The sequence below is a fragment of the Rana temporaria genome, chromosome 11, assembly GCF_905171775.1.
Source record: "Rana temporaria chromosome 11, aRanTem1.1, whole genome shotgun sequence".
Taxonomy (NCBI): Eukaryota; Metazoa; Chordata; class Amphibia; order Anura; family Ranidae; genus Rana; species Rana temporaria.
This window is the reverse complement of record NC_053499.1, coordinates 112,274,601-112,562,958: the sequence shown is the minus strand read 5'-3', so window position 1 is coordinate 112,562,958 and position 288,358 is coordinate 112,274,601. Positions and strand designations below refer to the sequence as shown.

General features: G+C 44.6%; 1 protein-coding gene across 1 annotated transcript; it reads left to right on the top strand.

The window, feature by feature from the left end:
* The first annotated feature begins 54,025 nt into the window (after positions 1-54,025).
* EDC4 (enhancer of mRNA decapping 4) lies at positions 54,026-277,384 on the top strand. The gene is made up of 28 exons (XM_040328833.1): positions 54,026-54,202; positions 67,563-67,731; positions 73,889-74,000; positions 78,579-78,678; positions 88,041-88,227; positions 91,607-91,757; positions 103,228-103,332; positions 107,337-107,446; positions 111,315-111,398; positions 113,386-113,481; positions 116,680-116,779; positions 116,892-117,069; positions 131,547-131,619; positions 131,706-131,785; positions 155,292-155,470; positions 161,282-161,367; positions 167,347-167,506; positions 169,664-170,118; positions 186,657-186,809; positions 195,402-195,438; positions 206,478-206,658; positions 210,113-210,268; positions 218,298-218,413; positions 232,455-232,620; positions 242,072-242,258; positions 251,414-251,633; positions 266,912-267,075; positions 275,132-277,384. The coding sequence occupies exons 1-28, from the start codon at positions 54,127-54,129 to the stop codon at positions 275,322-275,324; spliced, it is 4,074 nt and encodes a 1,357-aa protein (XP_040184767.1). The 5' UTR covers positions 54,026-54,126; the 3' UTR covers positions 275,325-277,384.
* The last annotated feature ends 10,974 nt before the right edge of the window (positions 277,385-288,358 follow it).

The following is a 288,358-nucleotide window of genomic DNA, read 5'->3' as shown; positions in this document are numbered from 1 at the left end:
TCCACCCTGTAGTGTTTAACGAAGGTGGTGTAGCTGGACCATGTTGCTGCTTTGCAAATCTGTTCCGGCGTTGCTCCCGCTCTTTCTGCTTGAGAGGTTGCCAGCGCTCGAGTGGAGTGTGCTTTAATTCCTGTAGGGATATCCCTACCAGCCAAAGTGTATGCTTGCTCAATGCTTAGTCTTAGCCACCTGGCAATAGTGCGCCTGGATGCTTTGCATCCCTTCCTGGTTCCAGAAAATAAAACAAATAGTGAGTCTGACCGTCTAAACGGTTTAGTCACCTCTAAATAATGTAGGATACTTCTCCTAACATCCAACGTACTGAAACGTCGTTCCCTTTCCCCCGAAGGGTTGGAACAAAAAGAGGGTAAAACTATATCTTGACTCCTGTGAAACTTTGAAGTCACTTTAGGAAGAAAGGCTGGATCGGTCTTGAAAACGACCCGATCCGGGAAAATAACACAAAAAGGGGGTCTGATCGATAGAGCTTCTAGCTCGCTGACCCTCCTAGCAGTGGTCACTGCAACCAAAAAAGCTGTTTTTAAGGTTAAATCCCTTAGAGAACAATTATCTAAGGGCTCAAAGGGAGTACCCGTTAGGGTACGCAATACCAGAGACAGGTCCCAACTGGGGAAGGGTGGCCCTCGAGCTGGTCTCTGTCTGGATAGTGCTTTAAAGAACCTGACTATCCAGGGACTGGTGGCCAGAGGTTTTTCTAAATACACCGTAAGTGCCGAAACCTGCCCTTTAAGGGTGCTAACCGAAAGACCCTTATCTGCCCCACACTGAAGAAATTCTAAGACAGCCGTGGGGCTTTGTACAGAACAGGGGCAATTTACACACCATTCGTTGAAACGAAGCCAAACCTTCTTGTAAATTTTGCGGGTCTCCTTTTTTCTACTATTAAGGAGGGTGGCAATTAAACCTTCGGAAAATCCCTTGGATCTTAGTATGGCTTCCTCAGTAGCCACGCTGCTAGTCTCCACCTGTGGACTTGTGGACATAGGACTGGGCCCTGTGATAGAAGATCCTCCCGCTGAGGTAGAAATAAGGGTGGTTCTGCCGCTAACTGTTTGAGGACTGAGAACCATGCCCTCTTGGGCCAGTAAGGAGCTACCAGGACTAGAGAGGTGTGCTCTGATTGGAATTTTCTCAGTACTGCTGGAAGAAGTACCGGAGGTGGGAATGCATAGCATCTTCCGAACTTCCAGCTTTGGGACAGGGCATCCACTCCCCTTGCTCCTTCTCCTTTGTTCAGGGAGAAGAAACAGGGGATCTTCGCATTTTCTCTTGAGGCGAAGAGGTCCACCTCCAGAGTTCCCCATCTCTTGTTCAGGAGATGAAAGACCTCCTGGTTGAGGGTCCACTCGCCCTCCCTCAGCTGCCTCCGACTGAGGAAGTCTGCTGTTACGTTTCTTTCTCCCCTCAGAAAGACCGCCGAAAGGGAGAGGGTGTGGATCTCGGCCCAGCCCAGAATCTCTGCTGTCAGGACCGACAAACTTTCGCTTCTCGTGCCGCCCTGCTTGTTTAAATAGGCTACGGCCGATGAATTGTCCGATCTCACCTGAATGTGGTGCCCCTGGAGTTCCTCCTGAAAGAACCTGAGGGCTAGGCCCACTGCCCTCAGCTCCTTCCAATTGGAAGATCTTTTTAGATCTTGGAGACCCCAGGTACCCTGCGCTGGAAGGGATCCCAGGTGCGCTCCCCAGCCCTTGCCGCTTGCGTCTGTGGTTACCACCCGAGACACCGGGATAATCCACAGACGTCCTTGGGTTATGTTGGTGGCCTTTCTCCACCACCAGAGGGATCTTTTTACCTGAAGGGGTACTAGAATCAAGGAGTCTAGGGCTTCTAGGCTGTGATCCCAGACCCTTAGTAGGAAGGCCTGCAGTGGGCGAAAGTGAATCCCTGCCCACTGTACGGCTGGGAGGGCAGATGTCAGCAGACCTAGCGTTGACATCAGGGACCTTAGTGACACCTGTTGATTGTTTTGGAGGGAAGCTACTGCTCTGTCCAATTTCCTGACTTTCTCTACCGGGAGGAACACTCTTGAGAGAGTAGAGTCCAGCAGGTACCCTAGGTAAGTGATCTGTTGGGATGGAATTAAACTGGACTTGTCTAGGTTCAGTAACCACCCTAGGTCTGTTAGAACCTTCTTGGTCACTTCCAGGTCCCTGGATAGCTGCTCTGGCGAGGCTGCGAAAAGTAGCAGGTCGTCCAGATAGGCTATGATGGATATTCCCTGAAGTCGCAGAAACGCTAAGGGTTCTGCCAGGATTTTGGTAAAAATCCGGGGCGAGGAGGATAGCCCGAATGGCAGAGCCTGGAACTGGAGGTGTACAATCGTTCCCTCTAGGTCCACGGCCAATCGCAGATAACTCTGAGAATTCTCCGCGATCGGGACGTGTAAGTATGCGTCTCTGAGGTCCAGAGATACCATGAAACAATTTAGGGGAAGGAGGGCTCTGACTGTATAAATTGATTCCATACGGAATTTCCTGTATGAAATGGATCTGTTCAGAGGTTTTAGGTTTAGGATTAACCTGTATTTTCCCGAGGGCTTCTTTACCACAAAGATGTGTGAATAAAATCCCCTTCCTTCCTCTGCCCTTGGAACTCTGAGGATGACACTCTGATCCTCTAGTTCCCTTAGAGCTCCCAACAAGGCTTCGGATTTCTCCTTGTCCCTGGGTAGATGGGTGACTAGGTATCTCTGGGGGGGAGGTGATGAAAATTCCAGTCGGTATCCCCCTCTTATGACCGCCAGGACAAACTGGTTTGGGGAGATTGATTCCCATTGTGGGAGAAAGGTCCCCAGTCTTCCTCCCACCCTGACTAACAAGTCATGGGTTTTTAGGGGGCTGGACAGGAGGGTGAAAAATCGCTCCACCTCTGCCTCTGCCCCTGGGGGTCCAAACCTTCTTTTGGCCTGCTGGTTTGGCCCCTTTTTGCTTATGCGGACGAAACCCCCTTCCTGCCTGTACTGTGACTCTCTTTTTAGGAGGAAAGGCTTTCTTTTTGTCCGCCGTGCGGTCTAGTACTGCTTCAAGGCCTGGGCCAAAAAGCAGGTCCCCTGTGAAGGGAATACCACATAACTTGGATTTAGAGGCGCTGTCGCCAGTCCAAGTCTTGAGCCAGAGGGCCCTTCTGGCTGAGTTAGCCAGAACCGCCGATCTGGCCGACATGCGGACTGACTCCGCTGAGGCATCCGCTATATAAGCGACTCCTTGCAGGATAGTAGGGAAGGAGGCTAAAATAGTTTCCTTATCCGTACCAGCTTCAATGTGCTCCTGAATTTTAGAGAGCCAATGCTCCAGATTGCGAGCCATTACTGTGACGGCAAGTTCTGGTTTAAGATTCCCCATAGTAGAATCCCAACATTTCTTTAATAGGGAATCCATTCTTTTGTCCATAGCATCGGACAAAACCCCCATGTCCTCGAACGCTAAATCCGTGTTCCTGGACACTTGGGAGAAGGCGGCGTCTAATTTGGGGCTTTTGTTCCAAACAGATAAAGGATCCTCTGAGAAAGGGAATCTCCTCTTTAGGGATCTAGAAAAAAAGGGTTTCCTTTCAGGATCCTGCCACTCCTTCTTAATGGTCTCAACCAGTATATCATGTACTGGGAAGACCTTTCTCTCTTGCTCCTCCAGACCCCTGTACATTCGATCATGGAGGGTAAGAGGTTTCTTGTCGGTTTGGATACCAAGGGTTGTGTAAACTGCCCCTAAGAGGTCCTCTACCTCATCCAGTGACAATTTGTACCTAGAGGGCTTCCTGGACTCCCCGTCCTGGTCCTCTCCCTCTGACCCCTCTTGAGAATCAGAGGTGGCACTATCTGGAGGAACCTGTTCCTCTTGGGAAGGGCCTGCGGAAACATCTGCCATATCTGCTGCAATGGGTATGACAGGAGCAGGACCCTGAGCCTGTGGCTGGGTTGTAACCTGGGTAGGGACAGCCAAAGGCTGTAACCTCTCAAACAGAGATTTGAATGAGGAGAACGTGGATGACAGTTCTTTAACAGAGGCTGCAAGTCCTGACTCCTGTTCTAATTCATTTTCCCTGACCAGGGATTGAATGCAATCCCTACATAGGACCTTAGTCCATGTTTCTGGGAGGACATCCCTACAGGAGGCACACTTCCTTTTTGAGCTATGCCTTCCACTTCCCGTTTTTTCAATGGCTTTCTGAAACACAGAAAGGGCAGAAAACAACAGTTATAAAAAATTTAAAAAATTTAAAAAAATTTGGTTACAACCCTGGGAGTGCACCTAGCCCCCTATAAACCCTGGGACTAAGGACTCCCCCTCCCCTGGCCACCCAGGGGGCTTGCCTCCCCATGCATTGAACCCTACATGGAGAGGCAAACCTAAGCTAGAGAGCGCCCCTCCCCAGGGTACCCTTACCTTAGGCTCGCTGGAGGTAGCGTCAGTTGTCAGGGCTGGCTCTGGAGATGCTGCCGACATGACTGCAGGTGGCTGCTTGCTGAGAGTTTTCTCCTCGCCTGTGCGAGATCCGACTCCCTCCAGCGTCCGCCCGGACCTCCTATCAGCACCGCGACCCGGAACCGGAAGTCGCGGTTCAAAGGGGAGACATCCGCTCTACGCCGGAAATGACGTCACCCGCCGTCCAGCCCGCTCGGTTCAAAAAAATTCTTTGCGGCCTGTAGTACAGGGCGAGCCTGGATGTCCCCCCCGCTGCGCCCCGCTGGACGAGATAGGGGTCCCCCGCAACCAGGAGCCGCGCTCGGCGTGGAAGGGGTGGCTAATGGTGGGCCTGCACCGCACCAGGATTCACCTGGAAGCCTCTGCTTCCTTAAGGTAAAATAGATGGCCTCAGTCCTCTGCCTGAATTGGCCTAGGTTCCCATGCACAGTGTCTCCCCACCGGAGGAAACACTAATACTGAGGTCTGGCAGGGGGAGTGAGAAATTTATGGGCTGGCGCAGTGTTTCCTAGAGGAAGAGGAGGAGTATCTCTCAATTGTGGGCTGTCCTGAAAGACGGGAGGGGAAAAGAAATGTTGCCTATAGTTCTACTTTAACAACTTCAGCCCCGAGGAAGAGGAAGCAATTCAAATGTAAATATACCAAATTTTTATTGGGTGTTTATGAAAGTAGAATTATGGACCTATACATATTTTTTCCTTTTCCAACTATATATATATATATATATATATATACTCGGATTAAACCAAGAGTCCTTTGGTAAAATCAATTGGCCAGAAGTGAAGATCTAGTGATCGTCTCGCCCATTCGCTGACACACTTTTGACCAAGAGATTACAAGCCTGCCCACCACGGCAAGGTAGACTCTTCTAGGGCAGGATCTACACTGACTACACTAAGCTACCCTACTGGATGCTAGTCATCCTTTTTCTAATGTTGGGTGTAGGTTTGTAGTACGGCCTCATCTTATAATCTGTGTGTGCGATCTACTCTCTCCTAATTTGGTTGTGTGTGTGTACATCTATCTAAAGCATGGAGCGCTCAGTTTATTTACATCTGGACATCCTGGCCCAGATTCAGAAAGAGATACGATACGGTATTTCTGAGTTCCGCCGGTCGTATCTTTGCGACTGATTCAGAGAATCAGTTACGCATAGATATCCCTAAGATCCGACAGGTGTAAGTGTCTTACATCGTCGGATCTTAGGCTGCAATTCCAGGCTGGCCGCTAGGTGTCGCTTCCGTATTTTTACGCGAGGAATATGCAAATGAGGATTTACGCCGATTCAGAAACGAACGACCGCCCGGCGCTTTTTTTTTACGTCGTTTGCGTTCTGCTTTTTTCGGCGTATAGTTACCCCTGCTATATGAGGGATAGCTAATGTTAAGTATGGCCGTCGTTCCCTCGCCGAGTTTTGAATTTTTTATATCGTTTGCGTAAGTCGTTCGCGAATACGGCTGGACGTAATTTACGTTCACGTCGAAACCAATAACGTCCTTGCGACGTCATTTAGAGCAATGCACACTTGGATATTTTACGAACGGCACATGCACCGTTCAAATAAAACGTAAAAAAACGCGGGGTCAACACATATTTAAATAAAACACGCCCCTACATCCCCATTTGAATTACGCGGCCTTACGCCGCAACACATACATTACGCCGTCGTAACTAAGGGCGCAAGTTCATTCTGAATACAGAACTTGTGCCCAAATATGATATGATTTGTCTTGCGGCCCAGTCTACCTCATAAGACTGGCGCTACACTGGGGCACTCACCTGAGAGCTAGACGCTACAATCAGGATCATTGGTCCCCTTCTCAGTGGTGTCTGGGGAACGCACCTGAGAGCTAGACGCTACAATCAGGATCATTGGTCCCCTTCTCAGTGGTGTCTGGGGAACTCACCTGAGAGCTAGACGCTACAATCAGGATCATTGGTCCCCCTCTCAGTGGTGTCTGGGGAACTCACCTGAGAGCTAGACGCTACAATCAGGATCATTGGTCCCCCTTCTCAGTGGTGTCTGGGGAACTCACCTGAGAGCTAGACGCTACAATCAGGATCATTGGTCCCCTTCTCAGTGGTGTCTGGGGAACTCACCTGAGAGCTAGACGCTACAATCAGGATCATTGGCCCCCTTCTCAGTGGTGTCTGGGGAACTCATCTGAGAGCTAGACGCTACAATCAGGATCATTGGTCCCCCTTCTCAGTGGTGTCTGGGGAACTCACCTGAGAGCTAGACGCTACAATCAGGATCATTGGTCCCCTTCTCAGTGGTGTCTGGGGAACTCACCTGAGAGCTAGACGCTACAATCAGGATCATTGGTCCCCTTCTCAGTGGTGTCTGGGGAACTCACCTGAGAGCTAGACGCTACAATCAGGATCATTGGTCCCCTTCTCAGTGGTGTCTGGGGCACTCACCTGAGAGCTAGACGCTACAATCAGGATCATTGGTCCCCTTCTCAGTGGTGTCTGGGAAACTCACCTGAGAGCTAGACGCTACAATCAGGATCATTGGTCCCCTTCTCAGTGGTGTCTGGGGAACTCACCTGAGAGCTAGACGCTACAATCAGGATCATTGGTCCCCTTCTCAGTGGTGTCTAGGGAACTCACCTGAGAGCTAGACGCTACAATCAGGATCATTGGTCCCCTTCTCAGTGGTGTCTGGGGAACTCACCTGAGAGCTAGACGCTACAATCAGGATCATTGGTCCCCCTTCTCAGTGGTGTCTGGGGCACTCACCTGAGAGCTAGACGCTACAATCAGGATCATTGGTCCCCTTCTCAGTGGTGTCTGGGGAACTCACCTGAGAGCTAGACGCTACAATCAGGATCATTGGTCCCCTTCTCAGTGGTGTCTGGGGAACTCACCTGAGAGCTAGACGCTACAATCAGGATCATTGGTCCCCTTCTCAGTGGTGTCTGGGGAACGCACCTGAGAGCTAGACGCTACAATCAGGATCATTGGTCCCCTTCTCAGTGGTGTCTGGGGAACTCACCTGAGAGCTAGACGCTACAATCAGGATCATTGGTCCCCTTCTCAGTGGTGTCTGGGGAACTCACCTGAGAGCTAGACGCTACAATCAGGATCATTGGTCCCCTTCTCAGTGGTGTCTGGGGAACTCACCTGAGAGCTAGACGCTACAATCAGGATCATTGGTCCCCTTCTCAGTGGTGTCTGGGGAACTCACCTGAGAGCTAGACGCTACAATCAGGATCATTGGTCCCCTTCTCAGTGGTGTCTGGGGAACTCACCTGAGAGCTAGACGCTACAATCAGGATCATTCGTCCCCTTCTCAGTGGTGTCTGGGGAACGCACCTGAGAGCTAGACGCTACAATCAGGATCATTGGTCCCCTTCTCAGTGGTGTCTGGGGAACGCACCTGAGAGCTAGACGCTACATCAGGATCATTCGTCCCCTTTTTGGTGCAGGATCTGTAGGAAGACTCTGCCCTCCTCTAAGATTTATATATTTATATATTTTACTATTATTAATTTTTATAAATAAATGTTTTTTTTTTTTTTTTTTGCAAAGCATAAACAAGAAAATATCTGATATATTCATACCATTTTTTTATTTTTTATGGGGGATTTTGTTTTTTAAAACTACAATAAAACTTATACAAGCATAAACCATTACCATTCCTACTACAAGCATGCTGTATTACCAGAAAATCTCTGTTATACCTATACATTTATACATATATTTATACACCCCCCCGTTCACTCATCTGCCCCGTCACCCCCCCCCATTTACTCATCTGCCCCGCATCACCCCCCCCCTCCACATTCTTTAATCCGCGGTATTAAAAGAAAATCTCTCTTATACCTATACATTCATACATTTATACATATATTTATACTATATATTTTTTTTTTTGTTTTCTTTTTTTTTCTTAACTACTATAAAACTACTATAATAATTATACAAGTATACTATAGGAATCATTACCATTTCATTACCCTGAAAGTCTTTAAAACTCTTCAAGGTCAATGATATATACATTACCATTTTGATCGACCTGAATGTCGAACCTGTACCTGAGCCTCTCCTCCATGTTGGTGAAAATGAGTGATGGCGGGGAGAGATGAGTGAATGGGGGGGGGGGGCAGATGAGTGAATGAGGGGGGCAGATGAGTGAAAGGGGGGTAATATGGGGGGGAGTTGAGTGATGGGGGGGAGATGAATGAATCACTCATCTGTCCCGTCCCCCCCTCGATCATCTACCCCCCCTCATCCTCCCCCAGTTCACTCATCTGCCCCCCCGTTCACTCATCTGCCCCCCATTCACTCATCTGTCCCCTCCAATCACCCCCCATTCACTCATCTACCCCCCTTTGACTCATCTGTCCCCCCTATCACTCATCTGTCCCCCCATCACCCCCCATTCACTCATCTGCCCCCCATCACCCCCCCCCCCCCCCATTCACTTATCCGCGGTATTAAAAGAAAATCTCTCTTATCTATACATTTATACATATATTTATACTATATTTTTTGGGGTTTTTTTTTTTTCTTAACTACTATAAAACTACTATTATAATTATACAAGTATACTATAGCAATCATTACCATTTCATTACCCTGAAAGTCTTTAAAACCTTTCAAGGTTAATGACCGGCATATTATCATTTTGTTCGTCCTGAATGTTGAACCTGTACCTGAGCCTCTCCTCGATGTTGGTGAACCACATATTACCACTTCCATCAACCTCAATATCATACCTGTACGCCATCAGCTCTTCAAAGTCAATGAACCACATAATACCATTTCCATCATTGTAAAACTCAAACCTGTAAAATAACCTCCCAATAATGTACCACACATCACCATGTTCATCAGCCTCAGTTTCAAACCTTTCGTCAATCAAGTCGGCGATGTTGAACTGGATTCTGCGGTCCGGTTGGGGGATGGGAGCTCGGCACATTGGACAGGTTGCACTCTCCTCCATCCACCGTTGAATACAGGTCATGTGGTATTCATGAGCGCAGGTGAGGATGGCTGTTTCTTCTCCAACCTCATAACCTACAAGACATATAGCACATGTTACCTGCTCCTCGCCATGCGGCTCCATGGCCGGCGGCGGTGCTGGGAGTTGTTCAATGGGCCTGACGCGATCTCTGGGCGAACGGCTCCTGGGTGGGGTCTCCTCTCGCCTCCGCCGACGTCGGCATCTGGATCTCCTCCGGTGGGCGGTTGGTGAGTCGCCGTCCCGACGTGATGGACGAGGCATTCTGAAGACCTGAAAAGGCAAAAAAAAAACAAATTTTAATAAGAATATTATAATAAGAGTTAGTAATAGTGATAAATATCAATAAAAATGATACAAGTCGCGGTTAATCGCCGTAAGTCGCTGAAAATCGCAGTGAAATACAGGAGATAGCTTTCTGAATGTCACTCCGGCAACTTACTAAGGAGAAGTGAGCTGAGAGGTCCTCAGACTGAAGTGATCAACAACCTGTGACCAATCACAGCGCCTCACACTGAAGTAAACCCCTCACACCAACAGTCATATAACACAAACCTTTATCAATTTTATATCATGTTATTGATTTTACTTATAATTAAACATTTTTGGGTGATTTTAATGGTTATTATTGAATTTGGCCACAAGATGGCGATCTTTTCTTCTCTGGCTGTAATACCGATCCCCGCCATAGATGTCTCCTATCCCGAATGCTGTGTTTCTATGGTTTCATCATCAGCCATCGGCCATATTTATTACTGGATATCTCTTTGAATGGTGAGGAGAGACTGTTACTGAGGGGGAGAGGAACGGTCCTGGGGGGCAGAAATGGCGGCTGGGGGGAGCAGAGCTGTGAAGGTGAGGAGGAGAGTCGGGGGGAGCAGGGGAGACCCCTAATCATCCCCCCAGCCCTTTAAGTGCCCAGCAGTGGGTCACACGCGCCGCCGGCGGCTCGCGCGCGACTGGGTCTGAATCTCCGTGACCACGGGACCCGATCGCCGCCAGTATCCCGCGATCGGGTCACAGGAGCTGAAGAACGGGGAGAGGTGAGCGTAAACAAACCTTCCCCGTTCTTCTCTACAAGACATATAGCACATGTTACCTGCTCCTCGCCACGCGGCTCCATGGCCGGCGGCGGTGCTGGGAGTTGTTCAATGGGCCTGACGCGATCTCTGGGCGAACGGCTCCTGGGTGGGGTCTCCTCTCGCCTCCGCCGACGTCGGGATCTGGATCTCCTCCGGTGGGCGGTTGGTGAGTCGCCGTCCCGACGTGATGGACGAGGCATTCTGAAAACCTGAAAAGGCAAAAAAAATCAAATTTTAATAAGAATATTATAATAAGAGTTAGTAATAGTGATAAATATCAATAAAAATGATACAAGTCGCGGTTATTCGCCGTAAGTCGCTGAAAATCGCAGTGAAATACAGGAGATAGCTCTCTGAATGTCACTCCGGCAACTTACTAAGGAGAAGTGAGCTGAGAGGTCCTCAGACTGAAGTGATCAACAACCTGTGACCAATCACAGCGCCTCACACTGAAGTAAACCCCTCACACCAACAGTCATATAACACAAACCTTTATCAATTTTATATCATCTTATTGATTTTACTTATAATTAAACAGTATTGGGTGATTTTAATGGTTATTATTGAATTTGGCCACAAGATGGCGATCTTTTCTTCTCTGGCTGTAATGCCGATCCCCGCCATAGATGTCTCTTATCCCGAGTGCTGTGTTTCTATGGTTTCATCATCAGCCATCGGCCATATTTATTACTGGATATCTCTATGAATGGTGAGGAGAGACTGTTACTGAGGGGGAGAGGAACGGTCCTGGGGGGCAGAAATGGCGGCTGGGGGGAGCAGAGCTGTGAAGGTGAGGAGGAAAGTCAGGGGGAGCAGGGGAGACCCCTAATCATCCCCCCAGCCCTTTAAGTGCCCAGCAGTGGGTCACACGCGCCGCCGGCGGCTCGCGCGCGACTGGGTCTGAATCTCGGTGACCACGGGACCCGATCGCCGCCGGTGTCCCGCGATCGGGTCACAGGAGCTGAAGAACGGGGAGAGGTGAGCGTAAACAAACCTTCCCCGTTCTTCACTGTGGCTTGTCACTGATCGTCTGTTCCCTGTTATAGGGAATGACGATCAGTGACGTCACACATCCAGCCACGCCCCCCTACAGTAAGAAACACACAATAGGACACACTTAACCCCTTGAGCACCCCCTAGTGGCTAACCCCTTCACTGCCAGTGTAATTTTCACAGTAATCAGTGCATTTTTATAGCACTTTTCGATGTGAAAATGACAATGGTCCCAAAAATGTGTCAAAAGTGTCCGATGTGTCCGCCATAATGTCGCAGTCACAAAAAAAAAATCGCTGATCGCCGCCATTAATAGTAAAAAAAATGATTAATAAAAATGCCATAAAACTATCCCCTATTTTGTAACATTATAACTTTTGCGCAAACCAATCAATAAACGCTTATTGTGATTTGTGTATGTATATATATATATATATATATATATATATATATATATATATATATATATATATATATATTTTGGGGATATTTATTATAGTAAAAATATTGATTTTTTTTCAAAATTGTCACTCTATTTTTTTTTATATCGCAAAAAATAAAAACCGCAGAGGTGATCAAATACCACCAAAAGAAAGCTCTATTTGCAATTGTCAGTTAAAGCGACGCAGTGCCGAATCGCAAAAAGGGGCCAGGTCCTTTACCTGCATAATGGTCCGGGTCTTAAGTGGTTAAAAGGGTTTACTGCAGGGCACATATTAATGCAAAAGGGGAAGCTGCCCCGGGCCCAGTTATTTTTGTGGGGTCCAAAGCAGCTGCCCCTTGAGCCCAGGGGTTGCTCATGGCTACAGGGGCCCATGCTGCCTCCCTATTATATCAGTGTAGCTGAGCGCTCTCCCCTCACACTGCTGCACAGACCACTACAGGTCGCGGGTTTGCTGTGCTATCACAGGGACAAGGCGCAGCTGCAGGTTGTCTGTGCGCTCGCAACCTGCTGCCCCCCCCTTCCTGTCTGCAGCCAGCTGTCTAATCGCTGCTCGCTCGCTCTTCCCCCTCCCTCCAGCCAATGCTGTATCCTGGCCTAGGCCAACAAGGCCCAGGCCTAGGGCAGCACTTTGCAGGGGGCAGCACGGAAAGAGTCCCCGCTGGCTTGCGCTACGCTGTTAGTGTAACACAAGCTGCTTCTAATTCTGACTGTCCTCTCATCCTGGACCACAAACCTTCCTCACTGTGCTATATGTTTTCTGCTGCACCATTGGCATGTTATATCTTCTCAGTCCTCTCCATAAAATGATCAGAAATTTGTGCTGAATGTGGAACTATAGGAAACACTTTTTTTTTCATTCTAGATAGAGTAAGGGAGGGTTAGAGCCCCTGTCTGTTTATTTTTTACCATCCATGTCCCATTGCAGAGATTTCCCTTCACTTCCTTCCCCATAGCCAAACAGGAAGTGATAGGAAATCTATGCAAATTAAGGGAATCCAATGCCCCACCCCCAGGCCCAAGAACTAGTGTCCCCACTCTTAAACAGAAAAGGGCGTGGCCTTGACAGGAAGGGGTGGGTCATATTTAAATTAGGGGGTGCACGAGTTTAGTCAGGCCTAGGGCAGCACGAAACCTAAATACACCACTGCCTCCAGCTAAGCAGAACAAGCTGCCAATCAGAAGAGACTTGAGGGGCATGAATGGGACATGTAGTCTCAAGGAATAGCCTGTTCACAGAAGTCCATGGGGCCTGGACTCGGAGGAGGGAGCAACATCCACCAGGACGGCGCAGTGTTATGGGAAGAGTTGGTGAGTGGTACAGTTACAACCCCCCCTCCCCCCGTGAGAGACTGAGACTGAAAAACCACCAAGCGAGTACTATGTGGGGGAGACTGGAAGAGTGGGAGGACGTGTTGCTGAGCCACTGCCAGGATATAGACCTTGCTGCAGTGCCTACTGGAGATGCCACAGGCAACCGAGCAGTGAGCTGTAATGATGTGCTGTTATCTCGAGCAACCATTGAGTGGTAATGATCCACAGTAACCTATAGCAACCAATCACTGACCGGTAATGTGCAGGGACTTTTAGCAACTAAGCAGCCGTAATGATGTGCCGTTACATCTAGCAACCAGTTATTGAGTGGTAATGATGTGCTGTATCCTCTAGCAACCAATCTCAATGGCTGCCTGATCTGCTGTAGTAATCTGATTTTGAGTCTAGCTGCTCTCCTAGCAGGTGGGGAGCGAATTTGCATGACACGTGGCTACAGTAGGGTTGCCACCTGTTCAGGATTAGAGGTAGACCGATATGGGTTTTTCTCTGGCCGATGCCGATATTTAGAAATCTGGGCGGCCGATGGCCGATATATGATGCCGATTTTTGCGGCCGATATTTTAGGCCGATTTTTATTTTTTATTGGTGGCACTGGCTCGTGGCACTGGATGGCACTAATTGGCACTGGAAGGAAGATGGCACAAGCAGAAGGCACTTATTGGCACTGGCAGGTTGCACTGGATGGCACTGAAAGATGGTACTAGCAGGTGGCACTGATTGGCAGATGGCACTGGTTGATGGCACTGGTTGATGGCACTGGGTGGCAATAGTTAGCACTGGTTGGCATTGGCAGGTGGCACTTATGGCTTTAGTTGGCACTGGTAGGTGGCACTGGATCGCACTGGCAGGTGGCACTGCATGGAAGGTGGCACTTACTGGCACTGGATGGTGCCACTGGTATTGGCACTGGCAGGTGGCACTGGATGGAAGGTGGCACTAATTGGCACTGGATGGTGGCACTGGTATTGGCACTGGCAGGTGTCATTGGCGGATGGCACTGATGGAAGGTGGCACTAATTGGCACTGGATGGTGGCACTGGTATTGGCACTGGCAGGTGGCATTGGCACTGATGGAAGGTGGCACTAATTGGCACTGGATGGTGGCACTGGTATTGGCACTGGCAGGTGGCATTGGCGTATGGCACTGGATGGTGGCGCTGGTATTGTTACTGGCAGATGGCAAGTGGCACTGGTGCAAAAAAATGGTGTCACCCCCCCTCAGTACAGACCCCCTCTCCCTCCAGTATAGACACCCCCCCCCTGCCCCCCATAGTACAGACACCAGAGCGGTGTGTGTCCCACGAGCGCGGGCGTTAACAGAGGAGGGACGCCGCGCTGGGTGTACCAAGATGGCCGCGGCTCCGGAGCTAGGCCGAAGCCGCGGTCTTTCCTGATGCTGTGACTGCGGCGGAAATCCGCGAATCCGCGGATTGCCGCCGCGGTCACAGCATCAGGAAAGGCTGCGGCTCCGGCCTAGCTCCGGAGCCGTGGCATCGCTAGCGGGAATTGTAAAATATCGTCCCGATTTGGATAAAAATCGCTCATTGCCGATTTCTCCAAAACGGACAAATATCGGCCGATATATCGGTCGACCTCTATTCAGGATTCACCCGGACAGATTTGTTTGGAACGGGTTTGGAATCATGCGTCCGGGTTTCACACTGTCTGAGACCCGGACACATTATTCAGACTGGACTAAGTCTCCCCCCTTCTCTCTCCTGCCTCTAAGTAAGTAGGCCAAGGTAAGTCAGGGTTCTTAGAGCACTCATTACATCAGAGCTCCCCATTTGCACCAGAGGCCACAGTGCTCCCCCTTGCCGTACACCAGAGCATTCCTTATGTTAGAGTCCCCAGAGTTCTCCCTTACATCAGAGTCCCCAGAGTTCTCCCTTACATCAGAGTCCCCAGAGTTCTCCCTTACAGTGAAAGGGTAACTCTGGGGATTCAGATTTAAAGGGGTAACTCTGGGGACTCTGAAAAAAAAATTGACGTCCATTTTTCCCCACAAATAGAGCTTTCTTTTGGTGGTATTTGATCACCTCTGCGATTTTTATTTTTTGCATTATAAGCAAAAATAGAGCGACAATTTTGAAAAAAAATGCAATATGTTTTACTTTTTGCGATAATAAATGTCCCCAAAAAGATATATAAAAACTTTATTTTTCCCTCAATTTAGGCCGATACGTTTTCTTCTACATATTTTTGGTAAAAAAATATCGCAATAAGCGTTTATTGATCGGTTTGCGCAAAAGTTATAGCGTCTACAAAATAGGGGATAGTTTTATTCCATTTTTTTATTAATAATTTTATTTATTTTTTTTACTAGTAATGGCTGCGATTTTTATCGTGACTGCGACATTATGGCGGACACATCGGACACTTTTGACACATTTTTGGGACAATTGTTATTTTTACAGCGAACAGTGCTATAAAAATGCACTGGTTACTGTGAAAATGACACTGGCAGTGAAGGGGTTAACCACTAGGTGGCGCTGTAGGGGTTTAGTGTTCCCTAAGGCGTGATTCTTACTGTAGGGGGCGTGGCTTGCTGTGACACGTCACTATTCGCGTTCCCGATGACAGGGAACGCGATCAGTGACCGTGTCAGCTAGGCAGAACGGGGAGATGTTGGGGCAGATCCACGAACAAATTACGCCGGCGTATCTATTGATACGCCGCGTAATTTTAAAGTTCCCGCGTCGTATCTTTGTTTTGTATCCACAAAACAAGATACGACGGCATCTGGGATCGTTTCGACAGGCGTACGTCTTAGTACGCCGTCGGATCTTAGCTGCATTTTTTCGGCGGCCGCTAGGTGTCGTTTCCGTAGATTTCCGCGTTGAGTATGCAAATTAGCTAGTTACGGCGATCCACAAACGTACGTCCGGCGCATTTTTTTACTTCGTTTGCGTTCGGCTTTTTCCGGCGTATAGTTACCCCTGCTATATGGTGGCGTACTCAATGTTAAGTATGGCCATCGTTCCCGCCTCGCATTTTGAATTTTTTAAGTCGTTTGCGTAAGTCGTTCGCGAATAGGGATTTGCGTAGAATGACGTCACCGTCGTAAGCATTGGCTTGTTCCGGTTTAATTTCGAGCATGCGCACTAGGATACCCCCACAGACGGCGCATGCGCCGTTCAAAAAAAACTTTGTTTACGTCGGGTCACGACGTGTTTGCATAAAACATGCCCCCATCACATCGAATTGAATTGCGCGCCCTTACGCCACCAAAGATACACTACGCCGCCGTAACTTACGGCGCAAATTCTTTGAGGATTCGGAAAAAAAACATAAGTTACGGTGACGTAGTGTATCTTAGATACGCTACGCCCGACGCAAATATGCGCCGAGGTACGTGAATCTGCCCCGAAGTGTTTACACTAACATCTCCCCGTTCTATGTCTCCGTGAGACGATCGCGGGTATGCCCACGGGCGCGCTCACAACAACTGCTTCTTAAAGGGGCCGTATAGGTACATCCTTTTGCCTGCCCGTGACATGCTGCAGACGTATATCTGCGTGCAGCGGACGGCAAGCGGTTAAAGGTCAGTTCACACCAGACGCAGTTCCATTCATTTCCGTGTGTTTTTTTTCTGCACAAAATGCATGCGCAGTGTTTTCCATGTATTCCAATGGCTGTGGTTGGCTCTAGTTCACACCATGCAGTCAGTTTCTGCACCGGAATCTGATTGCATGGTGTGAACTAGAGCCAACAAGAGCCATTGCAATACATAAAACACTGTGCATGCATTTTGTGCAAAAAAAATGCGCACAAAACTGTACGGAACTGCGTCTGGTGTGGACTGGCCCTAATGCCCTGTACAGGGCAGCCATCAGGAATTATGGGGCCCCTTACACAGCTTCGGGCCCCATAGAGCAGAGAACAGGGGGGGGGGGGGGGGGTTCTGTCGCCTGAAATTGAGAAGGGGGGGGCTGCTGCGAATAAGGAAGCGGGGGGGGGGGCCCTTTACACAAAAAAAAAGAAATAAAGAAAAAAATATTGTAAGGTTGGGGGTTATTAGCTCTCGTGGTATGGGCGTTTTTTTCAGCGATTCACTCCAGCCAGGAACTATGGTTAAGGGCATGGTAGCCCATTTTTATTAAAAAGGCAAAAATAAGTCCAAACAAACGTTTTCCCACGCAGGGGTTCTTCTCCATCAAATATACAACAGAAAATGCTAGTCCACCTCTGGCTCTCTGTAGCAGTACCTCTGCTCTTTATCCTGGTTGCCCAGACCAGCGGACTCCTCAACATAGACCGCTTCCCTTCAGCGTCTACAGCTCTGCCTCTTGCAGTCACCGTTCTGGCTGTCTCCTACAGCCTCTCTGATTCCTGGAGACCTCCTGTCTCTTCCAGGAGCTGTCTCCAACTGGGAGCCATGAGGTCTTCCCACACACTCATTATAAAGGGCTGTGCTCACCTGAGCACACACACCCTGCTGGTAATGAACATAGCCTGGAGAAAGCTGCAAAAGCAGTCTTCTCCAGTCCACAGCTATGCTCTGTAGTTTTGCACATCTCAAGTGTGCATACCCTGGGTCCATTTTACCGTCACAGTAGCTCCTACTGTTACAATATATATAAAAAAAAGGGGGGTAGCCATCCGTGGCCCTGGGCCCTTTAATATATATATATATATATATACATATAAAAAATATATATATTTTTATAAAAAAGGGGGGGTTGCCATCCGGCGCCCTGGGGACCTCTGGGCCCTTTAATAATAAATATATATATACATATAAAATAAATAAAAAAATATATAGAAAAAAATTTTTTTTTAATAAAAAAAAGGGGGGTTGCCATCCGGGGGCCCTGGGGACCTCCGGACCTCTAAAAAAAAAATAATAATAATAATAATTGGCCATTTAATAAAAAATAAAATAAAAATATATAAAAAAAAAAAAGGGGGGGGTTGCCATCCAGGCCCCTGGGGACCTCCGGGCCCCTTACAGGTGTACTGCCTGTACCCCCCTGATGGCGGCCCTGGCCCTGTACACACGATCGGTCAATCCGATGAAACCGGTCTGATGGATTTTTCCATCAGTTACCCGATGAAGCTGACTGGTGGTCGGTCTTGCCTACACACCATCGGTCAAAAAATGCGGTGAAGTAAAACGCAACGACGTGCTGAAAAAAATCAAGTTCAATGCTTCCGAGCATGCGTCGACTTGATTCTGAGCATGCGTGGATTTTTTAACCGATGGACGTGCCTACAAACAATCGTTTTTTTTTTGTTAGGTGTCCATCGGTAATTTTAACCGCTTAAGGACCGCCTCTTGCAGATATACTTTGGCAGAATGGCACGGCTGGGCACAAGCACATACCTGTACGTCCTCTTTAAGTGCCCAGCCGTGGGTCGCGGGCGCGTGTCCGCGACCCGGTCCGAAGCTCGTGACCGCGGACCCGATTGGCGCTGGAGTCCCGCAATCGGTCCCCGGAGCTGAAGAACGGGGAGAGCCGTGTGTAAACACACCTTCCCCATTCTTCACTGTGGCGCTGTCATTGATCGTGTGTTCCCTAATATAGGGAAACGCGATCAATGATGTCACACGTCCAGCCCCGCCCCCCTACAGTTAGAAACACAGATGAGGTCACACTTAACCCCTTCAGCGCCCCCTAGTGATTAACTCCCAAACTGCAATTGTAATTTTCACAGTAATCAGTGCATTTTTAATGCATTTTTTGCTGTGAAAATGACAATGGTCCCAAATATTTGTCAAAATTGGCCGAAGTGTCCGCCATAATGTCGCAGTCATGAAAAAAATCGCTGATCGCCGCCATTAGTAGTAAAAAAAAAAAAATTATAAAAATGCAATAAAACTATCCCCTATCCCCTATTTTGTAAACGCTATAAATTTTGTGGAAAACCAATCGATAAACGCTTATTGCAATTTTTTTACCAAAAATAAGTAGAAGAATACGTATCGGCCTAAACTGAGGAAAAAAACGTTTTTTATATATTTTTGGGGGATATTTATTATAGCAAAAAGTAAAAAATATTGCATTTTTTTCAAAATTGTCGCTCTATTTTTGTTTATAGCGCAAAAAATAAAAACCGCAGAGGTGATCAAATACCACCAAAAGAAAGCTCTATTTGTGGGGGGAAAAAGGACGCCAATTTTGTTTGGGAGCCACGTCGCACGACCGCGCAATTGTCAGTTAAAGTGACGCAGTGCCGAATCGCAAAAAGGGGCAAGGTCCTTAACCTGCATAATGGTCCGGGTCTTAAGTGGTTAAGGAACTGGACGCTGTAGTGACCGCCAGCTAAATACTGGAACCTTTACAATATGTAGATATTGGCCAGAAAACACCAAGGATCGTCCATTTCATCGAAAAAAAATTTCATCCAAGAAAACTCACATCACAAAACAATGTAGTGCAACGTTTCGGGGCCATGTAGGACCCCTTTGTCAGGCATGTCTTATCACGTGTCTTATCACGTGTCTTATCACGTGTCCTATCACGTGTCTTATCACGTGTCTTATCATGTGTCTTATCACGTGTCTTATCACGTGTCTTATCATGTGTCTTATCACGTGTCTTATCACGTGTCTTATCACGTGTCTTATCACGTGTCCTATCACGTGTCTTATCACGTGTCTTATCACATGTCTTATCACATGCCTGACAAAGGGGTCCTGCGTGGCTCCGAAAAGTTGCACTACATTGTTTTGCAATGTAAGCTTTCTTGAATAAAAAAACCTTTGGATGAAATTGACGATCCTTGGTGTGCTGGCCAATATCCACATATCATACCTCACCCAAGCCCCACCCCCTCCCCCCACCCCCAACGGGCTCCTAAAAACAAAAAAAATGTGAAAATATAAATAAATAAAATGATAACAAATAAAATAACTAAAATAAAAAAATACTGACACCAGTGTCGGTACTACCAGGGTCCCAAAGGTCGCAATTGCGACCAAGCTCTGGCGTTCTGCCACCGTGGGTGCGCCCCGGATGGTGGTTAGGGGGGCCCTTTATGGTTTCTTGCACCCGGGGCCTTGAAGGTTCTAGTTACACCTCTGCCCCCTACTCCTAGATAACAACATAACCACTATACCCACACCCCCCAATATTTTGAGATGGGAATGAGGGACACCTACTAGCAAACGTATGTAGGCATAGGACACGCCCCCTGCCACACCCCCTTAAAGCAGAATTAACAACAACAACAAAAATTAAATTCACAAGGGCTTTTTTTTTACCACTACTATTCCTTTATATTGGCTTTAAAAATTTACACATGCAGCAATTTAGAAATTGGATGAAAGGTTTAGCCCTGGGGAACACTTTTTGAAAGATAAAAGTGCATTTTATATACAACTCTATAGATCAGAGCAAACTGAGGAGGAAAGAGGGACATTGTTCCAAATCGGGATCCCTGTGCCCCCATTGGGTAGTGTGTGCCCCCTGGCAGGGATCCCTGTGCCCCCATTGGGTAGTGTGTGCCCCCTGGCAGGTATCCCTGTGCCCCCATTGGGTAGTGTGTCCCCCCCCTAGCAGGGATCCCTGTGCCCCCATTGGGTAGTGTGTGCCCCCTGGCAGGGATCCCTGTGCCCCCATTAGGTAGTGTGTCCCCCCTAGCAGGGATCCCTGTGCCCCCATTGGGTAGTGTGTGCCCCCTAGCAGGGATCCCTGTGCCCCCATTGGGTAGTGTGTCCCCCCTAGCAGGGATGCCTGTGCCCCCATTCGGTAGTGTGTGCCCCCTAGCAGGGATCCCTGTGCTCCCATTGGGTAGTGTGTGCCCCCTAGTAGGGATCCCTGTGCCCTCATTGGGTAGTGTGTGCCCCTAGCAGGGATTCCTGTGCCCCCATTGGGTAGTGTGTGCCCCCTAGTAGGGATCCCTGTGCCCTCATTGGGTAGTGTGTGCCCCTATCAGGGATCCCTGTGCCCCCATTGGGTAGTGTGTGTGATCACTGTGGGGTAAACACATATTGTAGATATCACATCAAAGCAATCGGTGGTGAGTGAGAGGCGGCAGGGGGCGGAGTCTATGTCAGCAGGAAAACTGCTTTTGGTCCAACCAGAAAGGATCACAGTGACTGCACATGCTCTATGCGGCCCCCTGTATCCTAGCAACGATAAACACTGGCCGGCCAGGCCGCCCACTCAGTGGAAATCTGTGACATAAGGACGCCGTCCGGTCCAATCCGGATCCAAACACAGGATGGGAGACCCAATATAGATACCAGCCCAGGAGACGCTCATGGGGCCCCTACTGGTCCCGGGGCCCTCAGGTATGGTCAGTCCGCCCCTGGTTACATTCCATGTATTCATTTCATGTATAATAAAGTACATTTTGTATTTTTAGGTTATACTTTGTCATATATTGTGGGGCCTTGTTATTATGTCAGATTCTCAGATTCTCCTTCCTGCCGTCCCTTTTCTATAGGGATTGGGGGGCAAATATTCAAACTGGGAGGAGGAGGGGGGCCCCTGTCATGTAGGGTGGCCCCTGTGAAGTAGGTTGTTGGGGGCCCATGTCAGGTCAGGTGTTTGGGGCCCCTGTCAGACAGGGCCGCCATCAGGAATTATGGGGCCCCTTACACAGCTTCAGGCATAGGCCCCCTGGAGCAAGCAGAGAACCGGGGGGGGGGGGGTGCTGCTGCCGCCTCAAATTAAGAAGCGGGGGGGCTGCCGCGAATTGAGAAGCAGGGGGGTGCCACTAATTGGGGGGGAATTGCCCTGGGGAAATTAAGAAGCGGGGGGGGGCTGCCGTGATTTGAGAAGCAGGGGGGTGCCACTAATTGGGGGGGGGGGGGTTGCTCATGGGACCTCTAGGGGTAGAAAAAAAACACATATAAAAAAATATATATATATTTTTTTTTTATAAAACATTTTTTTTTTAAAAGGGGGGTTGCCATCCGGGGCCCTGGGGACCTATGGGCCCTTTAATAATAAAAAAAAGAATATATATATATATATATATATATATATATATATATATATATTAAAAAAATGGTTACCATCTGGGGCCCTGGGGACCTCTGGGCCCTTAAATAAAAAGAAAAAAGAAAATAAAAGAAATAAAAAAATAAAAAAAATATTATATAAAAAAAAAAAGGGGGGGGGGTTGCCATCCGGGGCCCTGGGGACCTCTGCTCCCTTTAATAAAAAAAAAATATATATATATATATATATATATATATATAAAACAATATATATTGTGAAAAGTGATTTCTCTTCCCTCAGACCAGAAAGAGGAGAGAAAACACTGACAGGTCACATTACACAACAAGCCGTCCCAGCTCTCTATCTCCCCCCCCCCCCCCATCAATTCCCCTCAGCCCCCCTCACACACACACTGACATCACCGCTAATGAGACTTACTGTGTCACCGATGGATTTAGGATGAAAAATCTGTCGAAGTAGTCTCCGATTAGTCCTCTGTGGGGCGCTGTACCGGTCCTGCGAGCAGAGGTATCGCGATTTCACTTCAGTCCATAGGAGTCTATGGAGCAAAATGGCGCCGCTCCGCCGCCGCGTACAGGTATGAGTCATCCGAGCCCCGCCCCTTCCGCGAGTCCTTTCCCCCGCGCGTCCGTGCAGTGAGGCTCCAATGCACAGTACAGAGGTGACAGATAGCTGGAGAGAGGACTCAGCTCCCTCCAGCCTGAAGGTGGCAATAGAGAGCACCGCTGTGCAGTGAATTAAGTCAGCCGTTCTGCCTCAGTCTCTCTCACATGACCGGAGGGAGGAAGAAAATGTTTCATACACAGTGTGTCTGTAAGTACAAGGGGGGGGGGGAGACAACTTACCTCACACCTTCCCTCTCTACTCCTCACACAACCCCCTCTCTTACTTATACCCCCCAGACACCCCCCTCTCTTACTCATACCCCCCAGACACCCCCCTCTCTTCCTCACCCCATCTCTTACTTATACCCCCAGACACCCCCTCTCTTCTTTTGACAGCCCAGACACCCCCCTCTCCCTTGCGCTGATTTTTGCAGGGCACAGTGGCGACAATTGGTGGGCACAGTGGCGACAATTGATGGGCACAGTGGCTGCGTTTGATGGCATGGCACAGTGGTGACAATTGATGGCATAGTGGTGACAATTGATGGCACAGTGGCTGCGTTTGATGGCATGGCACAGTGGTGACAATTGATGGGCACAGTGGCAATAAATGATTTCACAGTGGCTGCGTTTGATGGTATGGCACAGTGACTGCGTTTGCCATGGCACAGTGGTGACAATTGATGGGCACAGTGGCGACAATTCATGGCACAGTGGTAACAATTGATGGCACAGTGGATGCATTTGATGGCATGGCACAGTGTCTGCGTTTGATAGCATGGCACAGTGGCTGCGTTTGATGGCATGGCACAGTGGCTGCGTTTGATGGCATGGCAGAGTGGCAACAATTGATGGGCACAGTGGTGACAATTGATGGCACAGTGGCTGCGTTTGATAGCATGGCACAGTGGTGACAATTGATGGGCACAGTGGCGATAAATGATTTCACAGTGGCTGCATTTGATGGCATGGCACAGTGGCTGCGTTTGATGGCATGGCACAGTGGCTGCGTTTGCCATGGCACAGTGGTGACAATTGATGGCACAGTGGCGACTATTGATGGCACAGTGGCTGCGTTTGATGGCACAGTGGTTTCGTTTGATGGCATGGCACAGTGGCTGCGTTTGATAGCATGGCACAGTGGTAACAATTGATGGCACAGTGGCTGCATTTGATGGCATGGCACAGTGGCTGCGTTTGATAGCATGGCACAGTGGCTGCGTTTAAAGACACGGTGGCTGCGTTTAAAGACACAGTGGCTGCGTTTGATGGCACAGTGGCTGCGTTTGATGGCATGGCAGAGTGGCAACAATTGATGGGCACAGTGGCGACAATTGATGGACACAGTGGTGACAATTGATGGGCACAGTGGCGATAAATGATTTCACAGTGGCTGCATTTGATGGCATGGCACAGTGGCTGCGTTTGATGGCATGGCACAGTGGCTGCGTTTGCCATGGCACAGTGGTGACAATTGATGGCACAGTGGCTGCGTTTGATGGCACAGTGGTTTCGTTTGATGGCATGGCACAGTGGCTGCGTTTGATGGCATGGCACAGTGGAGACAATTGATGGGCACAGTGGCGTCAATTGATGGCACAGTGGCTGCGTTTAATGGCATGGCACAGTGGTGACAATTGATGGGCACAGTGGCTGCGTTTGATGGCACAGTGGAGACAATTGATGGCACAGTGGCTGCGTTTGATGGCATGGCACAGTGGCTGCGTTTGATGGCATGGCACAGTGGCTGCGTTTGATGGCATGGCACAGTGGCGATAAATGATGGGCACAGTGGCTGCATTTGATGGCACAGTGGCTGCATTTGATGGCATGGCACAGGACATGTGTGGTCACCTTGGCATTCTGTAAGCACAATATTCATGTATCATACAACATGCTTGGTGGATCATGTCACAGCACAACTCCTTGAGGCAAAGTTAGTGTCACAACGAAGGGCTCTTTCACGCGGGCGGACCGTATGTCACGCGGGCGGACCGTATGTCCGCTTTCTCACCCATCCGTTTACGGATGAAAAAGGGACATACATTGGTCCCTATGAGATTGCGGGTGCTGACACCCGATCTCACCCGGGTCCGCAACCCTCAGATTCTGCAGACAGAGGAAAATCCTATTTCTCCTTCCGTCTGGGGATCGGGATCGGGTGAGCATGGACTGACGGTCCGTGTTCATCCGACCCCCCCCCATAGGGGAGAGCGGAGATCTGACAGGGCGGTCCCTGAACCGTGTGCGGGGAGCGCCCTGTCATCCGCCTGCTCAGCGGGGGATCAGCGGAGGTTCACGTGGCGAATCATCACGGATCAGTCCCGTGTGAGAGAGGCCCATCTCTAGTAGATGCTCTGCTGTACAGCCTCTGCATAGTGATTAGTGACTGCTCATCGCTTTCCTCCTGCAGCACTTCTACGGGGATCACTTTCAAATGTTCATGAAAAAGAAGTGGTCTGTGGGCTCCTCGTGATGAGCGTCATCCTGGGGGAGGGGTTAAACACCTGCGATTTTTCCAGGTCGGGGAGATTTGTACATTTTTGCACAATGCCTTTAATTGCCACATTAAACTTTTCTCTTGTTAACCACTTCAACCCCGGACCATTTTGCTGGTCAATGACCGGGCCACTTTTTGCGATTCGGCACTGCGTCGCTTTAACTGACAATTGCGCGGTCGTGCGACGTGGCTCCCAAACAAAATTGATGTCCTTTTTTTTCCCACAAATAGAACTTTTTTTTGGTGGTATTTGATCAGCGGTTTTTATTTTTTGCGCTATAAACAAAAATAGAGCGACAATTTTGAATTTTTTTTTTATTTTTTTTACTTTTTGCTATCATAAATATCTCCCAAAAATATATAAAAAAGCTATTTTTTTCCTCAGGTTAGGCCAAAACGTGTATTTCTACATATTTTTCGTTAAAAAAAAAATGCAATAAGCGTTTATTGATTGGTTTGCGCAAAAGTTCTAGCGTCTACAAAATAGGGGGTCGTTTTATGGCATTTTTATTAATATTTTTTTTTTTTTACTAGTAATGGCGGCGATCTGCAATTTTTATCGGTACTGCGACCTTATGGCGGACACATCGGACGCTTTTGACACCATTTTTGGGACCATTGGCATTTTTATAGCGATCAGTGCTATAAAAATTCATTGATTACTGTAAAAATGTCACCGGCAGTGAAGGGGTTAACACTAGGGGGCGGTCAAGGGGTTAATTATGTTCCCTAAAGTGTGTTCTAACTGAAGGGGGGATGGGACTGACTAGGGGAAATGACAGATCGCTGTTCATACATTGTATAACAGACGGTCAGTCATTTCTCCCCTGATAGAATCGGGCGCTGTGTGTTTACACACACGGCTCCCAGTTCACACTCTGTCACGAGCGATCGCGGGGTGCCCGGCGGTGATCGCATCCGCCATGCCCTCGCATCAGCACCAGGGGCGCGCGCCCCTAGTGGCCGCACAGCAACACTGCGTTATATTACGTGATCTTGCGCAGCCGAGCCAACCTGCCACAGTTTTGGCGGTCGGCAAGCGGTTAACCTCTTCACATGCCGCCCATAGTCATATGACATCAACAGATGGGATCTCCCATCGTGGGTGGACATCATATGACATCCTGGGCTTCCTGGCCAGCTAGGGGGTGCACGCGCCCGTGGCATCGCTCGGTGGCCGAGATGTCTGCCGGGCACCTGCGATTGGCCGCAATCACGGCAGGACCGTGGATCTGTGTCTGTGTAAACACATAGATCCATATCCAGTCAGAGGTGAGGAGACCGATGTTGTGTTCCCAGTACAGAGGAACACAGATCGGTCTCCCACCCTTGTGAGTCCCCTCCCCCCTACAGTTAGAATCACTCACTAGGGAACATTTAACCCCTTCAGCGCCCCCTAGTGTTAACCCCTTCCCTGCCAGTCACATTTACACAGTAATCAGTGCAGTTTTATATCACTAATCGCTGTATAAATGTGAATGGTCCCAAAAATGTGTCAAAAGTGTCCAATATGTCCGCCGCAATGTCACGGTCACAATAAAATCGCAGATCGCCGGCGTAAAAAAAAATGCAATAAATCTATCCCCTATTTTGTAGACGCTATACCCTTTGGACAAACCAATTAATATACGCCTATTGCGATTTTTTTTTTTTTAACAAAAACATGTAGAATAATACGTATCGGCCTAAACTGTGGAAACATTTTTTTTTCATATATATATTTTTTTTTTATTATAGCAAAAAATTAAAAATATTAATTTTTTTTCTAAATTGTCGCTCTATTTTTGTTTATAGCGCAAAAAATAAAAACCGCAGAGGTGATCAAATACCACCAAAAGAAAGCTCTATTTGTGGGAAAAAAGGACACAAATTTTGTTTGGGAGCCACGTCGCACGACCGCGCAATTGTCAGTTAAAATGATCCATCCATCCTGGTGTCTCTGCCTGTCACCCACACAGGGAGATATTTCTGCTCCCCCGACAGTCTGGGTTACATTGCCACCTCAGCCTAGGACCTTCTGATTGTGGTCATCCTTTTTTATGCAAGTGTTTCTTACAATATGGGTACTGTAGGCAGGGCTGGTGCAAGGATTTTTGACACCCTAGGCGAAACCTAATTTTGGTTTCTTCAGCCGTGGTCCACAGGCTTGCACCTGTGTCTCTGGACCTGACCCGAAGACAAATGGTGGAAGGGACTAGCTCACTTCCTCACGCCAGCCGTGGTCCACTCTGCACGCCCCCCCCCCCCTGCAACTCTGTCTCCCCTCAACCCCCCCCCCCCACACACACACACACACATCAGTTCCTCTCTGTACCACCCTGCACATCTGTTTCCCCCCCCCCCCCCCCCACACACACACACACACATATTTGTTCCCCCTCTGTACATCTGCTTCCCACACACATCTGCTACCCCTCTGTACCCCCCTACACACCTGCCCCCCCAACACACACATATCTGTTCCCCTGCACACCTGTCCCCCTTACACACACACACACATATCTGTCGCCCCTGCACACCTGCCCCCCCCACACACATGTCTGTCCCCCCCACACGTCTGCCCCCCCACACACATATCTGACACCCCCTGCACATCTGCCCCCCCACACACATATCTGTCCATCTGTCCCCCACACACATATATCAGTACCCCCCCTGCACATCTGTCCCCCCCCACACACACACACATCTGTCCATCTGTCCCCCACACACACATATCAGTACCCCCCTGCATGTCTGTCCCCCCACACACACATATCAGTACCCCCCTGCACGTCTGTCTGTCCCCCCCACACACATATCAGTACCCCCCTGCACGTCTGCCCCCCCACACATACCAGTACTCCCTCGCACATCTGCCTGCCCCCCCCCCCCTCACATATCAGTACCCCATGCACAGCTGCCCCACACACATATATCAGTACCCCCTTGCACGTCTGTCCCCCCCACAAACACATATCATTACCCCCTTGCACGTCTGTCCCCCCCACAAACACATATCAGTACCCCCTGCACTCCCCCCCCCCCACACACATATCTGTCCCCCCCTCTCTCTCCCTCCCACCATTGCAGCCCCTCTCTCTCACCATTGCAGCCCCCTCTCTCTCACCGTTGCAGCCCCTCTCTCTCTCACTGTTGCAGCCCATCTCTCTCTCCCTCCCTCTTCCTTACTATTGCAACCCCTCTCTCACCATTGCAGCCCCTCTCTCTCTTTCTCCCACCATTGCAGCCCCCTCTCTCTCTCTCTCTCTCTCTCTCTCTCACCATTGCAGCCCCCCTCTCTCTCTCTCTCTCTCTCACCATTGCAGCCCCCCCCTCTCTCTCTCTCTCTCTCACCATTGCAGCCCCATCCCCCCTCTCTCTCTCCCACCATTGCAGCCCCCTCTCTCTCTCACCATTGCAGCCCCATCCCCCCCTCTCTCTCTCCCACCATTGCAGCCCCCCTCTCTCTCTCACCATTGCAGCCCCTCTCTCTCTATTGTCGCCCCTCTCTCTCTTTCTCTCTCTCTCTGTCTCTCTCTCTCTCACTATTGCAGCCCCTCTCTCTCTCCAACCATTGCAGCCTCTCTCTCTATTGCATCCCTCCTCTCTCTCCCCCACCACTGCAGGCCCTCTCTCTCTCTATTGCAGCCCCTCTCTCTATTGCAGCCCCTCTCTCTCTATATATTGCAGCCCCTCTCTCTCTCTCTATTGCAGCTCCTCTCTCTCTCTCTATTGCAGCTCCTCTCTCTCTCTATTGCAGCTCCTCTCTCTCTCTCTATTGCAGCTCCTCTCTCTCTCTCTCTATTGCAGCTCCTCTCTCTCTCTCTATTGCAGCTCATCTCTCTCACTATTGCAGCCTCATCTCTCTCTCACTATTGCAGCCCCTTTCGCTCTGTCTCACCACTGCAGCCCCTCTTTCTCACCACTGCAGCCCTTCTATCGCTCATCATTGCAGCCCCTTTCTCTCTCTCTCCCGCCATTGCAGCCCCTTTCTCTCTCTCTCTCTCTCTCTCTCTCTCTCTCTCCCGCCATTGCAGCCCCTTTCTCTCTCTCTCACTATTGCAGCCCCTGTCTTTCTCTCTCTCTCTCTCCCGCCATTGCAGCCTCTTTCTCTCTCTCTCTCTCTCTCTCTCTCCCGCCATTGCAGCCTCTCTCTCTCTCACTATTGCAGCCCCTTTCTCCCTCCAACCATTGTAGCCCCCCCCTTCTCGTTCTCACCATTATAGCCCCTCTCTCTCACCATTGCAGCCCCTCTTTCTCACCATTTCAGCTCCTCTCTTATGGATTTCTTTCTTTAAAAAAAAATCTAACTTATGTATTATAATAAAATAATATACTGTAAATAATAATAAAATGTGAATGTATTTATTATAATAATAAATGATTTTTTTTTTCAGGTAAAAAAATTTGCATTTATATATTTTTTGCCTGTTCTCTCTGCATTGATCTCTTGTATCATGTCTGCAGTCTCTGACCATCTCTTGTTTCATGTCTGCAGTCTCTGACCATCTCTTGTATCGTGTCTGCAGTCTCTGACCATCTCTTGTATCGTGTCTGCAGTCTCTGACCATCTCTTGTATCGTGTCTGCAGTCTCTGACCATCTCTTGTATCGTGTCTGCAGTCTCTGACCATCTCTTGTATCGTGTCTGCAGTCTCTGACCATCTCTTGTATCGTGTCTGCAGTCTCTGACCAACTCTTGTATCGTGTCTGCAGTCTCTGACCATCTCTTGTATCGTGTCTGCAGTCTCTGACCATCTCTTGTATCGTGTCTGCAGTCTCTGACCATCTCTTGTATCATGTCCGCAGTCTCTGACCATCTCTTGTATCGTGTCTGCAGTCTCTGACCATCTCTTGTATCGTGTCTGCAGTCTCTGACCATCTCTTGTATCGTGTCTGCAGTCTCTGACCATCTCTTGTATCGTGTCTGCAGTCTCTGACCATCTCTTGTATCGTGTCTGCAGTCTCTGACCATCTCTTGTATCGTGTCTGCAGTCTCTGACCATCTCTTGTATCGTGTTTGCAGTCTCTGACCATCTCTTGTTTCATGTCTGCAGTCTCTGACCATCTCTTGTATCATGTCTGCAGTCTCTGACCATCTCTTGTATCGTGTCTGCAGTCTCTGACCATCTCTTGTATCGTGTCTGCAGTCTCTAACCATCTCTTGTATCGTGTCTGCAGTCTCTGACCATCTCTTGTATCATGTCTGCAGTCTCTGACCATCCCTTGTATCATGTCCGCAGTCTCTGACCATCCCTTGTATCATGTGAAGTCTGCAGTCTCTGACCATCTCTTGTATCGTGTCTGCAGTCTCTGACCATCTCTTGTATCGTGTCTGCAGTCTCTGACCATCCCTTGTATCATGTGAAGTCTGCAGTCTCTGACCATCCATGGTATCATGTCCGCAGTCTCTGACCATCCCTTGTATCATGTGAAGTCTGCAGTCTCTGACCATCTCTTGTATCATGTCCGCAGTCTCTGACCATCTCTTGTATCATGTGAAGTCTGCAGTCTATGAGGGAGTTTGGAGAGGAGTCAAGAGTGGGAGTGTCGCTGGGATGGGGATCATGGGAGAAGTCAGAGAAACCAGAGCCACCAAGCTGGAGCCGATTGACTGATCCCTGCAAGGTGCACCTAAAAGGAGGTCAGTGACAGCACCGCAAGGCCAGCCTGAGGGGGGGGGGGGGTCACTGATGTAAGGGAGAGTGAATACAATAATGTAAAGGGACACTGATATAAAGGTTTCCCCCTTATATCAGTAACCCACCCCTTACCTTAGGCTGCTTTCACATTGAGGCGTTGGGGGCAAAGCGCTGCAATTTTTAGCGGTGCTTTACCGACTTTTTTGCAGTGCTTTTCAGCCGCCAGTGGGCACTTTTAACCCCCGCTAGTGGCCAAAAAAGGTTAAAATCGCCCCCAAAAAGCGCTGCTGCTGATTTCAATGCCCCCCCCCCCCCCCACGTTCCTAGATTTCCCCCTTGATGATTGACCACTTTTAACTGGCATTTGCATATATATAAAGCCCTATGTGATTTTTATATCTGTCTTCTGTATATATAATACACTCTTCAAATGTGCATAGTTTTCCCTTTCATGAATAAGAAAAAAATGACGTTATGCTATGTGGCTGGTATGACATTTTTTCCAGGGCTGGTTTTTATTCCCAGTCCGGCCCTGCATCTCACTATTCCTACTCTGACACCCATCAGGTAATTCCTTTATTTTACTTCAATTTCATTTATTCTAATTTTAATTTATCACTTATTCTCAAACACTTTTATTACACTTAGATGCCCCACACATACTATGATGCCTTCATTTTTGCACCACAATTAAACATTATTCATCCTCCCAGTATTATGTAACTACAATAGAACATCACATTTAGCTCACTTTACACTATCATGCTCATCACTTTGAGCTTATGCAACTGCACACCTTTTATCTTCCCTACATTTTCTTTCCCAGGTATTCCCAAGGCTATTTCCCAGCATCACCTACAGTGCCAGTGGGGGTGTTACCATCACGTTGGAGGTTCCATGTCGGGGTCCGGTTCCCTCTGGGCTTTTCGTCCCCTCAGCTCCCGGGTGGGATGCAGGGTCATTTCCGCCGTTTTAGCGTCACCAGCACCTTGTTGCTTTAGGGCCAGATTCACGTAGCTCAGCGGATCTATAGATCCGCTCGATCTACGTGAATTAAGATCCGCTCCCGCAAGTTTAGGACGCAAGTGGCTAATTCACAAACCACTTACCTCCAAACTTGCGACGGCGGATCCTAAATCCCCCAGCGGAATTCAAATTCCGCGGCTAGGGGAGTGTCATATTTAAATCAGGCGCGTTCCCGCGCCGATTTAAATGCGCATGCGTCGTCCGTGGAATTTCCCGGCGTGCATTTTTCCCACTGACGTCACTAGGACTTGCGACGCACTTGTTCGTGAATCGGCGTACGCAAACGACGTAGGAAAATTCAAATTCGACGCGGGAACGCCGGCTATACTTAACATTGGCTGCGCCTGATAAAAGAAGGGGTACGTATACGACGGAAAACCGCTACGGAAACGACGTAAGAACACTGCGACGGGTCCGCGTACGTTCGTGAATTTGCGTATCTCGCTGATTTACATATTATTTATCGTAAATCAGCGGGAACGCCCCCGGCGCCATTTTTAAATTTAAAAAAAGATCCGACAGTGTAACACAGTGTAACACTGTCAGATATAGCCCTATCTATGCGTATCTGATTCTATGAATCAGGCGCATAGATAGGACCAGTTTACGTCAGAGATACGATGGTGTATCTGTAGATACACCGTCGTATCTCTTTGTGAATCTGGCCCTTAATGTGTAAGTAGGAGGCAGGATTATCTCCTTCCTCCATCTTTTTATTGCTTTTTTTCCTTTATAATTTTTTCCTTTTTTTCATTTTTACCCCAATTGGTGAGTTTTAAAAGTAGTTGATTTGCCCTTATACGTACAAAATATTTCTTTCAGATTATATGCATCGCTCCTGATGAGGTGATATAGTCGCCGAAACGCGTCGAGCCAACGCTATTCCTAGATGCTATATGTTATCATATATGATAAGATCTAGCTAAAATGTTTTATATTTGATATTGATATATTTTGATATATTTGATATATTTTATATTATGTCTTTATATGGAGCCTGCTGGCCAAGATATTTTGTATAACTTGTGTTCATTTATTAAAATTGTTTTTTCAAACTGATCCATTGCTCCACTTATGTGCCTCGTTCAAAGACCCGAACCCGTTCCCAATTTTAAACTGATTTAGGGATGGAGACACTTGTCTAGGGCAGTGATGGCGAACCTTGGCACCCCAGATGTTTTGGAACTACATTTCCCATGATGCTCATGCACTCTGCAGTGTAGTTGAGCATCATGGGAAATATAGTTCCAAAACATCTGGGGTGCCAAGGTTCGCCTTTACTGGTCTAGGGTGTCTCATTCAAAGTCCCACATTCCTTTGTCCACAATATAGACATTTGTATAGCTCAGTTTTTTTTTCCCCTCATCGTTGCCTTCGCCGCCATTCATTCCCCCGTAGCGCCGGCGTTCTGTTTATTTGGCGATCAGATAACTGCGTTTAATGATTACTCGGCTGCATGCTGCGCACATGAGGCTCTCAGGCTTTTCTGCTCCGAGCTGTAAAAATAAAAACACATTATGGGACAAAGTTAATTATTGTGAGTGGAGCTGATATTCTGTGTTATACATTAACCGGTTAACGCCCGCCCACTGTATATATACGTCCTCTTTTTAAAGATGGATATCTCGGTAACGGCAGCAGCTGCTGCCACAACCGAGGTATCCATCTCTTCAGTGGGCGGGCGTGTAAACGATAACGGCGGTCTCCGTGGCGGATTCTCCCGCGCCCTCCGCTGCTTACCGTAGCCGTCGGTAGCGGCGGAGGAGATCGGGTGCTGCTGCCTAGTGTGTGAGGACTCGAGTGAGGGCAAGATGGCCCCCACCCGTCCTCATAGCTTTGCTGGGCGGAAGTGACGTCAAAACGTCAGTCCCGCCCAGCGTCTTAAAGAGACAATTTTTTTGTTGTCATTTTTTTAAATAACAAAATTTCCATTTTTTTTTTTTTGCATTGAAGTCTAAATATGAGATCTGAAGTCTTTTTGACCCCAGATCTCATATTTAAGAGGACCTGTCATGCTTTTTTCTATTACAAGGGATGTTTACATTCCTTGTAATAGGAATAAAAGTGATAATTTTTTTTTTATTATTATTTCAGTGTAAAAAATTATAAAATCAATAAAAATAAATAAGAAAACAAAAAAACATTTTTTTTAAAGCGCCCCGTCCCGACGAGCTCGCGCGCAGAAGCGAACGCGTACGCGAGTAGCGCCCGCATATGAAAACGGTGTTCAAACCACACAAGTGAGGTATCGCCGCGATCGTTAGAGCAAGAGCAATAATTCTAGCCCTAGACCTACTCTGTAGCTCAAAAAAATGCAACCTATAGAATTTTTTAAACATCGCCTATCGAGATTTTTAAGGGTAAAAGTTTGACGCCATGCCACGAGCGGCGCAATTTTAAAGCGTGACATGTTGGGTATCATTTTACTCGGCGTAACATTATCTTTCACAATATATAAAAAAATTGGGCCAAATTTTTTTGTTGTCTTATTTTTTAATTAAAAAAAGTGATTTTTTTCCCAAAAAAGTGCGCTTGTAAGACCACTGCGTAAATACGGCGTGACAAAAAGTATTGCGATGACCGTCATTTTATTCTCTAGGGTGTTAGAAAAATAATATATATAATGTTTGGGGGTTTTAAGCAATTTTCTAGCAAAAAAAACTGTTTTAGTCTTGTAAGCACCGAACCTGAAAAACAGGCTTGGGGCTAAAGTGGTTAAAGGATCTCACCTTTGTTATGACGGCAATTTTAAAGAGAACCGGTCATTCTCAGACAGAAATCAGTGATCAGTATTGCGCAGGCTGACAGATTTCGATTCTCTTTTTCAGGTTGGCATTTTAGGTTGGCTATAAAAGCCGAGATCTCACCCTCAGTTAGGCACCTGGCACAGTGTTCAGGAAAGGTTCAGACCAAGAAGGTGAGAATTAAGTGTTAACCCATTGGGGTTGATTTACTAAAGAAAAATAGACTGTGCATTCTGCAAGAGCAGTTGCTCCAGAGATTAGTAAATGAGGTGACGCTTTGATGAGTTCCATCATCCAATCAGGTGCAAGCAAAAATGGATTTGATTTAAATCAACTTGATTTAAGTCATCATTTTTAAAGAGCAACTGCCCTCTCTGTGCTGCAGCGGCTCCTCCTCTGACCCGCTGTTGGCTCCTCCTCTGACCCGCTGTTGGCTCCTCCTCTGACCCGCTGTTGGCTCCTCCTCTGACCCGCTGTTGGCTCCTCCTCTGACCCACTGTTGGCTCCTCCTCTGACCCGCTGTTGGCTCCTCCTCTGACCCGCTGTTGGCTCACCGACAGACCCATTCACTTTAATGGGGACGGCTGGTGATGTGGCAGTGACACATCAAGGTGAGGGACGTGGCGGCAGCAGGTGAGTGGATGCCCGCTAACAGGTGCTATTATGATGGATCTAAAATGACAGGTGCTCTTTAAATGTAAGGACTTATTCTTGCTGGTAGTTAGGATCCTTAATATTTACAAACAAAATTTAGAATAATAAGCTGCCAGGTTAGTTAAACTGTGATATCAGAACCGATTCAATCATACAGTTTGTAGTGTACATCGATTTGCAAAACAATGGGATAAAGGAATATTCCTGAACTTTGTTTCATCTCATGGTTACTGTGAATGCATCAATGCAGTGCATGTTATCTCAGCTTGCAGAGCTTGGATTCATTGAATGAGTTTACCATAAATGTAAATATTGCAGAATATAAAGCTACATAACTAAGCTCCATTTCATGCTAAATAAACTAAATTATTAATTTATCTTAAATAGAAAACTATCTTTAGATAGATTTTTACTCCAAAAGCATTTTATTAAAATAGATTTGAAAAAAAATGATTCAAATCCAAAAAATCTAATTTAAAAAAAAAAATCCTTTTTTTTTAACACCATTGATTTATATCCACCCTGGTCTGTGGCCACTTTGGCTCATCGGTTTGGGAGTGAGGGCTCAGAGGTCACTTGAGGTCTGACAATCGCTGTCCCATCATCTGTTGGACATCACACACTGTCTACCAGTGGCGGCTGGGGCTCAAATTCTTTGGGAAAACGCAAACGAAAAAGAACAAAAATAAACAATTGCAGCCTCACTGGGCCCATCAATTATCACCACTGTGCCATCAAACGCAGCCACTGTGCCATGCCATCAAACGCAGCCACTGTGCCATGCCATCAAACGCAGCCACTGTGCCATGCCATCAAACGCAACCACTGTGCCATGCCATCAAAACGCAACCACTGTGCCATCAAAACGCAACCACTGTGCCATGCCATCAAATGCAGTCACTGTGCCATGCCATCAAACGCAGCCACTGTGCCATGCCATCAAACGCAACCACTGTGCCATGCCATCAAAACGCAACCACTGTGCCATCAAAACGCAACCACTGTGCCATGCCATCAAATGCAGTCATTGTGCCATGCCATCAAACACAGCCACTATGCCATCACCTGTCACCACTATGCTATGCCATCAATTGTCATCACTGTGCCATGCCATCAATTGTTACCACTGTGCCATCAATTGTCACCACTGTGCCCATCAATTGTCACTGTCCAGACATCCATCCACCTCGGAGCTTTATATTATAACCTGCTGGGACTTGTAGTTCTCCATCGCCTTCTGGGGCTCAGTTGCATGCAATCCACCATCTTTGTCCAGTTTTTCTCTCACTGCTGGGACTTGTAGTTCTACATCTTCTCCTGGTGCTCAGGTGCATCCAATCCACCATCTATGGGACTACAAGTCCCAGCAGTGAGAGAAAAACTGGACAAAGATGGTGGATTGCATGCAACTGAGCCCCAGAAGACAATGGAGAACTACAAGTCCCAGCAGGTTATACATACAATAAGGCTCTGAGGTGAATGGGTGTGGATTGCATGCACCTGAGCCCCAGGAGAAGATGGGGAACTACAAGTCCCAGCAGGTTATACAATAAGGCTCCGAGGTGGATGGGTGTCCGGACATCCATCCACCTCGGAGCCTTATATTATAACCTGCTGGGACTTGTAGTTCTCCATCTTCTTCTGGGCTCACAGTGCATGCAATCCACACCCATCCACCTCAGAGCCTTATTGTATGTATAACCTGCTGGGACTTGTAGTTCTCCAATCTCCATCTTCTCCATGAGCCCCAGGAGAAAATGGAGAACAACAAGTCACAGCAGTCTAAATACAATAACAGGCTCCAAGGTGGATGGGTGGGGATCAGGCAGTGCACCGCTGTCCGCTGATGACCTAATGGGGCGATCAATCAAATCCATTTTGAATTGAATTCTGTGGCTTGGCTGGCTTACCTTAGCAGCGCCAGCTCCGCTCCGCTCGGGCAGTGTGAACTTCAGAGAACGTGCCGCGTGACGTCACTTCCGATTTTCGTCTGTAAGACGAATGGCCGGAAGTCACAGTAGTAATGCTCCCGACGCCCATAGAGAGGCACGGGAAGCATATCAGCGCTTTTCAATGTGCCCATAGACAAGATAAAAGCCCGCAAATGAAGCGTCATGTCTAGATTGCAGTGACGCGGCGCTTCATAGGGCAATGGTGGCCGGCGCTCAATCCCAATCCATTAAAGAATGTTTTTTTTTTTTAAGTTTCTTTCTTAAAGGGGCCACAAAAAAAAAAAAAAAAATATATATATATATATATATATATATATATATATATATATATATTTTTTTTGCCTACAGGAGGGGGGCGGCACCCGGGCGCCCCCTATGGGCGGGCCGCCACTGGTCCAAGGTGTACCTAATAAAGTGGCCGGGGAGTGAGTGTGTGTGTGTGTGTATATATATATATATATATATATTGCTCCACAAAATGAAAGGAACACTTTTGAATCAAATGGGATATTGATCTGATCAGTTAAGTAGCAGAGGGGGAGGGGTATATACAGAGGGGGAGGGGTGTATACAGAGGGGGAGGGGTGTATACAGAGGGGGTTGTTAATCAGTTTCAGCTGCTTTGCTGTTAATTGAAATTAACAACAGGTGCACTAGATGGGCAACAATGAGACGACCTCCAAAACAGGAATGTTTTTTCAGGTGGAGGTGTCAGACATTTTCTTTCCCTACTCATCTTTTCTGACTGTTTCTCACTAGTTTTACATTTGGCTAGGGTCAGTGTCACTACTGGTAGCATGAGGCGATATTTGGACCCTATAAAGGTTGCACAGGCAGTCCAACTCCTCCAGGATGGCACATCAATGCGTGTCATTGCCAGAAGGTCTCAAGAGCATGGAGGAGATTCCAGGAGACAGGCAGTTACTCTTGGAGAGCTGGACAGAGCCGTAGAAGGTCCTTAACCCATCTGCAGGACTGATATCTGCTCCTTTGTGAAAGGAGGAACAGGATGAGCACTACCAGAGCCCTACAAAATGACCTCCAGCAGGCCACTGGTGTGAATGTCTCTGGCCAAACAATCAGAAACAGACTTCATGGGGGTGGCCTGAGTGCCCGAAGTCCTCTGGTGTGCTCTGTGCTCACTGCCAGACACTGTGGAGCTCGATTGGCATTTTCCATTGAACACCAGAATTGGCAGGTCTGCCACTGGTGCCCCATGCTTTTCACACATGAGAGCAGGTTCACCCTGAGCATATGTAACAGACATGAAAGGGTCTGGAGAAGCCGCAGAGAACTTTATGCTGCCTGTAACATCGTTCAGCATGACCGGTTTGGTGGTGGGTCAGTGATGGTCTGGGGAGACGCACAGACCTCTACAGGCTACACAATGGCACCCTGACTACTATTAGGTATCGGGATGAAATCGTTGGACCCATTGTCAGACCCTACGCTGGTGCCCGGCCTCATGTGACAAGAGCATGCAGCCAGTTCCTGGAGGATGAAGAAATTGATACCATTGAATTGCCCCTACGCTCGCCTGACCTAAATCCAAAAGAACACCTCTGGCACATTATGTTTCGCTCCATCCTGTGCTGCCATGTTGCACCTCAGTCTGTTCAGTAGCTCAGTGATGCTCTGGTCCAGGTCTGGGAGGTAATACCCCAGGTCACCATCTGTCGTCTCATTAGGAGCATGCCCTGATGTTGTCAGGCATGCATACAAGCACTTGGGGGCCATAAAAACTACTGAGGACTTTGTATGACTTTGTAACCCTGATTTTTGGGGTGTCTTTGAATTCAGCCCTCTGTAGGTGGATAATTTTCATTTCCTTTAAATGATGTGCCATCCTTTCATTCCTAACACATTACCCAGTCTGTATCAGTATAGATATCCAACATGAGATTTTTGCCCGTTGAGATCTGATATGTTTTCAAAGTGTTCCTTTAATTTTTTTGAACAGTGTATATTTTGGTCCCTGGTTCAGTTCCAACTTCCAGACAAAATGCAATTCTCTGAAGATAATCAATCCTTTGTGTTCATGATCTACTCTTACTCTGCTTTTCAAAAAATATGGATGTGGGTGGGGTTATACCTGGCTGACCGATGGATTTTTTGCTTGCCAATGGGCAATTCCTCATAAAGTCAGCAGAATAGCCCAATAGTCTCAGATTCTACCCCGACTGATCTCGCGTCCCTTGAAGAACTTCAAGAGAAGGATTTTATGGTGAGTACAGAGCCCTGGTCATGAAAGGGTTAAATAAAAGGAGGAAGCAAATTAAATGAAAATATACAGTACTAATAAGTGCGTTTATGAAAGTATGATTATGGACCTATAAACATTTGTTCCTGTTACAGCTTTTTCATGTACTTTGGTTCAAACACGAGTCCTTTGGTGAAATCAATTGGCCAAAAGTGAAGATCTAGTGATCCTCTCTCCCATTCGCTGACACACTTTTGACCAAGAGATTCCAAGCCTGCCCACCACGGCAAGGTAGACTCTTCTAGGGCAGGACCTACACTAAGCTCCCCTACTGGATGCTAGTCATCGTTTTTCTAACGTTGGATGTATGTTTGTAGTAGGCCTCATCCTATAATCTGTGTGCGCGATCTACTCTCTCCTAATTTGCTTGTCTGTCTACCTCTGGGGCACACAATGTTTACCATGGATAGGGGAATCAGATGTTTTCTTTAAAAAACGGACTCTCTCTGTACTGGCTTAATAAACTACATAAATTCAAATTATATAATAAGTAAATACGTTATTTTTTAATATGTAATTAATACACAATAAAAAACATATTGTTGGGTACATTATACAAATGCATAATAGCAATCCATGTGTATCACCAGCATAATGGTCCCCTAGGAGGGAGGATCACATTGGGATGATTGTTCACGGATATCATATCTCAACATGTTTTGCGGCCTGAATGCCACTTCATCAGGAGAATATCTGCAAATTTGATTGATAAACAATAAATCATAAGCAGGAATCATCACTAGGAAAGCCGTCACCACCAACATGAATTGAAGAGGCTTCCCGGATCAAGTGGACCCAATCGACACATGTCTAATAGATCTAAACAAGCAGTGGTGACTAAACACCCAGTAAGGCAGGGCTCAAGTCCTGCGGGAACGCGTGGGAACGGAGTGCAGCCGAGCCGCCCGAGCCAATCCTTCACTAAGCGGCGATGCCCAGCTCGAGTCACTGTCAGGGGCAGGCGAACCTTAGTAATCCTTTATGTTACTGGCCGCTTCCTGTATATGGATTCATCGGGTAGTGTGCGGGTATTCCGTCACTTCCTCAATGCCGCAATGTCTCCTGGGAGCTTTTGTCATTGTTCCCAGGAGACATTGTGGAGGTCTGCCGCGAGTTATCGCCGGATTTAGAAAGAACTTGCTTAAAGTTCTTTCTAAATCCCGCGATAAAAAATAAAAAAACATGCGGTTTAGAAATTATGCATATGAGCGTATCATTTTTTTTTTTGTGGGGGAGTAGATCTTGGGTGGAAGTTCCCACACTTTTTTCCCCAGGACTTGACCCCTGCAGTAAGGGGTATATTTACAACCCGTCTCCACAGAACTCTCCATACTTCAATTGAAAGGAACACTCGATTTCCACTGTATCTCAAACATCCATAATGGAGCGACTATAAATGGCCATCAGCTTTGCACACGAATAATATACTCACCTGGCACTGACCTTCCCTCCATAATAACAGAAGGAAAACACAGTTGCAGCCTTCCACTCCACCCGCTCTGCCATGCTGTGATGGGTGCTGGAAGAGAGGTAATGGAAGAGTGGGTGGAGTGGAAGGCTGTGCCAGTGTTTTCCTTTTGTTTGGGAGCCACGTCGCACGACCGCGCAATTGTCAGTTAAAGCGACGCAGTGTGGAATCGCAAAAAGAGGCAAGGTCCTTAACCTGCATAATGGTCCGGGTCTTAAGTTGTTAAAAATGGCCCTGGTAGAGTCATCTGCTCGATACATTGGTAGTGCTACACTCTTTTTTTACACAGGCGAGTATATTATTTGTGTGCAAAGCTGATGGTCGTTCACAGTCGCCCCATAATGGATGTTTGAGGTACAGTGGAAGTCAAGTGTTGACGGGAGAGAAGGGAACTTCTGCTCGGGGGCCTCTGCACACCGAGCCGAAGTGGGAGCTGGGTATCTATCAAAACTAGGTACCGCTCCCCCTCAACACATAGAGATGGACTGGCACTGGAAGCTGAGCTCCCTTTGTGAAGCTCAGTTTACATTGTCGAAGAAGGCAGCTAGCAGGCAGGTAGGGGCATTTTCATGTCTCTTCTGCAATAAAAGCCTGCCTGCTCGCTGTTTGTTACAGAACTTCAGTTCTGCTTTAGAATGGTTGTAAACTATTTTATTAAAGCGGAGGTCCACACAAAAAAGGAACCTCCGCTGTCCGGATTCCTCCACCCCTCCGGTGTCACATTTGGCACCTTTCAGGCGGGAGGGGGAGCAGATACCACTTCCGGGCATAGATCCCTGCATTATCTGCGGGAATCTACCCCACATCTGGAGACCCCTTATATGAAGGGTTGAAACTACGTCACAGCGTGGGGGCGTGGCTCTGTCGTAGCCCCGCCTCTCTCCAAGCACCGTTTGTGGGCGCGGCTTGTCCCTCCTATGCTGTGCTGCTGTGTAAGCCAAGTTGTGCAGTGAATGGGCTGTGGGAGGAAGATAGGGCCATATTCTTAAACAAGTTACGCCGGTGTATCTACTGATACACCGGCGTAAATCGAATTTCCCGCCGGCGTATCATTATTTTGTATTCACAAAACAAGATACGCCGGATTTAGGCTAGGATTCGACTAGTGTAAGTCACTTACACTGTCGGATCCTAAATGTAATTCGCCGCTAGGTGGCGTTTACGTTCAGGTCTCATTTGTTTATGCAAATGAGCCTGATACGCTGATTCCCAAACAAAATCGCGTCGCATAACCGTCGCTAACGTCGTTTGCGTAAGCGTAAGGTTACCCCTGCTATATGAGGGGTAACCTTACGCCAGTCCCACGTATGCCATGTTAAGTATGGAGTCGGGTCTGCGTCGTCTTTTCCCGTCGGTTACGTCGTTTTACTAAGTCGTTCTTGAATACGACTTTACGTCAATGACGCACACGTCGGCGTCATTGACGTTTTCCGCCGAGAACTGGAGCATGCGCACTGTGCTATTTTTAGCCCGGCGCATGCGCAGTTCGCTCGAAACGGGGGCGCGCTTAATTTAAATACAAGCCGCCCCCTTGGAGTTACGCGGGGATACGCCGGGCCAATTACACTACGCCGCCCCAAACTACGGAGCAAGTGTTTGGGGAATAAAGGCACTTGCTCCTGTAGGTTGGGGCGGCGGAGTGTAAATGGCTTACGCGACGCCCGCCCGAAATCTACGGGAATATGGCCCATAATGTTTTACCCACAGACTCCATAACATCACAAACGTATGTCCCTTATCTAAAATGATGGCTTCAATTGTGGCATGTATCATTGCTTGAGTCATTTGATATGTATCTGCTAAAATTCATAAATTGGGAGTTTTCCATGCTTGTGCTATTATTTGTTTGGCTGCCATGGTAACCTGCAGGAGTCATTTAAATTTCTGAGAGGTCACATTAGAAGGTTTCATGTTAAAAGGGTTGTAAAGGTTCGTGTTTTTTCACCTTATTTCATCCTATGCATTAACCAGTTGCCGACCGGCCGCCACAGTTTTACGGCTGCAGGTTGGCTCGGCTGCGCGAAATCACGTAATATTACGTGATTTTTGCATTGCGGCTCGCCCCTGGTGCCGATGCGAGTGCCCGGCGGGCGCGATCACCGCCGGGCACCCGCGATCGCTCGTTACAGAGCGAGAAAACGGGAGCTGTGTGTTTCTGGTTCTTTCAGGGGGAGAAATGACAAATCATCTGTTCATACAATGTATGAACAGCGATCTGTCATTTCTCCTAGTCAGTCCCACCTCCCCTTCAGTTAGAACACACTTTAGGGAACATAATTAACCCCTTGATCGCCCCCTAGTGTTAACCCCTTCCCTGCCAGTGACATTTTTACAGTAATCAATGCATTTTTATAGCACTATAAAAATGCCAATGGTCTCAAAGATGTGTCAAAAGTGTCCGATGTGTCCGCCATAAGGTCACAGTACCGATAAAAATCGCAGATCGCCGCCATTACTAGTAAAAAAAAATATATATTAATAAAAATGCTATAAAACTATCCCCTATTTTGTAGACGTTATAACTTTTGCGCAAACCAATCAATAAACGCTTATTGTGATTTTTTTACCAAAAATATGTAGAAGAATCACGTATCGGCCTAAACTGAGGAAAAAATATGTTTTTTTATATATTTGTGGGGATATTTATGATAGCAAAAAGTAAAAAATATAATTTTTTTTCAAAATTGTCGCTCTATTTTTGTTTATAGCGCAAAAAATAAAAACCGCAGAGGTGATCAAATACCACCAAAAAAAAGCTCCATTTGTGGGAAAAAAAGGACGCCAATTTTGTTTGGGAGCCACATCGCATGACCGCGCAATTGTCAGTTAAAGCGACGCAGTGCCGAATCACAAAAAGTGGCCCGGTCATTGACCAGCAAAATGGTCGGGGGCTGGAGCGGTTAAGGTGAAAAAACACCTGCCAGTCACCGGCACCCCCCGTTTTACATACCTGAGCCCCTTCATCTCCTTGGCGCATCCCCTCCATCCTTCTCTCCCACGGAGTCCTGGTTTGATTGGATAGATTAATAGCAGCACAGCCATTGGCTCCCGCTGCTGTCAATCAAATCCAATGACGCGGGGGGCAGGGCCGAGTCATACACTCGGTGTCTATGGACCCCGAATGAATGACTCAGCAGCGCGCCCGCAAGGTAACCCCCTCGGGAGAGCGCTTCTCCTAGGGGGTTATCTAATGCGGAGAGGAGCCGCAAGAGCCGCCGTGGGACCCTGGAAGAGGATGTTCAGAGCCACTCTGTGCAAAACAAGCTGCACAGTGGAGGTAAGTATGACATGTTTGTTATTTTTATTTTTTTATTTTTAAAACAAAGCTTTAGTATCACTTATAGGAGAGCCACGGCAGGATCGGAGGAATGATTATCATCCAAAAGGGGTGGAAATGATGTTAAATATATTTGTTATGTATAAATAAATGTATATGTTAAATATAATTAATTTAGCTACGGGGCAGTCCCACCAAATATGTAGGTGTGTGTGCCAGAGATAATACGGCCTCTAAAGCAGTGGGTAGACGCTTGCCTTTTTCTGGCCCTTGATGAATTATTCCTTCTACTGATACCAACAATGAGGCACCTTTCCTTTCACTGACACCAACAGTGGAGCATTATTTCTCCCACTGACACCAACTATAGGGCATTATTCCTCCCACTTATTGTACACCAACGATGGTGCATTATTCCTGCCACTAATATCAACGATGTGGCATTATTTCCGTCCACTGGTATACACAATGGGGCACTAATCCCACTAATACCAATGATGGGGCACTATTTTTTCTACAACTGACCATGGTCGCTATTTAATTTTTTTTTACTCCCACTGTTCACCAAGCCTGAGGTATTGTGTACTCCTTCTCACGCTGGGGTATTTTCTACTTCAACTTGCTATAATTTTGCCCCCTAAAGTCCTAAAGACAGTAAACTGGCCCTTTGTTTAGATCATTTGGCGACCCCTGGCCTAGGCAATCCAAGTGGACGTGGAAGCAGGTACCTGCTCCCCAAAAAGAAAAAGTTTAAAAGAGTTCTGCCCCTTCCCCACAAAGTGGAGCTTCCCATTTTGGATGACGTTCCACTTTAAAGAAATAAAAGCAAGAGGTTGTGTCTTTGCAGTACAGTGGAACCTCGTATTGCGAGTAACACGGTTAACGAGCATTTCGCAATACGAGCACAGTATTTAAAAAAATTCTAACTCAGTTTGCAAGAGTTGTCTCGCAAAACGAGCAGGATTTAGGCAAAGCGGTGTGCAGTACCGCTTTTGGCCTGAGGTGGGGGGGGCGCCGATCGCCGGCCAATCTGCGCTGTGCGGGAATGCTCGGAAAGACACGGACATACTCCGTTCCTGAGCCTTTCCGAAGTTTGCCAAGCAGTCTTCGTGCCGTTTTCGAGGCTCTCCGACGCCCCCCCCCCACCTCTGGCCGCATGCAATAGTGCATGCCATTGAATTTTTTTTTTTAATCTAAGATTTTTTGGGGGCCAAAATCGCCCAGCTCTAACACCCACCGAGGTGTCCTGGGCAGGAGGCACAGAAGGAGCAAGAGAGGACAGTGGGAGAACACTGCCGGGGAAGTCTCCAGGGGTTCCACAGAGGCAGCCAGGAGGGCTGGTGAGTGAGCACACCGTCGGGAGTACTGGGAGACAAGCCTGAGAGGACTGAGATGCAGCAGTCTGGGATGAGTGCAGAGCCAGTCTGGAAGATGGTGGTGTCATGGGCAGTGGAGTGAGGCAGCTTTAGCCAGGAGGGCTGGCAGTGCCTGAAGATGTGCTGTTGGGAGCAGTAGCCACAGGGACAGATAGCACTGGGACTTTTCTCTACATATTGCTACACCATAGGGGCCTGCGGTCCTTGCCTGTAAAGGGCACCTGCTTTAGGCCTGGCTGAGCCAGTGTCAGGCCTACCAAACCAGCGCTAGCTAGTCTGGAGAGTGAAAGACTGGAAGCGATGTGACGGAGGAGAGAGGAGTGATGATCTGACAGACAGCGATGTGCAGGGGGAAAAGAGGTGTGTATATACTGTGCTTTATAAAGATGTCCCAACTTTGACTTTAATTACCTAAGCATCTCATAAGTCCCCCATCCCTATCCAAGTTCATTTCCACTCAATAAAAATACAAAAACCAAGTGCAAGGACTCTTTCATGTCTTTCATCAAAATTCTTTTGATCGATCAAAATTCTTGATGTCACCAGACAGCCTGGACAGTAAGACTTACCCTGCTGGATGCAAGCAAACTGCACCCATTAAATTGAGGTACATTTGCATCTGTGGAGCAGGAGGATGCATCAGGCTCCATTAGGGGAAGGGGGCAAAAATAATCATCGTTTTCCTGTCCTAAGCAGTTTTGTGCAGACAATTCTTTGTGTATCGGCAACATCTATTCCATGCGATAGACTGTTCAGTTCCTCAGGGTATATTGTCAATAAAATGCGATCGTGTCTGCTTCCAGAAAATGTAAACAATCTGGTATGTCTGTGTGACTGGCTAAAGTGATGCCTACTATAAAGTGACTGACAGCCAATATACTACAGTAGATACGTTTTATAATTAAAGTTAAACTAACTTTCTACGTTTTTCTTAAAGTTTAATAAGAAAAAATTACTTATGTCAGTGCAACAGTTTGAATTTAAAACGTATTTGTGTGAACTGTGAAGTTAAAGCGGTTCTCCACCCTAAAGTGGAGTCCCGCTGATCGGAACCCTCCACCCCTCCGGTGTCACATTTGACACCTTTCAGGGGGGAGGGGGGTGCAGATACCTGTCTAAAGACAGGTATTTGCACCCACTTCCGGCCCGGCATTCACGGGCAAAAGACGGGCATTCCGTCACATCCCGTCCCCCCCCCTCGTTGTGTGCTGGGAACACTCGGCTCCCAGCACACAGCGGGAGCCAATCGGCGGGCGCGGCGCGACTCGCGCATGCGCCGTAGGGAACCGGGCAGTGAAGCCGCAGCGCTTCACTTCCTGGTTCCCTCAGCGTGGATGGCGGGGGGAGCAGCAGAGAGACGAGCGATCGCTCGTCCTCTGCTGCGATCGGCGCTGGACTCCAGGACAGGTAAGTGTCCTAATATTAAAAGTCAGCAGCTGCAGTATTTGTAGCTGCTGGCTTTTAATATTTTTTTCCCATGGCACATCCGCTTTAAGTCATGGATTGTGGAAACTAACTAGTGTCGGGTGATTGTATATAGTGTATACCACATTTACCACTGACTAATGCAGAGTTGCAATGCAAGGAGATCAGATAAAAGTAGTTGGATCTGTATGTGCATTATAATTAATCGAAATTAGTCGAATAATCAATTTAAAAAAAAATTGATTAATCGAACACGAAAATTTTAATCAGTAACTGCCCTAATATATATATATGTATATATGAAACAAATTACGTGTACTGTCACTTTACATTGCAAATATGTGCATATGAAATCTCCTTGTGCAAGTTACTATTAGGCCTCATTCACACTTGGCGGACTCCATTCCTACGGAGTCCGCCTGCTCCTGTCAGCTCAGCGGGAGATCAGTCCGCAGATCTCTGCTGAGCCGACGGATGACAAGCTCCTCTCTGCTCACTGAGCGGGGAGGGGCTTGTCGGGCACCGCTGTGTCCTATGGAGCGATCTGATGAAAACAGACAGCATGTCCGTTTTCATCAGATCTTACCCGATCCGATCCGCATGGACGGATGGGGACGTGGCCCCCATACGTCTGTTTTTAGCAGATCAGGTCGGATGTCAGCGGACATGTCTCCGTTGACTACTAACGCTCCATAGGAATGCATGGAGCGGCCGTTCAGGTTCGTGACAGACGGACCCGAACGGCCCGTAGTGTGAATGAGGCCTAAGGTGCACAGTAATAAATTGTGCTACAAACATAAATAAAATCATTATTGTAAATAGAGATCAGTTGGAAAGTAATATAAAAAAATAAAGAACATTTTCCCGACTTTCATGTGCATATAAATAGTCTACAATATATTATATGAAGTTATGATAAAGTGCTCAACGTGCTTAGTGTGCAAAAATGATGTGTTTTTTTTTCTTGGGCGGTGGTTGTGGGTGTCTACGGGTTGGGGGGTTTATCAGATTCTGGAAGCCCCCTTTAACAAGGGGGGCCCCAGATCCATCATCAATCACGATGCCCGCCCGCCACTGACCTAGCATGCACCGGTCGGTGATGTCACAAGGGGGCGGTGCCACCAGGTGAAGTTGACCGAATGATAAAAACAGTCAAAACCGAAAAGGGGGCATGGTCTGCCCTGAGTGCCACCCCCCCTCCTATTTCGGGTAGCACATTTACCTCGTGGCTCTCCGAATTCATAGGGGTGTATGGTGCATATAGCAATAGTAATGGAATGTCCGCGACAGGTGTCTTTTGCTGTGCTCTTTATTACCCAGCCTGGTAAAACAGTAAAACATGTGGTGAAGAAGGTAGAGTTGAAAGGAGAAAAGAATAGCAGATTCAGGCGTTGCAATAGGGAAAACAATCCTGCTCCCACGTGTAACACTTCTTGCGCCACTCCTGCCTGAGTGGGAATAGCGTACATGGACAGGCCTCACTCTTGACCTGGCAGCCAGAGTATCGCTCGAACTTTTGAGGAAAAGTCTCTGCCACAGACCCTCCTAGAATGAACTGGAACCTTTAAAGGGTCACTAAAGGAAAAAAAAATGTTGCCTAAAATTAATGTCTGCAAGGTAGACAGACAGAATAGTGTAATGATTCTGTTAAAAAACGAGTAAATACCTATTAAATTCCTTCATCTATATCACCTCCGGCATTTTAGTTTCTGTTCTCTCATTCACTTCCTGGTTTGCATCGTTCGGTCATGTAAGAACTACATTTCCCAGTATGAATTGCGGCACGCCCAGTAATTCACACCTCCTTGAGGTCTCTAACACGTAGAGAGCGTCCTGCCACACAGATGTAGTTCCCAGGAGGGGGTGAGCAAGTTACTGACCACCGCAGTAAAGCCTCCCATCATGGTGGTCAGTAAAATAAGACAAGCAGGAAGTGAACAGAACAGAGAAGAAATAGAGCAACTACTGAGCAAAAACGAACAATGAGGAAGTGAAAAGAGGAATGTCTGCAGGTAAAGGATGCTTATTATGAAAAAAATGTTTTTCCTTTACAACCCCTTTAAGGAAAAGTCTCTGCCACCGACCCTCCTGATTGTGGTTACAGAGATGGACTCAAGGAGAAACCTCTGCCACAGGCCTTCCTGATTGTGGTTTCAGAGATGAACCTCCTTGATAGAATTACGCCTGGATCTCCTTCAAGTTGCTTTCAGGTACCGACTGACAGGTGACCAGCCTCTCAGATACCTTGATCCCCGGTGGTTTGTCGAGACCCTATTGGATTGCCAGCCTCTCATTGGCTCTCCTCAGATGGACTCCCCACCGAACAGCTACCTCGCTTGGGATCTTCTGGATTGGGAACCCAGTCGATCACTGGGCTCTCTGCCACAGCTCAAATGTTCCGGACCAACATTGTCCCGAAACCAGGAACACTGCGTGGCACGCATGCCCCGGCCTGGTAGGCCATAACGCCGGGGCGCCATCACCCTAAAGGTGGGTGGCGCACTCGAAGAAGACGACCCAGACCAATGGCGTCTGTCCCATAAATACCCTCCCGCAGCATGCACAGCAAGGGCCAACCCTCCTGATTGGCTGCTGGGGATGAGCACCCAAACCTTGACTCTACTGCTGCCATCTACTGTCCTTGGATGGGAAGAACACCCCAGCAACAACAGAGTGAGCCCACTGCACAGCCAAGCTGAGACAGAGACCCAAATGTAAACACATTAACTAGATCAGAGTTCAATTAACACTCTGATCTCCCTCTAAATTTAGATGGCACCGGTACTTTGAAGTAACCAGGCGCTACACGTGATTACAGGAGGCGGGACATTGTTACTGCAGCCCGGGCAATTCAAACCCAGCTCCGTGATGCTAATGCGGGCACTGGTAAAGCTGAATATGATGGGTACTGGCAGGCTGCATATGACAGGCACTAGTGGGCGCTGCTGGGGCTGCATATGATGGGCACTGGTGAGGCTGCTGGGCACTGGTAGGCTGCATGTGCCAGGCACTGAAGAGGCTGCATTGATCTCCTGTATCATGTATGCAGTCTCTGACCATCTCCTGTACTATGTCTGCAGTTTCTGATCATCTCTTGTACTATGTCTGCAGTCTTTCTCTCACCAGCTCCTGTACTATGTTAGCTAGAGGTGCACCAAATGAAATGTTGCCAATACTATTAGCAGTGTGTTTTAAGTTTAGGCAAGAGATTGCAGACACGATACAGGAGATGGTTAGAGACTGAGGACATGATACAAGAGATGGTTAGAGACTCCAGACTGCATTTGTCTTGCAGTAAAGGTGCCAATATTGGCCAATAATATAATTACAAATATATAAAATATATATTTTTTTTAAAAACTGTCATTTTCGGTATCGGTTTTTGGCCTAGTGCATCCTTTCATTTTCGGTTACGCCAAACAAAATTTCCATTCAGTGCACCCCTAATTATATCACTGCTTCTGTTAAAACAATCTTTTTAAAAAAAATGTTTGCATTGATACATGTCCCCCAGGGCAGTATCCAGGTTCCCATACCCTTTTTATGGCCAATAACTTGCATATTAGCCTTCAAAATGGGCACTTTTTATTTTTTATGCAATGCTGCAGACCCTGATGTACAGTATCTCACAAAAGTGAGTACACCCCTCACATTTTTGTAAATATTTTATTATATCTTTTCATGTGACAACACTGAAGAAATTACACTTTGCCACAATGTAAAGTAGTCAGTGTACAGCTTGTATAACAGTGTAAATTTGCTGTCCCCTCAAAATTACTCAACGCACAGCCATTAATGTCTAAACCGCTGGAAACAAAAGTGAGTGTTCAACATGAGCCCAATGTCCCTCCTCTGTGTCATGCAACTCATTAGTGTTACAAGGTCTCAGGCGTCAATGGGAGCAGGCATGTTAAATTTGGTGTTATCGCTCTCACTCTCTCATACTGGTCACTGGAAGTTTAACATGGCACCTCATGGCGAAGAACTCTCTGAGGAGCTGAAAAAAAGAATTGTTGCTCTACATAAAGATGTCATAGGCTATAAGAAGATTACCAAGACCCTGAAACTGACCTGCAGCACGATGGCCAAGACCATACAGCGGTTTAACAGGACAGGTTCCACTCAGAACATGCCTTGCCATGGTCAACCAAAGACGTTGAGTGCACGTGCTCAGCTTCATATCCAGAGGTTGTCTTTGGAGAAATAGACGTATGTGTGCTGCCAGCATTGCTGCAGAGGTTGAAGGGTCAGCCTGTCAGTGCTCAGACCGTATGCCGCACACTGCATCAAATTGGTCTGCATGGCTGTCGTCCCAGAAGAAAGCCTCTTCTAAAGATGATGCACAAGAAAGCCTGCAAACAGTTTTCTGAAGACAAGCAGACTAAGGACATGGATTACTGGAACCATGTCCTGTGACGATAATTTGAAGTACTTTCAAACATCTTTCATCAAGTCATCAAACATACTGAGAATTTCTGTACGAAGGTTATTATGAATAATTGTTTAAATGTTAATTTAGTGTTGTTGCCCTGGTGTTGTGCCTACCAAGTCCATTTTTTCGTTTAAGACATGGTTGCATGTTTTTTTCACAAATCCCTAAATGTTAATTTAAACATCTACTAGTAGGTGGCAGGCTTAAACACACACACAGACGCACACTATCAATCCAAAGGACCTATGTCACATAAATTCACACAAGGATAGGACCATACAATTTTTTTGTCCAATATCACATACAGTACACACATACTAGGGCCATATTATTCATTCGAAAAGCAAGCAAAGGTGAGGATTCTTGCAAGGCGCAGAGTCCATGGAACCATCTTCTCTTCTCCAGGGCTCCTGTAGGTGGAGATATATTGCGCTCCAGATAATTCCCAATTTGCTGTTCCGTTAAACACTCTGGTTCTAAAAAAACACATAGGCCAGGATTCACATACATTGGCGCATATTTATGCCGGCGTAGCGTATATTTTTTAGGCTATGCCGGCATAGCACAGAGCGGCAAGCACAGTATTCACAAAGCACTCGCTGTCAAATCTACGCTGGGTTCCTTTAGTGTAAGCCAGCGTAGGTGGAAGTGGGCGTGAGCCATGCTAATGAGGCGTGACCCCATGCTAATGATGGGCCGAGTGACAGACAAGTACTTAAAATGAACGGCACATGCGCCGTCCCATGGACGCAACCCAGTGCGCATGCTCAGAATCACATCGAAACTACTCCATAAGATACGTCGAATCACTGCCTATGACGTGAACGTAACCTATGCCCAGCCCTATTCACGTACTACTACGTAAAAGACGTAAAATACAACGGCTCTTCCCTAGTCCATACCTTTGCATGAGTTGCGCCTCATAGATGGGGAATAACTATACGCCGGACGTAAGCCTTACGCAAACCGCGTATATTATGCGTCGGGCGCAACTACGTTTGTGAATCGACGTATCTCCCTCATTTGCATATTTGCAATGAGGCGGTCAGCGTAAATAGGCGCCCACGATACGCCGGCGTAGGAAAGTTAAAGCGGTGGTTCACCCTCCATAAAAACTTTTTAGCATAACATGAGGCATAGTAGCGCGAGCTACAGTATGCCTGTCTTTATTTTTTTAGTCCCGTACTGTGCAATCGTAGACACAAGATTCCGACTCCCCGCGGGGAATGGGCGTTCCTATGGAGAGGGAAGGTGATTGAAGGCCGGCTCTGGCACGTCACGCTCCCCGAAGACAGCCGGAACAGGTCTCGGCTCTTCACGGCGCTATACGGCGCCTGCGCACAGACTATGCGCAGGCGCCGTGAAGCGCCAAGTCCTATTTCGGGTATTTCCGGAGAAGCGTGACGTGCCAGAGCCGGCCGTCAATCACCTTCCCTCTCCATAGGAACGCCCATTCCCCGAGGGGGGTCGGAATCTTGTGTCTACGATTGCACTGTGAGTACGGGACTAAAAAAATAAAGACAGGCATACTGTAGCTCGCGCTACTATGCCTCATGTTATGCTAGAGGAAAACAATTTTTTTTTTTTTTTTATTAATAGGGTGAACCCCCGCTTTAAGTCGGTCGGATGAAGCCTATTTTCAGGCGTATCTAGTTCTGTGGGCACGGCGCACAGATGCGACGGCGCATAGTTAAGCCTCTTTCACACTGGGCGGATCAGTAATGATCCGCCCGTGCACCTCCGCTTGCTCAGCGAGGATCGCTCCATTGATCCCCACTGAGCCGGCGGATGACAGGGCGGTCCCCGCACACTGTGCAGGGACCGTCCTGTCTTTTCACCGCTCCCCCCTATGGGGGGATCGGATGAACACGGACCGTAGGTTTTTCCTCCATCACACTTTGGCGGATCGGAGCGGGTCGGATGTCAGCGGGCATGTCACCGCTGACATCCGCGGCTCCATAGAGGAGCACGGATCGCCCGTTCAGGTCCGCCAAAAAAACTGACAGACGGACCTGTACGGACGCTCAGTGTGAAAGAGCCCTTACACTTACGCAGCATATATCGAGATACGTCGGCGTAAGTGCTTTGTGAATACGGGCCATAGAAAAGATTTATAATGAAACAGTTAACCTGCACTCCTACAACAAGTAAGTAAACAGTAACATAAGTGAAAAAAACGTATAATAGCTAAATAATAAAGAAGCCGTACTTGTTTATTTTACGCTTAGTACAAATCATCAGGAATAGGTGAAAGGTTCAATTTTACAGAAATATGTGGAAAACAGCATATTATTATGTCATAGTATGTTATTATTATTAGCATATTATTATGTCATATGCTGTTTTCCACATATTTCAATAAAATTGAACTAGCCAGAACTAATAAGTTCATGTACATCCGTGACCTATCAATAACAACAGTTCTGAAAGTCATAGTTACTTTTTTTTTTTTAAGTAAATGCGTGACGGGAACGTTCAGCCTTCCGTCTTGTTTCCAGGGGCAGGAAATAAGGGATGCTCACTACAGAGCGGAAGTAAAGCGAGTTTAGCTTTTCTGATTTTACGTTGTGAGGGTTTGCCGAGGCGGGAGAGTTTGGCGAAGTATGGCTACCTCTTCTAGTATTGATGTGGACGCCACTCAACACCTAAGAGACATTTTAAAGCTGGATCGCCCGGGGGGTAAGAGGTTTTCATTATTGTGCGGCGGAAGGAGCTTGTAAAGAAGGTGTTGCGGGGAGTGGTGGACCGCTGTGTATATAAACTACGGAAGGGAAAGTGGAATGCCTGCTAGAATGGAGGAGAATTTGTTCTGTATGGCAAGATCCTTGAGTAAATTGATATGGCTGGGGAGCATGTTGTATGAGAAATACTGATTATTGTTTATAATTTTTTTTTTTTTAGCTTTACTGCCCAAATTGCATTTACCAGTTTCATTTTCTATTCCACTATCTAAATGTTTATTTTTTAAAGGGGAGTTCCAGCCAATATTTATGTTTATTAAAAGTCAGCAGCTACAAAAAGTGTAGCTGCTGGCTTTTAAAGTGGTTGTAAACCCCCGGATATAACATTATTTTAAAAATTAGCACATATCACAGGCAGCTGATCGCTGCCTGTGAAAGTGTACTCACCGCCGTCATTAGTTCTAAAATCTTATTTTTCGTTTTGATGACGTCACCGCGCTTGCGCATTGTAGCCCCGCAAATCCGGCATCTGAATGTGTGGCCGATTTTCATTTCCATTCTTTCCGGCCCTGAATGTGAGCGAGCTGCGTGGGCGAGCTTCCCCTCTGTCCGCAGAGGAGAAGTCTCGCGATGCTATAGTCCTCCTGTTCCTGATACTCCCCCTCCCGTGTGACTGAATATTGCCGTGTATCACGGTTGCTGCGGTAACAGCAATCGACATCGAGGCTTGGTAACGGCTCTACGGCGCATGCGCGAGATTTAGACCAGGGAATCAGGAAGGGCGGAAGTGTCGTCAGATAAGGATTCACTCAGCAGCACTAACAATGGCGATTTCTATGTCCGGAAGGAGAGAAAAAAACAACGGTTGTTAAAAGGTATTTGCGGGCCTCGTTTTTCACATTCTTATATGCAATATGCATTGCCATGCCCTTGTGTGACATGCTATTTAAAAAATAGAAAAAATCGTCCAGGGTTTACAACCGCTTTAATAAACAGACACTTACCTGCTCTGGCGTTCCAGCGACGCGCCGGCCGGGGCTCTGCTCCTCTAGCCCCCCGCCCCCCCCCCCCCCCGGCCGGCGTCTTCATTGTCAATGTGGGCACCCGGCCGTGACAGCTTTCGGCTTCACGGCCGGGCACCCACTGTGCATGCGCGCGCGGCGCTGCACTGTTTGATTGGACAGGCGATCGCCCAGGACCTATCACGTGTCCTAGGCAATCGCCTACAGGGAGGGGCTGCCAAAAGGCGATTAAGCTTAATTGCCTTTGCAGCCCCTCGGCGGAAGGAGGAAGTGGGACAGGAAGTCCCCTTCTCCTGAAGCCCCCACTCCCCCCCCCAAAAAAATTACATGCCGAATGTGGCATGTAAGGGGGTGAGGAGTGGGATAAGCGGAAGTTCCATTTTTGGGTGGAACTCCGCTTTAACTCAAAATCCATGTTCTACTTCCCTGCTCTGTGCAAGGATATTGCATAGTGCGGCGGCATAAACGGGTTGTTAAACGCTTGTGGGGAAAAAACCTCTTTTAGTGCACCAGCCCCCGTTTTTTTTTTTTACTTACCCGACCCCGTTCGGTCCTGCACAGGGATGATCACACCCTCTCCAGCCGATGGTGTTCCGATTGGATAGCTAGCAGTGCAGGCATTTGTTCCCACTGCTATCAATCAAATCCAAAGACATGGGAGCCGGGGGTGGAGCCAAGTCCTGCTGTCTGCGTCAATAAACACAGCAGCAGAACACAGGAGAGCGCCTGCACCGGTGCCCCGAGGGAGAGCGATTCTCCAACGGGGCACTCGAGAAGAGGAGGAGCTAGGAGCGCTGCTGAGGGACCCCGGAATTGGAGGATTGAGGCCACTCTGTGCAAAACCAACTGCACAACGAAAGTAAGTGTAAAGCCTTGTACACCCGACCGGTTTTCGTGGCAAGGAAACTGCCTGGAGAGCATTTGGCTGGGAATCTCGGCCGTGTGTATGCTCCCTAGCGGTTTTCCTGACAGGAAAACTGCCCGGGAAAAATTGAGAACCTGCTCTCTCTCTTCCCGTTAGGATTCCCGGCAGAGTGTTTCCTGCTGAAAAAAACGGACGTCTGTATGCTTACCTTTCCGAGGTAAACCCGCGCATGCTCGGTAAGACTTTGACGCATGCGCGGTAGCATACAAGGTTAGTGTGGGGGGTAGCAAGATGGTGGCAACGGCATCAAATGTGACGTAGTCGATGTCAGAGTTCTTGCCATTCAAAAGAACGGCAGTTCTTTTGAGTGTCTGTATGCACGGCTTTGCAAGGCAAGCTTGCCAGGAATCCCGTCCGGAAACCCAAAGTTTTTTTCCTGACGGGATCCCGGCCGTGTGTACAGGGCTTAACATGTTTGTTATTTAAAAAAAATAAAATGTAACGTCTTTACATATCCTTTTAGCCTAGTACACATGGGCCAAATGTTGGGCTGCATCGGCCAGTTCAGTAGAAAACGGCTGACATTTAGCCTGTGTGCACTGGAGTCAATTGGACAGAAGCCGACTTCTGTTAAAGGGTCATGACTGAAAAAAGGCCTGCCGCCCAGTTAACGATTATCGCACTCAGCGATTTCTGGGGGGGGGGGTGTCCCCTTGTCAGAACACAATAAAACAGCAGGATGGGATTGCTGTACTAATGTCAAATGGTCAGTACAGCGGCTCCTCCTGTATTTTTTTTTTTTTTCATTCGGCCCTGCTCAGTTGAATGAAAAAAAAATATATACTAGGGTGTATGGGGCTTTACCTTACATCGCTGCGTCGCTGGAACCATGGAGCAGGTAAGTGTCTTTTTATTAAAAGCCAGCAGCTACACTTTTTGTAGCTGCTGACTTTTAATAAACTTAAAAACAGGCTGGAACACCCCTTTAACCTTTTTCCATCCAACCTGTGTGCAGGAACACTCCCAAGCTAGGCTGTGGGATGGCCACTCCCCCCCACTCCTTCTTTACAGTGTGATCGGCGAAGGTGTCGGGTTAGTTTTCATGGTGGTAATTTTTTTTTTAACCTTATTGCAGTGACTGCGTTAAGGTAAAACATGTTTTTACATGTGGCGCCGCTTCGCTTAGGAGGTTAATGATGGGATGTGGGGTTCCTGCACCTCTGGACCCCTTTACATTACACAGCCCCCCACAGTTTGTTACACAGACGCCCCTTAACAGTTCTGGACCCCCTGCATGTTACAGACCTCCCTACATTACAGCCCCCCTCTACAATACAGCCTATACAGACCCCCTCCCTACAGTAGGAATGGATAGGAGCATCTGTCTCCTGTCCATTCATCTCCAGTGCAGCTGAGGCTTCAGAGGAAGGGACTGGGAAATATCTATCCTCAGTCCCTTTCCATGTCTCAAAAGGGAGATGTCGGGGTGTCTATTAAGACCCCTGATATCGCACCAAAGCCCCCCAACAGGGCTAAACAAAGTTAAAAGTGGAACAAGAGAGATTGGTGATTGTGACTCGGGCAAATGCTCAGTATTAGCACAGATACTAGTATCGGCGCAACCCTACCTGTAATGGGAGTCATGTAGTTCTGGTGAGTAGGCTGTGTGACAGGTGTTGGAGGAAGACCCATAGTCACTTTACCGCTGGATAAGGCAACTTTTGCACCATTGGAAATCCATTGATGAAAGTTTATGAGCACTATACTTGTATAGTATTGATTTTTGGACACTATATATACTATTTTTATTTATTTTATACCCACTGGAGACATTGCGGGGTAAAAATTAAAGATGAAGCACTCGCAATGCCACATCTGTAAGTTGAAGAGAGAACATAGAGGGCTACTTCTTGCAGTAACCGTGGGTCTGACTTTTTAGGCATTGGAACAATGGAGAAGTAAATATCAAAAATATTTATTGAAAAAGTAAATGGTATATTAAGTGTTCAATAATTAAAAATCGTATAAAAATGATAGTTTGTACAGTGAGCCCCTTGTGCGTCTACGCGTTTCGCCGTTAGGCTTCTTTAGGACACGATCAAGGTTCAAAAGAGAATGAGTCTCACTGTCTGGAATGCGATACATTCAAATTATAAATCCAACAAAAAAACATACACATATCTTACGTTTTATTAAAAGGATATGCTGAACTTTCTAATGGACAACTAAGCGACAACAGGACATAAAAAAATAGAAACATAGAAGTAGGTGTGGTAACTTAGGATGGATTGAGCCTCATGTACAAAATCCGGTAAACAGGAAAAATTGCCACAATATGAAAGATTTCCAAAAGATTGTAGAAAAAGTAGGCAGCACATATGTGATATTTCGCCTTTTTGAAAAAAAATCGACATCGGCCGATTATGTAAAAAAGGCCGGTTGTCAGGCATCTGAGACAGGGGCGTGCTGGGTGGAATGACCCCCCCACCCGTCCAGCGTCTGCTGCCTGCAGCTATCACGACCGCTTTTCAGTGGAGGAAGTCTGCTATATTTTGGCCTCATTTGTTGTTGCTTATCCTTCTTTACTTTTTTCTGACTCTACACCTTAATTGCGTCTGTATAAGACCTCAAGATCGGGGAGATTGGTTCCCACGTTTTTTTACCTGTTACCAGTCTGGCTGCTGTCTTCTGGACGACTTGTAGACGTGAAATTTGGTATTTGGGAAGTCCTAAGTAGAGGGAGTTTGCGTAGTCAAGTCGAGAATTGATGATTGTTCCAACCACTACTGCTGTATCCTCTTCTGGGATGACGGGGATAAGTCTAAGTAGCAGGTGGAGAAGATGGTGAGAACCGCTGACTACTGCTCCTATTTGTGTGTCCATCGTCATGTCAAAGATTAGAACCAGCTATGTGCTGCCTTTCTTTTTGGAGTCTGTTGAAAGTTTTTTTTACACTTTGGTAATCTGTATACCACTGGATATCTATTGGATTCATGAATAGGTACTTCCGTCTAATATCCAAATCTTTATATACTATCTAACAGTATATATACTGTACTTACATTATGCTTTATTCATTAGAATCACCTGTGTGCTGCCTACTTTTTCTACAATCATTTGGAGATCTTTTATATTGTGGTAATTTTTCCATTTACCCGATTTTTATATATGAGGCTCAATCCATCCTAAGGTACCATACCTACTTCTATGTTTTCATTTTTATGTCCCATTGTCTCTTAGTTGTCCCTTAACCACTTAACATGAAAGACGTCCACAGCGGGGCTCTCAACTGCCGGATGGATGTCCCTGGACGTCTTGCTGTTTACGCACCCCCCCCCCCTTGCGCCGCCGTGTTACGTGGTGCCGATGCGCATGCCTGGCGGCCGCGATGTCTGCCAGGTACCTGTGATCGGCAGTTACAGAGGCAGGACGTGGAGCTCTGTGAGTAAACACAGAGGTCCACGTCCTGTCAGGGAGAGAGGAGACCGATGATGTGTCCCTTGTACATAGGGACACAGATCGGTCACCTCCCCCAGTCAGTCCCCTCCCCCCACAGTAAGAATCACTCCCAGGGTACACATTTAACCCCTTGATCGACCTCTAGTGTTAACCCCTTCACTGCCAGTCACATTTATACAGTAATCAGTGCATATTTATAGCACTGTTCGCTGTATAAATGTGAATGGTTCCAAAATAGTGTCAAAAGTGTCCGATATGTCCTTTGCAATGTCACAGGCCTGACAAAAATTGCAGATCTCTGCCATTACTAGAAAAAAAAATAATAATAAAAATGTCATAAATCTATCCCCTATTTTATAGGTGCTATACCGTGTGCAAACCAATTAATGTACGCTTATTGCGATGTTTTTTTACCAAAAATATGTAGAAGAATGCGTATCGGCCTAAACTGAGAAAAAATATTTTTTTTGAAAAAAAAATTGGGATATTACTATAGCAAAAAGTAAAAAAAAAATCTTTTTTGTTTATAGTGCAAATATCCTCCATATCCAGATCACCTCTGCGAATACTAGTATCGGTATCGGGACAACCCTAGTTTGCGCAAAAGTTATAGCGTGTTTTTTATTTTTATTTATTTTTTTATTTATTAAATTTTTTCGGTACTGCGACATTATGGACACTTTTGACACATTTTTGGGACCATTGGCATTTTTTTAGCGATCAGTGCTATAAAAATGCATTGATTACTATAAACATGCCACTGGCAGGGAAGGGGTTAACACTAGGGGGCGGGGAAGGGGTTAAGTATGTTCCTTGGGTGTGTTCTAACTGTAGGAGGGGGGGTGGCCTCACTAGGGGAAATGAGTGATCGCTGTTCATACACTGTATTAAAAAGACGGTCAGGCATTTCTCCCCTGACAGGACCGGGAGCTGTGTGTTTACACACACACAGCTCCCGGTCCTCGCTCTGTAACGAGCATTCTCGGGTGCCTGGCGGCGATCGTGCCCGCCGAGCACGGGAGTTGGGGACGAGCGGGGGGCCCGTGCACGCCCCTATTGGCTGTTGGGCGAGGTGACGTATAGCTACGTGCTCTCACCCAGCAGAGCCGACCTGCCGCCATAAAGCTGCGGCGGCTGGTCGGCAAGCAGTTAGGCTAGTGCCATTGTTGGTTCACAATTACCTTTTCCTTCGATTTCCCTTCTAAATGTTTTTTTCTTTGTCTGAATTTCTCACTTCCTGTTCCTTCTCAGTAAGCTGTTCTGGCTGACAAACCCCCCCATGGATGATGGGGTAAGCTTACTGAGGAGAAACAGGAAGTGAGAAATTCAGACAAAGAAAAAATAATAATTAGAAAGGAAATTGAAGGAAAAGGTAAGTGAACCAACAATGTACTAGCTTAAAGGAACCTATTTAGAAAATAAAAAACAAACCTTTACAATCCCTTTAAGACAGTTCAACATATGCTTTTTAATTATTAAAATGTAAGATATGTGTTTGTTTTTTTTGTTTTTTAATTTATAATTCGAATGTATCTCATTCCAGACAGTGATACTCTTTCTTGTCATCTCTTTTGAACCTTGATCGTGTCCCGAAGAAGCTTAACGGCCAAAACGAGTAGACGCGCAAGGGGCTCACTGTACAAACCATAATTTTTATGATTTTTAATTATTGAACACTGTTATACTATGTATTTTTTTTCAATAAATATTATTTTTGATATTTACTTTGCCATTGTTTCCATGCCTAAAAAGTCCGACCCTCGGTTACTGTAAGAAGTAGCCCCTCTACATCAGGGGGTAGTCGAGCATTTGTTTGCACCTATGCACTTTAGAGTGAATATTTTGTATAAGATTTCACATGTTAAAGGGTTTGTAAAGAAATTATATATTTTTTTTAAATAACAAACATGTCATACTTACCTCCACTGTGCAGCTCGTTTTGCACAGAGTGGCCCCGAACCACGTCTTCTCGGGTCCCTCGGCGGCTCTCTGGTCCTCCCCGCAAGAACTCTACGCATTCATGCGAGCTCCCTCGTGTTGTGTGGAGTCCTTGCGGGTGCGCTCCCATGATGCAGCGAGCGGCCATAGCCGCTCGCTGTATCACTCGTCCCCGCCCCTCGGCACGCTGCGTAATTGGATGTGATTGACAGCAGCGCCAGCCAATGGCTGCGCTGCTTTAATCCATCAACTCTAGCCAATCAACGGCCAGGCTGAGCAGCGAATAGGATGTCGGGGCCAAGCGCGGGACTTTCGAGGAGTCGGGTAAGTATAATGGGCCTGGGGGCGCTATAGTCGGAAGTTTTTTCACCTTAATGCATTAAGGTGAATTTTTTTTTTTTTTTTTTTTTACCTTTTACAACCCCTTTGACCTATGGTCATCCACTGAAGACATCTAGTTGTTGTTCACAATATTGCCCTTTTTTGCGTTTAAAAGTTGGTGTGTGTGTGTGTGTGTGTGTGTGTGTGTGTGTGTGTGTGTATATATAGGGCGCGCGTTTTATCACAAATTTTCACGCAGATAAAACAATCATGGCAAACAACGTGTTTTGTGTCAGTTTTTACTTGTTATACCAGCAATGCTCGTACACATATAGATAGTTTTTTTGGCCCAGTTACTTACTCTGGCTCCATCCTTCACTTTTATATAGTCCCCAAGCTCCTAGTGTCCAATACAGGATTAGCTGCAAAACTCATCCTAGTACTGCTCTTTCACTTTACATGCTCCTCAGGGGTGAACACTACAAAGCATGGTACCCTCTGACTACTCTGTGTACCTCCAGTCTCCAACCTGTGGGCTCTTTGCCAAATATTATCCAGCTGGCTGGGTCACAGTATGCTTTGGGGTGTTTAGATTATTACAAATCAAAAATTTTCCAGGCAATTGCGCTTTTTAAAGTTTTAAACTTCATATACGCATATAATTAAGTGTACACCTGTGCCAAAGGCCATGCTTGCCTGCATTAGATGCACATGTGTTTTGTGTATCTGCTTTCTGGCAGTCCCATCCATTTATATTGTCTGCTGCATGTAGACAGCCCTGCTCCCAGTTTGACATTCATGTGGGTGCATATCCCTGAACTCGTGTCTGTTTGGGGACATGCACCAGCATGCATCTGCACCCACATGGAGGTCAAAGTGGTAGCTGCAGCTGTGTCCCATTACACATGAATGATTCATACTTAGATGGTCTAAGGTTATTGGTGGTGAAAGCGCTATAATAAAATAATGTACATTACTTCCGTCACCCTTGGAGGTGGTAAGAATCAGTTCAATCTGTCATGAGTGTCGTAACTCTTAATGAACCTTTCCCCCCTCGCCTTCCAGGACAGCTGCTTGAGAGATGATTGGCTCCGCCCTCTACAGGAAACACAAATCGGATGCAATTTAAAAGGCCCCTCCCTTTCCTCTCACCCTCAGTTGTTTTGTGTTTCCAGACCCTCCAGGAGCACCGACAAGTTTTTTTTGTTTTTCTTGGGTTTGGTAACTGTGGTTGGTGGACCCCCCTTCTTTGGCGTCATCCAGGACTAGTTGTGGCCAAGTCCTGGGTGCTTTTTTTAGTCATACTCCCAAAGGAGTTCTGTCCAGAAGGTTTCCCTGTTTGGAATTTCTTACCTACCTGGTTGGAAAATGGTGGCAACTTCATTCCCTTTTTTCCCCCCAGCTTTGCTGTGGGAACCTGTCCTTCCTCCTGCTTCACCGAGGTGTACGTAGATGGCGTCGGACGACTTCCGGTGATGCGGCAAGATTGCGCCAGAACCGGAAGTCGTGTGACACGCTTCTGGGTGCCGTTTTTTTATTAGAAGCACGGAGTGATACACAAGGAGATGCTGCCTATGGCAGTCTGCTGAACGCCAGACAGGCAAAGCGGGCCAATTGCAGCCTATTTTTTCCGCTCGCTCGATGGAGCTTAAGGACAGGTGTGAGGATGGAGCATCCGCTCGGATTGAACCAGTGGCAGCCTCCGGGTCCCATACTGCCCCCAAAGTAACCCTTGTCTCTGGTTCTACAGCAAGGGACCTTTTTATGTATGAACCTTTTTCTTATGGTTCTTGTTACTGCGTTATTCTAGGCCAAACCGGTGAAGAAATGTGGAAACTGTAGGGCCAGGCTCTCTGATAGTTACATGAAGATAAGCGTTTCTTATAACTATCAGAGCCACCAAAGGTTCCTCAGATTTGCAATTCTCATGGACAATGGGCAGAGTCATTGGCAGTTCAAATCCCTTCCTTTCGGTCTCTCCGCAGCACCCAGAATTTTTACACAAATCATGGCCAAGGTCATGGCTTTTTTTCGGATACAAAGTGTATCAATCATCCCATATCTGGACAATTTTCTGATCTTTGCTTGAGACCGAGTCCCTTATCTGGGATCTGCAGTTGGTCTTGCGGATCTTTCAGAAACTAGGGTGGAAAGTCAACCAACAGAAGTCTTGTCTGGTTCCCTCCCAGAGGATACTTTTTCTGGGTTATCTAAGACTGTTGCTCAAAAGATATTTCTTCCAGAGGAGAACATTTTGAAACTTCTTCTCTCTGTGCAGGCCTTCAAGTTACTCCCTCAGACCTCTCTTCGACGTGTCATGCAGTTATTCGGTTTAATTACTGCTGCCATCCCAGGGGTACCATGGGCCCAATTACACTCCAGACCCCTTCAGGCGTTTCTCTTACGCCATTGGGATCTCAGGAAGGATTCTCTAGATCAGCTGGTGTAGCTGCTAAGAGAGAATTTTCTCAATCTCTCCTGGTGGGAGCAACGGGAACACCTGCAGGGAGGAAAGAACTGGGCGCAACATGCTCCAGTGAAAGTTACTACAGACACCAGTCTGTGGGGCTGGGGTGCGCACTCTAAGGGCTGGCAGGCCCAGGGAGCCTGGTTGCCAGAGGAGGCAGGCCGTTCCTCAAACTTCAGGGAACTGCTAGCTGTTGGGTAAGCTCTCTTGGCCCTGCAAGAGAGGGTCTGTTCAAGAGACCTATTGGTTTTCTCTAGGGGTGCAACCGATCGAAAAACTCAGTCGCGGATCGGATCATTTTTCGGATCAGCAAAACCCCCCTCATTGCAGATACCCCCCCAGTAGTACAGAGACCCCTCATTAGTTTGACTCCCAGTCCCCCTTACAGAACTCGGACAGTGGTGTGTGTGTGAGTGTCCATCGAGTGTGGGCTCCTCCTCCTCTGTGGGTGTAAACAGAGGAGGGCCGCCGCCGGGTGTACCAAGATGGCTGTGGCTCCGGAGCTAGGCTGAAGCCGCGGCCTTTCCTAATGCTATGGCCGCGGCGGCAATCCGCGGATCACATAGTGTGCCGATCCGAAGGGGGTGACCCATACGGATCAACCGTGATCCGTTGCACCACTAGTTTTCTCAGACAAGGCCACTACAGTGGCGTACCTGAACAAGCAAGGGGGGCACTCGTTTAGAGTCTCTTCTGACGCTGACACAGCAGATTCTGTCCTGGGCAGAAATCAATGTCTCCTCAATCGGAGCAGTACACATCAGGGGTTCAGAGAATGCACTGAGCAGAGTAAGCTTCAGTTCCAGCTGTTGAGAGCTACATCAAAGCACGTTACGGGAGATTGTGCCAAGATGGGGTCTTCCTGCAGTGGATCTTTTTTCCTCCAGTCTCAACAGAAAACTGCCGGCTTTCTTCTCTCTGGAGGGCGAGACGTAGTCCTTGGGGACGGATGCTCTCTTCTTCCCGTGGAATTTCACTCTGGCCTACGCCTCCTCCCCCCCCCCCTTTTCTCCTCTTACCTCTGATAGTTCGAAAAATTATTCAGGATCGGCCAGAAGTTGTTCTGATTGCCCCCTGGTGGCCCAGGAGAAGTTGGTTGTCCTCTCTGAAGACCCTCTCTGTGAATCTTCCCTGGCCCCTACCAGATCGATCTACTCCATCAGGGACCAGTGTTGCATCCAAGCCCTCAGACCTTCCGTTTTACATCCTGGAGGCTGAGCGGCGCATCTTACAGTTGAAAGGGTGTTCAGAGAAAGTTGTTCATACTATCCTGGACAGCGGCAAGTTGGTCACAAGAAGAATCTGTGGGAAAGTTTGGAAAACTTTTATTTCCTGGCAAAGGAAATCCCGTTATTATTTTTCCACTCCCTGTGTATTGGATTTTTTACAGAGGAGTGGAGAAGGGACTATCTGTCAGCACCCTTAGGGTTCAGGTTGTGGCTGTGCTGCTCTCAATCTGTCCGCTCTAGCCAATCGGCGGCCAGGCTGAGCAGCGAAGAGGATCGCGGGGCTTTCGAGGGCTCAGGTAAGTATAACGGGGGCTTGGGGGGGAGGCAGCATCAGATGTTTTTTACCTTAATGCATAGATTGCATTAAAGTGACTTTTTTTTTTTTACTTTACAACTCCTTTTAAAGCGGGGGTTCACCCTTAGAGGGCACTTTTCCCCCTTAGATTCCTGCTCGTTATTACTAGGGGAATCGGCTATTTATTTTAAAATATGTGCAGTACTTACCCGTTTACGAGACGCATCCTCTCCGTCGCTTCCGGGTATGGGCTTCGGGAATGGGCGTTCCTTCTTGATTGACAGGTTTCCGAGAGGCTTCCGACGGTCGCATCCATCGCGTCACGATTTTCCGAAAGAAGCCGAACGTCGGTGCGCAGGCGCAGTATAGAGCCGCACCGACGTTCGGCTTCTTTCGGCTACGAGTGACGCGACGGATGCGACCGTCGGAAGCCTCTCGGAAGGCTGTCACTCAAGAAGGAACGCCCGCTCCCGAAGACCCATACCCGGAAGCGACGGAAGAAGATGCAGCTCGAAAACGGGTAAGTACTGCTTATATTTTAATATAAATAGCCGATTCCCCTAGACCGAACGAGCAGGAAGCTAAGGGGAGATTTTTTTTTTAAATGGGTGAACTCCCGCTTTAAATGCTCTAACAAGGGCTCCTTTTGAGCCTTTGCATGAAGCTTCCCTGAAATTGATTTCCTTGAAGACTATCTTCCTTTTAGCTATTGCGTCAGGGAGAAGGATTTCTGATCTACAGTCCTTTCTGTTAAGACCCCTTCCTGAGGATTTTAGAGGACAGGGTTGTGATTAAGCCTGATCCTTTCTATTTGCCCAAAGTTTCTTCTAACTTTCATAGGTCCCAGGAAGTAGTCCTTCCTAGTTTCTGTTCCTCTCCCAAGAATGCGGAGGAGGAAAGATTTTTTTTTTTTAGACATAGAGAGATGTCTGCTGCCTTACTTGGAGAAATCCAGTAGGTTTAGGAGTTCTTCCCAGCTGTTAGTATTGTTCAGTGGCCCCAAAAAGGGATCCAAAGCCAACCAAAAGCTCTATCGCTAGATGGATTAGGGAAGCTATTTGTGAAGCTTGCAAAGTGTCAGGTCGTAGTCCTCTTTTTAGAATTAGGGCTCATTCAACAAGATTCATGGCTACGCCATGGGCAGAAAGAGCAGGGGCATCATGGGAAGACCTTTTTAAAGCTGCCGTCTGGTCCTCCTCTCATGCATTTGTCAAACATTATCGAGTTTAGATGCTTTCCAGCCAGGACCTCATCTTTGAAAGTGCTTCAGGCTGTTGTCCCTCCCTAAGGTATAGTATCTTGCTTATCCTCTCAAGTAGCTGTCCTGGAAGGTGAGGGGGGGGGGGGAAACCCCTGTTGGTCGTAACGGTATTTCCAGGACTGCGTCTATATTCCCACCCTATTCTACTTTCACCTGGTGGTGGTGTTATGTTTTTTGTGTTTTTTTTTTTTCTCTGCCGAGTGCACTTTGGTGGAGGTTTGCTTGATCTTCTAAACAACTGAGGGTCAGAGGAAAGGGAGGGGCCTTTTAAATTGTGTCTGGCTCTGCCCTCTACAGGAAACACAAATCAATCATCTCTCAAGTAGGTGTCCTGGAAGGTTCCCGGAAATACCGTTACTGGTAAAACTAACTGGGGTTTTCACCAGGCTTTCGTGAATTAGGTGCCGCAATGGGGCCAATACCACAAGATAATTGTTGCAAATGCTTTATTGAATTTCCCCGCTTGTTTTAATATCATTTTGATGTTTTGTGTCTTTTTAGATCCTTTTGCTGACAACCAAAAAAAAACATGCTCTTTTAATGGAAATATGAATGGTTTTCTTGCAAGTGATCAGGCTGGACCTGTAACTGCAGAAACTGCTGACACCGCATTGCAGGACCCAGGTCTCCGAACTTCTGGCATGGTGCCCTTCTCCAACAAACAAGTAATGTAAGTAAATAGTGGTTGGTTAGGTTTCCTGATATAACCTAACACAGTTTAATTTGACTGTTTTCTTTTATTTATTATATATATATATATATATATATATATATATATATATATATATATATATATATATATATATATATATATATATATATATATATATATATATATATTTTATTTTTTGGGCGGTGCATAGAGCTGGGAGGGCATTCAATCAGTTACATGAGACCCCAAACAAGTATTCATGGGTGCAAAACTAAGCAGCAAAAAAAAACCCCCCAAAAAAAACCTCTTAAAGTATATAGGGAGACAAGGCATCCCAATGGCCATCTGAGCCCAGAGATGGGACACTAAGACAGGGATAATGTAAGTGAGGATATTCACAGTATATGAATAGTACAGCCCATATCTGAGCTAAGCATACAAAGAGGGGGGCAGTCGTGGGTAGGGGGGGGGGGAGAGGGGGGGGAGAGGGTAGACTATCTGTTATATGTAGTACGAGATGGGCAGAAAATTAAGGACAGTAACGGGGAGACAAGACAGTTAGTACCTCCTGCCTCTGGAGAAAAGCTAGTTCAGGAGGTCAGACAGGTTGTGCGACCTCTCAGAGGTAGGCATCAGTGTACACAAAATGTTACAATGGTCTCCAGGTCTCTTGAAAGATCTTCTCCCAGTTGTGCAGGGTTGCGGTGAGATCTTCCATATCTCTCAGCGCATTCACTTTAGAAAACCATAGGAATTTTGACAGCGGATTCTCTGATCTCCAGCAGAGGGGGGGATACATGCCTTGGCCACGTTTTTAATAACTGGACTGTGAGAGATGCTTTGTATGTCTTGATCAGTCGCTCAGAAAGATGAAGCAAGCCATAGGGTCCCCTCTAGAGAAAGATTGGTGAGGTGCTTGACTGTGCAAGAAAGGCCCAAGTTAGGCACAGTCCCAGTGGGATGGCAACCACTCATCCCTGGACAAGTCCATTCCGGTTCCGACCACAGTCAAACACTCCAATGGTGGCTCAATCCACTTCGATACATTGAAGGACACAAATGGGCTTATTCTGTAAACGTATTTTTTAGATACCGAGCATTCGCACAAATGCTCCCGATCCAATTCCTGGAAGTCGGCGGACGGCGAGGTGGCAGAGCCAGTGGGGTAGCGTAGACGGCGCTAGGTTTAGGGCATACATTTAGGGGGAAGCCAGGCAGTGTGTCACGGATCTGTCCCCCTAATGTTCCTATGTCCCTGTGAATGGTCATGTACCAGGAGGGGCGGGGCTATCCGTGATCACGGCGGGGAGAGGCTAGCCTATCCACGATCACGGCCGGGCTGGTCCCGCCTCCTTCTAGCCTCTGGACGATATGCTGTCTTGCCATTTTCCAGGCTCCCCCCTCTCCTCCGGATACCCTCTTCCCCTACTCCAGGCTGATGGAACACACAAGCTGCAGGTGAGACTGTCATCCAGAGAGAGAGGTTAGAGGAGTTTAGACATTATTGGTCAGTATGCAGTGGTCAGTAGTGCCATCCATCCGTCGGTGCCCCCCTGTCGGTGCCATCCATCCGTTGGTGCCCCCCTGTCGGTGCCATCCATTCGTCGGTGCCCCCCTGTCATGCCCATTTTTACAATTGTCACATGACATTAAAAAAAAAAATATCGGTATTCGGTATCGGCGAGTACTTGTGCTGTCCTGGCCCTTTAGGGTCTCAAAAAATAAGTTGGTACATCAGGATCATTTTTCAAATGTATGTACTATGGATTGTAGGCTCTTTAACTTTCACACAGACTAAATTTTACCGTATATGCTCGGATATAAGCCAACCCGAATATACCCTGAGGCACCTTATTTTACCACAACAAAACACTGGGAAAACGTATTGACTCAAGTATAAGCCTAGGGTGGGAAATGCAGCAGCTACTGATAAACGGTGCCCATCTGCAGTCTCGTGTACCTTTTTGATTACGGTCTCCTGCTGTGTCATGCAATTTTAACTGATCGGCGGCCGTCCACTGTAACAAAGCCCCAACGCCTCCTCAGGGTTAAACATCTAGGGCGACAAAAGGGTTTACACCATGCCTAGCCTGTGTTTTTGGGTGCATTTGCTCCCTGGCAGGAACTCGAGATCAATTCACCCTACCCCCCTCCCCTCCCGTTCAGAACTGAGATCGGATGGTACCAGCAGACATCCATTGCCCTGCACCCGCAGATATTCTGCTGTGATTAGCAGCAGAAGCAGCCTGACTGGCGCTGCATGTGCGCCACCTGCAGGTAGAAGTGCAGAACCGTGTGTTATACTGTGGGGTGGGGGGGTTATCTCAAATGGGGATCACCTTCCCGGTAAAAGAGGTAGTCCAGACAGCAGGTCTTTCTTAAAATCTGTCTTGTAGCAAGTTTTAGTTAGAAGGTTGCATGAAAGTCAAACAAAACAGAAAATCCTTGCCATCCAGGCATTGCCTAAATGTTTCAGGTTCCTAACTCACAGTTGAAGGGCTACACCCAGTCGCCAACAAAACAAAGATAATGCAAACCTTTTTTCTTTTTGTCCCAAGCAAGCGTCACATCAGTAGCTCTCTCAGGTTTTTGGCTTCCTGAGTCCTAGGCCAAGAGGAAGCTCTTGCTCCAGTCCTGCTTTATTTATAAAGCACCACTAGTCCTTCTGGGGGGTCACAAGTGGACCACAAAATCTGGTCCAGAGCCAACCCTGCCAAGGTGTCTGATAAAACCTGGACCCGATTCCACCTTGGTACCTTGCAAATTAATGCATCCGAGCTGAAACATAAAGTCCATCAATCTCCTCACCTTTCATACTGTCACAATACATGATTCTGCATCGTAGAGCCACCATGAAGCAGTAAAATGGCAAGTGGTTAATCTGTCTGGTATCCCCTTTAAAGGGGTTGTAAAGGTACAATTTTTTTTTTCCTAAATAGCTTCCCTTACCTTAGTGCAGTTCTCCTTCACTTACCTCATCCTTCGATTTTGCTTTTAAATGTCCTTATTTATTCTGAGAAATCCTCACTTCCTGTTCTTCTGTCTGTAACTCCACACAGTAATGCAAGGCTTTCTCCCTGGTGTGGAGTGTCATGCTCGCCCCCTCCCTTGGGCTACAGGAGAGTCAGGACGCCCACTAACACACAGCTCCTTTCTCTATCTGCAACGTAGAGAGCGTCCTGACTCTCCTGTAGCCCAAGGGAGGGGGCAAGCACGACACTCCACACCAGGGAGAAAGCCTTGCATTACTGTGTGGAGTTACAGATAGAAGAACAGGAAGTGAGGATTTCTCAGAAGAAATAAGGACATTTAAAAGAAAAATCGAAGGATGAGGTAAGTGAAGGAGGACTGCACTAAGGTAAAAAAAGCTATTTAGGATTTTTTTTTTTTTTTTTACCTTTGCAACCCCTTTAAGTACTCTTGCCCACTTCCTGCCCGCCATATTGCAAAATGACGGGCGCAAAGTGGTTGTATTATCCTGATTGGACGTCATATGACATCCAGCAGGATAAGTAAGCCGCTAGCGCACAACCAACGCGATCAATAGTGTGGTGTGGCGGTCTGACACACCACATCTCTGATCTAGGTAAAGAGCCTAGGATATAGGCTCTTTACCATGTGTGATCAGCTATGTCCAATCACAGTTTAAACAGGAAGAGCCATTAATCCACTCGCACTGACAGGCATAAGTAGAGGAGAGCTGATCGGCTGCTCTTCTGCCTGGGGTTCTGCACTCCTAATCAGTGCAGACCCATTGAGCATGCCCACTTCAGACCACCAGGTAAGCCCACCAAGGGTGCCAGTCAGTGCCCATTAGGATGCAACACTGTGCCTATCAATGATGCCTGCCAGTACCTCCTGATCAGTGCCACCCATCAGTGACCACCAGTGCCACTCATGATTGCTTATCAGTGCTGCATATCGGTGCCACCTCCATTAGTTCACGTCAGTCAGGCCTCATCGGTGAAGGATAAAACTGTTATTTACAACGCTTTTTTAATGAAAATTAAGAAACCTTTTTTTTTTTTTTTCGGTCCTTTTTTTTTTTTTTTTTTTTTTTTTTGTGTAGTGCAATAAATAAACCCTAGTGGTGATCAAATGGCACCAAAAGAAATCTCTATTTGTGGGGTACAACGGCGCATGACGGCACAATTGTCATTCAAAATGCAACAACGCTGAAAATTAACTGGGCAGGAAGTGGGTGAAAGTGCCCTGGATTAAAGTGGTCAATCACTTGCTGACCAGCCACAGGATATATTCTGTGGCAGGTCGGCTCTATTGCACGAGCGACTTGCCTGTACGTAGTTTTGTGTAATAGATAGTGTGAGTGCGTGCTGCCCGATGCATAATTTAACCAGTTTCCAACCACCCTATAGCAAAGGTACTGCTACAGGGTGGCTGTTCTGTGCAGAATCGCATATATGTGTGCATTTACACACACCGCTGCTGCTCGGCCCGCCCCCTCTGTCTTCTGATTGGTGACCTGGTGCCAAAAGCCAATCAGGAGTGATTCCCCAAAGCTTTCGTGGACATGGAAAAACAAATTGGCTGAAAAATGCATACAGCTTTGAATGTGCAGGGGTCATGTGCTTTAAGATGAAAGACTACAAAGTCCTGATGTGCCATCGGTTTCAGCTTGGTCCTCTCATTGTACCAGTTTTCTTCTCGCTACACTGGTATGCATATACTATGCACTTTGCTTGTGTTTTGATGTTGGATCTTTTGAAAGTGTAAAGCTGCAGTGTCAGAAACATTCAGAAGGGTTTTATAAAGAGTGCATCCCTGTGTTTTTTCAAGTGCAGAAATACACTGACAAAAGTTTGTAAATTTTTTTAGGATCCTTCAAGGTTGGGTGCCTTCCACACCATCCGTCACACAACCATAATGGTTTTTAACATCTGTACTACAGTGACTTGGCAGCAATTTTCAACCATGTAACTGGAATGTTTAAAACCTGTCCCATGCCTATTGGCACCATGGGATTGGTGGTTTTACAAAATTTTACACCTCCATCATGTAGATCAAATCTATTTATTTGAAGCTTAACCTGGCCAACAGCCATATAAAAGATGTCTGTAAAATGTCTACTGTAAAACCTTGAATTGCGAGCATAATTTGTTCTGGAAGCATGCTTGTAATCCAGAGCACTTGTATATCAAAGCAAATTATTCCATAACAAATAATGGAAACTCAAATGATTCGTTCCACAACCATTTATTCATAAGGCTGCATTCACACCTAAGCGACAGCCGCGTTCGCGTGTAGCGGTAGATTTGCCGCGATTAAATGTTTCATTTTTTTTCCCCTAAAGTATTCCCATTGCTGTCTATGGGAAAACGCGCCTGTCGCGTGAAAAAAAGGGTCCGGGACTTTTTTTCAGGCGACAGGCGTTGCGCGTCTATGAGATGTGAACCATCTCCATAGACGGCAATGGGAATTCTCCCCTCTAGCGACAGAAGCGTCCCGCGTCGGGCGTTTTGTCGCTTAGGTGTGAATGGGGTTTAAGTCCTTCAGTTTATAGTCCATATAAAAAGATTATAGCAATGTGATAGGTTGTGTAACCATAAAATGTCCATCCACAAATGGAAGCCTCCACAAGGGGATTAGAAGCAAAATCAAGTAGGAGCTACAGATTATAAAATAGAAGATATGTGCCTCTAAGTGTAGCAATATGGTTACATTTAATGAAGTTACAACATTTAGCAACTCATGATTAAGAGGCACATGCAGGGATCTGGGGTAAAGCGATCCACATAGACAGTCCTCTCTTCTGGCTCTCTCCGCTATCCGTCTGCAATCGTGACTGGAAAGACTACCCTGCAATTGAGCGATCTGAAAGTGAGGCTTGGACCGCTTGTGGAAGGGACGACCTCAATGGCGGTGAGGATGGGGGCTATGTGGACAGCTTTGCCCTGGATGCCTGCATCCAGGGCACTTGGATGTGCTTGTTTTATTAATCAACCATGTGAGTATCCAAATGTTGTACCTTTTATTAAATGTAACCATATATTGCTACACTCAACTCTCTTTTATACTCGGTTGTGACATGACAGTACTTGTATCAAGACATCCCCTGTATATCAAGTCAAAATTAAAAAAAAAATAGCTTGTCTTGCAAAATGCTCTCAAACCAAGGTTTTACTTGTAATCTATTTTTTTTGTTCTTATTTTTAAGCTTCTTATCTGGAGATGATTCTTCTACATCCATTGAGATTACAGAAAGAGATGTTGAAATAGTGGCTAGCAATGACTCCAATATTTGCAGTAAAGCAAGGGGAAGTAATAAGGTAAGTTGTTGGTTGCAGTGTTTGAATGTTAAATATCCCACTTTTCAAGAAGAGTTATTACCTTTAAAAAAAAAATATGATTTTTAAAGTCATGTTGAATGAAAGGTGTCGGGTACTCTAGCAGCTACATAAAGCATAGCTGCTGACTTTTAAAGGGGAGTTCCAGGCTTTTTTACTGTTCATTAAAAGTCAGCAGCTACAAAAAATGTAGCTGCTGGCTTTTAATAAACAGACACTCACCTGCTCCATGGTCCAGCGACGCGCCGGCCAAAGCTCCGCTCCTCCCGCCGCACCCGCCGGTAATTGAGGCCGTGGCTTTGCGGCCTTCTGCAGGCCTAAGTTTCCTTCTGTGATCTGGCTCCATCTTGTGGTGGCCGTTGGCATTACAAGTAAAACAGCAGTTCTAATGTGTTTTTCACCGTTTTCACTGCCATCTCCTTCCCTCTAATTAGAACCCCCAAACATATATATATATATATATATATATATATATATATATATATATATATATATATATATATATATATATATATATATATATATATATATATATATATATATATATATATATATATATATATATATATATATATATATATATATATATATATATATATATATATATATATATATATATACACACCCTAGAGAATAAAATGGCAGTGATTGCAATACTTTTTGTCACACCGTATTTGCGCAGCGGTCTTACAAGCGCACTTTTTTGGGGGAAAAATACACTTTTTTAAATAAAAAAAAATAAGACAACAGTAAAGTTAGCCCAATTTTTTTTTATATTGTGAAAGATAATGTTACACCGAGTAAATTGATACACAACAAGTCATGCTTCAAAATTGCGTCCGCTTGTGGAATGGCAACAAACTTTTACCCTTTAAAATCTCCATAGGCGACATTTACATTTTTTTACAGGTTGCATGTTTTAAGTTACCAATTTACCAATCGCGGCGATACCTCACGTGTGGTTTGAATACCGTTTACATATGGGGGCGCTACTCACATATGCATTCGCTTCTGCGCGCGAGCTTGGCGGATCGGGGCGCGTTTTCTGGCTCTTAACTTTATTAGCTGGCTTTTAGATTCCAAGCAAATTTGTCAAACCATGGCTTACGGCTTCACGGCTGGGTGCGCACTGCGCATGCACAAGTCGTGCTGCGCTCTATTGGCCAGCCAATCTTCTAAAGATGGTTTTCTATTTAAGATGTATTAATAATTTTGTTTATTCAGCATGAAATGCAGCTTGGTTATGTAGCATGAGGCTGTATGTTCTGTAATATTTACACTTTTGGTAAACTCGTTCAATGAATGCAAGCTGAGAACATGCACTGCATTGATTCATTCACACAATTTCACAGTAACCATGAGATAAAACAAAGTTCAGGAATATTCCTTTATCCCATTGTTTTGCAAATCTATGTACACTACAACCTGTATGATTGAATCGGTTCTGATATCGCTGTTTTACTTACCTGACAGCTTAATATTCTAAAAAGCAAACCCTAATTTTGTTTGCAAATATTAAAGATTCTAACTACCGGCAAGAATGAGTCCTTACATGCAGTTTAAACAATAGGGTTCAACTGTTTCATTTTTGCTTCAGTTGGGTATTAATCACCTCCTTTGCCTTTTGGCATCAGGCCTCGGTTTCTCGATTTCATAAGGCTGCTGCCTAGTGTTCTGTTTTGTACTCCGAGTCTCAGGTAATTGTGCTGTAAAGGTCTGAGGGGAAACAGGGAAAGTGACCTGGGGTGTGCCGGGGTTACGTGGTCGGTATGCCTAAAAGGGGGCAAAAATAAGACCATAGGATGAGCTCGCAAAGGGATTGAAATGAAAGTAGCCGTATGTAACCTTGAGCAGCCAACGCAAGAAAACCTGTGACAACCCAGCATGTGAAACCGGGATATGTCCAGAAATGAATGCTGAACCCACCAACCCAACTCCTCAACAACGTTAATGCGGACCCTCTCCGAAAAGTAGCCGAAACTGCACCTATACTGTAAACACGGCCAGTGTGAGCATGAGTGCAACCCCAGTCTAGGCAGCAGGGAACGGCAATGCGTCATGTACTGTGCTAGCGAAGAAGGGAGCACTAGGGAAATGAAAGTGGCCTATTCCCTGGGTACATCTGCAGTAGCAAACCAAGAGACACTCTAAGACTGACCGAGCACCAGCTTGTAGGATCGCTTGAGCCGAGGGTGGCAAAAAAAGACAATGAACGCAAGTAGATATTAAATGTCTGTGACCAAAGAACTCAGGATACCGAGATGGAAAAGCCTGGAAGGTATCCCAGGCTGAGTCACGAGCTTCCTAGGCTAAATTGAACATGGCTAGTTGACCAAGCTTCATCTGTACCAGGAAACCGGTATGGCGTGGCACAAGTGTATGAGTCTGGGACCTGCTGGAAAAAAGGCGGCAACTAAAACAGGACAGAGCATCCGCTGCTGTATTCTCTACCCCGCTGATAACCCATGGTGACTCTGAAAAAGGAACTGAAAGAGCAGCCAAACCAGTCAACACGCAACAAAGCGTTAAGACGGGGCCTACCAAATCCCTAGCCGTCAGGACGAAGAACACAAAGAAAAATTACACCAGTTTCCGTAGAACGGCAGAACCCCGTTTGGAAACTTCAACGAGGAAGAAATCGACCCGAGAGTGGATGACTACCTGACAGCCTACTACCTGGGAGAGCATCCAGCCAAGTGCCAGTGCGTAGGTATCCAATGGCTCCTTCCAATTAACCCTATGCCACTGCCAGAGAGACGGCAAATTTGGGAGGTATCGAGCAGGGCGAGTTACCAAGTACAGAAACCCCTAACCGGAGAAGGACAGATGGCGGGAAGTCTTCGATATCTGCTGCCTGTAACATGACGTCTGCAAAGAAGGACACCGTTAGAAAACAAGAAATAACCAACGAGCTCCAACTTACCTTGGAAAAGGAAAATCTCTACCTTCCCTTACCGCTACTTATGCAGCTGACCGTGACTGAAGACGCAGTGACATCGTGCAGGATAGTATATGTAGTACAAGACTGAAAACGTGTCAGTCTCAAGAAACTAGCGAGGCCGAGCACCCGAAGGCTAATCAGGCCAGCTAAAATACGTAACACTCAAGCCTATGAACCTGAAGAAGTGTCAGGCAAGTGATATATGAGTAGTTTGATTACATGACGTATGAAAAACGTAATGAAAGCCGTGGAAACGGATGAGGGGACTTGCCGCTGCACAAGTCAATTAGAAACGAACATCTCAATCCGTCGGTACCATCAACGTGACAGGTAACTAGTAGTGGAGTGTAGCCATAAAATCTAAGGTGAAGATATGAACCTGACATGTATGCAAGGACAATGAAAATCAAGTGTATGTAAGTGCAGGACTAACCGAGACCATCTCGATGAAAAAGTGAAAGGAACACTGCCGTGGTGGGACGTGGTAAACCTACAACGTGAAGAATGAACCGAACATACTGACGATACAAAATATGAGCAGGACTGAGAATGTGACAAACCCATGAATTTGCAAAGGCCGAGCAACCTGAGGCGTAGTAGGCAAATTAAAATGTAAACTCAGGCCTGATGAACCTGAAGACGTGTCAGGCCATTGTATGAGAAACAAAATGTTAAGATGCATGAAAAATGGATGAGGAGACATGCCACCTTACAAGCCAAATAGAAACGCCCATCTCAATCCGTAAGCACCCATAAACGTGATGATTAACCCCCCCCCCCCCCAGCGGTGAAACGCCATGAACCTAACGCAAACCTACCAATACTACCAACTAGGAAAACGTTATTGTATGAGAAAAACGTAAACACATGAGAAAACATGGCATGAAAAACATGATCGCATGAACACACGAATGCCATGAGAAACGTAATGGTATGAGAACATGAATCGCGTGAGAAACGTAACACATGAGAACATAGCTAGCCTGAGAACAGTAATCGCCTGAGAACATACCTTGCGAGAGAAACGTAATTACATGAGAACATACCTAGCCTGAGAAACGCAACGCATGGGGAAACCTAAAACATGAGAAAAATGAATAGCCTACCGTATCTGACTGAACCATACACTAACTGAAAACTGATCACATACACACTCAAACCAGAATCCTGAAAAACAAAGTAAATGTGCGAGAGGCAGTCTTGGCAAGATGGTGAAACTTACTAAGATAAGAGTACCTGAGACAGGGGAGATTTGAACGTAGAAGCCGCTTGTACGACCAACTTCGCTGCCTGGCCCCCCCCCCCCCCCCCCCCAGCGGCCAGTGGTAACCAGATTCAAAGTCAGAAAAGTTACTGTATGTGGCTGAGTATTCTATGTCAGCAAAGTGTGATGCTTTTAACGGAGTTGAGTGTTTACAAAAATGTAAAGGGGTTACCATGCAAAATTTGTCTGTTTTTGTTTAGATTTTTTTCTTCTTTTGGCCAGGCATATTTTTCTTACTTTTCCTAAAAAACATTCCCTAATTTCTCCCTTTCTGTACTTTTTGCTTTACAGTGAAGTTTATATCATAAGCCTTAACTGATATATATATTTTGTTTTTACCTGTGTTTCTTTTCAGGTTAAAATACAGCCTGTAGCAAAATATGATTGGGAACAGAAGTACTACTATGGCAGTCTTATAGCAGTATCTAATGCTTACCTTGCATATGCCACTAGAGGTACGACACATGTACTTTTAAATGGAAGCAGTTTTTTTTATTGATGTTGATAAATGTAATTATGATTAACTTGATGTAAGCATTCTTGTAAGCCGATATTTAAACTAGGGGTGCAACGGATCAGAAAACTCACGGATCGGATAATTTTTCGGTTCAGCAAAAAATTCATAAACGTACACATTGGATTTCCCCATCAGAAGCCCCCATACATCAGAATCCCCCATCAGAGCCACCATACATTGCATGCTATTGCTCAGTGCTCACCTAGCCGCCGTCGGGTGGACTAAGATGGCCGCCGCTCCCGAGCTAGGCAGAGGCCGCGGCCTTTCCTATGGCCGAGGCAGCGCAGCGCTCCGCGGATCTCCTTGTGTGCCTATCCGAACAGTTTGACCCGTTCCGATCATGGATCGGTGACGATCCGTTGCACCACTAATTTAAACAAAATTAAAGTTTGTTTATAGTTTGCAAAGTGAATTTGTATACAGGACAGCTAGAGCTATGCTTTACTGTTTTAGGGGCATCTATAAATGGCCTGACCATTATGTTTGCATCAAATTTCAAGCATTGCTTCCATTTTTTTGGCCATAGTTTACTTTCGAGGGGAGTGATGTTTAGAATTTTCCGTTTCTGAAACTTAAGCCAGTAACAAATTTGTAATAGATTTGTTACTGGCTTAATATTTTGTTTATGCTGTACAATGAGGGATCAATGGTACCACATAGTGTATATACTGATGATACTGTTTGGTTTATTAGCGAAGCAGATCCCAGCTCTCCGGTGATGCGATAAGTCAGGGCTTGACAAATCCCTGGTGCCAAGTCGCCATTGTGACTAGAAATGTCGTCCTGGCACCTGGGCATTTGTCAGCCCCAGTGGTGTAGCATGGTGGCTGGCAGGCAGTTCTCGCTATACCTTGTGTGTGCATAGGGGCGGTGGGTTAAAGGAGAAGGGCGACTATGAAGAGCAGGTTAGGGGAGCAGCAGGGCTGTAGAGAAGTTGAATGGGCATGTCAGGGGAGAGTGGAGCTGACATGGGCAGAGCCCCTAGCAGGAAATGTCTCATTTGCAGCTCTCTGTGTGGACTCTGAGTCAGCTCTTGGCAGCCCAGGAGCCAACTACCCTACCCCCTGGACAGCCCGGAACTGGTACGTCCAGCTATCAGTGCAGCCTCATCCGTGTCCATCAATGCTGCCTACGTATTTGGCAAAAAATAAAATACCATGAGTAGTTGACAGTGTTAAAAATTGGCCTGGGCAGGAAGGGGGTGAAAGTAACCAGTAGGCAAGTGGTTAAAAAAAGCTGGCTTCTAGATTCAAAGAAAATTTGTCAAGCCCTCCCTGTATTTCTCATGACTGACTGTAGTTATCTGAGCTGTTGACAGGATGAACCCTAAAATTGCTGATAACCTTTTTTAAATCTGGTATTAGTTTTTCTTAATGTCTTAACATTTTTAAATGCAGAAACAAATTGTCACATGCTGAAATTCAGATAATGTGGAATTTGAGGCAAGATCTAATAAATCTTTCAGGTTCTTAAAGTGGTTGTAAACCGCAGTCATGGAATTTTGAGCAAAGCACATCTGCAGTGTTTACTTATCTCTCTCCAAAGCTCTGAGTGTCATTTCTCTCTGGTGCTTTGTTCCACTGTTATCAGCATGAGTCACTTCTGAGAAGTTTTCAGGACACATGAGATTATTTTGTGTCGGAAGGGAGGCTAAAGAGCTCAGAATGGCGCTTGTGGCTTTATGTACACTGGGTTTAAAGTGGAAGTAAAGCTGATTTTAAACAAATTGCTGACAAGCTGGGAATTAATGACAAGAGACCCTATTGGTCTCTTCTGCCATAAATGCATTCTTCTTAATGTCATGTTCACTGAGCCGCACATGCGCAGCTCGGCCAACATTTACGAACCCTGATCCGCGTTGGGGGCGATGCGACTCCTGTGCGCATGCGTGGGAGTGACTTAATTACAGCCTGGCCTATGCTGGGAGAAGCATCGGAGGGGGGAGGGCACGTTTCCCGCCGCCTGTAAAAGCAAGAAATCGGCTAAACAGCTGCTATGGCTTCTACATTGCAGGAAATCGCTAGCTGAAGAAAAACATTTTTGAATGATGCCCATAGCTGCAAGCAACATTCAAATATCTGAGTCGCTGAGGGAGGGCTACTGGGTCCTGAGTCAGGACGTCCACAAGATGATCACTCGAAGGTGGGGGTCCCATATGTGGGATTTTTTTTTCTTCCCCACAATTCTTTGCAAAATTACCCCCCTCCCACCACAAAATTGTCATGTTAATGGGTTATTTATTTTTTACCCAATTTGTATGGTACTGACGGGTATTGATGAGGATCCACTGATGGCACTGTAGGTCACTGATAAGCACCTACTGATTCGCACTGTAGGGAAGCAGTGTAATGGCATTGATGAGCACTGTGTAGGGGCACTGATGGAACTTGAAATAGTGGTCAAAGCTATCAGGTGCTGTGATTGGCCCTTTACCCTGATTCGTGATGCGCTGTGTTCCGAGGACCCAACCATCGCAGACACTTCCGGGTGCGTGCCCAAGAACCGTGAGCATGGGAGGCCGTCATAGGATGGCCTCCTAGAACTAGCTGACTGCCCTGTAGCTGTCATTCGGCTATAACGCAGTCGGCAAGTGGTTAAACAAAATAATACAGGCAAACATGGCGGTGGTCCACTGATGTTTTGGGGTTGTTTTGCTGCTTCAAAATCTTAAGACTACTAAAGAATTTGGGGGTGCAATGTATGGCCCAAATTTGGGTCTCAATCAGGACAATGACCCAAAGCACACGTCAAAAAGCACCCAGAAATGGTTTAACACAAAGCACTGGAGAGTACTGAACTGGCCAGCAATGAAGCCAGATCTTAGGCTCCATTCACACCTAGGCGTTTTCACGCCCGCCGCTATTGCAGCCTGCAATACGCTGGAGGGGTGATTTAACATTGTCGGCTATGGAGATGGTTCACATCTCCACGCCGAAACGCCTGAAGCTCAAAACAAGTCCCTGACCCTTTTTTTCAGGCGTCTTCGGCGTTCGGCCATATTACACAATGTGTAAACGCTGCGTTTTGTCGCGGCAAATCGCGGTAAAAACCGCTGCAATTTGTTGCGGCAAATCGCGGTAAAAAACGCCGCAAATCGCCTACGCCTAAGTGTGAATGCAGCCCAAATCTCAGAGCACCTGTGGAGAGATCTCAAAACAGTTGGTAAAAGGAACCCTTCCAATCTGAGAGACCTGGAGCAGTTGGTGAAAGAGTGGTCCAAAATTCCAGTAGAAAGGTGTTAAAAACTCATTGATGGTAACAGGAAGCAATGGATTTCAGTTATTTTTTTCCAAGGGGCGTGCTATCAAATATTAAATTTAAGGGGCCAATTTTGTCCAGTCAATTTTTTGTTTTGCATTGGAAGTGTCAGATTTGGCTTTTTGTTTTTTCACTTTGTGTCATACCAATATATACAAAAGAAATAAACGGGAAAATGCCTAAACATTTGGAATTGCAACAAGTGGTGCATTAGCTGACAGAAATGCAAGGGTGCTGATATTTCTGGCAATGACTGTATGTACACATTTGAAAAATTGGCAATATACGGTACCATTTTTAACCACTTCCATACCTAGCCTATTCTGGAACTTCTCTCCTTCATGTAAAAATCATAATGTCTCTTTTCGTCCATGGACGGACACGGCTCCTTAAATCTTGACAAGTGGGTTATGTTCCGTCTATTAGGAGAGGACTAGGCAGTCATGTTGGGTATTTAAATACATGTAACTTTAACAGAGTTGAACAGCCCCGCTCCGCCATAACCCCTCACCCTTCAGCCAGCAGCTGTTTTTTTTTCCTGCCTAGTAGAGGAGTAGGACCTGGCTCCCTTTGGGCCCAGAGTCCTGGGGAACTTGTATTTTTTTTTTATAATTTTTTTTTTGTGATTCTTCTATTAACTGCTGGCTGGGTGACAGGCTGGATATTATAGATCTTTGTAGTCCCCCAGTACGACCATCAAACATGAGCAGACCTTAGCTACGCGCTGGGTCGGCCACGACATGCCCCATGGCTCCAGGGGTGACCGGTGAGCATATGCTCCGGGGTCCACATATGACTGGGCTGCTGCTGTCTCACTCGCAGTGGACCGGGCCAACAGCTACTCCGTACTACTCGGTTGTAGGGACGCGTCAGCAAGTCGGGTAAGTACTGTTCCTCCTGCCTCGGCAGAATGGAACAGCTGGGCATTCCCGGGATTAAGTGGTTCTCCTGTACTCCCTTTCCCTGCTCTGTCGCCCTTTCCCCACCTGCCCTAGGGGCCACTCCTGGGAAGTCTCTGCCGTGGGCTTCTCATCCACATCACGGTGCTCAGGCGCCATTTATGCAGCGCCGACACCATTTTTAGTGTGCCTGCTTTTCTCTATTGAAATTTCCATTGGCGCCCATTTTGCCGTGGCCGCGCTGTGACGCAGGTCGGCATTGCGGGCTCACATTTTCTTGTGGCCTGCACCCTTTTCTCTGAGGCATCTGGAGGCCATTTTGGAGTGGGTTTTGGCCTCTAGCACTGGCTTCTTGGACGGCGCACAGCACAATCGCCTCAGTTTTCCTCACAGGATGTGTACAGACAGAAGGCGGGCAGCGGCGCTGAGCAGCCTCCCTCTGGGAGGAGGAGTCCCCTGGGTAACTCCTCCCCCCCCCCGGTTGGTGCAGCAAGGACAGTGGAGTGTTTCACTTATTCCCTGAGGGCTGTCAGTGGGTGATTATGGAGTCAGTATCTGGCCTTTCTTCCCCAAACTTGCCAGAGGCGGCAACCGGTGCCCCTGCACCTGCGGTTCCCATGGATACACTGTCGGCAGTCCTGATGTCCTTTGTTGCCAGGGTGGAAGCGGCGTGTGGGCGTAAGGGGGGTAATAAGCACCCTCTCCCCCGCCATCTTCTGGGGAATGCTCTGACTCTTATTCGGGCCTGGCTGCGGCTCAGGACACCGGGTCTGGTATGTCAGAGGATGCGGACCAGGACCTCCCTGGTGAGGAGGACCCCTCGTCCAGGTCAGCGCAAGACAGGGCACTTGTGAGTGCACTTATTGATGCTGTGAGGGACTCTCTCTCAAGCTGGAGGTTACAGCTGAGACTTCCACAGAGCGGTCTGTCTCTTTTGGGTCACACAAATCGAACCGCTCTGAACGTTTTTCCTTTTGTTACTTTCTTTGATAAGTTCATAGATGGTGGTTTTGCGCCGCGTTCTTTGGTTGAAATGCTGGTCTGCTGACCAAGCTTCTAAATAAGCCCTGGCGGATTTATCCTTCAAGGGTGGGAGGCTTTTTGGTTCCTCGCTGGACGACATTATCAAGGATGACATTGGGGCCAAGAGCACTTTTTCCACCAAGGGGAAGGAGCCCGCCGTAAGCCGGGTCCTTCTTTTCCCAAGCAGAAGCGGTATTTTCGTCAGTCAGGGCCCACAGGTAAGCCCTCCCAGACCGACGAGATCTGCTGTGGGACAAAAACATCCCTGGGTGCGTAAGCCGGCGTCCAAACCCGCCACTGCATGAAGTCTTGCTCCCACCCGACTCATGGGTGGGGGGGCGGCTTTGCAGGTTCACAGCTCGGTGGACCTCCCTGCTCTCCGACCAATGGGTCTGCGAGGTGGTCTCTTCAGGGTACACAATAGTTTCTTTCCTACCCCCCCGAACAGATTCTTTCCCTCAAGTCTTCTGGCTAGTCCGGCTGCCCTGTTAGGGGCAGTGCAGGACTTGCTAAGTTGCGGGGTAATTTTTCCCGTTCCGCAAGACGAGAGGTTTCTGGGATTTTATTCGAATCTGTTTGTGGTCCCGAAGGCGGACGGGGTCCGTCGGTTTCTGGACCTCGATGCCCTAAATGCCTTTGTGAGGGTGAGCAAGTTCCGCATGGAATCCATTCGTTCGGTGGTAGCTGCGTTCCATCTGGGGGATTTTCTGGCGTCCTTGAACATCAAGGACGCATACTTGCACGTCCATATCTGCGCAAGTCACCAGAGTTTTCTGCACTTCGCAGCCACCTGGTCAGTCTCTTTGAATTGGTGGCTGAGATCCCTGGCTTTTTGGTCCGGGAAGTCATTTCTTCCCTTCCAGTGGACGGTGATTACGACGGATGCCAGCCTCATGGGCTGGGGGGGCATCTGGGGGGGCATCTGGGGGGCTCAGTCGGTCCAGGGTTGCTGGACTATAGAAGAATCCCGTCTGCCGATCTATTTCCTGGAACTTCAGGCGATCGGGCTGTGCCACTCCTCGTGGTCGAGGAGGTTGCAAGGTTGCACAATCAGGATCCAGTCGGACAATACCACGGCGGTGGCGTATGTCAACCATCAGGGGGGAACACGGAGCTCCGTCGCTCACATCCTAAGGTTGGCGGAAAGATGCGTGCTGGCTCTGTCGGCTGTCTACATTCTGGGTGCAGAAAACGGTCAGGCAGACTACCTGAGTCGCCAGATGCTGGACCAGGGAGAATGGTCATTGCATCCGGAGGTGTTTCAACTCCTTTGCAGGAGGTGGGGCACACTGGATGTGGATCCCCTGGCCTTTCTTCTCAACCGCAAGGTGTCGAGGTTCGTGGCCAGGTCCAGAGATCCTTGGGCAGACGCGTCGGACGCGTTGGTAGCCCCGTGGGGTCAGTATCGGCTAATTTATGCCTTTCCCCCGTTGAAGTTGCTTCCTCTGCTGCTCCGCGAAGTGGAGGCGGAGGGGATCCCGATGATTCTCATCGTTTCAGATTGGCCTCAGCCTCGGTGGTACGCCGATCTCGTGCGCCTGGTGGCAGATGTGCCCTGGCGGCTGCCATAGCGGGAGGACCTTCTGTCGCATAGTCCCATATTGTATCCTGCTTTACAGTCGTTGGCTTTAACGGCATGGCTATTGAAAGCCAGGTACTAAGGGACCATGGTCTTTCCGACTCGGTCATCTCAACAATGTTGAGGGCACAGAAGTTTTCTTCCAGGAAGATCCACCATCGCACCTGGAAGGACTACATCTCTGTGCGAAGAGATGGGGTGGTGTCCACGGACGTTTTCGGTGTCCAGTATCCTGCTGTTTTTACAGCGTGGAGTGGATCAAAAACTTGCCTTAAGCACCATCAATGGACAGATTTCAGCCTTGGCTGTCTTCTTTCAGCAGCCCTTGGCGGCCCATTCTCTGGTGGATACCTTTTGTGCAGGGGGTTCGTCATATTCTCCCCCCCTCCTTAAACCACCTCTTCCCCCTTGGGATTTGAATCTGGTGCTCTCGGTTCTTCTGAAACCTCCCTTTGAAGACATCGGAGAGATTCCTCTCTTGACACTATCTCAAAGTGGCCTTTTTGGTGGCCATTACTTCTGTCAGACGGGTTTCTGAGTTGGCGGCCTTGTCCTGCAGGTCACCATACTTTGTCCTCCATAAGGATAAGTCGGTGTTGCGCCCGCAACCTTCATTTCTTCCCAAGGTGGATTCGTCATTTCACCTTAACGAGGACACTGTACTTCCATCCTTGTGTCCTCGGCCAGCGCACCCTAAGGAGGTTGCGCTGCATGCGTTGGTTGTGGTACGCGCTTTGCGAGTGTACTTGTTGGCTACGTTTTCAGTTTTGGAGGTCTGACTCGCTTTTTCTGTCTGTATCTGGTCCACAGAAGGGCCTGGCAGTCTCATTGGCCACCATTTCTCGGTGGATCAGGCAGACCGTCATACAGACCTATGCTCTTAGGGGGCGGGTGCTCCCTTTCCGGTCACGGCTCATTTTAACCAGGGCAATTGGTGCTTCCTGGGCTTTCCGACATCAAGTGTCTGTCTCGCAGGTGTGCAAAGCGGCGACTTGGTCGTCTGTTCGCAGTTTTTCCAGATTTAACAAGGTTGATGTGAGTGAATCTTTGGATGCTTGCTTCGGCCGCAAGGTTTTACAGGCGGGTGTTTAAAGTTGCACGTCCTCGGTTGAGGAGCTCTGCTTGTTTGGGGTGAAGTTGTTGTTTTTTTTTTTTTTTTTACTAATGCTGTTCCCACCCCCTCGTTTTTTTGACACTGCTTGGGGACGTCCCACTTTCCAAGACTTGAAGGCTGTGTGTGTGTCCATGGACGATAAGAGAAAATAGGATTTTTTGTGCTCACCGTAAAATCCTTTTCTCTGTTGTCCATGGACGGACACAGCCCCCACCCCTCCTTTTTAGGTTTGTACCGCTTGTTACAAACTGAGGCTGCATGCTGCAGGGAGGGGGGTTATGTCTGGAGGGACTCCCCCCCCCCCCCCCCCCCCCTGGTTGGGGCTGTTAAACTCGGATATTTAAACACGTGTTACTTTAACAAACATGTTTCTGCCTAGTCATCTCCTGTGAATAGGAACATAACCCACTTGTTAAGACTTGAGAAGGCTGTGTCTGTCCATGGACGACAGAGAAAAGGATTTTACGGTGAGTACAAAAAAATCCTATTATTGCCCTCTTTAGCATGAAAGACAGCGTGCAGTCTTTTGTAATTGTCTGCGGCCCTGATTTCTTGCAGGTGGTGTAACTGTCTATCTAGACAAAATGCCTCCAGGTCATGCAAAGTCTTTGATCGTCTTGCATGAGCAGCCTGTTTTTAGATCAGACAGACCGACTTTAAGGTCGGAGACTGTAATGGCCACTACCTTTTTTCTGTTTTTTATAACGTTCCATTACCTTGTTATGCAGGTCTCTTTAACGTTCTTTTCTGCCCCTCCCATGGCTCCGTATATAGCCTGCTAAGTGTGTTAATGTGAGAGCTAACAAACTGACTATACACAGACACTAAGTGGGAAAGTAAAGTAAACTGTGCAGTTCGTTTTGCACGGAGGTCCTCCTCTTCTGTGGTTCCTTAGCGGCGCTGGTGGCTCCTCCCCCGCATCGAGTGTCCACGTTGGAGTAGCGCTCTCCTTGGTGTGCACACCCGTGCGGCAGCGCTCCTGAGTCCCACATCTGTGTCCATTCATACCGAATGCTGGACTCGGCCCCGCGTGATTTGATTGTTGGCAGTGGGAGCCAATGGCTGCGCTGCTATCAATCTATCAAATCAGGACACAATACACCAGCTAGAGCTGGTGTGCTCGTTCCCAGCCGCAAGTTTACAGCTTTCAGGTAAGTAAAAGCTGGGGGGCTGCAGCACTACAGATGGTTTTTCACCTTGATGCATAGAAGGCATTATGGTGAAAAGCCATGAGGGTTTACAACCCCTTTTAGCCTTTTTATTTCCATTTTATCTTGTGTGTCTGCCAAGGCCAAACATTCCAAGGTTTATCTAAAGCTAGTTATATTAGACTTTACCATCTACTTCTACTTGAATTGTTACTATAGTACATGTCTGACAGTTAAGACTTAAATGTGTTTTTTTTTTTTCTCCTTTTCTTTTAAAAGGTTCAAATGGATCAGCTATGATACGTGTCCTAAGTGTAACGACAGCTGACAGAATACTGCTAAAAGGTATCACAGGAAGTGTAACAGACTTGGCATTTGCTCACCTGAACTCCAACCAGCTGGCATGTCTGGATGAAGCAGGAAATCTTTTTGTGTGGCGACTTAAAATGGAAGGTGGAAAGATACAGTATCCTTTATTTTTTTTCTCCATGCATATTTACAGTGGATCATTAATGCTGAGAAGCGCTAGCCCCCATCCACACTGAGTCCAACTTTGAAATCATGTGACTTGGCTGACATCTGTTTGCCTTCATACACTGATGTCGAATGCAAGTCGCACTTGAAATTGCAGAAAATTATGCAGGAACCTTTTTTCTTAAATGTGTGCTGCACCTCAGTCAGTCGCACCGATTTAGACAGTTTCATTGTCGACAATAGGGTGCAACTTGTCATGCAATTTGTACCTGTCAAATCGCATGACAAGTCACACTGATATGAATGGGGGCTTATGGTAGAGAACAGAATGGCATATTGCTAGTAATAAGGGTGCGGGGGTACCGCATTCTAATGGTAATCTTAGAAAAAGGCAAGCAATCACTATTGGGACATTCTCGGTAGCCCTTGCACGTAAAACTCCAATATGTATAAAAACCTGACATTTTTTTTTACAGCGTTATTTAAAAAGTGATTTTACAAAATGACATAAAACGTGATGCAACCCTACATGACTGAGGTAGTCCCTATACACAATCCAATAGTAATCCTCTTGGCCTGGGACTCGGGAAGCCCTACCTGAGAGCTACTGATGTGAAGTTTGCTTTGTGAGAGAAACTTTTGCTTTATTTTTTTTTTTTTGTTTTTGTGGGTGACTGGTAGAAGCCCTTTCCCTGTGAGCTATGAACCAGAAATGTTTAGTTAGAGCCGTTTCACACTGGGGCGTCCTGGGATCTGACTTTAAGACGCCCCAAGTCGTGCGGTCGAGAAAATAAATGAAAGTGAATGGGAGCCGTCTTAATGTACACTACTGAAGTCGCTCCGACTTCAGAAAAGAACCTGTACTACTTCAATCTGACTTCTAGGCGACCTGTACCCATTGATTTCAATGGAAGTCGCCTCCAAGTCGGATCCCCGTTCACAGTGAGGCAACATTACAGTAAGTTGCCCCAGTGTGAACCTGTACTAAGGCAAGCTCCTCCCTCCCACCGGGTATTTCCACGCCAAATTTTAAATAAAAAAACGGCATGATTCCCCTCCAGGAGCATACCAGGCCCTTAGGTCTGGTATGGTTTGGTATTCTTCCGACTTCCCGACCCCCCCCCCGAAGTCGGAAGAAGACTGGGTTACCGCTGCCCCATACTCATTGACATGGGTGGGGGCAGGGATCTGGGGGCCGTTTATTAAAGAGTCCGATAAGCCTCCCGCCTGCAGATCCCAACAACCAACGGCCAGGGTTGTCGAAGAGGCCATTGTCCCTATCAACATGGGGACAAGGTGCTTTGGGCGGGGGGGGGGGGGGGGACACAAGTCGCGTTGTGATTCATACTCGAGTCGTGTTCAAGTTGCCTCCCAAAGTCGTACTGAAAGTCGTGTTGCTCCAGTGTGAACCGGCTCTTAGTGCCTATATGGCCAGGATTTATTTAAAAAAAATTTTTTATGCAACTTTTTAAAATGAAACTTTAAAATACAATTTTAACCACTTAAGGACCGCCTCCTGCAGATAGACGTTGGCAGAATGGCACGGCTGGACACAAGCATGTACAGGAACGTCCTCTTTAAGTGCCCAGCTGTGCATCCCGGGCCCGGTCCGAAGCTCCGTACCCGCGGACCCAATCGCCGCTGGAGTACCGCGATCGGTCCCCAGAGCTGAAGAACGGGGAGAGCTGTGTGTAAACACAGCTTCCCCATTCTTCTCTGTGGCGCTGTCATTGATCGTGTGTTCCCTGTTATAGGGAAACGCGATCAATGATGTCACACATCCCGCCCCGCCCCCCTACAGTTAGAAACAGATGAGTTCACACTTAACCACTAGGCGGCTTAAAGGGGTTAACTCCCAAACTGCAATTGTCATTTTCACAGTAAACAATGCATTTTTAATGCGTTTTTTGCTGTGAAAATGACAATGGTCTCAAAAATGTGTCAAAATTGTCCGATGTGTCTGCCATAATGTCGCAGTCACGAAAAATAAACGCTGATCACCACCAAAATAAGGTAGAAGAATACGTATCGGCCTAAACTAAGGGAATTTATATATATATATATATATATATATATATATATATATATATATTTGGGGGATATTTATTATAGCAAAAAGTAAAAAATATTGCATTTTTTTTTTCAAAATTGTTGCTCTATTTTTGTTTATAGCGTAAAAAATAAAAAACGCAGAGGTGATCAAATACCACCAAAAAGCTCCTATTTGTGGGGGAAAAAAGGACGCCAATTTTGTTTGGGAGCCACTTCGCACGACTGTGCAATTGTCAGTTGAAGCGACGCAGTGCCGAATCGAAAAAATTGTCCGGGTCCTTTACCTGCCTAAAGGTCCGGGTCTTAAGTGGTTAAGAAAACCTGCCAACTGGTCTACCTTTTTTCCAGGCAAGGTGTTCACCATTTTGAGATAACCCCCCCACATATGGTGGATTTGGGTGGGCCACTGACCAAGTGGAATGATGCAGGATGTAATCGGAGCCCTGCTGCAGCCCAGTAGGAAAGAAACTCCCAGTTTGCGGAGGCCACTGCAAGGCAGCAGGAGACAAATTGCCAGTTTGCTGAGGCCTTGCTGGAATTAGAGGAAAAGTCTGCAGGTGGAACAGAAAACTGGTGTGTGCCAGCTATTGCATGCAGAAGATGACACTGCTGGATAGAGGTGCTGTCGTAAACTGAAACTCGCACACACTTCCATTGCATAGTTGGTGGCGAATGGGCCACTGCTTGGTCTTTAACACAAAAGGTTGTTAACTACAGTGACAGGCAGAACTGCAGATGTTGACAAACATCTGTGGGGGGTGGTTATTTAAGCACATTTTCAGCTAGGAAAATAGTTACTTGTCTTGCAGTTAAGCATGTAAAAATTGTGGGGGAACTGGCCAAAGCATTGAGTTCCTAGTAGAAGTTTGAATTTCTCCGATGTTGATTTACTAAAGGCAGTTACTTTTTAGGTGTAGTTGCCCTTGTTTTTTCAAGAGCTTGGTGAATGTGTGATTGCTGTCATGATTTCCTTCACCTAATCGCATGCAAGAAAAAATTGTTGCTTTTTGAAAATTTCCCTTGCACCTAATTGGGTCATTTTTAGGAAGTGGAACTTTGACTCATTCTCTAAGCTTTGGGCAAAGTGCACAGTTTGTAATTCGACCCCACTGTGATCTGTTTTTTTTTTGCACTCTTGGAGCACTCTAGACAAAAACAGAAAATAATAAACCAAGAATGCATGCATCCAGATCGTGAAGAAGAATTTGCACTTTATTCTGTGGAAATGCAGTAAAAGTTTGTATTAAAAATGTTCTAGTACTCTGACTATATTTTGAGAATATATACATTGCCTGCATTATTCTTAACTGTATACTTAGAGATGAAATTGTTGTTCACATACAAGGATCAGAACAGACACAGTTAAATACTAACCGAAGAATTATTTGGTGTCCCTACATTCCTGAAGAAAATGAAGAGCTTCCAGCAGAAGATGCTAGTCAGACTATTGCCTTATTGCATGAAGATAGGGTAAGACTAACACTTATTTTTGCAGATGGATAACCTCTTGGTAAACAATTAAAGAGGAATTTATTAGCAAAATACAAACAATGTATATCCTGTTTTCTGTTGCTAGTCTTAAAACTGATATCCAGCTTTTAATAAAGTTTTAATAGTTTATTGGGACCCAGCTGGTCAAACACAAACTATTACCTTCATTAACAGAAGCAGCATGTGGGACTGTTGTATAAACCTCGGCTACATCCAATATACAGCGCAATGTCCTGGCAGCAGAATGGGTCCTGCCCAGTTTACGAAGATCAGCATTATATGCGAAAAGTTGCAGTCTGTCCATTAACTCGCCATCTTATAATCTTTTGACGGACACACTGCCATCACAAGCAAGTTAATCGCTATCTACTACCAATACATCAGTGAGAGGAGCAGAACACTGTGACACGCTCAAATGCCAGAAAAAGGGCTACACTATTACATGTAATGCTGCTTTTCTTGAGCTGGGGAGGATGTTTGGTTCTCCATGTCGTCTGCCTTGGGGGGGGGGGGGGGGAAGGGGACTGGAGGAGTAGTGAGCTTGACTGGAGGAGTCGATTGCCTGAAAGCTTTTAATGACTACTCTTAAAGTGATTGTAAAGGATCGTTTAAAAAAAACGAAAACAAACATGTCGTACTCTCCTCCACTGTGCAGCTTATTTTGTCCGAACCTCAACTTCTGGGGTCCCTCTGCTCTCGTGGCTCCTTTTCACTTCAGATAACCTAGGAGAAGCACTCTCCCGGGGGGACACACAAATACCGGACTCTGGCCCCAGCACCCACATCATTGTTTTTGATTGACGGCAGTGGGAGCCAATGGCTGCACCGCTATCAATCTATCCAATTGGGACACGAGACACCAGCTACAGATGGTGTGCTCGTTCCCGGACAGAAGATGACAGCGTCCAGGTAAGTAAAACGGGGGGTGGGGCTGCAGCACTAAAAAAAAATGTTTTCACCTTAATGCATTAAAACCATGAGGGTTTACAACCCCTTTAATGTGAGGGTCATAAATCTTGGGTAAGTGCGTTTGGCACACATTGTGTGGTGTGAAGCTTAATATTGATGGTTTGGAAATTCTATCACTGGCACCAGCAAAGGGAACGTTTTCAGGATTGTCTCACCTCAAACCGCAAACAGATCCAAAGCGCTCCACCATAGAATGGGATAGCAGTTATACTGTATGTAATAGTAACATGCATCCTATTGACCTAGTCCTGTGCTGCATGCAATTCACTGGAGGAATGGAGATGTCCAAAATGGAAAGGGAAATGCAATATGCTGCGCACTGGTAAAGTCGAGGTATCCACAAGCAACAAGTCGATAGATTTGGAAGATGACGAATAATCAAAACTTGTTTCCCTATAAACCACAAAGTAACATTTATTGTGTTGCCATAGATAAAGCGCACCGTCCAGATAAAAACGTGAGAAACTTGTAATCTCTTAGATTGTATGCTCTACGCAGCAGGACCATCTGATACCCTCTGTATTAAGGTGTTGAAGTGTATTGTATTTGTACTATCTACCCTCAAGTTGTAAAGCGATGCGTAAACTGACACTATATAAATTCTGTATTATAATAACGTGTGAACCACAGTCCTGTTTTAAAAGGTAAAAGCCCAAGTCTCATCAACCTCAAACACTAAATGGAGGGCCCAGCACTTGTGATGGAAACAGGCTCAAGGTTCTCATACCAGCCGGAAGGCTCACTGGGATCAGCTGTTTGTATCTCGCAGGAAAGGCTGGAGCCCACCAAGACTATGGCTGCTCACAGGATGGAAACATTAGTGTGGCAAGGCAAGGGAGATGGCATGGCCACGGCCACTCTGGCGTCACTAGGGGCGCGTGCGAGCCGCCGGAGGCGCGCGCGCTCGCTCCCGTGCGTGTGCCCAGCGGGCTCGATCGCCGCCGGGCACCCGCGATTGCTCGTTACAGAGCGGGGAACGGGAGCTGTGTGTGTGTGTAAACACACAGCTCTCGGTCCTGTCAGCGGGGGAAATGCTGATCTTCTGTTCATACAATGTATGAACAGAGGATCAGTGTTTCCCCTAGTGAGGCCACCCCCCCCCCACACCCAGGGACATACTTAACCCCTTCCCCGCCCCCTAGGTAAAGTTGATCCAGGGTAAATCCGATTGCCTCTCGGGGGATCAGGAAGGAATTTTTTCCCCTGCTGTAGCAAATTGGATCATGCTCTGCTGGGGTTTTTTGCCTTCCTCTGGATCAACTGTGGGTATGGAGTTGGGTGTATAGGATTTTACTGTGTTTTTTTATTTTGTTTTTTTATTTTTTGTGGTTGAACTGGATGGACTTGTGTCTTTTTTCAACCTGACTAACTATGTAACTATGTAACCCCTTCACTGCCAGTGGCATTTTTATAGTAATCCAATGCATTTTTATAGCACTGATCGCTATAAAAATGCCAATGGTCCCAAAAATGTGTCAAAAGTGTCCGAAGTGTCCGCCATAGTGTCGCAGTACCAAAAAAAATCGCTGATCGCTGCCATTACTAGTAAAAAAAATATATTAATAAAAATGCCATAAAAATACCCCCTATTTTGTAAACGCTATAACTTTTGCGCAAACCAATCAATAAACTTATTGCGATTTATTTATTTTTTTACGAAAAATATGTAGACGAATATGTATTGGCCTAAGCTGAGGAAAAAAAAAGTTTTTTTTATATATTTTTGGGGGATATTTTATTAAAGCAAAAAGTAAAAAATATTCATTTTTTTCAAAATTGTCGCTCCATTTTTGTTTATAGCGCAAAACATTAAAACCGCAGAGGTGATCAAATACCACCAAATGAAAGCTCTATTTGTGGGAAAAAAAGGACGCCAATTTTGTTTGGGAGCCACGTCGCACGACCGCGCAATTGTCAGTTAAAGCGACGCAGTCCCGAATCGCAAAAAGTGCTCTGGTCTTTGGGCAGCAATATGGTCCGGGGGTTAAGTGGTTAAAGCTCCCGGTATCTCCCTAGCCCTGCTGCATTGTTGTCTCCATCCTGTGAGTGACCATATTCTTGGTTGGCTCCAACCTTATCACACACTGCACCGATGTGTGCCTTTCCTGCGGGACACCAACAGCCGGGCCCAGCAAGCCTTGCCAAGTGTAAGCAATAAGTAAGCACCAGTAGTTGGGGTGTGAAACACGTCAGCGATCCGTTTTAATCCTTTGATGTATGGACTGTCATTAATAAAGATTTTTTTTTTTTTTTTGGAGTGTGGCCATCCTGATTACTTTTTTTTTTCATATGCCATTTGCATACTGAGCTGGCACCCGTACCTGACGGGAGGAGATACTGTGGCTCAAACACCTGGAGCGGGTTTTCTTGTCAACCTTGAGCCTGTTTCCATCACAAGTGCTGGGCCCGCCATTAAGTGTTTGAGGTTGAATAAGACTTGGGCTTTTACCTTTTTAAAATTAGACGTTCACACAACTCCCTTTTTTTTTTTTATCTGGACTGTGTTCTTTTATCTATGGCCACACAATTAAAAGTTACTTTGTGGTTTATATGGAAGCAAGTTTCATTTTGTTAATTCATCATCTTCCAATTTATCTACTTATTTGTTTTGGATACCGAGGGGCAGATCCACATAGATCTGCACCCGCGCAGCGTATCAGAGATACGCTACGCCGCCGTACCTTACCTGGCGTTCTTTCAAATCCTCAAAGATTTTGCGCCGTAAGTTGCAGCGTAGTGTATTTCTGGCAGCGGAATTCAAATCGGCGATTAGGGGGCGTGTTTCATTTAAATGAAGCGCGTCCCCGCGCCGAATGAACTGCGCATGCTCCGTTTCGAAATTTCCCGCCGTGTATTGCGCGAAATGACGTCACAACGTCATTTTTTAAACTTAGACGTGACTTACGTCCATCCCGATTCACGGGCGACTTGCACAAAAAAAAGAAATTCAAATTTCGACGCGGGAACGACGGCCATACTAAACCTGGCAAATCTAACTATACGCCGCAAAATACCAGCTTTAACTATACGCCGGAAAAAGCCGACTAGAGACGTAAGTGAATGCGACGGCCACGCGTACGTTCGGAAAACGACGCGAACTCCACCCAGCTGACGCCGACGTATTGCATCTACGATCCGAAGGCGTACAAAGCCGTATGCCTGTCAGAACAAACCCAGATGCCGTCGTATCTTGGTTTGAGGGTTCAAGCTAAAGATACGACGCGGGAAATTTGAGAGTACGCCGGCGTATCAGTAGATACGCCGGCGTACTCTCACTGTGGATCTGGCCCCTTGACTTTACCAGTGCGCATCGCATTGCCTTTTGACCACTAATGCTTGCCATCAAGCTTTTTTTTTTTAGGACTTGGCACTCTGATTTGTATCACTTTTATATGGGTGTATTCACAAATATTTTGTCACATGATTGTGTATATATGTTTTGCTTTGCACTTTAGATGTTTATTTTTGTACAAATATATAATTTTTGGTGTATAGAGAGAGAGGGACCGGAGGATAGAATGGTAGCGGCTGCTAGTACCGCAAACCCAAAATAACTATCGCCCAGAAAGAATGTATATGGACTTTCTCGGTACTGATGACGCAGGTAGATACAGTAAAAAATTAATTTATTATACATAAAAAGGTATACAATTTAAAAACCGAACATGACAATCAACCTCACACTAGTTATAGCAGTATAATATTAACGGAAATCCGTATAGTATCTGTTGTGAGGTAAAATCAAGGGAGACCTCTACCGGTTTCGCCGAGAGACCGCTTCTTCAGGAGGTAATCTGTATAAAGAAGAACATCATATCATGACTAGCAAAAAACATAAATTTAGAAAAAAGGGGTGGAGATAAGGGCCGTCTAATGTGAGCCACCCTCACTGCGCGTAGCTGGAGAATAAATGTGAACACTAGTGATATTTATAAAATAAATGAATAAATTAATAAATATGCAAGAGCTGCTGCTTTAAAAATTATAGAATCCAAAATAGTTAATATGCAAATACAGTGATACCTATTATAAATAAGGTGCCAAATGTGATATTAAACAGCGCTCAAAAAAATAAGTGAAAATGTAAATCAACAAATATAATATTGGTACAGTGACATAGTGAAAAATAAATAAATAATCCACCCTCTAAGTGAGTCAATATATGTGTCCAAAAATCCGTGCAAAAATCGCATCAAAAAATACCAGGTTGGCAAATAAAGTCCATGAACTGTCTAAGTGAACAAAAAAATATATATAAATAGTTCATAAATGGAGAACAAAGGAAAAGAAAAAATCCTTCCCGATCTTCAATAAGTGCTTTCACCACACCACAGTGACTGCGTGCTTCCACCACCCATCAGAAATGCAAACTCACCGCAACAAATGGCCTGACACTTTCGTGTTTAGGCACACAGGCTTGTTAACTAACCCCCTCAGTTTAGTTGATAGAACTCCTTCTTTTCATATAGAGTGGAGCATTCAGTTAAACAGATGGAGATCCGAAGCAAAAAGAAAACTCCAAGATAACAGCCATATGCAAATAAGAAAAAGAGAGCACAATAGTGTGATACTGTAACACAACTTTTAATAACACACTACAAATCTCCCAAAGAATGCACTCACAAAGGTAACTCTTGTTACAAGCAGTGTATAAATTCCACGTTCAAGCTTAGAAAGTTAAGGTGTGCGGTTGTGACTTCAGTAATCACTCCCCTTGGGGAGTGATTACTGAAGTCACAACCGCACACCTTAACTTTCTAAGCTTGAACGTGGAATGGTCTAATCTGCCACCAGCTCAATTACCTAAGCAGCAGCTCCAGTACACCTGCACAAGGGCTGTGAGTAACACTTGGGCTATTCGTTGGTCCGCTGTGACCACTAGTTCACCTGGAGGATATCTTTATTTTTTGTTTTACACCGTGTCAGTTTTTGGATTTATACACTGCTTGTAACAAGAGTTACCTTTGTGAGTGCATTCTTTGGGAGATTTGTAGTGTGTTATTAAAAGTTGTGTTACAGTATCACACTATTGTGCTCTCTTTTTCTTATTTGCATATGGCTGTTATCTTGGAGTTTTCTTTTTGCTTCGGATCTCCATCTGTTTAACTGAATGCTCCACTCTATATGAAAAGGAGTTCTATCAACTAAACTGAGGGGGTCAGTTAACAAGCCTGTGTGCCTAAACACGAAAGTGTCAGGCCATTTGTTGCGGTGAGTTTGCATTTCTGATGGGTGGTGGAAGCACGCAGTCACTGTGGTGTGGTGAAAGCACTTATTGAAGATCGGGAAGGATTTTTTCTTTTCCTTTGTTCTCCATTTATGAACTATTTATATATATTTTTTTGTTCACTTAGACAGTTCATGGACTTTATTTGCCAACCTGGTATTTTTTGATGCGATTTTTGCACGGATTTTTGGACACTTATATATTGACTCACTTAGAGGGTGGATTATTTATTTATTTTTCACTATGTCACTGTACCAATATTATATTTGTTGATTTACATTTTCACTTATTTTTTTGAGCGCTGTTTAATATCACATTTGGCACCTTATTTATAATAGGTATCACTGTATTTGCATATTAACTATTTTGAAAAAACATAAATTACAAAACAATTAACAGCAAGAGGTCAAGTATGCAAATTAATATAGGTTAGTTAATATTTGGTGTATGTAATTGGATTATATCACTGTTCTGTTGTGGTCACATAGTGTTAATGAGTGTCTGTCTGTATTTCATCTTATTGTAACACATTTTGCACATTTAATGAATTTTTTTGCACATTTGAAATGTTTTTATGTAGTGGTACTCATGGAATCTTCCATTGGAGTTATAAGTAATTAAAGCGATCACCTTGTGAGACCACGTATTCAGTTAATGAAAGGCAAAACATTTTTGTTTACATATATACTCAGGTTGGGGGAGGGGGGGGACTGGGCTTGCCAATGAATGGCTGTGTGGTCGGGGCATGTCAGGAAAAGTCTGATCATGGAGGAGAGCACACTGTAATACCAGCATAGCTAGAGAACTGACCATGGTGTGTTCCCCTGCTTAGTGTGGTCAGTTTTTATTAGGAAAGCAGAGGGACCGACAGGAACACCAGGGAGTTCTCACAAAGGAAGCAATACAAATAACAGGATATTTTTTTTTCTTCATTTTTTGTACACTTAGATTTCTGTTAGTGATGATCACTTTAATAGCAATGTTTTCAACTGTCATGAATGGGTAACATTCATAACAGCTGTGCTTGGTATTGTTATGCTGTGATTGTCCCACAGTTATCACATGGTACAGAGTGCTGTGATTTGGCCTAGGTACCATATGATAGCTGAGGGCCAATTACAGCTTCACAATACTATTCACAGGTGTTCTGAATGAAACCCATTCATAACAGTTGTGTTTACATTGTGATTGTATAGCAATCATGTCATACCCCAATGTTCCGGAAGCTGCAATCCACAGGAGCCGTGCTGGTCAACCGGTGGCATTCATTTACGTGATCCAGCCTGCCCATGCTGCCCGCCCGCAGTAAATTCACTGTGGTGGGGCCGGAACTGGTTAATTTTTTTTTTTTTTTTTTGTATCTATACTCCATTGTTTTGCCTTTCGTTTCTTTTTTTTAAACTGGGTTGTTTTACAAGGTGAGGGTTTACAACCACTCTAATCCAGTCTTCGAAGTCCTGATATAAAGATCCCACTCCCAGTGTGCTAAGGTCTGTGATTTTTCAAACCTGTGTCTTGTAATGTGCAGTTAACATAAAAGGAATTTTAACTTGCATGTAAATTCCATATCTTGATGTTCAGTATAGGACCCAGCACCCTCTCTCTTTCAATTCATTGTTATTCTGCATTGCTTGATACAAACCTGTAAAGAGACATTTAGGGGGTTATGTCCATCAAAGCTTTGCTACTGTCCAATCGCATGATGGTAGCAGCCAATAACACAGGGCCTATGAATATCAAGCCTGTGCCCTGTACTTTATTCCATGATATGGAATTTCAAAGTGTTATACGATTTGTACATAGCCTTTTTGTAGGCATTGTTTGAATGAAGATATCATTGTATTTTCAATGAATGCCTTTCACAATTTTTATGGGATGTACTTTTTCATACAACTTAATGCTAGTTAATGCTGGGGCTGCAAATAATTTTTTTCATAATAGATTAGTTGGCCAATAGTTTTGCTTAATAGGATAAAAACCTCAAAAGTGTGCTGTATAATTTTAGTTATGTAAAGTTTAAAAAAAAATAATTATGCAACGGTAAATATAAATAACCAGCTTATATGGTTGGGGAACAAAATATCTAATCTACTCTGAGAATAACAGAAGAGATGCACAAGTGTATACAATATTAGAGGTTGAGTATGTTGGATTATCAGACCTCAAACTTTTTATTTAAATAAAGGACAATTTTAAAAGACCTAAAACATGGTTTTGCAGATTTTCTGACAGGATTGTAATATAATGTGCATGACTGACTCCCTTCTCCCTCTTTTGAATTTTTGGACAATGTATGTTTTCGTTAAATGTACCGTATTTATTGGCGTACAACAGGCACCCCAAGTTTAGGAGGGAAGTTTAAGGAAAAAAATAATTTTAAATGCCCATCAATGCAGCCTTATCAGTGTGCATCTGCAGCCTTTCCCATCAAAAAAGGGAAAAAAGTGTGTGTTATATGCCGATTTAAAATACGGTAATTAATTTTAAAATTGAATGTTAAAAGTAAAATGTGACACATATATGGCCAGCAGAAGACCTTTAGTAGCAGCGGCAGCAAGATAGTTTTTTTTTTTTTTTTTAATCACCTGTCATGATGAGGTTAAAATAAACAAATTGGCAATTTATGGTACAAAAACAGATGCTATTATAAGGGGTTAATTTATACTGTTAAACAGTGAAAGTAATAATATATATGTAGTCTATCCTTTTCTGTCGCATATAAAAGCAAGGTTTTCGAATCTGTGCAACCTCAGTAAAATCTTTGGAGCTGAATCCTGACCCTACGTTTATTGGGGTAACCTTTAGCCCAGGTTCACACTGAGCTGCGGGAATAAAGCCGTGCAAGTTCAGCTGAACTCGCACAATTTCACTCCTGCATGTCAGTCATGATTTTGGCTGAGATTTCAGAGAAATCTGTGCAGGTTTCTCCAGATGTCAATGTAAATCACAACCTGAAATTGTAAAAAGCAGTACAGAAACTACTTTTTGAAATTTGTGCAAATGCGGCGTTGCACCGATTTTAGGACGGTGCCATTGACGACAATTGCCACCAATTTGACATGTCAAATCGCATGTCAAAACAATCCAGTGTGAACCAGGGCTTAAAGGCATTGTTCACCTTTATCAATAAACTGCATGCAGGTCAGGGGTGGTTTGTAGATGGGAAAAAAAACTGCAGCTCCGACCAAAGTTAAATGATACCCTTGTCTCCCGCGTTGCAGTAGCTCTGAGCTCAGCGTTTGAGAGCTTGCTCCTGTCATGGTGGAGGTGAACAGTAACAGCTGGGTGTGTCCTAGCAACAAGGTAGGACAGGGAGAGCCAATCTCTGGGAGTTTTTCAGTCCGGCTTCATGGAGTATATAAATGGCTTGCACTTCTAGCAAGGGCAATATTCAGCTTTGGTCAAAGCTACATGGTTTGTTTTTGTCTACAGATGCCCTTTACCTTGAAATGGCATTTTTTGGCTAGGTGAACTGTGCCTTTTAGTGTTTGCTTTGGGCACTGGATCCTGCAAAGATGCTTACATTGAAACTTTGTGCAGTGCAGCTATACAGGGCCATGGTCCAAGGAACCCAGACCCCAAAGACCCTTGGGAGGTAGGCTCATAGTGGATGGGTGAAGCCTGCACTCTATAAAAGGTACAGGTAAGACGAGGCTGACACTATTTATTGTTCCTGTAAAGACAGGGGCTTTGTTTATAATGTATTCACTTTGCATTGAAAACATTTTAGTCTTGGTGCTAAAACCACTGAGGCTATATTCAATAAGCCTATCAATGTTCTTCAGTGCCACCTCTGTGTCGCCTCTCAGTGCCCACCAGTGCCACCTTATCGGTGCCCATCAGTGCAGCCTCATCAGCATACATCAATGGAGAAAAATTACATTTGCAAAATTTTAACAAAAAATAAAAACCGCAGAGGTGATCAAATACTACCAAAAGAAAACTCTATTTGTGGGGAAAAAATTTATAAAAATGTCATTTTGGGTACAGTGTTTGATCGCGCAATTGTTCAAAGAGTGAGAGCGCTGAAAGCTTTTCAGTTTTAATGTACTCCATTTTTTTGTGTATATATCATGATATGAATTATTTTTTAACATGTATTTTGGGTAGAACTGTATGTGTAGAAGTTCTTTTTAATATCATTATGTTTAAACAGTAGCTTGGGTTTAGGATCATGAGGGTACAAATATTTTTTAAGCCTGCTGTTTGTTGCAGACATGAGCATTGTGCTTGCCAATGAACGCTTAAGTAGGATTTTTTTTTTAATGTAAACCTTTTTTTCTCCAGTAATTCATAGGAAAAATACCAGGGGTAGTTGATCCAAGAAATATTGATTCGCTCATGTGGGATCAGGAAGGACCCAACCCCCCCCCCCTCCATACTGTAGCGAATTTGATTAATATAGTATGTATAGAATGGTATAGGATTGTGTGTATATGGAGGTTTTCTTATTGTGGGTGTCTGTTTAAATTCATTTTTTAAATTTATTTTTAATTAGGTAAACTAGATGGACTCTCCTCCAATCTGCCAAGTTTCTGATGGGAATGTACCCATTTGTTACTTTTGTTGAGCTAGCATGTAAAACTGATCAAGCATGTACAAGGGTAAGGATAGTAAAGCACACGTGCAGTCACATATAAAAAGTGCTGAATTTAGAAATCACGCTGGAGTGCCATTAACTCTTGCTGGCACCCCCACTCATTGAAAAAGGTGGTGCGATTTCTGTTCGGCCACATTTGAAATAAAAGGTGCAGGGACCATTTCCGTGCTGGAAACAGGTTCAGCAGCCTGTTCAACTGAATAGGCTGTTGTGCCCATGCAAAGGCGGCACGCTGAACTGCTTGGATGTGAGCCTAGAATGAAGACATTAGAGGAAACGTTCTTTTTTTTTTTTTTTTTTTTTTTCTTTGCCAGTGTCTAAACATCCTAAGGGCAGCACAGATTGAAGATTTTCACAGCACTTCAACAAAATTCTGAAGACAATTATTTTATGGTTTGCAAAAATAAAAAAAATCTGATGTTTGTGTCACATAGTAAAAATTGTCTGCTTTTGTTACTAATCCTGTGCTATTAATTTACACTACTAGTTTAGTTTTCAAGTGTTGGAAGGATCACTCCATAGCTTGTTTATTTGGGAAGGTTGTATCAGGTTTGCTATTTGCACATGACACTGTTCTGTTATTGACAGATATGCTATAATAAATTAAACTCTCCCCCTCTTTCCTTCTCTCCCTATATTTTTTTTTTCTTCAGGCAGAGGTGTGGGACCTGGACATTGTACAAGCAAATCATTCCTCATGGCCTACAGACATCGGTGATATCAAGGAGGGTTTTATAGTTGTAAAAGGACATTCTGGGGTAGGTTTAAATTCATGTACTGATAAAATGCCTAAACAACCTTTTTGAAATTAAAAATTGAGTATATGCGCATATAAAGTGCACTTGCCTCTTTCCATAACACTTAATGTGGATCCTAGGTACTTTTGCCTTCCTCTTGCTATCTGCATGAGCCATTGACAGATTTGTGGAACTTGGTGTTTGAGTAGCCAAGCTTTTTTAAAAAAAAATATTTTTGAATCGATTTTAGAAATGGTTCAAACACTTAAAGTGGATGTAAACCCGAAATTTTTTTTTTTAATTAAGGCTTGTACAGTATAGGATTTCATGTCATCTGTGCCCAGTCTTACCACAAAGAGTTAATCCAGCCCTCAGCAATCCTCATTTTTTTCAGTAAGATAAAAACTGACACACAGAAATAGGAGTCGGTTCTTCCCCCTTGCTGTGAGTGACAGGTGATTTACATATATCATTGACGAGCTTGAGAGACAATGGGCCAGATTCAGATAGGAGATACGACAGCGCATCTCCTGATAGGCCATCGTATCTCTAAGGCCGGCCGGTCGTATCTATGCGACTGATTCAGAGAATCAGTTACGCATTGAAATCCCTAAGATCCGACAGGTATAACTGTGTTACGCCATCGGATCTTAGGCTGCAATTCCAGGCCTGCCACTAGGTGGCGCTTCCGTATCTTTTACGCGTCGAATGTGCAAATGAGGAGTTACGCCGATTCAGAAACGAACGACCGCCCGGCGATTTTTTTTTTTTACGACGTTTGCGTTCGGCTTTTTCCGGCGGAAAGTTACCCCTGCCTTATGAGGGGTATGTGCGGCGTATCCTATGTTAAGTATGGCCGTCGTTCCCTCGCAGAGTTTTGAAATTTTTACGTTGTTTGCGTAAGTCGGTCGTGAATACGGCCGGACGTTATTTACGTTAAAGCGGTGGTTCCCCTAAAAATAAACTTTTGACATTGCATTTGCTACATTAATTACAATTAGAATCGGCTGGTTTTATTGAAAAAATACCTCCGTACGTAGCGTTTGCTATATTCGTTCCCACCGCCACTTCCGGGTACGATGCTGGCGGTGGGCGTTCCTAATTGATGGACAGGCATCCGACCGACGCATCCATCGCGTCACGAGATGCCGAAGGAGGCCGAACGTCGGTGCGGCTCTATACGGCGCATGCGCACCGACGTTTGGCTTCTTTCGGCATCTCGTGACGCGATGGATGCGTCAGGTCGCCTGTCCATCAATTAGGAACGCCCACCGCCAGCATCGTATCCGGAAGTGGCGGTGGGAACGAATATAGCAAACGCTACGTACGGAGGTATTTTTTCAATAAAACCAGCCGATTCTAATTGTAATTAATGTAGCAAATGCAATGTCAAAAGTTTATTTTTAGGGGAACCACCGCTTTAACGTCGAAACCAATGACGTCCTTGCGACGTCATTTGGAGCAATGCACGCTGGGAAATTTTGCGGACTGCGCATGCGCAGTTCGTTCGGCGCGGGGACGCGCCTGATTTAAATATTACACTCCCCCTACCCGCCGAATTTGAATTCGGCCGCGGGATTTACGCTACGCCGCCGCAACTTTACAGGCAAGTGCTTTCTGAATAAAGCACTTGCCTCAAAAACTTGCGTCGGCGTAACGTAAATCAGATAGGTTACGCGGATCTAAAGATCCGCCTCCAGTATGTGTATTTCAGATCCCGCCTCCTTTCTTCTCCAGTTCTCACAGGATTGGCTGTTCCACACTTCAGCATGATTGGGCATGCTGAAGTCCTGTGGTGACTTTTATGGGTTTTGACTGGATGTTACTGATCATAGCAGAAGTTTAGTGTAAGTAATACACAGGAGAAAATGCACGTTGATGAGGGGAGTGTAGAGGTGGGCATGGCGTCTGACAACACAACTCCACCCACTGAGCTCCGGGCAACAGACCCACCCACAGAATCTGCAGTTTTTCACATCTCGTAACAGACAGAGGGTAGACATTTGACAGCTAAGGATACATGCAGGAGGCATCTATATCCTTGTAGATAACCACTAAGGCAGTAGTTTGGAAAGGATGAGAGTGGGTTTTTCATCCACTTTAAAAATTCTATATTGCTCTCTGTGTCCCCTTAAAGGCCATGTCACAAACTACGGTGAACGAGAGTGAACCACAACTGTGGTTAGCGAAAGATTTCCATGCACCTCTGTTATGTGAAATTTCAGTATTGGACCCCAGGCGTCACTCCAATCAGAGAACAGGAGTTTGGGGGTTCACTACATCATCTCTCTCACATATATGAATGCGTTGAGCTACTAAGGGTAGAGGTATTACAACATGCCTCCAACCTCCAGCGTTGAAAGATTACGATAAACGTGAATGAGCATAACTGCATTAAAGATTCCAATACACTTCTCTATGCAGGTGATTATCAGTACCGGACCCCAAGTGTCACTCCATTTAGAGAACAGGAGTTTGGGGGTTATCTACATCATATCACTTTACATAAAGGATATACACCCTATACACCCAACTGTGGGAATGGAGTTGGGTGTATAGGATTTTACTGTGTTTTTTATTTTTGTTTTTTTATTTTTTGTGGTTGAACTGGATGGACTTGTGTCTTTTTTCAACCTGACTAACTATGTAACTATGTAACTATGCATTGGGCTACTAAGGGAGCAGGTATAAAATACCTTCAACCGTTGGCATAAAAAAGTTAGAGCATGTTCAGTATTTTAGGGCGGAAGCCCGTATACATTTAACACATGTCAAGCACGTAGCATATGAGAATAGTGTATGCAAATAACATTTGCGTGGGAGAGTCAAGCATAGCTCAGTTGGTTTGAGAGTGTCTGTCCCTTTTAAGATATTGCAGAGCTGTCAGCTGGAGGCATACTAAGCAAACTCAAGCAGCAAGATACTATTAATACCAGATCCAAATACAGTACTTTGTAAAGGGTATATAAGAATTGAGTAAATCTAGAGCAGGAATAGTACTTATCCGTTTGCAGGGATGAGTGTTTTCCAGTTGGCTAGTAACAGCCTTGAGATTCTGTAGTGTAGGGTCTCCTGGAGAAAGATATCCTACTGTGTCCCCATCAAGTGTTATAGGAAAGTCAGCGAGCATACAAGTAGTGGATCCATTAGGGATTGCATGTCCAGGTTGAGGGGATAATGCCTGTAATTTGTCTGTAGCGTGGTCCGGCTTACGGCCGACAATAATAGAACACTGTTGAATGTGGACTGGTACCATTTATAGGCAGCATACAGGTGCATGTGGAAAGAGGGTGATACGGCGCACTTCCGCGTTCCGCGCTGGAACGCGGGCGGATGACGTCAATGCGCGGTCGCCGTATGCATCCCGCAATACGGCGACAGGCGCCGTTTACAGCCCATTACCTATACAGACCTATACAGGAGCACATAAGTACCCCATAGGGGCAGCATGGGGGACTGTGAACAGATGGGAGGTGATGTTTGGTCCAACCGACATCTATTCTCTTCATACATACCGTGGCATTGTTTTATTTTTCTCACAGTGGACCAGGGCACAGGGACTTTTCCTCTTGTTTCTCCTTCAGGACTCCCCTCAATGTCTGACTCAAGAGCTGCATTGTCCTAGATGCCTTATTCTTTTCTGAGCAAACAATTATTCTCCTCCCATGTGTCCCCTTAAGAAGAAAATGGTGACTTTTTTTTCTTTTTATTTGTCCAGGCATCTGGTTAGCAACCCTAAAAGTGTTGAGATATAGGGGGTTATTTACGAAAGGCAATTCCACTTTGCACTACAAGTTTTGCAGGCAATGCTTACAATGTGGTTGGCATTATTGGGCTTTAGGGTTTTCTTAAGGGTCTTTTTTTTTTTTGACTATGGGTTACCTCTTAGTTATGACTTTGTAATGTTCCGTTCATTATGATTGAAGACGTGTCCTGGACTGTACTCAAAAGGAATTTACAGATATGTAAAAAATCCAATTATTGTAATCAGACATATGTTTTTTTTTTGTTTTGTTTTTTTTCAGCGCTTAAGTGAAGGTGCTCTCTCCCCTGATGGGACAGTCTTGGCCACAGCTAGCCATGATGGCTTTGTGAAGTTTTGGCAGATCTATATTGAGGGACTAGATCAACCAAGGTATTTTTTCTGGAATGAACGGAACAATCAGTAATTTAAATTTGATATGGAACACAGTGGATGTACACAAAGAATTGCAATACCTTGCCAAAACATTTAAGGGAGAGACAAACCCAGTATGCCACAAAACTGTAGTTGCGCCCTAACAATGAAATTTAACTATTCTGTCGAAGGAGGGGTGAACTGCGTGAGGCTGTGCACCATGGATAATAGTTGCAACACACACAATCCTCGGGAGCCCAACCAGTGTAGAGTCCATCTGGCAGGAAGAGTCAAGTGAAGTCCAGGTATCCCGGGGGCAACAAAGTGGGGAAAAATGAAAATACAGGGTGTTTTCCGTTTTAGCTGCTGCTAAGGAAACCGAAGGCTTTTTCCATGCTCGGGCTATTGTTATTTTAGCTCCCAATAGCATGTGGAAAAGCAGAGAATATATTTGGGGGTGTTATCCACCTTGCTGTTTAGTAGAGCAATTTGAGGTGTTTGGGTATGGCACAGCCTGTGACCTTGCGTCACATATGAAAGAATGTGTTCCAGAAACCTCGGATTCAAAGACAGGACTACCATGTGTGAAAAAAATATGCTTTTATGGTCAAAGCCTCAAAAGGGGAAGAATTACAGTTTTAGCTAGACATGTAGGCACCAGCACAAAATTTTAGCATTGGTCTCAATTTGGGATTCATTGCTAACATTTAAGATGGTTGAAAGCAATGGTGCCAGGCAGGTGTCTAGCTCCCATTTCTCCTCCAGGTCCTGTTCCCAGCTCCGAGCATAAGCGGGCTTATCTGTGGCTTTTCTGGTCCAAGATCTCAGAGCACCAACGCTCATATGCGTATATTCTGGGGGGGGGGATTGAGATGAGCGTAAAATTTTTTAAATGTTGTCAACTACAAAAATTGAGTTTTGAAAAACTGCTGCGCAAATACCCTTTGAAATCAAAAATTGCGAAACCCACCAGTTTATTCTTTAGGGCCTCTGGTTTAAATAATAAATAGAAATGGAATGTTTGACGGTTCTAGGATATTTTCGAGCAAATTTATTTTTTATTTTTTCATGTAAACAAAAAATGCCAGAAAAGGCCTGGTCTTAAAGCGGGGGTTCACCCTATATAAAAAAAAAAAAAAAAAAAAAATTCCCTCTAGCATTAAATCCGGCATAGTAGCGGGAGCTACACTATGCCGGTCTTAATTTTTTTTTTCCCCGTACTCACCGTTATATCCTACATAGAAGATTCCGGGGAATGGGCGTTCCTATGGACAGGGAAGGTGATTGACGGCCGGCCGTGGCACGTCACGCTTCTCCGGAAATAGCCGAAATAGGCTTGGCTCTTCACGGCGCCTGCGCATAGCCTGTGCGCAGGCGCCGTGAAGAGCCGAGACCTACTCCGGCTGTCTTCGGGGAGCGTGACGTGCCAGAGCCGGCCGTCAATCACCCTCCCTCTTGCTAGGAATGCCCATTCCCCGCGGCAGACAGAATCGTCAATGCACGATATAACCGTGAGTACCGGGATAAAAAAATTAAGACCGGCATAGTGTAGCTCGCGCTACTATGCCGGATTTTATGCTGCGTTGTTCTTAAGGAGGGTGAACTACCGCTTTAAGTGTTTGAATCACTGGGTGTACGCCCATACAAGGGCCGTGTTGGCATTGGAATGCAATAGTCCAATGCAGGCAGTCCCATTTAGTTAGGACACAGCAGCTGCAGTTTAAATTCTATGTTGGTGCGTGTGAGTGACCCCAAACACACAGGATTATTTACTAAAATTTTAGAGTGCATAATCTGGTGCAACTCTGCATAGAAAACCAATCCGTGTCCATGTTTTATTGCCAAAGCTTAACTGAACAAGCTGAGGTTAAAAGTTAATTGGCTGCCTTTAACTAAAATCTAGTGGAACCAAATGCCTTCAGAAGTCGCCTAATTAGTAAATAGAATCCACCTTTGTAATTTAATCACAGTATAAATACAGCTGTTCTGTGAAGCCCTAAGGGTTTTTTTTACAGAACCTTGGTGAACAAACTGCATCATGAAGGCCAGGGAACACACCAGACAGGTCAGTGATAGAGTTGTGGAAAAGTTTAAAGCAGGGTTAGGTTAAAAAACATCTCACGGAGTACTGTTCTCAATCCATCATCTGAAAATGGAAAGTGTGACACAGCAAACATGTGGAAGAAGGTGCCCTGGTCAGATGAGAACAACATTTTATTTTTGTGGCCTAAAAGCAAAATGCTAAGTGTGGCGGAAAACTAACACTGCACTTCACCCTAAAGACACCAGCCCCACTGTAAAAACATGGTGGCAGCATCATGTTGTGGTGATGTTTTTCTTCAGCAGGGACTGGGAAGATGGACGGAGCCAAATGCAGGGCAATCTTAGAAGAAAACCTGTTGGTCTGCAAAAGACTTGAGACTGGGGCAGAGGTTCACCTTCCAACAGGACAACGACCCTAAACATACAGCCAGAGTTGCAATGGAATGGTTTAGATCAAAGCATATTCATGTTATAATGTTCCAGTCAAAGGTCAGGCCTAAATCCAATTGAGAATTTGTGGCAAGACTTTAAACATGCTGTTCACACTATCCATCCAATCTGACAGAGCTTGAGCTATTTTGCAAAGAAAAAAACAAGGAGAGGGCCACCTCTGAGTATATATATCATAAAAAAAATAAGAAAACAATATCCACTCACATGGAAGGAAGTAAAGTTGAGTTCAGGTACATCTCTGGGCTGACAAGGTTGGGACTACAGGTCACAGTGAGTCCGCTTCTAGCTTGGAGGTTGCAGCACATAATATCCCAGGAATGATAGAGTGGAACTGCAGGTCACAGCAAGTCCACTTAAAGCACATCAGAGCCCAGAGAGGGTATGGTGGAATCAAAGATGGTCCACTAAGCATGGTGTAGATTCCAGGGAGGATGAGGGCAGTGTACCGCCAGAGCCTGTGACAGGCCGCGCTGCAGCTTCGCGGTTCCCGTTCGGTGTCCACAATGATGGGGAAACAATCGTGCAGCCAAAAAACAGAACGAGGCTTGGAAGGTAAACAGTGTGGCGCCTGCTGAGACAAAAAATGCAGAATAAATCACACCTTTTTAATAAAATGGTACAACTGGTAAACATAGCCAGGGTTCAGTAGCCGGTACAAGCAGGCAGAGAGGGGAGGGAGGGAGGGATGGGAAGAAGAATACAGGAAACGGCAGGCTGCCGCTGACAGAATCGATCAAATGGACCATGGTGCCAGGGCTCAGCAGCCATGATTATTATGGTCAATTTGCAGGGGGGAGGGTATAGCCAGGCAGGATTAGCCAGTTTTTTTTAGGATATGCAGGGGTCAAAATGACACAGCACAAGCACTGTGCTGTACATAATGCTTTAAGAGAACAGGATCTGTATCTATTTTTTATTTTTTGGGGGTTAACAAACGCTTTTAAGTGTTTATCTTTTTAGGACACGATTGTTTCAGGGATTCACTCTGACACAGCTGTCAAATAATGAAGTGTCTGGGCAGCCACTTTTTTTCAATTGACATGAATGGGACTGTTTGCAGGTAGATGCATGCAAGAATCAAATTTCCACTGCGCTTCTTAGTGGCAAATCCAGCGATTACCTGCGGTGATCTCTGCTGGATGCAATTTGTGTGCGCCCAGCAGTGATCACCGCAGGTAATTGCTGACTGTGCAGAGAGCCATACATTGCTGTGGATGTTGGTGACTTGTCATTATAGTGAATAGGGGGGCCGTGGCCTCTCACCTAGCTGCTGAGAGCCGAATCGGGAACTGGCATTGGAATTTCCACTTGCACAAGGTGAAGTTGTTGGTGATATGTATTGTACTTTAGTCATCTGACTCAAAATTAATTTTTGTTGTGTTTATTTTAGATGTCTCCATGAGTGGAAACCTCACAGTGGAAGACCTGTGTCTTGCTTGCTATTCTGTGACAACCACAAGAAACAAGACCCAGAGTAAGATACATGTACATACGCAGTTTATACCTGCAGCAGCTTTCAGACCACTTGGTCTACCCACATTGCTGTTGCTGGGGCCAGGCAAATCTTCAGCACCTACTGGTGGGGTCAACACGTTCCCACCAATTACCATGCATTCCTATCTCCCACACATTCTTCTCTGCCACTGAGGCAACCTATCATGATGATGAGCTAACAGGAATGTTGAAGGGTTGCTGGAAACCATTGACACTATTTGGGAAGTGTTGGCACAGCATTCAGATAAAGCTGGGACTGAAAGATGCTACAGTATCAAATGATCTTTTTTATTATACTAATATGCAATATTTTTATTTATGTTAATTGATAGTCACTTTAAAACGCATAACATATCATGTGTAAAGAGTTGTTTGACAGCTAAAGAATAAGTTCACCACTTCTTTGTTTTTTTTTGTTTTTTTTAAAAGCCTAGAAACACATTGCATCACCTGCAGACATTCAGTGTGATCTATCTGGCTGTACATCCTATGTCCAAGCAGTTTCACACTGACAGTCAGACTTCATGACTTACCACAGCTCTAAAAATCGCTGTGGTAGTTTATTGAAAACGACAAGCTGACAGCCTCAAAGGATTTTGGGCTTTTCTGTGCATCTAACCTGTGAAAAAGGAGGTCTAACGCATGTGGTATCCATATACTTGTAGAAAGTGTTTTGGGATGTAATTATATGTGTGCCTATGCTTTGTGTAAGAAATAACTTGTTAAAATGACAACTTTGTGAAATAAATGCAAATTTTATTTAATTTCTTGAGTTTCCAAAGAAATTGTGACAAATTATAAACTCCCCTATGCCTCTTACAAAATACCTCTCCAAGAAGGTGTCTTCTGGGGCTGGGTATTTGTACTGTTCTGGCTAGCGTTGCACGATTACCAGCATCTGTGCCCATACTAACAATTCGCACAAGTACGCATTCAAATGCTTACATACCTGAAACCAATACCTTTTTGGGTGTGATTTGAGCCTATACAAAATCAATGGGCTCAAATAGCACTGCAAAGAATTGCATGTGTTTTCAGTACAAATGCAATGTGATTGCTGGCCGAATTATATGCGGTGAACCCAGGCTTGTTGTAGGGACTTGACGAAGGGGAAAGAGCGCACCAGGTCCAAGTGCAGCAGTCCTTTTAAAGGGGTTATAAAGGTTCGTTTTTTTTTCTCTAAATAGGTTCCTTTAAGCTAGTGCATTGTTGGTTCACTTGCACCATGAAATGGAACTTGGTTATGTAGCATGAGGCTGTATATTCTGCAATATGAAAATGTTTGGTAATCTCATTCAATCTATGCACTGGCAATGTTATTGTTTTACTTTAAAAAAATGAATTTGAGTAGTTCTTCAACTATGTGTGATTTAACCTAAAATCGGTTCTTATATCGCTGTTTTACTAACCTGACAGCTGCTTATTCTAAATGGGAAACCTTCATTTTGTTTGAAAATATTAGATTCTAACTACCAGCAAGAATGAGTCCTTGCATTTAAAGAGCGCCTGTCATTTCAGATCCATTTCAGATTTGGGTTGCCCCAAATAAATTGTCCTTGTGCGTGTGTAAAATGTTTGGAAAACATCCGAAAGCGCATTTCTAAAATCTGTTTAGTTTCTGTAAAATAGTTAAAGCCAAAACTTTTGAATAATATCATATTTCGGACATTTGTAGACTTAGGGGTCTACTTGTGAATGTTGCACCCAAGACTTTTCTAAATGGATTTGATTAGAAAACAAATGAATTTTGTGTAAACACATTTTGTGCCGATGTAGGCATATTTTATTTCTGGTATAAGCCGTGTGATTGCTTTGACATTGTTTAAAAAAAAAATTATGAAGGAAGCTTTTTAACCTGCTGTTTGGGCTTTGCATGCTATTGGATCATCCTGCTGACATGAAGTTAAGCCATGGTATTATTATTTTTTTTTTGACAACGCATTTCTTTCATCCTTTTGCACTTTCAGTGTTCCATTTTGGAGATTCTTAATCACTGGAGCGGATCAGAACAGGGAGCTTAAGATGTGGTGCACGGTTTCATGGTCTTGTCTGCAGACTGTATGGTGAGACACATTTGTTACTAAACAATGGGCATACAGGAAAATTCTTTGGTATTGATGAATAAACTTGAATGCCAAAGAAGCTATTTTTAAAGAAAACCCCCTTTTAGTAGTTGAAGCATCTGTAAAGGCTATTTTTCCTGGTATGCTACCTGTGTGTTTGATGCACACAGCGCTACTCAGCCCTGCCCCCCTCCCCCACTGTCTGCTCCCAGGATTTGATTGATGGCAGCATGAGGCAGTGGCTGCCATTGTTGCCTCTGTCCTGTGAGGAGAGCGGCGGGGACCAGTGCCCTTGTAGGCGGTCACAGAGCTAGAGATGGGGCTCGGGGGAAGTATAAGGTGGGGTGGGGTGCAATATTATACTGGAGATTTTTTAACTTAATGTATAGAATGCTTTAAGGAAAACTTTTTCTGCCTTTAGAACTACTTTTACTGCCTTATTGTGGAACCGTTCAAACATATGTATGTGTTCTGTTTACCTGCTAAAGGATTTGCAATTGTGTTCAGCCGAACTTGTCATTCACACAACTCTGCCACAATATGGTGCCAGACTACTTGCTCTCGTCTGCTCACTGGATTATAAGGCTGCAATTACATCTGAGCATTTCAAAGTTGCCCTTTTTCACTGTGTTTGTGCCACAATATTCCTGTGTTTTTGTGCAGATCACCAATATAAAAAACAGAAAAATGTCTGTAATCTGCCCCAAAGAAGCGCATGTTCTTGTTTGAGCTTAAAGGGTCACTAAAGGAAATTTTTTTTTTTTTTTTGCTGAAATGACTGTTTACAGGGTATAGAGACATTATAGTTAACTGATTCCTTCTAAAAATGATTAAAAATAGATAAAAACCAATCATATAATGCACCTACAGTTTAGTTTCGTTTTTGCTGTTTCCTGGTTCTCTGATGTACAGAGCCAGAGAGCCAATAGAGGGCAGTGAAGGTTTTGCAAAACGAAACTGGATTGGTGCTGACACACAGTAATCACACCTCCTTGATTAGTCACCACAGTGAGAAATCTCCCAGCACTGTGGTGATCAGGAAACGGACAACCAGGAAGTGTCCAGAACAGAGAGGAATTGCAGCAACATCAAAGCAAAAACGAACAATGAGGACATGAAACCAGGACTGCAGTAAGGTAAAGGAAGCTATTTAGCTAAAAAAAAATGTTTCCTTTAGTGACCCTTTAAGGTGTTTTTTGATTTTGCTTGTTGGGCGTTTTTCAGTGTTTTACGAGCAAAAAACGCTCAGGTGTGAATGCAGCCTAAAGTTTTGTCACCTCTGGCCAAGAAAAAATAGGTGTCCAAAGAAATAGAAAAAGCTGAACCAAAATGACAGACCCTCATTTAGGCTGAAAGGTACCTGTTTTTTATATGATCTCTGTTGCACATACTCACCAGCCACTTTATTAGGTAATCACATGGCAGCAACATTGAGCATTTAGGCATCTAGACGTGGTAAAAATGACTTGCTGAAGTTCAAGCCAAGCATCAGAATGGGGAAGAAAGGGCATTTAGGTGACTATGAACGCGGCATTGTTGACAGATGGGCTAGTTTGAGTATTTTGAAAACTGCTGATCTACTGATATTTTCACTCAGAGAATTGTCTGAAAAAGAGAAAATATCCAGTGAGCAGATATTGTGTGAACGAAAATGCCTTGATGCCACTTGTCACAGCCAAGGTATGCGGAAAACCATCTCTGAACGCACAACACATCGAACCATGAAGGAGATAGGCTACAACAGCAGAAGACCACAGGAAGCTGAAGCTACAATTCATTTGGGGTCTAATAGATCTCTGTCTCCCATAAAGAATACCTGCATAAGCACAGTGTTCCCTACACACATTCCTAAAACTGGCTGTGGATGTACAGTGCCTTGAAAACATTTTCAAACTTGAAAATTTCTACATTTGTCATGTTACAACCAAAAAAGTAAATGTATTTTATTGGGTTTTCATGTGATAGACCATCACAAAGTGGCACATAATTGTGAAGTGGAAGGAAAATGATAAATGGTTTTCCAAATTTTTTCAAAATAAGTATGTGCGAAGTGTGGCGTGCATTTGTATTCAGCCCACCTGAGTCAATACTTTGTAGAACCACCTTTCACTGCAATTACTAGCTAGTAATTCTTACTAATTCTTACTAATTACTAGCACGAGTGACATTTTTGTCCATTCATCATAATAGCTTAACCGGTTCCCGACCGGTTGGGCAAAGTGAAGTGTATATATACGGCACTTTGAATTTCCCCCCCCCGTGCAGGCATGTGCGCGCCCCTGTCGCGAGCTCTGTGACAGTGCCCACAAGACTTGCAGACCTGATGTCTGCCGGTGTCCCGAGAATGGGTCACAGCTTCAGAACGGGGAGAGGCAAGTAAAAACACGCTCCCCGTTCTGCCTAGTGACACTATCACTGACTGTCTCTGTTCCCTATCAGTGACGTGTCATTCGTAGCCACGCACACTAACAGTAAGAATCGCTCCCTAGGACACACTTAACCCCTTCAGCGCCACCTAGTGGTTAACCCCTTTACTGCCAGTGTCATTTTCACAGTAATCGGTGCATTTTTATAGCACTGATCGCTGTAAAAATTACAGTGGTCCCCAAAGATAAAAACCACAGAGGTGACCAAAAAAAAGCTCTATTTGTGGGTAAAAAAGGACGTAAATTTTGTTTGGGAGCCACATCGCGCGACCGCGCAATTGTCAGTTAACCACTTAAGGACTGCCTAACGCCGACAGAATGGCACGGCTGGGCACAGGCACGTACGTCGCCTTTAAGAGCCCAGCCGTGGGGTCGCGCGTGCTTGCGACCCGGTGTGAAGCTTCGTGGCCACGGAACCGATCACCGCCGGTGTCCTGTGACCGGGTCAAATTGTATAAAGTCAAACCTGATTGTTTTAGAAGGTAAATACAAGTCTTTATGGTGCTTGTTTAAGTGGTCTGGGGAGTGTAGTTGGACTTTCTACATGTTTGAAGAGGCACAAATGTAAAAATGACAATACATCCTTACTTTGAGGTTTGTGTTAATAGCGTTTGTTCACAGATGTTCTTTTGAATTATAAATTGAAGTGGCATTTGATTGGTTTATATTTTGTGCTGTTGAATGTATGTGTATAGAGAACAGTGAAAACAACATTTTAGAATGCTTGCATTGTAGTTTCTGTTTATTTGAATACATGTTTGTTTCTTTCTAGTTTTTCTCCAGACCCATATAGCTCGAGTGTTTTGCCTGGGTTAAAAGTGTCACTGGATTTGTCTGCAGAATTCTTGATTCTCACCGATGTTCAGAGAAAAGTATGTATTCATAAGTTTTTTTTTTTTTGTTGTTGTTTTTTTTTTTATTAACAAATCATGACAGAACATTTGCCTGGAATAGATGATTGTTTCCATTCATTTTTGTGTACAGGTTTTATATGTGATGGAGTTGCAGCAGAACCAGGATGATGGAAGGGCTGCTTTCACTTCAATTTCTGAATTTTTGTTGACTCATCCAGTTTTGAGTTTTGGTATCCAGGATGTATGTCGCCATATAAGACATTCAGAAGTTATCCCATCAGAGGCAGAAACTGATAACACTGGTGCAGGTGGGTAAAATGGAAAGGACTTGACTATTTTTCTTTAGTAATCCTTGCAAATGCAGCATTTTCGCTCCTAAGAGGTGGTCCAATTTATCTGGCACACTTATGCCATCAATGAAATCCAGCATATTTAAAGTTATAGCTATCAGCTTTGTTACTGGCAATTCACAAGCCTGTAGCTTGTCAGTCAGCACCTGACCACACCTTGTCCTGCCCACTGCTTTTTGAATTAAATTCTCCCATCTGGGGATTCTAGGTACTGTGGTCTACTAAGAACTCATCATAGGTGTAGTGTTCGTGGAATAGCATTACTGTATACCTAGACATGTATTTTAACCACTTAAGACCTGGACCAAAATGCAGGTAAAAGACCAGGCCCCTTTCTTTCTCGTACATCACGGGACACAGAGCGGCATATTCATTACTATGTGGGTTATATGGAGTACCTTCAGGTGATGGACACTGGCAATCTCAAACAGGAAGTGCCCTTCCCTATATAACCCCCTCCCATAGGAGGAGTACCTCAGTTTTTTCGCCAGTGTCTTAGGTGTTGGTCACGGAATAGCTTGCCTCCATATCCTTAGGATTTTGGCAGGCTAACCGGATCTGTCCAGAGTGCCTCAGTGCCGAAGTGGACAGTACCCGGGCCCCAAAATCCATGGGGTTTTGCCTATAATGCCCTCTCTGGAGGGCTGGACCCCGGGCCCAGGACTTGGTGCTTTTTTCCAAAGCCAAAAGTATCCTGCTTGCCGGGGTGCTATATAGGTCCAGGACAGCGGTTCCTTCTAGGACCCCAGTGCCTGATGGTCTACTACACTACCCACGGAGATGGGAGAAGATTGGACTATGTTTGCTTGCAAACGTCCTGCGGCATGGAGCAGGTAAGTGGGGAGCCTGCGGAACTTGGTTCGACAGCGGGCTCCCCAGGGGTGATCAAAAGGGGGGGTAGCCTAAGTATGCTCTGCATAGGCACCTTGGTCACTATGTCTGTGTGTAGACAGGATGGTCGGATTTCCCCCCCCCCCCCATCTCTGGTTCCCCTGTCCAAGTAAGTCTTTGCTGGCCACCTGCTGCCCTGCTGGTCAGATAGGGTCATCTTTGAATCTCTTCTGGGCAAAGAACTGAGTCCTTAAGAGTCTGTTAGTTGCCTACCTGTCCGGGGGTTCAAATTTGCCGCCCTGCAGCCGACGGCTCGATCCTCTCTCCCTGCCTCTGTAGCGCCTGGCGCGCGTCTCCATGTGTCTCTCTCCTTCCTGACAGGCGCGCGCGCGGGCACGCCAAAATAGACTGTTTCGCGCCGTTCGGGAGGAGGGGGCGGAGGGAGCGCAGGAAGAGGCGTGCCTTCGCGTCTGTTAAAGAACAGACAGGCTGCATTCATGGCTCAGTCTGAGCTGATGCTGGAGGAGAGGGGACGCAGAGCGGCACTCCGGTGACCCCCGGTGGCAGGAAAGGGGTAGTACATCCTAGGCTTGGCCTATTTTCTTTCTACAGCCAAAAATTCCCCTTTGCAGCAGGTTAGAGGCCGCAAAGGATATCTGGTGGGGCCGTATGTTTTAAAAAAAAAAAAAAAAAAAAGAATATATATATATACATTTTATTTAAAGGAACATAATATCATAGTAAAAAAACAAAAAAAAGAGATTTTTTTTTTCCTTTGTTTTTTGAATAAACATACTCGGCCTCACCAGGGGTTTTTGGACACTAGTAATCCTGCTGTTCCCTAAACCTCTTAACTACTCCTAGCTGCAAACAGTCAGTTGTTGCATGCAGGGGTACCTCGGTATTGTATTATGGCTCCCAAAGGCTCGGGATCAAAAGGGGCAAAAAATGCCAAGAAACAAAAGGGCTCCCCCTCGGATTCTGAGGACATGAGTCAGGCTATGCCGGTACTCTCCCCACCTAATAGCCAAGTTGTGGCCGCCTTGGTTGAGCCAATAGGGGGGTCTGGTGCGGCGGCTGGCCCAGATCCACCCAACCCTGTGTTTGTCACAGAGGAAATGCTAGCTGCCTCTTTGAGTGGGCTAGAGGAAAGATTGGCGGCTATGTTCGCTAAGTCTTTACCAGGCAAGAAACGGACTAGATCCCCTTCGCCTAAATTTGTATCCTCAGATGCTGAAATTCTCTCACCGGAGGAATTAGAGTTTCAGGAGGACATACTGGACGAGAATCCAGAGGGTTCAGAAATTGAGGAATCTACTGTTGAAGAACCATTCTCAGCCTCCCAAGCGGAGAGTCTGTGGGTCCAGTCTTTGACAGATATGGTTCACTCAGCATTTAAGTTGCCTTTACCGGAGCGCCGGGGTCCGGTAGTTTCCTCTTTGGGCTCCTTAAGGGCGCCCTTGAACAACGCAGTTTTTCCGGTCCATCCTCTTTTGGAGGAATTAATTTTCCAGGATTGGGTACGACCAGACAGAATTTTTCTGCCGCCTAAAAAATTTTCTGTTATCTACCCGTTGGAAGAGAAGTTTGCCAAAAGATGGGCGCTCCCAGCTGTGGATGCTGCCATCTCATGTGTGAATAAATCACTAACTTGCCCGGTAGAAAACATTCAAATGTTTAAGGACCCGGTTGATAAACGTTTGGAGACTCTTTTAAAAGCTTCCTTTGCTACGGCAGGGGCAGTGGTACAGCCAGCAGTTGCTGCTATCGGAATCTGTCAAGCTTTAAAGGACCAGACTAAACAGATGCTTAAGGACATCCCTGCCCAGCAGGCAGAGGAGCTATCTGATATACCCAGAGCTCTATGCTTTGCGGTGGATGCTATAAAGGACTCTATTCAGCAAGCGTCTCGTTTATCACTATTTTTAGTGCATATGAGAAGACTCTTATGGTTAAAAAACTGGGCGGCCGAGCCCCCATGCAAAAAGCTTCTGGCAGGTTTTCCCTTCCATGGAGGGCGACTCTTCGGAGAAGATCTGGATAAATACATTCAGACTATTTCGAGTGGTAAGAGTACGCTTTTACCAGTCAAAAAGAAGTTTCGGGGGCCTACATGTAAAAGGCAGCTTTCCCCGGCTTCGGGGCCCTCAAATTCCAGGCAGTACCGACGGCCTCCTGTACGATCAAACTTTAACAGCAAATCGCAGGGACAGGCCTCTGGCGGCAAGAAACCTTGGTATCGCAAACCAGCTAAGCCAGCCCCTAAGTCTGCCTTATGAAGAGGCGCCCCCACCCATGAGGGTGGGGGGAAGGCTTCACCTCTTTTCAGAGGTTTGGGAAGCCAACATCCCCGACGAATGGGTCCGGTCTACTGTGGCCGCAGGTTACAGACTAGAGTTTCTAAAAATCCCTCCTCCTCATTACCAGGAGTCAAGAGTACCAGGCGACCCTGTGAAAAAAGCCGCATTGATAGCGGCATTGAATCATCTGCTATGCCAAAAGGTGATAGTAGAAGTACCAGTCCGGGAACAGGGATTGGGGTTCTACTCCAACCTGTTTATCATCCCAAAGCCCAACGGCGATGTCAGGCCAATTTTGGACTTAAAGGGAGTGAATGCGTACCTAAAGGTCCGCTCATTCCGGATGGAAACTATTCGGTCAGCTGTCGCCGTGCTCCAGAAGGACGACTTTATGGCGTCCATAGACATAAAGGATGCTTACCTTCATGTGCCAATTTTTCAGCCACATCAAGTATTTCTACGCTTCTCGGTGGCTCAACGTCATTTCCAATTTATGGCGCTCCCTTTCGGGTTGGCTACGGCCCCCCGGGTATTCACGAAGGTCCTAGCCCCAATCCTAGCCAATCTAAGGACCCAAGGAGTCACGGTCTTGGCTTATCTGGACGACCTCTTGGTTGTAGACCACTCGTCTCCTGGCCTGGAACGAGCGGTGGCCCTCACAGTTCAGTACCTCGAAAGGTTCGGCTGGGTCCTAAATCGAGACAAGTCAGCATTCCTGCCCACAAGGCAGCTGGAATATCTCGGCATGAGATTGGATACAGAACAACAAAAGGTGTTCCTACCCCTATTAAAGGTCAAGGCCATCAAAGAGCTAATACAAATAGTTCTAAGAAAGAAAAGGCCAACTGTTCGCCTATGTATGCGACTACTAGGCAAGATGGTGGCCACATTCGAGGCGGTTCCGTACGCTCAGAGCCACACTCGCATCCTGCAGGCAGCCATCCTGTCAGCATGGAGCAAGAGGCCTCAGGCCTTAGAAATTCCTTTGCCACTCTCACCAAGAGTGCGGCAAAGTCTATCTTGGTGGTTAAACCCTCAGAATCTCCTGAAGGGAAAGACTTTCAGTCCTGAGACCTGGAAAATAGTAACCACAGACGCCAGCCTGTTTGGCTGGGGAGCAATGTTGGAGGGGTGCACTCGCCAGGGCACTTGGGCAGCAGCAGAGAAGCAGTTGCCCATCAATATCTTGGAGCTCAGAGCTGCTCGACTAGCCCTCAAGGCTTGGACGTCCAAATTGCAGGGGTTCCCGGTGAGAATACAATCTGACAATGCCACGGCGGTGGCATACATAAATCACCAAGGGGGAACCAAGAGTCAAGCCGCTCAGAGAGAAGTGAGCTTGATTTATCTTGTGGGCAGAAGCCCATGTGCCCTGCATATCGGCTATATTCATTCCCGGAGTGGACAACCTACAGGCGGACTTCTTAAGTCGCCAGACTCTGTTGCCGGGGGAGTGGTCTCTGCATCCACAAGTCTTTCAGACACTCTGCCAGAAATGGGGAGTGCCGGACGTGGATATCATGGCATCGAGACTGAACAAGAAGCTAGACAGGTTCATGTCCCGCACAAGGGATCCCAGGGCCTGCGGAACCGATGCGTTAGTTTGCCCTTGGCATCAGTTCAAACTTCTTTATGCATTTCCCCCGCTCCAGTTACTACCCTGCCTGCTGCGCAGGATCAGGGTGGAGCACATACCAGTCATCCTGGTAGCTCCAGCATGGCCCAGAAGGGCATGGTACTCACTAATCCTAAAGATGGTAGTGGGAGACCCTTGGACTCTTCCTCTACGGCCAGACCTGCTATCGCAAGGTCCGATCCTCCACCCTGCCTTACGGCATCTAAATTTGACGGCCTGGAGGCTGAATCCCTGATTCTCAGGGGTAGAGGTCTGTCTCAGAAAGTAATCTCTACCCTAATCAGAGCCAGGAAACCGGTCTCTAGGGTGATTTATTACAGGGTCTGGAAGGCCTATGTAGGCTGGTGTGAGTCCAAGCGATGGCTTTCTCGCAAGTTTACCATCGATAGAGTATTAAGTTTTCTCCAGCTAGGAGTGGATAAAGGACTGGCATTAAGCACAATCAAAGGACAGATTTCAGCTTTGTCAGTGTGGTTTCAGCGGCCGCTGGCCACCCACTCGCTAGTTAAGACCTTCCTTCAAGGGGTCTTGCGTATTAATCCTCCAGTTAAATCCCCGCTTTGCCCGTGGGATTTAAATCTTGTTCTGTCAAGTTTACAGAAACAACCGTTTGAGCCGTTGGCTGAAATTCCTTTGGTTTTACTGACAAGGAAGTTAGTATTTTTGGTCGCCATAGTTTCCGCAAGAAGAGTATCGGAACTGGCGGCCTTATCCTGTAAGGATCCATATCTTATTTTTCATAAGGACAAGGTCGTTCTCCGCCCTCATCCTTCCTTCCTACCAAAGGTTATATCCAGTTTTCATCTAAACCAGGATTTGGTATTACCATCCTTCTTCCCTAAACCTACTTCCAGAAAGGAAGGGTTGCTGCATACCTTGGATATTGTCAGGGCCATGAAGGCCTATCTTAAAGCTACAGAGAAGATCCGGAAAACAGATGTGTTGTTCATTTTACCGGATGGGCCCAAGAAGGGGCAGGCAGCTGCAAAATCCACCATCTCGAGATGGATTAAACAGTTAATCACTCAGGCCTACGGCTTGAAAGGGTTGCCTCCTCCGTTATCATTAAAGGCTCATTCTACTAGGGCCATGGGCGCCTCCTGGGCAGCACACCACCAGATCTCTATGGCTCAAGTTTGCAAGGCGGCAACCTGGTCTTCTGTCCACACGTTTACAAAATTCTACCAGTTGGACGTAAGAAGGAATACTGATACAGCCTTTGGGCAGGCAGTGCTGCAGGCTGCAGTTTGAGACCCTCGGATCCGGGGGGCTCCCTTTTGAGTTAAATTTAAAAATTTATTTTTTCTCAACTAAGTTGGATTTATTATGATTTGAGTATATCTCTAAATTAAATCCTTTTGTCTTGGGAAGATGTTCTCCCTCCCCTCATTGTAAGCATTGCTTTGGGACATCCCACATAGTAATGAATATGCCGCTCTGTGTCCCGTGATGTACGAGAAAGAAAAAGGGATTTTTAATACAGCTTACCTGTAAAATCCTTTTCTTGGAGTACATCACGGGACACAGAGCTCCCACCCCTCTTTTGGGGACCATTTTTGGGAGGCATACTGCTTGCTACAAAACTGAGGTACTCCTCCTATGGGAGGGGGTTATATAGGGAAGGGCACTTCCTGTTTGAGATTGCCAGTGTCCATCACCTGAAGGTACTCCATATAACCCACATAGTAATGAATATGCCGCTCTGTGTCCCGTGATGTACTCCAAGAAAAGGATTTTACAGGTAAGCTGTATTAAAAATCCCTTTTTTTGCGATTTGCAAATTGAGCTTTCTTTTGGTGGCATTTGATCACCTCTGCAGTTTTTATTTTTTGCGCTATAAACAAAAATAGTGACAATTTTGAAAAAAATTCAATATTTTTTACTTTTTGCTATAATAAATATCCCCCAAAAACATATATAACATTTTTTTTCCCTCAGTTTAGGCCGATACGTATTCTTCTTCTTATTTTTGGTAAAAAAAATCGCAATAAGCGCTTATCGGTTGGTTTGCGCAAAATTTATAGCGTTTACAAAATAGGGGATAGTTTTATTGCATTTTTATTATTTGAATTTTTTTTACTACTAATGGCGGTGATCAGCGATTTTTTTTCGTGACTGCGACATAATGGCGGACACTTCGGACAATTTTGACACATTTTTGGGACCATTGTCATTTTCACAGCAAAAAATGCATTTAAAATGCATTGTTTATTGTGAAAATGGCAGTTGCAGTTTGGGAGTTAACCCCTTCAGCGCCCCCTTGTGGTTATGTGTTCCCTGAAGTGTGTTTACAACTGTAGGGGGGTGTGGCTGTAGGTCTGACGTCATTGATTGTGTGTCCCTATATTATGGAACACACAATCGATGACAGCGCCACAGTGAAGAACGGGGAAGCCGTGTTTACATACGGCTCTCCCCGTTCTTCAGCTTCGGGGACTGATCGCCGGACTCTAGCGGCGATCGGGTCCGCGAATCCCGCGACCCACCGCTGGGCTTTATACAACCACGTACAGGTACGTGATTGTGTCCAGCGGTGCCATTCTGCCGACGTATATCGTCGTTAGGCGGTCCTTAAGTGGTTAAAGGAACTAAAATTGCCCTTCTATATACTAGTATGAAGCAGAGTCTTTTTAAATTTGTAAATTCATCATAGGATATTTTAAGGAATACCTAGCTAACCTAATAAAACGCAAGGATTAAAGTAGACTTTCCAGTTAGAACTAAGAACTAATAAGTCTTAAATATGCTTCCTCCCCCTCCTCCCATTTATGCTGGCTAACCTGTGTATGAAATATTTATATACCGTAGTTTGTAGCCCCTATAACTATCGCACATACTAAATATACACATTTGTTTTTGTTTTTCACCAAGAATTGTAGCTGAATCCATTTTTGCCTAAAATTATGAAGGATTATTTATTTGCAAATTTTGTTTTGCAGAAACTTAGTTTTTAAGAAAAAATGGGAGCTCAAGGCTAGCCTTTCAGTGCATTCATATCCACAAACAAATATATAGTATAAAAGTATCAAAGCTTTATTACAAAAGATCGATGGTATAAATAGGTTTCCATTGAATAATAGCACAATCGACAATTATCAGACAATTATCAGAGACCAATAGGGTCTTTACTACACGTTTTCGTGGTCACAGCCACTTCAGGGTTAGAAAATGTGTTGTCTGAAATAATGCATGGTATCACCAATTTAAATCTAGAAGTACAATGTACAAATACATATTGGATGCATATAAATTACACATAACGGAAATAACGCAGCCCAGGGTAGATTCGGCATGGCTCCACTTGGGGGGGACCACACATCAAATACAAACGTCCCCCCAAAGACACAATGAGAAGCATTTGGTTATATACTCTTTACAGTCATCTTGTGTAGATATAGATAGATGTAGATGGATATACAGGGTGATTGAAAAGTAACTCCTTATTTTAAACTATTTATACATTTTTAATATGAAGTTACTTTTTTCTCAACTCTTTAATGTATGTTTCTTAATCTATGACGTGACTTCAGATAGGATTGTGGGTACTTTTATCTTTTGCGATACCATGAATGCCGAAAGGTTTCCCACTATGCTGCAAGATGAAATCTGGCCAGTTGTCAATACCTGGGAGTATATTGAAGACATGATTTTTATGCAAGATGATGCTCCTCCACATTTTGCTATTGTTCGTGAATGGCTGAATGAGTGGACGACCAGATGCCCTGATTTAACACCTTGGGACTTTTTTCTTTGGGATTGGTTGAAGGAACAAGTTTACTCTACAAAACCTAAGACTTTAGAAGAACTTGAAGGGCGACTACGAGACGTTCTGCCATCCCACAAGAGGTCCTGCGTAGATCAGTTGATGCGATTCCTGAGCGCTTCAGAAGCTGCAGGCGAATGCTGGTGCTCATATCGAATTTTAAATAAAGCTCTCATATTCATTTTTTGTAAAAATGATCAAAAAATAAATTATACGATTTTTAAAATAAGGAGTTACTTTTCAATCACCCTGTAGATACATATATTTTTTAGCACAATGGCCGATTTGTTCCTTGTCTCCTCCATCCTTTTTCCCAATGTGAGGTTTCAATACCCTGGTTGAAATTTTTGCCAAATGTCATTCCTCCTTTTCGCTTTCCCATAGCACAGACCGACATGATGCATTGAGACGGTATGTATATGGGATTGGAGATTTATGGTGGCTGTTTTTTTTTTTTCCCCCTCACATGACTTACTCTATGCTCTGTGGGAGAGGAGATGTAAATACTATGTGTAATTTATATGCGTCTAATATGTATCTGTACATTGTATTTATAGATTTAAATTGGGGATATCAGGCATTATATCAGACAAAGAATTTTCTAACCCTGAAGAAGCGGCTATGATGATTCTGATTGTTCCTATTGCGCTATTATTCCATTACAATAATTTTTTTATTGCAGGTATATCATTAACAAATACAGTAATATCAAAAGCACCTAGTCTGCCCACGCATGGGCTATGACTGGCGGCATAAAGAACACAAAATACACAATATAAAGCAAGGAGGGAAGCCCTCCTGTCTAAACCAGCTCAGGAATTCTAAATACAACGTGCATATAGTTTAGGGTTAACCCCATAGAATGCAAAATTAGCCAGGATCCATATCATAACAATTTTTTTAATCACTTCAATACAGGGCACTTTCACCCCCTTCCTGCCCAAGCCATTTTTCAGCTTTCAGCGCTGTCACACTTTGACAATTGCATTGTCATGCAACACTGTACCCAAATGAAATGTTTATTATTTTTTTCCCCACAAATAGAGCTTTCTTTTGGTGGTATTTGATCACATCTAAGTTTTTTTTTTATTGCACTATAAACTAAAGAAGGACAAGTTTGAAAAAAACACACTATTTTTTACTTTTTGCTATAATAAACATGCACATTTCTTTTAAAACAATTTTTTTCCTCAGGTTAGGCTGATATGTATTATTCTACATATTTTTTGGAAAAAAAAATCGCATTGGTATTGGTTGGTTTGCGCAAAAGTTATAGCGGCTACAAAATAGATTTATAGCATTTTTATTATTTATTATTTATTTTTTACTAGTAATAGTGGCGATCTGCAATTGTTATCATGACTGCGATATTGCGGCGGACACCTTTGACACATTTTTGGGACCATTCACATGTACGCAGCGTTCTGTGCTATAAAAATGCATTGATTTCTGTATAAATATGACTGGCAGGGAAGGGGTTAACACTAGGGGGCGATCAAGGGGATAATGTGATTCCTATTGTGGGGGGAGGGGACTGACTGTGGGAGGTGACCGATCAGTGTCCCTAAGTCCAAGGGACACACCACCGTCTCCTCTTCCTGACATGACGTGGATCTGTGTGTTTACACACACAGATCCGTGGTCATGCTCAGTTATTGGGCAATCGTGGCCGCCGGGTACGCGCATCGGTTTCCCAGTGACGCGGTGGGCGAGCACCCCCTAGTGGCTCGGGAAGGCGCAACGTCATATGACCTCCGCCCAGAACAAGAGGCTCATCGTCCTGGTGTCTTATGATGGTGGGCTAGTGGTTAAATAGTCCTGGGCATTACTAGACAAGGAAAGGAGGGCTTATAAACCCGACGAGAAAAAGGAGAACCGAGGAAAGAAGAAGGTAACAATAAGGAGAGAGTGAAAGAATAGTAGACCCGAGATCGCTCAATATACCAATATACCAGGTAGAGCCGGCCCACACTTGCTGGAGAAAGATGAGGGAAGGCATACGTCACCCATGGTTCCCAGACTTTAAGGAACTTTGCATATGTGTGTTTAAGAATACTGGACATCTGTTCATTGACCATCATGGCCATCAAGTGGTCTCTCACTCCCTGGAAAGGGACCATAGTTTTTTTTCCATGCTTGGGCGATCGTCCTTGCAGCTATGAACAGAGTAGGTTGCCAGTTTCTGCTGACGAGTGAATAAGACCGAGATGGGGCAATGTAGCAAAGCAAATTTAGGCTGGGTTTGCATAGCAGGAGAATGTGGTCGGTTCACATATCTCCGGGGCGGCTGTGGAATGCACTGCACAGAAATGTGGTGTGTCTTTGGCTCCGTTTTAGGGACGAATTTGGGCAAAGAATCGGCCCTGATTTGTTCCTGAACCAGGGAATAGGGACGCACAGCGTTCCAGTGTGAACTTAGCCTAAGTCTCTTTTCAGATGTTCAAATTAAACCGGGAATATAGCAGACCAATAGTCGCGGGTAGGTCCACCAAGTATGCAAAACATCCCCACTATGACCACGCCCTCTGAAACGGTGCTCACTAGAAGCCGGGCTGGCATGGGTAATACGTGCTACTATTGCGCTATTATTCAATGGAAACCCATTTTATACGATCTGTCTAATTTTTTATTTTTGATGTTTTATAAGAAAGCTTTGTTATTTTTATACTATATATGTTTGTGGATATGAATGCACCGAAGGGCCATCCTTGAACACCCATTTTTTTTTTTCTAAATCAATTTATTGGGTTGATGATCCTTCAGTACTAAGATGTAACAGTCCGCATCAATTAAATGCAGTGTCCCCTTTACACACAACCCTTGCTCTTCTTTTTTTTTTTTCCTATACAGTATATAGAAAACCATGAACAATTAAAAGTGGTGGTTAAATACCAGCAAAAGAAAGCTTCATCCGTCTCAAAAAATGTATCTAAAATTAATTTGGGTTCAGTGCTGCATGAGTATTTTTCATTCAAAGTGTGACAGCACTGAAAATGGCCTGGACTGGAAGGAGGGGAAATGGCCAAGTCTAGAAGTGGTTAATGAATTTCTCCAAATATGGGTTGCATGCGTCCTAAAATAGCATTGGGAGATAGTCGGGTGTTTGGAACAGATATTTAACATTTTAGTTCAATTTATATTTGTTCCCTCTACTCTCTGTGAGGATAGCAAGAGAAGATTAAAGTATCAATGGATCTAAATGTTTGGTATTGGAGAGGATGCATAGCAATTTTGGTAAAAAAAAAGTTGATTTTAAAGCATTTTTTTTTCAACACCGTAAAGGAAATCTCCTATTTCATCTTTTCAGTTTTAAATGCCTGAACTGGCATAAAGTTATATAGGGCTCAAGGGCCATTGTGAACAGGAGAGGGCAACGAGGGATATCCCTGTCTGGTACACCTTGAAATATGTTGTGAACTGGTTCCATTAATCCTGTTCCTAGCTGTGGGTTCCCTTTCATAATAATCTTACACATGATATTAATCAGCCCTCAATTTTCCGCTCGCATTTTGCGAGTGGAAAATGAGGGCTTGTGAGCTGTGAGCTGGGCTGTCAGAGTGGGGACGCGAGCACCGCCTGGGGGGGGGGGGGGGCGCGGGGTTGATGTATTCACAGCGATCGCCACGGTGGAAGAGAGCATTGAGGAAGAGGAGGTCTACTGGATGACTGAGCGGTAAAGCACGCCGTTACAGCTAACATTGAAATTGTCTCCACTGTGCTCGCATTCACACGCAGCCCCGCCTCCTCCTAACCCCAACCCCTGTGATAAACAGAAAAAGCGTGGGTCCAATGCTGGGGTGTGTTCGATCTATCACAGGTGCCGGGTCAGGAGCAAACGGCGCTGTGTAAGATGGTGAGCAGTGCGGAAGCAGTTTCAATGTAAGCTGCTATACCTCTGTGATCCTGTGGCTCTCGTTTTCCTCCAGTCATGATCCAGCCACCCTCTCTCTTCCTCCGCCCTGGCAAGGCTGCAACGTTGGGCACGGTGAGGCTGCAACGATGGGCACAGGTGACGCTGTGCTAAGGGGAACTGATAAAGTTGTTAATTTTTGTAACTTCTGCATAAATCATTTAAGTGTAATTTCATGAGATAATTTGAGGGTGTGATTGGGGGCAAGGGTTGAGCGGGGCAGCTGGTGGCGCGTAACCCTTGAGGCCTGGCTAGTAGCTCAGGACTTAAAATTTTGAGCCCTGATATAAATGCATGTCCAAAATCATTTTTGGTTACTATTTGAAAAGGGTAAGGCAGTTCAATCAAATGCTTTTTCCATATCTAGGGAAACCACGACTCTGGTCCCAAGATGGTCATGGTGCATTTGTACAGCGGGTGGTCAAATAACCACCTAATTTTAAATTGAGTGCCTCTGCCTGATGTAAAGCCTTTTTGATCTGGACAAATGCATTGATAATGGATTGTAGCTTTTTGGCCAATACCTTCACCAATATTTTAACGTCCATATTTATTAGGGATTCACAGGATTCTCAGTCTAACCAGATGTTTGCCTGGTTGTTATACTGTAAGCGCTTCTCACATAGAGATTTGTAGGGAACCCTCCCTAGCACAGTTGTATATTCATAATTGAGGAGTAAGGAACTCCCTATTTGTCTAATGCCGCTCAATTAGATACCCCTAAAGTTCTGGTGTTTTGTGAGAGAAAAGGGATGCAAGCACCTGTGTCTTTCTGTTTTTGCACGGCTTCTCCTAATTTTCTGCTAGAGCATGCACTATGTCACAAGGGAGAGCAAGGTTTTTAGCTTGTAGACGGGAGGAGGCTTGGCTTGCTGCCTTTTTATGTTTTGAGGCTGTGTTAGGGGTAGTCTGTGATCTGGTGACCTGCTCAGTTAAAAAGAAATGCATGATTTTAAAGGGGATACAGCAGCTAAATTTAACACATGCCTTGTCTGCTGCTTTAATGGTTAACATTTTCAGATTTAATAACCTTTTTTACCACCTGACAGGATGACACGCTAACATTAAAGCAAATTTTACCAGGAAAACGCACCTTTTGGCATTTGTATGTGTGAATGTCTTCAGGGTCTTTTGTTTGTCCCAGTACAGGATTGTGTGTTCTAGGCATGGGCAAGCCCTTGACTTCGTACATGCTCACTTTAAAACAGTCAAACACGTTGATTTAAGTTTAAAAAAAAAGTTATTCCCCATTCACACTGGTGCGACTTGTCATGCGATTTGATAGTTCCAAAGTGCACTGCAAGTTGCACCCTATTTTTGGCAATGGAATTTGGTTTTGGGTCCAAATTTGTGCCTGCACTTTTTGAGATTTCAGATGCGACTTGCATAGATATCTGTGTATGTTGTCACACAGATGTCAGGCAAGTCGCACCTGAAATCGCACTGACTTGCTTTGAAATCATGCTACTTCAAGTCTAGTAGCATGATTTCAAAGTCGCATTCAGTGTGAATAGATGTTTTTTCTGTCCCAGCATGCTGGGAATACGAACTGTCTCATATAACCGCACTCAACCACATTGTCAAACTATCAAATGGCTGGTGTCATAACTGACCACATGTCAGTTGCAAATCAATTAGACGCCAAGATGGCAGTTTCCATTGACTGAAAAGGATAGGAGGGTTTTAGTTCCCCTTTAATTGCCATCCCTTCCAGTGCCAAAGCCTGTGACGTGCAAGTTTTGGGGTTTGATAATTTTATTGTTGGTAGTAGGATTATAGCCAACATCTATATAATCTGAGGTACTATAAACAGCCTGCACCTAGAATCCCCGGTGCTTTCCAGGAATGACTGATTAAAATACATGCACATACACTACCTGGTATCACAAGGTACCTGCAGTTTATTGATTTGGCTGTTTTAGGTGGCCTTTAAAGTTTAAAAATGTATCGTCTTTTTTTCCTAACAACAATTTTGTTACTTTGTTGTATTTGTAGAAGAGGCACTGGATTCTGATGAAGGGGATGATGCCACAGGTGTACTTATAAAGCTATTTTGTGTCCACACAAAGTAAGTATCTAGGGCATGTTAATCAAATTTATATATTTTGTTGTATGATGTATTGAGCTCCAACATATCACTATTTTTTTTTTTAGGGCTTTGCAAGATGTACAGATCAGGTTTAAACCACAGCAGAACCCTGCTCTACTTGTAAAAGGCGCAAATGAGGATTTTGGTATGTACCCATGTGTGCTTATGTAAACCTGTATGTGCGCATTATGTGTAATTTTATATGTAAGCATGAACTGTGGCTGTAATGTTTAAAATGACTTAGTCCTGATTATTATTCCCTTTTGGGTACTGACTATCGCTTTTGAATGGTAGTAAGGGCTGAATGGGGGGGGGGGCGGCATGGCTGACCTGACAGTGTGTCAACAGGTGTTCAGAGAGGGAGAGGAGCGGTAGGAGAGTGAGACCATTATAAAGCATGTAGGAGAACATATGCGCTCTCCCTCTCATCTCCTGGTGCCTACACACAGCACCAGTGATTTGTTTTGAGGAGCTCTGGAGAGGCAAAGGGGTGTGGGAGCCTACAGCTAAGATGCATGTGTGCCCCCTCCCCACCTGTGTCAGCTCTGCATGCTGGCATTGCAAGATCCTGTGCGAGCAGGACCTGGTGAAGGAATATGGCTGGGAGACAGCAGATCCCCTGGGCTGAACGGGAGCTTTGTGAGCAAGTCCATACACAACACACACGCACACAATCTTGATCTGCAGCAGCCAACAGTGATCAGAGCAGCTGAAAGATCTCTTCTGTTACTACAACTGCACTGCCTAAGAGGGCTCCCCCTGTGCTGCTAAAGTCATGCTGGTAGAGGGGCACACTGATGTAAGAGGGAGGGGGCACACGGATGGGAGCTGGACAATTGGGGGGGGGGGGGCTATGCTGATGTGAGGGGTGCACCGATGTAGGGGGGACGCTCTAATGCAAGAAGAAAGGCACTATTGTAAGTGGGGACACTGATGTAAAGGCTGTGATCGTAAGGGGGGTATCTGAAGTAAGAGGGGACACTGATGTAAGGAGGATGGGTGCTCTGATGTAAATGGGGGACTCTGGTGCAAGGAAGGTAGGAGGAAGCACTGATGTAAAAGGGAATTGAAATAAGATGCAACATTGATATAAAGGGGAAAATTGATGAGGAGGTGGGGTTCTGAAGTAAGAGGGGACACTGAATTAAAGGGGACACTGATGTAAGGGAGGCATTGATGTAATGGTAAAAATTATAAAAAGATTGAAATTAAATAATAAAAACTACCAACACTGTCCTCTTTCGGGGGGCGGACTGAGTCTTTGCCCCGGCTGACCGAATGTCTAGCTTCGCCACTGGTTCAAGTACTGCTAAGTGCTGCAGACAAGTAATTAAAAAGTTTAAAACTAGAAATTAGCTGTGTGTATGAGGGGGGGTTACTCACTATAAATGTAAAGGGAAAAGATGTCTTCACCTTTGCCAGATGTTAAAGGAAACCAAATTAGAAACTTCAAAAGTCAAACTTGTCTGCATATTATTCTGTGTAACGTGTCCAGATCCACCACACTAGAGAATTTATGTTGCATATCCTGAACAGGCAGATAAGCACAGCCATTGATTGATTGCTCCTTTTCATTCTGGGCTCTACTATGTTCCCATCAAGCGAAAAAAAATCCTCTAACTCCAATGTTTAGGACAAGTAAAGTATATTTTAACCACTTAAGGACCGCCTCATGTACTTATACGTCAGCAGAATGGCACAGGCAGGCACATGTACGTATATATACGTGCCCTGCTTGACGTGGGTCGGGGGTCCGATCGGGACCCCCCCGTACATGCGGCGGTCCCCGTGGCTTCAGGAGCGATCCGGGACGACGGCGCAGCTATTCGTTTATAGCCGCTCCGTCGCGATCGCTCCCCGGAGCTGAAGAATGGGGAGAGCGTGTGTAAACACGGCTTCCCCGTGCTTCACTGTGGCGGCGCATCGATCGCGTCATTCCCTTTATAGGGAAGACACGATCGATGACGTCATTCCTACAGCCACACCCCCCTACACTAGTAAACACACACAAAGTAAACCCTAACTCCTACAGCGCCCCCTGTGGTTAACTCCCAAACTGCAACTGTCATTTTCACAATAAAGAATGCAATTTAAATGCATTTTTTGCTGTGAAAATGACAATTGTCCCAAAAATGTGTCAAAATTGTCCGAAGTGTCCGCCATAATGTCGCAGTCACGAAAAAAATCGCTGATCGCCGCCATTAGTAGTAAAAAAATAAAATAAATACAAATGCAAAAAAAACTATCCCCTATTTTGTAAACACTATAAATTTTGCGCAAATCAACCGATAAACGATTATTGCGATTTTTTTTTTTACCAAAAATAGGTAGAAGAATACGTATCGGCCTAAACTGAGGAAAAAAAAAATGTTATATATGTTTTTGGGGGATATTTATTATAGCAAAAAGTAAAAAATATAGAATTTTTTTCAAAATTGTCGCTCTATTTTTGTTTATAGCGCAAAAAATAAAAACCGCAGAGGTGATCAAATACCACCAAAAGAAAGCTCTATTTGTGGGGGGAAAAAAAGATGCCAATTTTGTTTGGGAGCCACGTCGCACGACCGCGCAATTGTCTGTTAAAGCGACGCAGTCCCGAACTGTAAAAACCCCTTGGGTCTTTAGGCAGCATTTTGGTCCGGGGCTTAAGTGGTTAAAACATTGTTGCCTAATTACATACAAAAGAGAAAGGAAAAAAAAATGGCTGTTTTCCTTTTTGTTTGTTAATTTTAAGTGGCCCTCATATAAAACTATTAAAAGTGTTCAAAAGTTTTACAATCTGTCATTAAGGGAATTGGTTTATTTTGATTTCTTATAATGTTTCCTTTTGTATGGGTCTGAATAGACATTTTTATGTATTACTTTAGAGTGACAAAAGAGATATTTTGTCACATACTGTGACATTCCCAGTAGTTGGCCACAATGCGCTATACAGTTCCAGGGCAGTGGTCCATTCCTTTGGCACCCAGACCCTAAAGACCCCTTTGGGGGGTTTGCTCACTGCGACAAGTCATGTTTGGTCCTTTTCAGGAACCTGAAGGGTGGATAAAGTAAGGCAGGGGTTTTCTGTATTTCTAACCGGGTCCTCCCTTCCCCACCATCTCGCAGGGTTTTCCCATGCAGTGTTGCTGCTTGTGTGGTGACGTAGTTTCACTGTGTCTTCTGGCTTATGAGCAATTTGCCCAACATTTCTGCCAAGAGACTGCATGAAGCATATCTGTTGGTCTCCCAGCTTCCTTCTGTTCCAGAAACACAGCCACGGTACAGTGGTTAGTGCCTGGGTCATTGCAGCTTTTCTCCCAGACATATCCTAATGCCTTCTTGTTCTCATTGCGAATACCCTTCAGGGACTCCCCATAGGTGCACAACATCGATCCTTTATTCACAAGTTGCTTTATTTTTGATTGTAGTCAACCACTGATGTGGGTAACCTCATTCACAGAAGTGCCATGTTGACTCTCTTGCTTCCTCATTAAATTCCTTAAATTCTCAACAGTTCCTCTCTATCTGGAGGAACTGAACTTGGGAATTAGATTTGGTGGTTGCTGTTGGGTAGTGACTGGCAGCTTGGAGGAATGGGTTACATGCTGTAGGTTCACAAAAAGTATTTCTTTATCTGTCCTTCCTGGGTGTTGACTTAAAAATCCAAGCATGTAATTGGTCTGTGTTAGGTGGATAATGCTATCATCCCTGTTTTAATATCGACATTAAACTCATTCAGTTGATCACATGATCCATTCCGCACCACCATCACATCATTAATATACCAAGCCCATAGTTTCACATGTTCCCCAAACCTCTTTTTAACCACTTGCCTACTGGGCACTTTTACCCTCTTCCTGCCCAGGCTAATTTTCAGCTTTCAGCACTGTGGCAGTTTGAATGTCAATTAGCATGGTGATGCTACAGTGTACCCATATGACATTTTTATCATTTGTTTCACACAAAGCCTTCTTTTGGTAGTATTTAATCACCACTGGGTTTTTTATTTTTTGCTAAACATATTAACCACTTCCCGCCCGGTCTATAGCAGAATGACGGCCGGACAGTGGTTCAATTATCCTGACTGGGCGGCATATGACGTCCAGCAGGATCACAGCCGCTGCACGCCCGTGGGGGTGCACATCGGCGATCGGTGGTGCGTAGCGTCAGTCTAACACACCGCTACACCAATCTTGGTAAATAGCCTCTGACTGGCTCTTTACCACTTGATCAGCCATGTCCAATCATGGTGAATCTCGATGTAAACACGTCTAACAGACGCGAGTAGAGAAGAGCCGATCGGCTGCTCTTCTGATGGGGTCTGTGCCGATTGTTTATCAGCGCAGACCCCCCTCGCATGCCTCTCCAGGACCACCAGGATGCCACAATGGACCACCAGGTATGCCACCCTAGACCACCAGGGAAATGCCAATCAGTGCCCAGGCAGCTGCCAAATAGTGCCCATCCCCAATGCGTGCCAGTGCCATCAGTGCTGGATATCAGTCCCGCCTATCAGTGCCCATCCGTGAAGGAGAAAACTTGCTTACAAAATTTTATAACAAACAAAAAGAAAAACGCATTTTATTTTCTTTGTCCATGGATGGACACAGCTTCCTTAAATCTTGACAGAGTGGGTTATATTCAGTCTATTAGGAGAGGACTAGGCAGACATGTTGGATATTTAAATACATGTAACTTTAACAGCGTTAAACAGCTCCGCCGGTCATAACCCCTCACCCTGCAGCCAGCAGCTCAGTTCGTCTAAAAGCAGTACAAAACTTAAAAAGGAGGGGTGGGTGCTGTGTCCATCCATGGACGACCGAGAAAAGGATTTTACGGTGAGTACAAAAAATACTATTTTGTCTTTTTATTTTTTACCATGGACGGACACAGCTTCCTTAAATCTTGACAAAGTGGGACTTCCCCAAGCAGTGTCAGAAAAACGAGGGGTGGGAACAGCAATCAAAAAACTAACTTCACCCCAAACGGAGCTCCTCAACGGAGGAGTTGCAACCCCGTGGATGGACACAGCTTCCTTAAATCTTGACAAAGTGGGTTATATTCAGTCTATTAGGAGAGGACTAGGCAGACATGTTAGATATTTAACCACTTGAGATCCGCGCTATGGTCGAAAGACGTCCACAGCGTGGCTCTCAAGTGCCGGGTGGACGTCCTGTTGTTGTTGTTCTTCCCTGTGCGCGCCACTGGGGGCGCGCAGCGGGGAAACGACGTGCCCGGCGCGTCGCTCGGGACCCGATGCGAGTGCCTGGCGGCCGCGATGTCCGCCAGACACTCGCGATCGTCGGTAACACAGCAGGACGTGGAGCTCTGTGTGTAAACACAGAGCTCCACGTGCTGTGAGGGAGAGAGGAGACCGATACATAGGGACGCAGCATCGGTCACCCAGTCAGTCCCCTCCCCCCACACAGTAAGAACACAATGAGGGAATACATTTAACCCCTTCCTCACCCCCTAGTAGTGTTAACCCCTTCACGGCCAGTCACATTTATACAGTAATTAGTGCATTTTTATAATTTTGTAAAAAAAAAAAAATGATGGCTGTATAAATGTGAATGGTCCCAAAATTGTGTCAAAAGTGTTCGATACGTCCGCCGCAATATCGCTGCCCTGACAAAAAAATCGCAAATCGCCGCCATTACAAGTAAAAAAAAAAAAAAAAAATACATCTATCCCCCATTTTGTAGGCACTATAACTTTTGCGCAAACCAGTCGCTTATTGCGATTTTTTTTTTTTTTTTTTACAAAAATACGTCAAAATACGTATCGGCCTTAACTGAGAAAAAAAATAGTTACAAAAAAAAAAAATGGGATATTTATTATAGCAACAAGTAAAAAAAAAATATATATATATATATATATATATATATATATTTTTTTTAAATTGTCGCTCTTTTTTTGTTTATAGCGCAAAAAAAAAAACCCGCAGAGGTGATCAAATACCACCAAAATAAGCTCTATTTGTGGGGAAAAAAGGACGTCAATTTTGTTTGGGAGCCACGTCGCATGACCACGCAATTGTCAGTTAAAGCGACGCAGTGCCGGAAGCTGAAATTTCGCCTGGGCACGAAGGGAGTTTATGTGCCCAGTAAGCAAGTGGTTAAATACATGTAACTTTAACAGAGTTGAACAGCCCCGCTCAGGGGGCGGTCCCTTCGGTCATAACCCCTCACCCTGCAGCCAGCAGCTCCGTTTTTTTTCTGCCTAGTAGAGGAGTAGGACCTGGCTCCCTTTGGGCCCAGGGTCCTGAAGAAATTTGTATTTAATTTTATGATTTTAATTTTGAGAAATCTATCAACTGCCGGCTGGGTGACAGGCTGGATATTATAGATTTTTGTAGTCCCCCCAGTCCAGGCCATCGTGCGTGAGCAGACCTTAGCTATGCGCTGGGTCGGCCACGACATACCCCATGGCTTCAGGGGTGGCCGGTGAGCTATATGCTCCGGGTTCACATTTGACTGGGCTGCTTGCTGTCTCAGTCACGGTGGACCGTGCCGACAGCTACTCTTTACTGCTCGGTTGTAGGTCTGTCAGGAACACACCAGCTGGTCCGCGCAGGGACGGGTAAGTACGGTTCCTCCTGCCTCGGCAGGATGGAACAGCTGGGCATTCCTGGGGTGTCGATTTAGGGGGTCTCCTGTCCTCCCTTTCCTCTACCTCTGCCCCCGCCCTTCTTTCCTCCTCCTCTTGCGTGGCCTGCTGTGTCGGCCAGGGGTATACCTGAGGGGGATTCTGTATTCCGGTTTGGGAGGCGTCTGGGTCCGCTCTCCGTGGGGGGGTGGTCTGCCTCTGGGAAGTCTCCATTCGACATCTATATGGCCTTCTCGTCCACCTCCGGTGCATAGGTGCCATTTTTTGTAGTGCCAACGCCATTTTCTTGGGGCCTGTGGTTATCATTGCAATTTCCATTGGCGGTCATTTTGTTGTGGCCGCGCTGTGACGCAGGTCTTCATTGCAGGCGGCCATTTTCTCGTAGTCCACTCCCTTTTTCTCTGAGGCGCTCAGCGGCCATTTTTTTTTCTTACGGATTTGCCCTCTAGTGCTGGATAGACTTCCTGAACGGCGCAAAAGCGCTGTTCACATCACAGAACACCTCTGATACAAGGGAGAGCGAACAGCGGCGCTGAGCAGCCTCTTACTTGGGTGGTGAGTTCCCTGGGTAACCCCTCAGTCAGAGCAGCAAGGAGGGTGGACATTTTTCTATGCCATTATTTTGACTAGTCCCTATAGGCTGTCGGTGTGTGTGCCTGGAGTTAGAAGATGGAGCCTTTTCCCCAAGATATTCCAGTGGCTGCAACCGGTGCCCCGACACCTGCTGTTTCTATGGACACTTTGTCAGTGGTCCTGGTGTCATTTGTTGCCAGGGTGGAAGCTGTATGGGGGTAATAAAGCGCCCCCGCCATTTCCTGGGGAATGCTCTGATTCAGACTCGGACCTGGCTGCGGCACAGGACCCTGGTTCTGAGGTGTCAGTGGATGCGGACTTGTGGTAACGCTTATCACCGCAGTGAGGGACACTCTTAAGCTGGAGGATACAGCTGGGACATCCACTGAGATGTGTTCTTTCCTTTTTGGTCTCACAAACTGACCTGCTTTGTTAAGGTTTTTCCTTATGTATCTTTGACAAGTTCATAGATAAGGGCTGGGAATGGCCGCAGATGTCCTTTGTGGTCCTCGGCGTATGCCGGTCCGTTACCCATTTGAAGAGAGCCTTTTTGAAAAAATGGGCTTCTCCCCTGGTTGTTGACCCCCCGGTATCTAGGTTGTATAACCGCTATGCCAGCAGAGGGGACCCCTGCTTTTATGGTCCCTACTGATAGGAGGTCCGAAGCAGGGAGCCGTTTCATGTTCACCATGCTGGGGTCAGCATTGTGGCCAATAATGGCTGTGACTTTGGGGTCTCAGACCCTGACTGAATGGGCTAAAATGTTGCACCAGGCGGTGGAGGAGCATAAGCCTACCCCAAAATGCGTGACACTGGCTGACCAGTCGGTTCAGGGCCTTGTGTATTCTGTGATGCCACTCTGGTTGCAGTCCCTTTAATCTCCAGGGCCTCTGTTTTTGCAGTTGTATTACGCCATCTGATTTGGCTTAAATGCTGGTCAACGGACCAAGCTTCTAAAAAAATAAATCCCTGGCAGATTTGCCTTTCAAAGGTGCCTCGCTCAATGTCATTATTAAGAATGTCAATAGGGGTAAGAGTACACTTCTCCATTAACAATTAGGAGCCGCGCCGTAAGCCGGGGCCCTCCTTTTTCCCCGCATTTAAAAACTGTATTTTCTCCCATCACCTTCCAGGACGGCACACCTGAGAGATGAGGGCTCCTCCCTGCAGGAAACACAATCAATTGACAGCTTGTTATAAGTCCCCACCCTTCCCCTTGCTCCCCAGTATTGATTGTGTTTCTCCTGAACACAGCAACATGTTTGTTTTGTTTTTAAACCTAGAGACCGGGGAGGGTCAAAAGGTACCCCTGTTGAGGCAGGTTTTAGGGAGGCCGGGGAGGGCTGAACTAACCTGTAGGCTTGGTCCACTCACAGGTTGCTCCAGGCGGGCACCAGCGCTCTGAGCTGCGGGGAGGCGAGCCATCGCTGTGGTGCAGAAGAAACGCCGCCATTTGAATTGCTCTCTTCCTGGGGATTGCTTCCTATTAGGAACACTGCGCTCCAAGCCTCTCTCTGAGAGAAACAGGAACCGCATCACAGGAAGTGGGCGGTTCCCCGCGGCGCAATCCGGAAGTGCCTTACGGCAGCATGGAGAGCAGCGTGGGCGGTGGAAGTGGTCGGCTTGCGGATAGCCCGTCCAGAGGTACCGACAGCCAGGACCCAGTCAACCTCCTCATGGAAGAGGATGGGAAGACAAATGCGACTGCAGATCCAGGTCGGGGTCGGTGAGTACAAAACCCCCTTGGAAAGGGAGGAAAAAAGGGAGTGAGAGTTCCTGACTTTCAAGGAACAGCCAGAGCAGGATCTGGATTCCATCTCGCTTTACCCCTTTACTCTCCCCAGTACAAACCAGCAGTCTCAGGGGAGGACGGAGTAATATTATGTATGTCTCATGTCTTACAGAATCCCCCAGCGGAACCCAGGAGGCCTCAGTTCAGTCTCCTGCCGCAACAGGGCATAGTTCCTCTAAGAGATTTGGGAACTGTAAGGATAAGCTCCCTAAGTCCCACTCAAAACCCTTTTGTTATAAATGCATAAATAATTTAGCAGGGAAAGAGGCTGCTGCAATGATGAAGAGTTTTCTTGCATCCATGCAGACGGAAATGCTAGCAACGGTTAAAGCTTTTCGTGAGGCAGCTGGGCAGTCAGTACAGAATCCTGACACAGGAACTCGCCCCTAGGGGAAGGCACATCCTCTCAAAGTTTATTTTCGAGGGGACCCAGTACCTTTTTTCCACCTTCACAAATGCCCCCTCTGGATCAGGCAGAGGAAGAGGAAAGTGATGTAGTAAGTCAGGTCAGATCAAGACACAGCTCAGAGGGAGAAGCAGATGGAGATTTCCTTAGTCAGCCCCAGGAGGATATGCAACTAAGGAGACACCTCTTTGCTGTGGAAGATCTTGACCGTCTCCTCCAGGCAATTTACGCCACAGAGGAGATCCCAGAAAGTTTTTATAGGGGGCTGAACAACACCCAATCCAGGGTTTTCCCTCTCCACCAATCCCTTAAGGAGCTAGTCCTACAGGAATGGAGAGAACCTGAATGGAGAATTATAAACAAAAAACCTGGAAAAGAAGGTATCCCTTTCACCAGGAGGATGAGGAGATCTTTTTTAAGCTCCCTAGACTTGATGCGGCTTTGTCGCAAGTCACCAAGTTGTCTGATCTCTCCTTTGAGGACGCGGGTAATATCAAAGACTTGATGGACCGCAGAGTAGAATCCCTCCTTAGAAAGGCTTGGGAAGCTAATACAGCAGCCATGAGTCCAGCCTTGGCAGCAGCCTGTGTAGCCAGGAACACTGATATATGGGTGGAAACGCTTACCGGGCACATGTCCCAGAATACCGATTAAGAGGAGGTGATTGAGTCCCTAACAGTAATAGGGAAGGCGGTTGCCTACTTGGCGGATGCAGCAATTGAATCAGCTAAAACGGCAGCCTTAATCAATTCAGCAAGAAGGGCTGTTTGGATTAAGGCCTGGGAGGGAGATGTAATATCTAAAGGTAAACTCTTGGGCATTCCCTTTTCAGGGTTCACTATTGTTTGGCAAGGGCCTGGATGATGTCCTATCTAAGTCATCAGAGAAGGGCAAAAAATTTCCAGTTAAACCAAAAAAAAGAGGGTTTCAGGAAAACTTTTCGAGGGTCCCCCGGGGCAAGCTAAGCAGAGAACCAAAAAAGAACCCAACAAACGTTGGAGCTTCGGTAAGGGGAATGAGAACAACTTACTTTTCCCCTCTCCCAAGACCGGCGACAAACAATCCAAGTGACGCCAAGGTCAGAGTGGGGGGTCGGCTGTCCCAATTTTTACCTCAATGGGAAAAGATTTCGAACAGTTCCTACATTTGCCAAATTATACGAGAAGGTTATCGTCTAGAATTCTTGGCAACACCCCCCTCTATGATCACTCTTACACATCCCCCCCAGGGATGCCCTGAAAAGGTCTGCCCTCCTGGAAGGTATCCAGGAATTGGCCGAACAACAAGTAGTAGTACCAGTACCGAAAGCTCAACAGTACCAGGGATTCTATTCCCACGTATTTGTAGTCCGCAAGCCATCGGGAAAATACCGTCTAATAGTAAATCTAAGAAACCTGAACAAGTTTCTGGAATACAAAAGATTTACTATGGAAAGTATCTACTCTGTAAGAAAGAACCTCATGAAGGAAGCCTTCATGGCGACTCTAGATCTCAAAGATGCCTACTTACACGTGCCAATTCACGTGGATCGCCAGGCATACCTGAGATTTGCAGTAGTGGTTGGAGGAGAAGTCCTCCACTGGCAGTTCAGAGCACTACCGTTTGGTCGAACATCCAGCTCAAGCATCTTCACAAAGATCCTAGCGGAAGCAGTGGCCTTTCTGCACCTTCAGGGTATATCCTTCATACCTTACCTGGACGATCTACTGATCTCCGGACAGTCAGCCTCCCAGGTCATGTTGGATTCCAACAAAGCAGTATCAGTCCTAAAAAGTCTGGGTTGGATAATCAATACAGAGAAATCCTCCCTCAAGCCAGAGCAGGTCAAGACTTTTCTGGGTTACATAGTGGACACCAGGCAGCAGAGGCTCTTCTTGCCAGAAGACAAGGTGGCAAAACTAGCCTCAGCGGCAGGTGATCTGATAAAAAACCCCAGGCTACCAGAAGAAATGTTCTGAGAACCCTAGGCCTTATGTCAGCAAGTATACCAGCAGTAGTCTGGGCTCAACTTCATTTCTTCTTCCTGTCCTCTTGGGACAAGAAGAAAGAGTCCCTGGATCAGGAGATACTGCTCACCCCTCAGGTCCTGTCATCCCTGGAGTGTTGGACAATTCACCAAAACCTAAAGGAGGGGCGACCATGGGCTCAGTGGAACCCGGTAAAGGTTACCACGGATGCCAGCTCTTGGGGGTGGGGTGCCCACCTAGGAAAGAAAAAAGCCCAAGGGCAATGGAACAGCTCACTAGCTCGCAGGTCATCCAATTACAGGGAGCTCAGAGCGGTGGGGGAAGCCCTAAAAGCCTTCCAGGAAGACATCAAGGGCAAAGAAGCCCAAGTAAGCTCCGACAACGCCACAGTCGTAGCCTACTTGGGTCACCAGGGAGGGACCAGGTCCAGTCCCCTACTAGAATTATCCAAGGAAATCCTCGACTGGGCAGAAGGAAAAGTTCTCTCCATTTCTGCCATACATATAAAGGCAATACAGAAGCAGACTTCCTCAGTCGTCGGTGGATAAGACAGGAGGAATGGGAACTGAACCAAGATGTGTTTCAAACCCTGGTACAGCACTTCGGAAATCCGGAAATAGACCTGTTTGCCAACTGGCAAAACAGAAAAGTAAAAGGGTATTTCTCGATTTCCCAAGAACTACAGTCATAAGGTCTGGATGCACTAACCCAGACCTGGCATTACAGGCTAGCATACGCCTTCCCGCCTTTGGCCCTGATTCCGCGGGTCCTTCAGAAACTCAGCCGGTCACCTGGCCAGATCCTTCCGATAGTGCCGCTGTGGCCAAGGAGAGCTTGGTTTGCAAGTCTAAAGTCCATGGCAGTAGCGGAACCACTAAAACTCCCGAACAGGGCAGATCTCCTGAGGCAGGGGCCAGTACTTCACCCAAAGCCGGAATTCTTTCAGCTGGCGGCCTGGTTAGTGAGCGCCAGATCCTGAAACATAAAGGCTGCTCAGAGAAGGTGATAAGTACCCTCCTTTTGAAAAGAAACCCAGTGACTAGGAAGATTTATTCAAAAATTTGGAAGACTTTCTATTCCTGGGGTAAAGAAAGACAGGTGACTTTAACTTCTATCCCGGTTATCCTGGACTTCCTCCAGGACGGAGTAGACTTGGGGTTAAAAGTCAGTACCCTCCGGGTCCAGATAGCGGCCCTCTCAGTCTATCTCGATCGAAGATTGGCAAAAGAGGACCTTATTAAGCGTTTTTTGTTAGCAAGAGAAAGGGTTTCTCCAGTCCTTAAAGGTAGTTGTCCGCCTTGGGACTTGACTAGGGTGTTAGAGGCGTTATCTATACACCCATTCAAACCCATAGAAGAGGTTCCCCTTAAATTCCTAACTTTAAAGTTAGCATTTTTGTTAGCCATTACTTCAGCCAGGAGGGTAGGGGATTTGCAGGCGCTATCTATGAAAGAACCCTTCCTGAGGGTACAGACAGATAGAATCACTCTCAGAGCAGACCCTCTGTACCTACCAAAAGTGGCATCCTTATTTCATAGGACGCAAGACATAATATTGCCGTCCTTTTTGTTCTGAACCAAAGAACGAAAAAGAAAAGAAATGTCATTGTCTAGACATAAGAAGGTGTCTTCTCACTTATCTGGAGAGAACAAAGAGTTTTAGGAGATCCAATCACCTACTAGTTCTATATGCTGGGCCCAGGAAGGGACTGCAGGCATCAAAAGCCTCAGTCTCAAGATGGATAAGAGAAGGTATCTCCGGAGCTTATGTGGGCACCGGGGTCCCAGTCCCAACTAATATCAAGACTCATTCTACCAGATCCTTAGCAACTTCCTGGGCTGAGAAAGCAGGGGCCTCCTGGCAACAAATCCGCAGCGCGGCTACCTGGTCCAGTCATCATACATTCCTGAAGCACTATCGTGTGGAAATGTTGTCGCAGCAAGACTTGGCTTTTGGTCGAAAGGTCCTACAAGCTGTGGTCCCACCCTGAAGGTAGGCCTGTGGTTACTTGATTATCCTCTCAGGTTTGCCGTCCTGGAAGGTGATAGGAGAAAACCTATGTTAGACTTACCGATAACGGTATTTCTACGAACCTTCCAGGACGGCAGGCCTACTTCCCGCCCTATGTGGAGGGAAAGGTAAGCTAAACGCTAGGTGGTAAGTACCTATACGGAACAATGTCCCTTGTGAACCAGTTCAGGATTACTTTAATACATACTGGGGAGCAAGGGGAAGGGTGGGGACCAATGGCGGCCCGTCCATAGGGGGCGCCCGGGCGCTGCCCCCCCCCCCCCCTCCTGTAGTCACCAAAAAAAAAATGAAATTTTTTTTTTTTCAAACGGCCCCTTTAAGAAAAAATGTCATTCAATTTTTTTTTTCTTTCTAAGTTCACTTGGGCGCTGGTCACCAGTGCCCTATGGGAAGCACCACGTCAATGCAATCACGAGATTGCAGACGTGGCGCTTCATTTGCGGGCTTTTAACCCGCCTTCGGGCGCAATGCAAACCGCCGATTAGCTTCCGCCCGTATAATCACTATGGGCTCTGGGCTGGAGGATTGTTGTTTGCATCGTAGCTGTTACTTCCGGGTTTTGTGGAATAGACAAACCGGAAGTGATGTCACTTCGGCAGATCAGTTCTTTGCATGGCCCGAGCGGAGCTGAAAGCAAGGTAAGAAGACAGAGAGAGCCACACTTACCATGCTAAGATAGTTTGTCCTTGCTAGATCGACCCCACATCCCACACTGATCACCAATGACTGTCTGTGCAGTTTTCTGTACAATAGTCCTCCGGCTCCAGGCTGTCCACTCCTGATTCAGATGTATTTAGTATTTGTGCAAGGCAAGGGATGCGTGCATGTTCCTGACCTGTATAACCAACACATGCTTCCTGGGCCAACTCTCAGCAGGCTGGTGCTGTGCAATGCATTCACCTGATCTCCCCTGGAAAGGATGTAGAACTACAAATACCAGCATGTTATTGTGTATGGCTCCAAGGTGGATGGGTGTCCAGGTGTTTTCCTAGCACTGCAGGGACTTGTAGTCCCATACATGGGAGATTGCATAAACCAGAGTCCTAGCAGAAGATGAAGAACTACAAGTCCCAGCATAGGGCTCCAAGTAAATAAGTGGTCATGTGATGCTGGGACTTGTAGTCCCTTACCTAAGAAAATTGCATGAACCGGAGTCTTAGGAGGGAGAGGCTGGAGAACTACAAATCTCAGCAGGCTGGTGTGCAATGTATGATCCTGATCTCCCCAGGAGAGGGTGGAGAACTACAAGTCCCAGCAAGAAATAGTATAGGGCTCCAACTTAGATGGGTACACATGTGATGCTGGGACTTGTAGTCCCAAACATGGGATATAGCATGAACCTGCAGAACCTAGCAGAGGATGAAGAACTACAAGTCCCAGCAGGTTATAGCATATTGCTCCAAAGTGGCAGAGTTTCCATGCGATGCTGGGACTTGTAGTCCCTTGCCTAAGAGAATTGCATGAACCAGAGTCTTAGGAGGGAGAGAATGGAGAACTACAAATCTCAGCAGGCTGGTGTGCAATGCATGATCCTGATCTCTCCAGGAGAGGGTGGAGAACTACAAGTCCAGGCAGGTTATAGTATAGGGCTCCAAGGAGGATGGGTGCCCGTGCGATGCTGGGACTTGTAGTCCCATAATTGGGAATTGCATGCACCAGATTTCTATGATGCTAGTATTGTAGTCCCACACATACATAGGGAACCAAATCAGCCGGGGACCTAGCAGATTGTAACTTAAAACTCGAAGGATGATGAGTGGTCATGGCTTTTTTTTTCCAATGCTGGGACTTGTAGTAGTGTTGTAAGAAGAAGAGGCTGTTGTCTGGAGGAGCGTGTCTGTCTGCCCTGTCACCCTGTGCTGGTCTGAGGGGGGGTGATTGCTGTGTCCTCCACCCCCTGCCATGTGTATAGGGTAAAGCACTGTAGCTAACCTGATTGGGGGGGTTGCAGAATGCGGATTTGTGCGATTTACAGGTTGTAGAATGCAGATATATGTGATTTACTAACATTTTTTTCATTTGTTTGCGTGATCTGTAAGGCTGCGCTTTATACCATGATCTGTGATGCTGGGGCTGTATACTCTGTCCTTTGATGCTGGGGCTGTATACTCTGTGCTGTGATTCTGGGGCTGCATACTCCTGACACTGAGTGGAATAAGGGGAAGGAGTGGGTGGATTCTAAAGGGGTGTGGCTTATGAGAAGTGGGAGGGGCCAAACGTGGAGGGACGGGGTCTTGCGCCCCCTCATCCTAAATCTTCACCAGCCGCCACTGGTGGGGACTTATAACAAGCTGTCAATTGATTGTGTTTCCTGCAGGGAGGAGCCCTCATCTCTCAGGTGTGCCGTCCTGGAAGGTTCGTAGAAATACCGTTACCGGTAAGTCTAACGTAGGTTTTCGTCAGTCAGGGCCCGCTGGCAGACCCTCCCAAGCTGACGAAGGTCAAGCTGTGGGGGAAAGAAGCGTCCTTGGGTGCGCACGCAAACCCTCCCTGCTTTTCGACCTGTGGGTTTGCGCAGTGGTCACTTCAGGGTACAAGATCGAGTTTCTTTCTTGTCCACCAAACAGATTCTTTACCTTGAATCTTCCTCTCCTTCCGGCTCGTCGGAATGCCCCAACGGGGGCTGTACAGGACTTCTGCGGTGCAAGGTAATCATACCTGTACCGCTGCTCAGGTTTTCTACTCAAATCTGTTCGTGGTCCCAAAGAAAGGCGGAGTTTCGTCCAATCCTAGGCCTCCAGGCCCTCAATGCCTTGTGAAGGTTCGGAAATTCAGGAGGGAATCGGTTCCCTCGGGGGTCGCAGCGCTCAATCCGGGGATCTTTCTGTCGTCCGTGGTCATCAGGGACGCATGCTTGCATGTCCCCTTCTGCGTCAGGCATCAGAGGTTCCTAGTTTTGTGGTCAGGGAGGACCACTATCACTTTCTGGCTCTCCCTTTTGGCCTAGCGTCGGCACCAAGAGTTTTCAACAAGGTGCTAACCCCGATTCTGGCCTTGCTGTAGGCATTGCTATTGTGAGCTACTTGGACGATCTTCTTAGGAGAGCTACTTCAAGCTCATAAATAGAGGACGTGTCTATAACCAGTCAGGCCCTCTGAGACTTTGCTTGGGTTCTGAACCTTCAGTGGTCGGTGTTAGTGCTGACTCAGCACCTGGACTGCCTGGGGGTTGTTTCTGGACTACTCGGAGGCAAGAGTTTTTCTTCCTCTGGAAGCGTTAGACGTCCTTGACTGCGGTAAGGTTGTGACATCCCGCATATGGTCGTCTCTCTCCATTTCTGCATGCAAGTCCTGGATCTCTTGGTAGCCTCCTTCAAGGCGGTACTGTATGCCCAATTCCACACCCGAGTCTTGCAGAGGAGGATTCTGTCCAAATGGAACAAATCTCCATCGTCTCCAGATCATCAGATTCGGCTAAGTCACCTAGTCAGGGCCTCTCTGAGTTGGTGGCTGAGATTCCTGGCCCTTCAGTCCGGGAAGTCGCTCCTTCCTTTCCATTGGACTGTGATCACGACGGATGCCAGCCTAACCGGTTGGGGGGGGGGGGGTGGTCTCGTGGGTACAGTCGGCCCTGGGTCACTGGACTCTGGTAGAATCCCGCCTGCTGATCAACGTCCTGGAACTTCGGGCGATCAGGTTGTGCCTCTCTCGAGTGGTCAGAGGCTACAAGAGTATCCAGTCGGACAACACCACGGCGGTGGCATATGTCAACCATCAAGGCGGAACAGGAGTTCGGCTGCAGCATCGGAGGTCACTCACATCCTAAGGTGGGCCGAAAGGAGCGTGCCGCCTCTATCGGCTGTTTACATTCCGGACGTAGAAAACTGGCAGGTGGACTATCTAAGTCGCCAGATGCTGGACCAAGGGGAATGGTCGCTACACCCGGAGGTGCTTAAACTCCTTTGCCGGAGATGGGGCACGCCAGATGTGGATCTCTTTGCTTCTCGACTCAATCGCTAGGTGTCAAGGTTCTTGGCCAGGTCCAGAGATCCCTGGGCAGATGCGTTGGTGGCTCCATGGGGTCAATATTGGCTAGTTAATGCCTTTGCCCCACTGTAGTTGCTTCCTCATCTGCTCCACAGATTGGAGGCTGAGGGGGTTCCGGTGATCCTACTCGTTTCAGATTTTTCTCAGCGCCGACCTTCTGCACTTGGGGGCGGACGCTCACTGGCGTCTTCCTATGTGGGAGGACCTTCTGTCACAAGGTCCCATACTTCATCCTGCTTTACAGTTGCTGGCTTTAACGGCATGGATATTGAAGGCCAGGTACTAGGGACCGTGGTCTGTCAGATTCAGTAATCTCCACCATGTTGAGGACATGGAAGTCATCTTCCCGGAAGATATACCATCGCACTTGGAAGGCCTACATCTCTATGTGTGAAGAGATGCATTGGCGCCCGAGGGCATATTCTGTCTCTTGGATCCTGCTGAAACTTGCCTTAAGCACTATTAAGGGGCAGATTCCAATGACCCCTGACGGTTCATTCACTGGTAAGTACGTTTTTGCAGGGGGTCCGACATGTGGTTCCGCCGGTTAGACCACCACTTCCTCCGTGGATTTGAATCTGGTGCTCTTGGTACTTCAGGAACCTCCCTTTGAGAACACCAGGGAGATTCCTCTCGACGCTCTCTCAGAAAGTTGCCTTTCTAGTTGCCATTACATCGGTCAGAAGGGTTTCTGAGTTGGCGGCCTTGTTTTGCATGTCACCATACGTGGTTCTCCATAAGGACAAGCTGTGCTACGCCCGCAGCCTTCCATCCTCCCGAAGGTAGTTTCAGCCTTTCACCTAAATGAGGACATTTCACTTACAGCCTTGTGTTCTTGGCTGTCACGTCCCAGAGGGGCTGTGCTACATGCTTTTGTTTGGTACGTACTCTGCGGGTGTACCTGTCTGCTACGGCTCCGTTCCGGAGGTCAGACTCTGTGTCGGTGGCTGGTACAAAACGAGGCCTGATGGTCTCGTCGTACACCTTTTTTTCGGTGGATCAGGCAGACAGTCATCCAGGCCTATGCCCTCAATTGGTGAGCGCTTCCCTTTTTTGTCACGGCGCTTTTTATCAGGGCTATTGGTGATTGACTATTGGGTTTTCTGACTTCGAGTCTGTCTCACAGGTGTGTAAGGCGAAGACCTGGTCGTCCGTTCACATTTTCTCCAGATTTTACCAGGTTGATATGAGTGCATCTTCGAATGCTTGCCTTGGTTGCAAGGTTTTGAAGGCAGCTGCTTGGGGTTGCAACTCCTCCGTTGAGGAGCTCTGTTTGGGGTGAAGTTAGTTTTTTGATTGCTTTTACCACCCCTCGTTTTTCTGACACTGCTTGGGAACGTCCCACTTTGTCAAGATTTAAGGAAGCTGTGTCCGTCCATGGATAAAACGACAAAATAGTATTTTTTGTACTCACCGTAAAATCCTTTTCTCGGTCGTCCATGGATGGACACAGCACCCACCCCTCCTTTTTAAGTTTGTACTGCTTTTAGACGAACTGAGCTGCTGGCTGCAGGGTGAGGGGTTATGACCGGCGGAGCTGTTCAACGCTGTTAAAGTTACATGTATTTAAATATCTAACATGTCTGCCTAGTCCTCTCATAATGGACGGAATATAACCCACTTTGTCAAATTTAAGGAAGCTGTGTCCGTCCATGGACGACAGAGAAATGTATTTTACGGTGAGTACAAAAAATCCTATATTTTTTGTCAAAATTTTCAGTCTATTTTTTTTATTCAGCAAAGGTGATCAAATATCACCAAAAGAAAACGCTATTTGTGGGAACAAAATGATAAAATGATTTTATTTTTTCTGGGTACAGTGTAGCATGACTGTGCAATTGTCATTTAATCGGCGACAGCGCTGAAAGCCGAAAATTGGCTTGGGCAGGAAGGGGGTATTAGTGCCTGGTATTAAAGTGGGTAAAGAAGATAAAAACTTATGTTTTTCATAGGTTTTTCATAGTTTTTTCATAACATTTTGCAAACAGCTAATTTAGCTTTTTCGCTGATGAGGCTGCATTGATGTGGCATGAATAGGCTAAACTGCTGGTCCCTGATAGGTGACCCTGATGAGGCACGGGTGGGCACTGACTGGTGGGCACTGACAGGACTGCACTGATAAAAAGTGCCCTCATTATTAGTATACATGTCCCTTTCACACAAGCCTTGTTATCGGTTCTCCTCTCCTCACACTCAGCGTGAGGAAAATAAGGATGATAATAACCAGCTTGTGTTTTCCCTTGTGATTTGGCCTGTGTTTAACCCGATGTGATTGGGGGGCGGGGGGGGGGGGGGGAAGGAAGGGGAAAGGTCTGGTGTCACTCGCAAACTACCTCCATCCCAATATAGGCAACAAAATACAGGAAATTGCCACGGGACTTTAAATGTGGGGAATTTGGTTAGCCAGCAATTGAGTAAATGCAGTCTCAAAAATGTATTAAAATTGTCATTCAAACATAAACATGAATCCTAGCCAAGCCACTGAAATGATATAGTAAAAAAATGTCATTACACGTATCTTGGTATAAAATTTAAATTGCACAGGCATGGAAAGTATCCCAACACGTTTCGCAACACCATGCTAAAGGGGTAGATGCGTGTGTGGTACATATGTAGGGCGGGGTATAATGAACCAAATCAGTATCAACAGAGATGGTATCGTGACAATTGGTAAAAAGGTTCCAAAACGCATGGCCCTATACTCCCCAAAGGCTGGATCAGACTGCTAAATGCTGAATACCCAGAGGCCGCAGTAATGAGCGTCCGACGAACCTGCTGTGATTGGCACTTTACCCTGATCTGTGATCAGTTGTGTCCTAAAGACGCAGCAATCAAAGAGCGCAACAGGGGGTGAGCTGGCAGCTAATCGCAGGAGTACGTCCATGGACGCCCTTCTGCAATATAAGGCGGGAATTGGTTAAGCAGCTTATTTAAGTTATTTGGTCAACAATCCAATTGGCAGAACATTTAAAAAAAAAATACCATCGCTCAAATTCTGGAGGGTTAACAATTTTAAGGTGAATGGCCCAAACGACTTTGATCAGGAACTATCTAGGAGCGAAAAAAATGTGGGTTTATATTTTGGGTATCTAACAACCACTTTAAATATTTGTAGAGACTGACATTTGGACTTTTTAGTCTCTCATGGTTTGAATTTACATGCCTGTGCTTCATTGCTCATCTCACTTCTGCATAAGAGTTTTGGGCCTCTTGGTAAGTTACATAATTACATAGACATGTTGAAAAAAGACACAAGTCCATCTGGTTCAACCAATAAAAAATAAATAAATTATACAATACCATATACACAATCCTATACCCACAGTTGATTCAGAGGAAGGCGAAAAACCCCAGCAAAGCATGATCCAATTTGATACAGCAGGGGAAAAAATACCCTCCTGATTACCCCCCCTCCAGTTATATGTACATTTTAGAAACGAATCCTGGCCTTTCCTAAAGCAATCTACTGAGCTGGCCAAAACCACCTCTTGAGGGAGTCTATTTCACATTTTCACAGCTCTTACTGTGAAAAAAACCTTTCCATATTTGGAGTTAAAATCTTTTTTTTCCTCTTGATGTAAAGAGTGCCCCCTTGTCCTCTGTGATGACCCTAAAGTGATTAACTCAACACCAAGTTCATTATATGGACCCCTTTTGAATTTGTACATGTTGGTCATGTCCCTCCTTAACCACTTCAATACAGGGCTTTTATACACACCTCCAATACCGGGCCTATTCTGGCACTTCTCTTCTACATGTACAAATCATCCTTTTGCTAGAAAATTATGCAGAACCCCCAAACATTATATATGTTTTTTTTAGCAGACACCCTAGGGAATAAGTAGATGTAATTGGGGTAGTGGCGCTGCCTAGTGCACATAGAATGTACTCAAAGTGAGTGTCTAAGTGCAACCTGTGTGGCTGTGGGTGGCTGAATGTCCAGCGGTAGGATAAGCTGGAAGTCCACTCAGAGTAGTGTTAGTAAGAAAAATTGCAGGTGTGTGCTACTGGCAATAACCCAAGTCTGCAGCACTAAATTGCAATACACCACTCAATACCACAATCTATATATGCAGCACAACATGTGCTAGACGGCATACAGAGACTGCTGCAATATTGATATCCAATAGTCCTACAAACAAGAAATGATAAAATAAATCAATATGGTAATGAGCAGTGCACCCTGTACAGGTGTGGGTGGATGATGTCCCAGCAAAGTGAATAGAGCTAGGGATCCACTAAAGTCTCTGGGAGATGCTAATAGCTGGTATAAATAGATAGCATAAGCTGCAATACATAAGTCAACTGTCCATTCACTGCTAATATACATATATATAATAACATACAGGATATGTCCTGAAGTGATAGCCTTGACGGGCTTATATACAATATGTGTAAAGTATACAGTCCATATCCATAGAACCATAGAAAAACAGCGGGTAGTAGTAGTGCTGGATATATAAAATAAAATGTCCAAGAAGGGTAAGGCGTGCAGAGGAAGTGGTCCTAGGACTGTGGATACGAGGTGCTCCCGGTGCTCCCCTCAAGGTTCCCCACTGACCAGATGGCGCTCCCCGTTTGGGGTGCCTGGCATGTACCACAGACTCAGATGTTGCTCCTATCCTCTGCTCACACGCACAGCAATCCTTCAAATGGACCTCCAGACCTCCAAAGGTTCCAAAGATTACCCGTCTCGCTAGGTATATATATATCATACAGTTCCTCCGTGGTTCCAAAAAATATGTATGAAAAGAGAGAAAGGGGCTCCAATGGTGTAGTACCGTAAAAAATGTATTCGGTTAAAAATAAATGAATAATGGCCACTAGTGCTCTCATGGAGTGGCTATGACAATAAAATGTAAATAAATAAAAGCAAACCGACACTGCAAAAACAGAAACCAGCAAATCCGGACGATAAAAATGTGTTGAGAGTGTCAGGGATGCAGGGTACTAAGCGCGTATAGAGCGGTGGGTGGCGTGCGCTCCAACCACAACCACCTAACCCGGAAGTGACGTATGTACGTGCGTACGCCTGACGTCCGTTTCGATAGGCTGATCGTTTTCAAAGGCGTGCTAGGGAATAAAACTACGGTCATTGCAATGTTTTATCTTGCACGGTATTTGCGCAATCATTTTTCAAACGCCTTTTTTTTGGGGAAAAAATTATTTCGTGAATTAAAAAAATAACAAAACAGTAAAGTTAGCCCAATGTTTTTGTAAAATATGAAAGATGTTACACCGAGTAAATGGATACCTAACATGTCGCGCTGTAAAATTGAGCACACTCATGGAATGGCGCCAAACTTCAGTACTTAAAAAATCTCCATAGGCAACGCTTTGATTTTTTTTACAGGTTACCAGTTTAGATTTAGAGATCTAGTGCTAGAATTGTTGCTGGCACTCTAACGCACGCGGCGATACCTTACATATGTGGTTTAAATGGCGTTTACATATGTTGGCAGGACTTGTGTGTATGTTCGCTTCTGCGTGTGAGCTTCCGTGGACAAGGGCGTTTTAATTTTTTGGTTATTTATTTTTTTTCTTTACATATTTATTTTTTTACACTTTTTTTCTTTTTTTTCCCAGGCTGGAAAGCATGAGATTGGTGAAAAAAAATTCACGATCTTATGATTACTGTTGCTTAGTAGCCGCAATCGCGGCTTTGTTTACTTACAGGGACCCGGGCGTGACGTCATCACATCGCGCCCGGGTCCTCCGGTCATAGAGATGACTGGTGACCACTTGGTGTCCAGGTTGTCCGCTGCAATGTCGCAGCTCTCGCTAAAAATCGCTGATCGCCGCTATTGCTAGTAAAGATTAAAATATCCCATCGTTGGTAGACACGATAACATTTGCGCAAACCAAAAAAAGGTTAATTGCTTAGTTAACTTACCCAGTGACAATCTCTCTCAGGCTGCTGGTATCTAGATTGTAGTCCTGAGAGCTGGAGAATCTTTTGCAGGGTACAGCTGAGATTGGCATTGCCTAAAGTGACTGCGTGGTGTGAGGTTGACCAGTATTTTGTCACTAGTTGGTAAAAAAGTGTCTGATACCGCGTTCGTCAGACACCACTGCGTCTGTTACTCAAACTTTTCCTCTGTAAGTTGCATTGTTTGGGCGTGGGTGCATGTGAAAGGAAATTTAGCTCTGGAAAGAAAGATTTATTTTGAGTCTTGAGCATGACATAGTTACTGGATTTAGTACTTGTTTATATTGTCATACAGGAGTCTTTAACTTTCTGTTAATATTTTGAAAATAGTCATTCCTTTTTCTGATTTCAGCTTTGTCTTGAATTTCTTTTACAGTTACACGAGACGAAATGACAGACATCATGACAGAGAAGAGGCCACTTGGCCAGCCCTTACATGGATCACAAAGTGATATTCTTAGAAATGCAACAGATTTTCTTTTGCTTTCAAATGACTCCAAGCCAAAGCTTATGACTCCTGATGCATTCATGACCCCTAGTGTCCAAACTTCACAGGTAACCCACTATAACCAGACTTTTCTATGTCCACTTGTGTAGGGGATAGCAAGTTAAAGGAAATCTCCCTAATGGGTACATGGGTTTTATTCTGGGCTAATTTGATTTGAAGCCGTTCTTATGCTATACAAAAAACTACTGTTGGAGGGTTTCCTCACACTAAATGACAGTGAGCTGAGCACCAGTTCTGAAGATAGGAAGTTAAATTATCCAGATGAGATCCAAACAGCTGTACAAATCTGACAGAAATTCTAAAACTTTCTCATTAAATGCAAAAGCTTGAGCTATTATTGTTTTTCCCATTTAATTTTATGTCTGCAGTGTGGCATTCTGTAATTGCTGGTAATAAGAACTCTTGGCTTAACAGTTGGTACGAAGTAACTGTTGTATAACGGCATGGAGAAAATACTTTTTTTATTTATACAGTACAAGACACATGTCTGGTGTGTGTGGGGTACCTCTGGATTGCCTGAAGAGAAAATTGATTCTGCTGGATCTATCGTAAAGCAAAATCTCTTTCAAAGAAGCAGATCAGTTAAAGTTGACCCTGTTCTGGTTCTAGACAGCTACCTCTCTGATAGCGATAAAGGAAGCGCACACCAGCTGGTAAATACTTAGGTGTGTACTGAGGAGCATCTGGTTCAAATGTTCTTCTCACTTAAAAGCCTGTTTTGAAACATTGAATGGTTAAGAGCAGCTTTGAACAAGAAGCAGAATCTTTGGTCTTTAAACGTGGACTATATGCAGCCACCTTCAGGTGACTGGACACTGTCAAAAATTAAGTGAAAGATCATCCCTATTATAACCCTCTCCTGACTCCCAACAGATCAGTTTTTTGCTTGTGCCCTAAGTGATGGGCGTCTTATCTTTGAGAGAAGTTTAGCTTTTATTTTATTTGTTCTCAAGATTCTTCTTCTCAGTTCCCCACACACTGCTAATGTGTCTGTTAAGGTCTATATGCTTAGAAAATTCAGTATGTTAGGGGATGAAAAACTGTCTGAAAAACCGTGTTCAGGAAGTAGCAGTTAATTTTTCGTACTTTAGAATGGTCTAAGGTTATCAGTGGTGTACCCCAAGATTCAGCAATTAGACCCTTACTTTTTAATATATTTATAAATGATAAAGAGCTTGGGATTAAAATTACTATTTCAGTATTTGCAGATGACATCAAGCTTTGTAGTGGAATATCATCCATACAGGGTGTTTCCAACTTGCAAGCAGACCTCAGGGCTCTGTTTAATTGGGCAACTATGTGGCAAAAGAGGTTTAATGTTGAGAAATGTAAAGTTACATTGGGTGTAGAAAGGAATCGTCCCCTTTAAAGACAGACACAGTTTTTGTTTTATCCAGCTGTATTTACTAGTGCAACTTATAACATCCAAGTGAAAGATAGAACACCAACATATTCAAAACTAACATAAGGGGTGTGATCATTTTTTTTTTTTTTTCTGACATGTTGGTCTTCTATCCTTCACTTGGATGTTATACGTTGCTCTAATAAATACAACTGGATAAAAAAAAAAAAGTCTTCATTTTAGGCTGGGTTGATTCTTTTCTATACCCGCTGTATGTACTTGGGCCTGGATTTGTTCCTAAATGCACAAAATCTAACTGTAGATTAACTTTTAAAGGTAACAACATCAAGGGTGCATGATCCAGGGACTATCCAATTGGATAATACTTTGAGGTTCTTTTTTTTTTTTGCCTTACTCTGGATCAACTCTGAGGCTTGGTTGTGTTTTTTTTTTTTTTTTTTAACCACTGCAGCTTCTCTATTGGTTGACTCCCTGGCTAAGCCTTGGGGGAACTTTGTCTGAATATCCGCAGGGTTCAATACAGGTCCTTTACATTCTTCTCCTGGAAGAAGGCATTCTGCTGTTATAAGTTCAGACTGTAGCCTTTTCCAGATTTTAAGGTGCAGGCTCAGGTAGCAACTTGAGCTTTCAAACTGCTGTTTCGGAGACTGGGCTGGTTCTCTGTGGTGACCGCCAGCTGGTAGGATTTACCTATTTTCCGTTCAGTTACCTAGCCATACACAGCCATGATGCCCTCCAGCTTTGCATAATGTCTCCCTGTACACTGTTGTTCAGAGGCCTAAGGTGACCCAGTCACATATAGCCAATGACTCTTCTTTTGTTGCAGTGGTTTTTGAGTGACCCTTGTAGGTAATGTCTACTTTTTAAGGTGGTCTGTGGTGACCTTGTAATGCATGGGCTGTAATATTTATGCTCTGCAGTGCTTTGTCCTCTTGTTTGTAATGTCACATTGTTTTTCTGTTTGTTCAGTGGCCCATGGTGACCCTGTTATGCATGGACATATTAACCCTTACTGATCTGCAGTTTGTGAGTAAGCATTGTTATCGCTCGCCGTCTGTTGATTGTTTAGTGACCTATGGTGACTTAGTCATATCTAGCGAATTGACTACCCTTCTCGGCAGTGCTTTGTGTGTACCCTTGTGGGTACTGTACACTGTTTTTACAGTGGCCTGCATCATCTTGTCACACACGGCCATTACTCCTGCTGCTCTGTGGTGAGTACTGAGGGGCGCACTGTGAATACTGAGGGGGCGTCACTTTAGTAAACTCAAGGGCACTGTGCATGACTGAAGGGGCATTGTGCATACCGAAGGGCACTGTGAGAAACCAAGGGTCACCATAAGCAACACATTCTCATATATTTCAGGGCAAAGAAATGGCACTGAAAAAATTAAATAAAAGAAAATAAGAGCATTTGATTATCCGCAATTTAAATTTGTGGCTCACATCCTACAGGAGTGATGATGCGACATGGTGCACATCCTGCTCCATGTATACTAAAAGTTTGAGGGCAAATGCTGCTATGCAACTTAACGAGTTTGTTTGGAAGCCCAGATTCTGAATCTAAAGAATCCACTTGCAACAGTGCAAAGTATCAACAACCTGAAGATGAGTTTGGCCCTGCCCTTCATAAAGATGAGGGTGATGATATGGAGATGCAAATGCCAGCGTTGGGTAGCCAGGGTAAAATTCAAAGATTTGCTGAAGGGGAAAGTGTTAGAGAGGCTAGTTCTGTTGGGGATATCTGCTCAGGAATGGCATTGCTGAAATAGAATACTTCTCTTTGCTGCCAGGGGAACAACTACTCTAATAAGGATGGGGTTAGGGGTACAAGCACATATACACACACCATACTGGTGACGAGAGTCTGAATTATTAGAACATATCGAGCAACCTTTTACATAGACCGCGATCCCTAAAGAGTAAGTTATTTACTGTGTTCTGCACAATGCGGATCCAATGAACAGATTGTTGTGTGGGGTTGGGGAGGACCCAGCTGTTATGGTGCATATTTGTAAAAGTGACAAATCTAGATGACGATGTAGTGGCCTTAAGTCCTCATTCACACCGGTATGACTTGTCATGCACCCATTGCTTGCCCATGGAGCTGATGCGAGTGCCCGGCGGGCGTGATGATCGCTGGGCACCCACGATTGCTCATGGCATCAGGGGAGAAATTGACTGATCATCTGTTCATACTAAGTATGAACAGTGATCTGTCATTTCCCCCTTCAGTTAGATCACAGTTAACCCCTTCATCGCCCCCTAGTGTTAACCCCTTCCCTGCCAGTGATATTTTTACAGTAATCAGTGCATTTTTATAGCACCGATTGCTGTAAAATTGTCAATGGTCCCAAAAATGTGTCAAAAGTGTCTGATCTGTCCGCCATAATGTCGCAGTCCCGATAAAAATTTCAGATTGCTGCCGTTACTAGTAAAAACAAAAATAATAATAAAAATGCCATAATTCTATCCCCTATTTTGTAGTCGCTATAAATTTTGCACTAACCTTTGAGATTGAATCCACTGGATATAATTACCTGTTGATTGAAGAACCCACTACATATATTTAAGCACTGGACTTTTGAATTTACATACTGAAATTTGCCAGGGGGCTTTACTCTGCAGTCTAGCAGCTGAATGGGGACACTTGAGCGCTGTTTAGAGACTTCTAATGGTGTAAACTAGGCTCATTGGAATTCATTTGTACTGCATTTATGTTGTGTTTACAATGCACCTGACTGCATCTGTTCAAAATTATCTCTAAGGGATGGTAAATCCCTTGTCAGTTGAATTTTTGCCATCTGTGGTTATCTTTAACCATCCACCGCAAAATCACTTACCTGTACGGCATTGGCTTCACGTAGTTGTACCGGACCCCGGTACTGTTTTTTTAGCACGGACAGTCAGCTGTAGTAATGACAACCGATGTGGCTAAGCAGTCAGCAGGGGAAGGGCCCCCTCTTGCTGCCTTTCGCCACTCGTCCGGGCTCTCCTGTCCCACCGGGAGACCCAAGCCATCAGCCGGCACGAGGCCTGATCAGGCCCAATGTCGCATATGGCAACTCTAAAGCGACGTCATGCCATCACTTCGGTCTTCTCCTGAGCCAATGGCGCCAGTTTTCAAAAGGCAAAAGTATTCAAAACAAGTGGGGTTTGGGCTCTTATAGACCCCAGATCCCTCCATAAAGAGTGCCTGTCACTGCCCATTACTGTCACGTAGGATGATTCACATTTCTTGTGACAGCAATAATATATATATTTACATTTAAAGCTCCCCATCCCTCTGTGCTCGTGAGCCGTAGCAAACGAATACGTAAATCGTGGCGGCAAATTTTAAACCGTGTTTAAGTTATCATTGCGATTGTTGGAGCGAGAGCAAAAAATCTAGTGCAAGACATGGAACTCTTTAAACAGGTGACCGTCACCGACTGAGTTTGTATTTGTAGTTTGTCACCATTCCATGAGTGTGCAAAATTTTAAAGCATGACATGCAGGTATTTATTTACTTGGCGTAACATCTTTTACATTATCCAAACAAATTGTGCTGACTTCATTGTTTTTTTTGTTTTTTTTTTTATTAATTTAAAGTGCATTTTTTCCCCAAAAAATTGTTTGAAAAACAGTGCCACATATAATAATATTACGACCGCCGTTTTATTTTCTAGGCCCGGGATCGGCCAGGGATATGCAATTAGCGGACCTCCAGATGTTGCAAAACTACAAATCCCATCATGCCTCTGCCTCTGGGTGTCATGCTCGTGGCTGTCAGAGTCTTGCTATGCCTCATGGGATTTGTAGTTCTGCAACAGCTGGAGGTCCGCTAATTGCATATCCCCACTCTAGGGTCTCTGCTAAAAAAAAAATCTATAGAATATTTGGGGGTTCTAAGTAATTTTCTAGCAAAAAATATTGATTTTAACTTATAAGCAATTAATGTCAGAATAAGGCTTGGTCTTCAAGTGGTTGAAAACCAGTGAGACAGGTAAATATACAGCTAAAATTACTTTGAATAATTATGCTATTTAATACAAACAATGCATTTGTAATTCTCTTTAGCCAGTCTTCTGATCAATACAGTTCTGTCGGTAGCCACAGGTGTGGTAGTTTACAGTAACTACCTGCAAGTTGGATTGAATTGGCAGTGTATGCAACTCATGCAGGAGTGGGTGGGGCCAAGTTGCACTGTATGTATGTGTGTGTATGTGTCTAAGAATAGATGCACACAGCCTGGTTCGTGATAGAGCCTGCACATCTGCAGCCATTGGCTTGCTATGGGGGCAAACAAAGAATAGGAGGGGCCAAGAGCTCCTGCAGGGGACCCTTAGAAAAGGCGGTTCAGGGCCGGCCGCTCTGTGTAATACCATTGCACAGAGAAGGTAAGTATAACATGTTTATTTTACTTGAAAAAAGATTTTGACTTTAAGAAACACGTTTATTGATCTATAAATATTTTTTTCCTTCTCTCCCCCCCACCTTGTAACATCTGTGATAGATTGTTTCTTCTGCCGCATCCAGTATTGGCTCACTGACTTCCGTCACAGCCATGAGTAGTGCCTCAGTCGACACAACCATCTCCAGGTAACATGAAAATATTTTATTTTTATCTTGACAATCTGAGACCGTTTTTTTTTTTCCCCCCACGAAAATGAAATGCTGTTCAACAGACAGACATACATGTTGGCTTAATGTGACACATTCATACCAGAACTATATTTTAAAAAATATAAGAAAAAAATAGCAAATATGTCTGTTTATGATTTGGTACATTTAGGCTGAATATTGTTTGGCTTGCAAACAATTCATTATTCACTGTTATTTGTTATTGGCTTGTCAGACAGTACTTGAAGCAGAGCATGGGTATATATAGTGGTTGTAAACCCATACATATACCCGTTGTTTTAACTGGCCTCAGGTTATACGGAGATGAAAAAAATTATTCTGCATAAGTTTTATCTATTTGCAGTCTTCTCTTTTCTACATACGAAGTCCAGAATTTATATAGCTTGTCTGAGAGTTCATAAAAAGGGGGTGGAGAGTTGAAGTCGCACTATGTGCTCAGTGAGGAGAGCTTTGAATGCTGATTGGAGGGGAGGGACACACCCCCTTCACACAGGAACAGTGCTGAGGCTGTCATTTACAGGCTGTGTACTGGAGCTTCTTCCCTGGTCACAATTTTACTGTTGGTGTCAGGATACCTGTCAGAAGTGACACATGTAGATAGCAGAGAAACAAAGCAGCAGTCAGAAATAACACTTAGTGATCTGAAATGAGACAAGTACACGCTATAGAGGGACATGCTTCATTCATGTTTCCTGTCTGAGGTTTAAAACCACTTTAAGGAATCCAGAGCACTGGAATTGGACCTTGGAGGATACAAGATAATAATTGGAGGGACATATGACTCTTTCCCTTTCCTTCCACAATGGAGCACAGGATTGTTGGAGCATTTATTACCAGACCTTTTCTTTTAAAGTGGAGCTGTGTATAGTTTGCAGTGGTTAAGCTCCAGGCAACTTTAAACATATACAGACCTACCTGTTTGGTCTCTTGGGTGAACAGGGTGGTAGAAGTGTGAAAAGAAGGGAATTGCAAACAACTGAAGGTGTAGAGTCTTGTTTAAAAGAGCAGTATGGTTAAAAGCTCTTTTGGCCATACTTGTCTTCTGGGTCACAGGAGTGCATCTAATTTTGCGCTCTTGTGACCCAGAGTCGGCTTATTTTACAAAGCTACTCCAGGCTCTGGAAGTATCCCAACCATATTTTTGGAATCCACCCAGCTGCCTAATTGACAGCTGGCTCTGGCTCGCAGCACATGTCTGTGAGCCCAAGTCAACTGTGCTCACCCCCTCTGCAACTCTCCAGTGAGTGCTGGAGGGGCAGAGCGTTAAGCAGTGATTGATGGTAACTGGCTCTGCTAAGCCTGAAAACTGAGCAATCAGTGGTCTTTAATTGCTGAGTTCAGTGTAGAAGCGGCAGGGGACAGGTGCAGCATCAGTTTGATGCTGCAGCCACCTAGGTGAGTAGTAAGAATGTTTTTTGCATATCTCTGAACTGAGTCATCGGCAGTCATGTGATTACTCGGTTTTCAAACTAATGGCGGACATAGAATGATCAAAATCTGTCCGGTCAATCAGTCGACCAGCATGTCTGTTTTTTGTCATACGATCACTGCTGCTGGCTATCATTGGCAGCCGTTACCATTGGTTTTTGACAGCGGTGAAACCTCTTGCTGTCAGAATACAATAGCGCAGTAAGAGGGTTTACCCCATTAGCACTTACTGTGTTGATGGGGGAATCGAGGCCTTTTGTTTTTTTTCTCCGACTCCTGGTGGAAAGAAGGCAAGAAAATTGCCTAAATGCTGACAAGCCTAAGAGCTTAACTACTTTTTCTGTAGTTAATCTTTTCATTGCGGTGGCTAATACTTTCACAGAGTGCTGACATGCCCCTCTGTATGACCGCATACTTGTGTAGCGATCGGTTCTCTTCATTGTCTAATTGACCCTATTGCCTATTCTATGATTAACAGAAAAAGATCTTGTGCTAAGCTGGGCTCAGAGGACTGGCAGACCTAAACTCTGAATTTGGAAATGCTCCAGGCTGTGCACTTTGGGTTTATTCTCTGGACTTTTTAAACAATACCTTTTATACAATGCTTGTTAATGATGCACATGTTTTTTTCTCTTCTATTTGCTTTCCTTGTAAATTAAAGCGCTTAGGTGTCTGATACCTTTTACTTATAATGGAATTCTAGGCAAAAAAAATAAAATCCTGGGACATCCGTGGCAGCATACTAGTGATGGGCTCCCCCTTCGGCTCCTCTCTCAGGACAGTGACTATTATAAAACAGCCCTTTGCTCTGTCTGAAACGGCTTCAATATAGGACCCAACTCTTAAACTGGCCTTCTTAATCACAAAAACATCAGGCAGAAGGGTTTCAGAATTGCAAGTCCTGGAGGCAGAGGGCGAACACATTGGGGCAGATTCAGATAGAGATATATCTCTGAGATCCGACGGTCGGATCTATGCGCCTGATTCATAGAATCAGGTTCCGCATAGATCTCCCTAAGATCCCACAGGTGTAAGTGACTTACACCGTCGGATCTTAGGCTGCAATCTCCCGCTGGCTGCTAGGTGGCGCTTCCGTTTGTATACGCGACGAATATGCAAATGAGGAGATCCGCCGATTCAGAAACGAACGCCCGCCCGTCGCTTTTGTTTTCCGTCACTTGCGTTCAGCTTTTTCCGGCGTATAGTTACCCCTGCTATGTGAGGGGTATCTTATGTTAAGTATGGCCGTCGTTCCCGCGCCGAGTTTTGAATTTTTACGTCGTTTGCGCAAGTCGATTCAGAATACGGCCGGACGCAATTTACGCTCACGCCGAAACCAATGACGTCCTAGCGACGTCATTTGGAGCAATGCACGCTGGGAAATTTAGCCGGCGGCGCATGCGCAGTATGATCGGCGCGGGGGCGGCGCCTGATTTAAATAGTAAACTCCCCCTAGCCGCGGAATTTGAATTCCGCCTGGGGATTTACGATCCGCCGGCGCAACTTTAGAGGCAAGTGCTCTCTGAATATAGCACTTGCCTCAAAAACTTGCGCTGGCGGATCGTAAATAAGATAGATCAGCGGATCTTTAGATCTGCGTAATCTATCTGAATCTACCCCACTGTTTTCTACCTGGATAGAGTAGAATCATGTACGGTATGCGGTTTTGTACACAAGATATCCTTTTCTGCTTCTTTGGCAGAACCTCGGGCTCTACCGATCGTCTCAAATCCTACCTCGGTCTTTCTTCACGAGCTGGATATTTCAAACGTTCTCAAATTTTACTTCCAGACTACAGCCCAGTTCAGAAAATCAGTAAAACTGTTTGTCATTCTGGGAGGCAAGAACAGAGGCAGGGAAGCCTCATTCAGAACCATTACATCTTGGATAGTAAGATTAATCCAGAGGGCATACAAGGCCAAGGGCATGTATCCTCTTTCTTCGGTCAGAGCAGTTTCATCGTCCTGAGTCACGAGGGCTAATGTTACATTGGATACAACTTGCAGAAAGGTAACATGGTCTTTCCAGCACACATTTGAGGCTTTATAGGGTAGACCCGAGAGCTCTGACCTCCGTGGACTTCGGCAAGAGAACAATTTAAAGAGTTTCGGCCAAATAAATAAATATTTTTTTATAAAAATTACCCACCTGTTTCAGCTAGTTATTTATCACTATTATGCTGCCATGGATGCACCAGGAAAACAGAAAACTGTTTCATACTTATGTTTTTTTTCCTTTCCTGGTGCATATCCATGGCAGCATACGCACCATCCCTCGGTTTTCTATTTTTACAAAGAATGAAGGTGGAGTCCCTAACCTTTTTCTTTTATAATATTCACTGTCCTGAGTGAGGAGCCAAAGGCAGAGCCTATCACTGGTATGCTGCCATGGATGCGCACCAGGAAAGAAAAATTACGGCAAGTTTGAAAGCAGTTTCCATTTTTCTTTTCAATTTGGATAGAGCAAGGGAGAGTTATGTATGACCCCCGTCAGATTTTTTTTTTTCCACCATTTGTGTCCCATTGCATAGATTTAATTTCACTTCCTATCCCATAGCCAAACAAAGTGTGTAACGGCTCTGGTGAACAGGAGTGAACCACAACTGCGGTTAGCAAGGATTTCAATGCACTTCTCTATGTGAGAATTCCGTATTGGACCCCAGGCGTCACTCCACACAAACAGGAGTTTGGGGGTTCTCTACATCATCTCTCTCGCACATAAGGAAAGGCTTTGAGCTTCTTAGGTTGGACGTATTACAACATGCGACAAGAGCTTAGCGTTTAAAAATATAGCATACACGTGAGGTTTTCAATGCTCTGCTGTATGTATAATGATTATCAGTACGGGGCCCCAGGCATCACTCCACACAAACAGGAGTTTGGGGGTTCTCTACATTATATCACTTAAATATACAGTAGAGCATTAGACCACTAAGGGAGTAGGTATGGAATACCTCAACCCTTAGCATAGAAAAGTTAGAGCGAACATGTTCAGTAACTTAAAGCATGGGCCCAGAAACAAGTAAGAACTTATGTCAAGCACGTAGTAATTAGGAATGATGACGGCAACGAATAGTTGCATAGGAGAGGCAAATATAGCTCAGGTAATTTGAGTATGCATGTCCTTTTAAGACACTGCGCAGCAAACAGTCAAAACACAACAGTCAGTCCCAAGTAGTAGATGATAACTAATAAGCCAGCGTTAAATACAGGAATTGTATAACCGCAATATACGTAGCAGATCTTCTTAAGGCACTACAAGTAACACAATGTCTACATATCCGTTTGCAGGGCTCATGGGATTCTGTAGGGTGTCGGCAGCAATGGTGTTCTTCTTTGGAGGGTCTCCTGGTGGGGGGTAGCTTGGGGTGTCCGCAGCAACTCTAATGAGGTTAGCAGCGCAGCTCCAGGAAGTGGGATTGCCTCCAGTTAAAGGATGGATGTTACCTGTAGTTCCTTGCAGCCAGGCTTGAGATTTAGCATGGGGATAGATGGTACCAGTGGCTTGGTAGCCAAGCCAGCTACGGTCGGCAATAATAGAACAAGGTTTCTATTAAAAATGAATGCTTTTATAGGCAGAAGACAGGTGCAGTGCATAAGCACTGATTACAGGGCAGCAGTGATTTGCGGCGCACTTCCACGTTCCAAGCTGAAACGCATGCGGCGCCGATCGATGACACATTACAGGACTGGCAGAGGCGCCTGTTACAAAGTGAGGGAATTCCTTAGGGTCTGCAGAACTAGCGTTTGAAAATTTGATATTTTCTTTTACTTTCACTGATAATGGTAAACGGGACAAATTGAGAGGGTGAATCTCCTTACCAAGGACACAGACTGCAATAAAAACTGACAACCGTTCTTATCCATCTCCACTCTATTCGAAAACTGAAAAAAGGTTTGGCCTTTAATATGTCGGTGTCATTATATAGTTGTATTAACTACATAAATATATACATATAAGCCTGTGATTTTTCCCATGCAAAGCAACATGTTCACTTGAATGCCCCTCTACAGCTTTCCTGATGCTCCAGTGCTGCTGCCAGGAAGGTAGAGCAGGAAGCCCTGTAAAATCTTGCTATAGAATTGCTATAGTTAGAACTTAATTTGACTGAGGACTGGCTACCTTTCCTGGCATTAGGCAATTGTCAAGCGCCAGCATTGTCACATGAGCTACATCAGGGATATGTAATTAGCGGACCTCCAGCTGTTGCAGAACTACAATTCCCATGAGCCAAAATGATGACACCCAGAGGGATGATGGGACTTGTAGTTTTGCAACAGCTGGAGGTCCGCTAATTACATATCCCTGATCTACATACTAAAAGCTCTGGGTATATTCACTGCCAGCAGTTAAACAGCATGGGGAGGAGTAAAAGAAAGATCAGTGTGCTGCTGAGGTGGAGGGCATTAAAGTGAGTATGTTGCTTTGCTTGGTATGAATGAGCAAGAGCACAGGTTTGCTTTAAATTTTAATCTCTGGGTCTCATGTTTTTTTTTTTCTTCCTTGCAGGCTTCCTGATGAAATTACACTAAGTCCAAAACTTCAGATTGACAGTAGCATTGCGTTAAGTAGCTCTCTGCATAGTGGAAGTTTTCCATCTTCTCCAAGAACCTCATCTGTTCTTATTCCAGGCCTTTCTGAGAAAGTAATTCACAAACCAATAGTACAGGTAAAAACGGTCCCTTTCACATAATTAATGTGGTCTGCTGCTGATGTAAATGTATTAAAATTATATTTCTGAAACATTTTCCAAAATGTTTTTTTTTTTTTTTTTTTTTTATTTAGCAAAAAATAATAAAATTGTGTTTTTTAAAAGCCACCAAAAGAAAACTCTAGTTGTGTAGACAAAATTATAAACATTTAGTTTGGGTATAGTGTTGAATGTCTGCAATTGTCATTCAAAGTACGACAGCGCTGAAAGCTGAAAATTGGCAGGATTGCCCTGTATTGAAGTAGTAAAAAAATCTTCTCGTTTCTCAAAAATGTCATCCTCCTCCTACCATATCACCCAGTCTCCCAGTGTAAACTTCAGACCTCAGATCAGCACAGCTCCCTCCAGGGGGATGTCCCTCCTCTCGAGCACCACCACCTGTTGTGTTATAATTCATGTCAGAGCGCAGGATGAGCCTAGGCCCTAGGGGGAGCTCCCTGCTTCTGGCTGTAAGGTTTATTATTGTGACAGACAGCCACCACATTAACGGGCTAGATGCCTTTTATAGAAAGAGTGGGCAATCGTTGTGCTTGGGACCTAGGGCACCTCACATTGGATATGGGGCAGGTGCCCTGGGTAACCAATGCAAGCAGGGCCCTGTAAGGTGCATTCGTGGAGTTCAGTACCAGAACGTGTTTGAAGGTATCCTTTCCACCCCCTGATTATCTTCAGACATTACATCCTGAATTGCCTAATGCACTTAAATTTGCAGAAGGCAAGGGGGTTGCTGAAAGCAGAGGCTGTAGATGAATTTTCCCAGTCAAAATTTCTAGAGGTTACTTCTTGAGCTCCTCTGCACATGCTGGGTAATCTGGACTCATTGGTTGAAGCAGTACATTTTATTCTCTCTGAAGATATACAATTATTGCTGCTCATCCTCCACATATTTTTCTGAGCATGAAAAGGAAGACTTTTCTGAGAAAGCCTTCCCCTATTCTTTATCAAGCTGATTGGACCTTCTATATTTGGTTGGCCCCACTCAGGTTAGTCCCCCCTGATCATTGTGATGCCTTTTACCCTATGGAACGGGAGTTTAAAAATAATTGGACTCTTCCTACTGTGGACGTGGCCATTTTTGCAGTAAATAAACAAATTTCAAATGTTTTTATTGAGAAATCGCATATTATGACAAACGGTAGCATAAATGCTGTACAATATCTTGTAACAATTTGTGCTGTCGCCAATGCAGATTACATGTGAGCAACTTATAGAAAATTGGTTAGACTATATAACTTATCAATGGGGAGTATAAGGAGCTAACATAGTCATCCTTAAGATATTTGCATTACATCTATATACAGTTTTTCAGTGGAAAAAAAAACTCTCCGCAGACAAAAAAGAAACAAACTATTATAAAACGGTTACACGTCATCACATGCCAACTTTCTCTGTACTGGGATAGTATCTCACCATATAGTCCTCAACAATCTGTTCAAGACCAGTTGATGTGCTAGCCCTGGGACGTCTAGCCATGGCTGCCATATAGAGAATATTTTTTTTTTTACCTTTTCTATGAAGGTAAAGGAAGCAAAACCACCTTTTCTGCCAAGATGGCTGTCCCCACACATAGGCAACATTTACAATAAGCCATTGTAAGTCCGTATTGGGGAAAGGTTTGTCTCCTGCCTTCCTACTTTTTTGGGCACAGCCTCTACAGTTCAGATCCTTTTGAAAAAACGCTAACGCTGCATCAAGGTATAGCATTGTACTGGCTGAATATCATTTTTAGAGGCATTTGGGGGCCTTGCATTCAAATGCCACCCCTCCTGCTAAATTATATATAACACAAAGCTGCAAATAATGGTAACGTGTGGTGTATTTTTTTTTTTCTCCTTTCTCTTCTGGGTGAGGTGATTACATATGTAAGCTGCCATCTTCCCCTCGATTTTTATACGTTTTATGCATATTACTTTGCTTCTGGTTTTTTCCACATCCTCTTAAATACTAATTATGAAGTATAGGCCAAGAAAATTGAAATATTTATTTAATTCAAAAGGCAAATTACTAGCTGTATACATGTTTTGCAATGATCATTATAGCTGCTTAAAAAAAAAACTTTTTTTTTTCCCCTTCAAAAGTGTAACTGTTTACATTTTCGCTGGTTAATTTCCCTAGGTTACACCATCAAGCATTCCATTAGAACTTCAAAATTTAGATAATTCTTTGGCACCCCATTCTTCACCTACTCGTGAAAGGTCCCCAGATGTTATCTCAAGTGCTTCCACTGCTGTGTCCCAAGATATTCCAGAGATTGCCTCAGAGACCCTGCAAAGAAGTTACCCAGCACCTATATCATTAAACCTGACCCCTGATGATACTGACAAAAATCACGCTCCCAGCATGAGCTCTGCAGCTTCTGCCCTACACCTTCTTTCAACCCGTAATTGTAACATATCAGAGCATGGACACAGAGTGTTAGAGACTGGATCTTCTGCAGCTCAAGATGAACTGATTGGAGCCGAGCCTCTGGCTGAGAGAAGCCTTCATGATGAGGTAGAAGAAGTTATATCCCAGCCTTGGCCTGCAGCACCTGACATAACAAGGGAGACCCGAAATAATTTAAATGAAAGGTAAGCTATAGTAAGCTGTTGAAAAAAGTACATTTTTTAATTGTAACTAATAATCTGTTGTGTTTTTTTATTTTTATATTAAGTTCAAGATAAACTCCAAATACATTTAATTTTATTAGGAATGATAGGATGGCTGGAAAAACAATGCCAATGTCACTATCCAGGTTTGCTATGAGAAAACATTCATAGATTGATAGAAAATCCTGCAGAAATCTTTAATCAATGTCTTCTTCCTTAGTTGAAACACCTGGCATGCTTAACAGACATACTTAAAAAAACAAAACAAAAAAAAAAACATTGGTGCAGTAGCAAGTTGCGCTTGCTTATTTTTGCCAGATACAGTTGGTGAACAAGACTCACCGTTGAATTTCATTACTGTGTGCTTGCATTTGCAAACATTTTTGTGACAAAATGCCACTGACCACATCTGTTTTGTAGGCTGTTAAGACCAGCATTTGACCAGGTTGTTTTGTCACCCAGAACTTGCCTCATATGGAGTGCAGCTTGTAATGTTTCCTTCTGCACTGAAGTCTGCAATGGAACTCGCCCTTGGTACAGCAGTACAATGAGGTGTAGTTGGCCTTGGGGTACTATACAAGTCATTGGCAGTGGCGATCTGCACTGGTATGAAAAAGTCCCTAAGGACCCTATCTGTGAAGGTGGGAGCAAACTGTCAAATCCAGTACATGGCTAGGGTGACTTGAGGGCTCAGGGACTGCCTCTATGGCATAGAGCGCCCTCATTCAACCATTGTAGCTAAGCATTACAGTGATTGTCATGGAGGTGATCTGGCTGCCGTATCCATACAAGTTATTAAAAAGTAGTGTCCCATAAGAGGGGGGTCACACCTGTTTGCTGTGTAAAAGGTCTACTGGATATTTCAACTTCAAACAAGAATACCTCATGGGTTAAATTTTGAATGGGATATTATTCACTTTTATGAATGGACCAGTATACTTACCTTTTATTTGCTAATCTATTTATCTACTCCTGTATTAATAGTGGATTTTTCCCCCTTACTGGCTATATGTGTTTATCTGGACATTAAGATTTTATGGTTTTACTGTGTTTTTTAGTTTTGTATTTAATCATGCGGCCCATAGTAATATGACGCCGGCAGGAACATCCCCTCCCTCTGGGTGGACGTCATATGATGTTCGCCGGCTCTCTCCGCCCCTGCTTGCCCCGGGGGATGCGCGGTGATCAGGGATGAGGCGTGTCCCTCAGACACAGCCCATCTTCGATCAGGGTAAAGAGCCAAATGAAATGGGCTCTTTACCACATGACTGCCTGTGTCCAATCACAGCCGGTCACAAATGTCAACAAACTGCTGTAGTGCCGTTTCCAGGTTCTCCTCAGTATGTGAGGGAGACCTTGAATAAAATGTGCTACTGTAATTTTCCCCCTGATTCCCTCAAACAGAGGACCTGTCACCAGCCCAACAGAGGACCTGTCACCAGCCCATGCCTCATAGTATATATGTTTGGGTGTTTGCTTTTCAAAATGGGGTAATTTTCATTTTGTGGGTAATTCCACTGTCCTGATGCTCCAGGGCCTTCAAAGGTGTGGTAGGTAGGAATGAAATTAGATGTGTAATTTATGCTCCTAGAACGCCTGATGGTGCTCCCTGCATGTTGGATCTCTGTAGGTGGCCAGGCTGTAAAAAAAAGGCTCACAAATGTTGTATTGCCATACTCTGGAGTAACAGAATGTGCTGGGGTGTAATTGGAAGTGTGTGTGTGTGTGTGTGTGTGTGTGTGTGAAATAACCTATGACAATTTTGTGTAAAAAAATAATAAATGCATTATATGTTGAGTTTCTCAAGAATTGTGGGGGGAAAAAAAAAAATCAAACTCATTTTATTAAATACCTTAAACTGTCTACGTTCAGAAAAGGATAATTTGGGGGCTACTTGTACTGTCCTGTCATTTCAGGGCCTGAAGAAATGAGGCTGTCAGTACATCAGGTGTGATAAAGTTTTAATCATTTGCTCCATAGCTTGTAGACTCTAACTTTCACAGACCAAATAATATACACTAATTTGGGTTATTTTTACCAAAGATTTGTGGCAGTATAACTTTTGGCCCAAATATTATGAACAAAAATTACTTTGCAAACTTTTATAATAGAAACTAAGAAAATTTGGATTTTTTTTTTTTTTTTTTCAAAATAAATCTCTTTGTGTGAAGAAAAATGATAAAAATGTTGTTTAGGTACAGTGTTGCATGACTGAGTAATTGTCTGTGAGAGTACTGAAAGCTGAAAATTGGTCTGGGCATGAAGAGGGTATAAGTGCCCTGTATGGAAGTGGTTAATTTTATTGCAATCAGGTGTTTAACCACTTAAGCCCCGGACCATATTGCTGGTCAATGACCGGGCCCCTTTTTGCGATTCGGCACTGTCGCTTTAACTGACAATTGCACGGTCGTGCGACGTGGCTCCCAAACAAAATTGGCGTCCTTTTTTCCCCACAAATAGAGCTTTCTTTTGGTGGTATTTGATCACCCCTGCGGTTTTTGCGCTATAAACAAAAATAGAGCGATCATTTTGAAAAAATGAATATTTTTTGCTATAATAAATATCCCCCAAAAAAAAATATATATATATATATATATATATATATATATATATATATATATATATATATATATATATATATATATATATATATATATATATATATATATATATATATATATATATATATATATATATATATATATATATATATATATATATATATATATATATATATATATATATATATATATAAAAACTAATTTTTTCCTCAGTTTAGGCCGATACGTATTCTTCTACATATTTTTCGTAAAAAAAAAAAAAAATTGCAATAAGCGTTTATTGATTGGTTTGCGCAAAAGTTATAGCGTTTACAAAATAGGGGATAGTTTTATGGCATTTTTATTATTTTATTTTTTTACTAGTAATGACGGCGATCAGCGATTTTTATCGGTACTGCGACATTATGGCAGACACTTCGGACACTTTTGACACATTTTTGGGACCATTGGCATTTTTATAGCGATCAGTGCTATAAAAATGCATTGATTACTATAAAAATGCCACTGGCAGGGAAGGGGTTAAGTATGTTCCCTGGTTGTGTTCTAACTGAAGGGGGGTGGGACTGACATGGGGAAATGACAGATCGCTGTTCATACATTGTATGAACAGACGATAAGTCATTTCTCCCCCTGACTGGACCGGGAGCTGTGTGTTTACACACACAGCTACCGGTTCACGCTCTGTAACGAGCGATCGTGGGTGCCCGGCGGAGATCGCGCCCGCCAGGCACGCGCATCAGCGGCGAGCGCGGGGCGCATGCCCCTATTGGCTAAACGGCGAGATGACGTATACCTACGTGATCTCGCCTAGCAGAGCCGACCTGCCGCTGTATAACTGCGACGGCTGGTCTGCAAGCAGTTAAATATCTTGCATTGATTTTCAGGTGTATTTAATAATGTTAAAAACGGTAATGTGGTAAGCTATTGGTAAGCGCACAGAAGCAGTACATTGCATACATTACAATCTCTGGTCTCCTGTTCTGTTATGATTTCTGTCTAAATTCTTAGGATTATGTAATAAAGGAGTTTTATCCAGTGTGGTCATCCAAGGCAAAATTGCCTTGGATGACCAAGTACCCAAGGCAAAATTTTTCACTTGTGGGTTTTGCAGTTCTTTTCGTCCTTTCCAGGCAGTCCTCCACTTAATTTTGTTTTAAGTCCTGGAAGTCTAATCCAGCCAAGTCTGGTATTAAGCCCACTTCACAATGAGATGGCATCTCTACTTGTGCAAGTGGGGGACATCAGTTGGTCTTCTCAGTATCCTGGACTCAGGGCATTTTGGATCTTTGGGCCTAGTACATGCTGTCCCCAGGGTACAGGTTTGATTCTCTATCTTTACCTCCTTCCCACTTCTCCACTGAGGTTGTGAAATCTTCTTGCTGCTTGTATTTTGCTGAGAGCTTTATTCCAACCTATTTAAAGTTTGCCCTATCCTGAGTTTGAAAGTCCTTTTTGGTATTATAGATGAGTATTTGTCCCATTTTTTTCCATCATGGATTTCTGTGCTTTGAGGTGGGCAAGCAGCACTTCCTACTAGTGGTGTGCCTGGTCCTGAATACACATAGTACCAGACCGAGGTTTTCTCACCAGAGAAAGGATGCTGTTGAAGCGAAGGCCTTTATATCTTTTGCTTCTGTAGGCTAGGAAGTCTACCTTTTTATTAAGTCTGGTTATCACACTTGGAAGGTTCACTTCATGGTGCGAAGAAATGCAAGTTCTACCTTAGACATCGATCCATGGGGCATATCCTATCTTTTCTCCAGTCTGCTCTGAATCAGCACTTGGCCTTTGTTACCCTAAAAGGTAAAATTTTCGACTTTGCAATTCTTTTTCAGAGACCTTCAGCTGCTTAGGTGAAAACCTTTTTTTTTTTTTTTTTCCCCCCCTCTTCTTCTTCTCTTTTCTTTCCCCGGGGGGGGGGGGGATGGAATACAGATAGGGATGTTTATTGTATAATGGTGTGATACATTATAATATATTGTTAAACGGAAAGTTTGAAAAATGAATAAAAATGTTAATAAAAAAAAATACTTAAAACAACGTTTTTTTTTAGGTATTTATTCAGAAAAGATAGTTTCAAGACCTGGGCTTATTTTTTTTTCCTTTTTGTGGTCTCCTCCTTTCTTTCCAATGAGGAAACTTTTTTTTCTCCCATTCCATGCCTAGCTCTAGTAAAATTTGCCTTTTGTTCATTGGAGCAATCGAGGGCATCATGCTTGCCTGAATATCACTTTGTCCTTCCATTGCTTCATTCGTACATCACAGGACACCAAGCACTATAGTCATAACTATATGGGTTATACGCCACCTATAGGTGAATAGACACTGGTACACTCAAAAGACAGGAAGTCCCCCCCTCCCTATATAACCTCTCCCATCCAAGTGCTCCATGAAAAGTGCTCCATAGATGGCCTGATCAAAGTCAGGGAGCTATGCTATTGGATCCATTCAAAGAGCAAAAACAAAGGCTAAAGTGGATGGTACCCGAGCCTCGGAAATGAAGGAAAGGGTTTTGCCTGTAACACTTCTCTTCGGAGAGCTGGGCCCTGGGATTCAGCACCTTGGTCACATTGCTATACCACAGGTTTGTTCTGGAAGGGTGCTATACAGGTCCAAGGCAGTGGACCCTACGTACAGAGGGGACCCTGTCCTTGAAGTCTGGCATGACACCAACCCACCATGATGGGTGAAGATTGGGTCACTGTAATATTTCAACAGTACCCTGCGGCAGGAAGGCTAAGTCTGCATTTGCTTGCAGTTTCTCTGTTTAAAAAGAGAGATCTGACTGTCTGTTTTCCCAGTGGCCACTGGTAGCAGTGTGCTGTTCTATCATGCTATGTGCTCTTGCTCATGCAGGATTTTGTTTCTTTTCCAGCCACTAGAGAGTGCAGGTTTGCTCAAGTCTAGCCTATTATTTTTTATTTTAGGCAGGAAGAGGAAGGGTGGCCATTGTCATGTGCTGACAGGTCAGGTAGGCCTCGGAGACAGAATAGTGGCTCATGAGTGTGAGTACTTGGGAACTGGGTGCAGATGAGTCATGATTACATGCTGCATATTTTCTGCCTATCCAAGGGGCATGTACAACTGTAAGTAGATACACCACTGGATAATTAGCAGATCACTTTAAAAGTGTCTATCTGCTTGTGGGCAGGAACAGCATAATATAAGTGCTTGCAAATGTATTGCTTAATTGTATGTTTTTAAAGTAAGTTTGAAAGACATGAGTGTGGGTGCTTTTTAGGGAGTTGTATCTCCAATATAATGCATATGTGCTTGGTATTCTACAGGTCTAAAATATAGGACCAACTGCAGTTGAGCAGGTGCTTGCTTACAAACTACCTGAAATGCACAGTTGCTGGAGCACACGGTTGCTGAAGATGACTGTTTTTTACCAGTTCACATGTTTGCATAAAGATGCATGATAATAGGTGTACAAAATGCATGTTTGGACATGCAGGTGTAAAAAAAAAAAGTTTATTATTGATCACATAAAAACGTGTGATCGCATAAGGTGACAGGATCGCTTGAGGATACATGGTCACATAAAGATGCATGTTTTATGTTTGTATAGATATGCATGTTTTTTTTCATAGTCGCATAAAAATGCTTGATCACCTAAAGATGCTTGATCACACAAGGGTGCTTGATCGCACAAGAAGGCTTGATCGCATAAAAATGCATGATCGCCTAAAGATGCATGGTTGCATAATGAGGCATGTTAATATATGTTTACTTAAATATACATGATTCCTCATGATCACATAGGAATACATGTCTGCATAGATACTTGTTGCAGAATGTTGCACAACACTTTTCATAAACGCATGTTTGCTTTGCAAAATGCTTGTTCCATGGCACACGTGCAACATGAATGCGTGTGTACAGCACACTTTTCATATTTTGCCTAAAAGCATATTTGGATGGTCTCATGCTAAAAACCATGAACACACGCTTCCATAGAGGCATATTGCTTTAACACATGCTGCATACATTAAAGCTGTATACATATGTACTTGTTTTTCTGGAACTATTTTACATATGTGTTTACTTGCGTAGGACTGCAGAAGTGCCTGAGGGCAGATGCCTACAAAGCAGAGTCCCAAAGCCTCCTTATGAAGGGGCGCCTCTGCTCGATCGAGGTGGGGGAAGATTTCTGTGGTTTTCAGGGGCTTGGCAAGAAGAGATCCTTGACGGATGGGTCCTCTCTGTGGTAGCCTTGGGCTACTCCCTAAAGAACTAATGAAAAGAAGGTCTTTATTTCTGGCGCTGGACCGATTTGATGTTTCAGGGAATCGGAGTCCTCCTCAGAGGAACAGGGTTTGTGGTTTTATTCAAATCTCTTCACGGTACCGAAACCGATTGGAGATGTCAGAGCCTTTTTTTTTTTTTTTTATCTCAAAGATCTGAATCGCTTCCTAAATATCTGCTCTTTCAGCATGGAGTCAATCTGGTCAGTCGTGTCCACCCTACGGGGAGAAGTAGTTCTTGCATCGATAGACATCAAAGATGCATATCTACATCTGCCAATCAGTCAGGTTAAACCAGGGGGTGTCCTGAACGGTTGGGTATCTGGAACACCTAGGTTGGATTCTCAACCTGGAGAAATCATCCTTACAACCAGTAAAGAGACTGGAGTATTTGGGCTCGGTCATAGATACAGCCCAGTGTTTTTTTGCCCCAGGCAAAAGTCAACGCTATGAGAGCTGCTCCAGGTGGTCAGGGCAAGGAAGTGTCCTTCCATTCACCTTTGCATGAGGTTGCTAGGGAAGAAGGTGGCTTCATTCGAAGCAGTTCCCTATGCTTAGTTTCATTCAAGACTGTTGCAATACAGTATTCTTTCTGCTTGGAACAAGAAAACCTAAGCTTTGGATTATACAATAAATCTGACCCCAAAAGTGCGCCAGAGTCTCAGTTGGTGGTCAATAACCAAGAATTTACAGAAAGGAAAATCCTTCATTCTGGTTACCTGCAAGGTAGTAACAACGGATGCCAGCCTATAGGCTGGGGAGCAGTCCTAGAAGAGACCACTGTCCAAGGGAAATGGTCAGAGTCCGAGAAAACCTTGCCCATCAACATCCTAGAGATTTGGGCAATATGTCTGGCTTTAATAGCCTGGACGTTTCAGGTTACGGAATTGTTCCATCAGGATACAGTACGACAATGCCACAGCAGTGGCCTATATCAATTGCCAAGGGGGCACCAGAAGTCGAGCAGCCCAGAGGGAGGTGAACTATATTCTAGCTTGGGCAGAAGAACATGTTCCTTGCCTGTCTGCAGTTTTCATCCCGGGAGTGGAGAATTGACAGGCGTATTTCTTGAGCCACCAACAGTTGTTCTCGGTAGACTGGTGCCTACATCCCAATGTTTTTCTGGCCATATGACAGTGATGGGGCCCCCTGGCGTAGATCTGTTGGCATCCATACTCAACAAGAAGTTGGACAGCTTTGTGTCAAGAACAAGGGATCCACTCGCACTCGGGACAGATGCGTTAGTGACCCAGTGGGATCCCCAGTTCAGCTGCTACGGCGGTTTCTTCGCAGGATCAAGGAGGAAGGGAAGTCGGTAATCCTAGTATCTCCGGCGTGACCCAGGAGATCCTGGTATGCGGAGATCATGAGGATGGCAGTAGGGGATTCGTGCACTCTTCCATCTCGTCCAGACCTGCTGTCGCAAGGGCCTGTATTCCATCCTACCTTACAGTCGCTAAATTTGACGGTGTGGCTAATGAAACCCACATCGTAAAGAATCGAGGGCTTTCAGGTTCAGTGATTACCAACCTGATTAATGCTAGAAAGCCTCTAGGGCCTCTAGGACCATTTAGTATAGGGTCTGGAGGACCTATGCCTCCTAAGGTGAAACCAAGGGTTGGCACCCTCGAAAGTATGCCATAGATAAAATTCTTGCCTTTCTACAGTTGGGCTTAAAAATTAAGCTGACCCTGCGTATGATCAAGGGTCAGATCTTGGCCTTGGCAGTTCTTTTCAAAAGGCCGGTTGCTGCGCATTCTTGGTCTGGCCTTTATACAAGGGGTAATTCAGGTTAGAATGCACTCTACCTGGGCAGTCAGTGCTTCATGGGCAGTGCATCACCAAGCCTCTGTGGTTCAGATTTGCAAGGCCGCTACTTGATCGTCAGAACATACATTCACAAAATTCTATCGGATGTAAGTTGGCAGGAGGATACCACCCTTGGGCGCAGTGGGCTGCGTTGTAGGTCCTCGCGCCTGGCGGCGGCCGTTTTTGCTTTGTGTCTCCCCTCAGAAGGCATTGCTTTGGAACATCTCCTATAGTTATGACTATAGTGCTTTGTGTCCCGTGATGTACGAATGGCTTACTTGCAGCTGCTTCTTACACTTGGGATAGACAGATCATCTTTCAAGCCTATGCTTGAATCTTCAAGATCTGTCTTTTCCAGTTACTGCTTATTCCAGTCGAGAAGTCATTGATTGAGTTTTTGTCAGCATCCCGAAATTATATAATGTGGTGATTGATGATTTATTTTCCCGAATTTTACAAAGGTTCTGCTAGTAGCTGTGTTAATGCACCCTTTTTAAGACAAGGTTATGGCCCGCCCTTCTATGGGTATACAAAGAAAGGGGGGGATGTATATTACCAATATACTGGAACTTTAAATGAGGTGCATAAGGGGCGATGCATCTCCATCCCTAATCTGGATAGAAGCTAAAAGGTTTGGGACTTTAGATGAGACGGGTAATAGCATAAGTAGAAAATAAAGTATACATTTACACGTTTATTCACATGGGCAATGATTAACCATGGCACAAATGGGATACATAAAGGATGAAAACCTGGACATGCAAAGCGCATCAAAATATAAAAAAAAACAAATACACATAAAATGGGCACTATAGTGCCTTCTAGGGCACACAGAATGTAGCAAATTTTATTACATTTGTGAAATTTCTTACCGTTTTGAGAGATGTCCGATTTTAATTTTCAGGAAATCGGCTCTGTGATTCAAAAAAATGCATCTTTTCTGGGAGGGAGGATCTCTTTTAGATCAGTGATTGAATCATATCCTCTTCTCTCTCTTTAACTGTAATCGGCCTACTATTCCCATGATTTCTTAAGAATGGGAGTGAATGTGGGAGGTACACTAGGCTTGTACATGTACATGTAAATGTGAACTCGCCCACTTCAACATAAATCACACCCCTCTGCAGCCAGCAAGCCATATATAACATACAGTATGATAGGTTACATCCTTATAAATACAAAGCATTTTAATATAATTGCAAACCAGTGCCGCATGTCCACTGGTGCCTTGTCACTGGTGCATATTGTCAGTGCCTTGTCACACTGGTGCATATTGTCAGTGCCTTGTCACACTGGTGCATGTTGTCAGTGCCTTGTCACCGGTGCCTTATCAGTGGCCATCATTGCAGAGCAGGGAGAGTTACAGATCATCGGGATTACAGAGCACGTCTCGGGCTGATAGGACTGTATGTAAGAACACCACTCGTCGTACAGCCCTGCCTCTCTGCACTGGAAATGTGATAGGCAGTGCAGCGCGCACTGTTCCAATGTGTAGGGAGGCGGGGCTGTACCACGAGCTGTGTTCTTGCATACAGACCTGTCCGCTCAAGATGCGCTCTGTCATCCTGATGATCTGTGACTCTCCCTGCACTGGAGAGAGGTGGTGGTGGGGTGCTAGCAGGGAGGAGGGGGGAGCAGGATGCCGCCTCTTTGGGCTGCCCAGACCAGGGGCTGCGTGACCTTTCTGCCCACTACAGCGATATAGGCTGAAATAGAATTCCCTGCTTGCTTTTTAAAGGACTACAAGGGGGTGTGCATTGTTGGTTCACTTACCCTTTCCTTTCCCTTCTAAATGTTTTTTTCTTTGTTTTCTTTGTCTGAATTTCTCACTTCCTCCTCCTCAGTAAGCTGTTAAGTAAGCTGGCTGACTAACCACCGCTCGGATGATGGTGGCAAGTTTACTGAGGAGAAACAGGAAGTGAGAAATTCAGACAAAGAAAAAAAACATTTAGAAGGGAAATCGAAGGAAAAGGTAAGTGAACCAACAATGCGCTAGCTTAAAGGAACCTATTTAGAAAATAAAAAACAAACCTTTACAACCCCTTTTAATGTTTCATATTTATGCAATAAAAATCACTAAAATAGCCATAGCAACGTAGATAGACTTTGTTTTTCTGTTACTAGTTGGATGATTCTTTTATACTTTTAGGTATACTGTACACACACTTTTTAATATTTGCAAATATGTTGTATTCTCATATACAGTACTATTTTCTTCAGTAGTAGTTGACTACTTTTAATTTCTAAAATAACTCAATACGTAATTTTGCAATTCATTAAGGACATGGCAGACCTCTGGGTATGTTCTCATCCTTCAGATGGATAAATACAAAAGGTACAGCTCCTCCCAGTGGCTTTCAGCCATACATAAAAATTTGTTTTGAGCTGGTTGATTGGCTTGTGAGATTAGCAAGATAAACAATCTGTTCAAGATCTGCAGCTTGTGCAGACAGCATTATACAACTGCCAGTGAAATGTGAGCTATCACAATTCTCATTATTGCCCTGTCGGCTCCAGGAAAAGGTGGAATTATTCTTGATATCGGACTCCCCAAGTCCTTTGAGGCAACAGAGTGCCCTTCTTCAAACACAACTGCATGTGTCCCTTTGTCTATGAATGTAAACCCTCACCTTGTGAAACAACCCATTCAGTTTGAACCTAAATCAAATTTAGGGTCTCCTCTCTGGCATCTATGTCCCCTATTCAGGTTGTTCCACCAAGGGTGCAGGTCAGGCTAGGAGTCTGCCCTGATGCTATCTAATCTACAGAACAAATGGAGAAAAATGTCAGTCACTGCACACCATTACAAGCCCAGCGTGTAATAAGTGATAGCAGCCACCATCACTTATTCCAGGAAGCAGTAGTTCCAGTAACTAACATGACAGGTCCAATAGATTATATTCAAGCCTGTTCATGGTACCAAAGCCCAGAATAAACAAGGAATAGAGGCGCCTCTAAGTGTATAGGTTAAAAACAGTTTAATAGTTAGACAAATGGCAACTCACATGGGTGAAGATGAAAAAAGTTCATCTGTAGGTAAAGCATCCAGGAAGCAAGATGGCCACGAGCCAAAACCGATAGTTAGTTTTTTTTTTTTTTTTTTTTATGTAATTTAACGTGGCTGGTGTTTTTGCTTTGAAGTCAATGGAACACTATTTTTGCATTGAAGCCACTGGGGGGGCCATTTATGCACTGGGGTCAGTGGAACGCAGCATGCCATTGACACTATTTAAAAAAAAAAAAAAAAAAAATTATATGGGCAAAACCCTGCGGAGCGGCGTACTGACGTCTGTGTTTTGTGTACTGGCCAGCACACCAGACTTCAAGGCCTATTTTTTCCGCAACATTTGTAAGTGTATTACCAAACCTTTTTATAATAAATATTTTATACGTTTAATGCAATCTGGAGCATCTATTATCTTTTACATATCGGGTATATCTACTCATGATTTATGTCCGCCATTGGATGAGAGTTACTGCCTAAGGATCGGATTTGTTTGGGCTGTTCTTTGGAGTGAGAATCTTGATTACATGCACATAGTGATCCTCTGTCATAGGGGATCATGGCAAGCTGGTAAGAAGTAATTTATGCTGCTTGGTGGAGGATTCATCACGTTTTTGGACATGTTCGTTATCAGCGTATGGACTTTTTCTGCACTGAGCACTTGTGTTCATTGTTTGGCGTTCACTAACATCAATCATTTATGGACTGCATTTTTTAGCGATTTTCTTTGAATCACATTTATTGGTTATAACTAGGGGTGCACCGAAATGGAAATCTCAGAAACGAAACCAAAACCCCCCAAAAAATCAAACCGAAAATGACCTTTCTTCTTCTTTTTTTTTTTTCATTTCAATTTTTTTGAATAGGCACAGTGGCTGCGTTTGATGGGCACAGTGGCTGCGTTTGATGGGCACAGTGGCTGCGTTTGATGGGCACAGTGGCTGCGTTTGATGGGCACAGTGGCTGCCTTTGATGGGCACAGTGGCTGCCTTTGATGGGCACAGTGGCTGCCTTTGATGGGCACAGTGGCTGCCTTTGATGGGCACAGTGGCTGCCTTTGATGGGCACAGTGGCTGCCTTTGATGGGCACAGTGGTGATGTGTGTTGGCACAGTGGCTGCATGTGATGGCACAGTGAGGCTGCAATTAATGTTTTTTTTTTGATAGTCAGAGAAGGCAAGCATGGCTCAATAACGCACACAAAAGTAAAAAAAAAAAAAAATAACGTTTGTGTGTTATTGAGCCATGCTTGCCTTCTCTGACTACCGAGAAAACCATCAATTTCAGCCTCACTGTGACACTGAAAAAATGGCAGATAACATTTTTTTTTTTTTTATCTGCCATTTTTTCATTAAGAAAGTGCTGGTCAGTCACCTCAGTCAGATATATTGGTGCATCCCTAGTTATAACCATATTATTTTGGTTTGTCATGAGACCATTGCTACAGTGGTAATTGATGTATTTGTTAACTGTTACAAGTTACTCATTAGTTTATTACTAGCCTGTTTTGGGGGTATACTCATTTTTTGGTGATTGAATTCTTCAAATTAATATCTATACCACATGGTTAGGGGGTCAGTGCGATTTTTATTTTTATTTTCATGCTTTTTTTTGTACCAATTGTTTACATGTTAGTCGCAGCTCCCAATTGAAGAGTTGCTACTTGGCTTTGCAGCTTTTCTTTTCTTTTTTCTAGTACTTTTAGTGCAGTTTTTCAACTTTTCCAAAGCACTGATTACCCTATTTTTGGCTGATATATCTGTGCATCCCTACTGGAAACTCTCCCTTATCGGGTGTAAACACAGAGTTTTTTTCTGTGTCTTCCTTCAATCAGGTCTTGACTGAACTTATTCTTTCTCACTCCTCACCCCCTTACATGCCACATTTGGCATGTAATTTTTTTTTTGGGGGGGGAGTTGGGGCTTCGGTAGGAGTGGGTCTTCCTGTCCCACTTCCTACTTTCACCTAGGGACCACCTAGGCGACTCCTCCTCTGCCCCTAGGCGCCCCCTCCCTCTAGGCCATGATCTGGGACACGCCTGTCAAATTGGGGGGGGGGGGGCGCTCGCGCATATGCAGTGTGTGCCCAGTTCTGAACCTGAAACCTGTCACGGCAGGGTGCCCACAGTGAGAATGGAGGCACCAAAGACAGGAGTGGGGAGAGGAGTGACACTCTGTACGGCCCCATCGCTGGACTGTGGAACAGGTAAGTGTCTGTTTATTAAAGGTCAGCAGCTATATTTTTTGTAGTTCCTAGTAAATGGCTGGAACTCCGCTTTAAGCACTCAAAAAGAACAGTTTCAGCCTTGTACATTCTTTTAAAGAACTCTTGCTTTACTCTCCCTTGCAAAAACTTTAAATCGCATGCCAAATCGGCAAGTCTTGCCAGCAATAGCATCGTCTTTGCCGCACCGATTACCAAAAGTAGTTTCTGTACTACCTTTGGCAACTTCGGGTGCGATTTTCAATAGACATCTGTACATGAACCCACATAGATTTCTCCTGAAATCGCCCCCGAAGTCGGACTGAACTCGCACCATTTCAATCCCGCAGCAGTGTGAACCTAGGCTCAGGGGCATATCTCTGATTAAGCCCCCACTAAAGCACCCTGTTCTACCCTGTGCTTTCAACTTGGTTCTCTCTGCTCTGCAGAAGTCTCCCTTTTGAACCCATCAGACATATTCCTTTAGGTGACCTCTCCTGGAAATGAGTCCTTTTGGTTGCTTTCTGTCAGACATGTCGGAGTTGGCGGTTCTCTTGTAACAAACTGTTCCTCTTTACAAAGACAAGGTAGTCTTGCGTTCAAGACCATCCTTTATTCTCAAGATGGTAGTAATATTCCACCCCAGTGAGGGCAGAGTCCTACCATCCTTTATGCCCTGTTTCTATACACCCAAAGAAAATCTTTCTTCATTGCATGGACTGATTCAGAGCCAATAGTCTACCTGAAAGCTACAGCTTAAATCAGATGGATTCCTTATTTCCTTTTCTCTCAATTTAGTCTGACTTTGCCAAGGGATGTCCTGCTTCCAAGTCCACTATCACAGGATAGATAAGAAGTCCGATCATTAGAGCCTACACCCTTATAGACAAATATCCTGCTATTCTATGGTGGCAGTTTCCTGGGCATTTTATCACCAAGCCTCTGTAGCTCAGCTTTTTAAGGCCACCACCCAGTCCTCTACTCAAAGTAATTCCAGACGGATGTCCACTCTTCTGCAGATTCATCTTTTGGTTCCAAGGTTATTGCATAGGCACTCTGAAGTTGGGTCTTTTTTATCCTTATTGTTGGGCCTAGTGGCACAGCTCTGTTTGCCTAGTTGTTTGCCCATCCTTCTCATTATTTTTGCTCGGGGCTATCCCAAAGTCTATGAATACTCCAGTCTGTCTTGTTCTGTGCGAATTCTGTGGAATTTTGACTTGCCTGTATATTCTAACCTTGGAGTACAGTACACAGGTCTCCCTCCCTTTATTTCAATGGTTTCTCTAAATTGTTTGCTTCAAAACAAGTTACACGGAGTGGGCATTTCTTCAAACGCTTGCCAGTGTCCAATTACCATAAGGTGCGAGTCTATTACTCAGGGTCTTTGAATACTTTGCCTGTGTCCTATGTACCGTATGGCAAGTCAAAATTCCTTTTTTCTCTGACTAATTTGAATCTCCTATTTTATTTTTTAGGGAATGCTAATTAACTTATTTTTCATTTGAGGTTTAAGTCGGTCTTATTTAAAAAAAATATATATTCTTGGTTATGTGTGGAAGTTCAGGCAAAACCTACCGTAACTAAAGCTAATCCTGCTACATTCTAAACCTAATCTATGTAACCTTTGTAAAGCAAAAATCGCTTTACTTGGCTGTTTTGCAGCCGCTCCGTTCAGGTCCCAGCATAGGCAGCGGCTTCAGTGTGAATGCAGGTGCAGGAGAGGCAGCCGACAACGGAAGCCCCATAGTAAGTCTATGGGTGACGTCACTTCCCAGCTATTTCACAGCTGTTGTTGGTCTTCTCCTGCACACAGCTTCTCCCGCTGGAAACTGGACCAGATCGGCTGCAGAATCGTTTGACAACGATTTTTTACATTACATGGTTATATAGATTAGGTTTGGCAGAGAGCAGGTTTGGAGTTTTAGTATTTGCCTGAACTTTATGTTCAGTTGGAGATATTTCTCTTCACTTCTTGTAGTAACAAATCACAATTTTGGATCTAGGACGAATATATAAGACAGGTGTTCCTAGTGTGAACATTAATGGCAATAAAAACAGACAAGGATGTTAGCCTCTCATTACAAATCTGGAAAAAACAGATGGGCTTTGGTTAGACTTAAAGTGTTTTTTGGGCTGAAATTGTAATTTTTACATAAAAATATCACTTTACTACACATTCTTCTTGTATTCTAATAGTTATTCTGTATATAAATGTCCACTTAGGATTTTTGCAGCAGCGTTTTGTGATGAATTCCAAGCAGACCGCGGCCATCTCCTGTATGAGCATCTGAAGCCGGATAGTCTCTCTTCCTTTATTCCGTGCACGCTGGCTACCATGCAAGCACATGCCAGTCTTGCGCATGTGCATCACAAGCAGTAGAGGTGGGGTTTTCATAGCAACGGCTATGCAAATAACGCAATGCTAGGACTCTGCGAAGCCTATTGCCTCCTGGGATTGACACACACATCCCAGGAGACGATGCAAAGCCAGAATTGACATGTGGGGCCGCAGCCATGAATGAGGACATGCAAAAATAAATTGTCAACAATAAAGTAAGTGATCCCCACAAAAAAATAAACGTTCTAGACACATTAGTGCATGATGGTGAGTACAAAATGTGGGTGGAACTCTGCTTTAAATTGATAATTATGCAAAGGTGTTGTACTGTTTCCTTACTTTTTATTTAATTTTTTTCAGTGACCACGATGAAGAAGTGGCTAGTTTGGCAACTGCTATAGGCAGCTTTGGTGGTAAAGGTCAGAGTCCAAGGTTGCTTGTAAAGGAGTGGAAAAGCAGCATATCTCCAAATTCATCACCAAAGTCTTGCATGAAATCTGTTAAGGATAACAAGTAAGTTTCAGTTGAAATCAAATACTCCTTTTGCTGCTGGCCCAATTTTTTTTTACTTGCATACATGTCGAACTGTGACTGTTTTTTGCCTGAAGATTACATATAACCCCCCAAAACATAATACTATTTCTTAAAGAAAAGCACCTGAAGAATAAAATAATGGGAGATGCATTTTTTTTTTGTGTTGCACGGCTGTTAATGAAACCTATATATAAGGACATTACCAGGAAAAGGGAACTTGTCTGCAATCAGGGAGAAGGGCAAGGACCAGTCTTGTAAGCTTTCCCTCTCTTTATCTTTTCAGAAATGTGTGTTTAGTTACCCCAAAGGTGCAGAACCTGGCAATAAATTAACATAATATAGTGCAGCACTGTAAATCCACCTAAAAGGATCCCCTTGAAGACCAAGCCTTTTCTGGCACTTTTTATTAACAAGTTTAAATCCGATTTACGTTACGCCTCCGCAACTTAGACGGGTAAGTGCAGTATTCTCAAAGCACTTGCTCCGTAAGTTGCGGCAGCGTAGCATAAATCGGCCGGCGTAAGCCCGCCTAATTCAAATGTGGGACAGGGGGGGCGTGTTTTATGTTAATGCTATGTGACCCGACGTGATTGGCGTTTTTCACGAACGGCGCATGCGCCGTCCGTGGAAATCTCCCAGAAATCTCCCAGTGTGCATTGCTCCTAATACGCCGCAAGGACGTATTGGTTTTGACGTGAACATAAATTACGCCCAGCCCTATTCACGGACGAGTTACGCAAACGACGTAAAATTTTCAAATTTCACACGCCCCTAGCGGCCAGCGTAAATATGCAGTTACGATCCGACGGCGTAAGAGACTTGCGCCTGTCGGATCTAAGGGAAATCTATGCGTAACTGATTCTAAGAATCGGGCGCATAGATACGACGGCACAACTCAGAGATACGACGGCGTATCTGGAGATCCGAGTAGTCTCCCCAGTCTGGCAATCGAGCGTGAGCAGGCCTTAGCCATGCGCTTGGCCGGCCACAACATACCCCGTTTTGCTCCAGGGGTGGCCGGTGAGCTAATACTAGGGGGCTCGCATATGACCGTCCATACTGCTTGGACGTGGGTCTGTCAGGAACGCGCCATCAGTCCTGGCAGGGACAGGTAAGTACTTTTCCTCCTGTCTTGGCAGAATGAATCAGCTGGGCTTTCCTGGCGGGGGGGGGGGGGGGTCGATTAGGGGGTCTTTTGTCCTTCCTTTTCTCTCCCCCTCCCCATGCATGGGCCTTCTGTTACACTGACCGGGGTGTACCCTTTTTTTTCCGGTGTCCTGGCTGGGGGCTGCGTGGGTGTTTGAATCCGCTCTCTGTGTGTGTGTGGGGGGGGGGGGAGCTTCCACTCGGGGGTCACTGCATTTTCTGCCTTCTCGTCGGCCTCCTTTTTCATTTGAAACTGCGCAATTTTCTTGTAGCTGCGCTGCTGTTATTGTAAAAACGGCTGGTGGCCATTTTCTTGGAGCTCTGTAGTCCCTGAGGCTGTCACAGAGCTGGTCAGCATGGCGTCAGAAGTTAGCATTTCTTCCCCAGACATTCTGGTGGTAGCAATCGGTGCCCCTGCAGTTCCTGTGGACACTTTGTCGGCGGTCCTGGAATCATTTGTTGCCAGGGTGGAAGCTGTGTGTGGGCGCAAGGAGGGTAAAAAAACCGCCCCTCCCCCCACCTTCTTCTAGGGTTGGCTCTGACTCAGACCCGGGCCTGGCTGTGACCCCAGGGCCCTGATTCTGAGGTATCAAAGAATGCGGGCCGGGACCATTCGGACAGTGAGGGTGACTCCATGTCCGGGTCAGCGCAGGACAAGGCACTTGTTGGAGCACTTATCACTGCAGTGCGGGACACTCTTCAGCTGGAGGATGCGGCTGGTGCATCTGCTGAGGTGTGGGTCCCACAAGCCGACCCGCACTGCTAAGGTGTTTCCTTATGTGACTTATTTTGATAAGTTCATAGACAAGGAATGGGAGAGACTGCAGAGGACCTTTTCGGTCCGCATGGCGGTGCATTACCCTTTTTGAGAGGAGCCTGCTGAAAAAATGGGCTTCTCCCCCCGGTCGTGGACCCCCCGGTGTCTAGGTTAAACAAAGTAACCACGATTCCGGTAGAGGGGACCCCTGCATTTAGGGCCCTGCAGATAGGAGGTCTGAGGCAGTGGGTTGGTCTATGTTCGCCATGCTGGGATCAGCATTGCGGCCCATTTTGGCCATGGTCCTAGTGTCGCAGACATTGACTGAGTGAGCAAAGTTATTGCAGCAGGAATTGGAGGAGCATCATGCTCCCCTGGGCTGCACGGAACTAGCTGACCAGTTAGTGCATGGCCTCAAATATGTCTGCGATGCAGCCCTGGATGCAGCTCCTTTGATCTCCAAAGCCTTGTTTTCCGCGGTTGTTTTGCAGCGCTAGATCTGGCTAAATTTCCAAGAACGCCCTGATGGATTTGCCCTTCTGGGGAGGGAGGCTATTTGGAGCCTCACTGGATGACATCATTAAGGATGTCACGGGAGGTAAGGGCATGCTCCTGCCTCAGTCCAGAAAGGGTAAGGAGCCCCGACCCTCATTTTCCGCGCAGAAGCGGCATTTCCGTCAATCGGGGCCCGCAGGTAGGCGTTCCCATGCCTACAAGGAGCCAGCTGAGGGACAGAAGCGTCCCTGGGTTCGCAGGCCAAACAAGCCTGCGAACAAATCTGCTACTGCTTGAAGGTTTGCCCCCACTCGACCTTTGAGTAGGGGGACGTCTTTTCAAGTTTGCAGCTCGGTGGACCTCCCTGCTTTCCGACCAGTGGGTTTGCAAAGTGGTTTCATCAGGGTACAAGATAGTTTCTCTCTTGTTCACCGAACAGATTCTTTCCCTCAAACCTTCCTCTTCTTCCGGCTCGTCGGGATGCCCTAAGAGGGGCAGTACAGGACTTGCTGAAGTGCGGTGTGATCATACCTGTGCCGCTGCAGGAAAGGTTTTTAGGGTTTTTATTCTAATCTGTTTGTGGTCCCGAAGAAGGACGGAGTCAGTCCAATCCTGAACCTCAAGGCTCTGAATACCTTTGTAAAGGTTCGGAAGTTCAGGATGGAATCAGTTCGCTCTGTGGTCGCAGCACTCCATCCGTGGGATTTTCTGACGTCCTTGGACATCGAGGATGCGTACTTGCATGTCCCCGTCTTTGTCAGGCATCAGAGGTGCCTGCGTTTTGCAGTGGGGGAAGACCACTATCAATTTGTGGCTCTCCCCTTTGGCCTGGCGTCAGCGCCAAGAGTTTTCACCAAGGGGCTTGCCCCGATTCTGGCCTTGCTGAGACAGTGAAGAATCGCCATTGTAAGCTACTTGGACGATCTACTTCTGAGAGCTGCTTCAAGCATAGAATTGGGATCCTGCATAGGATGCATTAAGGTACAAACCCTTTTAACTCTTGTGCTTAAAACAATTATATGCTCTATTGTCCTTAAAAAAAAAAAAAAAAAATTCAGTTCTGCATTTCAAAAATTGTGCTGAAAATCGGTCTCTTCAATCCTCACTTTTAAATAAAAATCCCCTACTGCTCACTTTAACCTTCAATATTTGATCACATCTCCACCCAAAGTGTGCTCTCACCTTTTATATAAACTGCTGATAAAACCTTTTCCACACGAAGGTGGGAAAACTGGGGAAATGCCTTTCCACTTTTTGTGGAAATTTGGAAATCTTGTATACCTAATGCTTGGGTGTAAGATTTCTCATTTCCAATCTACTGTTCCCTTGGGAACCTTCACTTGCCCCTCCCTGGTGATTTGGACAAAATGGTCATAGCCCCTCTTTTGCTGCAGAGTAGTTCCAAAATGTTATTCAGTCTTTTTTTCCAGGGTTTCAGATTTAAAGGGGGGCATCCTCAGAATTTTGGACCTCAAAGCTCTGACTCATTTAGACTCTCAGGTTTCATATGAAGTACACCAGGGCAGTCATAGCTTTCCTTCACTTCGTTTTCTGGCCTCTGTGGATGTCAAAGATGCATATCTGCACATGCCCATCTTTCCGACACGTCATTGTTGCTTATGGACTGTTGCGGGGCCCCTCAACTATTAGTTTGTGGCCCTGCTCTTTGGGTATTCACCAAGGTGTTGGTCCTATTTTAGGCTCTTTTGTACTCTCTGGTCATCCAGATCTTTCTAACTATAAAGGCAAGGACATTTCTGTCTTTGTGGTTTAGAGACCCAGAAACTGGCTCTGATATCAGGCAAGTACTTTCTTTCCATGTTCTGAAAGATCCTGACAATAGATGCCTGCTTGTTGCACTGGGGTGGAGTCCATGCAGGGGACTTTGGCATTAACAAGCTTTCAACTTTCAATCAACATCTTGCACACTCGAGCAATTGAATTGTCTTCTTAAGATTGTGCTGATCTCTTGGTGGGTCACCTGATTTGGATCCAATCTGACAATTCAACAGTCATTTCTTATTCAATTATAAGGGTCTGTGGTCACATACAGTGGATCCGGAAACTATTCACATCGCTTCACCCCCGTTTTTTTTTTTTTTTTTTTTTTTTTTTTTATATATTACAGCCTTATTCCAAAATTGATTAAATTCATTATTTTTCTACCAACAATACCCCCATAATGACAGGGAGTTGACCAAGAGCCCGGTGGTCGTTCTGACAGAGCTCCAGCATTTCTCTGTGGAGAGAGGAGAACCTTCCAGAAGAACCATCTCTACAGCAATCCACCAATCAGGCCTGCATGATAGTGGCCAGACAGAAGCCACTATTGGGTAAAAGGCACATGACAGCCCACCTGGAGTTTGCCAAAAGACACCTGAAGGACTCTCAAACCATGACATACAAAATTCTCTGGTCTGATGAAACGATGATTGCCTGAATGGCAAGCATCGTGTCTGGAGGAATCTAGGCACCGCTTTTCACCTGGCCGATACCACCTCTACAGTGAAGTATGGTGGTGGCAGCATCATGCTGTGGGGATATTTTTCAGGGGCCAGAACTGGGAGACTAGTCAGGATCGAGGGAAAGATGAATGTACAGAGACATCCTGAAGAGCTTTCAATACTTTGCGGATGCACAGCATTTCCAGTTTTTCTTGGCCATGGCTGATTTGACACATTCATGCCCTTTCTGCCTTGTACATTTCCAGCATGTGAACGATCCTCCATGTTTCAGCCTCTTCTGATGCAAGCTATGGATATAAAGTTAGGAGAGCAATTTGAGCTGTATGCAAGTGCTCGTTTTTGCGTGCTGTTACCTGTCCCCACAGTTGGACTGCTTTTGGACACCTAAGTTTATAATTTCTCTCAGTGGACCAAAGAGAACAGGATTCATGTATTTATCGTAAAATCCCTTTCTCCATTGTGGGACACAGGTCCCACACCTCTTTTGTTTGTTAATTGCTCTTGGTAATGCTTTGCTATGAATATGAAGCATTCTGATAATGAAGGGTGGTGGTCGGATAGGGGGATTGTGCCCATTGGGTCTGGTCTACAGTTTTTTGTAAAAAAGTAGTTTCCTTCAATGAACTCTGAGGGTAGGCATACAAAAACTAATGTTTTATGATGAAGACAGAGAAGGTGGTGGGATTATGGTGGTGCGAAGTTAAATAAATTCTAAGCATAACAAGTACATTTTAATAATTTATTAAAATATCATGAGAAAATATAGATCACATAAAACATATATAATATTCCAAACATAGTATTTCAGGGTCGCTGGAGGTCCCAATAAGGATAGATTGCTAGTCAAATAGGATGGTGTCACCCAATATATTTTGCCTAATAATGGCTTCCTCAGGGGTTAACTAAGACCAGTAATGGGTAGCCAGCTCTAACAAAAATAGAAAACATAGCATGCAAGTCAAAAATACATACAATATTATATGCTTAAAACAAGTTTTTTTTTGCTTTCTGAAAGAGGACGGTTGTTGACCTTCCACCCCGGATGGGGGAAAAGCTTGATCCTGCCAGTGATGGAAACACCAGTGGATCCCGCACCCAAAGTGGGTGTGGGGCCCTAATCCGAGATATTAAAGCTGTGTAGGGGCAAAGGCTTGGCCGTAGGAGGAGAGGAGGAGACCCAGCTGTAGGGAACACACAACACCTAATGAGTATTGTGTTCCAAAAATTGTTAATCAGGTATACATTTTAGAAAGACCCACACTTACTATGTTTGATAATTTATGGACACCTACGGAGTCAGCCAAAAAATCTAGGTCTAGCAGTTCACACGCAAGAATGGTGTATGGCTAATCATCCAGCTTTGCAAATATAGAAAAAAACACACAGAGAAAAGATAAGAAAAGAAAAGTATTCAAATACTGTTAATGTATTATTAGGTATGCTGAAAATAACAGATTATACCATATAGTTTCATTGTGCCATTAATTTGTTATCAAGAAAAAAAAGAGAGGAGAGGGAATAGTGAGTATATGCTATACTCAAACTAAAATAGCAGAAGTCAATAGACACATATGGTAAAGATGGAGAATAAGTTATAAATATAACCAAGAAGAAGAGCTGACGGCGCTAGGGTAAATAGGCAGTGACATAGTATGGATACCTGTGCGTAGGACAAGTTTGGAGAGGCTGTCCCCATGTCTCAGTGCAGCAGGGGAGATGGAAAAAACCGGCTCCTTAAATCCTCTCTGCATGCCCGAGCGTCTGACGTCATCGGGCGTGCGCGGACACAATGGGATGTTTGTGCGCCAGTGCAGAGCGGGTCTGCAAAGCCTACAATTCCCAGGGTGCTTAGCGGTAACAATGCGTCAAATGACGCAGATCGTTGACGGCAAGAAGCGCCGCCAATCAGAGCACCAAAAATGTGTCGTGGCTCGGAAATAGAGAGCCGTGACAGGAGGAAGGGGAGAGGACACATAGGGGCAGTCACAGGATGGAAAACTAGCAACAGTAATGTGCAGGAACAGCAAACGGGCGTTCAAAGCTGAAGCCCTTGGGTGTCCATACGGCGGAGCAGAAGCACCCCTAATGGTCACAGCATAAAATGCAGGGAAAGATAGATAAAACATCTTAGACTGGAGTCCTAACAGACTGGTTGGAAAAGTGACTACTGCAATATATAAGGGCACATAAACCCTAAAATTATGCAGAGGATGGAGAGTAGATCATCGCCTCATATTACATCCAGCATACTAAGCACATTTAATGTATGCGCGTCATTTTTTTCTTTCTCTCAGTACATACCGTTATATTGTCTTTTTGTTCAGGGCTTCCGGGTTCTGATGACTGCGGGACTGGGCGTTCCTATCCTTGGATTACATGATTGACGGCTTGTGAAACAGTTCCCGTCGCACAACGCGCTTCACCAGATTTCCGGAAATAGCCGAGCTGCGAGTCGGCACTATACCGCGCCTGCGCCCGCCGTGTAGAGCTGACTGCGCAGGCGCCGTATAGTGCCGACTCGCAGCTTGGCTATTTCCGGAAATCTGGTGACGCGCGTTGTGCGACAGGGGAACTGTTTCACAAGCCGTCAATCATGTAATCCAAGGATAGGAACACCCAGTCCCGCAGTCATTAGAACCCGGAAGCCCTGAACAAAATCAGAATATAACGGTATGCAAGGAGAGAGAAAAAAAAAAGACCTGCATACAGTAAATGTCCTTAGTATGCTGGCTCTAATGTTAGAAATTTGTTTTTAGGGTGAACCCCCACTTTAACAGTATTTGAATACTTTTTTTTTTTCCTTCTCTTTTTTTCTGTGTTTTTTTCTATATTTGCAAAGCTGGATGATTAGACATACTCCATCCTTGCGTGTGAACTGCCAGACCTGGATTTTTTTTGTCTGTCTCCGTAGGTGTCCATAAATTATCAAACATAGTAAGTGTGGGTCTTACTAAAATTTATACCTGATTAACAATTTTTGGAACACAATACTCATTAAATGTCGTGTGTTCCTTACAGCTGGGTCTCCTTTTCTCCTCCTACGGCCGAGCCTTTGCCCCTACACAGCTTTAATATCTCGGATTAGGGCCCCACACCCACTTTGGGTGCGGGATCTACTGGTGTTTCCATCACTGGCAGGATCAAGCTTTTTCCCCATCCGGGGTGGCAGGTCAACAACCGTCCTCTTTCAGAAAGCAAAAAAAACTTGTTTTAAACATATAATATTGTATGTATTTTTGACTTGCATGCTATGTTTTCTATTTTTGTTAGAGCTGGCTACCCATTACTGGTCTTAGTTAACCCCTGAGGAAGCCATTACTAGGCAAAATATATTGGGTGACACCATCCTATTTGACCAGCAATCTATCCTCATTGAGACCTCCAGCGACCCTGAAATACTATGTTTGTAATATTATATATGTTTTAAAAATTGTGTGTCATGTGATTTATATTTTCTCATGATATTTTAATAAATTATTAAAATGTACTTGTTATGCTTAGAATTTATTTATCTTGGCACTGCCATAATCCCACCACCTTCTCTGTCTTCATTTACTACTTTTTGGAATGAGGTGCGTTTTTGTATGTTTGAAACGATTTGGATCTCCCCTACCTTTTTGAATAATGTTTTATGATGTGTGCTTGAATTTACCATGCATACCTAAATTATAAAATTTACAATTTTTTTTTTTATGTTTTTCTTTCCAGGCTCTTGACACAAACCTCAAAAGCTTCAGTGCAAAAGGTAAATCCGGGGTTAATATATGTAAAACTATTTGTGTTCATATAATACAATTAAGAATAGAGTTTACAGTAAAATTATAAATGAACAAATATAACTAGTAGTGTAACAATAAATCAAAAACAATGTGTCAGTGTTTCCAAAATAAATAAAAATACTGTGGAGCACCAAACACAATAAATAATAAAGACCCCCTACTGGAAATTAAACACACAGTTCATCAATTCCACAAAAGTCAAAAAAGATGACCAGTTTTCAAAGTAAGCATTATTCATGCTACTGGTAAGTGACGCCACTCCACTGAATCCCCCAAAGATGTGATCTCACCTTACCGGTTAACTCTCACTACAAAGGTCAAAACGTATATGAATAATAAGGTTCACAGCTCTACTAGATGGAGTTAATAAAGGGCAACCTGGTCAGGCTGTAAATCCCCAATGATTCCTCTCACTGCCCCTTGGCTCGAATAGGCTCTGGATCTCAAGTTCTGTAAAACGAAAAACAATCCGTAGTACTCACTGATAGAATGCGAGAAAAAACGTGTCTTGAATACCAAGTGACCTGCTGCTGCTCTCACTTGTATACTACATCGCTGCCGCTGGATGTGAAAAACTACATTAACGTTAATATGCCCATCGGCGTGCCCCTTAACGTAAATGTGCCCATCAGCATGATCCTTAACGTAAATGTGCCCATTGACGTGCCCCTGATGCGCCATCTTGTGGTGGCCGTTGGCATTACAAGTAAAACAGCAATCCAGCAATTCTAATGTGTTTTTCACTTTGTTTTTACTGCAATCTCCTTCCCTCTAATTTAGAACCCCCAAACATTAAATAAATATATATATATATATGTGTGTGTATATATATATATATATATATATTTTGTGTGTGTGTGTGTGTGTGTATATGTGTGTATATATATATATGTGTGTGTGTGTGTGTGTGTGTGTGTGTGTGTGTGTGTGTGTGTATATATATATATATATATATATATATATATATATATATATATATATATATATATCTCCACATATATATATATATATATATATATATCTCCACTTCCCGCCCGGCCTATGGCCGATTTACGTCCGGGAAGTGGTTATGAAATCCTGACAGGACGTTCTAGAACGTCCTGCAGGATTTCATGCCGCGCGCGCCCGTGGGGGCGCGCATCGCGGCGATCGGTGATGCGGGGTGTCAGTCTGACACCCTGCATCTCCGATCTCGGTAAAGAGCCTCCGGCGGAGACTCTTTACCACGTGATCAGCCGTGTCCAACCACGGCTGATCACGATGTAAACAGGAAGAGCCGCCGATGGCTCTTCCTCACTCGCGTCTGACAGACGCGAGTAGAGGATAGCCGATCTGCGGCTCTCCTGACAGGGGGGGTTAGCGCTGATTGTTTATCAGCGCAGCCCCCCCTCGGATCGCCACACTGGACCACCAGGGATGCCCACCCTGGAGCACCAGGGTGGGCAAAAAAAAAAAAAAAAAAGTCTAAAAAAAAAAAAAAAAAAAAAAAAAACATAAAGAAAAAAGATGCCAGTCAGTGCCCACAAATGGGCACTGACTGGCAACAATCAGTGCTGCCACCCCAGTGTCCATCAGCGCCACCCCAGTGTCCATCAGCGCCACCCCAGTGTCCATCAGCGCCACCCCAGTGTCCATCAGCGCCACCCCAGTGTCCATCAGTGCCACCCCACAGTGCCCATCCATGCCCAGTGCCCACCTAGCAGTGCCCATCTGTGCCACCCATAAGTGCCCATCTGTGCCGCCCATGAGTGCCCATCTGTGCCGCCCATGAGTGCCCAGTGCCGCCTATGTGTGCCCATCAGTGCCGCCTACGTGTGCCCATCAGTGCCGCCTACGTGTGCCCATCAGTGCCGCCTACGTGTGCCCATCAGTGCCGCCTATGTGTGCCCATCAGTGCCGCCTATGTGTGCCCATCAGTGTCGCATACCAGCGCCGCCAATCAGTGCCACCTCATCTGTGCCCGTCAGTACTACCTCATCGATGTCCATCAGTGCCATCTCATCGGTGCCCATTAGTGCCGCCATATCAGTGCCCGTAATTGAAAGAGAAAACTTATTTACAAAAAAATTAACAGAAAAAAATAAAAACGTAATTTTTTTTCCAAATTTTCAGCCTTTTTTTAGTTGTTGCGCAAAAAAAAAAAATCGCAGAGGTGATCAAATACCACCAAAAGAAAGCTCTATTTGTGGGGAAAAAAGGACGCCAATTTTGTTTGGGTACAGTGTAGCATGACCGCGCAATTGCCATTCAAAGTGCGACAGTGCTGAAAGCTGAAAATTGGCTTGGGCGGGAAGCTGCGTAAGTACCTGGTATGGAAGTGGTTAAATATATATATATATATATATATATAAAGTCTGCCCAATTTTTTGTTATTTTGTGAAAGATAATGTTACGCCGAGTAAATTGATACCCAACATGTCACGCTTCAAAATTGTGTCCGCTCGTGGAATGGCGACAAACTTTTACCCTTTAAAATCTCCATAAGCGACGTTTAACATTTTTTTTTTTTTTCTGCTTGTGGACAGGAGAATACAAAGAAGCTCATTACAGACAGGGAGGGGCATACGTCCCACCTATTACAATGCCGTATGACAGGATATCTACTTTGTTCGCATGTTTCCATACAGATAGTCAGTTGTCCAACTACGCATCAGGCATGCAATTCACCATGGATCCATGGACCCGTGGGTCCGTCCCCCGCTCCTTTTTTTTAAGAGAAATAAGCTAGTGCAGCCTAAGAGAAAAGGTTTAGAAAGAATATTAGGGGGATGGCAGAGAGGCGCAGGGAAGATCCCTGCAAGGTGGGGGGAGAGAGAGAAAACAGGTGTAAGGGGGGGGGGGAAGGGGAGTCTGCGGACATGGACTTCCGTCATGTCTGATGAGGCGCATTGGCAGAAAGGGACACGCAGCATGTCAGAAGCAGTCGGGTCGATAAGGTCCGTCGGCGGTCGCTAGAGACCTCCTCTGAGGGCCTGACCCTCCTCCGAATACTTAAACATATTCCAGAGCTGCCAGGTCTTGGAGTATGTCTCGTTCCTATTTTGACTTGTGAGGACCAGGTCTTCCAGTCTGCTGATATCGTCCACTTTCCGCAGCCACATAGGGACCGTCGGGGGGTGCGGAGACTTCCAACATATTGGAATACACGCCTTGGCGGCGTCGAGAAGGTGGCGTATGACCGATTTCTTAGATACTCGCAAAGGTACATTGTTTGCGTGTAGTAGGAAGTACGCTGGGTCGTCGGGTATCTCCCTGTCGGTAAAGTTTTGCGAGATTTTCCGTACTTCATCCCAGTATGGTCGAAGAGCTGGGCATGTCCAAAAGACATGTAGCAGTGTGCCTCTATCTGTATGGCATCGCCAACAGAGGTCTGATGTTGTCGGGAAAATCTTGTGCAAGAGAGTCGGGGTCTTGTACCACCTCGTCATGATCTTATAGTTGGTTTCTTGCATCTTAGTGCAGATCGATGACTTGTGTGCAAACGTGAGGATGTGTTTTACCTGCCCGGAAGAGAATTTACAGTTCAGATCTCGCTCCCACTTAGCTAAACTTGGAATTTGGTAATCCGCTGATGGTGTGATCAGCATGGTGTGAATAAGGGATAGGGCATGCGGTAGCACGCCCGATTCTGAGCATAGCTCTTCAAAGTCCGTAAGGGGTCGGTCAGTTCGGGCGGGGGGAGTCAATGTTTTTAGAAAATGGCTGAGTTGATGCGCTCGCAAGAAATCTAGATGGAATCGGCCCGTTGGAGCCATTAGCTCTGAGGGAGATCTCCACCGGCCCGCCACACTAAAGTGAGAGGCCTGGAATAGGCCAGTATCTCTCAGCTCGGAGCATTTCGCGTCTCTCATGCCTGGTTCGAAGGAGGGGTTCCCCAGTATTGGGCGTAATGGTGAGATCCCCGACGAGAGGTGCGTTTGTGTCAGTAGTCTAGCGCATACTTTAATGGTGGTACCTATTACCGGGTGGTTTTTAGATGTTTTTTCTATTGCTGTGTGGCACCACGGCGCTCGGTCCAGAGGGGTCTCGCATTGCGATTGTTCCAGTCTAGGCCAAAGTTTAGTGTCCTTGTGTCTGCACCAATCTATAAGACGGTTCAGATGAGCAGCGTGATAGTAAGTTTTGATGTTTGGCATCGCCATCCCACCATAGGATTTAGGGAGGGAAAGGATTGTCTTGTGGATTCTAGGGCTCTTTCCGGCCCACAGGAACGTCGCAAATGCGGTTTGTGTTCGTTTGAAGAAGTCGACTGGTATTTGTATAGGTAGGGCTTGCAAGAGATACAGGAATTTTGGCAAGATGGTCATCTTAAGGATGCTGCACCTGCCAAACCAGGAGTGAAACCCCGAGGTCCACTGGGTCAGCAGAGTCTGGACGGACCTAAGTAAGGGTGGAAAATTCAGCTTATATACTTGGGAGAGCCTTGGAGGAATGCGCGTGCCCAAATATGTTAGGGCCACATCCGTCCATTTCAGGGGGAAGTTGTTTCTAAGACTGTCTAATTGTGATTTGGCTACTCCCACCCCCATCGCTTCAGATTTCGTGAAGTTGATCTTTAAGTTGGATAAACGACCATATCTATCAAATTCTTCCATTAAGGTGGGAACCGATACTACAGGTGATGTTAGCGAGAAGAGCATGTCATCAGCATATGCTGATATTTTGTGTTGCTCATCCCCCACCTCAACACCCCTGATGCCTGGGTTTAGTCTCACGTGCCGCAGGAAGGGCTCCAGGGACAAAGCAAACAAGAGGGGTGAGAGTGGGCAGCCCTGTCTGGTGCCGTTGTTAATTGGGAACGGCTCCGAGAGTGTACCATTTGCCCTGACTCTTGCTGTCGGGTTTGTGTATATCGCCGATATCCAGCTCATCATCTTTGGTCCTAGACCTATGTGTCTCAGGGTGGCAAACATGAATGGCCAGCTGACCCTATCAAATGCCTTCTCGGCGTCTGTGCCTATAAAGACACATGGGGTCTTTGATGACGTGGCTACTTGGATCAGATTCAACACTTTGACAGTATTGTCTCTGGCTTCCCTAGTCGGGACAAAGCCTACTTGGTCGAGGTGTATCAAGTCTGGTAAATGGCGCTGGAGTCTGGCTGCTACTATTTTAGTGAATAATTTAAGGTCAGCATTCAACAGTGATATCGGGCGGTAGCTACCGCACCGTCCCGGGTCCTTTCCGTCTTTATGGATCACAGCTATCTGTGCTTGTAATGTGGAGATATGCAGTTTCGTCCCTGTGCTCAGGTTGTTAAGGAGGGACACTAAGTGGGTCCCCAAGGAGGGAAGAAGGGTCTTGTAGTAGGCAGTAGTTAGTCCGTCAGGGCCCGGAGACTTACCGGGTTTGGTTGTGCTAAGTGCCGCTGTAAGTTCCTCGAGGGAGATCGGCTCCTCTTAGATTTCTCTCGACTCCGCGGTCAATGTCGGCATCTGTGAGGAGTTTATGTAGGTCTCTGTCAGGTCTGTGTCAGGGGGGCGGCGGTTAGGTTATATAGATTGTGGTAGAAGTCTCTGAATTCTTTGGAGATGTGTTGGGGTGTCGATATCTTCCGATTGTTGTGTGACATAATGTGCGGTATGTAGGAGGATTTGTTTTGCTCGCGAATAGTTTGGGCCAGCATCCGTCCGCATTTGTCGCCGGATTCGTAGACTTTACGTCTACATATTTGCAGAGCCGCTTTGGCTTTAAATTGCAATATGTCGGTGACTTGTCTGCGGGTGTTATCTAGTTCTATGCTTAGCTGTGTCGTCTGGGCCTGTTTGTGTTGTATTTCTAGTGTCTGAAGTTTACCTAGAAGAGCAGTTAATTGTTCGGACCTCGCTCTCTTTAGTCGAGCTCCGTGTTTGATGAGTATGCCCCTGACGACCGTCTTGTGGGCCTCCCACACCACTTCCAGAGGGCAGTCCCGGGTAGTATTCTCCTCGAAGTAATGCCCTAGTTCCTTAACCACTTCAGTCATAGTGTCATGATCTTGTAAGAGATTCGTTCAGCCGCCAAGGGTGTCTCTGGGCGGATTGCCCCTCTGTTAAAGCGTAAACCATCGTAATCGGGGCATGGTCGGACCATGTAATGGAACCTATCGTGGTGTCCTTAACGGCTGCTAGCTGTCTGAGGGATCAGGAAGTAATCAATCCTGGAGTAGGACTGATGGGGTCTGGAGAAGAAGGTATAATCCCTCTCTCCAGGGTGATGCAAACGCCACGTGTCTAGTAATCTGTTGGAGTGAAGTAGTGTCTGGATGTTTTTCCGCTGGGTTCCAGAGGTCGAGGAGAGTCCCGTAGAGGTGTCCTCGCTAGGTGACAGAGGAATGTTCAAGTCGCCCCCTAGTACCAGCTGACCCTCCATGAATTTAGTCAAGTGTTTTATATGTTTTGTCAGGAATGCATCTTGTCTGTCGTTTGGGGCGTAGATGTTCGCTAATGTAATTTTCGTCTCCCCTATCCTACCTTTCAGGAATAGGAACCGCCCCTCCTTGTCTAGCTTCACGTCACCGTGCGTCCAAGGCACCTTGGCAGATATCAGTATAGACACCCCTCTGGACTTGGTCAGTTCATAAGTTGAGTGATATACTGTGGGATAATATTTGTTTTTCAGCATCGGGTATTGGTCTCCCTTAAAATGCGTCTCCTGTAGCAGGACAACGTCCGCTCGCAGGCGGCGCATATCATTCAGTAGCATCCTCCTTTTCTCAGGGGTTTAACATTTTTTACAGGTTGCATGTTTTGAGTTACAGAGAAGGTCTAGGGCAAGAATTATAATTCTCGCTCTATCGATTGCGGTGATACCTCACATGTGTGGTTTGAAAACCGTTTTCATATGCAGGCGCTACTCACAAATGCGTTCGCTTGTGCGCGCAAGCTCGGCGGGTCGAGGCTCGTTTTCTGGCTCCTAACTTTTTTAGCTGGCTCCTAGATTCCAAACAAATTTGTCAAACCCTGCCTTAACGTTAATGTTCGGCGTGCTGATGGGCACATTTTTTGATAAGGTAGCACGCTGATGGGGACACCTGATGTATAGGGGCACTCTGATGGGGACACCATAGGCACCCCTGATGTGATGGAGACATTTGATGTAAAGGGGCACTCTGATGACGGCATATAATGTAAGGGGGCACTCTGGGACAACAAAATGTAAGGGGGCACACTGATGGGTGACACCACATGTAAGGGTGCCTTCTGATGAAGAAACCAGATGTAAGGGGCCACTCTGATGGGGATACATGATGTAAGGGAGCACACTGATGGGGACACCTGTTAAAGAGGGTACTCTGTCATTGGCAACTGATTCATGGGGGTAGTCTGATGGGGGTACCCAATATAATAAATTACTGTGGTAGGAGAACTTGATGTAAGGGGGAACACTATTGGGGACATTTACAGAGTGTGTGGAGGAAACAGTAAGATAAGCGCCAGAGAGCTTTTTTTTACTTACGGACCTCCTTGAATGTTAATTCACTACCCCTACCCTAGAGGATAGCTCCTGTAAAGTAGCCATTTTGGTCCCTATATCACATCTGTCAATTGTTTTTTTTCCACTGGCGGCCCTTTCCTAAAAAAAAGAAGCCTTTCCTCATACGTCACAATGACGAGGTTGTCTACGCCAAAACCATATTTCCTCACAAAGGTGGTTTCCGTATTTCACTTTTTTTTTTTAATCCAATTTATTTATTTATTTTCCAGTTTAATACATACATCTGCCTATTTGGCATCCATTTCACATATATTAAAGTACATTGTACAACATTATTACCTTCACATGATGTCCCTATGTGCTTCTCCCCCTTTTTTTTTTTTTAACACCCAACCCCCCCCCCCCCCCCTCCCTGTCCTCTGCTCTCTACATTGAGAATCTATCCGTCACCAGTTTTGGTGGTGCCACACTCTCGTCTCCTAACCAGGAGTGCCAGATCTCCTCAAATTTACCTAACAGGGAGTTGACGTACGCAATCCATTGCTTCCCTGTGGGGACCCCAGGGGCCATCCAGTAGCGTGCAATGAGCTTTCTTGCCAGGTACAACAACCTTGGTATCATGATGTACTTCCCTTTTGTATACTCTCCAGGGGTCAATGATCCCTAGCAAGTATACCTGCGGGTCCAGTGGAACTCGTACCTGCGCTGCTCTGTTTATCCCCTGTGATATTTCACCTTAATGAGGACATCGTTCTACCATCCTAATTTTTTGTTGATGCTTACCAGCAGGACATCACTCTACATTGTCTGGATGTAGTCAAAGCCATTAGAATATACCTCAAAGCTACTCCAAACTGACGGCTGTATTCCCTCTTTGTCCTGTCTTCACGACCTTGCAAGGGAGACCCTGCCTCAAAGTCCACCATTGCTCAATGGATGATGAATCTTATCACAAGAGCTTACGTTCACAAAGAAAAATCTTCCCCTGTACTTTTACGCACCCATTCCACCAGATCTGTGGGATATCCTTTTTGTGAACAGGTGCCCAAAACTGAACTGCATATTCCAGATGAGGTTTTACTAATGATTTGTACAGGGGCAAAATGATACAGTGAGGGAAAGAAGTATTTGTTCCCCCTGCCGATTTTGTACGTTTGCCCACTGACAAAAAAATGATCAGTACATAAGTTTAATGGTAGTTTTTTTTAACCGTGAGACAAAAATCCACAAAAACACATAAATAAATAGATTTACATTTTTAATGGGTGAAATAAGTATTTGACCCCTTCGCAAAACATGACTTAGTATTTGGTGGCAATCCTTGTTGGCAATCACAGAGGCCAGACATGGCCACCAGGTTTACACACTTCTCAGGAGGGATTTTGTCCCACTCCTTTTTGCAGATCCTGTCCAAGTCATTAAAGTGGTTGTAAACCCTTACAGACCACTTATACCTAAGCCTAGATTAAGGCTTACCTGTAGGTGCAACAAATATCTCCTAAACCTACACAGTTTAGGAGATATTTGCAAAAAAGACAGCACCGATGTCTACGGCGCATGCACGCCATAGACAATGGCGCAGGCGCACTGAGCGTGCCGTCAGTGTATGGGGTCATGCAGTTAGTGGCGGCTCCCACGCACATGCGCAGCTGTGACGTCATCACGGCTCCGGCCAGTCACCGCGCTGGAGCCACGATACCCGGAAGTCACTCCGGGAGACATGGTGGCGAAGGAGGAGGCAACGCGGTCGGCTGCAGGGGCTTCGATCTCAGGTAACTACTTCATAATACGCTATGCTAATCTCAGCTCATTACCTGTATAGAAGACATCTGGGAGCCAGAAATCTTGCTGATTTGATATGGGATCAAATTCTTTTTTCACTCATTACAATTTCAAATCGATTTATAACTTTTTTTAAATGTGTTTTTTTTTTTTTTTCTGGTTATTTTTGTTGTCTCGTTGTGTAAATAAACCTGCCATTACATTTATAGACAGATTGTTTCTTTGTCAGCAGGCAAACTTACAAAATCGGCAAGGGAGAAAATTATTTTTTCCCCTTGCTGTATCTTTCTCTCTGTCTCCCTCTCTTACTACAACAAAGGACCTTGCTTGCTTTGGAAACCGCAGCTTGGCATTGCATGCCATTTATTGAGCTTATGATCTACCAAAACATCCAGATCCTTCTCCACCATTGTTTTCTCCAGTTATACTCCCCCTAGTATGTATGATGCATGCATATTCTTAGCCCCCAAGTGCATAACTTTATATTTATCAACACTAAACCTCATTTGCTACATAGTTGCCCAATTAAACTGTGCATTGTGGTTGGCTTGTCAGTTGGAGTCGTTCTGTAAGGATGTTTTTCCACTGTATAGCTTGGTGTCATCTGCAAACACTGAAATTGTACTTTTAAATTTCATACCTTTTATATCATTTATAAATATATTAATAAGTAAGTGTCCCAACACTGAACCTTGGGGTACACCACTGAAGACCTTGGACCATTCAGAGTAAGAATCATTAACCACTACTCTCTGAATTTTGGTCTTTTAGCCAGTTTTCTATCAATTTACAAACTGATCTTTTCAAGCATGTAGACTTTACTTTGCCCATTAGCCGCGTGTGGGAAACTATGTCAAACGATTTTTCAAAATCCAAGTTTACTATGTCAATAGCCACCCCTATGTCCAACATTTTAAGTCAAATATTCTGCAGATAGACACTTGGAACCAGCTGTCACTATGATTTCTGCCTGTAAAATGTCAGTTAACTGGACGAGGGCAGTACAACAACCAGCATGATCCTGGATTATACTGTATAATAATAATCCAGGAGTAGACCTTAACTAAGCAATTGCCTTGTGCTCTGCTCTTTTGTGTTGATGCCCTAAAACAAGTAATACGATACATTTCCAAAGTGGCTCGAATCTCAATTCACATGCACAGAATCATGTGGCTAAAAGCTTGGACGCCTTACACGTATTCCCTTTTAAGACGGATATCTTTTTTTGGTCTCCGGTATGGCTATATTTAAGCTTGAGGATGTTTTTTCTTAAAGGTGCGTTGGTTATAAAATTGTTGTTACCTACTGGTTAGTCTCCCCTCAGTTACTGCTTTGGGACATCTCATCCATTATGTATAGGACCCATGTCCTGTACTTATACTTTAAAGACAATTGGATTTTTAAACGCATGTAAAGTCCTGTTCTTGGAGTACAGTACAGAATTTTCCCCTTGGTGGAAGGGATTATGTGATGGGATGTCTGAAGCTTTGAGTGGCTGTGCCAGCGTCCAGTCACCTGAAGATGCAGCATATAACCTATCCGTTTTGATTGGGTCCGGCATCCTGTATTATATTTCCAATAAAAGGATTTTACAGATATGTAAAAAAAAAAAAAAAAAAATTTAAATTGTGTACTCACTGAAAATACATTTTATACTTTAAATTTTTTTCCTGAATTATTTGAAACCTGACACCCTATTGATAGTGGCAACTATTGGGTCTATGTTTTGACAGCATGTCTTGATTAAATTAAGGAAAGCCTTCCTTCCACAAGACAAATTTATTTTTATTGTGGATTTCCTTTTCAGACCAGCTTCGAGCAGCATGAAGAATTAATGGCTTTCCTATATAGCCAACAGAGGGAACTTTCTGAACTTCGGCAGAATCAGCAGGATCTCATGCAAAGGCTGACTGATCATTTAGATGCAACTCAGAGTTCCATCAAAGGACATGTGGAACGTGTCATTGATACACAGCAGGCTCAAGAACGTATCTTTTCATAGTTTTCTAGGCATAGTTATTTGCTATTATTTAGGTTGAACATTTACCCAGCAAATGTTAAAGGACTCATACTTGTCTTTCTGTGATAACCTCCCTCAAAGTTTACATCCTTGATGCAGAATTGTTGTCCAGCACTGCATTAACCACACAGACTTGAATGGAGCTGTACACCTAGCATCTCTGCTGTAGGAGCATGCTTCCTTTCAAGTCTATGGTTAGTTACTTTGCAGGTACGAACAGTGCCAGAGAAGACTTCTGCAGTGTAGACATAAACACTGCATTTTGAGCAGCCAAGTATGCATTGAGGTACACTGGGTTAGATTGTGGGGCTGTTTGTTTTTCCTCCCATTAAAACATTTATATCACATTCTAAAAAGGGGAATTGTTAAGATCATTAAACATCTTGTATACGTTACTGATTTCGTTTTTGACAGGAATATTTCAGGAGACCTACAAGTATAACATGTTTTCATGCAAACGTGTGTTTACTGGTAATGGGCACACACAACCCTTATTTAATTTGGTGGAAGGTTAAATTATTGTGACCATAACATCTATGTCATCTGATGCATCCAGCCTTCCCTCCCATAATTAAGTCAGCAGCAAGTACTGTAGCTGCTGACTTTTAATATTAGGACACTTAGCTGCCCAAGGGCGCCTGCAATGTCGGCACCCAAAGCTGAACCGTTCATCCCTTCATGGGCTGTACAGGCGCTCTGCTTTTTCGAGCACCATTTCCGGCTCTATTTATCTCTGTTTTCATCAGATCTTAATCTGGACGAAGTACCGTTTTATAAGGTTAGATAGGCCTAGACACATGCTTACTGAACTTCCTCCATATCTGTGTACACTCTGCTCTTTAGGCAAATGTGGCTCATTTGTGGGAAAATTCACCTATCTTGCATCGCCACTGGGCTCCTAGTGCCATCCTTTTTTTAGTAATTTTTTTTGTAATTATATATTTTTCAAAATAATATCAAATTTACAAAATTCAAATAAGTGATTACAAGGCAACAATGGTAGAACATAAAATAAACAATACCATATCGGTGGCAAAGAACAAAGACAAGTTGTCGATCTCAAATTTACAATTCTTCTCTGATGGCTATAAGCGAGTTACATCACATGTATACATTAATGAATGTCATTAAGACAGAGTCAGATCAATTTAAAGGGTAAGTTCACCCTTCGAAAAAAATAAATCAATACACTTGATTTATTAATTTTTTTCTAAGTCTGCGATCAGCAGATTGCGGTTGCAATATCAGCCTCCTGCATACTCTCAGTATAGCTGTCTGCCCATACATCCTACAGACAGGCAGTAACATGGGGGCAGGAAGAATCATTGAATAACCAGAATGTTCACCAGCACCCTCGTAGTTCATTGAGAACTACAAGCCTTCAGCAGCAATGCCTGATGGTACCAAGTCTATCCATTCATAGGAGACTGCGCCGCATTGCTTTTAAATTGTGACAGTGGGTGTGGGCAGATGATTCCCTGCCCGCTGTCACAGGGAGAGGGGGCGGGGGTGATCAGCGTTCGTTGCAGATGCTGAAACATGTAGCATGTTCCGAAGCTGATCTTATCCTTTAACAATAATCGGTTGAAAAGAAGCAAAGGACATCGTAAGCTGTTCCAATGCTAAAAAAAATAGTGTTTAAATATCAAAAAGATTTTCATATTTGAACTACCAACATAAAATTAAAAAACGGGATGATTAGAGAGCACACCATGGGTTGAACTATCACAAAATTGCCATGTTTGATTAAAGTAGTGACATCCTCTCTATGCTTGTTAAACCCAAAACACTAGAACTGGCTCTCCCTGTGTCATCTATTGCCTTTTTGCTGTGACAGCCATAAAAGTGCTATACTTAAAGCGGATGTTCGCCCTAAAAACATGTATATAACATTACATTCTGCATACTTCCAACATTTACAGTATGCTGTTTGTTTTAGTTTTTTTGCTGTACATACCGTATTATTGCTATTTTCCACCCGGCTTCCAGGTACACACTCCCGCGGGAGTAGGCGTTCCTATCCAGAGGTGCAGTGTCATGTGGGACTTCGCCCAGATGATTGACGTCTTGAGAAAAACTTCCCCTCGGCAGATAAGGCACAAGTTTCTGAAAGTAGCCGAACTGCGAGTCGGCTCTATACGGTGCCTGCGCACCGACTAGGAGCCGTGTAGAGCTGACTGTGCAGGCGCCGTATAGAGCCGACTCGCAGTTGGGCTACTTTCGGAAACTCGTGACGTGCCTTATCAGCCAAGGGGAAGTTTTTCTCAAGACATCAAATTATCTGGGCGAAGTCCCACATGACACTGCGCCTCTGCATAGGAAGGCCTACTCCGGCAGGAGTGTGTACCCGGAAGCCGGGTGTAAAATGGCAATAATACGGTATGTACAACAAAAACAAACAGCATACTGTAAGTGTTGGAAGTATGCAGAATGTAATGTTATATACATGTTTTTAGGGTGAACCTCCGCTTTAAGTAAACACTGCCAACCACTATGGAACTCCTCAGCCAGTAGAAGCCTTATTCACATTGCAAGAGTCGGGTGCCTTTACCAAAAGGCTTATAGAGTCAGTAAATGGCCTGAATAATAATGGACTAAGCTATGTCCCATCCATACACCTACATTATAACTTGACATATACTTTACAAGTTAGTCCCTTGGTTGCCATGCTTATGTATCATAAAACTTGCCTGTGCCGATGTTAGTTAGATAGTGACATGTCTAATGCATCAAAACAATTAAATAAATGACAATCTGCACAGTCAATTGCCTATCTAATGTGGGTTGCAAGCAACACAGAAAAAGTTATTCCACACCACCTAGGAAATAACATAATGAATAAATTAGTGTAGCACTACCCAAACAATGTGCTCAAAATAAAATTACTATTACAAAACCTATACATGTAACTAAAGGCGACTAAAATGTATTTTGTCGTAGTAATTTTAATCTAAGCACATGGTTTAGTTGTTTGGGTAGTGCAACACTATTTTATTACAATATCTAATGCAATAATTTTATCCATCATCACCTTCTTTACTGCTGACAGGATGTTGCCAAAGCGGAAACAAAAGTAGAAATGAAAATGTGAAGTGAGTGGGTTGTGTTAGTGACCCATCCATTCTAAGGACCTATTCACAATTGTGTGCAGTTTTTAGTATGTTGCATTACACATGGCAATTCTTTTAAAATGGCCTCTGCTGCCGGTCAATAGACAAAAAAAGCACATGCATTTTTCTCTATGAACGTACATTCGGAGGACCTTAAAAGCGTATGGCAAACTGCATGTTTTATTTGTCCATGTAAGATCACACTACATGGCCTTCACACTGGTGTGGATGTTTCTTTAAAATTTTGCATAAAGTTCGTAATGTGTTGATGTATTATAATCCTATATACATCCTTAACATTTCATGTCTTAGAAAGAAGATTAGATCGAATCTTAAGTGATGGACAGCAGCGAAATGGTCAGCTACAAGAATACCTCTCTCAGCAGCTCTCGCATTCAATTTCTGGCTCAATTAACAATCGCCTTGATAAAACTATACGGGAAGAAATTAAAAAGACTGTTCCATTATGTGAGTTATATTTTTTTGTTGTGTTTTTTGCACAAGTGTATTATAATTATTAATCTTGTTTAGTGGTTCTCAGGTTGACCAGAATATAATAGACAACCAGGAAAAATCCACCTAGGTGGATGCAGTATAGGTGTGATAGTACATTTATCTCCACCATGCCGCCTCAAAGATTGATAACTAAGCGATCAAATACTGCTGATTGCTCAGTTCTCGGTCTTCAGTGACTGTTCTCTGCTCAGCTCTTCCTGCGCTCACGGGAGCACCAAGTTCAGGCTCTTGGGCCAGTCCGGTTTCTGGGTGGATCCTAAACCTGGAAAGCCTAAATCCTCATACAAACACGATCGGACTTCCAGCTGACTTTTCCGTGGATTTTGGTCCAAAGGGCGTTGGCCGTGAACTGCATACACCCGGCCCAACATTTTCAGCCAACATTCACAAAATCATGTGTTTTTTCAGCTCTTTACCACCACCCTTTGGGCAACTTCTGCTATTGTTGTCTGATGTTTAGCATTGGTTCTGAGCATGCATGTTTGTACTTTGGATTTTAGTTGGACGAACTTGTGTACACACGATCGTATAAACCGACGTAACAGATTTATTGCCCAACAATTGGTGAGCATGAACAGCCAACTTTTGTTGTCGTTAATTCAGCCAACAATTGTCTGAACATACACCTGGTCGGATTATCCGACACAACACGTCCGTCAGACAATTATGGCCTTAAAGTTAAATTATGTGTACGAGCCTTAAATGTGGTGTGCCGCTGAACTGATGGGTCACCGGCGCGCAGAACTAAGTGCACTCCTGTGACCCACAGGAGAGGTAGGGCCAAAAGTATGGCCCTACTTCTTAAATTATCAGGATCAAAAATTCCTTTAGGCAAACTTAAAGGATAAGGCTGATATGGCTTACAGTACATTTAGTGATTTTTCAAGTAATCACGTGTAAATTTGATATGCAACCTTAGCCGACTACCGTGTTCATGCAGGTAATAGGAGGGTTGCTCTTGATGCTGTGCAACCATTTGGTAATGCAGAAGTCGATCCTGATGCATGTGCCTATTCTTGATGAAGATATTTATTTTAAGACGTGTTTTCTTCACTTCCATCAAGTAAAACATTCTAAAGCTGTGAATAAACGGTTCATACTGTTGCCAGGATACACTGATCAGAGGCTGCAGCCTTTGATTTATATATTTTCCAGTGTGTCCCTTGGACAGAAGTCGATCTAATGATCCACATCTGTCGAACAGGGATGGCCACACACAGATCAAAATGTATCCGGTCCCTGCTGAACTGGTAAATGTCAGCCTGTCTATGGCCAGCTTATGAGGAATGTGCAATCGTAGAATGTAGTCAGGCTGAGATGACATTTGAATATAGAAGGGACACAACCTTCCTAAATAATAAATATACAAATGACAAAAGTTCAGTATATACACCAATGGTCGTTATCTAGCCCTTTGGGCCCTATTTTTCCCACTGCTATGAGGCACGCACTGTTCCTCACACTGATGCCAACAATGAGGCATAATTCCTCCCACTGGCACCAAACAATGGAGCTTTTTTTCTTCCCACTAATACCAATAATAGAGCATTGTCTACTCCAGCTGACGCCAGGAAATCTTCTACTGCCCCTGGCCACAGCCAAGACCCCCTAAAGTCTGAGGGACAGTAAGCGGACCCCCTTAGCAGCACTAGGAGCAGCATTGACGCACTAGGACACGCTCTCGATTTGGACCACAAACACTTCTTCCTCCTTATTTCTCTTACATAGGGGGTTGAGTAATTTTGTAATATACAGAATATAGCTTAGAAGGAAGATAACATTGTTTGAGATTTCAGTTCAGCTTGCAGGAATTGACAATGACACTGCATACCTGGAAGAATCAACAAGTATTTCTTTGACTTACAAAACCCTAATTAATCATGCACTTGCAAAAAAAACCTGTAAATCTTGGTGACAAAAGTAAAACAAATGCAATAAAAACTCGGTAAGATCAAACGGACCGCACCATTTAAATCACCAGTCCAAGTAGGATATGTAACAAGCTCCAACCAAACAATAAAAAGTGCACTAACCTTTTGCTAGGTATAAGAGAATAAAGCACATAAGAGTTGCAATAAATGTGTGTGTGTGTATGTATGCATATATGTATATATGTGTGTGTGTGTGTGTGTGTATATATATATATGTGTATATATATATATATATATATATATATATATATATATATATATATATATATATAATACTGTGTGTGTGTGTGTGTGTGTGTGTGTGTGTATATATATATATATATATATATATATATATATATATATATATATATATATATATATATATATATATATATATATATATATATATATATATATATATATATATATATATATATATATATATATAATTTTTTGCAAAAAGGTGCTCAGATTTTCTAAACTTCAATAGTGCCTCTTTGCCGTGAAGGAATGATAATAATGTGCATCACTGAAGAAAGGGTGCTCCCAAAAGGAATTGCCACAAGTCATTAAGCCTGGCCTATAGCAGAATGATGTCTGGGCAGTGGTTCTGTAATCCTGACTGGTCGTCAATGACAACTTTCAGAATACCTAGCCGTGACGCGTCACGGTGATCAGTGTCGCTGTGTGTCAGCCTTACACACTGCAACTCCGATCTAGGTAAGGAGCCTCTGACTGAGGCTCCTTCTCATATGATCAGTTGTGACTGATCACAGCGTGAACCATAAAGTGCCGATAAATGGCTTTCCTCAGTTGGCACTGACGGGGAGAGCCAATCGGTGGCTCTCCCTGTCAGAGGGGTTCTGCACCAATAATTAGCACATTGATTGTCAGCACAGCCCCCATCAGATGTGCCACAACAATGCCCATCAGCTGCCAGACAAGGCCCCATCAGTAACGCCTGTCAGTGCCCTTCAGATGCCCATCAGTAATGCCTGTCAGTACCACCCCATCTGTGCCGCCTATCGGTGCCCATCAGTTTTTTAAGTTAACCAAAAAATTGATCAAATACCACCAAAAGAATGCTCTATTTGTGGGAAGAAAATTATAAAAATGTTGTATGACGGCAATTGTTTTTCAAAGTGTGGCAGCGCTAAAAGCTTAAAGATGTCTTGGGCAGGAAGGGGGGGGGGGGAGTGCCCGGTATTGGTTAAATTGTCTCCTTACCAGCTGTTCTGATTCCACAAGGTGGTCATCCAATGCCTTGCTGCATAGCAGCCATATACACCACACTCTCCTAGGCAAAGATTGACTCCATGGAAGAAGTTAAAGTGCAGAGGAAAATCCACAAAGTGTTAATAAAATGATAAAATCACACTTACAATTTTGACGGAATTACACAGCATGTGTTACAACCAGCCAGCACGTCCAATCGGTCAGGCTGACTTGTGGCTTAACATCACATGTGAGGCACCTCCCACGTTTTTTTTTTGACTTGCTGAAAATGCTTATTATAAATAGTGTCGTGCTATACTTATCTTAACCAAATCCATGTTACTAACAACATGACAAAATTGGTATGCAAATATAAATAAAGTGAATAAATTGCTAATAAGTGCATGCATCAACACATTAATTTATAAGTGAAACCACATTCCATGATAAATCCTTAAATTCCTTATGAATATAAATAAATTATCAAAACCTTGTAATGGTGCTCCAAAAATATCCACGAGACACCAAACTTGGTTTGGGAGATTGTGATTGAACGGCTGCTAAGTCTGTATTAAATGGTATAACGGTGGCCATTTTCTTGTAGCCCGAGGACACGCCATCATGCTGTAGCCCTATACAATGCTGTACTCACTGTCTAACTTAATGCCTATACTAACAAAAGGACCTACTGTCAAGAACAGCAGCCCTACACTATAAATAGCGTGGCATTATTTATATTTTTTGATTAAGCACGAACATCTGGGATGTGATCAGTGCCAGCAGCTGATTGAGTACGGTATTTAGAATATTGATATTTTTTACTGGTAGCTCTCAGACAGTTTTGTTCATGAAAATGCTCTTGAAATAGAAAACGAATGCAGCCACTACATCCAAGGACTAAAAGGGTGCTGCATGTTAAATGTGTGTTTACTGTATACAGTGGTGATAAAAATGATTTGATCCCCTGCAGATTTTGTAAGTTTGCTCACTTACAAAGAAATAAAGGGTCTGTAATGTTTATCATAGGTGCATTTTAAATGATAGAATATCATCTAAAAATCCAGAAAAAAAAAACACATGATACAAATGTTATAAATTGAGTTGCAGTTCAGTGAGTAAAATAAGTATTTGATCCCCAAGTAAAAGGTGACTTGGTACTTGGTGTCAAAACCCTTGTTGGCAGAGGTAAGACATTTCTTGTAGTTGGTGACCAGCTTTGCACATATCTTAGGATGGATTTTGGTCCACTCTTCACATATCTTCTCTAAATCCTTAAGTTTTCTTGCCATTTGCTTGGCAACGCGAAGTTTCAGCTTCCTCCATAAATTTTCTATAGGCTTAAGGTCTGAAGACTTGCTGGGCTACTCCATAACTTTAATGTTCTTCTTGAGCCACTCCTTTGTTGCCTTGGCGGTATGTTTTGGGCCATTGTAATGCTTAACCACTTGCCGACCAGCCGCCGCAGTTTTACGGTGGCAGGTCGGCTCTGCTGGGCGAAATCACGTAATATTACGTCACCTCGGCGAGCAGCCAACCCGCCGGGCTCCCGTGATCACTCGTTACACGTAAACACACAGCTTCCGGTCCTGTCGGAGAGAAATGCCTGACACGTCTGTTCATACAATGTATGAACAGCGATTAGTCATTTCCCCTAGTCAGTCCACCCCCCCCCTTCAGTTAGAACACACCCAGGGAACATACTTAACCCCTTCCTTGCCCCCTAGTGTTAACCCCTTCCCTGCCAGTGGCGTTTTTATAGTAATCAATGCATTTTTATAGCACTGATTGCTATAAAAATTCTAATGGTCCCAAAAATGTGTCCGAAGTGTCCGCCATAATGTCGCACTACCGATAAAAATCGCTGATCGCCGCCATTAATGGTAAAAAAAAATAATAAAAATGCCATAAAACTATCCCCTATTTTGTAAACGCTATAACTTTTGCGCAAACCAATCAAACGCTTCTTGCGATTTTTTTATTTTTTTTTAAACATGGTCAAGAATACGTATCGGCCTAAACTGAGGAAAAAAATCGTTGCACGACTGCGGAATTGTCAGTTAAAGCGACGCAGTGCCGAATCGCAAAAAGTGGCTTGGTCATTGACCAGCAATATGGTCCGGGGCAGAAGTGATTAAAGACTCATCCATGACCCATCTTCAGTCTTCTGGATGAGGTTCGAAGGTTCTCATCCAAGATTTTACAATACATGCCCTTGTCCACTGGCCCCTAAATGCGGCAAGGTCAGTCTGTACCTTTTAGCAGGGTGAATACACACCACAACGAAAATGACTAGTATTTTTTATGACCTCCATGATTTGTAAGGACAGCATCAAGTCTTCTAGGCACGGAATGAACAAGTTGGCAACATTTTGCAACATCTCTTTTTCCATTCTTCAAAAATTACCTATTTTTTAGGCTGCATTCAAACCTGGGCATTTTCAGCTTGTAAAACATTTGTAAAGCGCTCCTCTCAAAAGTTCCAAAATGCCCAACAAGCAAAATTCTATTCATTTAAATGGCCCCTGTTCACATCTGAGTGTTTTGTTGCCTGAAGCAAAATGTCTGACGCTCAAAAAAGTACATGAGCTTCTTTTTAGGAACATTACAGGCATGTTTCTGCTTTTTACATTGGTGACCTTTTTACCTGTATAAAACAAGCTACTGACTGACTATAATGGAAAACTCCCCCACAACCCCCTTGCTCAGTTCCCTCTCCCCCTTCCCCAATGAGTCATCCGGATGCAACAATCCTGCCCCACTGATCACTTTGGCCAGAATCTAAAGGCGGAGCACCCAGTCGTTCAGCAGAACCACTGGATTCAAGTGACACAATTCAGCCATCCCCCCCATCTGCAGGTGTTAACCTACAGTCAAATCATAGTAGTACCATGTCTGCCACACTGTCGAATTTCTTTCTGCAGCCTTTAGATGAGTACGTCGACTTATAGTATGGCATCATAGAATTGACCAGCCCCTTCCAGAAGCGCAAAGCGGGTGCCCCTGGTCTGCGTCACCGCAGCAAAATGGCCTTCCTCCCATAGAACAAGAGGATGTTGAGAAGAGTTCTATGGGACCGAGACAGGACTACCTCCTTAACCAAACCCAGGAGGCACACTGGAGTCATCAGAACCGCTGATATACAGGAGCTGACCTCCAAACAAAACTGTTTAAACTGAGGACAGTTCCAAAATATGTTGAAACGGATGTGCCCACATGTCATCCCAGTCCTCTCCCTGAATATCCTGTCCGGGACCTCAGCCTCCCACCGTTCTCTAGACTTGTGCACTCCCTTCGGCCTAGTTTTGAACAATTCCTTGTAGGAAACAGAGCATCTTGGGATGGTCATCCGTCGTCTGCAAATTCTCAAAGTCAGAGGGGAAGGATTCAATGGTCCTATTTTTGAATTGCGATTGAAACGCATGGCGTTACTGGATATACCTAAAGTATTGTGGATTAGGTAGGTCGTGTCTGGTTTTAAGCGGAGTGGAAGGAGAGAGACCCTGGTAACTGGGACACGCTATTCCAACCGCCTCCTCTCATGACACCTCCTGTGTATGGCCAACTGCAGGGACTCATAGGAGCCCAAGTGTGCCGCTTCCAGAACCGTGGCCGAGTCCCCATTGTGAGGTCAGCCACCTATGAACAAACACCATTTGTCCAGCTACACAATACTTCCGCCAATCCGGTAAGGCCAAACCCCCCCCCCCCCCCCCCCCCCCCCATAGTTCCTGTAAGACTTTCAGTCCTATTCTGGACTGTTTAGGAGCCCACAGAAACGAGCTAGTAAGACCGTCCAATTTTTTAAAAAGGACTTGGGGGTCCATATGGGAGCATTCTGCAAAAAATATAGTATGACTGGGGGGATTTTCATTTTCAATAAGTTAACCCTTCCTATAAGTGACAAAGGGAGTTTTTGCCAGGCCTGGACCTTCTGCTTGAAAAAAATCAAGAGCGGTGCCAGATTAAGGGACATGTAGTCTACCACATCCGCCGTAATCTTGACCCCTAAATCTGGTCAGTTGCATTGATAAACAGCCAATCATATGGCAGCAACTTAATGCATTTAGGCATCTAGACGCGGCGAACATGACTTGCAGAAGTTCAATCCGAGCATCAGAATCTGAGTATTTTAAAAACTGCTGGTCTAATGGGATTTTCACACACAACCATCTCTAGGGTTTTCAGAGTAACTTAACCACTGGTTACAACCAAGGTATGCTGAATACCATCTCTGACTGCACAACACATCGAACCTTGAAGCAGATGGGCTACAGCGCCTGAAGGCCACACCGGGTGCCACTCCTGTTGTTGGTTAAGAATAGGAAACTGAAGCTACAATTTGCACGGGCTCACCAAATTTGGACAATAGAAGATTGGAAAAACATTGCCTAGTTTGATGGGTCTCGATTTCAGCTGCGACATTCAGATGGTAGGGCCAGAATTTGTAAACATAAAAGCATGGATCCATCCTGCCTGGTATCAACGGTTCAGGCTGCTAGTGGTGGTGTAATGGTGTGTGGGATATTTTCTTGTCACCATTTGGGTCTCTTTAGTACCAGTTTAACATTGTTTAAATGCCACAGCCTACCTCAGTATTGTTGCTGCCCTTGTCCAACACCATATTGAATCTATGCTTTTAAAAATTAAGTCAGTTCTGAAGGCGAAAGTACCCAGTACTAGCAAGGTGTACCTAGTTTCGTGACTGTTGAGTGTAAATTTTCTGTGCAAAAAGAAAGTTAGGTTTGCAGAGGAAAATAATGGCAAGTGCCTTTATCAGTTTTTTTAATTCTATAACACCAGGTTATTGTTTGTTCCTTTTTTTTTTAATTGTTGTTTTGTTCTTTGTATTAAAGGCATTACTAAAACTCTGGAGCCAGTGACTGGGCAGCTTAGTAGCACAATTGCAGCAAAATTCACTTCACTGGAAGGAACAGTAAAGGAAAGTGTTGTCAAGATTGTCAAATCCAAGGTAATTTTTAAACTGAAAAGGAGCAAAACTGATCCTGTTTTGAAATGTTAATGTTGCCCTTGTACTAGAATTTCTGTGTAATTTATTTAATTATTAGTTCTGTCCTTTGGGAAGATTTCCCCTCACTTTCAATCTGTGTGCTTTTTAATGTGTGTTCTTTATTTTTTTCATTGAACAATAGCGATGGACTTATTATATTTTTTATTATCAGAAAAAAGTACAAAAAGAAAATGAAAGCTAAAAGGGAGACTACAAAATCTTTCATTAAATATTTATATTTCCCATTCCTTAAACCATGTATAAAATCTAATCATATGTTTTTTTTCTAAACCCTATTGAACTCCCAAAAGCAGAAAGAGGGACAGACCCAAATAAGAGGCCTGTTGCGCTATATCAACCTAACTGACCTCACTAATACTAAGCTTAGTCCTAAAATCATCTTTTCTTTTTCATACACCATGGGCCACAGAGTCGGGCTAATATTCATTACTTGCTGGGTTATACTCTATCTCCAGGTGATTGGACACTGGTAGACCAAATGTCTTTAGACTGGAAGTGATCCCCTATATAACCCCTCCCATACAGGAAGCACATTTGTTTTTTACCAGTATCTGCAAGGTGGGTGGCAGGGTGTTATGAGCTCTTTGAGCTCCAGGTCTCTATGCCCACAAACGGTTCCAAAAATGAATCAAGGGATTGACCGATCGGATCCTGCGGAGTGGAAATCCTGGACACTACAGCGCTAAGGCATTTCCTGCAGGGTGCTGTACAGGTCCAAGGGAGTGGACCTTAAACAGGAAAGGGTACCCAGTCCTTGAAGGTCCAAGTGAAGGGAATCCGCCGTGAAGGGTGAAGATTGGGCTCTTAGTTTCTAAGTGGCCCTGCGCCTGGACGGGTAAGTGAAACCCCTTTATTTTATTATTGTGGGGTGTCCCAGTGATTGCAATAATCAGTCAAGCTACCTAAAGGCTGGACACCTGTGTGGGGTGACCATATGGGGAAGTTTGGGGCTAGCTGTGGGTGTTTGCAAAGTGTACCTTCTTTGTTTTTGCTTGTGTCTGGCTGTTTTTTTACCTGTATGATGGCGCACGACGGTGCGCCATTTTGCCTTGATTACAATGGTGCACGTGCGTTTGCAAGATTGCTGCTCTGCTCAACAGTTGTTTGTCGGCCATGGTGCACGTGTGTTCACGAATATATCCAAAAGGATTTCTCGAGGGACGAGTTCTCTACTGTCGAAGAAAAGCACCAGACGTCCCTTGTTTAAAACTTCAGGGACTGCTTCCTCAAATGTCTCAGCGCCAAAGCAGTTCGCCCTGGGTCCAAAATTCTTCTAAATCTAGCACCAAACCATCATTTTGAGGAAACACCACCCCACTTTTAGGGTGTTTGGAGAACAATAATTCAGGACGACTGGGTCACCTGAATTATATTCCACAGTTACAAGCTGGAGTTGCAAAGTGTTTCCCCTCAGAGGTTTTTAAGAACGATGGATCCTCCGAACAGACTTTAGTGTTTTTTAGATCGTTGAGTGCATCAAGGAGTGATTGTACAGGATCCTGTATCGAAGTATACCCATTTTACGGTTAAACACCAAACGGGGTCACAAGGCCCATTTTTTGGACCCAAGATCCCTGAACCAGTATTTACTAATCCAGTCCTTTCAGACGGAGTTAGTCCACTTAGTTTTAGCCTCGTTCCAGATGAGACTTTTTAGCTTCCATCGATTCTTATAAAGGATGCGTATTTCAGGCTCTTCAAAGGTTCTTATGATTTGCAGTAGAGGAACGTCTTTTTCATTTTGTGGCTCTACCCTTCAGGCTTGCTACAGCTATCCAGGTGTTCACAAAGGTCTTGGCACCAGTACTGGGAATTTTAAGGGCCCAAGGGATCTTGGTGCTCCGGTATCCGGATGACCTCCTCAGAGATCACTCACTGCAAGCTCTACAACAGAGCATAACATATACAGTGCAGTACAAGCTCTACAACAGAGCATAACATATACAGTGCAGTATTTGGAAAGCTTAGGCTGGATCATAGTATTTAGGTCTGATCCTAGATACAGTCCAAGCAAGAGTATTCTTGCCACCCACAAGGATCTGTGCCCTGAAGAACCTGGTGCGTCAGATAAGGGGCACCAGACAACCCTCCATTTGGCTCTGTACGAGTCTTCTAGGGAGGATGGTATCCTCCGAGGTGGTGCCATATGCCCTGTTCCATTCCAGGCCTCTACAACAAGACATCTTGGCTTGGAACAGGAGAGGACAAGCCCTGGATTATCCAATGTGCTTATCTACTCGGGCAAATTTGAGCCTAAACTGGTGGTTGCAGGTTTAGAACCTGTTAAAGGTAAAATCCAATCTCCTGGTAACTTGGGGAGTACTGACTACAGATGCCAGTCTCTCAGGCTTGGGAGCGACCCTAGAGGTGCTCATAGCTCAAGGGAAATTGTCAAGGACCGAACAGATCCTGCCCATAAACTTCCTGGAACTGCAAATGTCAAAGACACAAAGTGGACTTTATAGGCACCAATAGTAAAAATACAAATATATTTAACACATGCCCCTTAGGGGTTACTGTATTTATTGGCGTATAACACAATTTTTACCCCGAAAATAGAGGGTAAACTATTATCATATATCATATAAATCTGAAACAATGGCAAAACCCACAAAATTCCACCCTTGTGACCATGCCCAGGGTACATCATGCACCTTTACCTACTGTTAGGTTCAAGGAACACCCTAGTTCCATGACTAATGTTACATCAGTATCCTTTAGGACAAAGAAAAAAAAACTCATCTATGTCCCAAATAATACCCAGGTGCTTCCTTCCCAGCAATGATCTCTCCATCCAGAACACAGAGTGGAATATGTTCCCAACATTTTTCGTTCACCAAAGTGTATTGACCCAGCTTACAAAGGACATCATGGTCATGCTTTCGACAGAGGGAAATATCACCTTGCCCCCCGTTTCCGTACTCTGATCACATTTGGGTAACTTGGCCTCAAATGCAACAAGATAGAATCCCCAGTCAGTAAGCCCACTGAAGCCACCAAATATACAGACCGAGTCTGCACTTCTGTATATGGGATCATACCGCAGAACATCTCTCACAATCCAAACTAGTACAGCCCATCCAGGCATTCGACCACCACTTTGGATTAGTATAAGCGACATGTTTTGGCAAAGTCTTACTGAGCGGTGATGCAAACTCATCAGGCCACTGCCCCTCATACAGAGACTGTACAATCGGCTTGATGCTGTCAAAATGTTGGTTGGGTAATGAACTTTCAACAATCTGATCTCCAACCTTCTCTTTGATTGAAATATTTAGGTATCACTCTGCATACACATCAGGCCATGGTCTTTCTTCCAGAAAATGGAATATTGAATCTTAAGATCAAAGAGACCGCCCTCGGTGAAATTCTCTGAAAGTTTTGGGCCTCATGGTAGCCTCATTTGAGGCTGTACTTTTTGCTCAACTCCATTCAAAGCCCTATTTGCCTGGAACAAGCATGTTCCTGCTTTCAAACCTACATGTCCCTCTAATCATGCAATGAACTCCCTAGCTTGGTGGATTTCTAATCCAGCCTTGACAATGGGGAATTATTTTCTACCAACCCTATAGAGGGTGGCTGGTAGATCCTCCAGGTGGAGGATATCCTCGATTTTAGAGTACCACAGTGAACCTGTGAGCGGATGTATTTGCTTCCATAATGAAGGGATACAAGCCCTTGCTGCATTCACTAAGTGAATAGTGAGAGAGGCTTTGATTCTGATGTTTAGCGTAGGCATGCCGCGGGATTCCTACTGTGGTCTACTTAATTCAAATGCTTTAGAGGTACCGTTGCGTCCTCCTAGAAGGATCAAATTTTAAGGCAATGCCAGAAAATATGGATGATTGTGCCCACTGCTGAAGAACAGTGACATGTATCCGGGACTGTCTTGTCCATTTTATGTAAGACATAAGGGGCTCATCTGGACAGGATCTTCTATCCTATTTCTTTGTATTTACTGTATTTAATTGCGATGGAAGATTTGTTTGAGAGATGAATGATCTTATCTACTTGTTTGGGTGTGAAAGTGATACCCAGGACTGATTCCCAGTAATGTATGAACGACAGGAAGTGTCAGATGGTGTCGCCAAAAGTCTATGCTTAAGTGACTGTGTGTGTTTTAAAGGTTCCCCTGGCTGGCACTTACTCGAACTGTGTCTGCGAATGTAGAGTAAAGTTGGCTTTCTTAAATTTCTGGGGGAAGTGTCTCGCGTACAGGCCGCTGTTAAAAATCATGGGGCCACTGACCCCACATACCTGCCTAAAAAAAAATGCAGCTTTGTCTTCAAGGGGGACAAAAGTGGGCACTGGTGGTCAGTCAGGGGAAAAGGGTGGGAGGGTCATTGTGCTCAGTGGAGAGAAATGGGGGGATTCTGGTGCTTGATGGGTGGGGCTTGGTGGGGGAGATAGGGGTCCTGGTGCTTTTAGTGGGGGGAGATTGGGGGCACTGCCAGTCAGTGGGAAAAGGATGGCACTGGTACTCGATACCAGGCTGCTTGATCCATCTGGAATACCCTCTCACTGTTCTTGTCTGCTGGTTTTTCTCTTCTGAAGGGATGCAGAGGATACCAGTGTCGTGAAACAGACGAAAACGTGAGAACATTTCCTCTACTCACTGCTCTGACTGGTAATCTATTGCAAAGCCCAGCAGAGGAAGCCACTGGCAGAAGTCTTTCATTTTTTGTTTACTTGGCTGAGCTGTCACTGCAGTGGTTTCCTCAGCATTCCTCCAGGCGTGCCAGCCACAGGAGCAGTGATGACACTTCTGTCAATAGCAGCACCCACCTTCCATCAATGTGTGTGCACGGGGCCCTCTGGATAAGTTGGCACCCCTCCCCCGCCCAGAGAATGTGAGTTGCCACCTGTGGAGCCACAGGTAACAACATTATGTGCTTCACAGTATGCATGGAACATATAGTACTTGAAGCTGCTGGCTTGGTGGGGCCCCTCTTTTTAGGAAACCCTGCACGTGGGTAGTGCTCCAGAAGTCTAGAGTTGAGTTGGCGCCAAGAGAGTTCCGCATGGGACGGTAGCCGTGTGGCCAGAAGCTGCCTAGGGGAAACTTCATTGCCTGACCAAGTCGCCTGAAATTCCTATTGGTGAGGCCTGGTGTGAATTCCTAATGACAGTGTTCAGGGGTGAGATCAAGGGAAATACGTTCTGGCAATTTGGAGCAGCTGATCAAAGGGCTGGCCAAAATCTCTTGAGAGACAACTGTGGTATGCCTCTCGGTGGGATTGGTGAGTCCTTGATCGACATGGACACCCACTGCTTGGCCCTCTTGTTACAGTGCCAGGCAAGAATTTGAAAGGTGGACTGCCCCGTAATACCGTAGGACAAGGTTCTTATCTTAACTGAAGCCCTGATGGATGAGTTTTTTCTGACCCCCAAAATGCATGGCTGATTTTTAGCATAAACTAATGAATACGGATTCTTTCCATTATTGCATTTATTTTTTGCTGGTAACCTGCTGGCATACCCATTGGAGGACAACCGTGTCTGTTGTAAGCAGCCTAACTTGAGCCAGTGAGCTTGTTGAGTGTTTTTGTCCTCTCACTATGTTGTACGAACTCACATCAACGCACCTTTTGGATGTTTTTTTTTTATTGAACTTCAAATGAGGTATCTTCATTATTCTTACATGCTCATTTTACCTTATTGATGGTTGTCCAAAAAACAACAAGCCTTTGTTGCCCTGCTTTTCAAAGTCACCACCTAGTCTTCAGTTCATACGTTCTAAAAGTAATCATCCAAACTGTGCTCTCATGTGTTGGGGTTATAATGGGAGGATTAGGGAGGTAAATTGGGGAGGAGGTCCTAGTTTCCAGCAAAGCTTTGCCAGTTTCCAAGGTGCCAGCTTAAAATCCAGGGTTTCTAAAATTTCAGCCGGTGTTCTGTACTGCACTCCCAAAATACGTCATTTACTATCGAAATTCCTCTTTTTTTGAGGGGAAAATGTGGTCAGAATTTGCTGCTTCTGGAATTAATCTCTCTGAAGGTCAATTTGGTTTCTGGCAGCCTCCAAAACTTCCCAAATCCTTTTCCTGGGAATCCTCATTGGCAGGAAGTGATGTATGCTGATTTGGCTCCTCTAGAGAAGGTGTTTTTACCTCCAAAATGGTTCACTTACAAGATCCCCATAGAGGAGGAGTGCTTCAAAGAGAAGTTATCAAGTGCTAGTCCCAGCTATTAACTACCTGAAAAAAAACTTGATGGCTCCAGTGGATGAGGTACTGGTCTTTCAGCACGTACAGCTTTTCAGCTGGTGGCAGCTGTGGTGGAAGTTTGCCAAATGCTCAGTGTGGGCTAAACACATACTGCTGTACTATGAAGCTGATCCTGTCATTGGGCAATAGCTGGAGGATTTTTCTCTTTGTGGATTCCTTGGAGGATTTCATTTTGAAACTCTCTAGGCTGGGTGATTTGTCTGTCCATGTGAGGAGATTCCCGTGACTCAAGTGCTGGTCTGTTGAACTTCTCTAATTGAGCGGCTGCCCTTTGAAGGGGAGCACTTGTATGGGCCATTCTTGGATTCTTTCATCTAGAAGGTGATTGTGGGGAAAACCCATCCTGGAAGAGAAACATTTTAACAGCTTTTTACACTTGTAAAGCCAAATGGTGACGTCTGACTTGAACTAAATCTCGAATTTCTCAACAACTTCTTGCAAGTGCAAAGGACCAGGATGGGGTCTAATCTGGTCAGTGATTTTCACTTGAGTAAGGGGACTTTCTGGCATTGGTGCATATTCTGATCTTTTAGCCTCTCCAAGGTTTAATTTGGAGGACTAACGCTATCATTTTGTGACATTGCCATTCGTTTTTTTTTTTTTTTTTTTGACAATTTGGGGTATCCATTGCTGGGTACCTGGATGACCTGCTTAGACACCTTGTCAGATGAGACCTTGACATCAAACATCTATCAGGTGGTGCATGTTCTGGAGCGGTTTGGTTTGGTATTAAAACTCCAAAATTCAACCTTGGTCTTTAAACAATGCTTTGCATATTTGAGCCTAGAACTGGGCACCGCTTGATCCAAAGTTTCTCCCACAGAAAGTGTTTCTCCTCTGTTCTCAGATTGAGTCCATGAGATCTGTGGAGAATCCCTTTATTGTCTTCTGCTTGAGGGTGCTGAGGAAGATGGTCTCCACCTTTTTGATGTCTGTCTCCTGCTCTAGGGATCCCCAGGCATTTCTGATCTAGTCACTCCCTCTGCTTCGTTTCCTGTCTTGACTACTTCACAGAACAAAGAAAAATTGTCTGGTCTTTTGGCTTGGCCACAAATTATGTGCCACATTGACATCATAGATTCAGAACTGCAGTCACGTGGGCTGATATTCCATCCTGCTTACAGTCACTGGCTTAAAGGCTTGATTCTGTACACCTGAGCCCTAACAGAAGTGTTATTAACTCCATTATTCCTACCCTGCTATGGACAAGAAAGTTTACCCTCCCACGAATGTTTTAAATTTGTACCCAGAAGGCTTATTTTTTCTTGTGTTGGACTCGAAAGTTTCATCCTTGACTGTATGTTGTGAGGCTTATTTTGGCTTTTCTCCGGTCTGTCATGGAGTTGTCTCTGGCATTGAATACTATCAAGCATTGGGTTTCAGCTTTGGTCATTCTTTTCCAGAGGCCTTTTTCATCTCATTCTTGGGTAAAGGCTTTGTCATGTGGATGGTTGCATCTGTCCAATTGACCGTGTATCCATGGGACCTTTTGATCTGGTAATGTCTGTTTTATAGAATACTTCATTTGAACCCATGCAGGATTTTTCTTGTCACTTATTCATGCAAGGTGATCATTTGGGTGGCCTTTACATTAGCTCGTAGGGTCTCGGAGATGGTTGTACTCTCCCGTAAGGAACTTTTTCTGGTCCTTCAATTAAAGTAATGTTGCTGCCCTAGTCATCTTTTTTGCCAAGGGGGTGTTTTCTTTCCACCTTAACTAGAACATTGTGTTTCTATCTTTTTTGTCTGGATCCAAAACACCCTTAAGAAAATGTTCTTCTCTCTTTGGATGTGGTTCTCACTCTGTGGGTACATGAAGTTTTTACAGTTTCGATAGTCGGACTCCTTTTTTGTTCTATCTGAGGAGCCTTATGAAAGACAGGAGCCTTCCATACATGAACATCTTTTCCTGGTAACCTGCTGGAGTACCCATAGTAGAGTTAGCCTTGCTTGTTATGAGCAGTCTAACCTGAGCCAGTGGGCTCTTCAAATTGTTTTTTGCCCTCTCTCACTACCTTGTTTAAACTCTTATCAAAGGCCCAGCACCTCTTTGATGCCTTTTTTCATTGGAAACTTATAAAAGACAGGCTGCTTCCCGATCCACCATTTCTTGTTTAATATGGCAACTCTTTTCCCAGGCCTTTTGGAATAATGGACTAGGTTCCTTTCAGTTGAGGCCCATTCTACCAGGAATGTTGGTGCTTCCTGGATGATTCTGCATAGGGTATCAGCTCTTTAAGTCTAATGAGTCTGCTACCTGGTCTTCTGTTAGCATGTTTGCAAAGTTTTACCGGGTAGATTGGTCCTGCCTCTGTGGACGGTCAGTTTTGTGCGGAAGGCCATGTATGCGGCTCTGTTAGTAGGTGTTTATTCTGTTCTGGGCTCGTTACCATTGTGCTGTTTGGCCCACCCATCATATTCACTGCTTTGAGATATCCCACACATTATGGATATGAAGAAACCCTGTGATGTACACTATCGATCAAAAGTTTTATAACCTACCGATTTTTGGAAGTTTTTATTGAAGTTGAAACCGTTCAACTACAGTGAATAACCTGAAATAATACAAAGGTAAACTGCCAGAGTTGAAGAAAAGTTTGTTACCAAAAACTGAAACGTGTACAATTCAGAGTTGAAGTAATGGGTTAACAGCTTACAGGTGTTCTGCAAGAATGTAAGTAAATGAATCCTCCGGGCCCCTTTTACATATGCTGTCTGATCAGGTTTGCCTGTCAGTTTTTCTGGCCGACCTGATCGGACCCTTTAGTCTCTGCTATGGTGTAGTGGGTTTCAGCGGACACATGTCTGCTGACACCCACCGCCATCTGATCCGACCCTGTCTGCCAAAAACTGACAGATGTTGGTCCTATTTCCCATCCGTCTATCGGATTGCCCCATAGAGCAGAGCGGAACGGTTTGTGTCTGCAATGAAAACCAGAGAGGACATGGACTTGTCATCCACCTGTGGATTCTGCTTAGCGGGGGCGCCTGTGAGAAAGGGCCCTAAAAGTTTATGGTAACAATTCCTACAGGTGTCCCAACTTTTGTTTTTTACTTGCAAGCTCTCTGTATAAAATCAGTTTTGAAACACTGTTACTACACCCTATTAAAATAGTTAAGGCAGAAGGTTTCTTACCTTGATGCATTCCAAAAAAAAAAACCTGGTTGCAGCTTCTCCCTCCCAGGAGCGAAGCTCTGGAACAAGCCTGCTCTAGTGCCCCCATAGCCAGTGACTGGCTATTGGGGACATTTGGCAAGTGGGAGGAGCTAGGACCAACAGCGGGGGACCCAAAAAGAGGATTAGGGTTGCTCTGTGCAAGACCATTGCACAGCGCAGGTACGTATAACCTTTAGAACCACTTTAAGAAATATTTGGGCAGTATTGTTACATAGTAGGTGAGGTTGGAAAAAAGACTCCAACCTATGTGTGTGTGTGATTATATGTCAGTATTACATTCTATATCCCTGTATGTTGTGGTTGTTCAGGTGCCTATCTAATAGTTTTTTGCAATTATCAATGCCCCCAACTGAAACCACCGCCTGTGGAATGGAATGCCACATCCTTGCCACTCTTACAGTAAAGAACCCTTTACGCAGTTTAAGGTTAAACCTCTTTTAATTTTTAATGAGTGGCCACATGTTTTATTAAACGCCCCTCCCTGAAAGCTTTATCCCTATTGTGGGGTCACCAGTATGGTATTTGTAAATTAAAATCATATCCCCTCTCAAGTGTCTCTTCTCCAGAGAGAATAAGTTCAGTGCTTGTAACCTTTCTTCATAACTAATATCCTCCCGTCCCTGTATTAGCTTTGTTATTCTCCTTTGTAATCCATTTCCAGTACATCCTTCCTGAGGACTGGTGCTCAGAACTGGACAGCATACTCACCTCTTACCGGATCAGGAATATGAAGTTCATTTTTGGGCACCAGTTCATAAAAAGGATATTGGGGAACTGGAGAACGTGCAGAGAAGGTCAACCAAACCGATAAGAGGCATGGAGGAGCTCACTATGAGGAACGATTAGCTGAACTGAATTCTCTCTTGAGAAGAGGAGATTAAGGGGTGTATATGATCAACGTGTATAAATACATAAGTGCTCCATATAGTGAACATGGAGTTGTTATTCACTTTAAGGTCATCACAGAGGATAAGGGGCACTCTTTATGTCTGGAGGAAAGGAGATTTCATCACCAAATATGGAAAGGCTTCTTCACAGTAAGAGCTGTAAACATGTGGAATAGACCAGGTGGTTCTGGCTAGCCTAGTAGATGGTTTTAAGAAAAGACTGGATTCTTTCCTACATGCACATAATATAACTGCATACTAATATTTATAGGTAAAATTTATCCAGGGAATATACAACTGCCTTGGGTGATCAGTAAGAAATGTTCCCCCCTGCTGTAGCAAATTGAATTGTGCTTTATTCATTTTTTTTGTTTGTTTTTTTGCCTTCCGCTGGGTCAACTGAGGGCTTAGGATTGTGTGTGTGTGTGTGTGTATATTGGATGAACTAGCTGAACTTGTGTCTTTTAACCAGACAAACTATGTAATAGGAGGTCTAGCACACTCACATCCACAACAGAATCTGAAGACAAATGCTTTGAGTTTGTTTGTGGGAAAGAGTGCAGTAAATCTAAAATGTGTGAGCACTAGGGTATCATCCTGATGTAGTAGCAAAAGAACTGAGTATTTTGGGACTTTAAATATACCCCAGTGTGCACACTTGCCATGCAAAAAGAAAAAGTATCCTACAGTTTGTATAAAAAATTTTTTTTTATTATATACAATATAATAATGCATATTATTATAGTCTGTGAAATACATTACAGAGATAAACACATTAAAAATTCTGAGGCGGTCAACACGTTTCGCAGATCATCCACTTCATCGGGACCAACAGAATTGGATGTATTAAAAACCAGTAAATCAAAGACGGTTAAAAACAAATCCTCAAATATAAGAGAGGAACAGATGAAACTTTAATCAGTGTCCTAGTGGGACCTCTCTGACCAAAGTAGGTAGGTATGAATCAAGGTTAGATGAACCAATGACATCCAATTATGGGTGAGCTAGAGAATACCTTGTGCAGAGATCAGAGGTCTCACCCCTCCTTCCAGGGCTCGCAGATGATCTGTGAAACGCATAGACCGTCTCAGAAGATTTAATGCACTCATCTCTGTAATGTTTTTCACAGACAACAATATTTGTTTTTATATTGTATATAATAAAAAATGTTTTATACAAACTGTATGATATAGAATAATGGTAAGTGTGCACACTGGGATATATTTAAAGTCCTAAAATACTCTGCCCTTTTTGCTAGAATCAGAAGACAAATTTCAACGGCTTACTTGACAGACAGCTCACAGGACATCAGTTTAAAACTCATCGAAGTATGTAATATTTAGTTTCAACTGCAAAGAGAAAATTTTGAGGTGCAAGCTTGACAGGTCCAGTGGCTGTAAGAAAGCCATAGCTAAGATGGCAAAATGAGAAAAACATTTTATGCCTAGACCTTGAAGCATGGACAGTGGGCTACTGAAGACTGGAAGGTCTTCTGGACCAATGAATCAAAATTTTAGATCTTTGGTTCATCACACACTGTTTTTGTATGCTGTTGAATAGAAGAAAGGATGGTTCCTTGGTGGGACACCAACTGTCAAACATGCAGGAGAAAGCGTGATGGTATGGGGCTTTTTTTGCTAGGTTCAGAGTCTGAGACTCTGGATCCTACTACCACAGCTTTTTGCAGAGCCGTGCAATACCCTTTTTAATACGCCTAGTTAGTCCGGGGGTCCAATCTACAGCAAGATAATGACCTAAAGCATACCTCCAGGCTGTCAGAACTACCTTTTAGAAAAAAAAACATAGGCTTCAAATCATTGAATGGCCAGCACAGTCTCCAGACTTAAAGTATTTGTAAAGGCAAATTTATCTTTTCGTTCAAATAACAAACATATCAAACTTACCTGCTCTGTACAACAGTTTTGCACAGTCCTCCTGGATTTCCTCTTCTTGGCTCACCTGCCAGTGCTATGGGCCAATAAGAGAGCACGGCCCAGCCCCCCACTCCCTACTTACTGGCTGTGATTGACCGCAGCGCGAGCCAATGGATTCTCTGCTGCTTCTCAGCCAATAAGGAGGGAGAGACCCAGTAGAATCTCAGCTGTCGTACACATCTCTGGATCAGAATCCGGCTCAAGTAAGTATTAGAGTGGGTGCTGAGATGGGATCTGCATACTGAAGGTTTTTCACGTTCCTACAAAAATTATCTAAACCATATTACATTTTTGTTGTAGAAAGAATGCCATGAATATTTTCAACTGGTATATCTGCAAAAGGTGGCTACTTTGAGTCAAAAATGTAGCTAGCTTACTTTTTTTGTTTTTAAATATTTTTTTTTTATTGTTCATTCCTTGTATGCTTTATTACCTTGAGACATTAAACTGTGTACATTTAAATAAAACCTAGTAAAATGGGTGTGTCCTAAAACTTTTGACCGGTGGTATGTTTAAGAAATGTTTTCTTTGCTTATTTTTGGTTTACCTGTAAAATTATCTGTCTGTGTTGTATCGGGAGGAGTTATGTATGGACAGGAAGCCTGCTTTTTTTTTTTTTGGCCAGTGTCAATTCACCTACAGGTGACAGGTACGTATAACCTTTAGAACCACTTTAAGAAATATTTGGGCAGTATTGTTACATAGTAGGTGAGGTTGGAAAAAAGACTCCAACCTGTGTGTGTGTGATTATATGTCAGTATTACATTGTATATCCCTGTATGTTGTGGTTGTTCAGGTGCCTATCTAATATTTTTTTGCAATTATCAATGCCCCCAACTGAAACTACCGCCTGTGGAATGGAATGCCACATCCTTGCCACTCTTACAGTAAAGAACCCTGGATGTAAACCCACTATCATCCTTTCTAAACTACTGCCACAGTGCTGATCTATAAGGATATAGATGCCTCCTGCATGTATCCTTACCTGTCAAATGTTTCCCCTCTGTCTGTTATAAGAACTGAACAACTGCAGATTCTGTAGGTGGATCTGTTGTCTGGAGCTCTGTGGGTGCAGTCGTGATGTCAGTAGACTCCACGCCCTCCTCTACACTCCCCTTGTCAACATGCATTTTTTCCTGTGTATTCCTTACACTAAATTCTGCTTTGATCACGAACATCCAGTCAAAATCCAGAAAATTAACCACATGACTTCAGAAAAGGAGTGTGTGTCGGAATTAAAAAATAATGCCTGTCTCCAGGCTAGTGCATGAGATATGGTAAATAGCCTGTCATTCACAGCAAGGGGGTGGAACGGACTAAGGTTTTTCTCTGTAAGTCCATTTATTTCACTGAACAATAAAGGAGGATTGCTCAGAGCTAGATTAACTCTGTGTGGCAAGACTGGGCACAGATGATAGCAAATCTTATACTGTACATTGTACAAAAAAACTAAATTCGAGTTTACATCCACTTTAACCCATTTGTTATGAATATGAAGAAACCCAGTGTCCTATGATGTACTCCAAGTAAAGGATTTTGCAGGTAAACCAAAAATCCTAATATTCCAGGGATACCTTTTTTTAAATTCATGTGATTCTGTAATTTTAATGCAGAAATTAACTATTATGATAGTGTGTTAAAGACAAATTATCGTGATATTTATGTGCGAGAGTAATTATTTTTTTATTTTTTTCATGGTTATAAAAATTGAGTCAAGTTAAGCCCTTTCTGTAAACATTCATCTCTATTTTACAGAATATTACTGATGCCATTGGTCGGGCAACTGCTGATTCTCTTCAAATACCAATTCAGACTGCATACCGAGAAGCTTTTCAGAGCATTGTCCTTCCAGCTTTTGAGAAAGGGTGTCAGTCTATGTTTCAGCAGATAAATGGCAGCTTCAGACAAGGGACTCAAGAATGTAAGAAGCCTTTAATGTTCATTTTTAGGGCTGAAATTTTGTGTTGAATGTCACCTAATGGATAAGTGTTGCTTTTTCACTTTGCCCATCTTTTCCTAAACTTTGATGACTCTGAATATTTTCCTTTAACAAAATGTGAATATTTTCTTCACATTTATATGTTAAATATAAGTAGAAATGTAAAGTTGTATTACCTGATGCAACTGTCTAGAGAAGGAAATGGTTTAAGTCTAGACTCTAGAGGCAACCATATATAAATTGTATTTTTTAATTTAAAATGGTTTTGACTGCATATCAGCTGGTTAAAATGGTACAGCCACAGCGAGCCCCCATCATAATGACTATTAAGCTGGCCTACATGATTTCTGTTTTGTTTTTTTCAGCCAGATTGGCTTTGTCAATAGACTGGTTGAAAGTGAAAATATTACAAAATTGGCTAGTGTATGCACAGTGGTAGAACTGTCCATTGGTACAGGTTGGCGTTCTCCGATGCCTTCATGTACATTATCTTCCAATCACCACTCCACTCTTCGGTAATTGTACTGTGGAAAATGTATTTTAATAACAAAGGCGGCTTGGGAATCGAAATGGCTATACTTTTTGGAGGGTCTAGTAAAGATAGGGGTTAAACCTTTTTAGCATCGAAGGAGTTACAAAACATTGTGAACCTGTGGCCAGGATATGCTGATAATCGCATATTTCTAAGTTGAAATGAATCACCTATCCGTTAGACTACTTTTTCTAACAGGATGAGGTTACCCTGTCTTCCCCTTGACACAACAGGGCAGTGAGTTTGCAATGCTTCAGAACTCTTGGAGTTGACAAGTGTCCTGGGCAATACGAAATTGATCCACAAGATCCAGAACACCCTGCTCAACCAAATCCCCTGTGTTACAGGTACCCTTTCTTGTTCCACCTCAACTGTTGGTGGCTGTATAGTAAGAGAGTCTCTCTCATACAGTGACATAAATACTAGTCTAATTGAAATTTTGCGATGTCCTCTCTAATTCAAAAGATAACAGCGTTTTCCCTGCTGAGGAAAAGGTGTTACAGCAGGGATCACGTCCAGGGGCGGACTGACAGTTCATGGGGCCCCCGGGCAAAAGGAGATCATGGGGCCCCCTGTGTCTCCGCCCATGTGTCCCCGCCCACGTTAAAGCTACATTCACACAAAGTCCCACCTACATATTGCACTGCCCACATTGCAGGCGTTCAAAGAATTTGTCTACACACTGTTCAAAATAAATGTTTATTATAGGAATTAAAACATTCTTCCCACTGATCACCAATGTAAGGAACATTCTTCCCACTGATCACCAATGTAAGGGACATTCTTCCCACTGATCACCAATGTAAGGGACATTCTTCTCACTGATCACCAATGTAAGGGACATTCTTCCCACTGATCACCAATGTAAGGGACATTCTTCCCACTGATCACCAATGTAAGGGACATTCTTCTCACTGATCACCAATGTAAGGGACATTCTTCCCACTGATCACCAATGTAAGGGACATTCTTCCCACTGATCACCAATGTAAGGAACATTCATCACACTGATCACCAATGTAAGGGACATTCTTCTCACTGATCACCAATGTAAGGAACATTCTTCTCACTGATCACCAATGTAAGGGACATTCTTCTCACTGATCACCAATGTAAGGGACATTCTTCCCACTGATCACCAATGTAAGGGACATTCTTCTCACTGATCACCAATGTAAGGGACATTCTTCTCACTGATCACCAATGTAAGGGACATTCTTCTCACTGATCACCAATGTAAGGGACATTCTTCTCACTGACCACCAACGTAAGGAATATATATAGGGAATAACACTCACTTAGGCTGGATTCACACCTATGGCATTTTTAGTGCTTTTTGCATTTTGCAGATTTGCACTACAGAACGTGTTCCATAGGAAACCATGTTAAATGGATTGTTGTGCAAATCTGCAAAATGCATATAAAATGCCATAGGTGTGAATCAGCTTTAGTCCAGGTTCGCACTGACAGCGGGAATGAAATTGTGCGAGACAGTTCAGCTAAACTCGCATGATTTCATACCCGCATATCAGTGCGAATTTGGCGGGTGATTTCAGAGACATTTGTGAGGGTTGCTGCACAGATGTCTATGGAAATTGCACCAAGAAGTCGCCAAAAGTTGTACAGAAACTACTTTTGGGAATCGGCGCCACAAATGGGGCATCGCACCGATTCGATTAGTGCCATTGCCATGCGATTTGACATGTCAAATCGCATGGTAAATTGCTTCAATGTGAACCAGGTCTAAGTGCTATTCCCTATATATAACACTGATATCTATACACTGAGTGGCATTCAGTGTACCAGATATCAGTGTGCAGGGGCGGATTGACCAGTCAGTCGGTAACTGCCCGAGGGCACCGTGGTGGCAGGGCCCGGGCCGGCTCAGTCCGCCACTGGAGGTGCCCGCAACAGTGGCAGCTTATCATACACAATAAAAAAAACTGAGTCTAGGAGCTGTGGTGGCTCAACGCGATTGGCACTGCGCTGACAAGCCATTCACCTCTGCAGCTAGAGGTTCGGATCCCGGTCTCGGCTTCATGTGAATTGAGTTTGGTGGTCTCAGCCTGGCTCCCGGTGGGTGTGCTATGCAAGGTAAGCCTGTGCTTAGTACCCCCCTCCCACAAAAACCACCACACCTACACACGCACTCTAAATTGGGTTAACACACTCACATTGACCATGCGGTCTCTAAAAGAGAGGCGAAGGACTAATGGGGCTGGTTGAGCGGGCTAATCCTCTCACTCCCTTATAGGGAGTCCCTCTGCCCCGTTGGGCTTCAAAGCGGAGCAGGTAGGGTGGGCTGTGTGGGAGGACCCCCTCACACACCCGCCATTGCCACCCGGGGCATGGAGAAAGGTGGCAGATTGCCTCTGGGGGAGGCCTGCCTACTCCCAACTCCTGCAGTCCGGCTCCTCTCTCGAGTACACGCACAAAAATACACTTTAAAAAAAAAAAAAAAAAAAAAAAAAAACTGAGTCTGTACCCCCGAGAAAGCAGTGCCTTGAACCATTAAATCCTGCTAGCTAGGTTGATGTGGCTGTTGTATATGAGGGGGTCGGAAGGTATGAGCTGGCCGGTGTCCTGACGATATGGTTCCTCTATCTGATAGTTTCCGACCTCAACTGTGCATGCTCAGTCAGAGTCTACGGAAATCTCTGAGGCTGAACAGCTGTTTGTCCGCTGTAAATGGAGCATGCGCAATGCGCTCGCTCCCGACCCGATGCTTGGGGCTGGTTATACACGGCTCCTCCACTCGATGGCCAGTGCTTTTGTCAAAGGGGTGGATGTCATATTGAGAATATCAACAAACTGGGGGTGTGTGTAACCAGCACCAAGCATTGGGTTGGGAGCGAGCGCAGTGTTCATTGCATATGCTCTGTTTACAGCTAACAAACAGCTCTTTGGCTTGGAGATTTTCGTAGCCTCCAACTGCGCAAGTGCAGCGCCTGCGCAGTCGAGGTGGGAACCTATCCGATAGGGCAACCATCTTGACAAGACACCGGGATGGATGGCTCAACATGTGCACTAGTGAATAGCCCCTGACATGACCTGCTACCTGGTAAATAAGCACAGACACAGCACAGGACAAGAAGGTAAAGAAACAATCAGCATGGGCATGGCTCTTATAACACAGATTAGACACTGTCAAGGTAACTGCAATCACAGGGCTTTCATTACTTATCACACTGACCTGCTAATCTGCACACAACACAAGGCAGGTCATTGTGAATGCCATTCGTTCCTGTGTCTGTGCAATTCAGTGTGCTCTGCCTCTCCAGTCCAGCAGCAGCAGCTCCTTCACATGCAGTCCTCCGAGGCAGTGACTTATGGCCCCGCCCCCTTAGCTGAATTCCACAGGGGAGAGAGGTGGCCGGAGCGCCTGTCACAGTGTCACTGTACATCCCCACACGCACGGCTCTGATGAGCCATCCATCCTGGGAAGCTCATAACTCCCGAGCGAGCCTCTTATACAAGGCATCTCGGGGGTACAGAGTATAGACTACATTTTTTTTAATTGTGTGCTGCCGCTGCTGCGGGCACCTCCAGGGACGGACTGAGCCAGCCCGGGCCCCCCCCACCACGGGGCCCTCGGGCAATGACCGAATGACCGAATGGTCAGTCCGCCCCTGATCACGTCATATCCACCTCTCTCTGCAGGTAAAGGAAACTACAGTTCCTATCAACCACAAGAAATTGTATTGAATGTGAAATAAGTAAACTAGGCCTGTACATTAATGAATTTTTTTTTTGTCTGAGGGTAGACACCTGTAGTTACACCCCTTATACCAAAAAATAAATGTATTTAAAAAAGAGGGAAAGGATGGGACTATGGCGGTGCTTACTCACATAATAATGGAAACCAAACAGCAGTAGGTAAAAGGTATATATGAATTATCTTTAATTATACAAAAGGTTAAAAATGAGTAACAAGTCACAAACGGTGGTTTAGTATGGAAAAATCCAAAGTGGTGGTTATATGTGGAGGAAAACAAGAAAACTGACTTTACAAACATAAAAAATAAAAGCAAAAGTAAATTGACAATGCAGATAACAAATAACAGGAATACCCTTGTTGACAAATCCACCAGAGACCCTATTGGTTTATTAAGAGAGTTACACTTACGATTTCCATAGTATAAGCAGACATTTAAAGCAAACCCCTTGAACCCTGCAATAGGTACTGACGTACAACCACGTACAAGCGACAGGGCGTGTAATTCACGCCACAGTTGCGAAGCAAAGTATCCAGGTGGTGTGTGTGCATGCCAGCTAAGGGGGAGGAGAGAGGGCAGTAAAAATGCAACTCAGCTGTGGGCTTTTACCACCCTTCAACCCAGGGGCGGACATTGGCTGCCGGTAGTTCCACAGTAACATAGAAGAATTAAAAGTGCCTCCAATAGTGCAGTATCTGGGGGATTAATAACAGAGCCTCATCGCCCCGGCTAATATGCAACTCACATGTATTTAAAAAGTTAATAGCATTGATACAGAATCCATAAGACAAATCTCACTTGTTGTGAAAGGTTCCACCGCCAGACTCCACCTCTACTAGTTACACCACCTATCTCGTGGCTTCATCTAAATCAGGGGTGTCTGTAAGATTAGATGTCCAGCGCATCCCCCCCCCCCCCCCCGCTTACATTAGATGTCAAGAGCCACCCCACCATCACAAGTTGAGTCCCCCACTCTCCCTTTCATCACAGTGCATCCCCCTTTCCTTATGCTGCTGCTGGGAAGACGTTGGATGCATTGCTTGAAAGCAGAAAGTAGGGGTCTGGAGGAGGACTGGAGAGGTGCGAGGGCCAAATGAAATGGCCTGGAGGGCCGCATTCGGCCCGCGGGCCTTGTGTTTGCCACCTGTGATCTAGATGAATGACACGCTTCAGCGACCAGTTTGGAGCATCCCTGAAGGGAGAATTGCACTGTGTGCAAGGCGTGTTTGACCCCTTGCAGGGTCTTTTAAGGAGGAGAGCGAGCATTGCACGCGGTGGCGAGAGCACTATTGGTGTAAAAGTGTTTTGAAGTAAAGGAGGGGGAAAAACTTCACATCTCCCTGCATGCTAGTAGAAGATTTATCACCTATATGTCACTAATGGACTTGTTTTTTGAGTACTTTTATTTTTACTTATTTTGTGATAGTTTGTTCTGTTTATATGCAGCGCTGTCTCATTCACTTACTATATGACAGAGTCCCAGTGATTGGGAACAGTGATCTGTCATGTCCCTGGCAGCCCATCCCCCCTGCGGAACATGCTGAGGAAACATGCTTAACCCCTTGATCGCCCCCTAGTGTTAACCCCTTTACTACCAGTGTAATTTTTACATTGATCAGTGCATTTTTATAGAACTTATCAATGTAATGTCCTTGGTCCCCAAAAAGTGTCATTTGTCAAAAAGAGAAAACCCAAAAGAAAGGGGAAAAAAAGAAAAAAGGGGAGATCCCAGAATCTCTACAACTTTCTGGGGTCTTTTCACTATGGTCATCGGGGTGGGCGTCTTGGGCGTCCACCCCGGATATCACTTGGCTCAAAAGGAGTCGAGTGCCTAAAGCAAATTGCTATTTGAGCGCTATTCTATTGGGGGGAAGTAGTTGAATACCGATGTGGTGTGTGAGCCTCCGACATTCTCTGCTGACCTCGCTATATAATTTACCAAAAGAAAAAAAAAGGAAACTGTTAAAGCTATGGCTTTAATTTAAGTCCTATTGTGTTCTGCCTCATCTTCTTTGGGAATCATTAATTGGATTTAACCATAATAGAATTAACCCTTTAAGGGAGGAGGTTCTAACTATTTTATGTATAAAAAAAAAGGGGGGGGGGTCATGTTTCCCGCCCCATTTTCCCTCCCCCTTAATATTCCAACTCTCCCCAACACCTCTCTCTCACTCTTAATTTCCTTGTGTACCAAAAAAGAGAGGGAAAAAGGGGGGGGGGGGGTTATGATGCCTCATTCAGATGAATGACAAGGAAACAAAACAGGAAGCGCCACCTTTGTGCAATATGTCAGACAAAGTTTAATCTTTTAAAAGGAATGCATTTGCATACATAAGTAAAAACGGGCTCATCTGTGTATGCTGGTGCGGTGCGGTCTCAGGTACATCTGTATCCATGGGTCGGCAGGAGAATGGAGATGTTAGTCCTGTGGCCACAGGGAGATCAGCCAGGTCCAGCGTGGAATGCAGACCATGCCGTTACCGGAAGCGGAACCAAGGAGAGCACCAGAAGAAGGGTAGGACTAGAAACACCAGGCTGTATAAGAAACTGATGTCTCCGAGCGCGTAGCCTGGTCTTTCTAGTACCCGTATCCAAAGCACGCTACTAGAAACACCAGGCTGTATAAGAAACTGATGTCTCCGAGCGCGTAGCCTGGTCTTTCTAGTCCTACCCTTCTTCTGCTCTCATTTCTGCTTCCGGTGACATCATCGTCTGTGTTCCACGCTGGACCTGGCTGATCTCCCTGTGGCCACAGGACCGACATCTCCATTCCCCTGCCAACCCGTGGATCCAGATGCACCTGAGACTAGACTGCACTGTGCATCGGCATACACAGATGAGCCCGTTTTTACTTATGTGTTCAAGTGCTTTCCTTTTAAAGCTTACATTTTGTCAGACATAATGCACTTAGGTTGCGCTTCCTGTTTTGTTTCCCAAGTAGTCATGAATATGTGTCCTGTGATGTACTCCAAGAAGAGGCTTTTACAGGTAAACCAAAAATCCATAATGTGGTTTCTGCTTGTTGATGCTTACCATTTTTATTAATACAGTAGGTGAACGCGATATTGTGTCAATCTCGCTCCCTTTCTCGGCGAGATTGACCACCTACGAGCCCCATCGCGGGAGCCAGCGCCGAGCTGGCTTGCCGCGATGGAGACAGAGCCGTCATAGAAGCGACGGGAGATCCGACTTGGATTCCCGCCAATTCTACACGTGTGCGGCGTTTGTTATGAATCCTGAGGGGGAAGTCCCCGCCGGATTTTAAATAAAAATCCGGCATGGGTTCCCCCCTCAGGAGCATACCGGGCCCTTAGGTCTGTTATGGGTTGTAAGGAGAGCCCCCCTACGCCGAAAAAAAACGGCGTAGGGGGTCCCCCTACAATCCATACCAGACCCGTATCCAAAGCACGCTACCCGGCCGGCCAGGAAGGGAGTGGGGACGAGCGAGCACCCCCCCCCTCCTGAGCCGTACCAGGCTGCATGCCCTCAACATGGGGGGGTTGGGTGCTCTGGGGCAGGGGGGCGCACTGCGGCCCCCCCCCCACCTCAGAGCACCCTGTCCCCATGTTGATGAGGACAGGGCCCCTTCCCGACAAACCTGGCCGTTGGTTGTCGGGGTATGCGGGCGGGAGGCTTATCGGAATCTGGGAGCCCCCTTTAATAAGGGGGCCCCCAGATACCGGCCCCCCACCCTAAGTGAATGGATATGGGGTACATTGTACCCCTAACCATTCACCTGTAGGAAAAATGTCAAAGTTAATAAACACACCACACAAGGGTTTTTAAAATTTATTTTTCTGCTCCGGAGGCTCCCCCTGTCTTCTTTATTAGCTCTTTTACCAGGGGGAGCTTCTTCTTTGACGTCTTCGGGTGGGTGGGGGCCGCCGTCTGGTTCTCTTCCACCGCCAGGGGGGGTCGCGTGTGATACCTACCCACGTGGGTAGGTATCACATGGGTAGGTACCAGAGCATGATGGGATTGTGAGGTCTATATAAATCCGATGCAAGCCACGCACTTGTCATTTCAGCGAGAAGAGCCGGCGTGTCAACATCGGGAGAAGGAGAGAAGTGAAGAACATGACGTCACAGCACGGAAGAAGAACTCACAGCACGGAAGGAGAAGAAGACGTACAGCACGGAAGAAGGCACCGGACAGCGGGAGGAAGAACCGGGGTGCGCCGAGTCAACAGCGGAGAGCGACGAACATAGGAGACCCCCGGAGAGTTGAGAAGACCCGTCGGGATAGCGGAAGAAGAAGCCCCCCCGCCGATGACGCCGGAGGAAACCCGCCGGGGGGTGGGGGCTTTTTTAAAAGCGACCCCCCCAGCAGTGGAAGAGAACCAGACGAAGAAGCTCCCCCTGGTAAAAGAGCTAATAAAGAAGACAGGGGGAGCCTCCGGAGCAGAAAAATAAATTATTTTAAAAACCCTTGTGTGGTGTGTGTATTATTAAAGGGGGCTCCCAGATTCCGATAAGCCTCCCGCCCGCATACCCCGACAACCAACGGCCAGGGTTGTCGGGAAGGGGCCCTGTCCTCATCAACATGGGGACAGGGTGCTCTGAGGTGGGGGGGCCGCAGTGCGCCCCCCTGCCCCAGAGCACCCAACCCCCCCATGTTGAGGGCATGCAGCCTGGTGTACGGCTCAGGAGGGAGGGTGCGCTCGCTCGTCCCCACTCTTTTCCTGGCCGGCCGGGTAGCGTGCTTTGGATACGGGTCTGGTATGGATTGTAGGGGGACCCCTACGCCGTTTTTTTCGGCGTAGGGGGGCTCTCCTTACAACCCATAACAGACCTAAGGGCCCGGTATGCTCCTGAGGGGGGAACCCATGCCGGATTTTTATTTAAAATCCGGCGGGGACTTTCCCCTCAGGATTCATAACAAACGCCGCACACGTGTAGAATTGGCGGGAATCCAAGTCGGATCTCCCGTCGCTTCTATGACGCGCTTGCTGGGATGTGCTGTCACTATTCCAGTGAGTGCGAGATGTCGGCGAGATCTCGGCACCATGTCGCCGAGAATCAGCGCGATGCTGTCGTGCTAAAAACACAATATCACAAACACCTACTGTAATTGCTAATCCATAATCGTGGACTACATTTGTGCAATATTTTATACAATTACAGCCTATTTAATTCATTGTTGCTATAATGCTGATTTTTATTTTTTACACTTGTGACTCTTGCAGATATGCAGCAGTTGGAGACTCATCTTAAAAACAGAAAAGCAAATGAACAAGAAACATTTGAGCCTCTTTTTACACAACTTCAACAACTTATAGAATCACTTCAGGCAGCAACAGAACAACTGTCTACTAACTTGACCAGCAGTATGAGGTCAGAAGTCCAGCATCAGCTACATGTTGCTGTGGGAAAGTAAGTTTTACTTTAAAGGATTTAAACTATGAGCTGTTTGAATGCCTTTAATAATCCAGAGAAAATTTCTTATTCTCACACCTTTATTGGGGGACACAGTCTTTGGTGTTAGGTAGTATCCAGTCTCATAGCAGGGTGGTCAGTGGTTCATATTTGCCAGCTTTGGCAAATATGAGTGGTTCTATTGATTGAGCTTAGTGCTTGTTCCAGAGCCGATGCATACACTCAGCCTTGGCTCTAGATTCAGAGCTGTTCCAACACCACCAGCTTAAACTCTAAAACTGCTTCTGAAAGTTAAAACTTAAAAATGATTCAGAGACCTCTATTTAAATACAGCAGCTAAATAAAAGTTGCATGGCTGTTCACTATTTTTTTGAGAAAAAAATAAATCTTAAATCCCATGGGTACTTCAGTAGCACTCCTGTGGATCACCATAAAAATCCACTTTCATTGATTTTAAAATGTTTGACAAAAATCAGGTTTAGACACAATCGTTCCATTTTAATTGCACAGTACAGGACACAGGCATTGATATTCATAGGCCTTGGGTTATAGGCTGGTACTTTCAGATGATTAGGCACTGGCAAAACTTTTAAGGACACGCCCCCCTGATCCTTTATCTGTGACTGACTCCATCTGTCCTCTTCTTTTTTTTTTTTTTTTTCTAATCTCCTTTATGTGATTTGACACTGGCAAAGCTATTAACCATAACAGTTACCGCACACACTCACACCCTTTCTTCCTCAGGCCAATTATCAGCTTTTAGAACCTTTTATATTGTTTTCACACACACGGTCTTCCTTTGGTGGTATTAAATCGCCACTACTTTTTTTCACTAAATAAAATAGACAGAAAAAAAAAAAAAAATCTTATTTTGTTATACAATTTTGCAAAACAATAATCTACATTTATTTAGGACAAAATGTATACTGCTACATTTCTTTGATTAAAAATAACCCAAATCGGTGTATATTGGCCTGTAAGAAAGGTATAGAATCCACAAAACTATAGTATGCATATTTAAAAATGGATCAATTTTGATGTACTGACATCTTATTTCTTGAGGCCCGACAGGCCATATACCCACCAAATGACCCAATTTGGGAAAGTAGACAGTACAGGTTATTTAGTAAGAGACCTGGTGAGTTTTTTGAAGTTTGTAATTTGTTGGCATAATTGTTTAAAAAATGTAGTGTTTTTTTTGGTTACATACTGTCATCAGAGCAGTACAGTGTCATATTACTGATGTGGCAGTGATCAGGGACACTGGTTACAGTATGTAAACAAAATTAAAATTTCAATTTTTTCTTAGTTTTTTTACTACTTGTGCTTGGTCACAACGATCACATGATGCCAGCAGGAACCTCGTAGGCTAATCTGCCATCCTCTGTGTCCATGTGACATCCACCCAGGATGGCAGCGCTGTCATATTGGGCTAGGCGGAAAAACGGTTAAGGACGCACCCCCTGGGCAAACCCTTATATCCCTAACCCTCTTTTGTACTCAATTTTTTGCTATTGTCCGAAGATGGACCTCTTCAACCTTATGGAGAATTCACTTTTAGCTTCACTCCAGAAAGAACACATACTGTAGCTGCTGACTTTAAATAAAAGGAGACTCAGCCTGTCCCAAGAATCTAGCGCTGTATTGACCTGGTTGGTTCTTCGTTGGTCTTCCAGTCCCTGGCATGTTTAGAGTGTAGCCGTGACTTTTTGCAGCTTCACAGCTAACTTCCCACAGCGCATGCTTTAGCTGTTCTGTGTGAATGGTCCTGCAGCCTTCTGGGACATTTGATGTGTCCCAGAAGGCTGCAGGGAAGGAGGGAGCCTGAACTTCCACTCAGATTGCATAGGCAATCTGGGCAGAAGTGGGAACGGGTACCTGTCAAAACCAGGTACACGCTCGTAGAGATGAAAAGGCCCAGAGAAAACAAAAAAGTTTAATTTTTTTCAAAGCCATGTTTTGTTGTTTTCCAGAAAAATTGGAAACAAGTGTGGAATATGTTTTTACAATGATAAATATATCTATGCCATGGTATTTAAACTATATAACCTGAGGAGTTTAATGCAAGATTTATGAGACTTTGTGTCAAGTTTTAAAGGCTATCTCCACTTTCGTGGGGGGAAAAAAATAGCAAATAGCGTGTACAATTGCGACACAAGTCATATTGTGATTGAATGTTGATAAAAATGACATTACTATTTCGATCATTGATGGACACAGCACTTCCATTCTTGACCTTGGGTATATATCAGCACCTAAGCAGAAAAACGAAACAAAAAAAAACACAGCACCGCCCAGTTTTTTTTCTGCCTAGTCTAGGATAAGGACCTGGCTCCCTGCTTGAACCTGTGGTTCCTTTTTGTTTTATTTTTTTATTATTTTGTTCTCCTTAGTTTTGATCTGGATCTTAAATCAACTGCCGGGCTGGTTGACAGGCTGGATATCATAGATCCTTGTAGTCTCCCCAGCCTGGCCACCAAGCACGCGCAGAGCCGAGCTCCGCGCTGGGTCGGCCACGATTAGCCCCATCCTGGACCGGGCGGCCTGGGGGCTTGTTGCCTCACAGGGACACATATGACCAGGCACCTGACGTCTGGGTCACAGTGTCACTGTGGCCGACAGTCACTCCAATTAGGCATGAGGTGCATCTGTCTTGGGAGTGTGACCCGCAATCCCTGCTGAATGTGTGAATACATGGAAATACATGCTCCACCAGCCTGGTCCGGGCATTGTTTGAAGCAGCTCGGTACTCCCTGGGGTAGTAGGTTCTGGGGAATCCCCTCTCCCTCCCCCTTTTGCGCTGCCTGGCAGCCACTTGCTGGGTGCCCCTAGGTGGACATTTTGGCCCCTACCTGTCCTTTTGTGGGGTCCCCTCTGGGCGGTCTCTGTGTTCTCCAGGTGTGGGGCTGTCGTCATCCTCCGCATGTAGCAGCCTCCATTTGTTTGGGGCTGGGTGCCGCGGCCACGTTCCTATAGCCACAGCAGACATTTTCCCATGGTCTTTGGGCATTCCTGGATTTGTGCTCTGTCTGCGAAAGTGCGGCGTAGCGGCCATTTCCTTGTAGCCTCGGGGTGAGACTTGAGCTGGCCCTGTACATAGTTGGTCAGGTTGAAAAAAGACACAAGTCCAAGTTCAACCATAAAAAATAAAATAATAATATCGTACAATCACATATACCCAACTCTATACCCACAGTTGATCCAGAGGAAGGCAAAAAATTACAGCAAAGCATGCTCCAATTTGCTGCAGCAAGGGATAAAATTCCTTCCTGATCCCCCATGAGGAAATCGGATATTCCCCGGATCAACTTTACCTATAAATGTTAGTACCCAGTTATATTATGTACATTTACGAAAGTATCCAGGGCTTTCTTAAAGCACTTTACTGAGCTGGCCAGAACCACCTCTGCAGGGAGTCTATTCCACATTTTCACAGCTCTTACTGTGAAGAAACCTTTCCCCTATTTGGAGATGAAATCTCTTTTCCTCTAGACGTAAAGAGTGCCCCCCTTGTCCTCAGTGTTGACCGTAAAGTGAATAACAACACCAAGTTCACTATATGGACCACTTATATATTTGTACATGTTGATTATATCTCCTCTTCTCAAGAGTGAATAAGTTCAGTTCCTCTAATATTTTCCTCATAGCTGAGCTTCTCTCCCTCTCTCCCTCTCTCCCTCTCCCTCGAAACTGCAGCTTGGCATTGCATGCCATTATTGATCTACCAGGTTTTTTCCCTCCAATCTTCATCTTCCCCTGTCTTGTCGGCAGGCTTTGTTTGGGGCGGTGCAGGACTTGCTTCTTCTGGGGGTTATAGTTCCTGTACCAGTTTCGGGGTTCTACTCCAATCTTTTAATAGTTCCAGAGAAGAAAGGGGTTCATCCGATCCTGCATCTCAAAGCCCTCAATTGTTTTGTGAAGGTACAGAGGTTCAGGATGTTCGTTCTGTGGTGGCTGCGCTTTATTAAGGTCATTTCCTGGCCTCCCTCGACAGCGTACTTGCATGTCCCCATCTGTTTCAGGCACCAGCATTTCCTGCGCTTTGCGGTCTGGAGTCGCACTCAGTTTGTGGTACTTCCCTGTGGTCTGCCCTTGGCTCCCTCAGATCTTCAAGGTGATTGCACCAGTTCTGGTGTTGCTGAGACAGCAGGAGATCGCGGTCATGAGCTACCTGGACGATCTCCACCTGCAAGCGGCGTCGGCTACAGAACGGAGGTACAATGTGGTGATTGCCATGCAAGCCTTACAAGAGTTCTGCTGGGTGTTGAACCTCCAGAAGTCTGTGTTGCTTCCGGGCCAGCGCCTGGAATTCTTGGGGTTGATTCTGGACTCTGCGTGCGCAAGGGTTTTTCTTCTTCTGATCAAATTTCAGACCCTTCACTCTGCGGTGCAGTTGCTGCTGTCTCGCAAGTGGTCACCTCTGCGTTTTTGCATCAGGTTCTGGGCCTCATGGTATCCACCTTGGAGGCGGTCCTGTATGCCCAGTTTCACACTCGGGTCTTGCAGAGGGAGATCTTGTACAAATGGGACAAATCCCCTGCATTTTTGGATTGTCAGATCCACATGGGCCATCTGACCAGGGCCTTGATTCTTTGGTGGCTTCGGTCTGCGGCCCTACGGACCGGGAAGTCGTTTTGTTATGATTACTGCTTGGCACACTCTTGGCATTCTCTTGATGAGCTTCAAGAGGTAGTCACCTGGCGCAGCACCCCATCACTCTCCTTCTTGGTAAAATAGCCCTTACACAGCCTGGAGGTGTGTTTGGAGTCATTGTCCTGTTGAAAAATAAGTGATGGTCCAACCAAAAGCAAACCGGATGGAATAGCATGCCGCTGCAAGATGCTGTGGTAGCCATGCTGGTTCAGTATGCCTTTAATTTTGATTAAATCCCCAACAGTGTCACCAGAAAAGCACCCCCACACCATCACACCTCCTCCATGCTTCACGGTGGGAACCAGGCATGTAGAGTCCATCCGTTCACCTTTTCTGTGTCGCACAAAGACACGGGGGTTGGAACCAAAGATCTCAAGTTTGGACTCATCAGACCAAAGCACAGATTTCCACTGGTCTAATGTCCATTCCTTGTGTTCTTTAGCCCAAACAAGTCTCTTCTGCTTGTTGCCTTTCTTTAGCAGTGGTTTCCTAGCAGATATTCTACCATGAAGGCCTGATTCACACAGTCTCCTCTTACCAGTTCTAGAGATGTGTCTGCTGCAAAAGGTGGCTACTTTGAAGAACCTAGAATATGAAATATATTTTCAGTTTCACACTTTTTGGTTATGTATAATTCCACATGTGTTAATTCATAGTTTTGATGCCTTCAGTGTGACTCTACAATTTTCACATCTATATCTATATATATATATATATATATATATATATATATATATATATATATATATATATATATATATATATATATATATATTATATATATATATTATATATATATATTATATATATATATTATATATATATATATATATATATATATTTTTTTTTTTTTGGGGGGATATTTAATATAGCAAAAAGTAAAAAATATTGCTTTTTTTTCAAAATTGTTGCTCTTCTTTAAAGCAAAAAATAAAAACCGCAGAGGTGATCAAATGCCACCAAAAGAAAGCTCTATTTGTTGGGGAAAAAAATTATATAAAAATGTCATTTGGGTACAGTGTTGCATGACCGTGCAATTGTCATTCAAAATGGGACAGCGCTGAAAGCTGAAAAATGGCTTGGGCAGGAAGGGGGTGAAAGTGCCCTGTGTTGAGGTGGTTAAACAAATCATTGCAAGAGTTGATGGTCAGTGGAAACCATGGCTGAGTCAGACGCCTCACATTATTAGGATAGTTGCTTATCATAAAGACTATAATCCTTATTCTCTGATGTTATTGATTTTCACTAGGACTTGGATCTTCTGTTGGCTTCCATTTATAATTACTGACTCGACTAGTATTGTATCTTTTGTGGATTGTTGTTTTCGCACTCTCATGTAACTTTTGCTGATCATGACTGGGCTGTATGGCTTTTTGTAAATAAAATAATGTTATATGCTTGGATGCTTGCAGCTTGCTCTTATTACAGAAAATAATCCATTAGTGCTTTATCTTAAAGTCGATTTTGTTTCACAAGGCTTCCACTACTCTTACAATTAAAATACAGAGAAACAAGTATGTAGGTGAATGAATGACTTCCTCTCGAGCAACAGTCACTCACAATCCCATCAAAATTGTAGAAATAAAAGAGTTGGCATATATCGGGGGAAGAAAGCCGGTTCCTCTCCAAATAGAGGGATTTTTAATGTGAGGTGTGTTGCTCTTAGTATCAAAGGTAGGCGCACAAAACACAAGGTTTTTTGGTAGTATCAAAAATAGTTTAATTATATAAATATAAAATTTCAAATTTCATAAAATTATTAACATAATGAGATATACATGATCAAGACCACATTTTCATGAATCACAAATAAAGAAGAAAAGATTATTTTTAGAGGAAAAGTAGATGCGAGTTTGCCAACTAGTTTCGCACTAGATGTGCTTCGTCAGGGCTTGCATAATATTCCTGTTCCTTTATTACATGTAATGGTCTGTGTATGACATAGAGGTTCATCATTAATACAAGGATAATACAATAATTTAATATCTTAGATTTTGTAAATAAATATATAACACATATAAATACAAAAAAGGTACAAAAAAGGTATAATGCGCTTACCACTTCCGTTTAAAAGGCTCAGAGAACCAGGCAGAATAGAGACTGCCTAAGTATCAGCGAAGGAGAACTTGATGCAATCAGGAGATTGGCTAATACACTTCTAATCAGTGGAAGCCAGATCCACTTGATTTGGGCAGGTGCGGACAATGAAATGTTTGTGAGGAGTTCACCACAAGCAAGGATTTCTTCCTCCTTGCTTGTGGTGAACTCCTCACAAACATTTCATTGTCCGCACCTGCCCAAATCAAGTGGATCTGGCTTCCACTGATTAGAAGTGTATTAGCCAATCTCCTGATTGCATCAAGTTCTCCTTCGCTGATACTTAGGCAGTCTCTATTCTGCCTGGTTCTCTGAGCCTTTTAAACGGAAGTGGTAAGCGCATTATACCTTTTTTGTACCTTTTTTGTATTTATATGTGTTATATATTTATTTACAAAATCTAAGATATTAAATTATTGTATTATACTTGTATTAATGATGAATCTCTATGTCATACACAGACCATTACATGTAATAAAGGAACAGGAATATTATGCAAGCCCTGACGAAGCACATCTAGTGCGAAACTAGTTGGCAAACTCGCATCTACTTTTCCTCTAAAAATAATCTTTTCTTCTTTATTTGTGATTCATGAAAATGTGGTCTTGATCATGTATATCTCATTATGTTAATAATTTTATGAAATTTGAAATTTTATATTTATATAATTAAACTATTTTTGATACTACCAAAAAACCTTGTGTTTTGTGCGCCTACCTTTGATACTAAGAGCAACACACCTCACATTAAAAATCCCTATATTTGGAGAGGAACCGGCTTTCTTCCCCCGATATATGCCAACTCTTTTATTTCTACAATTAAAATACAGTAAAACCTTGGATTGCGAGCATTTTCCCATAAGAAATAATGAAAACGCAAATGATTTGTTCCATAACCATTTATTCACAAGTCCTTTAGTTTATAGTCTATATAAAAAGATTATAGCAATGTGATAGGTTGTGTAACCATAAAATGTCCATCCACAAATGGCAGCCTCCACAAGGGGTTTAGAAGCAAAATCCAGCATGAGCTACAGAGTATAAAAGAGAAGAGAGGCGCCTCCAAGTGTAGCAATATGGTTGCATTTTATGAAGGTACAACATTTAGCAACTTGCCTGGTTGATGATTAAAAGAGGCACATCTAAGTATGCAGGTACCTGGGGTAAAGCTGTCCACAAAGACCATACCCCACACTGCTGGCTCTCACTGCTGTCAGTCTGCAATCCTGATCGGAAAGACTAACCTGCAATAGAGCAATTGAAATGCGCGTGGAGCGCAGTGTGGAAGGGACAACGTCCACGGCGGTAAAGAGAATGGTCCATGTAGACAGCTTTACCCCAGATGCCTGCATACTTGGATGTGCCTGTATTAATCAACCATGTGAGTTGCTAAATGTTGTACCTTCATTATATAAAACCATATTGCTACACTTGGAGGCACCTCTCTTCTCTTTTTTATACTCATTTGGGACATGACACTACTTGCATATCAAGACTTATCAAGTAAATTTTATTTTTTTAAAAGTTACTCTCAAATCAAGGTTTTACGTACATTTAAAAAGGTATGGGTTTTTTTTTTTTTTTTTGCAGGTTTATACTTGGGTGCAAGGCTGCGGAACGATGCTGCATCTGTGCCCCGTCGTCTCTGCACTTAGAACCGAGCGATCGATCACCACCGATGGCTCGGTTCTCACAGCTCCCCGAGAGCTGCTGTCAATCAGGAGCTCTCCGCTCCTTCACGCTCACTGGAGCGCTGAGCTGTGGAGGGGCGGGGATCAGCCATCTCCGGCTCTCAGCGGGTCTCTGAGAGGATGAGACACATCAGACTGATTTCTGTGACTTCAGTCCGCTCTCTGCTGAAAACTGGTCACAGGAGTGCCAAACGAATTGCACTACTGTGATCCATAGAAGATGCCCTGCCAAAAGTTAGGATTGTGATCAGGTCCAGAGCATGACAAATTGTGGCTTTCTGTTCGTTAGAAGTGTTGTACCAGGATCATAATATATGTCTGCATGCTAGATTCTTTATTCTTTTTATTTTTGTTTTTGTTTTGAGTCTGCAATATACCCAGACAGTGGACAACCTTCTCTTCTTTCCAATGAGTCTCAACACATGCATGCCATACATTTTTTTTTTTTTTTTTTTTTTTTTTTTTTTTTAGTATGCATTAGATCTTTGGGGATTGCTTGCTGACCACCTGTCATATGTTGCAAGTGCGTAATAAGATTTAAAAAAACTAACAAAGTGGCAGCTTAAATGCTGGTGCCTAGTTTTGTCAAGGTCTGCTGATGTCTTATTATTTTTTTATTTATTTTTTTACAGTAGTTAACATATGAAAAATGATCAGCGAATACTTTATCACCTACACATGTTATACTTAAAAACACTGGCTTTATTTGCAGCATGCAGGACTCTATCTTAAACCATGTCCAAAGGATAATAAAGGAAGAAGTAAACCAGGCAATGAAAGAACAGCAAGCAGCCGTCACCTCAAGCATTATGCATGCAATGCGATCTGCTGCTGGAACACCAATACCATCCTCCCATTTTGACTTTCAATCACAACAGACGCACATATTGCAACTTCTACAACAAGGTCACCTAAATCAAGCTTTCCAGCAGGTATTTACTGTCTAATATGATCTTTATTCATCTTTATGCTCATTATAATAATTCTTGTATTGTATTAGTATAATTCGGACACAATGTAAATATAATTTAAGTATCATAGAATTGATAACTGCTTCCTATAATTTAATACAATCTATACTTTTCTAAAATGAACCCGTGGGCTCACCTTTACTTATAAGGGTACTCTGGCGATAGAATAGGGAGATAGGACATCACCAGCTCTTCAATCAAATGCGTATCGTAGACATGTTAATTGTGCAGTACAGGACACAGGCTTAGTAATTGGACACTGGCAAGCTTTTTAGGACACCATACCCCTCCCCCTATAACCCTACCCCAAAACCCAATCTGACAGCGCTTGAGCTATTTTGAAAAGAGTGGGAAAACATTTCACTCTCTAGATGTTCAAAGCTGGTAGTGATAAACCCAAGAATTGCAGCGAAAGGTGGTTCTACAAAGTATTTACTGGGGGGGGGAAGGGTGAATACACATTTTCACATATTTGTAAAAAAAAAATGTATATATATTTATAATTTTCCTTCCACTTCACAATTATGCGTCACTTTGTGTTGGTCTATCACATAACATCCTAATAAAAATTGTTTTTGGTTGTAACAATACTTTTTCAAGGCACTGTGTCACAAATTCTCTAATGGCTTTAATACTGCCATCCCATCTCTGTCCAAGCTACTAAACGCCTTCTCCAGATCCATTGCCTCTACCTAGAAGAGGTGAACTTAGAAGAGAATTGAAGAGGACCTGGAGTTGGTTTTCAGTCATCTGTACAAGGTTTCTCACCCCCAGGCTCTTATACACCTCAATTTGCAACTTCAAACAATATGCTTGCTAATGTGGATATGCTCACTTTTGCTTTGTGGGGAAAAAAACTCCACGTTGGTGCCCTTGGTTTCCTCCATCTCACAATTCCCCTTGGGTACTAAGAGACCTGCAAAATCTAAAAAGACATTCCCTCTTCATGAACAAAAAAATGGGCAGTGGTGGTTGGGTCAATCCAGAAAAGATTTTTAACTCCTCCAAAAGTCATTCCATAACTCTATAATGTGAAAAAAGAATTGCCTGTTCCACTAGTTGATCCTGTTGTCTCCATCTTTACCTCCTCACTTTACCAATTGAAGATATTTCTCTATTCAAAGATTCTGCAGATTGGAAGTTTTAGAAAGGCTGTCTTTACACTTGCAAGCCCAGCTCTGTAATCGGCTATTGCTGTGATTTCTGTCTCAAATTGCAGATAACCGAGCTAGGGCATCTAGCTTCCGTACCTTACTGAGCAATTACAGCAATTATCTTCTGCTCTGCTCTTTTGTGTTCCCCCAGAAAAAGTAATGAAAGAAATTTGTAGAATGGCTTTAATATCTATTGACATGCACAGAAACCTGTAGCTAAAAAACGTGGACAGCCGAACTTCTATAAAAGACCGCTCATACGTTTGTCCTTTTGAAGGAGGAATTTTTTGTGAGGTACTTGACAAATTCATAAATATGTCACAGAAGTAAATATTCTACTTCCACAGCGGGAGATTAAAAAAAAAAAACCCTCTTCAGAAGCCTTTACCTCTTCAAAACGCAGAGCACTTAATTGCTCTGTTCAGGGTTCAACTTCCTAACCAAAGTTCAGCCCTCCTTTTTCATTGTAAGTATTGAGTCACTGTCAAAGAACTCACCCTTCCGGACATAGTGTTGGCCGCCTTGGTGCGCGCTCGCGCACGGTGATGCGCGCTGATGTGCGTGGCCCTGTCCCCGCTGGTTCGAGTCCCGGACTGCGGGTGCGCACGCCTTGGATTGTGGGCGCACAGTGGTGCGCCTGTGCACTCGGGTGCTCGGGCGCACAGTGGTGCGCCTGTGCACACGGGTGCGTGCGCCAAACAGTCCACTTAAACCCCTGTAAGACTGCAGGCCGGTGCTGTGTGATCTTCAGCGTTCTGTTGCCCTATACCTGCTATCTGCTTGATCTGTGATCTTCTGACCCCTGGCTTGCTTATCCGGACTCCCCTTGTCTTTCACCTGCATCTGACCACGCGCCTGCCTACCTCTTTGTACCCCGCCTGCTGCGGACCTTGTTTGTACCCGGCTACTCTACTCTGCTTCTGTCCAGCTCCACCCCTGTGGTCATACCAGCCTGCTCGAGCGGACTATCTACCTCTCCTGCATCCGGTTCCTGGCTGCTCACCCGCAACAAGTGTCCAGGCTCTCATACCCTTCCACACTCCCGTGCCTCCTGTTCCCACTTCCACGGGCCGCGAGTCGGATCCGTACGGGAGACCTTTCTCTGCGCTTTTGGGCTCGCAGGACCAGGTACGTGCAAGTCTGAGCCCACCAAATCTTCCCCAAAGCTTTCTTCCCAATAAAAGGCTTCCCTCGTGCCTAAGAATAGGAGACGTCTGTTGCAGTGTGCCTTTCTCTAGGTCAGACATCCCAGACCTGGGGGTTCAATCGGTGGTCTCAAATGGGTACAAAATAGAGTTCAAAACTTCACCCCCTCACCACTTTCTTCTCTCAATTTTCTAAATATCTGCCCAAGGACAGTCAGACTTCTAGAATGCCCCAAACCATCTCTTGTCCCGGGAAGAAATTGTGCCAATACCTCCACAGGATAGCTGCAAAGGATTCTATTCAAACCTTTTCATGGTACCAAAGCCTAATGTTCCTATTCTGGACCTAAATTCCCTAAACAAATATCTTCGTTTCACAAATTTTGTTTGGTAAGTTATTGCCTCTGAGACCAGGGCAATACCTGGCATCTGTTAACATCTGTGATGCCTGTTTGCATATTCCCACTGTTCTTTGCAGTGTAAAACGATCATTTCTAGTTTTTCACACAACCTTTTGGCCTATCCCTCTGCTACCAGAGTATTTACAAAGTTTCTAGCACCTCTTTGCCCTTCTCAGATATCAGGGCCGCCAGTCACAGGTTATCTGGACAGCCTTTTCCTGAAAGTCTCGTCTCCTTTGCAGCGGTCTACAAACATCCACAGCATAATTAAGATGCTCCAGGCTTTCCACTGGGTGATCATTTTCCAAAAACTTGTTCCCCAGCCTAGAATACTTTGGTTCTGGTCCTGGACACATCACATGCAAAGGTTTTTCTTCCAGAAATGCTTTCTCTAAGAGCTCACGCTCTGGGGTTTAAGTCACAGAATCGTCCCACAATTAGATTATCCATAAGAGTGCTAGGCCTCATGGTAGACTAAAGTCTGCCATTTTCCCAGCTATTCAAGACCTCTCCCATCCAACATCTAGTAAATTTGGAACAAGCATACTCCTCTCTACCTACCCATGCTCCTGTCCAGCCAAGCAAGGAACTCCATACCTTGGTGGATTGCCAGCCCGCCCTTAACAATAGGGAGTCTTCCCTTCCTTATTGCTGGAAAGCAATAACAGCAGATGCCAGTCTACATTTTGTGGAGGAGTCTTCCAGTCCCTCATGGTCCAAATCGCATGGTCATTGGCAAAAGGCATGCTCCCCATTAACCTCCTAGAGCTCAGAGCAATAATGATGGCTCTGCAGTATTGGACCACCCAATCAGGATGCAATCGGACAATGCCACGACTGTGGCCTACTTTTATCCACAAGGAAACGCCAGGAGTCATGCAGCCTTTAGGGAAGCGAGACAGATAATCTCATGGACAGTTTCACTGTTCAGAGATCTCTACAGTCCACTCCCCAGGAATGGAAATCTGGAAGGAGGATTTCCTCAACCACCACCACCTGGCTCAAGGGGAATGGGCCCTTCACTCTGAAATCCTTCAACTTGGAATGTCAAAGATGGGGGACCCACAATTTTAGATATTCGGCCTCCAGGTTTAAAAACAAATTACCCCTGTCTGTGGGCAGGCTCAAGGACCCTGTTGCGCTGGCTTTTGATGCCTTGATAATCCCCTGGTCTCTGTTCAGGCTAATCTATGCCTTCCTTCCAAAAAGACACGGAAACGCTTAGATCCCTGGCAGGCCAGACCAGACCTATTATTTTGGATCCCTCTGTTCTCTCCGGTTTCTCCATTCTCTGGCTTTAACTCTATGACTGTTGATGCCCAGATTCTTTAAAAAAAAAAAAAGACTTGGGCATCAACAGTCATACAGTAAAAGCCAGAGACTGATAAACCGGAGGTGCCCAGGTCTTTAGAGACAGAGCGGTCTCAGTCTGTCACTTCTACCTTGCTGAAAGGAAGAAAAGCCACTCCTAGAAAGATATATTATAGTACTTGGAATTCCTTCATTGCTGGTATGAACACACACTCCAATCCCAGAGATTACCCTGAGCCTCAAGTTCTGGCCTTCCTACAATCAGGACTTGACCAGAACTTGGCCTTAAACATTCTATAAAAACAGGTCTCAGCCTTGTCCATTTTTTTTCAAAGATCTGTGGCTTAACTCTTTCTTGTAAAAACTTTTCTTCTAGGTGTAGCTCGCATCAAGCTACCCACACTGTGCTTCCTTGGGATGGATCTCAGTTTGGTTCTTTCTTCTGTGCAGAAACCACCAATTGAACCTATATCCCCTTAGATGACCTCTCCTCCAAGGTGGCCTATTTGGTTGCTATTACGTCTGTCAGACATTTGTCGGCCATCTCTTTGTAAGAAGACAATGACAAGATAGTCCTACGCCCAAGACCTTTCGTTTCTTCTTAAGTTGGTTTCAGTTTTTCATCTCATTTAAGAAAGTCATACCACCCTTTTGCCCTGCTCCAAAGCACACATAGGAAATTGCTTTTCATTGCCTGGGCATAGTCAAAGTCATAGGAGTCTATCTCAAAGCCACAGCTTCCATCAGGAAGACAGACTCCCAATTTGTCCTACCCTTAGCACCTCGCAAGGGTCATTCTGCTTCCAAGTCCACCAATGCTCAATGTATAAGACAACTGATTGCCAGACCTTACATTCTCGAGGACAAATCTCCTTCAGCACTTTTACATGCCCACTCTGCCAGATCAGTCGGCGTTCTGGAGCATTTTGGCACCAGTTCTCTGTAGCCCATCTTTGTAAGGCTGGTCCTCTATTCATACCTGTTCTACCAGGCAAATGTCCAATCTTTGCCAGATTGAGCTTTTGGCCGCAAGGTTCTTGCAGCGGCACTCTGTAGTTCGAGCTGTTGACCACTGTTGGCACAGTCCTGCTTGCCTAGTTATTGCCCATTCTTCTAATTAAAGGGGTTGTAAACCTACGTGTTTTTTCACCTTAATGCATCCTTAAAACACCTTGCAGTGTCCGGCGCCCCCCATTTTACGTACCTGATCCCCGAATTTCTGTGGGTGCATCTCCGCCGTCCTTCTCTCCACAGAGTCCCAGCTTTGATTGATTATATTGATAGCACAGCCATTGGCTCCCGCTGCTGTCAATCAAATCCAAAGATGCAGTGGCGGGGCTGAGTCATACACTCGGCGTCTATGGAAATTGCTATAAAAATGCATTGTTTACTGTGAAAATGGCAGTTTAGGAGTTAACCACTAGGGGGCGCTGTAGGGGTTGTGTGACCTCATATGTGTGTTTCTAACTGTGGGGGGGGGGCAGGGCTGGACGTGTGACGTCACTGATCGCCTTTCCCTATATCAGGGAACAGAGATCAGTGACATTGCCACTGTGAAGAACGGGAAAGGTGTGTTTACACACACCTCTCCCCGTTCTTCAGCTCCTGTGACCGATCGCGGGACACCGGCGGCTATCGGGTAAGCGGGTCCCCCGGTCACGAAGCTTCGGACCAGGTCGCGGGCGCGCGCCCCACGGCTGGGCACTTAAAGGGGGCGTACAGGTACGTGCCTGTGCCATTCTGCCGACGTAAATGTGCAGGAGGCGGTTTTTAAGTGGTTAAGGCACCCAGTCTGCGTCCTGTACTGTACTCCAAGATATAAAATTTACAGATAAATCAAAATTCCTCTTGTTTTTAGTTTTAGAAATGGTAGAGCATGATTGGAACACCCTTAAGGTTTTTGCTGCCTGTGCCTCTGTTACGAGGATTAACCCTCTCTACTTTTTCCTTTTTACGTCATCAAAAAAATGAAAGTGTAAGAGAATTCTAAATAGGGACCCTGGTTCGGATGACAACCAGGAGTTCCCTCACTTTGGATGGTTGTTTTTTTTTTACACTTTTGGCTATGTAAATAGAAATCTCCTCAATGGGACAGATGACAAAAAATACTAATGAGTTATATTCTTCCCTTTCTATCCAAACTGAAAAAAAATTGCCATTTAGCAGCAGTTCCTATTCAGCTACTTTTTTTTGCCCCAGCGTGGGCAAGAAATAAGGAAACGGAAAACGTTTGAACTAAGAATAATTCTTTTTGACACAAAAATGAATGGCCTAAATTTAGATATTGGTTTCCTTACCCATTATACTACAGTTTTATGACCCCCTCTGTGACTAGCATCCCCCCTCAAGTCTATAACTCTCCCTCTGTTTTATCTCACGAACTCTGCTGCTATCTTTATTACCGTTGATTTGTATGTGTTAGTTTTTCTTTTCTTTTTTCCCCTCCTTTACTTCTGAGATTTTTATTTATTTATTTTTATTCTTGTTAACATTCTGCTAAAAAAAATTGTGAATCAGGAATGCTTGGACCTTGAAGAAGGGGACATACCCTGAAAGCTTGTCCTGAAAAATGATATGTTAGTGCAAATAAAAAAAGTATATCACGGACCATAATCAATTTTCTCTGAACAACAATATGTACTTCATTGACCTTAGAATGATAGATTTTCCTCCAGCTACATAGACAATTTTTCTCATGGTCTTTTTCATCATGTACAGATAACAAGGCATAAATGAGTGTACCCCAACAGATTTGTCAGAAAAATCTTTACTTTCCTTTCAGAATTAAAATTTTCTATACTACAAAATACTCCCACAAATGGGGGCCATTGATTGCAACCAAGATTTGTTAATTTGCACACACCAAAAAGTATTTTCCCTAACAAATTCATTCAAGACCATGTTGCAAAAATGAATACATCCTAATGAAAGTCTTAGGCGCAAAGCTAAATTTTAGACAAGGGGGCATGGCCAAGAACGGCATGTGAGAGGAAGCATCTCCCACAGCTCCCGGTATGTATCCGGTGCCGATCCTCCGCCAGCTGCCCGATCGATTCCAAACCGCCTTATGCTGCAGGACTGTAACTCGGAGACCCCTGAGGAACCACCGCCGGCCTTCTGCACAAGAGGGATGCCCCAAAAAAGGACAAAGTGTGGGGGGTCGGAGATCCAAGATGGCGCCGCAGCACTTTCAATGAAGGGGGACCCCTCGTGGCCAGGAGAAACAGGACGACCAGGGTCCTAAATCAAGTAAGACACCAAAGACACTGTGCAAAGAGCCCCCTAAAGATATGCTATACTATGCCCAAAATCTGTCTGGGACCCTGGGATCAGAGAAGCCATCGCGCTCTGGGGAGACATAGACAAGCAGGCAGCCACTGTTCTGGATTACTGGGGAGAGGAGGTGAGGGAACCGATAGATCCCAGGATGGAGGATTCACAGGTCCCAGCAGCACAAGACACCGCACAACCCACCTTGGCAGATATCCTCAGAGCTGTGAATAACTGTGCAGCTTCTGTCAATACTTTATTGGAGCAGTTTGGGGGTTTAAGAGAGGATGCATCACTAATGAGGCAAGACATGAAAAAGATTTGTGAACGCACCACGGCTGTGGAGAGCTGGGTCAGTGAAGTGGAGGATCTGATGCAGTCTGTGAACCAAGATGCCAGGGCTGCACTGCAGCTTGCAAGAGAAGGGACCGATCATGCAGAAGACATGGATAATCTTATAAGACGTAACAATGTGCGTATAGTGGGGCTCCCTGAGAGGGTTGGAGAGCAGAGACCCCACTACATATGTGGAGAACTGGCTGATCGAAATTTTTGTCAAAAACGCTTTCTCACTCTTTTTTGCAGTGGAGCGAGCGCAGAGAGTGCCGTCTCGCCCCTCTCAGCCTGGGCGACCTCCCAAATCCATCTTTGCGAGATTACTCCACTTCCGCGTGATAACATCTATTGTGCATGATGACCAGGCTGGTTTCATGCCCAATAAATCCATGGCCGTTAATTTAAGAAGGTTGTTTCTCAATATTCGGATACAGGCCATGACATGGGCAGTAGGGCGCTGCTATCATTGGACACCACAAAGACATTCGACAGCATAGCACTTCTCTACAGTCGACCACAGGCAGCTATAATGGCATTAAACTCTTTGTCCCTTAGCTTCGCATTGAGGAGGGGAATCGGACAGTGATGCCCATTATCCCCCCTCTTTGCGTTGGCTATTGAACCACTGGCGATTGTGATTAGGGCCAACCACCGCATCACTGGTTTCTGCTATGACAACATGCAAGAAAAAGTCATGTTGTATACAGATGACACCTTGCTTCTGCCTGGAGACACAGACCTCTCCCTTAGAGAGGCCATGTCGACCATATCTCGATTTAGTGGATTCTCTGGACTACTTATAAACTGATCTAAAACTGCTCTACTATTGCTGGACAGGGATAACACACAGACAGTTAATTCCTTATGCCCTATACCCTTTACCTCCTCCTTGATAATATCTAGGGATCCAGATCACAGCTAGGCCAAAGGACTTTATCCACCTAAATATCTCCCCCCTACTTCAACGGTTTAGAGAAAAGGTTAAAACTTGGAAATCTCTATACTTGTCAGTTGTGGGCAGGATGAATCTAGTAAAGATGATAGTAATGCCGCAACTACTGTATTTTCTCCATAACACCCCCATGGTAATTCCCTTGAAAATATTCCGAATAGTAAACACCATTTTCCACAGCCTCATTTGAAAAGATAGACCCCCTAGGATCAAGCTGGAACACCTGCAGAGTCCCAAAGACTGTGGGGGCTTGGCGTTGTCAAATCCATGGTTGTACTATCTAGCAGCCCAGCTGCAACATCTTTTCGGTATGTTTGTAAATGCAGAGGGCGCAGAGATTAGGCCGCAGAGCTCATCTCAGAAACTGTTGCTTCATACTGTACATAGAGGACCAATTCCCATGGCATTGGAGGCATTGGCCTTCACTAAACCACTTAAATGCCCAACCCTGAACTTAGTCCAGAAGGTGTGGAACAAATCCAAATATATCCAAAATGCAGATGGTTATACGGAGCACAGCCCTATATGGCATAATGATGCGTACACTGAACTGGCCAAACTGCCGTCTGGAGCAAGGTGGAAGGTATTTGGAGTTACTCATCTTAAAAATAAAATAAATATTCCGGAATGGGGTGCTATGCTCTTCCCTGACCTGAAGGAAACTTATGGTTTACCTTCATCAATTGCATAAGAGTCCTTCACAATGGCCCCTATTTTTCTCCCAGCTCCGGCAACTCGGTTGGACCTTTCCTGGTCCAGTAGGGTTGACGGGTTCAGAGCTTTTAGTCCGAGGTTAACTCCGTTTGGCGTGACAATCCATCGGCATTCCTGTTTTGCTTGCCTGGGCAATAATGAATCGTAAAGTCATAGGGCTGTAAGGCCAAGCTCCAGCGTAGCAAACGGGCGTTGTCCCCTGAAACCCGGTTAAGCCACACCAAGTTGTTGTGATCGGTGATGAGAGTGAAAGCCCGGCCATAAAGGTAAGGTGTGAGCTTTTTGAGTGCCCATACCAAGGCCAAACACTCTTTTTCAATGGTGGCGTAACTGACCTCCCTTGGCAACTGCTTCCGACTCAGGTATGCCACCGGGTCATCAGATCACACGCCGGTCAGTCCCCAAGTCTTTGTGCGATCTGCAGAGTCACCAGAAGTCAGTGTGAAGACGGCGGATGGGTCTGTGCGCCGCCGTCTAGGTGTCCCGCTATGGGAGGGGGCAGGTTATGGCTCTGAAGTGATAATCACAGGAGATTCATAAAAAGAAAAATTGATATTTGTTGAAATGCTGTAGCATTGGTGCTCAGAGTCCGGGGGGGGGGTTGGATCAGTGCCCCATAGGGTCAGCCACCCCCTGCTCCCTCCGCAGCCGCCGGTTCTCCTCTTTGAGCTTCTCCATCTCCAGTTCATGGAGCCTGGGGGGGTCGGCCTGCTGTGACCTCAGGCGGTTGTTCTCCTCCTCCATGCGGCTTACGCACTTCTCCAGCTCCATGTACTCACGGATCAGCTCCTGCTTGCTCATGTCCTGCAGGCTCTCCACGTGGTCCTTCATCATCAGGAACTGGGTGGTGGTGCAAGGGGCCCCCGGTGGGCCCTTGGCGAACATCTCGGCCCGCATCTGGGACGCCCGCTGCGACTCCCTCTCCTCCAGACGCTTCTTCTCCCAGGTCAGCTTGTTATACGGCTTCCAGGACCTCTTCTTCTTGGAGGGTAGCCGGCGGTGCCTCTTTCTGCCCAGCTCCCTCCAGGTCCCCTCCGGCTCATGGCTGTCGCCCACCCGGCTGTCTCTTAATCCCCGGGCGGTTTTTCCTTTACCCATGACCAGCTGACAATGGTGTTCCCTGTTGTCCGTAATAACAGATTGTACCATGAGGGCTTCGTAAGGGGTTCCCAATGGTTCTTCCTGACCCAGCTCCTGGGGATCCAAAGCCGAGTCTACACAATGGGCTGCTGCTGGTGGGCGGTACCCAGGTTGAGACCAATTTGACCTGGTGTTGTCGTTCATGGGGCAATTCTGCTTGAAGTGACCCAGCTGTTTGCACCGGAAGCAGCGTTGTTCGTTGTCCTCCTGGCGTGGATAGCGAGGGCTAGATGTCACCGGTCTGTTAGAAGGTTGGTATCTAGCGGCTGGTGGGTGTGAGGGCGCCGTTGGTCGTGGAGGTTGTACCCGTGGTGTGACCTGGTTCATCTTGCGAGTATCCGCATCTTTATCCGCCAACTTAGCGGCCTCTGGTAGAGTCATGGGCCTGCGATCTATCGGCCAGTCTTTGACATCCGTCTGGATGTGATTGTAAAATTGCTCCAGGAGCATTAGTTGCAAAATGTCATCTGCGGTGGTGGCCTGGCTGCCGTTAACCCAGTTAGAGGCCGACAGAGATAACTGCGTGAGTCCCTGAACTTCTGTCGGTGGGACTCTGGGGTTACTGCATAACGAGCCAGGAGCACTTCTTTAACCCTGGCGTAGCTATGGATCTCCTGCTCTGGCACGGTCCGGAAAGCATCAGAAGCTTTGCCTGACAGTTTGCCTGACAATATTGAAACCCACTCTCCTCTTGCTGTTCGGTGCAGGTTACATTGTCGCTCAAAATCTGCCAGGTAGTTATCAATTTCACAGTCTTTTCATCAAAAGCTTTAAAAGCGCTAAACGGAATCTTCCTTGTGTCTGCTGTGCTGTACTCACTGTTTGGAGAATGTGCGGCTGCTTGTTGGACTGCTGCCAGTTTTAACTGTAGCTCTGCGTCTCTTATTTTTTTAGCCTCCTCCGCTAACAGGTCCATCACTTTCAGCACCACATCCGCCGTTGGGTTCGGACCGAACCATGCTAGCTTCTCTCTCATTACTTTGTTGGCTGGTGATTCCTCTTCCTGAATCACTGGTATCTCCATCTCTTGTACTGCTGGCGTTGCTGCAACCAAGTTCTCCTGGTCAAGCTCCATTAATTCTGCTATGATGACCCGGTTGGTTTTGTTGCTAGCAATCCTTCCACAAACTTCCAGTAGTTCTTCCAGTGTCTGCTTGGAATCCGGGTGTAAAGGAGAGTAGAAGGGAAAATCCTGCCGCTGCCAACCAGTTGTGATGGTAGTAGAATGATATCCCCGTCAAACATTCCCTTCTTCCCATAAAGAAAATCACCCAATATTCCACGAGGAGGAATATTCCTGGGATCGCCCAATAATCCACACATGAGCCAAGCTTACTGCTGGAACAAGAGACACTTTAATGGAAGCATGCTGCTAGTTATATATACAGTTTACAAGCTAATCCTCAATCAAAGAACAATGAAATCTCCACCCCCTTTTCACACACTGGGGGCTTCCATACAGATCATAGGTAGACACTTCGGCGCCGACCCTGAAGACACATTTCTTTAGATAATGACATCAGTGAAGTTAATTACTAGTTGTAACAAAATAGGTTATCTAGACAGCTTGGCCCGGCATATAGAAGAGGTAAATACCACATTTAGCCTGACGATACAATACACATCTCTTAAGGGTAAACACAGGTCTTCTTCACACAACACACAGACCTTAAACTGGCAGGGAGAGAATTAGACTGAAGCATAGGCAATTGCATAAGAGTCCTTCACAAATACCATGCATGGGTGTCGTCCATGAAGAAAGCCCCTCCTAAAGCCCATCCTAGAATTTGCCAGGGCCCATGTTGAAAAAGACTACTGGGTCTCTGTATACTCTGGAATGATAAGACCAAGATAAATGTTTTTAGAACTGATGGCTTCAAAACTGTAATGGCATCGCATAGGTGAGGAGTACAAAGAAAAAAATGCATGGTGCTTACAGTGAATGGTGGTGGCAGTGTCTACTATGGGGCTGCGTGAGTGCTGCTGGTGTCGGGGGGGGCTGCATTTCATTGATGGTATCATGAATTCACAGATGTACTTTTCTTTATTGAAAGAGAAGATGCTACCATCACTCAGTGTCCTTGGTCGTCATGCACTTTTCAAACTTGACAGTGATCCAAAACACACATCTGTGTGCATTTTCATGAAGGACAATGGGGTGAAAGTGATTCAGTGGCCAAGTATGTCTCCTCTACAATGCATGGGTGAAGACTCCGTTCCGGTGGGTCTGAAAGCAGGGCTGTTTGCTAAACCACACAACTTTCTCCACTTACAACCTTATACAAAAAATTTGGAATAAGACAAAAGCAGTTACAGGGGGTGGAGGGATTTACATCATACAGTCCAACCTGGGGAAATAAATCTTATTAGGAACTGGTTAAATTACAACAGGGGGGTAGGTAGAAAGTTCTCGGTGTAACCCATTTGAAGCATATTTTCTAAAACAGGAATTTACTCAGTTTTATAGTCCTTAAGGAGCTGTTTAATCTACCCCAACACATGCAGTTGCAGCATGCTGTCAGAGCCCAGGGGGAGAAGACAACTTGGACTTTGTCACCAACCCCAATCTTTCATTAAAAGTTTACTATGCTAAATGCCTTATTTCTCAGTGCTCCGGTATGCTACTAAGTAAATTCTTGGATGGCTTGCCAATAAGACCTGTAAGCAATTTGAGGGTAACTTGGGATCACTATTGGGGGACCAGTGGGGAGAGGCGTTGCAGGCTGTAGTATCCAGCTCTTTTATTTCCTTACAAAAACTGTCTCAATGGTATATGGTATTGAGATCACACTACACTGCTGTTAGGCTCCACAATATGGGAATTCTCAGATTCTATGTGCTGTAAATGCAAACAAGACCAACATTATCCTCCTCCTTCTCTGGAGGTGTCCTAAACTCCATCAATATTGGATCGACATTCTGGATACCCTTAATGGGGTATTTCAATCTAAAGTACCGCTAGACTTTCTCCTGCTCTGGAAATCATCCGACTCTCCTTCCCTCTGAATGTGGGGGACCCACACGGGCAATACCCTTATAGTTGAGAAATATGTATACCATAGAAGGTGCTTGGGAAAGTTTGATAGGGTGTGAGCACCATGGCTGGGATACCCCTGTGCTCGACCCACGTGAACTTGTTCAGATACGGGTGCTGCAATGCCCTGCTTGAACATCATAACCTTTTGCTAGTCATAGCTGACATAAAATTGGAGGCTGAGTACAAGTTGGATGTTTGACAAGATTTATTATTTATTAACGGTTGTGATTTATATACACTTCTGCTGTTCTTGTGTTTTCTTATCTAGAATTACCTTTTCTCTAAGTAAGCTGTTGACATTGACAGTGTCTTGGTGTGGTACAATGTGAATTCATGCCACCTTTTTTTATGTGTTCACCTAAAGTCTAATAAAGAACCTGTTTGATTAAAAAAAAAAGTATGGCCTGGATTTACAAAGCACTTGCGCATCTCAAGATACGCCGTGTAAGTACAAATATGCTCTGTCATATCTGTGCGCCGGACCCACAAACTAAGATACGCCTAAGAATAGGCTTCATCCCGCCGACGTAACTTGCTGGCGTAGCGTGGGCGCATATTTAGGCTGGACGCATGGCGGCGCTCCCATTGATCAGCCATTCAAATATGCAAATGAGGAAAATACGAACATTCAAGAATATACGTGCGCTCGACGCAGGCTACGAGTGGTGTGCGTAAGTTGTACGTCCGGCGCAAAGTTAAGACATGCAAAGGTCTGCGCCAAGCAATACAAGCCGGCTTATTTTACGTAGTTTACGTTGGATGTGAGTCTGGCTGGGTGCAGGATACGTTCATGGCAAAGGCAGTGATCCGGCGTATCTTAGGCGGCAGTTCCAACGTGGTTGTGAGCATGTGCAGGGGGATGCGTCCACGGAACGACGCATGCGCAGTTCATTAAATGTACTTGTCTGGCGCTCGGACCATCATTTGCATGGGTCAAGCCCACTTCCACATACCCCGGCCTGCGCCTTCGAAACCTACGCCACGCCGACGCAGCGTTGGGAGCGAAAGCTTGCTGAATGCAGTGCTTGTCTCTCTGCGCTGCGTCGGCGTAGCGCACAGGGGAATGCGCTGCGGAGGCGTAATGTGCGCCGCTGTCTGTGAATCCGGGCCTATGTCCCCTGATTTGAACTCTATCAAACAGGTGTTCGATAGGGTTCAAATCAGGAGACCTACTTATTTTTTTATTTTTTTTATCATCAAACAGGTTCTTTATTAAACTTTAGGTGAACACGTACAAACAGATGGCATGAATTCACATTGTACCACACCTAGATAGGTATGGTGAATGCTGAAGAGACAAGTTGAGCATTACTCTTTATCCAGCATCCGGGCTCTAAAAGGGGTGAAAGACAATGTGCCAACTTGTTCTTTCTATGCCTAGAAGAGTTGGTGATGTCCTTCCAAATAATGTTGGTCATACAAAATACTAGGTGTAGTATTTTTTATTTTTTTTGTGTGGTATATTCATTTTTGCATCAACTCATTTGCGTAAGACTGAACATTTTGTAATCCAAGTTATTTTGTAATCTAGTAACCTTACTTTCAAGTAATGAGCTAAACAAATGTTATATAAAACTCAGTTTTGTAAAAAATTTGGAAAGTGTTCTTGTGTTCATTGAGAGATTGATTAAATCCTACTTTTAAAAAGGGGGCGTACTCATTTATGCTGAGCACTGTACAAAGTACATATTATTTTGTCACTAGATCTACACAGAAATGTCAGACCTGTAGGAAAACATTAATATTTGGTAGTTATTATAACTGTTTTTTTTTCGACAGGCTCTAACGGCTTCAGATTTGAATCTGATTCTGTATGTTTGTGAAACGGTGGATTCCCAACAAGTATTTGGACAGCAACCATGTCCGCTTACCCAACCTGTCCTGTTATCTCTCATCCAGCAATTGTCTTTTGATCTTGGTACTCGTACTGAGCTGAAGCTAAAGTATGTTAAAGCTAAGTATTTCTTTTATTTTTTTGCATGTAAGAACATTTTCAAAATCTTTTTGCAGTTTCCCAAAATATTTAGAATCCGTACTATATTGAAGCTTATTTGAGATGTTTAGTTAGGAATAAACTTCTCCTAAAGCTGCTTTCACACTGAAAGCGCCGGCCGTTGGTGGTAAAGCGCTGGGCGTTTTAGTGGTGCTTTACCGCTGTTTAACCCCTTAAAGTGGTGTTCTGCCCAAAATTACACTTTTTAAATGCAAGCTTAATGTATTCTAGTTTGTAAACTAAGGTCCGTTTTGTTAGGTTATTACAGCATTTTGAAAGTTTATAAACTAGCAGTAGACCGTGACCATCTTAGGTGTGGGCATCTGAAGCCAGACTGTATTACTTCCTGGATTTCAGCATTGCAGATCTCGCACATGCTCAGTGCTGCACAAGCAGTGGAATAGGTTTCTGGTCAGGTTTCCATAGAAACAGCAGTGTCAGAGGAAGTTGCAAACCTCTCGTCCCCCTCCTCCCTCCAGGAACCAGTAAATATACTGCATGTAAAACAAGCAATAATATTCAAGAAATATATATATATATATATATATATATATATATATATATATATATATATATATATATATATATATATATATTACACACACAGTGGGGATCGAAAGTTTGGGCACCCCAGGTAAAAATTTGTATTAATGTGCATAACGAAGCCAAGGAAAGATGGAAAAATCTCCAAAAGGCATCAAATTACAGATTAGACATTCTTATATGTCAAAAAAAGTTAGATTTTATTTCCATCATTTACACTTTTAAAATTACAGAAAACAAAAAAATGGCGTCTGCAAAAGTTTGGGCACCCTGCAGAATTTATAGCATGCACTGCCCCCTTTGCAAAGCTGAGACCTGCCAGTGTCATGGATTGTTCTCAATCATCGTCTGGGAAGATCAGGTGATGTCAATCTCAAAGGTTTTAAATGCCCAGACTCATCTGACCTTGCCCCAACAATCGGCACCATGGGTTCTTCTAAGCAGTTGTCTAGAAAACTGAAACTGAAAATAGTTGAAGCTCACAAAGCTGGAGAAGGCTATAAGAAGATAGAAAAGCGTTTTCAGATGTCAATATCCTCTGTTCGGAATGTAATTAAGAAATGGCAGTCATCAGGAACAGTGGAAGTTAAAGCAAGATCTGGAAGACCAAGAAAAATATCAGACAGAACAGCTCGCAGGATTGGGAGAAAATTCAATTCAAATTCAAAACCCACGTTTGACTATACGATCCCTCCAGAAAGATCTGGCAGACGCTGGAGTTGTGGTACACTATTCCACTATAAAGAGATACTTGTACAAATATAGTCTTCATGGAAGAGTCATCAGAAGAAAACCTCTTCTACATTCTCACCACAAAAATCAGCGTTTGAACTTTGCAAATGAACATATAGACAATCCTGATGCATTTTGGAAACAAGTTCTGTGGACCGATGAGGTTAAAAATAGAACTTTTTGGCCGGAATGAGCAAAGGTACGTTTGGAGAAGAAAGGGCACAGAATTTAATGATAAGAACCTCTGTCCAACTGTTAACCACTTAAGGACCGCCCACTGTATATATACATCCACAGAATGGCACGGCTGGGCAGATGGACGTACCTGTACATCTACCCAGCCGTGGGTTGCAGGCACGTGCCCGCGACCCGGTCCGAAGCTCCGGTACCCGAGGACCCGATCGCCGCTGGGGTCCCGCGATCGGTCCCCGGAACTGAAGAACGGGGAGAGCCGCGTGTAAACACGGCTTCCCCGTGCTTCACTGTGGTGGCTGCATCGATCGTGTCATCCCCTTTATAGGGAGACACAATCGATGACGTCACTCCTACAGCCACACCCACCTACAGTTGTAAACACACACTAGGTGAAACCTAACCCCTTCAGCGCCCCCTGTGGTTAACTCCCAAACTGCAACTGTCATTTCCACAATAAAGAATGCAATTTAAATGCATTTTTTGCTGTGAAAATGACAATGGTCCCAAAAATGTGTCAAAATTGTGCGAAGTGTCCGCCATAATGTCTCGGTAACGAAAAAAATCGCAGATCGCCGCCATTAGTAGTAAAAAAATATTTATAAAAATGCAATAAAACTATCCCCTATTTTGTAAACGTTATAAATTTTGCGCAAACCAACCGATAAACGCTTATTGCGATATTTTTATATCGGCCTAAACTGAGGGAACATTTTTTTTTTTATATATATATTTTTGGGGGATATTTATTATAGAAAAAAGTAAAAAATATTGAATTTTTTTCAAAACTGTTGCTCTATTTTTGTTTATAGTGCAAAAAATAAAAACCGCAGAGGTGAAGAAAGCTCTATTTGTGGGGAAAAAAGGACGTCCATTTTGTTTGGGAGCCACGTCGTACGACCGCGCAATTGTCTGTTAAAGCGACGCAGTGCTGAATCGCAAAATCTGGGCCTTTAGCTGCATTTTGGTCCATGGCTTAAGTGGTTAAGCATGGGGGTGGATCAATCATGCTTTGGGGTTGTATTTCGGCCAGTGGCACAGGGAACATTTCACGAGTAGAAGGAAAAATGGATTCAATAAAATTTCAGCACATTTTGGATGGTAACTTGATGCCGTCTGTGAAAAAGCTGAAGTTAAAGAGGACGGCTTCTACAAATGGATAATGATCCTAAACGCACCTCAAAATCCACGGGGATTACATCAAGAGGCGTAAACTGAAGGTTTTGCCATGGCCTTCACAATCTACTGACCTCAACATAATTGAAAATCTATGGATAGACCTTAAAAGAGCAGTGCGTGACAGACAGCCCAGAAATCTCAAAGAACTGGAAGACTTTTGTAAGGAAGAATGGGCAAAGATACCTCAAACGAGAATTGAAAGAATCTTGGCTGGCTACAAAAAGCCTTTACAAGCTGTGATACTTGCCAAAGGGGGCAGTACAAGATATTAACTCTGCAGGGTGCCCAAACTTTTGCAGACGCCATTTTTTTGTTTTCTGTCATTTTGAAAGTGTTAATGATGGAAATATAATCTAACTTTTTTTGACATATTATAAGAATGTCTAATCTGTAATTTGATGCCTTTTTGGAGATTTTTCCATCTTTCCTTGGCTTCGTTATGCACATTAATACAAATTTTTACCTGGGGTGCCCAAACTTTCGATCCCCACTGTGTGTATATGTGTACATGTGTGTGTGTGTATATGTATGTGTGAGATATATATATATATTAATCTTGGGGTGTGTGTATGTATATATCTCTATATAGCACATTGCATTGCCCCCGCCAAATCGCATTGCTCCCACCAAATTGCATCGCACATCGCATCGCCCCGACACTAAATCGCATTGCCCCAGCACATTGCATTGCCCCCTGCCAAATTGCATTGCACCAGCACATTGCATTGCCCCCGGCCAAATCCCATCACCCCCCCCGCCAAATTGCATCGCCCCCCCACCATATCGCATCTGCCCCAGCACATCGCATCGCCCACCCTCCAAATTTGATGGCACAAGTGAGGCAGCGTTTGATGGCACAAGTGAGGCAGCGTTTGATGGCACAAGTGAGGCAGCGTTTGATGGCACAAGTGAGGCAGCGTTTGATGGCACAAGTGAGGCAGCGTTTGATGGCACAAGTGAGGCAGCGTTTGATGGCACAAGTGAGGCAGCGTTTGATGGCACAAGTGAGGCAGCGTTTGATGGCACAAGTGAGGCAGCGTTTGATGGCACAAGTGAGGCAGCGTATATGATAGAGCAGAGCTTACTATCTCCCCCCTCCCATCAACTCTACCCCTCGGCCCGCCCCCTCGAGTACAATTTTTCTCAGCTGCGGCTAGCTCCCGCGCATGCGCGGTAAAGCCCCCGCTATACTAAAGCCCAGCAACCCTACCGCGATTGATGACAAACATCTCCCAGGAGGCATAGTGGTCTGGGAATGACAAGCCGTGGCTGATAGAAGGATATGGGAATTCAATGGCAAATTAAACCGTGAGTTTACAAAAATAAAATAAAAATATATGCCAATTCTGTTAAAGATCACAGTGCAGCAGTGGATGCCGAGGACTTAAAAAGTGGGTGGAACTTCACTTTAACCACTTGCTTACTGGGCACATATACCCCCCTCCTGCCCAGGTGAAATTTCAGCTTCCGGCACTGCGACGCTTTAACTGACAATTGCGCGGTCGTGCGATGTGGCTCCCAAACAAAATTGACGTCCTTTTTTCCCCACAAGTAGAGCTTTCTTTTGGTGGTATTGGATCACCTCTGCGGTTTTTATTTTTTGCTATATAAACAAAAAAGAGCGACAATTTTGAAAAAAAAATACTATTTTTTTACTTGTTGCTATAATAAATACCCCAATTTTTAAAAAAAAATCATTTTGTTTTCTCAGTCTAGGCCGATACGTATTCTTCTACATATTTTTGCAAAAAAAAATTGCAATAAGCGACTGGTTTGCGCAAAAGTTATAGCGCCTACAAAATAGGGGACAGAATTATGATTTTTTATTTTTATTTTTTTTACTAGTAATGGCGGCGATCTGCTATTTTTATTGGGACTGCGACTTTATGGCGGACATATCGGACACTTTTTACACATTTTTGGCACCATTCACATTTATACTGCTATCAGTGCTATAAATATGCACTAATTACTGTATAAATGTGACTGGCATTGAATGGGTTAACACTAGGGGGTGAGGAAGGGGTTAAATGTGTACCCTAAATAGTGTTCTAACTGTGGGGGAAGGGGACTGACTGGAGGAGGTGACAGATCTGTGTCCCTATGTACAAGGGACACAGATCGGTCTCCTCTCTCCCTGACAGGACGCTGTCTCTGTGTGAGCCGGCAATGAGAGATGATCTCATATGTTTACATTTGAGATCATCTCTCATTGGCCGCACAGATCGCATACCAAACTGCCACTCCGATTGGCCGTTCACGGCGATCTGTGATTGGCTGTGTTAAAGGAACATGGCCAGCACAGAATTTCCCCGATGTGCGCTCGGGAGCGAGGAAAGGGGCGGACGTCAATTGACGTCCTGCTGGATTTTCAGGTCCGTGCTGAAGCCGTCATTCGGCTGTAGCGTGGGCCTCAAGTCGTTAAGGACTGAGCCTCTTTAAGGACTGAGATTTGGTGGTAACTGTTTTTTATCTTTTTTTGCTAGAAATTTACCCCCAAACATTATATATATTTTTTCTAACACCCTAGAGAATAAAATGGCGGTCGTTGCTTTTGTCTCCCGCCGCTGATTAAAAGTGATCTTGCTACGAATCTACCGCAGAGACAACTTTTATCTTGAAGCGGACCACCTGCTCTTGAAGAGGACACTGGGGTTATGGTAGCTAGCTGCTACTATAACAATGGTATTCCTCTTCAAAGTAGCAATGTAAAACGACGACGAGTGTTCTCAAAGTGGTTAAGCGGCGCTTTTGCGCCACTTTTTGGCTGATAGCGGGGCGTTTTTAACACCAAAAAAGGGGTTAAAAACTCCCTTGTTGCAGTGCAGCCCATTCATTGCAATGGGCAGGGGCATTTTGGGAGCTCTGTAAGCAGTGCTCCAAAACTGCCCCACGGATGCTGCTTGCAGGACTTTTCCGAATGTTCCGCAAGCGCACCGCCCAGATGTGAAAGCACCCATTGTAATGAATAGGAGGCAGTTTTCAGGTGATTTATAGGTGTTATTTCAGTGTGAAAAGGGGTCTAAAGGTAAGGTTACCTTTTGTGCTGTGCTCACATTTTTTCACTTTGTAATAATTCAATAAAAATGTATTAAAAGTACAAGCCATTGTGAGAAGTGACAAGTGAATGTAAGTATACAGGACATACATTTAAAAAAATGGTTGCTAGTTTGAAATTAGTAAAAAACGGGGATTTAAAAATTATCGTTGACTAACTGGAAAGTTGCATAGCAGCAAAGAAATTATTGTGCAGAAGAACCTTCGATTTGGGTGGGATAGCATGGTTTGTATTGAAACAAAGACAAGAAAACAGATGAAGAGTAGGAAACCGAGCCAGTAGAGAAATTGAGCATAAAGAAGGGGATACGTCAAGGACACTCAAGCCTAGAGCCCCAAAGTTTGCTATAGGTAGTCAAGGATGAGCATATTCTATCTATGGGTTCCAAATCTTAGAATTTATTTTGCATTCCCAATAGGATACTAGTGAGCTTCAGTGATAAAGAAGGTGTCAAACCATTGATGAATGTCTGCAAAAATACAAACTGCTTTTTCCAGGCCTTCGCAATAGTCTGCTTTGCCACCATCAGGACATAAGTCGCCAGCTTAAATTGGGACTTGGTGAGGTCTTGGGGTTTAAAGGATCACTAAAGAAATATATATTTTTTTTAAATAACAAACATGTTATACTTTCCCCCGCTGTGCAGCTCATTTTGCACAGAATGGTCTTCTGGGGTCCCTCTGCGGCTGTCTCGGCTCCCCCCCGCAAGGACTCAACATCTTGATGCGAGTGAGCTTGCATGGTGTTAAGTGCTTACGGGCACGATCCCGTGATACAGCTGGCGGCACTGTATCACTCAAAGATGCATGAATTGCTTTGGAGAAAAATACAGGAAATGTATTTATTTTCACCAATTCTGGCTATATAAAGCTTTAAATGTAAAAAATAGTACTCAAATCTGCTACCAATTTGAAACCCTGTGTTCTAAAAAATAAAATGTATAATATATTATTCTAAACTGGTATAAGGTGCAGAATTAAGACCTTTCCAAAACAAAAAAAAATCAATTTCTGAATAAAGGAAAGTAAAAGAAGGTAAAGGTTTTGAGGTTAGAGAGGATGATGAACTCGCCAGCCGCACTTGCCTTTCATACCTTGACCACTCCTGTCATCCATAAAATTACCAGTACTGTCAGGTATAGGAAATCGCATGACTCACTGCCCCTTCTTTGTGAGAGCACTCGGGCTTGGGGATTAGCTACTCAGATTCAGGTGTCCTGCTCAGTGTTTGTATCTTGTTTTCCAATGTGACCCAATATGTGTGATTACATAAAGAGATACCAAACTACTACTCATGGATAATAAGAAAGCTATTTTATTTTGAAACATGAATGTTAGAGACCTTGCGCTCCTCCACCTTCCGTTTGAGGATGCCCCACAAATGCTCAATAGGGTTTAGGTCTGGAGACATGCTTGGCCAGTCCATCACCTTTACCCTCAGCTTCTTTAGTAAGGCAATGGTCATCTTGGTTGGGGTCATTATGTTGGGATACTGCCCTGCAGCCCAGTCTTCGAAAGGGACAGCCCCAGACCATGACACTCCCACCACCATGCTTGACTGTAGGCAAGACACACTTGTCTTTGTACTCCTCACCTGGTTGCTGCCACACACGCTTGACACCATCTGAACCAAATAAGTTTATCCTGGTCTCATCAGACCACAGGACATTGTTCCAGTAATTCATGTCCTTAGTCTGCTTGTCTTCAGCAAACGGTTTGCGGGATTTCTTGTGCATCATCTTTAGAAGAGGCTTCCTTCTGGGACGACAGCTATGCATACCAATTGGATGCAGTGTGCGGCGTATGGTCTGAGCACGGACAGGCTGCCCCCACCCCTTTAATCACTTCAACTCCTGCAGCAATGCTGGCAGCACGCATACGTCTATTTCCCAAAGACATATCTGTGATAATATACAGGGGTGTTTCTTTTAATGAGTTTCAAATATCTTGCTGTGAGAATGATTTTCCTTGGTTAAAAGCATGCATGTGTTTACATATTCTGAAGAAAGGTAAGCGAGGGCTTGTTTTAAAGCTCTATTACTGCTCTAGCTTCATTTACTGTAAAGTAATTTGTTCTCAAATGTCACAAAGATTCAAAGTCAGATTTTATTCTGTTTTTAACCCTTGGACGCTGATGTAATACCTAAATGCGGCATCACGGAAGTGGGCACAGGTTTACTCTAAGATTTGTATGCTTTACATATATTGGTAATGTTGATTTTCTTTTGCACAGTACCCCTTTCTTTTTCAAAATCAAAAATAAAACGTAATTTATGTTTTAAAACTGCTGTTTTCTTTTGCAGCTATTTAGAAGAAGCAGTGATGCATCTGGATCACAGTGACCCTGTAACTCGAGATCACATGGGCAGCGTAATGACTCAAGTGCGGCTGAAATTGTTTCAGTTCTTACAAGTGGAGCCTCACAACTCTTTACAGAAGCCTGCTCGGCGACTAATGATTATGTTACAAGGGTTGGTCACCCCAAATATGAGCTAGATGCCAATTCTGTTCTGACTTTCAACATTACATCACCTAACAGACTGCAAAATTTGAGATTTATAATATGTTTATGTAAACTGTCGAGTTCTTAAGAGTACCTATATTGAAATGTTAAAGTGTAAGTCCACTTTTGGGTGACTTTAAATAGTTACATAGGTTTTGACTTGCACATAAAGTCTGTGGCAATTGTTCTGCCAGCATGCGTGGCCAGAGCAGTGCATTTTTATTTCTGCTCTCTGCTAGGCTGCCATATTAAGCAAGTAGCTGAGTTGTTTTATATATACAGACCTTAAGCCACCAGGCATGTCTCACTAGTTGCATACTTCTGGCATCACAGCCACCAGCTTTTTGTCAGAGGAGACAGCATTGCATTGGCCAGGGCAATTGCCAGAAACTTAAAGCAAATGGTGGATAAGCACTTTTTCTTGCAAGCCTGAAAATATGCAACTACCTTAAGCCCTCTGAAAGTAAACTTATACTCAAATATTATGTTTAGCCTGGGAAGAAAAAAAGCAAAATTATTTATTTTGCTAAAGAAAGTGTTCCCTCATATGTTTGTACTCATGACCCATGCCATGGCATTAGGTGTATGGTTTCTGCTTAATGTTTGTGGGGAACTGACATAGTCAATGAATCTTCTACTTCTCAAGAATACTAATCCTCATTGGGGAAACGGTGTGACCCCTCTGATATAGCCCAGCAAGGCTGTTAACTTTAAAGTGATTGTAAAGCTTTTCCTTTTCTTTTTTTTTATATAAAAATAATAAACATGTTACACTCGCCTGCTCTATGCAATGGTCTTGCACAGAGCAGCCCTGATCCTCTTCTTCTGGCATCTCCCTTTTGGCTCTCCTGGCACCTCCTCTTTGTCGGAAAGCGGATTTCTATTGGGACACCCATCTGGGCTCGTTCCTGAGCTGCTCTGTCTATGGACACAGCTCAGCTTGCCCCTCATCACAGAATTAGGTTTGACAGCAGCGGGAGCCAATGGCTCCCGCTGCTTTTAATCTGCCCTGTAAAGAAAGAGCGGTGAGAGACACTTCTGAAATTGCCTCAGGTAAGTATTCAGGGGGGCTGAGGGGATCCTGATCAGAAAAGGATTTTTACCTTAATGCATAGAATGCATTAAGGTAAAAAACCACAAGGCTTTAGAACCACTTGAAATAACTTCAAATTAGCAGTGTACAATCTAATTTGATTTTTGCATGTTATCCACATGTAAGCCTTTTTAGGTGATCAATCTGCTTAAAGTATACTTTAACTTTTAGTGAATTTGTCCCTTATATACCCCCAATAGTGGTTTCCACAGATAAATATCTGTAGTCTGTATTTGCGCTACAAATAGAATACAAGCCCAACAATAGAAAAAAAACTGGGACTTTGAATGCATGTGCACAGCAGGTGCAGGTTCCAGTGAGGGCTGTTGTGAAGAGAAAGCTGGGCAAAGGACAAGGTCAGGGACAGAGTTGTAGATATCCATTTTCCCACAGGAAGTCCACTATGTAAACGGGTTTCAAAAAAGACAACTTCACTATAAAATAAATGCTCTTTAAGCATGAATTCCTAATCAGGACTATACCATGTGCCTATGTTGCTAAATATCGATAAAGGAAATTATATCTTTTTGTAATACCAGCACATCAATAAATGTCACGGTTTTCCGGGAATATCCTATTTTGTATATCCTAAATGGTGGAATTTTAAGATTGAGTTATTTGTTAGTCATTTTCCTTTTCAACTATCCAAGCAATAAAGCAGAATTGTTTTAAGGGACGAAGAAATCTGCAGTGTTAACTGTTCTTGTTTTTATTTCAGTGCAATTGGTAAAATACATGTGAGGGTGTATGTAGTTAATACGAACTTGTACATGTTCTTTATTTATACACCAAAACATTTGCTAAAAGATAAAAAAAAAAAACACATTTAACCACAGGCCAACAAAAAATGCTTTGGTACAGTAAATATTGTTTTAATAATAATTTGAGTGTCTTTTGTTAAAATGTCATAATTTACAGCGGTCTTATTTTTTCTGATTAAAGCATTTCACTTTAAACATATGGGTGAACTCTGGTCCAGTTAAATTGTATTCCTCATCTACCATTCCTTGGAAAACACATATACCTGCTGTTGCATTTATGTAAAGTATGAGGGGAAGCCTTACACTGCAGCTCTTAAACCTCTCTGCAGTTATTTCAAATGTGTAACATATAAACTTCTAGAGTAGCTTTTTTAGTTCATCTTATTTGGAATCTTGTCATAAATAACCTGATGCCATATTGGAAAAATTAGCTGGATTCATATTACTTGCATTGTAGCAGACATTGGAGAAATATTGACTTACGTTGCCTTAAAGTATTCATACCCCTTGCAATTTTCCACATGTCATGTTACAGCCAAAAAGGTACATTTATTTTATAGGAATTTTGTCATAGACCAAAACAAAGTGGCACATAATTGTGAAGTGGAAGGAAAATGATAAATGGTTTTAATTTTATTTTACAAATATCTGAAAAGGGTGCCGTGATTTTTGTATTCAGCCCCCTTTACTCTGATACCTCTAACTAAAAGCTAATGGAACCAATTGCCCTCTGAAGTCATCTAATTAGTAAATACAGTCCACCTGTGTGTAATTTAATCTCCGTATAAATACAGCTGTTCTGTGAAGCCCTCAGAGGTTTGTTGGAGAACCTTAGTGAACAAACAGCATCATGAAGGCCAAGGAACACACCAGACAGGTCAGGGATAAAGTTGTGGAGAAGTAAGGTTATAAAAAATATCTCCGAAAATGGAAAGGGTATTGCACAACTGCAAACCTACCAAGACATGGCCGTCCACCTAAACTGATAAGCCGGGCAAGGAAAGCATTCATATGGTAACTCTGGAGGAGCTGCATAGATCCATAGCTCAGGTGGGAGAATCTGTCCACAGGGCAACTATTCGGCATGAACTCCACAAATCTGGCCTTTTATGGAAGTGTCGAAAAAGAAGAAAGCCAATGTTGAAAGCCATAAGAAATCAAATTTTCAGTTTGCGAGAAGTCATGTGGGGGACGCAGTAAACCTGTGGAAGAAGGTGGTCTGGTCAGATGAGATCAAAATGTTACTTTTTGGCTGAAAAGCAAAACGCTATGTGTGGCAGAAAACCATCACTGCACATCACCCTGAACACACTATCCAATGGTGGTGGTAGCATCATGTTGTTGGGATGCTTTTCTTCAGCAGGGTCAGGAAAGCTGGTCAGCATTGATGGTAAGATGGATGAAGCCAAATACAGAACAATCTTAGAAGAAAACCTTTTAGTCTGCAAAAGACTTGAGACTGGGGCAGAGGTTCACCTTCCAGCAGGACAACCGTAATCCTACAGCCAGAGCTACAATGGAATGGTTTAGATCAACTCATGTGTTAAAATGGCCCAGTCAAAGTCCAGACCTAAATCCAGTTGACTGTGGCAAGACTTAAAAATTGCTGTTCACAGATGCTCTCCATCCAATCTGACAGAGCTTGAGTTATTTTGCAAAGAAGAATGGGTAAAAACTTCACTCTGTAGATGTGCAAAGTTGGTAGAGACATCACCAGAAAGACTTGCAGCTGTGATTGCAGTGAAAGGTGGTTCTACAAAGTATTGCCTGGGGGGGGGGGCTCTATTTGTATATTGTTCTTTATAGCAGCACCAACCTTGGAAATGTATGTTTAGGGTGTGATCCCCCAGCCCTTTGTCATGCATTTTTGGACATCTAATGGGGTCCATTAATGGCAACCAAGATTTGTTCATTTGCACATGCAAAAAACATTTTTTTCCCCCTAACAAATTCATACAAGACCATGTTGCAAAAACGAATACACCCCCAATGAAAGTCTTAGGAGCAAAGCTACATTTTAGACAACAAAATCATAATTAACAAGAATTCAACCACAGGTGAATCTTCTTATTATTCCCCCTTCCTATTTCATGCTGTCAGCAATAGCATCACATGGACGAGAAATGTCACAAGGTCTGAAACAGAAAATAATTTCTTTACTACAAGAAGATCAGCTAAAGCTTTACCTATCAGAATAATGTATACAAAAATTGAACAAAGGTGGAACTGCAACCATCTTGCAGAGACATCCATGCCGTCCACGGAAGTTAACGCCTCGACAGGGGCGTCTTTGGGTGGGAAGGGTTGAAGAGAATCGCCATGCAAGCTCGCTGCAGTTGCTTAAAGTAGTAGCCTACTACAGTGATTGTTTCCTGTGACACAATACAGGGTACACTGCAGAGTATTTGCATGCATGGGTGTCATTCACGAAGGAAGCCTCTTCTAAAGCCCATTCACAAAAAACCCTGCCTAAAATTTGCCAGGTCCCATGCTGAAAAAGAAGACTACTGGGACTCTGTACTTTAAAGTGATGAGACCAAGATAAATGTTTTTGGAACTGTCCCAAAAGTGAGGAGTACAAAGAAAAATGCATGGTGCTTTCAGTGAAACGTGGCGGCTGTGTCTTTCTGTGGGGCTGCATGAGTGCTGCTGCTATCGGGGAGCTGCATTTCATTGATGGTATCGTTTATTTTGAAAAAAGATGCTACCACCACCCTTGGTGGTCGTGCAATTTTCCAACATGACAATGATCCAAAACACACATCTAAGGCCAGGGTGAAAGTGATTTCAGTGGCCAAGAATGTCTCCTGATCTGAACCTAATTGAACACCTATTGGGAATTCAGAAGAGACAAGCTGAACATCACTCTTCATCCAGGCTCTAAAAGAGGTCGTTCTTGAAGAATGGAAAAAGACATGTTTCAATAATGTCGCCAACTTGTTCATTCCATGTCTAGAAGACTTGGTGCTGTCCTTACAAATCATGGAGGTCATACAAAATACTAGATGTAGTAGTTTTTTGTTGTGGGGTGTATTCAGTTTTGCATCAACTTGTTATCCAAGTTATATTAACCTTACTTTTAATGTAATGCGCTATCGAAATGTTCTGTAAATCTCAGTTTTTGTCAAAATTTTGGAAGTTGTTCTTGTGTTGAGAGATTGATTAAAATCATACTTTTTTTTAAAGGGGTGTACTCGTTTATGGCGAGCACTGTGTGCGACCTAAAGTTGCAGCGACGTCAAAGTAGTTTATTATACTTTGGTTCCGACTTTCATGCAACTAGTGAGAGTTAACATTGAAGTCTATGGTCCTCAAGTTGCATGAAAGTCCTACCTGAATGTTATGCAATGGTCAAAGCCCAAGTCACACCCATTCAAAGTTGCACTCTAAAGTCAGCGCAACTTTGGATTCGTATAATTGTGAATGGAGCCTAAGGGGGGAATTTCGATCAAAATGTATAAATACATAAGTGGTCCATATATTGAACTTGGTGTTGAGTTATTCACTTTAAGGTCATCACAAAGGACAAGGGGGCCCTCTGTACGTCTGGAGGAAAATAGATTGCACCTCCAAATACGGAAATGTTTCTTCACAGTAAGAGCTGTGAAAATGTGGCAGAGACTTCCTCAGGAGCTGGTTCTGGCCCGGACTCTCCTAAAAGCACATATTAGGGATGCACCGATTTATATTGGCCAGCAAAAATGATCAGTCCAAAATAGGGTTATCAGTGTTTTGCCAAATAAAATAAAAAAAAGGGGGTTCTGATAATGGCATGCTGTGTCTTATTCCCCAACCCCCCCTGCTGGATCAACTGTCTGTATAGGATGATGTATCTGGAGATCTTTGGTTTGTATGTGTGTGTTTTTGTTTGTTTTTTCGCTGAACTGGATGGACCTTTTTTCAACCAGATTACTTCCCTACCGGTCCAATTCTGGCATTTCTCTCCTACATGCAAAAATTATTTTTTTTGCTAGAAAATTACTCAAAACCCCCAAACATTCTGTATATTTTGTAAGCAGAGGGGCCTAGAAAATAAAATGATGGCATTGCGATTTTTAATATCGCACGATAATTGGTTAGTAATTTTTCAAACGCAATTGTTTCGGAAAAAATACTCTTTAATGAATTTTATTGCAAAAAAAAATCCACTATATAAGCAACTTTTTTCTTAAAATATAAAAGATGATGTTCCACTAAGTAAATGGATGATTAACATGTCACGCTTTAAAATAAATGAACAAATTGGTAGTAAAAAATGGGCCGTCTGTTTAACCACCCCTACCGCGCTCAGCTGGAAAAACCCTATGTGATCTGTAGCAGCTGCTATTAAGTGAAATAAATGAATAAATATATATGTGTAAAGACACCTAATAGTGGACAATGTGTCAATAAATATATAAAGCAGCGCTTACATAAATTAAAACATACAAAAATAAATACACACATAATTTAAATGAATAAAAAAATGAGTGAAAAAACACCCTATATGTGAGTTCAAAATCAAATAGTGAACAAAATATAATAAGGCAGTAATGGCTATAATCCGTGAACTTGATGAGTGTGTAGTAAACTAAAGTTCATAAGTGATAATTTCTTTAAAGATCTTCAGATGTTCTTCCACCACACCAAAGTGTTTCAGTGATTCCACCACCCTTTAGAAATGAGCACTCACCACAACAATGGGCCTCACACTCTCGTGTTTTGGCAAAAAAACTTGGACAGGACCACTCAGATTGGTAGACATCCAATCCAGAACAGTATAATCCAAGAATGTTGCCACATAAATAATGAAGAAAAGAAGGCGCACAATAGTGTAATACTGTAAAGCAACTTTAATAAACACCATATAAAATCCTCCAAAATATGCTCACAAACAATCTCTTTAAAACAAGCGGTGAATCACTCCAAAATAAAGCCAAAGTATTGCCAAACAAAACTTCTCCAGGTGAACCAGTGGCCACGGCAGACCCATGAACAGCCCAACTGTATTCACAGCCCTTTGTAGCGTAGTATAACGACTGGTGCTTCTGGTGGCTGTCAGAGTTCAAAGCGTCACATGTCCGAATAGTTCGTTAGGATTCAGATAGTGACCTAGTGACCACGCCCCGACATGTTTCGTCACGTGAACCCTATGACTAAGTCCACGTGACGAAGCATGTCGGGGCGTGGTCACTATCTGAATCCTAACTTAAACCCAGCAGAAGTGCAGATGGGGAGAGGGAGATAAATCTCATCCTGCTGCCTGTAAAAGCAATACAATGACCAATCAGCTGTTAGGGTGTCTTTTACAAAAAAGGGACTCGCTGGCTGAAAAAAAAAATGGATGATGCCTGTAGCTGCAGGCATCATCCCAGTATAAGCACTTCAACCTAAGGATGTCCATAGAAGTCCTACGGTCGGGTAGGGGTTAACTATGTAACCTGCAAATTCTATATATTGGAGTGCAGGACACAGGAAACTTATTTACACCATGATTGCTAGGTTTGTTCCTTCAGGAAAATGGACAATGGCAGGCTTTTGAGGACACAGCCTTTTGTGTCAACATTTAAGATCAGTATGGACCAGTAATTAGTGTTTTTAGGTGGGATTCTCACTCTTCATAGTGATAAGGGTAATGTGCCAGAAGGGTTTTTGGAAGCATCCCCATATCCACATTGCTTCAGTTGAAATATGCATGAGGGGTCCAGTAGGAGCCCTGCATTGTTGATTTAAATATAGTAATTTATCGTGAGGCAATTTCTTTCGGGGTTGAGGCTAGCTCTTCAGCCATAATATCCTATTCCAGGCATTGGGAAAATTGACAAAGTGTGGGGTGTTTCACCTCCTCCAGATACTCCTTGGTTTTAACCCTCTATTCTTTCACCCCTGCACTTTCATCCGTTTTTAATATCATAAAGCTCCTGATAATTAGAAAACTGTTGTGCTATTCTAGAGATCTTCACAATTTGTTCCCCATTGGACGCAGTCAATTTATGAACATATGTCTTGCCTGCCTGTCGTTTTAGGGGCCTAGCTAGCAACCTCCCACTTTTATATTTGTCGGTCATGAAATTGTTCATCCTATTTGTTTCCTTAGCTTCCCCTGCACCTGTGCATGCAATTGCGCCAGCTGGGAGCAATGTACTAAACACCTGGTTGTTTAATCCGCTTCAGAATATGAGTCTGCTTTTCTCCCCGATTTATGGCTTTAGGAGCCTGCAAAGAATACCTGATGGCACCCCTTAAGTGGCATTCTTCTGAAAATATGCTTTTATAGGCTTGTGCACCTGAGCCTCTACTCCAATGTCATCCAACAGGTTTTCATTTAGTTTTCATTTAGTCTCAATGTTCATTCTCTGGACTGGCCATCTTTTAAATGTTTAAATGGATGGGGACTGGAGCATGGTTGGAAATTGTAATTGGGTGGATGTGTACCACTAGCAACATACTGTATCTAAGTATTTCTGGTCTAGGAATAATGGGTCAATTCTGGAATATGTCATCCACTATTAAGGCTCCATGCACACTAGCATTTTAATAGGCTCAAAACACTGCAAAACGCTGACTGAAAAATGCTGATATTGGAATTTTTGTGCCAGCTTATAGTACGGTTTTAGTAGCCTTTAGAAGACAGTTGGACGAGAAGTCGTTCAATCTTAACCACTTAAGCCTCAGACCATATTGCCGGTCAATGACCGGGCCACTTTTTGCGATTCGGCACTGCGTCGCTTTACCTGACAATTGCGCGGTCGTGCGACGTGGCTCCCAAACAAAATTGTCGTCCTTTTTTTTCCCCCCACAAATAGAGCTTTCTTTTGGTGGTATTTGATCACCTCTGTGGTTTTTATTTTTTGCGCTATAAACAAAAATAGAGCGACAATTTTGAAAAAAAATGAATTTTTTCATTTTTGCTGTAATAAATATCCCCAAAAATATATATAAAAACATTTTTTTTCCTCAGTTTAGGCTGATACGTATTCTTCTACATATTTTTCGTAAAAAAATCGCAATAAGCGTTTGATTGGTTTGCGTCTACAAAATAGAGCATCGTTTTATGGCATTTTTATTATTATTTTTTTACTAGTAATGGCGGTGATCAGCAATTTTTATCTGTACTGCGACCTTATGGTGGACACTTTTGAAACATTTTTGGGACCATTGGCATTTTTATTGTGATCGGTGCTATAAAAATGCATTGATTACTATAAAAATGCCACTGGCAGGGAAGGGGTTAACACTAGGGGGCGAAGAAGGGGTTAATTATGTTCCCTGTGTGTGTTTTCTAACTGAAGGGGGGTGGGACTGACTTGGGGAAATGACTGATCGCTGTTCATACATTGTCTGAACAGACGATCAGGCATTTCTCCCCCTGACAGTCGGACCGGGAGCTGTGTGTTTACACACACAGCTCCCGGTTCTGCGTGCCCCTATTGGCTGATTTGCGAGATGACGTATAGCTACGTGATCTCGCGCAGCCGACCTGCCGCTGTATGTCTGCGGCGGCGGCTGGTTGGCAAGCAGTTAAACTGTGTAAGGAGTGCTTTACTGTTAGAGCAGTAAGGATGTGCAACTCTCTCCCACACTACCTTAACCCTCTTGGGCATGGAGTTCACCAGAGCTTCACAGGTTGCCACTGGAGTCCTCTCCCACTCCTCCATGACGACGACATGGAGCTGGTGGATGTTGGAGACCTTGCGCTCCTACACCTTCCGTTTTGAGGATGCTCCACAGATGCTTCAATAGGGTTTAGGTCTGAAGACATGCTTGGCCAGTCCATCACCTTTACCCTCAGCTTGGAGGTTTTTGGGGTTGTTATGTTGAAATACTGCCCTGTGGCCCATTCTCCGAAGGGAGGGGATCATGCTCTGCTTCAGTATGTCATGCAACCCCAGACCAGGACACTCCCATCACCATGCTTGACTGTAGGCAAGACACGCTTGTCTTTGTACTCCTCCCCTGGTGTCACGAACAGGGGTCAGGCTCGAAGATCAATTGCTATAGCAGTTGCAGGACTACCACTGGCCAGCAGGATAGGTACACAAGCAGTCACCCTGGCAGATGACACAGGCTAACCTGAAGTGCGGAGTCTGATGCCCCGTACACACGATCACTTTTTGTCTTGGGAAAAAAAATGTCATTGTTCATCATGGAAAAAAAGAAATTTTATCAACTTCATCATTAAAAATGATGTTGCCCACACACCATCGTTTGAAAAATGATGAACAAAGTGACGGCACTCTAAAGGGGAAGTTCTATTCGCCTTGAGGCTGCTTTTAGCTGGTTACTTGTTAGTAAAAGACGATTTGTGCTTTTTTTGTCTGTTATAGCGTGATGAATGTGCTTACTCCATTATGAATGGTAGTTTTACCTCCCGTCTCATAACTTGCTTCTGGGCATGTGAGGGTTTAAAACGTCGTTTTAGCCCACACACTATAATTTTTTACAACACAAAAAAATACATTTTCCAAAATAACAAAAAATTGAAGCATGTTCGAATTTTTTTTTTGTCTTTTTTCAGAAGACAGAAAACGATGTTTAGCCCACACACGATCATTTTAAATGACGTTTTTAAAAATGTAATTTTATTTCATCACAAAAAGTGATCGTGTGTACGGGGCATAAGTACTAACCGGTGTTCACCAGAGCTCCTGATGGTGGAGATGGATTTTGCTGCGTGTTAGTACCGGGTCGCGGTCCTCATGATCGCCCCACCAGGAGGTGCGCAAGCTGGGGTTCAGTAGCGGATGAGCAGGAAAGGATCAAACGGAAGCATGGTCAGTAAACAAGCCAAAAGGTCGGTAACGAGTAGTTGCAGGTTGTGATCAGGCAGAAGGATAGTCGAGGAACAAGCCAGGGGTCGATAACTAGCAGTAGCAAATATGGATGGCAGCAGGGAAGACAGGAGCGAGATATAGGCTGGAGAAAGCACAATATTCTGGCAAGGAGGAAGTGCAGCGTCATGGCTTATATTAGGAAGTTCGTGGGAGGAGCAAAGAGTTCAAGGTTCAGCTAAAATCAAGGTACAAGGCAGGGTTGTCTAAAGGATCTGACAAGGCGCTGTCCAGCATCTCAGATAGCTCGGTGAGAAGATTCTTTGCCAGACACAGCTGAGGTCCCAGGTCCTGACACCTGGTTGTCGCCACACACGCTTGACACCATCTGAACCAAGCGTTTATGCATAAAATGCATTAAGATAAAAAATAACTACCTTTACAACGCCTTTAATGTCTGCAGTCATTCCTCATAACTGAGATTATTCAGCCCCCTTATTAGCTTTTGTGACGAGATCCTTTCTCGCCCGGTTCTGCTCTCCCGACACTCCTCTGCTACCAGTGAGTCAGCTTGCAGATTGCAGCGTCTGATGGTCCAGTCATCCAAGGTTCCGGGGTCCGAACTACAGCTATGTGCCGTTCAGACCCATTAAGAACAAACACCAGGCAGGCTGTATGTAAGTTCAAACAGGACTCTTTATTTTCAAGTACACAGCACACTTTTATACAGAATTTGGTACATCCCACCCCCAACAACCGCTTTCCCATTGGTCAATTGTAAAGTATGCAGTCTTCACTCGGGTCCTCCTTGACCATGCAAATGAGGACTTGAAATAGTCAACAGGGATTGGTCCAATAGCTTGGATAGAAAGACTTGTGTATTGAGACAGAAGTCCCAGGGGGTAATCAATGTACACAATAACCCGGTCTACTTAATTACTACCTCTGAGAGGTTACATTGCTTTAGACAATAGAATGCTAATTCAATGCTCCTGACAGGAGGCCTCTGACCTTTAGAACAATACAAAGTCCCTTAGCATAAACACATACATCTTCAGACGGGCTGTCTCCGACAGAAGACACCCACACCTGATAATCACAAAGGCTTTAAACAGGCTTATCACATAATGGAAATGTCTCAATATAGCTCAGTAACCACTCCATTACTCCAAGGTCCATGACAGCTTTGTTTCCCTTTTCTGAACTCTCCAGTTTCAGCATGTCCTTCATGAGGATCAGTGAGCAGAGCTGGATGGCAAACTCGAAATGTGACCGAACCAGAGTTTTGTAAAGTGGCAGAATTATATATAATATATTTTTTTTCCCTTGAGTAAATACCCTTGTTATATCATGCTGATAGTCTGCTAGCCTTGCTTACTGCAGGACATTGCATGTTTTGCTGAGTCTGTGATCTACTAGGATTATTTTCTGTCCTTTATTCCCCTAGAGCAGGGGTCTCCAAACATTCTAAACAAAGGGCCGGTTTATTGTCCTTTGGACTCTTGGAGGGCCGGATTTTGGCCAGCGGGAGTGGAAATTTTCCTGGCATCATCGTTGGTAAACATCTGGTATTAGGGGGAGGAATAGTGCCCCATTGCTGGTATCATAGGAAGGAATAGTGCTCTATTAGTTGTGTCAGTGGGAGAAATGGTGCTCCATTGTCGGTGTCAGATGGCAGAATAGTGTCTCGTATCAGCAAGCAAATAATAAATAATAATATAAAAGCAAGCAAAGGGCCACAGTTTGGAGACCACTGCCCTAGAGCAGTGAATGCAAACCTTGGCACTCCAGATGTTTTGGAACTACATTTCCCATGATGCTCATGCACTCTGCAGTGTAAAAAATATAGTGGGAAATATAGTTTCAAAACATCCAGGGTTTCAAGGTTCACCATGACTGCCCTAGAGGTTCTCCCCCTAGTGAGTAACTTGCATACATATATTTAGCTGCCAAGTGGATTACTTAACTTTTTTCAGTATTGGGGGTGGACTGGAAACAAGTGGGAGGGGTTGAGCTGGGCTTTTATTCTCCTGTCTTCAAAAACTTTTTGCGGTCCTGTTCACAAACTTCTTTAGAATTAAAAATTTCTCAGAGCTGTGCAAGGCAGTGTACATTCTTGACATGCCTTTGGGGATGAATTATTATGTATTTCCAAAATAGCCAATTAAGATGGCAAGACCGGGCGAAGATGTTCATGCTGATGGAGAGGCTCGTAGGCGTATCACTGTAGGAAGTGAAGCGGACTTTACTTGTGCTTTAAATGGTACACTTTTTAGAAATTCCAGTGAATTTTAGAACTAAAACAAAAGTAGGAGCTGTATTGGTTGTGTGCATTTGGCACATGATCTCAGTCATGTTTGTCGTGAGAAGAGGCATAGTCGTTGATCCCTCCCTCCTTCAAATCATGTGATTCATAGCCTTAA

Excerpts from the sequence above, each read along its gene's own strand:
- EDC4 (XM_040328833.1), top strand. The coding sequence starts at position 54,127 with ATGGCTACCTCTTCTAGTATTGATGTGGACGCCACTCAACACCTAAGA. Across the intron at positions 88,228-91,606 it reads ATGGAAGGTGGAAAGATACA|AGATGAAATTGTTGTTCACA; the intron begins GTATCCTTTATT and ends CTGTATACTTAG. Across the intron at positions 167,507-169,663 it reads TTCACAAACCAATAGTACAG|GTTACACCATCAAGCATTCC; the intron begins GTAAAAACGGTC and ends TAATTTCCCTAG.